The 281,004-nt window shown below is 40.5% G+C and overlaps 2 protein-coding genes across 2 annotated transcripts; both read right to left on the bottom strand.

The window, feature by feature from the left end:
- Positions 1-40,386: 40,386 nt before the first annotated feature.
- Positions 40,387-167,915, bottom strand: LOC126354457 (pyrethroid hydrolase Ces2e-like). The gene is made up of 10 exons (XM_050004153.1): positions 167,827-167,915; positions 146,047-146,181; positions 129,702-129,978; positions 101,462-101,647; positions 81,846-82,045; positions 74,204-74,354; positions 71,753-71,934; positions 53,665-53,794; positions 42,178-42,310; positions 40,387-40,771 (listed from the first exon to the last, which is right to left on the bottom strand). The coding sequence occupies exons 1-10, from the start codon at positions 167,887-167,889 to the stop codon at positions 40,603-40,605; spliced, it is 1,626 nt and encodes a 541-aa protein (XP_049860110.1). The 5' UTR covers positions 167,890-167,915; the 3' UTR covers positions 40,387-40,602.
- A 29,992-nt stretch (positions 167,916-197,907) lies between these two features.
- On the bottom strand, positions 197,908-278,824 carry LOC126356034 (cholinesterase-like). The gene is made up of 11 exons (XM_050006690.1): positions 278,716-278,824; positions 276,781-276,915; positions 265,405-265,681; positions 236,212-236,397; positions 225,934-226,139; positions 220,518-220,659; positions 218,577-218,758; positions 209,846-209,975; positions 205,607-205,739; positions 198,952-199,133; positions 197,908-198,703 (listed from the first exon to the last, which is right to left on the bottom strand). Exons 1-10 carry the CDS (start codon positions 278,776-278,778, stop codon positions 198,965-198,967), a joined length of 1,623 nt encoding a protein of 540 aa, XP_049862647.1. The 5' UTR covers positions 278,779-278,824; the 3' UTR covers positions 197,908-198,703; positions 198,952-198,964.
- Positions 278,825-281,004: the final 2,180 nt, after the last annotated feature.

The raw sequence follows: 281,004 nt of genomic DNA, 5'->3' as shown, positions 1-281,004 counted from the left end.
CAAATTGTGACTGCATCCTGATGACTTCTGCTGCCGCTGCATGACAACATCGCTGCCTACTTTAGGTTCTGCATTCGCTTATACGTGGTATACTGTGGAGACTTCTGTCTCTAAATCGCCACACATCAACAACAGTTTGGAGTAATTAGATCCAAATGATGATCGCTGGTGAGCCACATAGTGGAAGGATGCATGAAAAGCGCGTGTGGGCTCTCTAGTTACAAGTAAATATGTGATTAGTTCATTTTAACACGAAGAGTATTGGAGCTGTACCAAGAGTGCTGATTTCCCATTGCGTTCCTATACTGAATACTGAGCTAAATACATACCAAGTTAAGTAGCCAAAATAACTGTTCGTAGTGACAAGTTATTTTATTTTGACAAGCTGTTCCTGCATTTCCATCAGCTGTATTCAGGCTCCATATGCACTTCATGTATATGTCCTGGACCGCGCGACAGCCTCTGTTGCGCGCCGGCCACTAGGCGACAGGGCGGGACGAGACGACGGTGTCAAGCGCCAACCGCCAACCCTTCCCTTCCCTTCCCTCTCCTTTTTGAGCCAAGCCGAGCCGAGCCGAGCGGGCAAATGGCGCGCTGCGTGCCAAGGGAGCACGCAGCGGTGCCGATTGCGCGCTCTCTTATTTTTAGGCCTTCTTCTCGGTCTTCTTTGGCAGCAGGACGGCCTGGATGTTGGGCAGGACACCACCCTGTGCGATGGTGACGCCCGACAAGAGCTTGTTGAGCTCCTCGTCGTTGCAGATGGCGAGCTGCAGGTGGCGCGGGATGATGCGCGTCAGTGGGCAACTAGCAAGGTTAATCTGACGTAATGTGTATAGTGAATGCTGAATAGTGCCATTACACTGTAAAACATACTACTTTCATTTATAATATCCCTCCAGTCGAAGAACTATCGAGACAGGATCAATAAACAATAGGGAAACGCTTTAACCTAGAACAATAAATGGTAGTTAGGTGAGGGGGGGGGGGCGCTATGTTAAATCGTTAGTAAACCATCATCAACTTTACTGCTCTCTATTTTGTATTTTATTCAAAGGAGTAGTAATTTTGGCACTAGTTGATTACAATTATAATGCTTCCATTGGTGTGTCACATACAAAATAAATACAAAGTTCTCTTTTTTACATTATATGCAACACCAAATTGGCGGCAACTGCGAAAACCTGTGATTGTAAATTTTATGAGGATTTAGTAAGTTAGGTTAATGCTTCATTGGGTGTTCAACAAAGTCCTTTTCCTCTCATCCCCTGCTTCCCATGTGCATACAATTCGCCAGGCATTCATACAAAGATGTAAGTGGTCCTATCCAGTGCACTAAACTATTGAGAAACCAATATCGTCTGCATAAAAATCATCAACATCCCACATACGACATCCATTGGTACAAGAAAAAAATTAACTACTGGACATTAAATATTAAAAACTAATAGCTCAAAAAGGAAGGGTAGGGCAATGATGGCAGAATACTGGCGACTAATAACTCAAACATAAAAAATTCAAAATCGAAGTTAAATTTTGAATTAAAAACTTAAACTCGGATTCTATATTATGAAACTCATTATCATTATTTTTAAATTCCTTCGTTCCTTTATATCTCAGTTTCAAAAAAATGAGAGTCCCTATCACTAATTAACTTCAATTGTCTGTTTGTCAAAGTAATTTTAAATTTACCATCAAGCTTCACTCAAATTTTTGCTCCGTTCTAGTTTTTAAATATTCTCAGTCAGTAACTGAATATACATAATTTACTTCTAACCTACATATCTTTCGAAGGAAATAAGAGTTGTTAGCGTTATTGACCTTCTTCAGTAGAGCCTCCATGTATACAAATGAAAACATTGAGTTTAAAAATTATGTTCTAAGCACCATGTGAAAATTTTTTTTGCCATAAATGACTATATAGGGAAGACTATCATTCAGAATTATATCACTGAATGTAGCACACAACTTTATTGTTGTTATCTAAGAAGTTAACACATTCATTCTCCTAGACATATTTATTACACACAAAGGGTAATTTTCAGTAACACTGAAGAGACTTATTGACATCACTTTTCAGTTGAGTGACTCTCTCCAAATCTAGGAAACATCGTGTGTTTTCAGATAGTTATTTTGTGGATTTATATCTTGCGGAATAACTTCATTCCTTCCATTCTTTGGGTAGATATTCTATAATTTTATGTGATCGAACAAGGAGGACTCTGTTAACTGATTAGTCTTCCTTTTTCATCTGGAAACCAACAAAAATTAAATAAAGCATATCAAATTCTGCTTAATTATAGAAAAAGGCAATATTAAGCTAAAATTTCTCTTTCTATTCAGTACAACAAAAATAGTGGTTTGTGGTTCAAAGAAGGCTATGAGGATCCTCAAATGTTTTAGTCTTTCTTCCTCTAGCTCATGCCTAGCCACTGGAATTGCCATTCATTCTACAACAATCTTGTGTGGTCACATCTCTAATGGCAGCTTGATTATCGTCAGCTCATCGAAAAATACCATCTCAAGCACTTAAAGACCAAGTAAAAATTACTGCAAAATCTCCTTCCCACATTATTTCTTTTTAATCCTTGTAAAATCCACCAAATATTTCCAAATGGTAAAGTATTTCACTTTCCTTATTTTTTATCTTCCTATTATTGAGGATATGGTCCTCCATGGTTTACTCATTGGTTAGATAAGGTTAGTCACGTAAGGATAGATGACAAAATTAAATGATGTTTCATTGTAGACAAAATAATGGTTCCTTTCTCTATGTTGACAATGTCAAACAGCTTTGTCATGTAGTGTTTATTGGACTGTAATCTGTGTTGGATAATCTGTATCATTAGCTACAAGAATTCTAAGGTTCATGTACATTTGAGCATGATTAGGATGCCCATCGCCAATATTTATATTAATTTCGGTGGTCTTGTTGGGAAGATATAGTTTGTTTTAAGTTTTCTCATTTACAGCACGTAAGAAACACTGATAGCCCTCTACTTTACTCATTATATATTAAAACAAAAATTTATGAAAGAATTTCTAAAATAACTGTTACAGTAGCATGAGCAAAGTCAGGCAAAGTATGATTTTCTTCAGGTACAGTCATTTTCTATTCCTCAATAGTACGGAAAATAGGAATACATACAAGATATTGTGGTTAGTGAAATACGTATCCACCAAATTCACCATTGGGCTTGAAAAAGTAATGATATTAGTTGCTTGATCAAAATCACCAGTATGTTTTACGAATACTCCCTCAGCCAAATTACATTCGTATTAATTACTCCATACTCTTGCTAAACTGGCATTCCTCGCACATTTGTATGCCAGATTAGCAGAAGTGCCAGATTGTTCAGAGTGCCTCAAAGTTCGAGCCGAGATGTCCTACTCAACAGGTAGATACGCAATCATTACTGCACACTGGCACGAAGGTTTTTATTCAAATGAAACTATATGGTTCTAGAGACATTTTCAAGTCCAAAACATCTAAGGTGTAAATGTGCATAGATATATCGTAGATGTTTGAGACTTGAAAGTGTCTCTAGAACCATATAGTTTCAATTGACATTAATAAAGCGCGTTAAAATAATCTTAGTAAATTATGCACATCAAACACTAGGAAAGTAGGTGTCTGTATGTTCAATACGACTGTCAGAAAACTAATGAGATCACAAAAAATAATGTAGGTATGGTGTTACTTGAGATTTATAAAATGTGTTGAAAGAAAACAGTCCTTGCATCGAGCAGACTCGAAAGTAACCACACATACTCTGTGTGAGATTTCTCTTTTGTTGTCTTCGAGATACAGGTACTAGTAGTTGACAGATGCTGACATCGAAATCCCACAGTAATGAATAGTAACCCTTAACGTGAATGTTTATAACCGAATCTTAGTGAGAATATGGAAAACGTATGGAGAGGAAATATTAAGGAAGTGCAAAGATAAGATTCCATTGAAATTTTACAATTTCGTTTCTCATTAATCTTTGAATTTTAATGTCATGTGTAAGAGTATGTTGTCACAATCGACGTTCAAATATTTCAAATCAAGCAGGAGTATTTTCCACATAGAAAACCGAGATAAATAGACATTTTGAATCACTTGGATAATATATTGAGCACAACACCAATGTTCCTGTCTATATTTTGACGTGTGGGCGATCCTTAGTCTACAGATAGCTGATTGAAAAACAGCCGACTGGATAATTTACGTGAGAAAACTTTCACATTTTTCCTAAAGGATGCCATAAGAATCATATTTCATGTGGATGGGCGACAGGAATTCGAATTGATGCGCTGTCGGGAAAAAATTACAGCACCAAAAAGTATTTAAAGAAGAGTTATGAAATTTCGGGAATTTATTTGATTGGTAACATACTTAAGTGATTAACGCTGGAAGAACACAGGTTAATGTAAGCGCGAGACAAGCTGTTGCAAATGTGAAATTCTGCTACATTAATAAGTGGTGTGACTGCCGGAATGTTGAGTGCAAGCATACAAGCGTGCATGCGTTGTATTGAACACGTGCCGGATGTCACTTTGGATCGAGTTCCATGCCTCTTGCACTTGGTCGGTCAAAGTAAGGACGGTAATTTATGGTTGTGGAAGACGCGTTTGTTGTCAAATGTTTTCCTATATGTTCCCGATAAGTGACAAATCTGGTGACTTAGCAGGCCAACGCAACATATCGACTAAAGCGTATTGGATTACAACAGCGGTACGTGGGCGAACATTACGTTGCTGGAAGACACGCCCTCGGATGCTGTTAATGAATGGCAGCAGAACACGTTGAATCAGAAGACTGTCGCCGCGCGCGATTAGCCGAGTGGTCTAAAGCGCTGCAGTCATGGACTGTGCGGCTGGTTCCGTCGGGGTTTCGAGTGCTCCCTCGGGCCTGGGTGTATGTGTTTGTCCTTAGGATAACTTAGGTTAAGTAGTGTGTAAGCTTAGGGGCTGATGACCTTAGCAGTTGTCTCATAAGATTTCACACACATTTGAACTTTTGAACAGAATACTGTCGTACAACTTTGCATTTAGGGTAAGTGAGATAACCACGAGAGTGCTCCCGCTGCCACACGAAATCACACCCCAGACCATAGCTCCAGGTGTAGGTCGAGTGTATCTTGGGTGCAGACCAGACAAGTTGGCTGTAGGCCTCAGCTGGCCTCCTTTTAACACACGGCCATCACTGATACCGGCGCAGAACCAGCTTCCATCAGAAAACGCAACAGACCTTTATCATGTCGTCCAAAGAGCTCTCGCTCGATACCACTGAGGTCTCGAAGGCCGTTTACTGGTTGTCAGTGGAATGCTCGCTGCAGGCAGTATGGCTCGAGGCTGCCCTTGAAGTAAGCGATTTGAAAAAGTTCGTTGTGTCCCTGTGGCGACAACTGCTGCTCATATTACTGGTGGAAACGTAGTATGACATGACAGAGCCATACACAGAACACGATGGTATTCCCTATCGATAATGCCCCCGTGCAGCTCTCCGGAATCCAATGTTCTTACGACCGAACATTCCCGTGACCGTCGCTGCCAGTAATCATGTACAGTGACTACATTTCTGCCACGTTTTTCTGCAATATCACAGAAGGAACACCCATCTAGTCATAGCCGCATTACATAACCTCGTTTAGTCTCAGTGAAGCGTTGATAACGGAGCCTAAGTCACCTAAAATGCATATTTGACTAACGTCATCTCACCACTCCAACCTCAAAGGTAAGTATAGGTAACTACCGTTACAGCGAGTATTCAAAGCAAACATGATTTGCTACAGACACCACTCTTACGCCACTGACTCGAAATTGGAATAGACGTCATCTTTCAGATGTAGAAACGCGGCTACCATCATTCGCTTATGTTGCGCAACTCTTTCCTGGTACTGTGGTTTGTTTCGTAAATGTACTTTACATACACATTCGGCTTTAATCTCCAGCCGCATACTCTGATTTATTTATCTCATTAGCCATTACAGAGGTTTCTACGCTAATGGAAACGTCGCTACCATTTCTGTAGAGCCTATGATTTTGAGTCGCCTTCCATTCACAGTTTACTATTGCGTTGCAATCCCTTTCTATACAAAATATTGCGTACAATGAAAGCAATGAGTAAGAGTCATTCCGGGAACGTATTTCTGTAATGAACTAATATTAGTTTATAATACTCTTTTTCTTCTGATATGCTGTGACTTTTATTACTGTCAATTGGAAATACGGCTTGCTGTACATAGCTACTCTGCGACAGTACTATGTGGTCACTGCCATTTGAGAAACGCATACGTAAACTCCACTATCATCGTGTTCGCAAGTAGCTGCTTCCAAGCTAAGGAGGCCCCACATTTTCCAACCCGCTAGTGAACGTCAAGACATTTTCACAAAAGATTGTAACAGAAAATACGGAGTCAGTATTACAACCACTTCTAAAAAGGAAGGCCATTGTCTCTCCTGATGTTATAACAAGGGAGATGTATTTTCATCTCGCGTCCGAATTAAGCGGCCTTCACCAGCTAAGCTAGCCACCGAAAGCAAACGAAAATGGTCTGTGAGCCCAGGTGCCAACTAGAGACACAATGAACAACTGTTTACACCTACTGTGTTGAACAGCCGCCGGTAGCGTTTCCTGCACTTCTCGGTGACTGTCATCACTATTGCGGATATCAGCTGCGACAGGCAAATGTGTGCAGAAAGTTATGTAAACTGTTGCCATGAACCTCTTCAAACCTCGGATGAGACTCTGGAAAGTATTACAAGTACACAATTGATCGGCATCGACTAATACTGCAGGCCTAAAGGTACCGAGTCGCCGCCGTGTCATCCTCTGCCAACAGGCGTCACTGGATGCGGATGTGGAGGGGCTTGTGGTCAAGCACACCTCTCTCCCGGCCGTGTGTCAGTTTACGAGACCAGAACCGCTAGTTGTCAATCAAGTAGCTCCTCAGTTTGTCTGTCAAGGGCTGAGTGCACCCCGCTTGCCAACATCGCTCGGCAGACCGGATGGTCACCCATCCTAGCGCTAGCCCAGCCCGACAGCGCTTAACTACGGTGGTCTGAGGAACAGGTGTTACCACTGCGGCAAGACCGCTGGCACTGCAGTTTCTGATAATGAGCAAAATTACCGTTCGTGCAAGTCATAAGCCTACAGGAAGATCAGTCGCTGTCCTAACATGAGTGGTGGCACCTGTTTGTTTTACTTTTAGCAACAGGCAACAAGTCATTCCCTTTGTTGAGGCTAGTAGCTGCAAGCGTAGTGCCGGTGAGAACATCTGTACCCCGTTCACATATCTGTGACATTGCCAGTGTGTACTACTCAGACTTAGCTGAGGGGGGAGAATTAACTAGTGGCAATGTCTTGCGAGATGAAAATGGACATGTTTTAATTTCGCGATTGGAAAAAAGAAAGATTACATTGCCAACGTCGATTACTTTATTAGAAACAAGAGTATAAGTTGAGATAAGACAAGAATGGAGGAGGAAATGGACCATCCTAGGTTTGTCTGACTATTCCGTGATGCAGAGAGACACGTAAATTTGGATTGCTGGATCAAAGAATTAAGCACTCATCTTCCAATTTTTTAGTCCAGTCCCAAAGCTACTGCATCAATTTTATTGGAAATTCATCGCAGTTGAAGAGGTGTATTGTGACTAGACGGTGCGAAGCGGTGTTATAGCCTTAGAGGAGCACACGCATCTGTAATTGTTTTCATGTGGCACTGTAACGCAAATCTGTAAAGAAGACATACTTACCGATTTATTATGTAAGTAATGATATTAGTTGCTTGATCAAAATCACCAGTATGTTTTACGAATACTCCCTCAGCCAAATTAAATTCGTATTAATTACTCCATACTCTTGCTAAACTGGCATTCCTCGCACATTTGTATGCCAGATTAGCAGAAGTGCCAGATTGTTCAGAGTGCCTCAAATTTAGTATAAACACATTGTACTTTATCAAATCAAAAGATACATTTATTTTTACAGGAAACTTAGTGCTTGAGTGTGTACATTGATATCAATATTACTCCACATTCACTACAAAACATGTCCAAACGTTCTAGTTGTCACTATGATGAAATGCAACTGTGGTATGCTTTATCACACAACAGCTTTTTAAACATTTCATAGGTCCTGCCATGTTTCTGATTGTTGCATAATGTACACTAGGAAGATGTCCCCAGCTTCAGCACCAGACATTTGAGATATCCTTCATGTTCTCTCCTTCAAAACTTCATCTTCATCAATTTTATCGTAACTTTTATGTGAGCTTATGCTTATCTCTTTTCTGCTGAAGCCTGGTCATAAATAAATGCTAGACCAACACTGTTGCAAGCAACAATGGTTTTCTGCAAAGAACCACAGTTCAGTTTATTTCTAATTTTGAGCATCTGCTTGAGGTTTAGTATAACGTGTTTCCCTTTAGAAGCCATGAAAATAATCCTTAAGGAAAGCAGAATTTGAAAGTGTACAGCAAAGTACAACATTGTAACTAACTAACAACATTGTTGCAGACAAAATTTCAATATTGTAGTGACATTATTGTAGGTTGAAGGACTAAAAGCTGAAAGTGCGCCAGATTCCTGAGAGGACAGACTACTGAGCGCCTTATTAGCGAGAGTTTAGTGTAATTCAAATGGAATAAATTCAGGCACATTATTAGCAAGAATCTTTTCATTAGTTCCAGTAGTTTGACTACTAAAATAATGCACACTTCCAATTCTATCCTTTTCATCCATATATAATGTCACCTCAATAATAATTCTGTTTAATATTTCATCTGCTTTAAAATGAATATTTAGCTTGTTTGAACAAATAAATTTTCCCAGTCTCCTAATCTAAATTGGCCAACAGTAGTTACTATCATTTCCCTATCACATAATTTATCATTTTCATATATAATATGGAGTTAGAAATGATGTATAGAAACCAACTAGTGCAACATTATTAAAACTTTCTCATACAGGTACAATCAACCTTTTTTGAGAACAGATGACATAACATTCAGCTGAAATAGGCGACACTTTTACTATTAATATCAATTTATTTAGTTAAATGAACAGTGATTAGGGACCAAAAATGACAATTGCACAGAAGGAATCGAAAAATAAACATAGTAATCTTTTACCAAATTCTATTGGAATTGCAATAAAAGGACCGAGGGATTTTGATAATATTCTTTTGATGATTTGTTATTATATTTTAGCTCCATAACAGTTGAACTGGGTAAAAATCAACCACTTGCGTATATATTCAAAAAGTTTCGATCAATCAAAATACAAAATATTTACATCAAATACTACAAAATTGCTACTTTTATTGAAAACTGTGATGAAATTGAACCACTAAACGAATCTGAAAGTAGTTCAATTCTTATATTAGACGATTTTATTCTTGTAATCAGGATATAGTAGGAGAATACATTACTACACTTATGCATAAAGGAATCGATTATTTTTATTTCGCTCAGATGTACTCAAAAATACTAAATAGTTAGTAAGGTTAATCTATTTTTTTAAGTATTTGTAGACAATATATAGTGATACAAGAAAGAAACTTGTACAGGTCTGCATAATCAAATACAGAGAAATGAAAGCAGGTAGAATACAGCACTGTATGTGGCAATGACTATATAAGACAACAAGAGTGTGGCATTAGTGTTAGATCAGTTACTGCTGCTAGAATGGAAGATTTCGTATTTGGACCTTTGAACCTGCACACTGACTGTTTTTATGCGTGCAACCTTAGCTTAACACTTAGTGAGCAAATGGACAAAACATCTGAACTGCCTTCTCAAGCCCACAGTGTCAAGCAGACATTCTGAATAAATATGATCCAGGTCCCATAAGGTTGCTAATATCAGATGCAGATCGCCACAAAATCATTAAAAATGATGCTGTCACGTACCTAGAATGCATGAATTCCTAAAAGTGAAAGCCTGGTATCTATTCTAGAAAGGCAACACAGCTATTTCCGTTTTTATACTATATGTGATTTCTCAACTCTTGCTTTCAGGGGTCAAGAGACAAACAACAATTTTGATCAATTACTTTAGACACTTGGCAACAAAATATTTAATTCTTGGACATATGGAAAAGCGATTATAAAATTGTTATCTCTACAAAAGAAAATTTTTTGTCACAGGAAAGAATGATCCTAATCAGCTCATTTAAATCTACATTGTCATAGCTCGTCACTGCACTGAGTTGGCGGAGTATAAATTTACTGTTTGAACCAATGAAGAAAAACTGTCATGTATGCAATGTCAGGGTAGGTCAGTATGCTAGCTTTGGATATTCAATGGTCAAATCATACATGAGTTGGAGTGAGGAAAATCTAGATTCCACATCTGCTGTGGCATAATGTGCGATAGTACTTTATCAAGTTGTATCTTTAACGGCGTTCTCTCCATGCTGGATTTGAAACTCTAATTCCCCACTCTGGCCTTGACTGGACTCACTGTTGCAACTTTCCTCCATTCCATAGAGCGTTCCCTAGACGAAATAATGACTTTTCTTCACTCACTATGGGTTGGAGCAATGTGCACAATTTCTTTGCCCATAAAAATTCCTGCTGGAATAATGAGCTACCACTTTGCTATCTGTCGCCATGATATACGTGGTGTATCATCCTCAGTTTGCAGAAAGCAAAGCTCTCAACACCTTCACTTATTTCTACACACTTGTGCGGTCTGCCATGAGAAGGGAGAGAGAGAGTTAGACAGAGATTTTTGGTCTCAAAGTGTTTTTATATAATGTGGAACTCCCCACTGTGTTACGTCTGTGTCACCAAGTACAGTGTCAGCCAATCACTGTGTCGGTAGAGGTGAATACATTTTTATTCCTCTTACTGGGTCACAGCCTAGCCCTGTTAATGACATCCATCCACTTACCCTCAAGTCTGGACTTATTTACATTAAAAGGAATAATGTATTGTTCTGGCCTTATCCCTTTCTGGACTGATGCTCACTGTTCTCTTGCTAAATCAGAGTTTTTCCATATCATTAACCACCTGCTCGGTTCGTCTCTAAAATGTGTCTCGCTTTGTTTGTTCCACGCTGTTGCCTATATCAGTAGAGATTGTTTTGTTAGTTTTCGGTACATCAGATTAACTGCAATTGCCTTTTGTTGATATAATATAATTATTATTTTCTGAGGATCTCATTGTGTATCACCCTGTTGTTATGGATCAATATCATGTAAGATCCATAAAATTGGACGCCATACAATGGTTATAAAGATTTAAGTGAGATCCAACATGGTGTTATAGTTGGTGAATGAGGGATGGTACTCAGTATCTCCGAGGTAGAGATGAAGTGGGGAGTTTCCCATATGACCATTTCATTAGTGCGCTGTGAATATCAGAAATCCAGTAAGACAAATCTAGGTGAAACATCGACTCTCTGTTATAGGCTGGAAAAAGATCCTGCAAGAACGGGACCAACAACAATTGAAGAGAATCGTTCAACGTGACAGAAGTGCAACCGTTCTGCATATTGCTGCATATTTCAGTGCTGGTTCATCAACAGTTGTCAGCAAGCGAAGCAGTCAACGAAATATCATCGATATGGGCTTTTGGAGCCAAAAGCCCATTCTTGTACCCTTGATGACTGCACAACATAAATCTTTACACCTCGCCTGCACCTGTCAGCACTGACATCGCTCAGTTTATGACTGGGAACATGTTGCCTGGCCAGAAGAGTGTCGTTTCAAATTGTATCAAGGGGATGGACGTGTATGGTTACTCAGACAACCTCAAGAATCCATCTACTCTGTATGTTAGCAGCGGCCTATTCAAGCTGGTGGAGGCTCTGTAACGGTGTGAGGCGAGTGCATTTGGAGTGATATGGGACCCCTGATATGTCTAGATATGACTCTGACAGGTGACAAATATGTAAGCATCCTATCTGATCACCTGTATCCATTCGGGTCCGTTGCGCATTGTGACGGACTTGGACAATTCTAGTAAGATAATGCGACACGCCATACATCCAGAATTGCTACAGAGTGGTTCCAGAAACATTCTTCTTATTTTAAAAACTTCCACTGGACACCAAACTCGCTAGACCTGAACATTATTGAGCATATCTGGGATGCTTGCAACATGCTGCTCAGAAGAGATCTCCACCCCCTTATATCGACTGTCCTGCATGATACATGGTGTCAAACTCCTCCAGAACTACTTCAGACATTAGTAAAGTCCATGCCACATCATCGTGTGGCACATTTGTGTGTCCATGACGGTCTTACACGATATTGGGCAGGTGTACCAGCTTCATGGTTCTTCGGTGAAAGACAAATTTAAGTCTCATATATCATTAATTTGTTGGTGACGATTAAAAATTCTGTGATTTGAAAGGCCAATATAATAACAAATGTAATTAAGTTCTTTTACAATAGGCACAACTATCAAGCCTAAAGAAGGTACACATAGACATATGATAATAAATTTCTTAACATAGTATTGTTTTTAGCTTTAATAAATGTTTGCACAATATCACCCATATTTTGTTGATAATGATTGTCAAAATAGAAAGGTAAAGGAACAAGAGGAATTTTAAAAAATTGAACAAATGACTGAGAACAGAGTATGAAAAATATGAAAAAGAGGCTGAACTAGTTATTGATGCTATCGAATAAACTACTAAAATAATTGAAGTTTTATGTGATAGTGTGCTTCAAGTTATTGAAGAAAACAGAGAAGTTAAAATAACACAAGATTCCTTCTCACCATTTTGATGAGTAAGATGACACACCACAAGTTAAGCAATTTGAAAGTCTGCCACACAGTTGTACATAAAGTGAATTGGAATACAAGGTGTACTGACTGTATATGAAGAAGAGGTTAAGACACAAAACCTCAGAAATAAATAAGTGAGGTTAATGTTAAAAAAATATCTGTAAGTTAAAAGACGTTGGAATACATCAACCATAGCCAGGATCAAGTTTTTGGTTTAAGATGTGTTAGCACATTTGAATTTCTTAGTAAACTGCAAGTAAATTTTTGATGGAGATAAATTAACAGTTGGTGATAGATCATATGAAGCTACATAAATGGACTGGTGAATTTTTTAACAAAAAACAGTGTAGTATGAAAGACATGAATAAACGATTTGATGCTGTTGATTTATCAAATTACCCAAATATTTTGTACTGTTCAGGAGCATTATATTCTGAAAAGAATAAAAAACAATTTAATCAGTAGAATTATTACACACAGAAAATTAGTATATAAGTAATTGTTGATGGCCAAAAGCATTGCCATAGTGGTAACACCAGTCCTTGTCAGATCACATAATTTAAGTGCTGTTGGGTTTGTCTAGCACTTGGATAGGAGACCATCTGGTCTGCCGAGGGTTGTTGGGAAGCAGGGTGCACTCCGCCATTGCGAGCAAACTGAAGAGCTACTTGATTGAGAAGTAGCAGCTCCGATCTCGTAAACTGACATACAGCTGGGAGAGTGGTGTGCTGACCGCATGACCCTCCATGTCCACATCCAGTGTTGCCTATAGGCTCAGAATGATATGCCAGCCAGTCGGGATCTTCCAAGGCCTGTTTGCATGGAGTTAGTTAATTACTTTAATAATTTTTGATGTCAGTTTCCCAAAAGTAGTTGCGGATTTTGGATCAAGTGTAGATGAGCAAAGAGGTGAAGGTTTAATAAAAAAAATACAGCAAAACCAGTTGGCTATATCTGTATAATTGGTATGCATGAATTAATCGATGGATTGACAGTAATTCGTGGTGAAGATTTGGCATTAAAAAAATTATTATAATGTAAAAGTTGGAATACTGCAAATATTAACAAATAAATTTAACTATTTCATTATCGATAATCCAAAAGGAATACTGTATTCGAGCAGAATTTCGAATTATTCACCACACACATTTTGTAAAAGTGGAAAGCATTGAAAAGCATTAGTAAACTTGGCTTTAAATAACGTACCAATGCATTTACAAGCATACATCTACTGTGGCCATTTATGAATGTGGATGTATGATTAGCTACAGGAGATTGTCAGCTTGCTTAACTGAGTGGTAACATATTGGCGTACCATGAAGAGTGCCCGAGTATGATTCCTGGCTGGGTTGGAAATTTTCTGTGGAGTGGGTGTCGTATTGACATCATCATCTCATCATCACCAATACACAAGTTACCCTGTGTGGCATCCCCTGAAATAATTCTTCCATCTAGAGGCTGACATTCTGCTAATGGGACCTTTGGGCCAACAATGGCTTACCATCGTTTTATTTCAATTTTACAGGAGATCAAGGAATAATCCAGTAGACAAAGGTAGTACAAAGAGTGAGATTGCATATAGAGATAAAAGGATTTGGAGTAAAGGCATAAAGCAGATAAGGAACTTTAGTTACCTGAAAAGGAGAGGCCATGTGCTAAAGATACATCACTTCGTGAAAAATCAGGTGCACTGCAGTTAGAGAAATAGCGGATGAAAAGAGAAAAATTTGAGATCAGCCTCAATGAAAATGGTTGGGAGTGGTAAGAATATTAATAATATTCATTCACATACAATTTCTACCTACATAAATGAATAACTTCTGCATCGATTGTACTTTGCTACAAAGTGGCAAAACTGCATGAAAATCAAATAAAATTTAACTCAGTAAATAACATTTCAGTAGTACTGGTAACATTTTTAACTGATGCACAGAAAAGAAAAAGAGATAACACATAACATTATGTACATCTTTAGGGAAAAGATGTAAAACTTTTTTTTATATACTAGCAAATGTATATGATAACCTACATGAATTAAATAATAGTAATGAATCAATCATGGTACAAAAATTAAATTTTCTTGCTGTAAGATTAAAAGATACTGTTCCAGCTGTACCAGTAGTTGTGAAGTAAATTATATTTCGTGAAATTACTTAAAATTTAATGAATTTTAATTCATATAAATGGATAAACAGAACTGGTGCTTGAAGTGCAGAAAATTTACCGAGATATACAATCACACAATCCTTACAGATTGACACCAAAAGAATCGAAGACACAGAATAGAATATCTTCGCACAGTATTTAAAACTAAGCAGAGTAAATTCATTAAAAAAAAATTTGTAGATCAGGGTTTGAGTGATTCATCCAGACCTTCAATATTCATGAAGAAATAATTAATGAAGTATGTAAACCAAATGGATAGAGTTTTAAGATATGAATATTTACTGACTATAATCGCCTTTGTGTAAAACTTGGCTTGGGATATTCAAGTTAAAGATAAAACAGGAAAAAATGTAGCTGATTCTTCTGAAAAAAAAATTTAAACTCAAATGGCCGGAAATAACAGACAGAAAATGGTAATTTACTGTACTGTATAACAAAAAATTTCAAGAACTTACGAAAAATGTAATATTAATCGTTATTTGAAGCATTAAAAGCATCTTCTGTAGCAATATTTATAGAGCATTAAAAGGAAAGATGTAGAAAGTATTTAACTTAAGAGGAAATTATAAATAGGCTAAGTTAGTTAAAGAGCCAGTTAATTAATATAATAATAGAAAACAAACAACAATAAAAATAAAGCCAATAGAAGTCAATGATAAAAATTATCAGCCTGTTGTAAATGTATCTCAAAACAAATCCAAATATTAAGTAGGTGGTAAAATGAGAATCAATACACTTAAATGGAATATTTGAAGAAAATCCACTGCCAATTGGCCAAAAGAAACTTTCGAAACTGAAACTGTTATCCATTCTTACCCTGTCACGAGGAAACGGAATTCATTGGATGGAGAAATAATGGAAAAACACATTTTATGAGCTATAACTGCAGAAGACAAGTCATTATGATATACATGCTTTTGAGAAAATTTTGAGAAAGATAGAAGATAAGGCATAATTTATGTTACATGGTTGTTTGACAATAATTCACATAATCATTGGATGGATAAAAATAAAATTGTTTTATGTTTAAATAGAGGCCGCTATTGAAAAAGTAAATATTTTGGTTTTCATTACAATGTTAATTCTGCTAATTGTTTTATTAACAAAAGTAGAGTACATTTTGAAATCAAAATTAAACTCAATACTAATCCACTGGACAGATTCATGCCAAGGACCGGCATCTCTTCCCACCTGGAAGGCAGTGCGTTAGACTACACACCTAACAGGGTGGGAATTATACCTATAATCAGTTCCTGTGGTATGTAGCCATCTGTAAAATTAAACTTATTCTGCTAACACATAATATTCAATGTTTCTCTGATTCCTTTGTACAAGTTCATTGAGATTTGATCATAATTAAGGCTTACCATTTCTTCAAATTTGGTTGGTTATTTCTAATATTGTTCAATTGTTTCTTTCAAATTTCTTTCTTGTTCTCTAATGACAACCCGCCCGATGCCACAATATAAAATGTACTGGTCACCAAAGTGTCGCTTTCCTCCAATTGCAGATGTTATGAGTAGGAGTAGATTTGAAACACTAAGGTCATATTTCCATATCAATAATAGCAGTAACCAGAAACCGAAAAGTGATCGAAAGAATAACAAGTTATTAAAAGTAAAACCCCTGATAGATTCTTTACTGAACAATATGTTTCAACTCCCTCCAGATGAGAAACAGAGCATTGATGAACAGATGATCCCTTTCAAGGAAAGAAGTTCTTTAGTTCAGTATCTCAAAACCAAACCTCATAAATGGAGATACATATGGAGTATCAGGCCTAATATATGATTTTCCAGTTTATGTGGATAAGGGCACATATGATGAGCTCAGTTTAGGAGTTTCAGGAGATATTGCCCTGATGCTGAGTGGAGGTTTACCAGAGAGCAAGAACTAGCAGATTTTTTTGATAATTGGTTCAGCTCTTTAGAACCTTTAGACATTCTCAAACAGAGAGGTATTTTATATGTTGCAATTATTCATTCAGACAGAATGTCACTCAGCCCCATAGCAGAAGAAGAGAAGCTAAAAAGGAAGGAAGAGGGGCACTGGATTATAGCATTTATGAATCATCCAACATCATAGCACTAAGGTGGTATGGCAGTAAAGCTGTACAACTGGTTTCCACATAAGCAGGTATAAATCCACAGTATAAATGAAAGAGAAGGAGTAAAAAGGATAATCAGTCAATTTAGGTAAATCGACCACTGATGTGAAGGATTATAATGAACAAATGGGAGGACTGTATTTAGCAGACACGCTTATAGAACATTATAGGATAAATTTCCATTCCAAAAAGTGGTATACACGAATAGTTTATTGGTGCTTCAATGTTGCAGTTGTAAATTCGTGGTTGCCTTACAGATCTGCAACATCTCATCTTTCTCTTCAGGATTTCCACACACACATTGCTTCTGGTCTTACTATGGCAAGAAATGTTGTTCACAGCTTAAGAGAAAGACCATATAGAGAAGATACACAAGCTTGCAAAGAAGAAGTTGGTAACCTCTGGCCTATTTCAGATGTCAGATATGATGAAGTTGGTCACTGGCCACAACAGAACCACAAGAAAGGCCCCTGCAATCTATGTCCTAAAGGATTCAGCAGAGTGTTGTGCATAAAATTTAAAGTGTTCCTATGTCTAACAAGTGAAAAAGATTGCTTTATGTCTTTCCACACTAAAAAATAAATGAAGTTTTCTGTAACTTACCTTGACAGCATGTTTATGTTATGTTATGTAAGAAACACTTAGAAATGGTTATGTCATCCATATGAAGATATACTCTCCTCGTTGCATTGATATTCTTACTTATAGCACAAGCATATCTTGTGTTAGTACTCAATCCTTAAAAATAAATGGTATTATCAAATTCCTGAAAATCATTTTGTTGAGTACTAATATTGACATATGGCAACATTTTTTTTTCAAAATTGGGTGGGGGAAAATTTAGGAGAACTGCAAATTCTTTTTTTCAAATACATCCTAGATGACACATTTCAAAGCAAATACTTTTTAATATCAGATATATTAATTTTGGGATGAAAGGGTTAAAAGAAGTACAGTACATCTTATATTCTAATCAAAAATCTGAGGAACAACGTAGGGCAACAGAGTATATATTTCTCTGTTTCTTTCTTGTATTATTTCCATACAATAATCCACTACTCCATTTCAGTTTTGAACATGAGCTTCTAAGATAACGTTGAAATCTTTCAAGTGAATTATTTTCTCTTTGATTTCATATTCATCATGTTCTAAAATTAATAGTAACACTTCATATGTGACCTATTTGCTCAATAGTAAAACCTCTTCCTTTTGTGTTCAAAACTTGAAGCATATAAATGAGGTTCATTGATAAATATTGATGACTTTTTGTTATGTCTTTACATTGAGGGATGCTCAGCTTAAAAATTTCCAATATTCTTTTATCTTCTAAATCAATACTTTTTTAATTGTGTAGTCACTATCTTTGTGTTCCAATATTTCTGAGACGTCTTAAGCTATAAACCATGGACTACTTTTTCATCAATTGTCATATGTGGATATATGTAAGTTTCTTGTTGACTAGATCTATGATTGACTGTATTTGTATAGAGTAAACATGTACTAGAAAAAATTTTGTAGGCAAATTCTATACAAGTTTAAATGTGATCAGTAATAGTTTTCTTCTTCTCATTTATTTTATCAACAGTATCATTGGATTGGCCACATTATTTCTCAACAAAATAAGATACACCGTGAATATTGTACATTTCTTTCATGTTATCTGCTCCATGAGCACCAAAATAAATATCGGTAGTCGACAGCCATTTTTGATTTTCAGAGGAGAGCTAAAATATCTACAGATCATCTGTATATGGTTGATGTGGTAATCCAGTGGTGTGAAAGAGATCCTCGATGAATGTATCCAGTGCAAAATTTTTGTGTTTAAAACTTACACTAAGAAAAATGGCAACTACTAAATGTCGTTGCTGTCTAAGACACACTGACTTGTTACATATATGTGTGTGGAAATTCACTACAAAAGCTCAAAGAAAACCAATCACTTATTGGGTTGAGAAGGCATAGAAATTATATTTTGATTGCCCTGTTGGCGATCAAAACAAAAATTTTTCTCGTAATATTGTGAGTGTAACCTGTACTAAAGCCTTAACTGAATGGTCGAGAGGAAAACACTGAGACATGCCATTCGCTGTTCTGATGATGTGGTGCAAGCCTAATGACCATCATTCAGACTGTTACTTCTGTCTTACAAATATTTTGGGACATTCAAGCACAACTAAGGTAGAAGTAAAATAATGTGTCCAAATGTATCTTCAGTGCATTTGCCTAGCCCCTTGATGGGGAGCTGTCTGTTCCTGCCTGTAATTTGAAATCCATGGAGCTAGACACGATGTCAAGTGAATCAGAAAGTATTGAGCATATATTACTGCCCTTAATATCATGACACTTCGCCTAAGACCTTTAATCAAAAGGAACTGAGTGATTTGCTTCATGATCTAAAACTTTCGAAACAGCAAGCTGAACTCTTGGCATCAAGACTGCAATAACAGAACCTTCTCCAGGGACAAAAATTTCCTCTTTCAGCTTACTTCGTTCAGTAATTAGATATGAAGTATTCAATGTGTGTATGTAGAGATGTCAATGGTCTGATGATGCAGCTAGGTGTAGAAGATACTGCACAGGAGTGACAACTATTTATTAACTCCAGTAAAACTAGCTTGAAAGCATTACTACTGCATAATGGCTATGCATTTCCATCGGTATCATTGGCTTATGCACTAGACATGAAAGAAATTTATGAAACCAAGGCTTTGCTGCTGGAGGCAATCGAATATAAGGATCATTAATGGCAGCTTTGCTATGATTTAAAACTTTTATACATTTACGTCCTGGAATCACGAAAAACTGCTGCTTTTTGTCTCTTTGGGAGAGCCCTAACACCAAGAACCACTATACAGTCAAGGAATGGCCTCTAAGGAAGTCATATGTTCCTGGAAACGTAAATGTGAACAATACCCCATTGGTTGAGCCTGACAAAATCATTTTCCTTCTCCTGCATATCAAGCTGGGCCTTATCAAGACCTTTGTAAAAGCTCTGGATTAAGAAGGTGATGCCTTCAATCACATAAAAGAAAAGTTTCCCAAATTAACTGGACCATAAGTAACAAAATTACTGAAAGATCTAAACTTTTAAACCAAACTCACAGTTATCCAACCGGCTATTTGGTTTTCTCTTAAACTAACTGTGAAGGGCTTTTTAGGTAACACAAAAGAGAAAATCTATGTAGGACATAGGGTATAGAATGTCACTTAAAATTCACATTTTACAGTCTAAGCTTGATTTCTACCTGGAAAAGTTGGGAAACGTAAGCAGAAAAGAGTTTAAATTTGTTAACAACTTTATTAAGCATGTGTTCTATTAATTCATAATCTGTACATGCATATTTTATGACATTAAATTTATTGCTTCCTTTACATCTTCACTTTTGTAACCAGATAATCTTCCTGAAAGATGATTTTTAGATCATACACCACCAACTTTAAAATAATATTTTGACATACTGCTTAGCTGTGGCAATGTAAACAATTTGTTCTTCATCCATGTCTCACACTTCATCTACTATATCTTTTCAATGTATACCTCCATTTCCTTTTCTTGTAGTAGTTGTAATTGTTGATTTTCTCTATGTTTTAATTTTATAGTTTCTTGCAGTTAATTTTTTGATTCATGTCAAATCTTCTTTTGTTTCACATTTTCTAAATTTTATAGCTTCTTATTTTTTGATGATGAAATTGAAGAATACAAATCAGATTCATTTATTAAAAAAAGTATTTTTTTCACTATATGTGGGGCATCTGGTAGACAGTCTTTATATTATCATAAATAATCTTTTAATAGTCTTCAGTATTTTTCCTAATATGTTTTTTGTATTTTATATATTGTAAAATCTCAACTATATTTCGCTTTAAACTAAGGAGTGCTATCATTACTCAGTATCCCAAAAATTTGTTTATTGTTATCTGAAATCATGTCATTATTCTGAAAAATTTTCAACACTAATATTATGAAATACAGGCACATATACTTGGGATTGGGTCTATTTATTCTATTTTCAATTTCATTAATTAAATTTAAATATTAACTGGTGTAGTCCAGATTCATTGATATATAATCCTTTTTTTATCCACCTCACAGGTGGGTCTGGAAATTTTCTGATAACTTATTTAAATTATTTAGTTTTATAGTTTTGTTAAGAGTACGGCTCAAACTGTTTGACCAATTATTTGAACGTCTTTTTCATAAAATGTGTATTGTACTAAAAACTCACAAATGAAACAAAAAATACTTAGTAGAAATACTAGTGACAGCCAAAAACGAGTGTAAATATTCTGTCTTCACCATTATCTAGTTTGGGAACAAGAAAGTGAATTTCTTTATATATATAAATTTTTATTTAGTACAGGAAAAAGTGAAGCTAATGTAAAAACTATTTTTAAGCTGTTGGAGCCATTATTACTATAATTTTTATTGAACTAATGGAAACTTGTATATATAAATGGAAGCAATTATATGCAATAAGTGTAAAATCTGTGAAATGAAAAAGACAATTTTATTCACATATTTACAAAAAAGGTAAGCATTCACATATTTGGAAAGAGTGTGATAGAAGCTGTCATGGAAATATGTACAATAATAAATAAGGTTTTGTGCATGTGGAATATATATATATATATATATATATATATATATATATATATATATATATATATATATATATATATATATATATATATATATATTACAAGAATCTTTTGTAATTAATTACAAGTGATGAGAATTATAACATATTGTTATTCATGAAAAATTATATGAGATATTTCAAGTAATAAAAGCATAAATTATTTTACAATTAAAGATTGTAATTTTTTTTACTCAAACCCCACATCCAGGGAAAAACTCTGAAATGGGTGCAGGGTTATTATAGACAAAGATAATAGTTAAATAAAATTAATAAAACTGAAATTTTATAATTCCTGCACTTGTTGTGTTATTAAATTCTCATTCATCAAACTGTTTAGAAAATTTAATCATCTTAAAATTAAAGCTAAGACTTTGAGACAATTCATAGTTGCTCAGTTTTATATAGCATGTTTAATAACAGTGCTTGAATGTCACATAATTTACCACCCTCTACTAGAGCTGTTAGTATTGTGAAAGTAGTAGAACTAAAGAACATAGTTGAAAGCAGTGCTATTAGGTGCTACATAGTTAATTAATTTAGATGTGTTACACGATTTTTCATTTAATCCCAAACTACTCCAGAAGTCTAGATCAAGGCTAAAATATGTACTACTGTAGCTTATTTCTACAGATTTGACAAAGATGTCTTTGAAAAAACTCGAACACTGAATCAGAAGGTATGACATTTTTACAACAATTTAAAAAGGTACCATTGTATAATCGATTCCGCAATACAGAAAAAACTTTTATTAATTGGGATGTGCTTCAGAGGAGGTACAATTTCAAGAATTATTACATAAAAAATAATACAGTAGAAAAGTATGTATGTTGAGTGAATGGGCTGCTGAATTAGGAGATAATAAATGGATTACAAATTGGGCTCCAACTCTATCAAAAAAGTTACTATTTTAAGAAAGATGATAAAAGCACAGCAATGAAGGCAAAAGGCTTCAGCTTAAAATATACAAATTTTCAGAAATTGAATAGGTTGTCTATGACAAGATTAATAGAGAGTGAAGCGAAGGAAAGGCAGAATTAGAGCATAATCAGATTACCAGAGGTGTAGATACTAAAAATTTAATCAAGAAGCAGGTTATGAAACAAATCTAATTTTAGTATGATAAAAGAGTAATTCTAGAAAATTACAATACAATGCATTATAGATATAAAAATTAATTTAAGCTATTATTTTGTAAATTTTAATAAATTAAAATTTAGGTTTCCAACAGCAGTTTGGTAATGATCATAATGAATTCCATAATACAGAATTTCTAGTTTAATTTTCAATTTTAAAATGTACCTCCACTTTTCATTTTTTTATATTGGAGCTCTTGGTCATCTGTTCCTCACCAGTGCTAACTTAGTGATCATTTTTTTTGGCTGTCCATTTTAATACTAGTTTTCAATCATTTTCAATATTTTTGAATAACAATCTTTTTTTATGGCAGTGCCTGTACTAATTGGGATATTGTTGATTTTTATGTTAAAGTGGTAGAATTGTCTCCATTGTTGTTCAACTAGCATATCACATTGGTTTGAATATCGGTTGGGTAATCAAAGTGTTGACTGTTCATGTGTATTTCTGCACCTTATCGTTGTATTGTGCATTCGCATTGTTAACACCAAGTCTCATCCCCATGATGACTTCATCATAAAAGAGTTTATCAGGTTGGGCATTTCAGCCACACTGTTCAGCAGCCATATTTTTGTTTAGAGGTCTAGGTGCATGGAACAGACTTTGCACTTTCTTTGTCCTTCTTGAAAACATTCTCATTCAGAGATATTGCTCCAATTTTCATTTCTGACTCAACAGAGGAAGCCACAACGGTCTTACACTTCCTTTTAACACTACGTGGTCAAAACTTACTGGTGGAATGCACATATGTTGTTCAGTTATTATCCAAGCTACTGCCACAGGTACTGCATTGTTGCTGTTCATATGAGAGGAATAAAGTCTTTGAACTGATGGTATATGTTGTCACATAATGTTCAAAGTTGTATTTTTGGAATGGTGCAATTGAATAATTAATAATGTATATGATGACCATTCTTTAGAAAATGCAAATAATTTGAGACAAGTGTACCTTGTAATATATTAAACATATGTTTAAAGGAACTGCAAATAATTTCTCCTTATCGACTTTCATTGTATTGTTTTTACAGCAGAAATATTACCAATTTATAGTTGTGAAGCGCGTATTATTAATACAATATTGGGATTGAGTGCTATGGTGATATGGATTAAATCAGTGATGATAAATTTGGACCTCTCGCTTGATTACCTTAATCACTTTTAAACTACAGGTACCTCTGCAAGTAGTGTGTAATCAGTCCTAATCTGACCATCAAGTTTTGACGAAGCTGGACCAATTTAAACAAGTTCTTGTATGCTATTCGAAATTGTACACGTGACGTTACACTGTATACATTAGTCCAATATACATAATGAGGACACTCCTTATGTCATATGTAAGTATGTATTATGGAAAGGTTGCACAAAAAGAAACCACAGAAGAGGAGAAAACTGCAATAGAGGCACAAGATGCTTTGTTGTGAGATTATATGATAGCAGAACAAACGTTGGTAGCAATTACTTCTGTAAAATATCTGTGAGTATGCGTATGGAACGATTTGAAGTGGAATGATCATATAAAATTAATTGTTGGTAAATTCGGTAGCAGGTTGATATTCATTGGGAGAATCCTTAGAAAATGTAGTCCATCAACAAAGGAGGTGGCTTACAAAACACTAGTTCGAACTATACTTGAGTATTGCTCATCAGTGTGGGATCCATACCAGATCAGGTTGACAGAGGAGATAGAAAAGATCCGAAGAAGAGCAGCGCGTTTCGTCACAGGGTTATTTGGTAAGCGTGATTGCGTTACGGAGATTTTTAGCAAACATAGGTGGCAGACTCTAAAAGAGAGGCGCTCTGCATCGCGGTGTAGCTTGCTGTCCAGGTTTCGTGAACGTGCGTTTCTGGATAAGGTATCGAATATATTGCTTCCCCCTACTTATACCTGCCAAGGAGATCTCGAATGTAAAATCAGAGAGATTCGAGAGCACACGGCGGCTTTCCGGCAGTCATTCTTCCTGTGAACCATGCGCGACTGGAACAGGAAAGGGAGGTAATGACAGTCGCACCTAAAGTGCCCACTCCCACACACCATTGGGTGGCTTGTGAAGTATGAATGTAGATGTAGATGTAGAAAACAGTAAGGGGGTGACAAGGCACTTATTGATCTGGATGTCTAATTTTACAGTTACTAATTCTTCAGGGTACCTTTTTCAGGTTTGTGTGCATTACAAAATTTTGCAGCATGTTCTTATGCCATCATTGTTTACGGAGGAAGTTGCCATCACATCCTCTATCTATGATGGTGTCACCTTCCTTGTGGAAGTGTGCAATGGATTTGAATGGTTTGCTACAATTTATATTTTCCCTGTGTCTCAATGGTGCAGAGTTCACAGTTTGTCCATCTGATCTTCTACATTCTAAAATGCAGGTAATTAAAGGTGTTACCTATTTCACATAGTTTATAAAGTGCAATCTTAATGTTGTGTCAAGTCTTCTGAAATCTGTAATCTGTTTTTTTTCTAATTTTCTCATGTACTCGACTACTACACTTGTTTTGTGTACCATGACTTCTCCCAGTTTAATTCTTCTTCCATCATGTGCTACAATGGATAGAATTTGTTTTATACACGTCGTTTGGTGTTTTGTTTTTATTTGTATTCTGAAATGGAAAAAGTGCAATTAGTTTGGATAGTATTCAAAGAATGTTTTTACAAACTACATTTCGTATTTGTCTGTCACATGTAAAAACAAATAAGTTCTGTGGTTGTCCAATATATGAATATGCTATTTGTAGTTGTTATTGGGAGAAACACAATTAATTTAATTCACACCTCTACAGTGGAATGCTTGCTTTTATGTTTTGTTGATAGTCATACAGTACGTTAGTCTTAACAGAAACTGGGAAGTTTTAAATGTGATTGGGAAATTACTCGAAAATGAGTGGAAGTTACGGTATAGTTACTGACTTGCTGTTTCTTTTCAAGATGCCATTTTCACGTCTTTGCTTTCTTGTGAAAGATTATTGGGAACGCTGAATGTAATTAAGTATCCTGTTGGGAAATTCACGTTTTCATTTTCGTTCATTATTGGATCAATAGATTTAAACAGTTTTTCTTACCCTGTTGTTCACTGATTTGCTTTTGCACCATGTTATATGCGGTTGGTAGACACCATTCGTTATTTACAAGTTTTCTCTCTGTAGATAGATATACTTTTTCTATGAGTTATTTGTCTGTCTGCAAAAGTCATCGTTTAACACAATTTTGCAGATGTGAATATCAGTGCACTATGTGCTATATCCAAACTGTGTTTTAGAACTTTCTAGAATATTCGAAAATAATATGTGGCATCCAAGAATATTTGTAGAAGCTCTAAAAGATTATAGAACCTTCTGATTCGACTACATGACTCATATCTCCACAACCACAGCAGGCACCACTATAGTTCACAACAGGGAACCAAGGGTACCAACAGACACACAAATCAGTAACTGATGATGGGTGGTTATGTTTGCATCTGTAACTTCAACGAAAAACACTAGTGTAAGAAAACCACTTACACAGAATTTTGCCATGTTGGAGGGAGATAAGAAGAAACTTTTTATAAGTGATAGAAGTGTCACATTGCACCACTTCCTCACGATGGGTCAATTAAGTTTTTGAGGATAGTGATGTTCAGACACTGTTCGAACTCTCAGAACTGAATATTGTTTTAGAGATGGAAACATGGTTTACATCAATGCAAAATGAAAAATATACAACATTCGCTACCACAACACATCAAAGTAATGCTTTTACTTTGCACTGTTTAATGAATGTTCCTCTCCTTATGTTATGTTTTAGTGTATGTTATGTAGTTTCACAGAAATGTCTGAATGTGGTCAATTTTACCAATAGATCGTCTGGCATGGGAAATCTAAATTTGTACCCTAAATATTTTAAATCTCTTACTTGCTCAATAATTCTCCCATCTGTAACATGTTTGGCTTTTATGGGCAACACTCCTAGAAATGCCATCACTTTCGTTTTTCTAGTGATATTCCCAATCCATATTTAGCGTTAGTCTGACGAAATTTCTGTCCTAAACTTTGAACTTCCTCTTCAGATCCTCTTTTTATAATCTCATCATCAGCAAATGGCATGGTAAGAAAATTAAAATTATCACTTCTTAATTTGTCAATTAGTGAAATCAATCATTTACAAATGATATCAACAATGTGAACATTAAAAAAGGTGTTGGACTGTGGGCAGCCTTATCTGACTCCTCGACTGATATCGGCAGATTATGTTCAATTCCTCACAGTGCAGATTCTAATTTGTTATTTTTGTATGATGACTTAATTCCGATAATCAGATGTGCTGGCACCCTCAATTCCTTAATTCAGTTCCATAGCCTTTTCGCTTTGTCTTGTCAAACGCCACTGTATAGTCGATAAAAAAATAGTAAGCAGGCAATACCAATTCCACTCCATTCCCTGTTACTTGTACCAGAGTAAAAAGACAACTTAATTTGCACATCAAGATTTATTGCCTTTCTTATAAATAGATCATACCACAGTCATATTCCATTTGTCTGGCACACTTTCATTCAACCATTAAACACTCATAAAATTAATAGTCTATACTTTAGCTGGTCAGGTACATATTTAATCAGCTCCAGGTTTATGTTACCAGTGCCAGGTGATTTTTTTGTTTTAATCACAATTTGTAATTCTTCTAATGTTATCAGATCTATATTGTCGTTGGTGCAGGTGGTTATTTCTGGTTCTTCTTCATTTACAATTAACAGACATTTGAAGGTTATTAAAAATTCTGTGTTGGGTATTATATTTCATTGTAAAGTATCTCGTTCTGTGACTATTCAAGTACTTCGTGATGTTATACGCTTTGTCTTGTTTTCCTTGTGTATCAGGTTTCGTTTTACTCATTTCTCGATCCCAACTTTCCTGTTTAATTTTTCATATTTTTTCTGTACTAAAGCAGATATGGTTTTGTAATCCTCTCTACAATTTACGTTACTAGCCACTGACAACGATTTTAGATGGATCTGCTGTTTGTCTATTATTAACATGCTAACATGATAATACGAAATTGTTAATTCCTTTGTAGAGTATTGCTTTTTCCTCATCCCTAATGCTTTAGCGGCTACATGCATTATGATTTATTTAATAGTATTTCATTCTCTATTTATGTTATTGCTTACTGGCTTCATTTGACATTTCTTATTTAGTTTCTTTTGGTATAAAAATTTGATATTATATTCTCGGAGCAGGTGCAACTCTTACGTTCTTACATCCAACTGAGCCTTTCTGTGTGGTTTCTTCCCTCATTAAAAAAAAAAACTATGTTATTTTTTACTAAAAAGTGATCAATTGATACATCGAAGCTTCTGTAAGCTGTTGCGTATTTTATTCTTACCAAAGCTTTTTTATTTGCACAAATGTAGTCCATTACTGAAGATGCACATCGAGCTGCTCTTGTAAATTTATGGATGTCGCAGTGTTTCAGTAGGAATTTATTTTCGTAATAGATTGTGGCAAATTGTATCAGTTTCTTTCCATTATTATTCAGTGTATTTTCACCCTCTCTACCTAATGTATATTTAAAATGTCTCTTACCCACTTGGGCGTTTAATTCTCCCATAAGAAGCTGATAACCATTTATATTTATTTTTTCCTATTGTGCTCTGTAACAACTCATAAAATTCAATATAATTTATAGTTCTTGCTTCTCCTGGCGTGTACACAGGCAAAATGGAGATGTATCCTCTCTGAACTTTAAGATGTAGCACTAGTATTCTTCCATTTATATGTGTAACAATACATTCTGTTCTTCAAAGCTTTCTGTGGCCGGATGGAAGCTTGAGCACCAGTTCTTTGTTCTTGCTTTACTCTGCAATATATCATGACATCATTCTGAAATCCGATCGTTTCTTGTAATTTCTTTTTATTTCAGTTCTGGCAGCAATTTCGATTTAGGCATAGCCTAGTTCTTATTGCAGTTCTGTTACTTTACATTTCACAACGTCATCAGTTCATTTGCTATTTTAAACATTTCTGATATATGTAACTTGTCGTTACTCTTTGCCTCATTTGTTTCATGGGTCGGCATATAATGAGCAGTCCGGCGTGAAAGTCTCTTTCGATATTTAGCAGTTCGAGCGTCTCTTGACCGCATCACAAGTGCATCAAAGAGTAAGGACAGTGGTTAGACTGCCACCTTTAAGTTACCTTCCCAGATGATTTTATTTCAGACTTGATCTGTCCTACACAGATTGCCTTTTGTACGTCTTCGAGATCTTCTTCCTGTTGTGCTTGTGTTTTCTTACGTATTTGTGAGGTGGTAGTATGGATCAAAAACAGAAAAAACGTCTAATAAACATGGGCTTTAAAACACGTGCCCTAAGAGCTATGAGCATTTGTTAACTAGAAGAGATGTGTCTCTCAGTAGTGAACAAGTGCCCATAGTTCTTCAGGTATGCATTTTAGAGCACATGTTTTCTTGACATTTCTTCTTCTTACGATCTACACTATCGTCTGTGAAAGTTTGTCGGTGGAGCCCTGGTTGACCCCAGACCTGTAATTTAAAAAATAACCAAATTAAAGTCAATGTATTTCACAGAGCACATATTTGAAATCAAAATAAGCTGCTCGTTAACAGTGATTGGTGTACTTTGCAATACACTCGGATGCTTGGTTCCTCAAACCTATTATAATACTCCCCTTGGGTTGTCAAGGCCGCTATCAGCCTCTATTTGTTCTGGAGTAAGTATAGACGGTGAGGGCGTAGTTGAAATATTCAAGTCCGCCGCATCTCACTGTTGTTGATCTGAAATCTTCTAACCTGCTTCTGTCAGGTGGTGTCCCTTTCACTGCAGTAGAAGCACTGGTCGTGGGCTTGTCTGATTTGGAGGCAGAGGTGTAGCTACAATCGTCAATTGTGAAGGGAATACTAAATGTAAAGAGCCTTCAACGATTTAAAAGGTTGTTGTTGTCTTCAGTCCTGAGACTGGTTTGATGCAGCTCTCAATGCTACTCTATCCTGTGCAAGCTTCTTCATCTCCCAGTACCTACTGCAACCTACATCCTTCTGAATCTGCTTAGTGTATTCATATCTTGGTCTCCATCTACGATTTTTACCCTCCACGCTGCCCTCCAATGCTAAATTTGTGATACCTTGATGCCTCAAAACATGTCCTACCAACCGATCTCTTCTTCTAGTCAAGTTGTGCCACAAACTTCTCTTCTCCTCACTCCTATTCAATACCTCCTCATTAGTTACGTGATCTATCCACCTTATCTTCAGTATTCTTCTGTAGCACCACATTTCGAAAGCTTCTATTCTTTTCTTGCCCAAACTAGTTATCGTCCATGTTTCACATCCATACATGGCTACACTCCAAACAAATACTTTCAGAAACGACTTCCCGATACATAAATCTATATTCGATGTTAACAAATTTCTCTTCTTCAGAATCGCTTTCCTTGCCATTGCCAGTCTACATTTTATATCCTCTCTACTTCGACCATCATCAGTTATTTTACTTCCTAAGTAGCAAAACTCCACTACTACTTTAAGTGTCTCATTTCCTAATCTAATTCGCTCAGCATCACCCGATTTAATTTGACTACATTCCATTATCCTCGTTTTGCTTTTGTTGATGTTCATCTTATATCCTCCTTTCAAGACGCAGTCAATTCCATTCAACTGCTCTTCCAGGTCCTTTGCTGTCTCTGACAGAATTACAATGTCATCGGCGAACCTCAAAGTTTTTACTTCTTCTCCATGAATTTTAATACCTACTCCGAATTTTTCTTTTGTTTCCTTTACTGCTTGCTCAATATACAGATTGAATAACATCGGGGAGAGGCTACAACCCTGTCTCACTCCTTTCCCAACCACTGCTTCCCTTTCATGCCCCTCGATTCTTATGACTGCCATCTGGTTTCTGTACAAATTGTAAATAGCCTTTCGCTCTCTGTATTTTACCCCTGCCACCTTTAGAATTTGAAAGAGAGTATTCCAGTCAACATTGTCAAAAGCTTTCTCTAAGTCTACAAATGCTAGAAACGTAGGTTTGCCTTTTCTTAATCTTTCTTCTAAGATAAGTCGTAAGGTCAGTATTGCCTCACGTGTTCCAACATTTCTACGGAATCCAAACTGATCCTCCCCGAGGTCCGCATCTACCAGTTTTTCCATTCGTCTGTAAAGAATTCGCGTTAGTATTTTGCAGCTGTGACTTATTAAACTGATAGTTCGGTAATTTTCACATCTGTCAGAACCTACTTTCTTTGAGATTGGAATTATTATATTCTTCTGGAAGTCTGAGGGTATTTCGCCTGTCTCATACATCTTGCTCACCAGATGGTAGAGTTTTGTCATGACTGGCTCGCCCAAGGCCGTCAGTAGTTCTAATGGAATGTTGTCTACTCCGGGGCCTTGTCTCGACTCAGGTCTCTCAGTGCTCTGTCAAACTCTTCACGCAGTATCGTATCTCCCATCTCGTCTTCATCTACATCCTCTTCCATTTCCATAATATTGTCCTCAAGTACATCGCCCTTGTATATAAACCTTCTATATACTCTTTCCACCTTTCTGCCTTCCCTTCTTTGCTTAGAACTAGGTTGCCATCTGAGCTCTTGATATTCATACAAGTGGTTATCTTCTCTCCAAAGGTCTCCCTAATTTTCCTGTAGGCAGTATCTATCTTACCCCTAGTGAGATAAGCTTCTGCATCCTTACATTTGTCCTCTAGCCATCCCTGCTTAGCCATTTTGCACTTCCTGTCGATCTCATTTTTGAGACGTTTGTATTCCTTTTTGCCTGCTTCATTTACTGCATTTTTATATTTTCTCCTTTCATCAATTAAATTCAATATTTCTTCTTTTATCCAAGGATTTCTATCAGCCCTCGTCTTTTTACGCACTTTATCCTCTGCTGCGTTCACTACTTCATCCCTCAGAGCTACCCATTCTTCTTCTACTGTATTTCTTTCCCTTATTCCTGTCAATTGTTCCCTTATGCTCTCCCTGAAACTCTGTACAACCTCTGGTTCTTTCAATTTATCCAGGTCCCATCTCCTTAAATTCCCACCTTTTTGCAGTTTCTTCAGTTGCAATCTACAGGTCATAACCGATAGATTGTGGTCAGAGTTCACATCTGCCCCTGGAAATGTCTTACAACTTAAAAACTGGTTCCTAAATGTCTGTCTTACCATTATATAATCTATCTGATACCTTTTAGTATCTCCAGGGTTCTTCCATATATACAACCTTCTTTCATGATTCTCAAACCAAATGTTAGCTATGATTAAGTTGTGCTCTGTGCAAAATTCTACTAGGCGGCTTCTTCTTTCATTTCTTAGACCCAATCCATATTCACCTACTATGTTTCCTTCTCTCCCTTTTCCTACACTCGAATTCCAGTCACCCATGACTATTAAATTTTCGTCTCCCTTCACTATCTGAATAATTTCGTTTATTTCATCATACATTTCTTCAATTTCTTCGTCATCTGCAGAGCTAGTTGGCATATAAACTTGTACTACTGTAGTAGGTGTGGGCTTCGTATCTATCTTGTCCACAATAATGCGATCACTATGCTGTTTGTAGTAGCTTACCCGCATTCCTAAGTTCCTATTCATTATTAAACCTACTCCTGCATTACCCCTATTTGATTTTGTGTTTATAACCCTGTAGTCACCTGACCAGAAGTCTTGTTCCTCCTGCCATCGAAGTTCACTAATTCCCACTATATTTAACTTTAACCTATCCATTTCCCTTTTTAAATTTTCTAACCTACCTGCCCGATTAAGGGATCTGACATTCCACGCTCTGATCCGTAGAACGCCTGTTTTCTTTCTCCTGATAACGACATCCTCTTGAGTAGTCCCCGCCCGGAGATCCGAATGGGGGACTATTTAACCTCCGGAATATTTTACCCAAGAGGACGCCATCATCATTTAATCATACAGTAATGCTGCATGTCCTCGGGAAAAATTACGGCCATAGTTTCCCCTTGCTTTCAGCCGTTCTCAGTACCACCACAGCAAGGCCGTTTTGGTTAATGTTGCAAGGCCAGATCAGTCAATCATCCAGACTGTGGCCCCTGCAACTGCTGAAAAGGCTGCTGCCCCTCTTCAGGAACGACACGTTTGTCTGGCCTCTCAACAGATACCCCTCCGTTGTGGTTGCACCTACGGTACGGCCATCTGTATCGCTGAGGCACACAAGCCTCCCCACCAACGGCAAGGTCCATGGTTCATGGGGGGGGGGGGATTTAAGAGGGATGGCAAATAATTATCCATTTATCCTGTAATGTCACTACATACACTGAACTAAGCAGCTCTTCGTTACATACCACTGTCTCACTCTGCAACTGTGGGGATATTACACAGGAGACACATAATACACACATGTGTGACCTCACAAAAACGGACGGCAGATATGCATATGTAAACACTAAGCCTGCAGTAATTTATGAGAGTCACCTCCCGTCTGTTCACCACAGTGGCCACCGATAACGATTCTTCCTTTAATACAAGAAATTCAACAATGTAATAAGCAGGAGGTGCAACCAAAACACGTCTCCTGCTAATGGTTTCCCCTCTAACTTGTCAGCTCTGACCTTGAAGCTGCAACACACGGTAAGGATCTGCTGTCTTGTTTTTCGGCCAATTAGCGCCTCATACATTTTGTTTGACTATGTATATTGCTGCCTAGCTCAGCCAATAGTGTTCTCTTACAAAGCTGATCACAAATCACGTCATTTCACCCGGGTGCCATACTCGAAGTGCTCTGTTATCCAACACCATCGTCCCTCTCTCTCCTCCAGTATGCTGGTAAGAATTTGAACAAAATTATGAAATAATACATACTCATCATCTGACATATGTTTTACACTGTCTCCTCTTTAACATTTGGGCACCTAAATGAATAAGGAGAAGCCTTGCAATGGTGCATCACATATTTCAGTTGGTCTTTGAGCTCATGACATCTGGTCCATTTGGTTGACTTTTGACTCTATGAATACAATTTTCAGGAGCTGGGTGCAGTGTAAATGTGCAGTTTCATATTTCTAATAATTTTTTGTGTTTTCAATCAATCTTCTATTTGATGTGGCTGCTAAAATACTTGTCCTTTGCTAATCTCTTTATCTCATAGTAGTAATCCGGCCGTGGTGGCCGAGTGGTTCTAGGCGCTTCAGTCCGGAACCTCACTGCTGCTACAGTCGCGGGCGTGGCTGTGTGTGATGTCCTTAGGTTAGTTATGTTTAACTAGTTCTAAGTCTAGGGGGCTGATGACCTCAGATGTTGAGTCCCATAGTGCTTAGAGCCACTTGAACCATTTTATCATAGTAGTACTTGCAACCTATGTACTCAATTATACATCAAATGTATTCCTATCTCTGTCTTCCCCTAGAATATTTTCTCTCTACAGCTCCCTTTAGTACAATGAAAGTCTCTCCCTAATGTCTTAACACATACCTTATCATGCTGTCCCTTCTTTTTGTCAGTGTTTCCCATATGCTCCATTTTTCGCCGATTCTGTACAGAACCTCCTTTTTCCTCAGCTTATTACTCCTCCTACTTCTCGTAATTCGTTTGTGACACAACATCTCAAATCTTTTAACCTCTTCTGTTCCCTTATTTCCACTGTGAATGATTCACTACCGTAAAGTACTGTTCTCCAATCGTAGCTTTTCAGAAATTTCTTCCTCAAAAAAGGCCTACATTTCAAACCAGTAGTTTACTGTGGGCCAGGAATGCAGTTTTCTGTCTGTGCAGGTCTGCGTTTTATGTCCTTCTTGGATCATCCATCTATGTTTCATATTAGTAGTCTACTGTAGACCAGGAAAGCATTTTTCTATCTGTGCAGGTCTGTATCTTATGTCCTCCTTGGATCATCCAACGTGGATTATTTTGCGCAACTGGACTACCTGTTGTGTTATTACTTATCACAGCATCTCCATCTCTAGCGAAATTCAAATGCGTCTCAGGCTTCTTCAATACTTCAATATCCAGGGTTTGCTATCATTTCTGATGGGAACTGCACTGTCACAGTAACTCAGTTTCTCTCCTACTTTCCTACTCAAAACTAATCCTACTCCATTACACCATTTACTGCTGCTGTTGATATTACACTATATCTGTCTGATCAGTAATCCTTCTCTCCTTTCCATCTCACTTTAGTGACCTCCACTATATCTAGATGATCCTTAGTGTTTCTATTTTCACATTTTCTAGCTCCCCTACCGCGTTCAAACTTCTAACATTCCACGACCCTGACTTGAAGAGTGTAATCCTTTGGTTTGTTATTCCATCTTTTTTCATTGTCATTTCCTACCTCATAGTCCCCTCCAGAGGTCCTTACGGGAGACTAATCAAGAATCGTTTGCCACTGGAAGGATAGTGGTGGCTGTTTTTCAATTACAGTTTACAAATATTATGAATACGCGTTTTGCATCTTTGATGGAATAGCTTCCATTGCCTTCTGCATTCTCATACTATAACCTCTCTTTCAATGGAGAGCAATATTATCAGGCTTATTGTCACCTAGGGGTGTGGTGACCGACAATATCAGAAATAATTAGCAGCACCTGTAAAGTTTTAATTAAAATTGTCGATATATAACCTTTTATCCAAATAACGCCCGCAACAAAACAGCGCTTCAGGGAAATCAAAGAGAGTTCAACATGGCTACTTTTGCTTGTAAATTATACTATACAAACCATGTGTGGGTATTTTTAGTGCTCTCCTCTTGTTTTCTGTACTCTGAATAAGTGTTGTGTGCAATACAGCTGGGATTTGTGTTTGATATGCTACGCAAGGGATCAGGGCACATTTGTTAAACTGCAATATAATTGACTGTAGTTAATTTATATGGGGCAGACTTTTTCCATAAGGTCACAGACTAAAAATGTCTGAAGAAATGTATGCATGACAACAAGTAGGGCTCAGTGTTAAATTCTATTACATGCCAAATAACCGCTCATAGGATCTGTGGTCTATATGAAGGTACATTAAAATAATACAGCAACAGAACTGGATACTTAGCTTTTTGAAAGCGAAAGTGAACGAAGTTTGGATGGCTGTATCAAAGTATAGTAACGGACTGTAGTCCTTGTTATAACATCTTCGAGTGATGAACTATACAAGTCACGGATATTTTAGTTGCTGTAATATCTGAGAATAATTGTAGGATCAACCATCCTTTTCCCATCTTTCATGGTCATTTAATAATTATTAAATGTTGTTAATGAAAAACTAGAGTGGTTTCCACAATAGCATATTTATTAGTCAACAATATTTATAAACAAGCTGCAAACTGTATCTCTGGACGACGCGAGGTTTGATTTCGATATATATTTTGAAGTGTAAATTGCGACTTAAAAGCTATTCAACATTTCACTTCCAATAGAACAGATATAATTCCAAATCAGAAACAGTGTGGATAAGTAGTAACGTCGTAAATAGAAAGTTGAAATGATAACTAACACTCAAAGACATTATTAACTACCTTGTCTTTGTTAATGCAGCAAAAAATTGTGAGTCATGCAAATCGACAAAACATTTGAACTACCTTGTCAGGCCCAGGGTGTTAGACGTTTTAGATAAATATGAACCTGACACTGTAATGCAGATAATATTAGGTTCAATTAGAAATGTTGCTGTCACATAACTAGAATGCATAAATTAATAAAAGTGAAAGATTGGTATCTATTCTAGAAATACAAAACAGTTGTTCCCTTTTTCGTTCTACATATAATTTATCACTGTGCTTTCAGGGGTCAAGTGTTGTACAACAATCATGTTCAATTATGTCCTACACTCAGTAACAAAATACTTAACTCTTGGACATATCGAATTGGCGATTATTAAATTAGTTAGCTCTACATATGAAAATATTTATCACAGGCAAGAATGATTAAAATATTTATCAGCTAACTTATGTCTATGATGGCAAAGCTGGTCAATGTACTTAGTTGATAGAGAATAGTTTTACTTTTTAAACCAATTAAAAACTCTCATATACTGAATGTGAGGGTAGCTTCGTATCCTAGCTTTTGATATTCAATGGTCAAAGTTACTCAAGTTGGAGGAAAGAAAATCTCGACTAAACATTTACTGTGGCCAAATGCACGATGGTACTATGCCAAATGGGATCTGCAACCTCCTTGTCTTTGTGCTGGATCTGAAACATTAATTGCCGGCCACGGTGGTCTCGCGGTTCTAGGCGCGCAGTCCAGAACTGTGCGACTGCTACGGTCGCAGGTTCGAATCCTGCCTCGGGCATGGATGTGTGTGATGTCCTTAGGTTAGTTAGGTTTAAGTAGTTCTAAGTTCTAGGGGACTGATGACCACAGCAGTTGAATCCCATAGTGCTCAGAACCATTTGAACCATTTTGAAACATTAATTCCCTACTCTGGTCTTAATTCACTTAGTCTCAACTTTCCTGCATTCCATAGACCGTTAATTTTTCCTTAGTCAAAATAATGGCTCACTGAGGGTTGGAGCAATGTGCACAATTTCTCTGCCTGCAAAAATTAGAGCAGGAATAATTAACTACCTCTTCGCTATTTGTCGCTACGATATGCGAAGCATATCGTCCACACTTTTCAGAAGCAAATCTCTCAATGCCCTCGCTATTTTCCACACACTTGTGCAGTCCGCCATGAGATGAGAGAGATCTCTAGAAATTTTAGTTCTTAAAATGATTTTATATAATGGGGATCTCCCCAGCGTGTCGCATCTGTGTCACCCAGTATGACTTCAGCCAATCACCGTCTCGTTAGAGGTGAATTTTATTTTTTCTTGCCAGGTCGCCATATAGCCCTGTTGAAGCCGTCCAGCCACTTACCCTTAGTCCCTGATGCATTTATGTTAAAAGGAATACTGTATTGTTCTGGCCTTATTCTTTTCTGTGCTGAAGTTCGCCTTTCTCTTGTTAAGTGGGTTTTCCATTGCCATTAACCACCTGCTCGGTTCATCTCCAAAATTCGTTTAACTTCAACTTATGTAGGCATGCCACTGTCCTTATATTGGTAGATACTGTTTTGTTAGCTTTCCGTACACGAGATTACTGCAATTGCTTTTTGTTGATATAATGTAATTATTATTTTCTGAGGACGTCATATTGTATCATACTGTCTTTACAGATCAAGCTCATGTAAGGTCCGTAAACTCCGGCCGCCTTATAAAATGATGGGTAACCAAATGTGCAATAAATTAACATTAATTATTATGAAGATCCAAAAATTAGTGTCCGTTACAGTGAAGATGTTTGTAGCTGCTACATCTGATGCGTAGATTTTACTAAATGTCAGACATATACAGTAGATAACATCATCAATATTTTGCGTCAAAGAAGTCAATGACATCAGGTAACAGAGGGTGGTTACTGTGCCCATGATCATGACTGTGCCACATTTTATTTGGACCGTCGCATCCCAAGTCTAAGAAAATGCTCTGAAACTCTGTCCATTCCCCTGCGCTGACAACACAGGTAGCAGAACGATAACAGTTTATTATGCTGGAAGTGTTCGGCCGTCATTGCTGATGTTTTGTATTCCAAATGTAAACAGAGGCTATGTTCAAATTCGAAACCCAGGACATTTCCATTAGTCATCAGAGATGTTACCCCTAGCCCACAGTTCCACAGCTATGGAATTTAGGCTTAAAATAGGAACCCTTAATTGTGGGTCTGCAAAATCGAATAGAAGATGCTGTCCAGATACTACACTACATATCAATGAGATGCATCCGATATACAGGGTGTTACGAAAAGGTACGGTCAAACTTTCAGGAAACATTCCTCACACACAAAGAAAGAAAAGATGTTATGGGGACATGTGTCCGGAAACGCTTACTTTCCATGTTAGAGCTCATTTTATTACTTCTCTTCAAGTCACATTAATCATGGAATGGAAACACAGCAACAGAACGTACCAGCGTGACTTCAAACACTTTGTTACAGGAAATGTTCAATATGTCCTCCGTTAGCAAGGATACATGCATCCACCCTCCGTCGCATGGAATCCCTGATGCAGCCCTGGAGAATGGCGTATTGTATCACAGCCGTCCACAATACGAGCACGAAGAGTCTCTGCCTTTGGTACCGGGGTTGCGTAGGCAAGAGCTTTCAAATGTCCCCATAAATGAAAGTCAAGAGGGTTGAGGTCAGGAGAGAGTGGAGGCCATGGAATTGGTCCGCCTCTACCAATGCATCGGTCACGGAATCTGTTGTTGAGAAGCGTACGAACACTTAGACTGAAATATGCAGGAAGCACATGTTGTGTCGTACCTGTAAAGGCACATGTTCTAGGAGCACAAGTAGAGTATTACACATGAAATCATGGCGGTGAATCGAGGAAGTACAGTACATACTGACGAAACTTAAATGAGCTCTAACATGGAAATTAAGCGTTTCCGGACACATGTCCACATAAGATTATTTCTTTATTTGTGAGTGAGGAATGTTTCCTGAAAGCTTGGCCGTACCTTTTGGTAACACCCTGTATGTACGAGTACATAGCAGAGGCTGCTAGCGTGACTGATGCACCCTCGTGTTTATCCCACTAACACGGCGTTGGTGGCACGTATATTGCTACCTGACCACCTGCACACTCTTCTTATCATCAAGTGTCAGACAAATATTGTGCTGTTAAATAAAGAGAATAGACTCCGTTAGTCCATGTTCCATTCCATCTACATTGCAGCCTTCAGTGTTCAGCAGGTTGTATTGTTTCTCGAAACGAGTTCCTGGATTATATTTGCTTGAGTGGCATCCAGGCATCGGAAGGAGAGACGGGGGCAGGGGTAAGTGTAGGCTAAAGTTTGAAGGTAGCAATCACAACCTGATAATGTCGATAGCTACCACCCACTAAACTGCTGAATTTCAATGTTTTATTTCTCACAACAGCAGCTGAAGCTACGAATGATGTCACGCCGCATCGACAGGAAGCTTATCGTGTTGACAGTCGTTTTGGCCATAAGGTGACAAATAGCTTGCAGCTACGCTTCGTGGAATATTGACAGGCAATAGCCATCACGATGTGCTTCACCTGTTTCACAACTGGAGACACAGAGCGCTCTCCTCAATGCAGTTGAGAATTCAACTTCACTTTTCTGTGATCAAACGAGCACCGAGAAAGAGTTTTCCGATCACATTAACACTGTTCCAATAATTAGTGGTGTGACATATTGAGCAGCATTTATTTTCGTCTTTTGGCAAAGGTTGGATGTTCTAAATATAGCGCTTTTATATTACAGTGTGTGGTAGTAGTCAGTATTCATCGATTTCCTATAAAAATTATGCAAATGGGTGCCCCACAATTAGATCCTTTCAGTTCAGAAATTTTGTATTTCTGTTCTACTCGTGTTGAATAATGACCTAAAAGTTTTACTGGCGTTCTCTAAACTGACTATGACGTTGATTGATGTCGTTGAGTCTACCACCAATTAAGGAAAAAATGTATTATAGTCGTGTTTTTTGACAGTTCATTATTCACAAAGCTATATTATTGTGTTTAAGGAAAATGATTTGAAGATATTCGAAAAACATTTAATGGTCGGTATTCATGTTAATAAAAGCTGTAGCAGAATCCTGAACAGCCGTTAAGATTTGGGTGCATCGTAAAGATGATTTTACTGAATGTTATGGCAGAGGTTTCTTCATACTGATGTAATCTACATAGAACAATAAATACTTCTTGTATATTGGAACACTAGTCATTTTTACATATTGGTAACAGCATAGGAGGCAATCACATGATACTAATTAATGATAATAATTAATTTTTGAATAGATTACAATCTAGTTAGGAGTAGACATTCCGTTTGACGTCTCAGGAAGCTTTATGTCGTTGAATTTCTTCATATTTTTCTATGAGTCTTCAGCGTAAGGTTGCAGCGGAATGTTCTGATGCCAGAAGTCCATCCGCTCTGCGTCTTTGTTGTGAGCGAGGGAGAAGTTGGACTGCATCAGAATATAGCTACGGGTCACATTGTCGTACGGCTCCCAGATTACAGGATCCGCCTCCGGGGTTGGATTTCTGCGAAAACACGAGTGTGACGTGAATCAGCTGATCCTTAGGAAGGTGTTAAGCACAGCAGAAAAATTAGCTGTTTAAACAAAATGGTTCAAATAGCTCTAAGCACTGTGGGACTTAACATCTGAGGTCATCAGTCCCGTTCGACTTAGAACTACTTAAACCTAACCAACCTAAGGGAATCACACAAATCCATACCCGAGGCGCGATTCAAACCTGCGACCGCAGGAGCAGCGCGGTTCCGTGCTGAAGAGCCTAGAACCGTTAGTTGTTCTTCTCTGGTTTAATGTCTACGCTCTTTTAAATTTGTGACACTGATCCAGAAAGTTGATTAGTGATTCTGAATCCACATTTAAATGGAGGCAGTAAATAGAAGGAAGACGTTAACGCACATTTGCAGTGTATGCTAACAACATATTTGTAAAAAAAAAAAAAAAAATAACGAAACAAGTAATACCTACACACACGCAGATGAGAAGAACATGTGCATTGTTCATAAGAGTAACGCTGTACTTTTTGTTAGAACAAATGCAGTAGGAAATAAGGCGCAACAACGTGTTGACCGCGACGAACGAAATAGTGATACGTGTAACGACAACGTGGCACAACTGTAGTATCACCGTATATGTTGGCTTCTTAACTGTCGCATCATCACACCAATTCCGCTACGTTCGTTAAACGACAATCTTATGGAAATTGTTAACCGTTTCAGTCGTCTGCTAAGTTCGTTTGTGATTCCGATACGTAGACCATTGAGATACTTCGAAGCAGAGAAACACACTGACGGGTTAATTTGGAAATTGGTTGTAAAACGTTACTGTTTACATATTGCATGTAACACTGCTAGGAAAAGAGAAAGCGAAGAAATATAGGTACCTTAAAATTATAATACTGATTTTTTAAATTACTATCTACATCGAGTGCTTTGTAAAACATTAAAATATGATGACTTATTTCAGATGACATAGTCATCACTCATGATAAAATATATATCAGCATACAGCGTGATGAAAACCGTGCACCGCTGATATAGCTCCATCTCTCATATATCTCTGTACAGCAATCTGATTAAGCGTGGTTTAGAACTAGATGGTTTTACCTTCCTGGTTTATTCAGTTTTTATTGGAAGTGTTAACACATATGGACATACTCGAACTCCCAGTTATCGCATCGCATTTTGAATGATTTGTAATGTGCTCGATTTAGACAGTTATAAAAAAATTTCTAATAGTTTTAAGAAAGCGTTTAAGACAAGCTGTAGTTATTGCAATTTTTAGTGAACAGCCGGAATCATACTTAATGATCTGTAGCAGACTTCTCAACCAGCAACAAACAGTGAAATCAAAATTGGAAAAATAATTGTTTTATCCTGATTACGAAGAGAAAGAACTTAGAGTGTCTGTACATACCCATACTTAGCGAAGTTGGTCCAGTACCTAACCATATTCCTGCGCACTTGATCTTCTTCTGACTCTGGATCCAGGTTATATTCAGTATCATCTCTCACAAAGAGCACAAATATATCACCAGCGTGATTCGTCCCTGAAAGAGGAAATTATGTTAAAACAGTCAATTGTGCATTGTTAATGCCCTAATAAACACATGTGGAAAATTGTTGATTGGTTTCTGGGTGGTTTATAACTTTAGATATTTTAATAAGGAAGTGAAGTTATTTTGCCATTCTTCCGTCTCTGATATAATCTTGCGTAATTGTAATTCGGTAAATACAAGTGACTATAGTCGCTGCCATTAGTACGGCAATTCATACAGAATAGTTACTTTTGTCATTGTTGTATCTTTCAAACCAGGGCTGGCCAAAATTTCAGCTCAGGTGTGATGTCCGGGCCCGACTGCCAAAGTGTCCAGCCTCCCTCACATTTCTCCCATCACCACACCGCACTGTCTAAGCGCGAGAAAGGGGAAAGAGGGGAAAACAGCAATCTCGCCGCACATAAATGGCAGTACAGTCGTACTACATATGACTTGGTTTTATATTTCACATTTCTCAAAAACATAGATCACAAACAAAACAAGTTTTTTTCAGAATTAATTACTTATTTGTGGCGCGCTGAAAATATAATATAATTTTTATCTGGTGCAGACCCAGACAATTTCACACAGTTTTACTCAAAAGTTGCCATGTGATCGTGAATTATTTAGTTCATAATCGAAGAGAGGTCTTTCACACAAATATGGCGATCGAAATATTGTAGCACTTTTGCAACCTCATTAAGGAGTCCTGGAAAATCTACCCGGGAAAAGCAATGTAGACTTACTGGACAGTTTTAACGAAAATGATTTGTGATTAAAACTGGAATTGCCTTGCAGGTCAATCAGTTACGTCTGTTACATGCACAGTGGCCCTTTCAATTGAAACGGCAAACGGTTTCGATAACAGCTCGAGAACAAGTGTAAGATTAATAGAATGCTGGAAACCATTATAAAACTCTCGCTTTCTTTTCTAGCGAGGCCACAATGAAGTCTTCAGACCTCGCGCGTTTTCTAACGGCAGTGAGCTTATGGAAGTGGACCGTCTTTCTGAGAACATGTCCCGTCTACAATGTGATTTTCTTTCTAAATGCATCCTGATCAAATTATAAGGAAGTTACCTTGCAGTGTCTAACTGTGGACAGTATGCAGCCGAATCCATTTACAGTGCGAAATCTACAGTCCATTCCTCATGTTCTAATTTTCATTCCTGGAGTCCTTTTTCCGTCATAAATTCATAAATAGCGTGATTTAAATCGAAAAATCGTTCCAGACACGCTCCTTGACTTGACCAGCGGACTTTTCAGTAATGTGTCCGCCTACTTAGCTGAGTGGTAACGAGTTAGCTTCCCGTGCACCGGGCCCGGGATCAATTCCGGGCCGGGTTGGAGCGTCTCTCCACTCGTGGACTGGATGTTGTGCAATCATGTTTCATCACCAGCAATGAGTAAAGTAGCCAACGGGACATCACCTGAAATAAGACCTGCAACCCGGCGGCCGAAGTTCTCCCGACTGTGTTTCTCGGCCATCAATGCCACAGGATCATTCGGTTTTTTATTTATTTATTATTTTTTTTCGCAGTAGTATGTGAAGTCTCTATACTCTTCGTTCACATCCACTGATAACTGTTGCAGTTGAAAATGGAATAAATTTTACTATTTTACTACCAGTTTCTTGAAGTGGGCCCTGCCTGCAAATTTAGAGCGCAAAACGCTTGTTGATGTATAGAATAATAAATGCCGTTTGTCGATCGTTGTATTTTTTTTCTTTCGTGACATCTAACCGTTTTTTTCTTTCTGCTTGGTACTATAATACCGCTTCGTTGCAAATAAACAGTACCTGTTGCTTATGCCAGCTGAGAATTCTCGTCCCTCTCTTCTGTCATTCCCATCTATTTTAAAGTACTGTCACGATATAACATTGCCTCTTTTTGTGCAAACGGCAACTGGACCTATGAACGTCCTTCATACCAAGAACAATATGCGAATGGTAAATAGCGCTGACACCAGAAAATTCTGTCGAACGCAAAAAGCCGCACTTCAGTGCTAAATAAACTGTCGCGCTATTTTGGGTACTTCCGACTGGACCCGAGCAAAGTCAGATGACAGCGCACGCTGCACACGTGAAGTCTGGCTCGCCATGGTCGGCCCACTTTTAAACAAGGACTGCACACATTTCTTCCCTTTCGGGGCCAATTAATAGTCTGAGAGTGTTTACGAAAAACATAAGGAAGGTGCACTTGGTTTGAAATTTACTAATTGTTCTTTTATTGCTCTGTGTGAGCAATGTGTAACCCTGGAATCCTCGGAAGTGTTATTAATTCAGCAATAAACGCCTGGAAGTTAAATACGCGAGTCTTATCGATAAAGTATCCACCAACAGATGCATTGGGACCAATATAATAGGTGACGCAGTGATATAACTACACGGTATACCGGGTAATAGAGTTAACGGTATGTTGTGTCCTTTCAATGTAGCTTTCAAGTGGCATCGATATGTACAGCTTGCCTGGCCCTAATAGTTCAGAATACTTGACACGTGGCCTCCAGGCCGTGATGTATCGTTTAGGACAGTATTTCTTCGGTATAGAGGTTGCCGTGCAATTTTCATCAGGTCTGTATTGCGAGGTTGTCGATTCTTGAAGGTGTGACGTCTTCACGATGTAGGCACTCCTTCACCAAGTCAACCTCGTCAGGTATTCCTATCCATTGGACTGAAATTTAGTACCAGTTGCAACAAATACTGTTGCATTATTTTGTCCTGTAGATTTCAATCATCATGTTGTTTATGGTAATAATATACAGGAGTGTGTACAGTCCTAAATGATTGCATACAAACCGAAACACTTATGGAGTCATTTTTGCTCTTATCTGCAGTGCTTTAAAAGTTCACATGTCTCAGCACGTGCTTGTTTAACAGATGGAGAGATCCAATCTTCATTATTAACCCCGACGCATCCGTAAATAGAATTCTGTCTCATTGTTGCTTGGATCTTTCAGAGCTGACAACATACCTCATTCACTGTCTTTGTATGGCTGAAATGTGTCAGGCTGGTCGCCGACGTGTTAGAACAATGGTCGAAAGCAGTGGCTCACAGTTCACTGTAGATATGAGCCCCAGAGGTTGCTGGTTAGTCTTCTTCAGGCACTAAGACAACAATCCTGTTCTTGGAATGTAGCACGCGCACTGCTGCTGAGTATTTCCTCCTTGCTGGATTCTTCTCCTCAGACGTCTACACTCAGCTCTCGGCCCAATCTGCGTTGACCATGGAGGTGTACAATCTGCCGATAATGAGTGTAACGTCGTTAACACATGTACCCTCCGCTATCCTATTCGACTAAAATAAATACCGTATAGCGCTAACTGCTTCCCACTTTTAGTTTCGGTGTCGATACTAGACAGGGTCTCCCAACATATTAACTCAGCCGGAACAAAGCTACTATCTACTAATTTCGAGTGCTCGATACTGTGAGCATTGTTGACACGACAATGCCCCAGCCACCAGAAAACACACGTAACCAAAAGAGAGGAAAAAACATAGAAAAAAATGCTAGAGGTTAAGGCTCACTGGGTGGCATGTGTTACGCTACAGAGCAAAAGTGTCAAAGACGCTGTGACAACCGTCAAGGAATGTTAACCATTGACAGGGATTTGACTACTGTTGCATTCATCAAAACTAGTCGACAAACAAACATGAAACTGAGGTAGCCCCATTACACCTAGATATGTATGTCCAATTAACCATCGTCGTTTCGATTTGTTTCTTTCACGAGGGCGTCTGAAGGCTGGATGTCAAACAGCATGTTGAATATTTTGAAGGTATTTCACCGCTCCTACGGAACAAATCTCCGAAATATTTTTTTTTACTGATAAAATGATCGGGCAACACACCCAGAAGAATGTTCTGCAAGTTGACTCTGATCTTGGACCTCTGCTCTCGTGTATTAGGAAATACCTGTTTTATATACGTTAGCAGCAAGTTTTTTAAACCAATTGTTATCAGACTTTTTTAAGATCAGCAGTGTATGAAGCTCTCTTTACAGTATTTCGACTAGTGTATGCATATGTGAGTCATAGTTGATTTGACACGTCGTGTATGTCATTACATACAGGTACTTCACAAAGTGTTGTGTGTCATTGTGGGCGACCACAGTTTGATAACTTCTATTCCAGTGATACGTACTAAATAAAAATTTGTAATATCTCAAAGAAGGAGATAAGAAGCATTCTGCTTATTATATAGCTGCAGGAAGCATTTCCTAATATAACTGAGCTTTCTGAAATATAGGAAGCAAACTATACTGAATTTGTCTTCCAGCTTATATGCATTATTTTTTTGAGATACCAAAGGGGCCTAGGAAAAAGCAGCTGAATCTCCCAGAGAATCTTCCTAAACTTATATGTTGTTATTATAAACGTTTATGGATTTCTTCGACCCCTCAAAAAATTACTATCTTACAGTCCTGTAAAGTGTTTACTATTAATTCAGTCTTGTATTCTCATATTAATAATCATTTTCAAATAATATTTCTTATCTAAAGTCCTTATACATTCCCTTTGATGACGGCATTCACCATGGATATATAATAATAAATACTATACAGAGCCTACAAATCTGCTGTGAAGTTGTCACGAGAGATGATATATTATTGTGTATCGATAGCAATGACAAAAGGCAAAATTAAAGCCAAACACTTGAGTCTGCTGCCAGTTCGTCAGAAACACGACAGACGACGTAAAGATGAAAGAAGTGGGTTATGGGTTACGGACTTCTGAGTCTTATTTTGTTTGCTGCATGGCTTTCGATGCTGAGTGGCTGCGTCTGAAGCCATTCTTATAAGTGCTTCAGACACTCAGTACTTAGTTTACTTGTGCCTTTTACACCTGCTTGTTTTCAATAGATATCTTGAGTAACTCAACCTCCGTGAGTACCATTTCACTTAGGCTCTCTAGAAGGAACATTAGTACATTAGTATGGGCCTTGTTTGTACATACGTCATGACTTGTTTTGGTTTTATGATACGTTCTAAATTCTTGATAGGCTCTTTTAGGGATATATGGAGCAAAACATATCTAATCCAATTTAAACTAATCTACTTATTTAAAAAAAAGTAATAACGAGCAAACAAGAACGGCAAGCGTGAAAAACTAAGTGTTAAACAGAGACTGAGAACAAGAATAAACCTTTGAACAACAGGAACAGCATCTACAGTAAGTGACATTGAAACGACAGCAGTACAAACGGCGAGAACAACACCGACATCAGCAGATGAAACAGCAGTATTCACAGTTTCCACACCCTCTAAATCTATCAGTGTTATAAACGCAGGTTGGCGTTAATTCAACACATCTTCTTAGATATGTCGTAGACTCAGTATTGGCTCGCGTGTTGCACAGCTTTCCCACATCCAAGCTAATATTCACCGAGATCGCTTTCTCCAGTTTTTCTAACTGTTAAGTATTTTATAAATATTACTGATGCACTGACAGTTCGCTAATATTCACGTCTTTCATCAGATTCCTTCCTTGGAATAAGAATTATTATATCCCTCTTGGAGTCCGAGGGTATTTCTCCTATCTCATATATCCTCTATACAAGGTAGAATAGTGTTTTCTCATGGTTGCCGGACGAAAGAACCCCAGCAATACTGAGGGACTGTAATCTATTGCAGAACTATGTCAAATTCTCCTGATTTAATTCGATTCCATTCCATTGCCCTTGCCTTACTTTTGTTCATATTCGTGTTTTCAATCAACTATTCATTCCGTTCAACTGCTATTCCAAGTTGCCAGCTCTAAGACATCTACATCTACATTTACACTCCAGCGCACGGTGTGTGTCGGAGCGCGCTTTACGTGCCACTGTCATTACCTCCCTTTCCTGTTCCAGTCGCGTATGGTTCGCGGGAAGAACGACTGCCGGAAAGCCTCCGTGCGTGTTCGAATTTCTCTAATTTTACATTCGTAAACTCCTCGGGAGGTAAAAGTAGGGGGAAGCAATATATTCGATACCTCATCCAGAAACGCACCCTCTCGAAACTTGGACAGCAAGCTACACCGCGATGCAGAGTCTGCTACTTGAGTTTGTTAAACATCTCCGTAACACTATCACGCTTACCAAGTAACCCAGTGACGAAACGAGTCGCTCTTCTTTGGATCTTCTCTATCTCCTCTGTCAACGTGACCTGGTACGGATCCCACACAGATGAGCAATACTCAAGTATAGGTCGAACGAGTGTTTTGTAAGCCACCTCCTTTGTTGATGGACTACATTTTCTAATGACTCCCCCAATGAATCTCATCCTGGCACCCGCCTTACCAACAATTAATGTTATATGATCATTCCACTTCAAACCGTTCCGTACGCGTACTTCCAGATATTTTACAGAAGTAACTGCTACCAGTTTTTGTTCCCCTATCATATAATCATACAATAAAGGATCCTTCTTTCTATGTATTCGCAATACATTACATTTGTCTATGTTAAGGATCAGTTGCCACTCCCTGCACAAATTGCCTATCCGCTGCAGATCTTCCTGCATTTCGCTGCTATTTTCTAATGCTGCAACTTCTCTGTATACTACAGCATCATCCGCGAAAAGCCGCATGGAACTTCCGACACTGTCTACTAGGTCATTTATGTATATTGTGAAAAGAAATGGTCCCATAACACTCCCCTGTGGCACGCCGGAGGTTACTTTAACGTCTGTAGACGTCTCTCCATTGAGAACAACATGCTTTGTTCTGTTTGCTAAAAAGTCTTCAATCCAGCCACACAGCTGGTCTGATATTCCGTAGGCTCTTACTTTGTTTATCAGGCGACAGTGCGGAATTGTATCGAACGCCTTCCGGAAGTTAAGGAAAATGGCATCTACCTGAGAGCCTGTATCTAATATTTTCTGGGCCTCATGAACAAATAAACCGAGTTGGGTCTCTCACGATCGCTGTTTCCGGAATCCATGTTGATTCCTACAGAGTAGATTCTGGGCTTCCAGAAATGACATGATACGCGAGCAAATAACATCTAAAATTCTACAACAGGTCGACGTCAGAGATGTAGGCCTAGAGTTTTGCGCATCTGCTCACGATCCTTCTTGAAAACTGGGACTACCTGTGCTCTTTTCCAATCATTTGGAAACGTCCGTTCCTCTAGAGACTTGCGGTACACGGCTGTTAGAAGGGAGGCAAGTTCTTTCGCGTACTCTGTGTGTGGAATCGAATTGGTATCCCGTCAGGTACAGGGGACTTTGTTGAGTGATTTCAGTTGATTTTCTATTCCTTGGACACCTATTTCGATGTCAGCTAGTTTTTCGTTCGTGAGAGGATTTAGAGAAGGAACTGCAGTGCGGTCTTCCTCTGTTAAACAGCTCAGGAAAAAGGTGTTTAGTATTTCAGCTTTACGCGTGTCATCCTCTGTTTCAATGCCATCATCATCCAAGAGTGTCTGGATACGCTGTATCGAGCCACTTACTGATTTAACGTAAGACCAGAGCTTCCTAGAATTTTCTGTCAAGTCGGTACATAGAATTTTACTTTGGAATTCACTGAACGCTTCACGCATAGCCCTCCTTACGCTAACTTTGACATCGTTTAGCTTCTGTTTGTCTGAGAGGTAAAGCCGGACAAGGTGGTCTCGCGGTTCTAGGCGCTCAGTCCGGAACCGTGCGATTGCTACGGTCGCAGGTTCGAATCCTGCCTCGGGCATGGATGTGTGTGATGTCCTTAGGTTAGTTAGGTTTAAGTAGTTCTAAGTTCTAGGGGACTAATGAGCACAGCAGTTGAGTCCCATAGTGCTCAGAGCCATTTGAACCATTTTGTCTGAGAGATTTTGGCTGCGTTTAAAATTGCAGTGAAGCTCTCTTTGCTTTCGCAGTAGTTTCCTAACTTTGTTGTTGAACCACGGTGGGTTTTTCACGTCCCTCACAGGTAAAAAAGCATCTGACAATAAAACATGAACTGACATGCTATATATGGAAATGAAACGCAAACTCAAAATCCACATAAAACTTGTAGTGAATAATAATAGGAAGATCCTAGCCCGGAAAGTAAATAATACACCAATATATAAAAGTCACAGTCAAAAAGTATGCATCACGTCTATAAATCTAAGCCTTTCAACATAACAAAAGAGTTAAACATTACCATAAGTCTGAGACAATTAACAGTAAAATGTCTGTTGATTAAAATCTCGTTAGCGATGACACGTTCGGAATGGAATCACAGTGACGCGGCCTTGTGGCTTCTCTGTAAGATGTTTTCGCTTTCCTGTGGCGGAGCTAGCGGAAGAAGACACAATCTCCTTCCTTTGACAGACCGCACACACGTCCGCACACGGAGCTGCTAGTTTTTCTTTTTTTATTTGCTTATGTATCACAAGACTTGTTGCAGAAATTGCTTCAGCCAATTAAACGTAGGTTGTTTCACGGTTGTTTTTCTATTACTAACAGATCTAAATATAGCAATGGCCTAAACCGGTACGGTACTCATGAGTTTTACATTTTAAGTAATCAAGATGGGACTTTACAAATAAAACATCGGCAGATATTTGTCTGTTGTGGTTGTTATCTGTATCGATGAGGCACGCAAGCCCACCTTCGCCATGTTACATTGTTACTGGGGGAGGGAGGGGGGGGGGGGATGGTAGAGGTATATGGTGACAGTCACGGAGCAGCACAGTGTTTTTCCCAAACATTACACTTATGGGACCATGAGAATGAGCTGATATTAACGATGTTACCTGAAAGCCATAGGTTTCAAGCAAAGTGCTGCTCGTAGAGTTGTAAGTAGCATGCGTGAACAAAGACTACACTGTCGTCCGCTAATGCAGTCTCGTCTTCGGTTATACAGTATACCTACAAGCAATACTTCGAATACCGAGCCTTGTCAACCAATCAGGTTGCCAACGTTTAGATTGGAGTTCGCATGGCTCTTGTGGGCTGGGGCAAATCACTTACTTTTTCTTCCTTCCACACTAGATTCGCAGCTGGAGACGCTGTTTACACAGCACTGGTGTAGTAAATGTTCAGATATACAGGGTGAGACGAAGTCTTGCCCTGATCATAACAATTTACTGTAGAATAACCATTACACATAATAATTTACATTTGATGCCGTTTCATAGGTTAGTGTTACTAATTTTTTTTTAAGACCACTTACGTTAGTAAATCACAACGTGTGCTCCCTTGGTAGCTCGGAGAATGTTGAGGTGGTAATCCAGTTCCCGCCAGGTGCTCCGTAACATGTGTTCTGTCACAGTACCCACAGCAGCTTGTATCCTAGCCTTCAGTTCATCGAGGTAAACAACTGGTGTGACGAAGACTCTGTCCTTGATATAGCTCGAGATAAAAAGTCAAGGGGAGGAATGTTTGGAGAGCGGGGTGGCCACGGTGTTAGACAGTTCTTTCCAATCCACCGATCAGGAAATGTTTCATCAAGGAAATCATGCACTATGAAAGCCCAATGGGTGGGATTGGGAGGGGGGGGGGGGGAGTGCTCCATCTTGCTGGAAGAGTATCCATGGGTGATATTCTTCTAACTGTGGGACAATGAACTATAGCAAAACGTCTAAGTAGATGTTAGCGCTATTGAATTTTTCCGCGAAGAAAAGGGGTCCAAAAACTTGTTATGCATGAGGCCGCAGCAAATATTCACTTTTTCGCTGTCTCGCTGTAACTGTACAGTAGCATATGGACACTCTGAACCCCATACACGGACAATATGCCTATTTACCATTCCACTGCATGAAAGGTGGATTCATCGGTAAAGCATATGCGATTTAAGTAATCATTAGCGCCATTAACTCTGTTGAGAATCTCAGTTGCAAATTCAGCACCCATCAGCAAATCATTCGGTTGCGAGGCCTGCACTTTGTAAGCCTTTCATGAAGAATCTTCACCACACTTTCTTGCGGTATTTGAAGTTCACGTGATGCTTGACGAGTTGATTTAGACGGACTCCGTTGACAAGACGGCCGAACACGATCAACAGTTGCATCACTCACTTCGAGAACGATCTTTAATTCTTCATGTTTCGTTAAACTTTGATACCATCGCTTTATTGATTTAACGTCAGGGGGGCTGCTTCCATCAGAAGTCCGAAATTTACGCTGAACACTAATGGGTGATTTCGTTTCGTGAAACCAAAGCACTCATTGCGCTTTCTGCTGCTTCAGCACCATTTCGGCAGCAACTAACGTGACATAACAGACCAAGTCGGTGTTGTGGAGCGCTAGCGCCACCTATTAGTCACAAAAACTAGTAACACTAACCTATGTAACCCTGTCCTCAGTGTAATTTGTTATGTCACACGGTTATTCTGTTATAAATTTTTATAATCCGGGCAAGTCCAACCCGATAGCTGAGTGGTCAGCGTGAATGATTGCCGTCCTACGGGCCCGGGTTCGATTCACGGCTGGATCGGGGGTTTTCCCCGCTTAGGGGCTGGGTGTTGTACTGTCTGAATCATCATTTCATACCCATCCGGGACGCGGGTCCCCCAGTGTGGCGTCGAATGTAATAAGATCTGCACCAATGCGGCCGGACCTGACCCGCAAGGGGCCTCTCGGCCAATGACGCTGCACAATGCTGCACTTCAACTGTCTACGTGGTGGGAAGCAGACTGTAGTCACTACACGCCCAGGATCGCCGAGTACACATGTCGACCCGCTGAGCCATTAGCAGCACTTGTTTTTGGATTTCTGAAGTTCGCTATCGCTGCGATAATCTCCAAAACAGTCCTCAGTCCATGTTTGGCGAAGCCGCTAAAGTCATTAGATGTTCAAAAATCGCTAGTCTTCGAGCCGCCAGCTAGACTCTGGATATGGAACTGATACCAGTGACAGGATGCCTCACCTTGAATGTCATCGCCTAATAGTCTGGCCGGTTTTCAAAGCTGGATCATCTGTATGGCCCTGCCTACCGCACACTACGCCTGCAGCGTACGCCACTTAGCTGTCTCACCCCACTGCTGCAAAACAAACAGTTTTTCAGCATCAGCCCACCATCAGTCGTTTTATGTTGAGGCGGCATGCCGCCAGGGTGCTGGATGCCAATATCTACCTAATGTATGGAAGTTGCGCTTACTAAATAATGTTGCTACTGAGTGAACGTTTCGCACTTTGCCCTCGCTGCAATAGTGAATGACCACTACCCACAGATCCTGCAGAAGCCATTCTGGGACAATAGTAGCCATCATGGCTGGTACTGGTGTCGATGTTGACTGCCACTGTCGCGCCTTTACACTATGTAAGAAAACTGTGATATGGTTTTCGACGGCATTCAACAATTTGTGTGAGTGCTCTAACTTTTAGCAAACATTATTTCGGTCACACTGGTTTATTTAGGCAACATGAAATATTTAGCAGCAGAGAGACATGTTTATGTTAGGTTCCTTAGTTTCTTTGTACTCACCCCACTGCGTAGATTCTACGATCTCCCCGCGATAGTCGAATTCGTAATAGAACACTGGTGTGTCAGTTAGCTCGGTCACTTTTCTCACCAGCGCGTCCGTTGGCTCGAAAAACAGCATGTCATTTCTGAACTATAAGAAAAAAATATTATTTATCTTTTGATTGTGATTGATGCTGTTGTAGTCACATAATGTATGCATCCAGGTGTGACATATCACACTAGTTTCAAAGATGGCAATACCAACATTTATATGAACCAACGGAGTAAGAAAATGTTTCTTTTATCACGTATGGTCGTTTTAGTTTGAAACGATGCAGTTTTATTCTTTTGGCACAATTTATCGATTTGATTTGTTCTGTAACAGCTTCCTGCAACACTTCATAAGTAACGATCTTGTGTTCACTCTGCCCAAATGTAAATGGGTAACCAAATGTGTCACTAACAGCCTCCACCTCTTGGCAAGTGTCACGGTTAAACACTTAATCACCAGCTGATTTCAATATTCACAACATTACGTTTTCACTCAGTCAATACGTGCTTCTTCAGTGCAAGATTTCCCTTTTCCCTTTTTTTCTCGTTTCATAGTCGTATTAATCTAAACATACTGCTTCCAAAATATCTTTAATTATAAATCAGTGACATAAGTACACCTTATAATATCAAAATTTTGTGCGTACGCTCTTAGAGTCTTGCCTGTTATACCCTAACTGAGATTACTACACACAACTGCTTCCTTTTTCCTATGTTATGTGAAAGTTTACTTTTGAAATTTGTTACTTATAGGTAAATTTTGTAGACCTTGTGTTTAAGGTCTCTTCATGTATTGTATTCTCATACGTCACTGCAGCGCAAAAAATTATAATTTTCACTATCAACGGCTCTTCTAAATACCAGTCGGAGAGATTTTATCAATTCTTTCCTTCATTAATATTCAAAATTTGAATTCCGTCACTGGTTCTTTACTATTTCGGAAAATAAATTGTCATGCACTAATATTGTAACCTTTCTTCACTCTCCTTCATATATGAAAGCTCTCAAGATGTTCGGAGAAGAAGATATTGAACTATAGTGTAGTCTGATTTAGCTCATCTACCGTGATTCGGTCTCTGGAAGTATGTCCGTTGAAATATTCCCTGTGGTGTAAAAAGCAATGACACCAAACTCAGATTCTTTCTAAAGAATTCTCCCTCAGATTACCATTTCATATTATTTTGTTTCTGTTACTATTTTGTTTTTTTAACTGTTTTTTATTTTACTTTCCTATTCAGCTTGTGCAAACATATATCTGTGGCGGATGTGGTTAATGGTAGCATAAATTGTCGTTTATGCACAATACATTAATTCCAATAATGTGTTTACTTCACCGTCTGAAATCCATTGCGGTTTATACTTTTTCATTGTACCCACTTCCTGTCTCGAACCTGGCTTTACATACCAACAATTTCGACCACTTTTGGGTGTTATGAACAATCAACATTATTTTTCTATTTGTGTAATTAAAGTAGAATTATCTCTGACATCGAGGTAGAATGGGATAGTAATGATGATACAAATAGCATCACATTTGAGGAAGTGGAGAAAATGGTCAGTAGATTGAAGTGCAATAAAGCAGCTGGGGTGGATGAAATTAAGTCGGAACTCATCAAATGCAGTGGAATGTCAGGTCTTAAATGGCTAAACAGGATAATTGAAATGGCCTGGGAGTCGAGACAGGTTCCATCAGACTGGACAAAAGCAGTAATCACACCAAACTTTAAAAATGGAAACAGAAAAGATTGTAACAACTACAGAGGTATCTCTTTAATCAGCGTTGTGGGTAAAATGTTCTCAGGTACTGTTGAAAGGACAGTGCGAGCATTAGTTGACGACCAATTGGATGAAAATCAGTGTGGGTTTAGGCCTCTTAGAGGTTGTCAGGACCAGATATTTAGCTTACAGCAAATAATGGAGAAGTGTTATGGGTGGAACAGGGAATTGTGCCTATGCTTTATAGATCTAGAAAAGACATATGACTGGGTTCCCAAGAGAAAGTTATTGTCTGTTCTACGAGATTATGGAATAGGAGGCAAACTTTTGCAAGCAATTAAAGGTCTTTACATGGATAGTCGGGCAGCAGTTAGAGTTGACAGTAAATTGAGTTCATGGTTCAGAGTAGTTTCAGGGGTAAGACAAGGCTGCAACCTGTCTCCACTGTTGTTCATATTATTTGTTGATAATATGTTGAAAACAATAGACTGGCTGGGTGAGATCAAGATATGTGAACACAAAATAAGCAGTCTTGCATACGCGGATGACTTAGTTGTGATGGCAGATTCGATTGAAAGTTTGCAAAGTAATATTTCAGAGCTAGATGAGAAATGTAAGGACTATGGTATGAAGATTAGCATCTCCAAAACGAAAGTAATGTCAGTGAGAAAGAAATAAAAACGGATTGAGTGCCGAATAGGAGGAACAATGTTAGAACGGGTGGATGGTTTCAAGTACTTAGGATGCATATTCTCACAGGATGGCAACATAGTGAAAGAACTGGAAGCGAGTTGTAGCAAAGCTAATGCAGTCAGCGCTGAGCTACGATCTACTCTCTTCTGCAAGGAGGAAGTCAGTACCAAGACTAAGTTATCTGTGCACCGTTCAATCTTCCGACCAACTTTGTTGTATGGGAGCGAAAGCTGGGTGGATTCAGGTTACCTTATCAACAAGGTTGGGGTTACGGATATGAAAGTAGCTAGGATGATAGCAGGTACTAGTAGATGGGAACAATGGCAGGAGGGTGTCCCCAATGAGGAAATCAAAGAAAAACTGGGAATGAACTCTATAGATGTAGCAGTCAGGGCGAACAGGCTTAGATGGTGGGGGCATGTTACACGCATGGGAGAAGCAAGGTTAACCAAGAGACTCATGGGTTCAGCAGTATAGGGTAGGAGGAGTCGGGGCAGACCGAGGAGAAGGTACCTGGATTCGGTTAAAATTATTTCGAAGTAATAGGTTTAACATCAGAAGAGGCACCAATATCAGCACTGAATAGGGGATCATAGGGGAATTTTATATGGGGGCTATGCTCCAGACTGAACGCTGAAATGCATAATCAGTATTAAATGATGATGATGATGATGATGATGATATCTCTGAATAAAATTTCGGATAAGAAAGAGTGTTTATTTTACTATCAATAAGACACTTCCTTGGTTATTTCCTGTAATCTTAAAAAAGAAGTGAATGGTCTGTTGGATGAAAAAAAAAACAACGTGGCAACCCTGACAAAATATTAATGCATTTAGGCACTTCACAGTAACTACTACATTTATTTACACAGAACTGGTGTGGAGTAAGAAATCGTCACGGCCGTTGTTCTACAGATTGTGCTGCTTAGGAGACATTTTTGATCAAATTCGACAGATGTGGTGATGCAAAAATGCAGAAGTGACTGAATCTTAACAGTACTGCTCCACTGATAAACCTGAAATCACAAAGAGCTACAGGAAATTATATCGTCTGACAATTTTCTGAAAAATGCTGTATAATGTCGAAAAATTAGTTTGGTTGGAGGATGGAACTTTTCGTAGTCCTCCTAAAGAAATATGTGAATTTATGTCCGTTTCAGGAGTCCAACAAAATCAATAAATTATTTTCTGCAAATGATAAGAAAATGTTTCGAATGTGACCTTATTCTTTCGTTTTCTTCCTGATTTTGCTTCGTACATTAAAAGATGTTTGCAAGTACACAATCTTTTTCTTTTTTTTTCATTTTTGTCGTAATTTGCCTCGATGTTGCTGGAGGCAGGTGTAAAATTTCGAAACAGTAATCCACTGACACTTATCAGCGACATTGTTGTATATGAATGTGTATTAGCATTCGCAGATCACGCAAGTGATGGCGAAATGCGGTCTGCAAGCAATTCTTGCACGAAACATGACTGGCCGGCTGACTGTCTTTATAAACAGCATTTTATTGGAAAGGAAGCAGCTTCGTTTCCAAAAGAGCTACGAACTTTTCTATGGTAATACCTATTAATGACATATCTACATGTTTATTTCAGGTAAAATTCGTAATTTCGCTATTCCTCTCCGTATATTTTCCTGAATCTGTTTAACACGGACGACGCAACCTAGAAATCAATAATGGTTATCTCATTCGTAATTCAGAACGCCCTGTCCCTTATATCCCCTCCGTTGACAGTGCTCTGGTCCTCATGAGCAGATCTAAATCTATCAAAAAGTTTTTGTTTTTTTTTTAATTTTTACGTGTTTCATTTCGGTGGATATTTCGTACTTTGTGTAAATATTTCTTTCATTTATACAATTCGTGTTCAGATTTATGCGAACGTTTAAACGTTTAAACTTTGTCTCCCCTCTCTGTTTAACTAGAAAATCTATATCCTTTACTTTGTCACTGAAATCTATTACTGCACGTGTCTTCTTTCAGTTTGGCAAGTAGTCATTGTTCTGGACTTTTATTAGCGCAACAATCATAGTCTAAACTGCAATTAGCCGAATAATCCTACTTATCTCCTCTTTCTTCTGATTTCCACAATTTATAATGAAATGTCGAAAACCTTCGAGAGGACGTCCAAGAAATTAACTAACAAATAAGCAATAGGAAGGTCTTCACGCTCGCTGTATTGCAATAGTTCGAGTAAGGAAGATTTTTGTGAGGTAAGTGATTCATGAAAGCTATAGGTTATTGTTTGTCAGGGCCATTCTTTTGTAGGGATTATTGAAAGTGAGACTGCGTTGCCCTAAAAATATTGTGTGTCAGTTTAGTGTTGATCAGAATAAGTAAAGTGAGAACTGTCTGAGTACAGTTTTGCTTAACTGTTTGAAAATCAATAAACGTAAGAGTTTTTCCAGCACTGTCATTCTTTACATACAAAGGAGAAGTTTCATATGTCGACCCTTAGCCGAGGATGCCTCACTGGTATCTTCTGATTTTTTCTTGTAGTTTGTGTAATTAGTGTAGTTATTGTTTCTTGCTAGCGCGTAATTGTACAGAGAACCAACTTTGTAGTTGTAGTTTTTCATTGTTGTACAGTAAAACAGTTGTGAGCTGCATGTAGATTTGCACCAAATATTTCGCACCCGCACTTGCAATTAATTGGATATTATTTTAGTTGCTATTTTAATGTGTTTTCTTATTTTGCTCTTCAAATTGTGCTTTTATGTGTTGTCGTGTGATATATTTTGACAATTATGGCGTGTGAAAACCGTAATACTAGGCTGCAAAGTTAACTGAAAAATGTCAGTGAAGACCAGAGTAGTGTGTTAGCGCCACTGTGTAATGAATTAACAAATGTTCAGAATAGTAATTTGTAATTATGCATAGGGAAATGGACCAGGCAATAAATAATCGTGTAGACAGTGAAACAGCAAGTGAACAGGGTAGTATTGTCGATCGATCGGTCGGAAACAGCTCACCCCAGAAACCCGAAATAACAGGAAACAATCTCGCACATACTGTAGATTCAGGTTTTGCGTCATTACCCGTTTCTCAATCAAATCAAGACACATTTTCTGTTTCTCGAAATGCCAATGTTGCCGGTGCAAATGCAGTGCCTAAAAGTACAGAGGAATACGTCTTAGACACAAGTGCCTTGTTATTGCAATTAATTCAAAAAATAGGACAACAGCTTCAAAAGTTAGACGCAATGGAACAATATCAAAACAGTCAAAGTAACAAATGGAATAAAATCAAAAACAATCACAGCAATAAATGGAACACAATCGAAGACAAACATAGCAACAGCTTCAAAAGTTAGACACAACGCTTGAAGAAACACCCGAAGATTTAACTTCTGAGTTACTTAACATCGAATTTAAATCTCAAAAAGTCTGTAATGACGTAAAAACATAAATTTGTGAGCATTTTCAATCTGTTTTTTTGCTGCATCAAAATGCATTACAGAATGACGAAGGAGCTATAAAAGAACTGCAAACTATTGTTCATGAAAATCACCTTGCGAGCTAAAATTGACTCAGTTGCATCTACCGATTTGGTTACGCAACTTGCACAAACTCAGGAAAACTTAAAGGACACAGCAGATACTCTAGAACTTCGTTCAGAAAAACACACGGAGGGAATCAATTCATTGTCGGAGAAGTTGCCGACCTTTCGGATCAGTTCATTAACTTATCTACAAAGGTAGATGATGATCTGAATGACACAAGACAGGATGCCTTCACTGACACAGAAGAATATGAACAAATTAAGAAATTTAAACAAAATCAGAATCAAATCAATACACGGAACAAAACAGAAATGCGGGAAGTACAAGATCAGTTGACACACGTAATCTGCAAGTATTACATATTTCAGGGGAGACACGCGCTCCGACACGGGAAGAGAGATTCAGAAATAAGGAAAAGACACAAAACAACAACACACGATATTTTGGAAATTGTGGAACAAATTGACAAGGTGCGCCACATTTTGCGATGGAACCGCCGACACAGCATAACAATGACCGATAAGCGACTCGCCGTCATGACAATTTTGACTCTAAGCTGTTCATTAGTACCTGTAAATTGAAAACATTGAAGAATTCCAGCAACGACATTCATACACAGGCGTGGCTTCATCAATTCTCTCATTGTTTTCCTCCCAACTGCTCATTAGAGCACAGATTGGAATTTATGTGTGCCTCTTTGGAAAATGAACCTGCTGTAAGAATGCGTTCGGTCATTCACGATTGTCACACTGAAAGAGAATTGTATCATGCCTGCCTCTCAGCATATTGGTCTCAAGCTACTCAAGGTCGAGTAAAACATAGCATCATAATGATGAAACACTTTGAACAACCATAATTCTCCAGTCTCATCAAACATTTTGAAGATATGTTGCACAAGAATCAGTACCTGTCAGACCCATACAGCCCCTCAGAACGCATCCGCATTTACTTAATCAAGTTGCCGGAACAGTTAAGACATATTATTTCGGTAGGACTTTGCAAAGACGACATCGAAGGTTTTCTGGACCTTTAACAAGAATTAGAAATTGACATAGACAGTCGCAGAATGCGAGAACAGGAAAACAATTGTTATAGGACACATCCGTCACAATTCCGTGACGACAGAAACAATAACCAGACACTCTTATGACAACCGTTGGCAGAGTAACAATTGTTACAGGGAAGATCACCTTTCCACGCAAATGACTATGATAGAGACAATCTTAGTAACAGACAATATGGGAACTAGAACAATTATTATTAAGGGAGACAGAATAACTTCAGACACAACAGCCACTACACAATTATGATTCAGGGAGAAATTCTCCACCACGTGACCGACAAGAAAGAAATTAAAGAAATTACCAACATGACAGACGATATAATCTTCACAGCAGACCAGTACTTAACCAAAATTGGCGTGACTCAAACACGGCAGTACCCTCTCGACAAGTTGAAATTGTAGAAGTTAGATCTCCAAAACCCAGGAACGATGCGCGACAACAAAGAAGTAACAGTCAATGACTTTCACCGCAGGCGGCCACATGCGCCGGCTGGGCTTGAGAAAAACAACATAAGCTTATCTTGAGAAAAATTCCAGTAATCTTTACTGGCGTATGCCACATGATAATTGGGTTGAAGTTGAAACTCTACATACTGGGAAGCGTAAAGGATTACACCACAATTCACATGTAAAGCCGATTATTGAGAGATAATCTGCTTTTTAACTTAGTCTTTGTCATAAAACTTTTCACTTCACGTTATTAGTACGCTTTGTCACACTTATAAACAGTTAACATGCAACAATGTTTTGAAGTTAACTATTCAGTCAAGAACCCAGGGTACTTATTTGAACAGTAATTACGACTGCATTGTTATAGTCAACAGACAATACTGTGCTATTGTGTGTACCTTCTTGCTTGTTAGTTGCACGATTATGTAACCACTACAAGGCTTACGTACTTAGAACATATACTGCTAATGAGACTTTAATGCAACATTTTGGTTTACTTAAAAAGACATTCTTTATTTAAAGTACTTTCTGGGTGATTACAGATAACTTTGGTTTGTTTGACAGCTAGACGATTATATCATGATGCTATTAATGAGTGACACAATTTATATTATTGCTTTTGCGCTGTATCCGTCTTATATCTGCGCAGTTTTTCTGTATTCTTCTGGAATGTAAAACATGTTTTAGTAGTAACTTTTGTGGTATAGCTACAACGAAACAGACTCTTCTGTAGCCGAAAACTACGTTACACTACAGTACTTTCTTGATCACAGCAATGAGCGTAGTAACTACGATATCTACATGCATACCATTTCACTTTGTTTATGATGAGGTAAGTACATTGAGTTCTACAGAACTTGGCTTACAGACGAAGATAATTACGATACTTGGCATATTTTTACCGTAAAGTGATGACAGAAATTATCCTACAGCAAGACGCACAGTTTAGCTCTACAGGAAACGCATTTGATGATTAATTTTTGTACTTCGAAAATTTTTAGAAAGATTATTGAATTACAAAATACAAAGAAGGTTTTCGGTGAGACATATCATTCGGTTGCTGTAATCTGTGACACCTGAAAGTATAATTACATTAATCCTCAGGGGGTACACGTTTACTTTGTTTACCATGTGTGTGGTAAGCGTTAGGAGTCCTAGCTAATATGGTTTTTGCTTATTCAGTTTTACACATTAGTACCATATTTCTCTAGCACGGAATTACACAGCTATCTGATACTTTAAGAGAGACAAACATATTTTTTTACTACATCAGTTAATTTACATTACAAAATTGTATTTTTTTACTTTGTGAACTGTTAATACATTTCGGAACCATTGTGACAGAATGAGATATTTAAATGATGTATTTTGTATGGGATCATGATCTTTTAAGTACGTATGACACAATTGAAACGATCAGAGAAATTTTTTAGGTTTCGAAATTATTGAAAGTAGCTGTGATTATTTTGAGATGTGATTGATGTGCTGTGATGATATTATGAAGACGATGATGTGTATTATGATGTTGAGATATGATCAATACGATTATGCTATTTGAGAAATGTGATTATGTGTTTATATGTATGCCAATAATGAGTAGGGGTTAGGGACTCTGGTTTGTGAAAGAGGATGTTGGAAACCAAGAATCGTACTTTAAGAGTTATGAAATGTGTTTACATACGTGAATGTGAGCACCACAATGCTGAAAAAACCTTTTGGACACTCTTATATATGAGATTTCGTTTCTACACACTTCTAACATAAATTTTCAACCTATGAAATTTGTATTTTATATGAGACTGTAGTGGAAACTGGTGTCGTCAGTATTTCGGTAAGGAAGATATGTGACCTTAACGTAACGCGCTGTGGGTCCGAGCTGACCGACAGTTGCCTGGAAAAAACTCATAAGTGTGTGCCTTTCAGAAAATAATGGCTCTGAGCACTATGGGACTCAACATCTTAGGTCATAAGTCCCCTAGAACTTAGAACTACTTAAACCTAGCTAACCTAACGACATCACACACATCCATGCCCGAGGCAGGATTCGAACCTGCGACCGTAGCAGCCCCGCGGTTCCGGACTGCAGCGCCCGAACCGCACGGCCAACGCGGCCGGCTGTGCCTTCCAGAGGGACCGGCGTAGAAAAAAGTGGCCATTAACCTCGCTATTGACATTTCTTTGTAGAAAGCATCGCAAATATGACACGCTCATACTTGAAAACATACTATTACAGTTTGGAGCTCGTACTTTCTGATATTTCCTGAAAAGCCTAATGGAATGATGAGAAATATTTTACATCTATACCCCTGATTATGTCAACTGCCTCACTAGTTGAGGATTTTTTTTACTGCCTTATGAAATGTCAAATGGCTAGTGAATGGTGTTTCACGCTTGTTACAAAAAGGTACGGCCAAACTTTCAGGAAACATTCCTCACACACAAAGAAAGAACATATGTTATGGGGCATGTGTCCGGAAACGCTTACTTTCCGTGTTAGAGCTCATTTTATTACTTCTCTTCAAATCACATTAATCATGGAATGGAAACACACAGCAACAGAACGTACCAGCGTGACTTCAAACACTTTGTTACAGGAAATGTTCAAAATGTCCTCCGTTAGCGAGGATACATGCATCCACCCTCTGTCGCATGGAATCCCTGATGCGCTGATGCAGCCCTGGAGAATGGCGTATTGTATTACAGCCGTCCACAATACGAGCACAAAGAGTCTCTACATTTGGTACCGAGGTTGCGTAGACAAGAGCTTTCAAATGCCCCCACAAATGAAAGTCAAGAGGGTTGAGGTCAGGAGAGCGTGGAGGCCATGGAATTGGTCCGCCTCTACCAATCCATCGGTCACCGAATCTGTTGTTGAGAAGTGTACGAGCACTTCGACTGAAATGTGGAGGAGTTCCATCGTGCATAAACCACATGTTGTGTAGTACTTGTAAAGGCACATGTTCTAGCAGCACAGGTAGAATATCCCATATGAAATCATGCCAACTCCGCTTTTGTAAACATTGCACTGACTGCAAAACCACGTTCGTGATGAACACTAACCTGTTGATGCTACGTACTGATGTGCTGCTAGTACTGCAGAGCAATGAGTTGCATGTCAACACAAGCACCGAAGTCAACATCACCTTCCTTCAATTGGGCCAACTGACGGTGAATCGAGGAAGTACAGTACATACTGACGAAAATAAAATGAGCTCTAACACGGAAATAAAGCGTTTTCGGACACATGTCCACATAACATATTTTCTTTATTTGTGTGTGGGGAATGTTTCCTGAAAGTTTGGCTGTAACTTTTTGTAACACCCTGTATATATAGCTATGCTGCAGCATTGGTTAAAATAAAATTTAATAGATGCACTATTGTAAATATTTTCTGTCTATAGATCCATTAAATAATTTCATGATATACTTTCTTTAAAAAAAGGGAGCACAAATAGACATTTCCGTTCACAGGAATTGCATACATATTTTTTTCAACTATTTGCTAACTTGTTTGGTAGAGCAAGTTACCGTGATGCATCACTCTAGTGTTCAGATGTGACATAGGTATTAGACATGGCTATCTTTACTGTAATATTCTGCTTGAGCTTTGTCATGTTTAGGTATAAGTTGCTACATTTGCTGCTGCTGTTTGCCAGGCATATTCCTACTGAATTTCTCTTTATATTACACTGCTAATCCAGTTTTACTACTGACTTATTCTTCTTGTTGCTGCACATTGCCTTATATTAGTTTTAATGTTGCATTTGCTTTGCTAATTTAGATTTATTGCTGCTTGCTTTGCCAATTTGCATTTCTTTCCTCATTCATGTTTGTGTTAATGTTTGTGCTGCTGCATTGCCTTGTCCCTTAGTATACGTATCTGAGTTCAGTAGACTTAAGTTAGCTTAAGAGGGGAGATACTATATAGGACATTAACTATGAAGAATGGAGAAAGATTGCATGAAGAAGTTATAAGAAAAAGTTTTAGCCAAAACAGTAGTGTACAATGAGGAATAATTATTTTAAACAAGTAGGGTTTAGGGACAACAGGTTTAGGTATGATTGTCTTGGAAACAAATGATGAGCTAAGATAATGGAAAATACAGAAAGCATGCTTAGATAGGACCTCTGTGCGAAAAAATGTTGAAACAAGAGGACAGATCTATGGAATGAAGCTTTGGGTAGGACTGCACTATCATACGTTATACTTAAAACAAAGTCTGTCCTTTCCTTTGGTGTTATTCCGCTATGTGTTAATGTGTACCCTTGTGTGTCTATGTCCTTCCTGTCTTTATGCGTTTATCTGATAAGAGTTATGTTGTAGAATTTTCTAATACTAAGCTACATTGACAATGATGAGTACTGTTATCCTCAAACACTTTGGAAAAATGTTTAGATATTATTTACTCTGTTATGTTTTCCTTTAACGATCATATGTCAAATTAATGTTTGAATGTTCTCATTTCACATTTATTTACTTACGTCACAATTCCTATAATACTCATATATATGCTCGTTTCTATTCTTTTCTAAATCCTGCATTACTAAAAATGTTGATGAAGGTTTCTCGGGTCTCCAACCGGGTGGTAGCGTTGATATCTCGCGACGTTTCGGGAAGTGTCATACCACCCACTTCGCCAGAAGATGGTTGGTATGACACTTCCCGAAACGTCGCGAGATATCAACGCTACCACCTGGCTGGAGACCCGAGAAACCTTCATCAATAGTTTACGCCGGGAAAGCCTACAGTCACATATATTTAAAATGTTGTCTGTATTATTATGTTCTTTAATAATGTTTTCTGTACCATTTTAATTTTATTCTTAAGCCTTAAATTTGTGATTGTATAGACACCAGTTCTTCAAATTAAGTGAATAGTAGGGATTCCTTTTACGGCACACATTTCTGTTGGTCATAATGTATATGTAAAATCTCAGATGGTAAATGACTGTCTTAGTGTTTGGACATGTGCTGATAATTGAACAAGGGACTGGTTAATAGCATTGCTGGTTCTAAGGACATTCCAAACCGTTTGTGAGAGAACAAGTGGTAGTTCATGGTCTTGCTATATTATTCGCAAGACACTTAGATGGTGATTATGCACCAGCACAGTTGCAACAGATGGCTGTTGTCCATCTCCACAAAGATTACAGTGGGTCTGCACCTTTGATGGCCCACCAATACCATTACCTCTACCTGAACTGCACTGGGTCTGCACCTTTGGTGGCCCACCAATACCATTATCTCTACGAGAAATACTATGGGTGTGCTCTGTGATGACCTACCTACCAATATTCTTCAAAATTTCGACTGACCCTGCTGTGGGTTCACTCTGTTGCAGCCATTTACCTGTCTGCATGACAAGAGTGAGCACTGTCTTTCCGTTGCAAGGACAACAGTACTTCGTCAAGACTGCATGGAAATCCACTAATTCCCTGTGCATGTTCTTTTACTGCTCAGACTTTGTGCATAAAACTGTAATTATGGACTGTGAGAACAATTTGACTTTTGACCACTGTATCAATAAGTGTGTGCACTTGATATGTTTGTTATTTTAATTATAATTTTTTTATCAAATCAGTACTGTCCGATGCCCAAAACATTTTTTAATTTTTTTTGTGGGAGGAGGGGGGGGTAGGGGGAAGGAACTTGTTGGCTATGTAAGGTGGCTGTTTAGGTTTTTATGTTTGTAATGCCACGTAGTGCTCTCTAGGAAAATCGCTGACAGCACTGTGTGCACTCTGTGGCTGGTTGGACTCATTGTTGGAATATTCGCTAGTGTAGCGTTGAGCGTTGGGCAGTTGGGTGTGGACAGCGTGTAGCGTTGGGCAGTTGGAGGTGAGCCGCCAGCAGTGGTGGATGTGGGGAGAGAGATGCCATAGTTTTGAGAGGTTACCAGGAGCGGACTATCTGGACTTGTGTCGGTCAGAAAAAGCAAATTTGTAAGACTGGACGCATTGGGGTGCCTGTATTGGCGCTCTCTGTATTCCAGTAGTTCGAGTAACGAAGATATGAGGTAAGTGATTCATGAAAGGTATAGGTTATTCTTAGTCAGGGCTATTCTTTTTTTAGGGATTATTGAAAGTCATATTGCATTGCGCTAAAAATATTGTGTGTCACTTTAGCGATGATCAGAATAAGTAAAGAGAGAACTGTCTGAGTATGTTCAGTTTTGCTCAGCTGTTTGAAAATAAAATAATAGTTTTTCCAGCACTATCATTGGGAAGTTTCAAGGTAGGTGATTCTGACTGCACAACAAGTTTTTAATATTTTACCTTTGCTAGTCTAAAAACATTAATTGCATTTCACACTACTGCGAAGTTTTTAAACATCCGCAAACACAGATGAGATTAGCAACCACTGCTAATTGTTATGGATGTTAAATGAGTTGTGAATTTTCATGAATAATAACTGTGTTCAATTGTGACAAACTGTCAACAGAAAGTGAAATTCGGTTTACGGATTACAATTGTGTCGTGCCCTGTTATCTGCTTACTAATGCACCATCGACCAAGTGTACATGCCCACCGTGTAGCGTATGTACTGTGAAGCGTAGGTATACATTTCTCCAGCTGTCTGACGAGTTACGAATTTGGCAACGTTCAACATTATGTAAAAAATACTTGCAGTGTTTCTTAGCGGCTACAATTCAGATAGCGTGTTTCTTTTCGTGTATACTTCTTGTAAATCTAATTTTAGGACAGGTTTCGATATGTCGAACCGTACTGTTCCCTTGTGAGCCACATGAGACTGAAGAGACGAAAGATATGACGGCTCAGTTGACGCTCGACCTACAGAATTTCGTTTTCTTACATAAAGTGTAAATCTTGTCTTATATGCAATTTATAAATATTATTACTTGTGTGTCTGTTTCCTCGTATTTCGTGTGTTCCTGTACCATTCATTCGATAAGAAACTTCGGTGAGTTGTAGTGCATACACTTGTGAAGGTTTCTGTAGAGGTAATATCCATGTACAACGCGTGCATACACTATGTGATCAAAAGTATCCGGACACCTGCCTGAAAATTACTTAAAAGTTTTTGGCGCCCTCCATCGATAACGCTGGAATCCAATATGATGTTGGCCCACCCTTAGCCTTGATGACAGCTTCCACTCTCGCAGGCATACGTTCAATCAGGTGCTGGAAGGTTTCTTGGGGAATGGCAGCCAATTCTTCACTGAGTGCTGCATCGAGGAGAGGTATCGATGTCGGTCGGTGAGGCCTGGCACGAGTTCGGCGTTCCAAAACATCCCAAAGCTGTTCTAAAGGACTCAGGTCAGAACTCTGTGCAGGCCAGTCCCTCACAGAGATGTTATTATCGCGTAACCACTCCGCCACGGGCCGTGCGTTATAAACAGGTGCTCGATCGTGCTGAAAGGTGCCGTCGCCATCCCCGAAGTGCTCTTCAACAGTAGGAAGCAAGAAGGTGCTGAAAACATCAATGTGGGCTCGTGCTGTGATAATGTCACGAAAACAACAAGGGGTTGAAGCCCTCCCCGTGGAAAACACGATCACACCACAACATCACCGCCTCCGAATTTTACTATTGGAATTACACATGCTGGCAGATGACGTTCACCGTGCATTCGCCATACCCATACCCTGACATCGGATAGCCACATTGTGTACCGTGTTTCGCCACTCCATACAAGGTTTTTCCACTGTTCAATCGTCCAATGTTTATGCTCCTTACACTAAGTGAAGCATCGTAAATCATTTACCAGCATGATGTGTGGTTTATGAGCAGCAGCCTTACAGTGAAATTCAAGATTTCTCACCTCCCGCCTAACGGTTATACTACTTGCAGTGGATCCTGATGCAGCTTAGAATTCCATGTGCTGGTCTGGACAGATGTTTGCCTATTACACATTACGAACCTCTTCAACTGTCGGCGGTGTTTGTCAGTCAACAGACGAGTTCGGCCTGTATGCTTTAGTGCTGTTCGTGACCCTTAACGTGTCCACTTCACTATCGCATCGGGAACAGTGGACATAGGGATGCTTCGGAGTGTGGAAATCTCGCGTGCACACTTATGACGCAAGTGACACCCAATCACCTGGTCACGTTCGAAGTACGTGAGTTCCGCGGACTGCCCCATTCTACTGTCTCACGATCTCTAATGACTACTGAGGTCGCTGATGTGGAGTATCTGGCAGTAGGTGGCAGCAAAATGCACCTAATATGAAAAACGTATGTTTTTGGAGGTGTACGGATACTTTTGATCACATAGTGTATGAGGATGAATGGATGTCTTAGAGAATTAGCTCAGGAACGTCTGGAGAAATTTCAATCAAATTTTGTATACGCATCACATTATTTGTAAAATTATCTATATAAAAATATCGTGGGGGCAGTGTACCGTAAGTAGCTCTAGATGTGAGGTGGGGGTGAGAAGACATGATATGTAAAAATATTCCATACGCACCGGCACTGGTTTAAAACGCATACTGGTGAATGCCAAGACTCCTCTAGCATCCCTGCAACTAAGGTTTTGGGGTGTAAAGGTGTGTGACAAACGCTTAACTCAGAAACTACTGGAACCAAATTGCTTATACAGATGATTCAGTATGCGGGAGTCAGATACCCCTACTACTGCAAGGGGTGCAGGTGAATTTGAGATGGAGCGACATGTAGAAACGTCCGAAAACGGTCTTTCCTGTAATAAAATTTAGTTTGAAGGAAATTCAAACTTCGGTGTTGTAGTGGAATGAGTAGCTTCAGTAGTAAATAGCTTCACTGGTTCAAGTCACGGCCGGTTTTCGGGTAATTGTAAGTCCACTTTCAGGTGTACAGGAACCGTGGGTCAGGAATCTCGGCTTCACGTGTGGCTGTCACCTGGCCGCAACCTACCTAGCGTTCACTGTGCGCGGTGGCTCGATTTCCGAACACCTGAAGACGGACTTAAAGAGAGATTTTGAACCAATAAGACTATTTACAGCTGGACCAGTTATTTATCTGACTTGGAACACTTCATAAGTATGAATCACAGTCTCATTTGTATTGTTCAGTTGCATCTCTAGAGCTGCGTGGTGTAAAACAGAGTAGATAGTTCCATAAGAGAGTCCTTTTCTCGAAACGACAACCAGTTACTGACAGAATTATAACTTTTCTCTGAAATCAGAGTGAAACCGCAGAGCCGTGCGGTTCTAGGCGCTGCAGTCTGGAACCGAGCAACCGCTACGGTCACAGGTTCGAATCCTGCCTCGGGCATGGATGTGTGTGATGTCTTTAGGTTATTTAGGTTTAATTAGTTCTAGCCGACTGATGACCTCAGAAGTTAAGTCGCACGAGGCTCAGAGCCATTTGAACCATTTTGAAACCGTAGGACGAAATCATTACAGACGAAATATGTGATCAGGTATGTATGAAATACATTAAATGTATGTCAAATATACACAGGACGGCCAGAAACAGTCTGAGAAGCATGTAAGAACGATGCAGAGTAGGTTGTGCTGAGAAATAATTGTTAGGAAAAAAATTCGATACGTTGCGCCATTTTCGAGTTAATCAGCATTCAAGTCAGCCAATCATTACGGGCGTTGCAAGCGTTAACTGAAGCAACCTACCAGATACGATTTAGTGTCAGTTGTTCTCATAGATTACACGATAGCTCAAAAGACTCGTTATCCTCGGTCTCCGGTTCGGTCCTTACTAGCGCCTCAAGGCTAATTTTTGTATGTTTCTCTTGCCTGGGTTTAGACAACTAAACAAAAAACCGTCTGGCGACATAGTGGTTTCGGGTCGCTTGAAACGGCGCATCGAGGGAGGTGGCACAGTGGTTAGCACACTATGCCCGCATTCGGGAGGACGACGGTTCAATCTCGCTTCCGGATTTAGCTTATTCGTGGTTCCTCCGAATCACTCAGGGCAAACGCTGGGATGTTTCCTATGAAAGGAGACCGCCGATTTCCTTCCCCATGTTATACAAAATCCGAGATTGTTAACGAGTCGTTAAACCCAATCGTCCTTCCTTTGTATTTGCGCGCGCAACAGACTGATGGCTGATATCAATGCTAATTAACTTGCATAGGGACCAACGTATCAAACTTTTTCTTAACTATTTCCCCTCAGCACAACCTTCCCTGAAACGCTCATACAGGCTGTTCCTAACCAACCTGTGTATAAGGATGCAACGTACGTGACATATGAGTAAGCAAGTGAAGCCACGGGAAAATAGCTAGTCTTCAATAAAGGCAGTCCGAAAATTTACGCTATACGCAGAAGAATGGACATAAATCTTTGGTGTCCTCACATTAACCCTACGTGGATTTATAAAGCAACTCTAACAGAAGTGAATGGAAGTGACACTTTTCGATGAGCTAAGGCGGAAATGTGAATTGATGAGTGATATCAGTAGCGACATTCATTATATTTGTATGGTTCTAAAACGTTTCTACGTCTTCACAGTTTCTTAAGTGTACAGTATTGCCATTCTCTGTTTTAAATACATTACTAAAATATCTTTCAAGAAATAGAATCTTACATAAAATCAAATAAATGTAGATAGCTTACTTGCAGAAGGGAATTTACACACTACATAGAAAGTCGGGAAGGTATCCTTTACCAAAGAACTAGCAATCGACTACGGAGAATTCCCTAAAAACCAGATAAAATGGTTCTGGATTACGTACGTTCACAAGAGCGTCAGCATCGTCCGTAGAGATAGTATCGTTGCCGAAGTAGAACTCCCTCAGCTTGAGAGCTGCTTCTTGTTGCTGCTCTGCAGTGGAGAGGTGTAAACAGGGTGCCAGCGACTCGACAAATTGGCTGTTGAGTGTCTCGATTTGCTCTGTGTTGTTTAATATCTTGTAACCTGTCAGATTACCATAGAGAAGCATTACCAGTTAGATAGTGATAGGGATATAACCATACTAAAATTCTACTCATGCATCCAAATTGCTGAAAAAAATAATAAACAGAAGAATGGAAAATAATATTGAAGATATTTTAGACAGCAATCAGCATGGCGTTAGGAAAGGTACAAAGATATGACTTTGACATTGCGGTTGATAATAGAAGAAGGATTAAGGCAAAAACTAAGACACATTATAGGGCTTTTCGACCTGAAAAAAGCGTACTACGATATCAAAAGGTGCAAGATGCGTGAATTCTGAAAAATAGGGGTAAGCTATAGGGAAAGAACGGTAATGTGCAATACGTACATGTGCCAAGAGGTAACAATAAGAGTACGAGACGAAGAACGAAGTTCTCAAATTAAAAAGGGTGTAAGACAAGGAACGAAACATAAGTGCAGTTAAATTTTGAAACTTTAATTTATCTGGAATATTGGTTATAAAATTGAGTACTTTTGAACTGAAATATTATCTATTTTACGTTAAACATTTTTGAAAACTGAAATATGAGGTAGATAAGCTACCGTAACATTAATTTAAATGTAGCACGCCAATATAAAACTCTATTGCACTATGTGGCTAAAATAGCTATGATGTTTTTAATTACTTTAGAAAACTCGATTAAGAACATTTACTTTCGCTGAAACATGTTCTCAACAAATTTAAACGACAATGTTAAGCTCAAAGGGAGCTTTCGACATCCTATTCTTACGCTGATTATGATGACAAGTTTCCTTCATAATCTGACAGACACACAGACTTAAGACTTGCATTTACTTTAATGGAGAAAACAGGAAACTTGTTAAGGCAAATAAAAATTTAAAGGCAATTTGTCTGAATTACTCTGTTTTCCAAGACTGCATCGCATATTTTGAAAAACTAACAGAACTCTCAATATACTGGAAACGGTTTACAAACATGAGAACTGCCTTGCTTTGAGAATGTAGGCATCGGGCTGGTGCTATTAAGTGATGTTGGTGAATATTGGTGTCTTCACCTCTCAATAAGTGTGGCTATTGTTACACCAAGCCCTCCTTCTCGCAGACGTCACTATACTCTTGGTAACCGCGCTCAACATTGCCATTAATTTTAGCTCGGAAAATCTTGCATTCGGCAACTCAGATAATAGAGAAAACTTTTCCCGTCATTTGCTGCTGCTACCACTACGATAATAGGGCAGGTCGCAATGACTCTAACCTCTCAACATTACTCACGTGAGGACGGAACTCTACTCTCGTCTGCACTCCTTTACCAACAGACCTATGCATGTGTTTTGTCACGCGGTTCCTTCTTTTATAAGCTATGAAAAATTCTGGACGTAAATTTGAATTATGTTACATCATTTACTGTTGCGATTGTGATAAATCGTAAGTCATCTAATGTTGTTGCAGTTGGACGGAATATTTCGCAAACGTCGATAGTAAATTACACACCGTAAGATATGCGCACGATAGAACCTTGGAGGTGAATTATACCATCCGATAACGGTTCTCCCCCTACGGTTATCCATACCTGATGTTGTACAGTCGACAAAAAACACTCACCACGAACCTGAATGAATTGCAGTTAACGGCGTTTGTTTCCTTGAATGGTGGCCCATTGTCTAATGAACACGCTAAGTGTACCAGAGAGAAATTCATCGGCAAGAACAGGAACCGACCGTTTACAACAGGCGTCGAGCGAAATTTTTAATTTCATTCTAAGTTTCTATATCTTCATTCGTGTAAAAGATATACTCTTGCGAAATCGTCTGAACCTTTTTGAACTGCCCTTTATTTAGTAGGCACATAGCCACTGTGTTACCCTCGATCTCCTAAGTCAGATCTCATACATGTTTTCTGTCGGTGTCCAAGAGTGTCTGTCGCAATCTATTCGTCCACTACCAATGCGTTGACTACCATCACATATTTGACAGCATAAACGTTGAAAAGGAATAGCTCATTAGTTCAACACGGTTGATAGCTCTTTGGCAAGGAAACAAGTTTTATTCTTTGTCTGTCTGCGTAATGCCTATTATAGTCGTAGACTTTAATCTCCATTAGATCAGCAACATGTAAAAGTAGTTATTCAGCGGATCACAATTTATTGTTCAGTAATTCAGATAGGAGAGATAAGAGAATGGCCATTGTTTGAATTACTAGATACTAGTAGAGAAACCCATGCAATAGTCTGTGCATTTGTCTCACACTGAAGTAACGTACATTGCTGTAGTAACATTGGAGTACGAACCCGATTCTCCGGAAGTGACTCCTGTCATGATGGGCACTCTGTGGAAACGGCCGTCGATGAGTGTCTGGATTGAAGACTCTGTGAGGAAGGCGCCTTCCAGGTTTGGTTCCACGTGTGGTGCCCACACGATGTAGGTAAATAAAACCTTCAGCTGTAATCAAAAATAGCGATTAACAGGAAGTGTTCCTTTATTTCAGTTTAAAAGTATCTTTTATTGATTACATGAAATATGTTTTATTTTCTGCAAAAAGTGGTGTGATCTAAAACAAGTGTATCGAAAATTGTCACAGGAAAATTTAGTAGATATTTGTCCTGGGAATACTATCCACAGTTTGTGAAAGAATTATGCCAACGTACGATAACATAAACTGCCGCACTAAGGGAATCAACCTGTCCCTCTAATATCTGTGCCAATAACGCTGTGCGACTATAATTTTTTTACTCATGTCATTTAATACATCTTTATCGAAGAGTAAAAGAAACAGGAGTGATGTTGCTCGTTGTGAAGTTGTGACAGCCCATGTCACTCCAGAAAGTCAGTCAGCTAATGTATGTTTCTTTTCAATAAGTAGGCCACAGTGCAACAAATTACCAGCCCCAATCCATCGAGTAGCCACACAACCTTCTTTCTAAATACGGAAGCTACTGTCATAAGCATGTATAATACTTCAGTAAAGTATATGTATCAGCATAGTTAACAATCCCCTCCTGGTTTATAGAAATATAATTATAACGATAGTCATACAGAAAATTGCTCCAGTACGCAAACTGAAACCTTTCATAGGGAATGTTTAAAGTCTGGTCAACACAGTGGTTCTCTTAGGTATTACCCATCTCAGAATAGAATTTCAGCTGCATGTTGCGTCACTTTAACAAGGTCCTGGATTGATATAGTAGTTATATATAATCCCTATGTCACCTGTGTTGGTGTCTTTCTTAACAAAGATTGTCTCCCATATGCCTGTCACCCCCTCTCATTTTAGTATTCCCCCTTTTCCATTATGTGCAGGTGTCACTCTCCCCCCTTTTTACTTGAGTGCTGAAGTATGTGGTACTGCATCCCTCCATAACAAATATTCCCTTAAGCCTACAGCATTATACGGCATATTCACCCCAACCTTCATCCTTGTGATTATAAAATCTAACTCACTGATGATAAATAACCAGTGCTGAAACACTGCAATTTAACCGGATGTGTAACACAGATTTCCACGTAGTTTACAGGCAAATAATGAAAATTATATGTAGACAAAACATAGTTTACACCTTTCCTCAGTCCTGATAGTATGAAAGTTATACTTCTACGAAGGTTAACATCTGCGTTTTGTTATTGGTCCAGTAGTCAAATTTCAGAATGATAGTAGCGTTTTACACACACACACACACACACATATATATAGCTAATGTTTGTTCAGATACTGAACTGCTGCAACTGACAAACAAATCCTAGAATGCCAGCAGCTGCTCCACAAGACGATGTTACAGCTTTAACGTATCTATTGGTTATGAACTATAGAGTGAAACTGAAGAAGCTGCAAGGGAATTTAAGGAGATGGGACCTGGATAAACTGACTAAACCAGAGGTTGTACAGAGTTTCAGAGAGAACATACGGAACAATTGACAGGAATGGGGGAAAGAAATACAGTAGAAGATGAATGGGTAGCTCTGAGGGATGAAGTAGTGAAGGCAGCAGAGCATCAAGTAGGTAAAAAGACGAGGGCTAGTAGCAATCATTGGGTAAGAGAAGAAATATTGAATTTAGTTGATGAAAGGAGAAAATATAAAAATGCAGTAAATGAAGCAGGCAAAAAGGAATACAAACGTCTCAAAAATGATATCGACAGAAAGTGCAAAATGGCTAAGCAGGGATGGCTAGAAGACAAATGTAAGGACGTAGAGGCTTATCTCACTAGGGGTAAGATAGATGCTGCCTACAGGAAAATTAAAAAGGCCTTTGGAGAAAAGAGAACCACTTGTATGCATATCAAGAGCTCAGATGGAAACCCAGTTCTAAGCAAAGAAGGGAAAGCAGAAAGGTGGAAAGAGTATATAGAGGGTCTATACAAGGGCGATTTACTTGAAGACACTATTATGGATATGGAACTGGGTGCAAATGAAGATGAAATGGGAGATACGATACTGCGTGAAGAGTTTGACAGAGCACTGAAGGACCTCAGTCGAAACAAGGCCCCCGGAATAGACAACATTCCATTGGAACTACTGACGGCCTTGGGAGAGCCAGTCCTGACAAAACTCTACCATCTGGTGAGAAAGATGTATGAAACAGGCGAAATACCCTCAGACTTCAAGAAGAATATAATAATTCCAATCCCAAAGAAAGCAGGTGTTGACAGATGTGAAAATTACCGAACAATCAGTTTAATAAGCCACAGCTGCAAAATACTAACACGAAATCTTTACAGACGAATGGAAAAACTACTGGAGGCCGACCTCTGGGAGGATCAGTTTGGATTCCGTAGAAATACTGGAACACGTGAGGCAATACTGGCCCTAGGACTTATCTTAGAAGAAAGATTAAGGAAAGGCAAACCTACATTTCTAGCATTTGTAGACTTAGAGAAAGCTTTTGACAATGTTGACTGGAATACTCTCTTTCAAATTCTAAAGGTGGCAGGGGTAAAATACAGGGAGCGAAATGATTTTTACAATTTGTACAGAAACCAGATGTCAGTTACAAGAGCCGAGGGGCATGAAAGGGAAGCAGTGGTTGGGAAGGGAGTGAGACAGGATTGTAGCCTGTCCCCGATGTTATTCAATCTGTATATTGAGCAAGCAGTAAAGGAAACAAAAGAAAAATTCGGAGTAGGTATCAAAATCCATGGAGAAGAAATAAAAACTTTGAGGTTTGCCGGTGACATTGTAATTCTGTCAGTGACAGCAAAGGACTTGGAAAAGCAGTTGAACGGAATGGACAGTGTCTTTAAAGAAGGATATAAGATGAACATCAACAGAAGGAAAACGAGGATAATGGAATGTAGTCAAGTTAACTCGGGTGATGCTGAGGAAATTAGATTAGGAAATGAGACACTTAAAGTAGTAAAGGAGCTTTGCTATTTGGGGAGCAAAATAACTTATGATGGTCGAAGTAGAGACGATTTAAAATGTAGACTGGCAATGGCAAGGAAAGTGTTTCTGAAGAAGAGAAATTTGTTAACATCGAGCATAGATTTAAGTGTTAGGAATTCGTTTCTAAAAGCATTTGTATGGAGTGTAGTCATGTATGGAAGTGACACATGAACGATAAATAGTTTGGACAAGAAGAGAACAGAAGCTTTCGAAATGTTGTTCTATAGAAGAATGCTAAAGATTAGATGGGTAGATCACATAACTAATGTGGAGGTATTGAATAAAATTGGGGAGAAGAGGAGTTTGTGGCACAACTTGAGTAGAAGAAGCGACCGTTTGTTGGACATGTTCTGAGGCATCAAGGGACCACAAATTTAACATTGGAGGGCAGCGTGTAGGGTAAAAATCGTAGAGGGAGACCAAGAGATGAATACACTAAGCAGATTCAGAAGGATGTAGGTTGCAGTAAGTATTGGGAGACGAAGAAGCTTGCACAACATAGAGTAACATGGAGAGCTGCATTAAACCAGTCTCAGGACTGAAGACCACAACAACAACAACAATATGTCTAATGCGATCTAAACTATGCAAAAGATCCAAAAGAGCAATTTATCTCCTAGGTCCCACAATGTCCGAAGTATTATGTAAAATAACGTGCATATAATGAAACTGAATGTATGGCTGAAATTATGTTAACTGACTTAAAATTATGCAAACGCCAAATAATAGTATTAGTTGCCAATCTAATTCACAGATGTGAATGTAGGTAAAATGTGTGAAGTCATTACAACCCCTGTGCTAGGGTGACGGTAACGAGCTTTTGTATGGATTAATTAGAATCAGTTTCTGTCAATTGCTGTACTGTAGTGGAGGAAACCTATTTTCTTGGGATATAATGTAATATCTGAAGCACAATTTCTGCAAATCCTTATAGCCCTTATAAATGAATTATATCTCTCTATAGGTGGGTAGTGACCTAAGAGGAAAGCAACTACATTGTTTTTATAGCCATTAGGTTTTCGTATTCCCTCATTCGCCATTTTTTCCATATTTTTCACCTGTTTTCTTTATTTTACATTTTTTAACATAACTTTTAATGTTTTTCTATATTCTACTTGTACATGTACAAGAATATCTGTGTTCTAATTGGTTACCCTACCACCTTTCTTTGACATTCGACAGTGACTCTGATTTTCCCACCAAGCCAGAGTCTCTATAGTGTTTGCAAGATGTAGTGATGCCATAATCGATATCCTTGCCAGCGAACTACCTCACAGTACGTGCTAGCTGACAAACCTTAGCTGTGGCATTACAGTGTCACAGCGGGACTGCAAATTACCTAAATACATGTGCATGGGGTAGTAGTGTAACAGACTCGGTCGAGTGAACGTGTAGTAATGAAGGGCCTATGAATCTGAAACCTACGATTACTTCGGAACTAAATAATTACAGCTGTGCGAAGTTTATTTTGGCAGTAGCTGAATGTTTTGTGTAATTGTGGCTGAAGTAAATCTCTCACCCTGTAGGCAGATAGCCAGGCACTAGGAAAACCATCACATCTCTTAAATTTACGGGATGAGATCTTGCAAGTGACGTACGGTGTCACGACACAATTTTCTGATTTAATAATCTTGAAAAAGGAGTGTATTAAACTGTGCAAGGCACTAATAGGGTCCATATTACTTACACAAACTACAACGGTTCCTGATACTTGCACGTGAAGTCTCGTACATGTGAAAGCAGGAAAGAAGGCACATACATTTGTACGAGGAATCACAACACATCAACGATAGAGTCCAGTGAGGTACTTTGTCAATCAGATGCAAGTGTAAGTGTCGCAAAAAGCTTTACTGATGTATAGGGTTGCATGTGAAATTGTTGCTTTAGAAACTTCTGAGTAAAATCGAATTTGGCGCGTGTGATGTGGATAAACTATTATGTCAGAAAGTGGGAATCAGTTTTAAGAGACTGAAGTAATACAAGTCATGGAGGAACAGGGCGAAACGGGCAGCGAACGGAATGTTAACATATACAAACTGGGAGAACAAATAAAAACGTAGATACAGATTTAGGAATCTCAGAAACGTCAGGAACTAATACAACAGTGTCTTGTCTAATGGACGAAACGGCACGAGTGGAAGGTAACAAGACAGAACAGGTACTTACGGAGAAAACACTGGAGGCCAATTGAGTGTAGATACGCAGACACTCCAAGCAACAATAATGGGTAAGATGGGGAACTTGTCCTACTTGAAAGAAGTATAGAAAAAGAGAGAGGAACATCAAGCTGAAATGAGACAAGTCAAAACTGAGAAAGCAGAATTCATCACTAAGTGTAATAAGCACATTGAAACACGCAAGGAATGGAGTCGTAATCATGAACTAAGAATACTACAGATTGAAGCAGTTGCGGCGGAGTGCACCTACAAAAGTGCCCAGCTCAGCACACAACCAATAGTTGTACAACCGAGGCAAAAAAACATAGCATAAAATGAAGCCGAATTAGTGGAAGAACTGAAGAGGAAATCGCTGAGGTCAAGTCTGAATCAGAAAAGACTACTGGCACTCTCGCAACTAACAAGATGGCTTCGTGACGGATATTTTAGAGAAAGAAGCAACGAAGCGCAGTAAAGGGGTAAACAACATAGTAGTAACTGGTTTGGTCTGAGTAAGACCTCTCGAAAGAGACTAATACAGGTTCAAACAAGGAGGAAGATTACAGCCATTGGCTTCTCTTCATAGGTTGAAAAGAGCGATTCCCGGAAATGGTCAGACACAGAAAAGATAGATTTTGCAGCGACAATGATGCAAGAAGAGACAGCCAGCGGGGTAGATTCCCTGAAGTTAGGATGATGTACGACGCGTTTGAAACAGCGTTCATAGAGAAATATTGGTCACAGGAAAAGCAAAAAGAGGTAAAGCATGAATTGACATACGAGCATGCAATAGAAAGACTTCAACAAACAATGCTACCTACCAAAGCCAACAATTAGGTACACTAAAAAACACTCTTGGATTGTGGTGGAACTCCAGCTTCAGATATCTTACATACAACTTAATGTTTAGTGATTCCTACAAAACCTACCTTTGTATTGTTCCTCTTAGAAAAGTACATGGAATGTTTGCTTTGCTTTTTCTTTATGAGTATTTCGTCTGTACCGTGCGCGTCGACGACTATACGTTGAATTATACACTTTTTCACTTGTTTTCTCTATTATACTTGCAATCTTTATAACCATTTGAAATATTTACTCAGGAAAATCTTCTTTCAACTATTGAAACAAGTCGGTCATCGCTGTGCCAAGATAGCGCCTTGCAGATTTTCAGCATTCAATGTACATGAGTAATGTACAGTTCCCCACACTCGTCTAATGAACAAACTAAGAGCATATTAACTATCGGACCAATTGTGTGATTGGATTGAAGAGTTTCTAGATAACAGAACGCAGCATGTCATTCTCAATGGAGAGAAGTCTTCCGAAGTAAGAGTGATTTCAGGTGTGCCGCAGGGGAGTGTTGTAGGACGGTTGCTATTCGCATTATATATAAATTACCTTGTGGATAACGTCGGAAGTTCACTGAGGCTTTTTGCGGATGATGCTGTTGTAACAATGGGAAATTGTACTGAAATGCAGGAGGATCTGCAACGAATTGACACATGCTGCAGGGAATGGCAACTGAATCTCAATGTAGACAAGTGTAATGTGCGGCGAATACCTAGAAAGAAAGATACTTTATCATTTAGCTACAATATAGCAGATCAGCAACTGGAAGCAGATAATTCAAAAAAATTACCTGGGAGTAGGCGTTAGCAGTTATTTAAAAATGAATGATCATATAAAGTTGATCGTCGGTAAAGCAGATGGCAGACTGAGATTTATTGGAAGAATCCTAAGGAAATGCAATCCTAAAACAAAGAAAGTATGTTTAGGGTACACTTGTTCGCCCACTGCTTGAATATTGCTCACCAGTGTGGGGTCCGTACCAGATACGGTTGATAGAAGAGATAGAGAAGATCCAACAGAGAGCAGCACGCTTCGTTACAGGATCATTTAGTAATCGCGAAAGCGTTACGGAGATGAAAATAAACTCCAGTGGAAGACTCTCCAGGAGAGACGCTCAGTAGCTCGGTACGGGCTTTTGTTAAAGTTTCGAGAACATACCTGCACCGAAGAGTCAAGCAGTATATTGCTCCCTCCTACGTATATCTCGCGAAGAGACCATGAGGATAAAATCAGATAGATTAGAGTCCACACAGAAGCATACCAACAATCCTTCTTTCCACGTACAATACGAGACTGGAATAGAAGGGAGAACCGATAGAGGTACTCAGGGTACCCTCCGCCGCACACCGTCAGGTGGCTTGCGGAGTATGGATGTAGATGTAGATGTAGATGTAGAGTGTGGGCAGGTGCGCGTCTGTACATGTGTGCATGTCTGAATATGGGTGCGTGCGTACGTGTGTGTGTGTGTGTGTGTGTGTGTGTGTGTGTGTGTGTGTGTGTGTTTGTGTGTGCGTGCGTGCGTTATCGCTAGTGAAAACATAACACCTACCTCATCCGTCAAGAGGACTGAGTCGCTAACGACCAGCTCCGCTGCGTCGCGAGAACGCAGGAATTCAACCAGCTCCTGTGAGTCATTCGTTTCCAAGCCAAGTATGGAGCCCAGTCGGAAAGCATTCCAGTGGGCCTGCTCCAAGGTATTTGGACGTCCGATGAAGTTGCCGCTCTGAATAATGATCCTTGAGAAGAGTCCTGTAGAAATTCGGACCTATATCAAATAACATTCACAAAATCTTCACATGAGACTTAGGAGATAGATGCTAGGTGAATGATTATTTTGCAACTGTACTGTTCACATCTCATCATCATCGCCATCGTCATCATTATCCTAACTGTACTTAAGGATTACGCCTTTCAGCCTCTTCTGCGTCAAAATTGCTGATGCCATGTCTTTAAGAGACGTCAAACGTTTTTCTTTCCTGTGGAGTCATATAGTTCTGCAGCTTTACTTATCCTGTTATTAGACATGCGCCAAACATAGTCTTTCCAAATCAGTCTATAATTTTCAAATGCAGTTGGAATGGGATCGACACTTAGTTCTTATCTGGTCCAGTAACGAATATCACAGTTTGAAGCGGAGGAACTGCATCTCTGATGATACGATTCGTTGTCATTGATCTAGTGTTAAGACCCAACATTCTCTACCATACAGCAAAAACAGCAAAGCTATTACTTCCTAATGTTTAATTAGCATTTCTTTCAGTGAGTTATGTGTTAAAGTAAGTTGTGCCATTAAAAAATATATGACTAATTGCAGCTCTCCGTATTGATACTTGGGAAATCTTAAATTGCCACGTAGCCTTTTCAGCTTCGTTACTTGTTCAATTGTTTGTCCATCTATGATGATTTTAGCTCTTATGGGTTCCAGTTCTTGAAATTCCATCATATTTGTCACACTTTTTTGTCTGTCGATATCCCCATTCCTTATTTAGCTCCTACTTCGTTCAAATTATGAATTGTAATTTGAGTCTTTTCTGTGCCTTTTCCTATTATAAGCTGACCATACGCAAGTACCTGCGTAAATGATCTAATGCACTGCTTTCCGTGGTGGGAATGAGCGCCTGGTACCCGGCACGAATCCGCCCGGCGGATTTGTGTCGAGGTCCGATGAGCCGCCCAGTCTGTGAATGTTTTTAGGCAGTTTTCCATCTGCCTCGGCGAATGCGGTCTGGTTCCCCTTATTCCGCCTCAGTTACACTATGTCAGCGATTGCTACGCAAAGAAGTTCTCCACGTACGCGTACACCACCATTACTCTACCACACAAACACAGGGTTACGCTCGTCTGGTGTGAGACGTTCACTGGGGGAGGAGGGGGCGGTCCACCGGCGCCTGACCGCACAATAACTCTGGGTTCGGTGTGGGGCGGCGGAGGAGTGAAGTGGACTGCTGTAGTAGTCGCGCGGTTCTGGACCACTGCGGCTGCGGTCGGGATGGAGCCTCTCCGTCCTTTCTAGGTCCCAGGTTTGCATACAATCCAATACCTACGTCAATTAAAATTATCATCACTTAACGTGTCACTTAATATAATGAACCATTTTGAACGATATTTTCATTATAAGCACTGAAGAGGTTGTGGGCAGTGGACAGCGTTTTGTAACTACTTGATTACTACTGCCAGATTCTGCCCTATTCGTTGCAGAAAGGAAGCTCATTTTGGTATTTTTGTATAATGAATGAGTTTCTGTAATCAAATGTGCTGTAACTGCAGTGTCCTTTACTGATTCCGATACTATTTTCAGTTTAATCTCCTCCAGCGTCTTTTCATAGTCGATAAAAACATTATATGCTGGTAATCTAATTCTCTGCTTCCACAGTTACTAGTGTCAAAGTGAATCTATCTTTTCTAAAACTGTGTTGTAACTCCTACATACGTGCTTCCACGAATGCTATTAATGGTGTTTTTATATATAATTCTAGCATACAGTTTTTAACAGAACTTTAACAGAATCATACCTCGGTAACTTGAGCATTGTGAGGTATCGCCTTTCTTGTAAGTAGCGCTTACAATAGCTTCAATTCTTTCATATACGATATGTTCGCTGAGTTAGCAAACATACATAAAATTTTAAAGTCATTCCTATGGTTGATCAGACGAATGTTCAATCAGTTCCATGTTCATAATATCACTGCACTGATATTTCTCTTTTTCGTTTCTTTGGTCACTTTTTTGCAGTTTTTGCAGTGTTGTTAGATCTAAAGAGTCACAGGAACTGGTGTTTTATTCAGGAACTTCTTCATTTTCAGTCCATAAGCATTTAAGGTAGTATAAACATTTCTTTTCGGATATTATATTTAATGAATCGCGTTCTTTTTTATTCAAGATCTTCATAAAATTTGTACGCCTTGTTTTTACTTCCATGAGTATCATGTTTTACTTTACTCACAAATCGATCAAAATTCCCCTGTTTAATTTGTGGCATTTCCTCCTTTTCTGAAAGAGATGTATTTTTATAGCTCTCTCTGTAACTCATATTATTGGGTAATGACTAGGTTTTTTGATACTCCACTTTTGTTCATCAGCCTTACAACGCTACTGGGCACCATGCTCTGTAGCTTGAATGGTTAGCTCGAGCCCCAACGTGCTATGCCACGAAAAAATATATACAGGGTGGCCCATTGATAGTGACCGGGCCAAATATCTCACGAAATAAGCATCAAACAAAAAACTGCAAATAACGAAACTCGTCTAGCATGATGGGAGCCGGCCGGAGTGGCTGTGCGGTTCTAGGCGCTACAGTCTGGAACCGAGCGATCGATACCGTCGCAGGTTCGAATCCTGCCTCGGGCATGGATGTGTGTGATGTCCTTAGGTTAGTTAGGTTTAATTAGTTCTAAGTTCTAGGCGACTGATGACCTCTGAAGTTAAGTCGCATAGTGCTCAGAGCCATTTGAACCATTTTTTGAACCATGAAGCTGGGAAACCAGGTGGCGCTATGGTTGGCCCGCTACATGGCGCTGCCTTAGGTCAAACGAATATCAACTGTGTTTTTTTAAGTAGGAGCCCCCATTTCTTATGACATATTCGTGTAGTACGTGAAGAGATGTGGAAGTTTTAGTTGGGCCACTTTTTTCGCTTTGTGATAGGTAGCGCTGTAATAGTCACCAACATATGGCTCACAATTTTAGACCAATAGCTGGTAACAGGTACGTTTTTAAAAATAAAAATACAGAACGGAGGTACGTTTGAACATTTTATTTCGGTTGTTCCAATATGATACATGTGCCTTCGTGAACTTACCATTTGTGAAAACGCATGCTCTTACAGCGTGATTACCTGTAAATACCACATTACTGCAATAAACGCTCAGAATGTTGGCCGTCAACCTCAACGCATTTGACAATATGTGTAACGACTTTCCTCTCAACAGCGAGTAGTTCGCCTTCCGTAATGTTCGCACATGCATTGAGAATGCGCTGACGCATGATGTCAGGTGTTGTCGGTCGATCACGATAGCAAATATCCTTCAGCTTTACCCACAGGCAGAAATCCGGGGACGTCAGATCCGGTGAACGTGCGGCCCATGCGGTGCTTCGATGACCAATCCACCTGTCATGAAACATGCTATTCAATACCGCTTCAATCGTACGCGAGCTATGTGCCGGACATCCATCATGTTCGAAATACATTGCCATTCTGTCATGCAGTGAAACATCAGTAGAATAATACGTAGGAAATGAGCACACATTGCACCATTTAGATTGGCATCGATACAATGGGGGCCAATTATCCTTCCTCCCATAATGCCGCACCCTACATTAACCCGCCAAGGTCGCTGATGTTCCACTTGTCGCAGCCACCGTGAATTTTCCGTTGTCCAGTAGTGCATATTTGCCAGTTTAAGTTACCGCTGTTGGTGAATGACGCTTCGTCGCTAAATAGAACGCGTGCAAAAAATCTGTCATAGTCCCGTAATTTCTCTTATGCCCAATGGCAGAACTGTACACGACGTTCAAAGTCGTTACCATTCAATTCCTGGTGCATAGAAATATGATGCGCGTGCAATCGATGTTGATGTAGCATTCTCAACACCGACGTTTTTGAGATTACCGATTGTCGTGCAATTAGTCTGCTACTGATGTGCGGATTAGCCGGATAGCAGCTAAAACACCTACTTGGGCATCATCATTTGTTGCAGGTCGTGGTTGACGTTTCACATGTGGCTGAACACTTCCTGTTTCCTTAAATAACGTCCGAACAGGCACACGGGGAGAGGGATTTATTAGTTATTGGGAGCTCCAACGTTAGGCGGGTGAGGGAGCCCCTTAGGGAAATAGCGGAAAGGTCGGGGAAGAAGGCCAGTGTTCACTCTGTCTGCTTACCGGGGGGTCTCATCCGAGATGTGGAGGAGGCCCTACCGGCGGCGATAGAGAGCACTGGGTGCATCCGACTGCAAATTGTTGCTCATGTCGGCACCAATGACTCCTGCCGTCTGGGTTCAGAGGTCATCCTCAGTTCGTACAGGCGGTTGGTGGAATTGGTGAAGGCGGAAAGCCTCGCTCGCGGGGTGGAATCAGAGCTAACTATTTGTAGTATCGTTCCAAGAACCTATAGCGATCCTCAGGTTTGAAGCCGAGTGGAAGGCTTAAACCAGAGGCTCAGCCGATCCTACGGACATCTGTGGTGCAAATTTCTCGACCTCCGCTATCGGGTGGAGAAATGTAGGGTCCCCCTGAGTAGGTCAGGCGTGCACTACACGCCGGAGGCGGCTCCAAGGGTAGCGGAGTACGTGTGGAGTGTACATGGGGTTTTTTTAGGTTAGAGAATTCCCTCCCTAGGCCCGACAAGAAGCCTCCTGAGACGCGGCAAGGTAGGAGTAGGCCAAATGCAACAGGAAATAACAATGTTAATGTCCTAATAGTAAACTGCAGGAGCGCGTATAGAAAGGTCCCAGAACTGCTCTCATTAATAAACGGTCACATCGCCCATATAGTACTACGGACAGAAAGTTGGTTGCAACCAGACGTAAACAGTAATGAAATACTAAACTAGGATTGGAATGTACAGCGCCGAGACAGGCTGGACAGTGAAGGGGGAGGCGTGTTTATAGCGATAAGAAATGCAATATTATCGAAGGAAATTCACGGAGATCCGAAATGTGAAATGATTTGGGTGAAGGTCACGGTTAAAGCATGCTCAGACATGGTAACTGGATGTCTATAGGCCCCCTGACTCAGCAGCTGTTGTGGCTGAGCACCTGAAGGATAATTTGGAAAATACTTCGAGTAGATTTCCCCACCATGTTATAGTTCTGGGTGTAGATTTTAAATTGCCGGATATAGACTGGGAGACTCAAACGTTCATAACGGGTGGCAGGGACAAAGAATCCAGCGAAATTTTCTTAAGTGCTTTATCTGAAAACTACCTTGAGCAGTTAAACAGAGAACCGATTCGTGGCGATAACATATTAGACCTTCTGGTGACAAACAGACCCGAACTATTTGAAACAGTTAACGCAGGACAGGGAATCAGCGATCATAAAGCGGTTACGGCATCGATGATTTCAGCCGTAAATAGAAATATTAAAAAACGTAGGAGGATTTTTTTGTTTAGCAAAAGTGACAAAATGCAGATTTCAGAGTACCTGATGGTTCAACACAAAAGTTTTGTCTCAAGTACAGATAGTTTTGAGGATCAGTGGACAAAGTTCAAAACCATCGTACAATATGCGTTAGATGAGTATGTGCCAAGCAAGATCGTAAGAGATGGGAAAGTGGTACAACAACCTAGTTAGAAAACTGTTGCGGAAGCAAAGGGAACTTCACAGCCAACATAAACATAGACAAAGCCTTGCAGATAAACAAAAATTACACGAATCGAAATGTAGTGTGAGGAGAGCTATGCGAGAGGCGTTCAGTGAGTTCGAAAGTCAAATTGTATGTACTGACTTGGCAGAAAATCGTAAGAAATTTTGGTCTTATGTCAAAGCGGTAGGTGGATCAAAACAAATTGTCCAGACACTCTGTGACCAAAATGGTACTGAAACAGAGGATGACAGACTAAAGGCCAAAATACTAAATGTCTTTTTCCAAAGCTGTTTCACAGAGGAAGACTGCACTGCAGTTCCTTCTCTAGATTGTCGCACACATGACAAAATGGTAGATATCGAAATAGACGACAGAGGGATAGAGAAACAATTAAAATCGCTCGAAAGAGGAATGTCCGTTGGACCTGATGGGATACCAGTTCGATTTTACACAGAGTACGCGAATGAACTTGCGCCCCTTCTTGGAGCGGTGTACCGTAGGTCTCTAGAAGAGCGTAGCGTTCCAAAGGATTGGAAAAGGGCACAGGTCATCCCCGTTTTCAAGAAGGGACGTCGAACAGATGTGCAGAACTATAGACCTATATCTCTAATGTAGATCAGTTGTAGAATTTTGGAACACGTATTATGTTCGAGTATAATGACTTTTCTGGAGACTAGAAATCTGCTCTGTAGGAATCAGCATGGTTTCGAAAAAGACGGTCGTGTGAAACCCAGCTCGCACTAATAGTCCACGAGACTCAGAGGGCCATAGACACGGGTTCACAGGTAGATGCCATGTCTCTTGACTTCCGCAAGGCGTTCGATACAGTTTCCTACAGTCGTTTAATGAACAAAGTAAGAGCATATGGACTATTGGACCAATTGTGTGATTGGATTTAGAAGTTCCTACATAACAGAACGCAGCATGTCATTCTCAATGGAGAGAAGTCTACCGAAGTAAGAGTGATTTTAGATGTGCCGCAGGGGAGTGTTGTAGGACGGTTGCTATTCGCATTATATATAAATTACCTTGTGGATAACGTCGGAAGTTCACTGAGGCTTTTTGCGGATGATGCTGAGATTCATTGGAAGAATCCTAAGGAAATGCAATCCGACAACAAAGGAAGTAGGTTACAGTACGCTTGTTCGCCCACTGCTTGAATACTGCTCAGCAGTGTGGGATCCGCACCAGATGGGGTTGGTGGAAGAGATAGAGAAGATCCAACGGAGAGCAGCGCGCTTCGTTACAGGATCATTTAGTAATCGCGAAAGCGTTACGGAAATGATAGATAAACTCCAGTGGAAGACTCTGCAGGAGAGACGCTCAGTAGCTCGGTACGGGCTTTTGTTAAAGTTTCGAGAACATACCTTCACCGAAGAGTCAAGCAGTATACTGCTCCCTCCTACGTATGTCTCGCGAAGAGACCATGATGATAAAATGACAATCCTTCTTTCCACGAACAATACGAGACTGGAATAGAAGGGAGAACCGATAGAGGTACTCAGGGTACCCTCCGCCACACACCGTCAGGTGGCTTGCGGAGTATGGATGTAGATGTAGATGCAGAACTATCCAGCGAATGGTCTGAACACTTGGATGATGTCGTCAAAGGTACCGAGCAGCACACATAACACACGCCCGTAGAGCATTTTGATCACAATAGCCATAAATTAACAAGCTATCGATCTTTTCCGTAAACGTAAATGGTCCATTTTAACACGGGCAATGTATCACGAAGGAAATACCGTCCGCATTGGCGGAATGTTACGTGATACCACGTACTTACACGTTTGTGACTATTAGAGCGCCATCTATCACAAAGCGAAAAAAGTGGTCCAACTAAAACATTCTTATTTCATTACGTACTACACGAATAGGTAATAAAAATGGGGGTTCCTATTTTTAAAAAACGCAGTTGATATTCTATCGGGCCAACAATAGCGCCATCTCCTTTCCCCCTTCAAGCTAGACTGAGATATTCGGCCCGGTCACGATCAATGGACCACTCTGTATTTGTTATACTCACACTTGGCTTAATTGAGCAGCCCAGAGATGTGGCTAGTCTCAATGGTCGGCTACGTTTTTCGTCATAGGATGCCAGCTCACACCTGTCGTAAACTCAATTTTCAAGCAGAAATGTAAAGAACAATTCTGGCAGGTATTGTGATGAAATTTAAAAACAATGAGTCACTCTCGTTGATTTATTATTTGAACAATAAGTACATTTCTATTTTCCACGTAACTCTTCAATATATTCACTAATCACTTAAAATGCAGCCTGAGGGGATTTTTAGGTAAGGGGGGGGGGGGGAGTTAATAACTGATTATACAACAGTTTCCTATAAAATTCGTATGTCGCGATCACGACAACCGACAGTCTGTTCACAGTTTACAAAATACACTGTTGTCTGCTGTCCTAATCCTGTATATTGTGCTCAACTTGATCGTTTTCGAACGCCGCTACATACATACATTTCCCGGAACAGGTCTACCAACCTACTACTATCCCCAGATGCACGGTACGTCCGGCTCTTAGCGTCCGTCAAAACCAACTCACCTGTCATCAAAGATGGCCACCCTATGCACCTTCGAAAAGACTGTCTAACTCAAAACAATGTTTGACAAAACGAATTATGAATGCTCTAAAACTAGACACAAAAACACATATGATACATTGAAAAACATAGAAAATTTCTGGGCAATAACTATTTCTGTTTCTTCACAAATAATGTTCTCCTGGCGTAATATTGCTTTTCGGCGATTTTTGAAACTAAACATAAATAAACGGTTAAAAATACGTACTTAATTACTCATCTACCTCTTTAAACTTTAGAATGCTGCCGCTAGTTTCGTCTCTTTAAATTTATTTATTACAAAAAACACGGTTTCTCTCAGTCGAATCCCACATTCCGACCACTCATTTAAAAATGGTACACATTCAGGTAAATCGGCTATTGTTGCTCCATGCAACTCTACTAGCCGCATCCACAAACACTTTGTTCATAGTAATCGGCCAAAGCACTGCTGAAATATTAGCTGTTAAACGTTCATAAGTTTACAGTTTGTATGACGACAATAACTTTTAAAATATTATATATTTTGTGGTGCATATAGATAATTTCGTTTTACATATTTATTTGTCCATGAGTGCCAACTCGCACCTCCGTTTCACTCTTTGTTCTGTTTTTATCAATTTATCTCTGACATATAAATGTCTCCATGTGCGCAAACACGGCCATATGCGCTCCTGCCAAGCCCCCGCTACGGTTTTTCCAAGGCCGCGTAAATGCTAGCCGCTCGTCACGGCCCCGTAGCAACCCTCAGCCACGTGGTCTGCGGCGGGAACCTGCCGCTCTAATCTACCCCCACAGCCTAATATGGTCGCTAAAAAGCAATAATCCGGTCTTAGAATTTTTATGTTTCATCGTTCCTAATGCTACAGCGGTTGTTTACGTAATAATTTCTTAAACAGTATTCCCTTATCGGCTTATGTTGTTAGTTACTGGTTTCATTGGACATTTCTCATTCCGTCTCTTGTCAATATCTAATGATGATGATGTTTGATTTGTGGAGCGCTCAATTGCGCGGTTATCAGCGACCGTACAAATTCCCAATCTTTGCTCAGTCCAATCTCGCCGCTTTCATGAATAATGATGAGGGCAACTCAAACACCCAGTCATCTCGAGGAAGGGGAAAATCTCTGACCCCGCCGGGAAACGAACCCCGGACCCCACACTCGGGAAGCGACAACGCGACCGCGAGACCATGAGCTGCGGATCCGGTTTCTGCTATTTTAACTACAGCATACAGAATACAAGGACACGCGTTTGCTTAATTTTATCTGATCTTTATTCTGAGATATTATAGATCTATAGTTCACTTAATACAGCAGAAAAGATACTATAAAAGGCGCAGAAGGTGATAAACAAGACATATATTCAACACAAGCTCGAGACAGTTATCTCATTGTGATATGTATACTGAGGGTTTGTGGCATTAGTAATGTATGTGTCACTGTTATCAGCAATGAGTTGGCGCTCGGGAGGCTCGTCTGTGTATCTTCTGTTCTGACTGCAGGCAGTAACTGTTTAGAGGGGGAGTTTAGAGGGGAACAGTGCCTGCACAGTTCATTCTAGGGTACAATCATGCACTACATGTGCTATACACCTTCAGAAATTTGAATGGTGTCACATTGTGTGCATCCGGGAAACTGGATAGAAGTACCGACCGAATTCAGCACATTCGGGGCGTAATGTGCCAGTGGTGATTAGCTGCTCCCAACAGTGGTCTGTGGAGCATTCCGACGCAAATAGACAATCTTCTGGACGTCCACGTAGTACAGACGCCAGTTGACGCAGCTTTCGAGATGTCGCCGACCGAATATCATCCACGGTAGAAATACGGGCTCTTATTAAACCTGCTATGCCACCAGCTACCGTTGGGAACCGTCGCCTTGCACCAGGGTTTACATCACATGTGGCTACCATCGACACGACGCCGCCTCCAGACATAGTGACTCTGGTGTCATCGAAGAGTGGATTGGAGAGCTGAAAGACGCTCCATTGTCTCCAGTGATTAGAGTAAGTTCTGTCTGTAAGCGAGTGGGACGTATCGAGTATGGCTGATATGTGGAAAGTAAAATTCCAGTGTGCATTCAGCCACGACACTCTTGTCCAGTTTGAGGGTTCAGGGTACGAGAAGCCATCACTTGTAACTGGGGGTCACTTTTGTTGTTTCTGCAGGGTAGAGTAATCAGTGTACACTACAGTACGAAGTCTCTAGTCCTCTTGCTACTGCCATTTATTCGACGTTAACGTTAAGTACTTTTTCAGCAGGGTAGTGCAGTTTCCCGTACGACTGACGCTACGCAATGTGTTGTTCGTGGTGTACAGCTACTATCCTGGCCGCCAGTTCTCTCGCCATTTGAAAATGTATGGGATATGATGAAGCAGAAAGGTAGTCGTTTTCCAGGGCCTGCAAGAACAATTGTCTAGTAGCGAGACGCTTGTGACAGTGTATGGGAAGCTGCATTTGGCACCTTCATGTGTATGCGAGAATGCACGCCAGCTGTGCTTCCAGAACGGAGTACGCTTTGTATTGATGCGACTAACTGGGCATCCTTCACTATGAAATGTCTTTCACTTGGTGTGAAGCGAATTAGTTGGTGCCCGAAGATAGGAAACCCAATTAACGGAATTCCAAATTGGGTTTCTGTGCCTGTTTCCCAGGAAGTCTGTGCCAGTTGTACAAACTAATGAACGTTTGTCGATTGATCGCCTGTAATCTGAGTTGAAAACACGGTGTGATGCTCCATCCGCCGATGTCTGTCTGCTTTCTGTATGTCTTGTAATTTTCACACACCCTCTGAAATCTCCAAGGTACCCAGGAATAATCCTGTATTTAAGAATGAACTGCGGTATTTTAATAATTTCAGAAATATGTTGTGGAGGTACTCACATGGCTGAGTAATCTGACTCCAATAGCTTGAACGGCAATATCAACACTTACATACACTTTGCACACCTTTTGTAAGTAAATAACAACATTCACTAAGATTACTCCTTAGAGACACGTATTGTCATTTTGTATGAAACGATAGTTACAGATAATTTCAGATAGAAGAAAATGAATCACTGTTCTAGCTTTTGTACTACATTTTCTTCTCAGTAAGCTTGTGTATTTTCAGTTTCAGTTTTCGCAGTTTTATAGAAAATATTCAAATTTGTTTTTGAGTTTTTTTAAATTTATACCGAAGACTAAAGGTAGTACTTCATCGAAAATGTCAAATGCCACAAAGGAGGTAGTGGAAAGCTACTAATCTTCATTCTAAGTTCTTTACATTTATTTAACTTGTAAGTAGTAAGCGAATGACAGGAACGAGTTAGCCCTTTCCAGTGAGTTATTGGTTCTAATCAGTCCCTTCTCTAGCAGGAACTATTCAGCGCAGCTCCGTCGTACCTTTCCTCTATCTCGCTTCCCGCGCCCGGGCTCTCGGGTTCGATTCCCGGCGGGGTCAGGGATTTTCTTTGCCTTGTGATGACTGGATGTTGTGTGATGTCCTTAGGTTAGTTAGGTTTAAGTAGTTCTAAGTTCTAGGGGACTGATGACCATAGATGTTAAGTCCCATAGCCCTCAGAGCCATTTGAACTTCTATCGCATTTGATGAAGAAACATGAGAGCTGTAAATCGGCCAACTGTTCATCAATGAACATATCTACAATGTATCACTATCAGCGTGCAACTAACACTGTCGGAACAGGAAACCCGAGTTAAAAATCGAACAATACTGAAAAGTAGCTTGAAAGCGAAGAGTAAAGTGGGCATTACTGTTGTAAACAGCGATTATCCTGAGTGAATGGAGCAAATCTGTTCCCAAATAAGACACACAGAACATATTGTGAACATTTAGAACATTGTACCGATACGAGAATAACAGATGGAACGATAAGCAAATTACTCTGTAGCGAGCCACCGAAAATCACTGGTCTCCTATACCAAAATACTCAGAAAATATCCGTGAATACCCTTCTTCATCGATGGAATTGGTGTTTACTCCGTATACTGGTTGCCGGCTGTTCCGGAACATTTAAATTCCCACTTGGCGCAAAGACCACTGCAAAGTCATCGCCAGAGATCCTGTATAGGGAGAGAGTGGCCAACCGGACGATACGGCGGATATTTTTCTGCCAAACTGCCAGCGGAACTTTTGAATGGCCAGTAGTGGAGTAGTGGAGTAGACACTCCCTGAATCAAATGCACAAGACAATATGGCGAAACCATTCGTTAAATGCCTTTGTTCGCAAGAATTATGTGATATAATAACTTTCGCACAGCCAATTTACAGGTCTGTTTTCAAATTTAACTGTGTATATTGCAAGTTGTTTTAAATGTAGTAAAAAGCAAAAACGACTTACTTCGCATAGATAAGATTACTTGGTTGGTTTCCACAAGGCTCCTGTCTGATTTATGTCAGCCCTGTTGACTGCGACTACCCACTGCTTTCGTCTTTCTTCATTGCGTGGAAATGCAAACATGCGAAATCCACCTTCGCCTCTATTGGAACAACCAAATGCAATACAACCTGGCATCATTTACGAACGTTTGCAGAATGAATTGCAGATGTCAAAAACAATGTGAGCATGTGGGTGCTATTCTGTCATTCTGCGCAATGGATTAATCTGAGATGTACCCTTTACCCTGTGGCTCCTGCAAGACGCAATTTCCACCCCCACACTACTAGAGAAGTCAGACAGACGCTCCTTACGTTCTAAAGAGAAATGCCTGAAAAACTTTCAGCGATAAATATCTTCTGGAGTCATCTGATCTAAGGAAATGTCACAATAATTTACAAAATTTCTTACATAAATAGTGGGATACTTGGGTACCGGAGTAGTGATAATTAGTGTAAGAAAAATATGAAACGAACGAAAAATTTTATTTATTTTGCAAAAACTCTGAGAAATCACAATGGCACTTTTAGTTATGAAATGAACAAGTTATTTCAGGATTCTTTTCAGAATTTGAAGTTACCTCTTAAGGATAGGATATGCTAATGAAATTTCTGTACAAAGTTTAAGATTGTTCTTGACTTGGCAGAATGGCTGAGAGCTGCGCCTACTCAACTTGAATAATTATCCGTTAGAATGTTGCTAGGTACGGTCGAGGCTGTCGCGTGTGAAATGCAGTGAACTGTACTATTGTGGAGGAAATACGGGGCTCGCAAGAGCTGTAGCGCACAATACCGTAAGCTGCGATGGCTGCTGTTTCGCCGCTCGCTGCTGACAAATAAGATAACTCTCGTTCTATCTGGATTAACCTTTCCCAATTAAACTCTCTCTATGCCTTAATGAAGTCAAGGACTCCTACTCGCCCCTAGTCTAGCTATTGGCGTGGTACACCGGCCAGATGACCAGTCCACCGCGATGCCACTCAAAAGTTCGCTTGCAGGCGTTTAACTATAGCTCTGTCCATTCACACCGCACAATAAGTGTGGAGGCCAACACAGTGAACAGCGCTTAATCGCAAGTACTCAATATAGAGTCGCACTTCGATTCGCTCTCGACAGAGGTGCTCTCCCAGTGAAGTACTTAGGAGAGACTTGTTCCTCACCCTTTGAGTACACGTACGAGCGCGCACGCTCTTGTTACGTGTTCTCACTCTAAGAGCGACAACGGAACGGCCCCTCTCCACGCCAGACGTGAAGGGGCATATCTTTCGGTCTCTTCCATTACTTCTTCAGCTCAAGGCATCAGAAATGTCGTCTGCCAGTCAGCGTTGCTCTTCTAGAACGGGAGAATGACTTTTCGTTTAAGGCGACCAATCCGGAAATCTGTAGCATCGGCGTTTGGCGTTTGCTGTCTCCCTGTGAAAATCTCTTAAACTGTGTGCTATACTTGTAAAGAATGCGTAGGCTGGGCGCCCCCACACAATGTAGCGGAATTTGCTTTTAAGCCGAACATGGGGTCGTTCTTCCTTTCACTCGGGCAAATGCTGTCTGCTCTATGGGCGTTCGCACGCCCACATAGATAGGTTGAGTCGCCATCTGAAGGGACCGGCCTCCCGGCGTGCATTTTGCGTCTCCCGAACTAAAAGTCCCTGTGACCGTCGTGTCTTGAATGTGTGTATGTACGCCAGCCACGAGTATTTCAATCTCGGTGCGCATTTGCGATTTATTAGTTATTTGCATATCTTTTACAAGACTTCATACAATATTGACTTTATCTTATCGAGTTTGGGTTCGAATGAAGCGTCTTGATGTGCGAAATATGATTGTGAGGGCAGAAAATATAATCAATAAAGGTCAGGAGACCACGACGTCTTACAACAATACTATACAATTACTAACGAGTTTACATCAAACATGTAGGCCTACTGACTTCATCACAAAATGTTTCGTTATTTCAACTCGTATTTAAATGGTTCTGAGCACTATGGGACTTAACTTTTGAGGTCATCAGTCCCCTAGAACTTAGAACTACTTAAACCTAACTAACCTAAGGACATCACACACATCCATGCCCGAGGCAGGTTTCCAACCTGCGACCGTATCGGTCGCGCGGTTCCAGACTGTAGCGCCTACAGCCGCTCGTCCACCCCAGCCGACTCGTATTCAAGATCGTAAACGCTAATTACGTACTAAAAACGATACACAACTAAATCGAACATGCATTCACAACGCATAAGAAGTCTCTCAATTATTCAAATACCTTTTAATCATTTCCATAAATTCTCCGAACTTCAATTCAGCTCAAAAGCACGGCGAACATAGGAAGCGCGAGAGACGCTTGGCGCCATTTTTCTGCCAAAGCTAATCAACCAATCACGGGCAACTTCACCTATGGCCACTCTCTCACTATACAGGCTTTCTAGTCATCACCATGTTGCGGCGCCACCTGGTGTAACAGTCAGTCGTCAAGACATCACGAGATGGAGTCTAGATTTGGTGGCACCAATACAACATCAGCAGCTCGGCAGTTGGCCAAGAAGGATCATTTCAAATTCCTAAACTTGTGATTTACCTGCAATAGACCACATGACCAAACAAGTAGAAAACCCTGAAGCGGAGGGTGAATCGCAATTATTCTTCATGGGTTGAGAGGATATGTGAGGCTATTTCAGTGATTTTGGAATCGAGTCGAATTTACAAAGAACTTCACAGTATGAGCTCACTTACTAGGAGGTCGTTGCACCCCATCTGGCCAGAATGTTTTCACTGACTCGGATGGGAAGGGTGTCGAAATGACGAAATGGTACTGTATCCTCTCCAGAGCGAAGATGGTCATCAATTACTGTAACTGGTCCTTCACATCCTGGTTAGTGACACTCGGATGATGCTAACACTGGAGCTGTTCCCAAGCATATTCTATTGGGATCAAAGCTGATGCTGTCAGTGACCATGGGAGAATCTCAAGACGATACACGGTTCAAAGAGACATGTGCCACATGTGGTCGATCATTATCAAATTGAGAAGACTACCCCAATACTGTCATGCAAGCAGTAGGTCATCAGGAGGAAACATGTCTGTGGTATACTGTTCTAATCATCACAGTTCCCTCAGTCACTAGCAGCCGTGACATGAAGTAATATCACACGGCCTTAACACCAGAAGTGACAACTCTGTGTCTCTCCTAAACATTGTAAGAATAGAACCCCTCGCCAAGTAGCCACCACACGCCCTAACGGTGGTCATCTGGAGTAGTTAAGAACGGTGATTCCTCACTGAACGCAATTTAACACCAATCTTATGGATCTACAAAGCGAAATAGCTCCAAATGCACCCGTTTGTGTTCTGGTATTAACTCCAGCTTACGGATGGCGTGGTAGTGCCGTAGACTTGCAGCTGATAGTCTCCGACTACCGGTGAGGGATTACAAAATATGTTTCAGGAAGACCATTGCGTATTTTCTGATGGCAGGCACAGATGTGAAGGGGTTAAAAGGTGGCTGATGCATAATAAAGCGAGTTGTGATGGTCAGATGTGGTTGACTGGAAGTTAGACAAATGTATTTGCCCTCGCGTTCCAAAGCAGTCTAACATCGGGGCATTGTCCCAACGAATGCCTCACAGATTTAGATATCACGTGATTTGACCAATTGGCATAATGAAGTCACACGATGAGGGCCCCTTAAAATTTTTCACTAGTTGGAAACGCTGTCTCACACGAGTAACCGACATGTCAGCGGCCTTTGCAGCGATCACACAATGTGTGATACTTTTCACGCGTCTTATATACCCAATCAGGCTTGGTAACTACACTAAATACGAACAACACTAATTCTCCCTGGTGGCCATTATGTCACAAAGAATTAAAGCTTTGTCATCTAGGTACCTGCCGATAGTGTGTATTGTAAAAAGTTACAGCGATATCCAACCATGCCTTCAGGGTTATTTTCGTTTCTTCAGGCAGTGTATTTCTACAGTGATTTTTTAAGCACTGCCATATGGTTACGGATTGAAAGAGTGATTTCTGCAACCTATTTGGTGAGCAAGTGGAATTTTGAACTACATAAAACGGCTTTGCTCTTGCACTCTTCCACACAGCTTTTTCTCTGTTTGAAACTTACATGTCACTTTTCTTTCGCATATTGTGCAGTAGTCCCACCTTCGTAAGCGGTGGTCCACGTCAGGTGTATTGTTCTTATCACAAAATAGTTCAAATCTAAGCTTGGTTGTAAAATTATCCAGATTATTTATTTTAAAAGTTTCATTATAATTTTGTAGGTTTCGTGAGTTTTAAAAGAACAATTTGATATCCTTCTTCATAACGACTATTAATTTCGATATCTGAGATTAATAAACCACTAAGAGCAGTCCCAATATGATATACAGGGTGAGTCACCTAACATTACCGCTGGGTATATTTCGTAAACCACATCAAATACTGACGAATCGATTCCTTAGACCGAACGTGAGGAGAGGGGCTAGTGTAATTGCTTAATACAAACCACAAAGAAATGGACGGAAGTATGTTTTTTAACACAAACCTACGTTTTTTTTAAATGGAACCCCGTTAGTTTTGTTAGCACATCTGAACACATAAACAAATCCGTAATCAGTGCAGTTTGTTGCAGTGTAAAATGTTAATTACATCCGGAGATGTTGACGCTTGAGTACCACTCCTCCTCATTGATTCGTCCAGTGACAGTTCCCGTCCAGGGTAGTACGCTTGGCACATCCTATCATTGAAAAAAGTGAGAACTGGACGTATTTTATACATGTCGGGTGGTTATGGTTCGCCTTCTTTTTTTGGATTTTAAGAAAAATGCAATGCACGAAGTATCAGAAGAAAATGATTTCTTGAAATACTATCGACAATTCTTTTCACGTGAAATGAAGGGTCCTTTTTCCAATAGTCCTGCAACTTCCTCATCTTTATATTTCCCATGTGCAGGAAAACTCCCAGGAACACTAACAATTCGCCAACCGTCACATCTTTCCAACAGTTTATTCGTGATTGTTCTTTGGTTCCCACCAGAAGGAATACTGCAGTTGCGTTTCGATTTGATCCTTCTACAACTTTCAAAAGAAATTCGTCCGTCAGGAAAAGACGAAAATAATCTAAGGGAGTGTTTCTCGTTGGTTGAGTTAGCTGTCACTCATTTTTATAAACGGGCAATTTACCTTTCCAACTGGCTCGCCTTCCCATGCAGCACTTGTACCAGCTACGTTACCACTTGTTACCACTCCTTCTGCCTTGCCTATCGCTTAGAGTCATAGCCATTTCTAGTCTCATCTAAAGCAAATTCGGCTCCGTCAGACCCTTCACTGGATTACCACCCGTCCTCCCCACTGGCCAATTCAGTTTCCGAATCGCTTTCTTCTAATATTTGCAATAATTCCTCAACCGTTAGGTTTTGTACGTTTATTGTGTCCCGTATTTTACGTTTCTTAGGTTCTGAAGGGCCCGCCATGTTTTCCATTTTCAGTCCCACAACAGAGAAAATCTTTAGGGAAAAAACGAGAACCGCATCCGTAAAAACTGAAAACAATATGTTCTTAGAGTGCCTGCGCAGTAAACCACACCGAATGGCTGTGCCTAACTAAACCGAACCGTGTTGTCTCGCTACAGCTGAGTCTCTCTCCGCGCAGGTGCGTCCACGGCACGTGCACCAGTATCGGCCAGTCGCGCTGGTACACCGGTGGCAGCCAACGTGTTAACGAGGGAAACTGTTCCAGTCTCTGTCCAGCCATCCAGATTTTAGCTTCTTGTGATTTTCGTAAATCGCTCTAGGCAGATGGAGGGATGGAGCCTTTAAAAGGGCACGATCAATTTCCTTCGCATCCTTGACACAGTCCTAGCTTGTGTTTCATCTCTAATAATATCTCATGGAACTACATTTTTCTTGAGACACATTGAGTATCTTTTATAGGGATAGAAGCTGAAGCGTAAAATAAAAATTGGTACTAAGGCCGGGACTTGAAACCGCATCTCCCACTTATTACGCAGATGCTTGTCCAGTACACCACCTCGCATACTGCCTGACACAGCTGCAAAGACTATTCTAGTTCATCTCTCTCCCTCCACTTCCTTGAGTTGGGGAGTAAAGTTTGTATTATGGCCGGCATTGGTTTTCAAGAGTCCATAAACTATGCCAGTCGCAATGTCAGAGTGGTATATTGCAAACATATGTGCCTAACAAGAAGAAAAAAAAACTTTAATTTACTGATTCAGTTTGTATCCTTGACTAATGATTCCGGTGTAAACAAGACGTTAAACCCTAATCTTCATTCCTTCCTTCCTTATCCCAGAAGAGCTTTGATAACTGAAAACATAGCGTGATTTTATTTCATTCAACATTTTTTCATGTTTTCGAAGGAAAATAGTGGGAAAATATAGATGTGAAAAGTAAAACACAAATTAAGAACACATTATCAAATCAGATAATTGGAGACTAGGTGTAGGTGTTCAAAGTTCAATACACCACAACTTCGTTTGGATCAAGAGATTTTGTCCAATTTAATGCTTCAAGCGAATAAATATCTTTAGAGCAAAGCTCTTTTTCTGTGATCAGTAGTGTCTTTTTCCTTGTATCCCTGTAGATGCCAACATTTCATCATCATACTATGTTCCAGTCCTTGTAGGTAGGCTCTTTTCTATTACATAATAATGAATAAGTGCTATAGTTTCAATAAAATGATTTGACTTATGAAACATTTGCAAAAGGAACCTAGTAGGGCCTTGTAAAGTAGCAGAATTGTAATTATCGTCTTTCATGGCATGTTAAACACCCACACAAATGCATGCTTTACCAGTGTTGATGCTCAGTTTAATACACTTTCCCTGGTTTCAACGACCATTGTAATGGATGCAAACAATCAGGTAACAGGTGGAGGTAGGTATGGGTATCACTGTGTACTGACCTGCAGACAGCGGTGACACCAGATGGAAGGACGCGCAAATGCCACCAGCGCTCTCCCCAAACAGAGTGACCAGCTGAGGGTCGCCGCCGAAGTTCACGATGTTCCTCTGCACCCAGGCCAGTGCCAGCTGCTGGTCCTTGCTGCCCGCGTTACCAGGAACCACCTCGTCACCCGTACTAAGGAACCCTGTGAAACACACAGCTTTATGGCATGCCCTCTACGTGAACTTCTTTTCAGACTGTAGCAGTTCGCGTGCTTGCTAAACGGTAGTCAGCGAACACGAGCACAACTGGGCAGGGTGAACAGAGAGCTGACAAGCCTCCAATTCTGTCCCAGGGTTTGTAGCGCACGTGATCCTACTACATAGGCAGAGCGTATGCAGCCGGGGCTGGCCAAGGAGCTAGTGCGTAAGGAGAACGCATGCAATAATACTGTTTAGCGGGTAGCCTACTTTGGCACAAGTAATGTGAGGGGCGGGCATGTCCCATGAGCTAGCACTGTAACACCTTGCGCACCCCGCCCAATCTGCTTCTTACTCGGTGAAATGTTATGATGAACAGAAGAATAAAGGAAATGGCACACATGAACCATAACATGCTCTCCTTCTTTCATCCCTCTTTCTGCTTTAGGGTTGCTAACGAAATGACTTTTGACTGCTACAAAATTTATGTTTTCTCTGGATTAACCCTCACAACACCTTGACGGAAGCTAGGGTACTTTTTCTCACCATCTGAAAATGTTATAACATTATCAGTTACTTTACACTTTAAAATTCTGAAAAATATTTATTGTTTTCAGTAAGTTATTTTACCAAATAGTGCCACTATTTAAACTTTTCATTTAACCTTTGCCCAAAAATTTAAGTTTCCATGGTAGATATCGTTTTTTGCAATGAATGTCATATTCAATATGTTCGGGTTCGGAACATTACTTACACATCAGCATTGCTTTAAACAATACGTTATGAGTGAGCAACAGTTAAGAAAACTTAAATTGTTGTTAATTTTTATGGTGGGCGTTAAAGTATCCCCCTCCCTCCCAGAATTCTCATTATTGAAAGGGTGTTGATATTGCTCAATTGTGCTAAAAATATGTTCGGATTCTGGACCCTAATTACATAACAATACCTCTTAAAAAGAATAACGTTAATATAAGTCAATAACAATAAAACATTTTAAATTTTTATTCTTATTTAAGATTTTTGGGCATTAATTACCTCCACCCACTGATAATGAGCGTTACGGAATTTGTGTTGGTATTGCTAGGGGTGAAACAAAATCAAACTATCGAAAGTGTATGTGTGCACGATCTATCCTTCAGATTGACAAAAACTTCTTAAATATGTGAGTAACTTCTCACGGACAGGGCTCACAGTCAATAGAAACTTTTGAAAGACATCATGTTCCCCATTGACTGTAGAAAATTATTTGTTTCTTACAATAAGCAGCGAACATAATATCTTTCAAAATACCCTACACATTTATGAATGTGGCATCACCCGTTTCTGCAAATTAGTTCAAGAATTTGGAAGTCTTGAGTCTCTTAACAACTGGCACAGGAAAGAACTACTTATTCAGTAAATTTTCAATAGCCCTCTGTGATACGACTGGCCTAATATGATTTTTTATTTAATATGTATAATCAGCTGTATAACCTCTTAGAAAAAATGTATTTCTCGATGTGTGTTATTGTTGTGGCCCTCAACATGAAAACTAGTTTGATTTAATCCTCTATTTCAGTTTGCTGTGTGTAAATCTCTTCACTTCTATATAAGTACTGCAGATCACATGCATTTGATCTGCTTACTGCAGCTGACCATTGACTTCACCATATAATTTTTACCCCTATCCCATCAATGCCCACCAAACGTACTCACACTCACAGACTTGCTTCCATTACCTTTCTCTCTAACTTGTTTCGTAAATTTTCGCTAGTTAGCCTATCTGTCTACCTTATCTTCAGCACTCTTCTGCAACATCACGTTTCCAAAGCCATTATGCTTATCTTGTATGCATGTTTGCCTTGCATATATGGCTAAACCACAGGCAAACGTGAGACAGGTCATGTAACTCTCACACCTATTTTTTCTATACGGAAAATTATTAAAGTTTTCGTTACAACCTGATGCAACTTGAGCGAGACTCTAGAAAGTTAATGGCCTGAGCAGACGTTGATGGAGCCTGATAGGGCGCTAAAAGCATGAGGTATTTTTGTGGTTCTTATCTCGTAGAAACAGCATGTTGAGAATTGAAAGCAATTGACAGCGAGCCCATCCCTTAGTAGATCTTGCTGGACACGCCCACAGCCATACAGGGCAGGCAGAGCAGACCCTCTTCGAGACAGGTCTCCAGCAGAACAATGTCGCGATATTTTCCGTTGTGCCAGTAAAAGCCTGGGCTGCGGGCAATGGTGTGAAGAGCCGCATGAGCGCAGTGGAGTCGGGAAAAGGGCACTGTGTGCAGAGCCACGTGTAATAAAATTCACAACTTTTCGTGTTCACCGATACTGCAAATAGGCCTGTGAACCACTTCCATCGGCTGCCTCAGTTGTATAAGAAACTCCAGTGTCTGAGAACCGATTAGAATCTTTATTACACCACATAGCTAGGACTAACAAGCTCCAAGGCACAGGCAATTTAGATAAAGATCTTTAAGATTGTATCTGTTCGCTTGTTGCCTTAGGAAGCGACATGACTGCACAGAAAACCCGTCCCCATCTGGTTACCTTTCATTGTGCTTTCTCAACCCAGGATCTCGTATTGATGGCTCCTTCTGTGACCGTCAAATCGTGTTGCCTAGCGTACTCTTTCAATTTGACGTCCCTTGTGCATAATTTTGAATTGATGGCACCTTCTGTGACCGTACGATCGTAGATAGTGAAGTTTCTGTTCCCCATGTTTAATGTGGTGCGCTGGATAGAGTTGATTCGCATTGCTGGAGCCTAGACATAGTACTAAAGTTAGTTATTGAATGTTCATATTTTCATGTTGTGGTTGCGATTTCTGTTTCACTTGAGTGTTTGTTTCTGTCGGCGAACGGCGTTGTGCTGATTTGTTAGAATAGACTGAGACTTTTGTTTGTTAGCATAGACAAGCATGATGTTATCTGAATTCGTTGTCAGGAACTAGGGATCAATAGCTCATGGGAGAGTAATTTACAGTAGAATCTCTGTGGACTAGGAATGTGTATTGTTTAAATTCGTTTGGGTCAGAATTGGAGTGCATGCTTACAGAAGCAAGGCACATTTCCTACAGAGAAGATGAAGTAATTGTGCTTTGATAACTATGGATCCACGTGAGATTATTAGCGGTGAGCAGGCAGATACGACAGGGGATTCCCGGGTAAATGCGGTTGCAGACCGGGCAGAAATGTCGAACGTAGAACCTGTAGAGTACGACGACATGCCTCAGTCAGGTGACGAAAGTGAACGGGAGACCGTAGCAGAACGAAATGTAGGCGCTGCTGGTACGAGACTCACCACCAGTGAGCCTGGCAGACCAGAATCACGAACGAAACGTCACAGAATAATGGAATCTCGTTCATCTAGTCCTGGCGGTTTTATCGGTGGATCTCAGTTTGAGACTCTCATGCAATTCATGTAAGAGGCAGAGAAAATTGGACCGGAAGAAGAGGAGGAATGACACAAATTAGTCATAAGAACGGTCACAGGCAGTATAGATGGAGTCAAGAGACAGCAGGAATCCAAAATGAGCTAGAGAATGTCTAGAAAACGACAGCAGAAATGCGGACCAGGCGAGGCGCGATGCCAAAACAGCGCGATTGGCAGCGCAAGTAGCACGAAAGGACGCATCAGTAGCCAAAGAACAAGTTTAACTGGCAAGAACTGAGGTGTGTAAAACAAAAAACGTACTTGCAACTCTCCAAAAGCAAGCCAAAAAACTTGTAGAGAAGCAGGAGGAAATGAGTGAGGCTGCCAAGCGAATTGAACAGATGCAAATCAAACAGGCCAAAATCTCTGAAAAAGATCAGCAGACCCGAGTCGCCGTGCAACAAAACGAGTTGGCTAAGGACGTTCGGCAGGCACGTGAGTAGGTCTCGCAATTGGAAACACAATCTCGTCCAGTAGTGCACCATCGAGAGCATCACAGAAGTGAAGAAAATTTTTTGCGACTCTCTGAACCGCTATATGAGGACACACCCCCCAGCACATGGGCGAATGCAACGGGAATATGCTACTTCCGCGGCGAAATGCGTAATAGAACACGCCACGTCGGTGACACGGAGCACGGCAGAGAACGAGCAGGAAAACAATTGTATACGTCAACGGAGGTCATAACTGGTTTGTGTGAGCCTGGAAATACGTGGAGATACCATGACAGTGCACGAAGACGCTCTGAAGCGGTGAAATACTGTATATGGGGAATCGGCACGGACAAGTACAAGTCGCGGTAGAGTGGCGAACCCCAGACCTGGAAATAGAAAAAAAAAATGATGGACCATGGACGAGACTTAGTATGCTTTCATTTCAGCAGTAGAAATCCTGACGGAGCAGACAGGAAGCATCCTTGTATTATGCAAAATTACGTGTACTGTACACAATCATAAAATGCCACTACAAAGATTTCATACACATAAGCAGCACCTGAGTGAGTAGACGCAGTTCCTGGCCACTTCAGCGTCAGCAGACAACACTGCCAGAAATCGAAATTTAGAGGAGTATACAAGGAATAAAATGCATGAAATTTCGCTTCGGTAATATTAGCAAAGGCACAGGGTTTAGTATTGGGAAAAGTCTGTACGTTTGGTGGAGGTATAGAGGTAGTGCCAGCGTAAAATTTGAGTGCATAACAGGAATTGAACTAACCAAAAAGTAACAAAAACACCTGCACACACAATCAAAGACACCTCACACCACATAATTTACATCCATACAACATTAACAGTGTCCTGCAGCCATTAAATTTATGTTTGGATTTGCGTCCTTAGTAATAAAATAAATAAATATATTAAGGTAAAAAATTTTGTACTCAGCATTATTTTTATTTCTGTAAATTGATTATATCAATGTAATGACATTTGTGAGAGAATATGGCACTTGACCACACTTGAGGATTGTGCAGACTCTGGAACCAACACGACAGACTGGACGACACAGCCCATGCCAATCAGCGACGGGCAAAGGGAGCATGCAGCCGTAATGAGTCAGCTGTAATGTCCCAGGTGATGAGGACGAGCCCACCCGCTGTGATGAACCAGCTTGCCAGGTGACGCACCTACATCATGCAGCCCCAGTGGAGGTGGCACATTTCAAGCCAGCGTAGATAGAAGGACGCCACCATGCGCCGGCAGCTACCACCTAGCGGCCAACAACCCACCTGGCCGCTAATGAAGGGACAAGCAAGTCACATGGCACCACAGTCAACATGTGTGCCAAGACTAACTGACTCAGCTGGGTACTGAGGGTGACGTGTACCATTGACAAGATGTGAGCTAATCAGATTTCCCGCGCCGACAGGCGCGTGTTGCGATGCAGAGGCGAACAGGAAGAGCAGGGCTGTTCCATATCTCGCTTACACTGAATGGATTTCTACACCAGGTTTCACTTTTCACGTCAAATACAACGCTGTCACGCCAGTTCCTGACGGCTGACTGCAGCCTGAGCAGGATGAGGCCAAGGGTTCTACTGTGGTCCGTAAGCTGCCCAGATGCCAGTGGCTGCCCAGACACCACATGCTGTGAGACGAGAGACATCTGCTTCCACCTCTGCCACGTCATGAGCTGAGTGAGAGGACAGTCCACTGTGGTGCAAAATGCTGTTCTTCAGTCCTATCAGTCACAGTTTATGCATGTGCATAAGTGGCATGTTCTCAGTTCATGTGAAATTTTTAGTCGTAAAATTTGTCTCTCCAGGGACCATTGTGGAGGGAGTGATAGGATACCATTCTGTAATATCATTATTTAATATCTTTGCCGGCCGTGGTGGCCGTGCGGTTCTAGGCGCTCCAGTCCGGAACCGCGGGACTGGTACGGCCGCAGGTTCGAATCCTGCCTCGGGCATGGATGTGTGTGATGTGCTTAGGTTAGTTAGATTTAAGTAGTTCTAAGTTCTAGAGGACTGATGACCTCAGGTGTTAAGTCCCATAGCGCTCAGAGCCATTTGAACCATTTGAACCATAATATCTTTTTGTGTTTCTGTATGTATCAACTGGACTGTGCCACTGGATAGTGCCAGTAGTGTCAGTGTCGCTCTAACCGCCGTCTGCTTCACGTCTGCTGTGCAGCGAGCTACCTTAATTTAAGTATTAACTGTAGTTTTCTTACTTGTCACTTCTTCTTCGGTGTGTTTTTGCTTTTAGAAAGCTTTAATTGTTGAGTGCTAGTAATAGTGTTCCATAGATTTCGTGTTTGTTTTGAATACAGTCAGAGAGAGTCCCTTTAGTCAGCCATAGTGCCAGTAGTGTCAGTGTAGCCCTAACCGCCGTCTGCTTCACGTCTGATGTGCAGCGAGCTACCTTAATTTAAGTATTAACTGTATTTTTCTTACTTGTCGCTTCTTCTTCGGTGTGTTTTTGCTTTTAGGAAGCTTTAATTGTCGAGTGCTAGTAAAAGTGTTCCATAGATCTCGTGTTTGTTTTGAATACAGTCAGAGAGAGTCCCTTTAGTCAGCCATAGTGCCAGTAGTGTCAGTGTCGCCCTAACCGCCGTCTGCTTCATGTCTGATGTGCAGCGAGCTACCTTAATTTAAGTATTAACTGTATTTTTCTTACTTGTCACTTCTTCTTCGGTGTGTTTTTGCTTTTAGGAAGCTTTAATTGTCGAGTGCTAGTAATAGTGTTCCATAGATTTCGAGTTTCTTTTGAATACAGTCAGAGTCCCTTTAGTCAGCCATAGTGCCAGTAGTGCTAGTGTTTGTTTTCAATACCGTCCAGAGACAGATAGTGCTACTTTCATTGTTTTCTACAAGAAGTGGTTAGCAATCACAGTTTAGTCAATAATCAGCCGCCTTTAGTGAATTAGCAGTCTAGTTAAAAGTTGATTAACTCTCTTCAGTAAATTGATTCCTTAGGATGGATACGATGTGTGTCTGCTGTGTACGGACGCAGGAGGAGCTGGCCACTCTTCGCGAACAGCTGAGCGTGTTGATGGACGCGGTCAGCCGTCTTCAGGCTGCTGCCTCGGAGTGTAGCGGCAGTGGGGAGTCTGGCGCGTCGCAAGGTACACCTCAGGTGTTACATGCTTCACCCACTGTCCCTGCTGTCGAGACATCTTCGCGGGTGCCGGGCGCGGTTGGGCCACCCTCTCCCCAAGGGGAGTGGCGGGTTCAGCGGCGTTCACGGCGCACGAGGCGGAGGGTCAATGTGGAGGCTGGCCGTGTGGCATCGCCCGCTCTGCCTGTGAGTGGGCATGTGGCTGCTCCTTCAGCAAGGTCCGCGCAGGCACACGGGGGGAGGGGTTTATTAGTTATTGGGAGCTCCAACGTTAGGCCGGTGATGGAGCCCCTTAGGGAAATAGCGGAAAGGTCGGGGAAGAAGGCCAGTGTTCACTCTGTCTGCTTGCCGGGGGGTCTCATCCGAGATGTGGAGGAGGCCCTACCGGCGGCGATAGAGAGCACTGGGTGCATCCGACTGCAAATTGTTGCTCATGTCGACACCAATGACTCCTGCCGTCTGGGTTCAGAGGTCATCCTCAGTTCGTACAGGCGGTTGGCGGAGTTGGTGAACGCGGAAAGCCTCGCTCGCGGGGTGGAATCAGAGCTAACTATTTGTAGTATCGTTCCCAGAACCAATCGCAATCCTCTGGTTTGGTGCCGAATGGAAGGCTTAAACCAGAGGTTCAGACGATTCTGCGGAGATCTGGGGTGCAAATTTCTCGACCTCCGCTATCGGGTGGAGAAATATAGGGTCCCCTTGAAAAGGTCAGGCGTGCACTACAAGCCGGATGCGGCTACAAGGGTAGCGGAGTACGTGTGGAGTGCACATGGGGTTTTTTTAGGTTAGAGAATTCCCTCCCTGGGCCCGACAAGACGCCTCCTGAGACGCGGCAAGGCAGGAGTAGGCAAAATGCAACAGGGAACAACAATATTAATGTGCTAATAGTAAACTGCAGGAGCGTCTATAGAAAGGTCCCAGAACTGCTCTAATTAATAAACGGTCACAACGCCCATATCGTACTAGGGACAGAAAGTTGGCTGAAACCACATGTAAACAGTAATGAAATCCTAAACTCAGATTGGAATGTATACCGCAGAGACAGGCTGAACAGTGAAGGGGAGGCGTGTTTATAGCGATAAGAAGTGCAATAGTATCTAAGGAGATTGACAGAGATTCGAAATGTGAAATGATTTGGGTGAAGGTCACGGTTAAAGCATGCTCAGACATGGTAATTGGATGTCTCTATAGGCCCCTGGGCTCAGCAGCTGTTGTGGCTCAGCACCTGAAGAATAATTTGGAAAATATTTCGAGTAGATTTCCCCACCATGTTATAGTTCTGGGTGGAAACTTTAAATTGCCGGATATAGACTGGGAGACTCAAACGTTCATAACGGGTGGCAGGAACAAAGAATCCAGTGAAATATTTTTAAGTGCTTTATCTGAAAACTACCTTGAGTAGTTAAACAGAGAACCGATTCGTGGCGATAACATATTAGACCTTCTGGTGACAAACAGACCCGAACTATTTGAATCAGTTAATGCAGAACAGGGAATGAGCGATCAAAAAGCGGTTACTGCATCGATGATTTCAGCCGTAAATAGAAATATTAAAAAAGGTAGGAAGATTTTTCTGTTTAGCAAAAGCGACAAAAAGCAGATTACAGAGTACCTGACGGCTCAACACAAAAGTTTTGCCTCAAGTACAGATAGTGTGAGTATCAGTGGACGAAGTTCAAAACCATCGTACAATATGCGTTAGATGAGTATGTGCCAAGCAAGATCGTAAGAGATGGGAAAGTGGTACAACAACCGAGTTAGAAAACTGCTGCGGAAGCAAAGGGAACTTCACAGCAAACATAAACATAGCCACAGCCTTGCAGACAAACAAAAATTACGCGAAGCGAAATGTAGTGTGAGGAGGGCTATGCGAGAGGCTTTCAATGAATTCGAAAGTAAAGTTCTATGTGCTGACTTGGCAGAAAATCCTAAGAAATTTTGGTCTGATGTCAAAGCGGTAGGTGGATCAAAACAAAATGTCCAGACACTCTGTGACCAAAATGGTACTGAAACAGAGGATGACAGACTAAAGGCCGAAATACTAAATGTCTTCTTCCAAAGCTGTTTCACAGAGGAAGACTGCACTGTGCTTCCCTCTCTAGATTGTCGCACAGTTGACAAAATGGTAGATATCGAAATAGACGACAGATAGAGAAACAATTAAAATCGCTCAAAAGAGGAAAGGCCGCTGGTCCTGATGGGATACCAGTTCGATTTTACACGGAGTACGCGAAGGAACTTGCCCCCTTTCTTGCAGCGGTGTACCGTAGGTCTCTAGAAGTGCGAAGCGTTCCAAAGGATTGGAAAAGGGCGCAGGTCATCCCCGTTTTCAAGAAGGGTCGAACAGGTGTGCAGAACTATAGACCTATATCTCTAACGTCTATCAGTTGTACAATTTTGCAACACGTATTATGTTCGAGTATAATGTCTTTTCTCGAGACAAGAAATCTACTCTGTAGGAATCTGCATGGGTTTCGAAAAAGACTGTCGTGTGAAACCCAGCTCGCGCTATTCGTCCACGAGACTCAGAGGGCCTTAGACACGGGTTCACAGGTAGATGCCGTGTTTCTTGACTTCCGCAAGGCGTTTGACACAGTTCTCCACAGTCGTTTAATGAATAAAGTAAGAGCATACGGACTATCAGATCAATTGTGTGATTGGATTGAGGAATTCCTAGATAACAGAACGCAGCATGTCATTCTCAATGGAGAGAAGTCTTCAGAAGTAAGAGCGATTTCAGGTGTGCCGCAGGGGAGTGTCATAGGACCGTTGCTATTCACAATATACATAAATGACCTGGTGGATGACATCGGAAGTTTACTGAGGCTTTTTGCAGATGATGTTGTGGTGTATCGAGAGGTTGCAACAATGGAAAATTTTTCTGAAATGCAGGAGGATCTGCAGCGAATTGACGCATGGTGCACGGAATGGCAATTGAATCTCAATGTAGACAAGTGTAATGTGATGCGAATACATAGAAAGATAGGTCCCTTATCATTTAGCTACAAAATAGCAGGTCAGCAACTGGAAGCAGTTAATTCCACAAATTATCTGGGAGTACGCATTATGAGTGATTTAAAATGGAATGTTCATATAAAGTTGATCGTCGGTAAAGCAGATGCCAGACTGAGATTCATTGGAAGAATCCTAAGGAAATGTAATCCGACAACAAAGGAAGTACGTTACAGTACGCTTGTTCGCCCACTGCTTGAATACTGCTCAGCAGTGTGGGATCCGCACCAGATGGGGTTGGTGGAAGAGATAGAGAAGATCCAACGGAGAGCAGCGCGTTTCGTTACAGGATAATTTAGTAATCGCGAAAGCGTTACGGAAATGATAGATAAACTCCAGTGGAAGACTCTGCAGGATAGACGCTCAGTAGCTTGGTACGGGCTTTTGTTAACGTTTCGAGAACATACCTTCATCGAAGACTCAAGCAGTATATTGCTCCCTCCTATATCTCGCGAAGAGACCATGAGGATAAAATCAGAGAGATTAGAGCCCACACAGAAGCATACCGACAATCCTTCTTTCCACGTACAATACGAGACTGGAATAGAAAGGAGAACCGATAGAGGTACTCAGGGTACCCTCCGCCACACATAGTCAGGTGGCTTGTGGAGTATGGATGTAGATGTAGATGTAGACTGTCTTGATTGTGAGGTGTTAGTTTACTACACAATTATTAATGCTCTGACGGTGTACCTGCATTTGTTGTCATTTCTTAGAAAATAATTTACAAATTTACACAACTTAGGTAATAAGACAAGCAGACTACACATGTGGTATCCTTCTTCACTGAGAATTTGAGAATGTACGAGTGTGCTGATTGAGACCAAATGAATGATAGAGCAGATCGATTATAAGGATCAGATTCTATTACTATTTTCAATGATTTCCTCTGGTTTGCGTCACACTAAACAATATTGAGTGAAACAAAACCAAAGCAGAAATCAATGGCAGTGAGAGAGGGCAAGTTATACTCTCGCATATGGAAAATTGTTAAAGTTTTTGTTGCAGCCTGATGCACCTTGAGCAAGACTCTAGAAAAATAACAGCCTGAGCAGACATCGATGGACCCTGGTAGGATGCTAAAAGCATGAGGTATATTTATGGTTCTCATCTCATAGAACCGGCATGTTGAGACTTGAAAGCAATTAGTGGCGAGCCCATCCTTTAGTAAATCTTGCAGGACATTCACACAACTGTACAGGGCAGACAGAGCAGCCCCCCGTCAAGACAAGTCTCCAGCAGAAAAATGACACGATACCTGCTGTGGCACCAGCGGAAACCTGAGCTGGGGGCAATGGTCTGAAGGAACCCATGTACACAGTGGACTCGTGAACAGGGCATTATGCGCAGAGCCACGTGTAATAAAAATTCACAACTTTTCGTGTTCACCGATACTGCACATAGGCCTATGAACCAGTTCCATTGGCTGCCTCAGTTGTATAAGAAACTCCAGTTTCTGACAGTTTAGAGACAGAATCTGTATTACACCACATAGCTAGGACTAACAGGCTCCAAGGAACAAACAATTTAGATAAAGATCTTTAAGATTGTATCTGCTCGCTCGTTGCCGTGGGAAGCGACATGACTTCACAGAAAATCATCTTCTCCCTATGCGAAAGAAAAAAGAGAAACCCAGTAATTGGCTGTTCCTTTTTCTTCCATAGACTCAGGTTCCTGAACTCTTGCCCTATCTCGACACGACTTTGTGCTTTCGTGTGGGAGGGAAGATTTGGCGCCTCTAGAGCCCTTTGATTGGCTCAAGACAGAGTGAAGGCAGTGTAGTTCATGCACTTTGTGGGAAAACGGAATTTTTCTTGAGAGGTGTGAAGCACTCGCTTGTGGGACTTTGGTCTGGTAAGGGACTTCTAACTAAGGCTCTGGCATGTGTGGTTGGTGCTCGGGACCTATTCTGAACTGACTTCACTTGAGAGTAATTTAGACTGGGGAGCCTGTGGTGAAGTTCTTACTATACCAAGAGTGTGATTTCAAACATATCGGACTGCTCATTTGCTGAGGGCACTCTTATTCGTTTTAGATTTACCAGTCTTGACATTTGGTATCCTTGTGCACGCTGTCGTATAAGTGAGCCAAATTGGTCATTGGTACCAGCAAACGTGTGTGTCACACACTGAAATCTACCATGATTTCAGGGCTCTGGTGGAGAGTAAATTGCGATCCGTCTGCCTGGTCGCTAGATCATGAGATTTTTGCATTTCTTTCATGGCCGCGATCGATTCACAGGTGCTGCCTCCATGCCTCAATTCGGCTGCACACATCTCGCCAGCTGCAATTTACATCGCCACAAGAAGCAAGCTATGTAACGTACTGCCGCTATGGCATTGTCAGGGCGTACAAATCTCAATAGACACTTGCTCTCAGCTGCACCTATATAGAGAAACTGCGGAAGATTTGGTCAATCAAAGTCTACTGGCCATCAGATCAGTTAAGATTGCGTTATCCACATTTTTAGGGTCAGAATACTTGACTCTCTTCTTTCACCAAAGATACTTGTCCAATGTAGTCTTAAGCAACCTGATGGTATTCAATCAACTTGTTTAGCATAACTAAAATTATGCCTGCACCATCAACCATTTAGACAGTCCCCACCGGGTTACCTTTCAAACTCTTAGAAAATTCTCCCCTACATATAAATTTACCTTCGATACAGCACGGTTATCTTTTTGGGGAAAGCTCATTTTGCAAGTCTGCATTTTATATCCTACCTGCTTCTGCGACCGTCAGATAATTTGTTGCCAAAACAGCAAAGTCATCTACTACCTTCAAGGTCTCATTTCCTAATTTACTCTTTTCAAGAGAATATCGATTCCATTCAAATGATCTTTCAAGAGCTTCGAAATCTCTGCAATAATTGCAATGTCATAGGCAGACCTTAATTTTTTTCAGTTTCTTCCCTGAATTTCTTTCTCCTTTCTCAAATTTCTGCAAATTTACTGCCTGATTACTTCAGAAAGTGAAACAAGGGACAGGCTACAACATTCACTCTCTCCTTATGCACTGACTTGTTTTATTTTCTTCGAGTTTTATGACGTCTACACTAGTTAGGGATAAATTTTCGCTTCCTGTATTTTATCGCAGACAATTTCGTGATTGCAATAGATGTGTTTCAGTCAGCACTGCCAAAAGGTTTTTCTAAATTTGTAACTCCCATAAATTTGGTTTCTGTTCCTTCAAACTATTTTCTAAGGTACGTCACAGTCAATATGGGCTCCTGTATTAGAACTTTTTTGCTGAACTAAACCTGAACCTGGCACAGACTACAATAATGTGCTTACGTACAGATACGAAAATGCTTCTGCTTAAAATCAAAGGCAAATTTTTTGTCGCTGACCAGTTTTGTTCAGATGTGTGTGAAATCTTATGGGACTTAACTACTAAGGTCATCAGTCCCTAAGCTTATACACTACTTATCCTAAGGACAAATTATCCTAAGGACAAAAACACACACCCATGCCCGAGGGAGGACTCGAACCTCCGCCGGGATCAGCAGCTGGCCGGTTTTAAACAATTCCATAATGAATATGAAATTGAACAAACAGAAAAGTAAATGAGACCAGGTTTGTTTCTACTAAATTAAAGAGTGTTTTGAAACCGATGATTGCTATGTTTCTGAAACGGAGATCTTCCCATCAGCATTTACGGAGTGTTTTGATATGGACAGATAGAAGTGGTCTTTTGATGCGACAGCCATTAAAAACCTGAGAACTACTCAGCGATTAAAAGAGAGGTGTATGATGCAGATTTACCTTCTATCGAGTTCATACTTTTGTATTTAACTCTTTGTCACTTCGGACTGCACTGTGGAACAGAGGTGTTTTCAGTGGGACACTTGAGGTGTCTTTCTTGCCACCACTCTGTCTGGCAGCAAACGGTGGTTGTCAGAAAATTGTCTATAAAAATATATTTCGTTTGCTGAATTTCCTAGACTTCTGCAGGTTCCATCGAGACGAGAAAAATTGCTTTGATACTAGTTGTATGATTACAGGTAGTTATCAGGAAAAAAGGTCGATATTTCACGTAACTGAAATCCTGAACAAGAAACGTTTCTACAACTGACGTCAGCTATTACCAAACACCGAGTCCGCCCCCCTGAGCTGAGTGGTCAGCACGTCCGACTGCCATGTAGCGGGCACAAGTGCCTTTGACGCCGAGTCGGAGATTTTGTTACGATCGGGGATTCGATGTTGTGTTGCCCTTATCATCATTTCAACATCAGCGACACGAAAGTCGCCCATTGTCGCGTCAACTAAAAGGTCTTGCAACTTCGCGTCCGTGCTTCTCCCAGATAGAGACCTCTGGTCCACAACGCGTACGATCACTTCATTTCACTAAACACGCATAGTATGAAATAATTATAATTACCAGATTGTAGACAGTGCCAACGCTGAGTAGTTAGATGTGCCGGAAAAAGCTTGTGTGATTTTCTTTTAGAGTGTCTGTAGCTGTGCTCAGGTCATGAAAACATTTACCTATCTCCAGTGGCCAATTTAACTACCATGAGCGTATTAACTTCGCTCTAAAGACCAGAACATCTAGGAAGGCAGCTGCGCTGTCTAAACAAGTATCTGGCCACCTATAAGTGTACCCACCCATCGCCTTGGCTTGAACTGTTCTGGGGACAATTTGGATGAACTGTCTGAATAAATGTGGAGGCAAGGTAGCTCGTTTTTCCCGAAAAAAAGAAACCAGAGCAGAAAATTATCTTGGACGTTCGGATCTAGAGCGTAGTATATAGAGCGTAGTCGGCGTTGTCAATCACGGTAAAAGTGTTCCATTGTGATTACGTCGGACGCTAGACAGGCCTGTCCATTTAAGAAATGATGTTGTTTACATATAATTGTGTCAGAGACTCTGCTTAAAGACAAGGTGCACTGTAGCGCTGAAACAGTCAGTGTTTCCAAACTGTGCCTCCACTGTACGCAGTATATAATGCTGCAAAATATGTTTATATTCTTTCGGAGATAGCGTTTTCCTAAGCATGATAAGGAGACCATATCAGAATCACGAAAAACGCTTGCATACAGTGATACCACTTCCTCAGTACTTTCCTGGTAGCAATAGAATGATGGTAGATGACGTTCTCCAGGCATTCGTGAAGCCAAAACCGTTCTATGGGGCTGCCATAGGGTACAGCGTGATTTATTAATAAAATTCACTCGTTTCCTGTCATCCATTGTCCAGTGGAATCGCTCTTTACAGCACCAAAAGCAACGCGATTGACTTTGTTTACAGAAATATGTGACTTGTGAGAAGCTGCTAGACTATTGTACCCTGTTCCTTCTAACTCACTACTTAGAGTGATTTCATTGGGTAGACTGCTGATAGCATTTTAAATGTTATAGTACGAAAAATGAGGTCCCGTGTCAAAATTGGTGCCTTACGACAGAACCACACGTAAGGACAGTCCCTGCTTGACGCAGCAGTGAACGAGAAACGTCGGCTTAGAAGCGCCCTCAAAAGTTCCGTACGCCACCGCTACCGGAAGATTACTTCATCAGCCGCTTACGATGGCGGCAACGTTTCGTAAGGAACCCTTTAGTGCGAGGAAGCAAATGGCCAATGACATTTACCGCATTCGACGCCCGAAGTATTGCCTACCATGCACCCACAATACTGGCTGCAAGTGCCAACAAGGGGGCGGAACTGGAGGCACCCAATTCTGAGAGCACGTAAGGAGCGTAGTTGCTTAGTCCACCAGTAACTCACTATAGTGCTACTGTGGTAGTGGTTTTCATATAAGGCAGAGCAACGTCAATGATAAACAAAGCAAACTTCGCATTATATCAACAAAGACATTTGCAGAAAATGACAATTCGTCAGACAGAAACCCAAGGTATTTCTCAAAATGAGAATGAATGGCAGATGAAATATTAGCTTCTCTGCAAGCTGAGTAAATGGAATGGTTGATGTATGGAATGGAATGGAATGGTTAGATACGCTCCATTGTGTTGAAAATGTACAAGAGGAGTACAACGATGACGGTATGTGATTAATAAGTGAAAGTGATACTGAAACAGGTGTCAAGCCATATAGTTCATTATCCTTGTCGGACAGGGAGTCATAAATCCCGTCTCCAGGGATACAATGAAACGTGGTGAAGGGCAATCATTGTCCAAGAAGAGGATACTAAACACAATTACGTGGATGGATTATCATACCCAGCTTAGTACAAAAAAAAAAAAAAACAGTTTTCAAGTAAGTCCACAGTAATATGACCATGTAGTGCACCGCGTAGAACATTAGAAAAACTACGGATATTCAAGTGAGGACAAGGCGCACATATTACAAAAACTGGTGTTCGCGCTTTTCAACGATGCTCAACGCACTTTACAGGATATGTTTGCTCGAAACAGTTTACTGGATGTGCTTAACAGTGACCTAGGACGTCATGCAAATCAAAATTTGTATGAAATAGATTACAATGATCTCAAGGGAATCAGTGGAATGCTGCAAAACATCAAACACTTTTACAGAAAATTAACATGTTACATAAAGGAATTTAAAACAAAATTTCAACTTGACGATGCACAGCAAACTACGGAATCGGCCCGAAAACTCATAAGTAAGATAAGCAAACTTACACCATCGTTCAGTTAGGAATTTATTTTCAACTTCAGCCAATGGAGATCTGAAGAGGAAACGCATATCAATGGAACCATGGAAGTTAGAAGTGCCAAGACAATTGTATCTAGATCAACTAACAACAATGCCTTAAGTCACATATGTACAATTGCGCCGACTGTTAATCTGGTTGGTAAACTGGCTAGAGAACTGTTTATTGTGTTACGAGAAGTTGAAGGTTTTGCCGCTACGATTCTTTCTCGGCTGCGTGATATTTCAAGGGCATTAGGGAATATTTATGTCACAGCAAGCGAGAGTGGGAAAGTGGGTGTAAGATAACTATAACTCTGTTACGAGTACTACTTTTGGCCAAAAACTGGTTAAAATAACTTGCTTTTGCTTTATTCCTGGTCTGTGTATAATCACATTCTTTTGGAGCAAAGCTTTCCGCCAGAATAGTATGTGATATTGCATTCCATACCACCTGGAACCATTGGACAAATTCTGGATGTTTATTTTTTTTAAAACATATTGTCGCACTGTATGCAGTTACACTGAAGAGCCAAAGACACTGGTACACCTGCCTAATATAGTGTTGGGCCCGTGAGCACGCAGAACTGCCACAACAAGGTATGGTCTCGATTAATGTCTGAAGTAGTGCTGGAGGAAATTGACACCATGAAACTTGCAGAGCTGTCGATAAATCCTTAAGAATACGAGAGAGCGGAGATCTGTTCTGAACATCATGTTGCAAGGCATCCCAGATATGCTCAATAATGTTCATGTCAAGGGAGTTTGGTGGTCAGTGGAAGTGTTTAAACTCAGAAGAGTGTTGCTGGAGCCACTCTGTGACAATTCTGGGATGTCGCATTGTCCTTCTGCAATTGCGCAAGACCTTCGGGATGTACAGTGGACATGAATGGATGCAGGTTAGTAGACAGGATCGTTACATATGTGTCACCTGTCAGAGTCGTATATAGGCGAATCAGGGGCTCTTATCACTCCGACTGCACACACCCCACACCATTACAGAGCCTCCACCAGCTTGAATATTTCCCTGCTGACTTGCAGGGACCATGAGTTCATGAAGTTGTCTCCATACCCGCACACGTCCATCCGATCGATGTGATTTGAAACGAGACTCGTCCGATCAGACATGTTTCCAGTCATCAACAGACCACTGTCGGTAATGATGGGCCTAGGCGAGGCGTAAGGCAATGCGTCGAATGCAGTCACCAAGGATACACGAGTGGGCCTTCCGCTGCGAAATCCCATATCGATGATGTTTCGTTGATAGTCCAGCACTGAAATCTGCGGCAATTTGCGGAAGGATTGCACGTTGGACGATTCTATTCAGTCATCATTGGTCCCGTTCTTGTGTAACTGGGCTGTTTAGGTTTTTTTATTGGTAACGCCACATAGCGCTCTGTATGAAGATCACTGACTGTGCTGTGTGCAGTCTGTGGCTGGTTGGCATTGTTGTAATACTCGCCATTGTAGTGTTGGGCAGATGGATGTTAACAGCGCGTAGCGTTGCGCAGTTGGAGGTGAGCCGTTAGCAGTGGTGGACGTGGGGAGAGAGATGGCGGAGTTTTGTAATTTGTAAGACTGTATGTCATGAACTGCTATATATATTATGACTGTTAAGGTAAATACATTGTTTGTTCTCTATCAAAATCTTTCATTTGCTAACTATGCCTGTCAGTAGTTAGTGCCTTCAGTAGTTTGAATCTTTTTATTTAGCTGGCAGTAGTGGCGCTCGCTGTATTCCAGTAGTTCGAGTAACGAAGATTTTGGTGAGGTAAGTGATTTGTGAAAGGTATAGGTTAATGTTAGTCAGGGCCATTCTCTTGTAGGGATTACTGAAAGTCAGATTGCGTTGCGCTAAAAAAATATTGTGTGTCAGTTTTAGCACAGTCATGTACAATTTTTCTAAGGGGACATTTCCTATGTCGACCCTTAGCCGAGGATACCTCAATGGAATCTTCTGATTTTTTTCCTTGTAGTTTGTGTAATTAGTGTAGCTTTTGTTTATTGATAGTGCGTAATTGTAGAGAGAATCTCCTTTGTAGTTGTAGTCTTTCATTGTTGTACAGTAAAACAGTTGTGGCATGCACCAAGTATTTCGCAGCTGCGCTTGCAATTAACTAGATATTATTTGCTATGTTAATATGTTCTCTTATTTTTGCTCTTCAAATTGTGTTTTTCTGTGTTGTCGTGTGAAATATTGTGACAATAATGGCGTGTTAAAAACGTAATACTAAGCTCCAAAGTAAACTAAGAAATGACATTGAAGACGAAAGCAATGTGTTAGCGTCACCATGTAATGAATTAACTAATGTTCAAAGTAGTAATTTGGTAATAGTGCATAGGGAAATGGAGCGGGCTGCAAATAATGGTGTAGGCAGTGAACCAATTAGTGAACAGGGAAGCGTTATCGATCGATCGGTCGGCAACAGTTCGCTTCAGGAATCCGAAATGACAGGACACATTCTTGCAAATACTGTACATTCAGGTTTTGCGGCCTCACCGTTTTCTCAAATAAGTCAAGACACATTTTTTGCTTGTCAAAATGTGAATGCTGCCGGTGCAAATGCACTGCCGAAAAGCATAGAGGAACAGATTCCAGACACTAATACATTATTATTGCAATTAATGCAACAAATGAAACAAAATCAGAGACAAAAACAGCAACAGTTAGACACAATGGAACAAAATCAGAGACAAACAAAGCAAAATCTTCAAAAGTTAGACACAACACTTGAACAAAATTAGAAACAAATGGGACAAAATCTTCAAAAGTTAGACACAATGGAACAAAATCTTCGGAAATTAGGCACCACGCTTGAACAAACACGTGAAGAGTTAACTAATGAGTTACATTGCATTGAATCGAAATGTCAAAAAGTCTGTAACGACGTAAAACCCAAATTTGTGAGCATTTTTAACCCATTTTTTCTCGGCATGAAAATGCATTACAGAATTACGAAGCTGCCGTAAAAGAACTGCAAACTATTGTTCAAGAAAATCATGAGACCTTGCAAGCTAAAATTGACTCAGTTGCATCTAGCGATTCGGTTACGCAACTTGCAAAAACTCAGGAAAACTTAAAGGACACAAAAAAATGGTTCAAATGGCTCTGAGCACTATGGGACTCAACTGCTGTGGTCATTAGTCCCCTAGAACTTAGAACTGCTTAAACCTAACTAACCTAAGGACATCACACATATCCATGCCTGAGGCAGGATTCGAACCTGTGACCGTAGCAGTCGCACGGTTCCGAACTGTGCGCCTAGAACCGCGAGACCACCGCGGCCGGCTTAAAGGACACAGTAGATACGATTTTACCACAAATGGACACTCTGAAACTTGGTTCAGAAAAACACACAGAGGAAATAATTTCACTATCGGATAAAGTAGCCGAACTTTCATATCAGTTCATTAACTTATCTACAAAGGTAGATGATGATCTGAATGACACAAAACCTGTAGCCTTCACTGACACTGAAGAGTATGAACAAATTAGAAAATTCAAACAGAATCAAAATCAAATCAACACACAGTACAAAAGAGAAATGCGGGAAGTACAAGATCAGTTGGCTCAAGTAATACAAGAATCACATATTTCAGAGGACATTCGCGCCCCAGTACAGGTAGAGGGACATAGAAATACAGAACAACCACAAAATAATAACACAGGACATTTCGGAAATCATGAAAGAAATTGGCAAGGTACACTGAATTTTGAGATGGAACCGCCGACACTACGTAACAATGATCGATATGCTACTCGCCGACACGATGATTTTGACTGTAAGCTGTTCATTACAGCACGTAAATTCAAAACATTTAAGAATTCTGGCAACGACATTCATCCACAAGCGTGGCTTCATCAATTCTCTCATGATTCACCCCCCCCCCCCCCCACAGGTCATTAGAGCACAGGTTAGAATTTATATGTGGCTACTTGGAGAATGAACCAGCTGTAAGAATGTGATCGGTCATTCACGATTGTCACAGTGAAGAAGAATTTTATCATGCCTTCCTCTCAGTATATTGGTCTCAAGCTACACAAGGCCGAGTAAAACATAGCATCATTATGATGAAACATTTCGAACAATCTGAATTTTCCAGTCTTGTGAAATATATTGAAGACATGTTACATAAGAATCAGTATCTTTTAAACCCATACAGCCCCTCAGAACTCTTTCGTATTTGCTTAATCAAATTGCCTGAACATTTACAACATATTATTTTGGCAGGACGTTGCAAAGAGGACATTGAAGCTTTTCAGGGACTGTTATAAGAACTGGAAATTGACACTGACAATCGCGGAACGCGAAAACAGGAGCACAACAATTACAGGTGACACCTGTCACAATTCCGCGATGACAGAAATAATGCACGACATGGCTATTCGTACAACGTAAATCGTGACCATAACAGACACCACCTGTATGACAACCGTTGGCACAGTAGTAATAATTACAGGGAAAGATCACCTCTCCGCGGTAGTGACTATCACAGAGACAGAGAAACAGACAATATGGGAACCAAAACAATTATTATCAAGGGAAACAGAATAACGTCCAGCGCTCAGTTACGATTCAAGGAGAAATTCTCCACCACTTAACCGACAAGAAAGAAACTACAGGAACTACCGACATGACGACAGACGATATGATCGTAACGACAGACCTGAATTGCAGCAGAACTGCAGGGATTCAAACAGAGCAGGGTCCTCTCGGCAAGGTGAATTTGTAGAAGTTAGGTCTCCTAATCCCAATAACGGCGCGCGCCAACAAAGAGTCAGACAATGACTCACACCGCAGGCAGCCACGTGGGCAGGCTGGCTCAGAGAGAAATAACATAGACGCTAACCTTCAGAAAAATATGAGCATTCTTTACCGATGTACCATATACCCCATGATAATTCCGTTGGAGCTGCAGCTCTGCATAGTAGGAAGAGTAAAGGCTTGCACCACATTTCACATGTAAAACCGTTCATTGAAAGATAATCTGTTTTTTAACTTAGTCTTTGCCATAAAAATTTTCACTTCACGATACTAGTATGCTTTGTCAAACTTATAATCTGTTAACGTGCAACAATGTTTGAAGTTAAATATCCAATCAAGAACCAAGAGAACTAATTGAAACATAAATTACGAATGCATTGTTATAGTGAACAGACGACACAGTGTTCTTGGGTGTGTGTACATTCTTGCTTGTTAGTGTCACGATTACGTAACAACCGTAAGGCTTACATACTTAGACCATTTACCAGTACTGCTGATGAGATTTTAATGCAACATTTTGGTTTACTTGAAAATACATTCTGGATTTAAAGTACTTTCTGTGAGATACCAGATGACACAGTGGTTATTTTATGTAACAGCTACACGATTTTATCACGACGCTACTAATGAGTGACAATTTACAATGTTGCTTTTGCGGTGTTTCTGTTTTATATCTGCAAAGTTTTTCTGAATTCTTCTGGAAAGTATAACATGTTTTTAGTAGTAACGTTTGTGGTATAGCTACAATGAGACAGCCTTTTCTGTAGCACAACAATACGTACAGTACAGTACTTACTTCATCACGGCAATAAGCGTAATAACTAAGATATCTATACGCAAAGCATTTCACTTTCGTTTATCATGAGGTAAGTACATTGACTTCTGCAGAACGTAGCTTTCGGAGGACAATAACTACGACACTTCCACAGAGACGCACATTTAGCGCTACAGGACACGCATCTGAGTGATTAAGCTTGTACTTAAACCATTTATTTTTCAACATCTTTGAATTACAAAAAAAGTTTTCCGTGAAACATTTCATTCCATTGCTGTAATCTGTAACACCTGAGGATATAATTACATTAATCCTCAGGGGGTACACGCCTACTTTGTGTACCCATGTGTTTGGCAAGCACAAGGAGCCCTAGCTAATATGGTATTTGCTTATACAACTTTACACATGGGTACCATATTTCTCTAACACATAAATTACACAGCTATCTGATCATTTAACTTAGAGAGACAAACATTTTTTTTAGTATGTCAGTGTCACATGTTTACGCAATTATACAGTTGGATAATTTCACACTTATGAAACTGTATTTTGTCTTTACTTTGTGAACTGTTCATATTTTTTCGGAACCATTGTGATACTATGAGAGCTTTGAATGACATATTTGGTATGGATTCATGATTTTTAGAGTATGTTTGAAGTAGATGACACTTTTGACATGAGCAGAGAATTTTTTTTAGGTTTTGAAATTATTGGAGGAAGCTACGACGATTTTGAGATTTGGCTGAGGTTTTATGATGTTATGATGACGATGTGTATTACGCTGTTGCGGTATGTTTATGATCAATAAGCTGATGCTATATGAGTTATTTGCTTATGCTACGTATCTGTTATGATGAAATATTGAAGAAGTGTCGACGAATAAGGTAAGGAATAATGAGTAGTGGCTAGGGACTCTGGTTTGTGAAAAAGGTTGTTGGAAACCAAGAATCGTACTTTAAGAGTTATGAAATGTATGTAAATGTGTGAATGTATTACAATGCCGACGAAAATTTTTTGGACACCATTATATTTAAAGGATTTTGTTTCTACAGATTTGTAACGCAAATTCTTGACCTGTGAAATATTTTTATATGAGACTGACACTGTAGCGGAAACTGCTGTCGTAAATATGTCGGTATGAAAGGCAAGTGACCGTGAAGTAATGCGTTGTGAGCGTCCAGGTGTGCCAGCCGCCTTGAGAAAAAGTCATTAGTGTGTGCCTTTCAGAGGCACAGGTGGAGAAAAAAGGAGGCCATTAACCTCGCTATTGACATTCCTTTGTAGAAAGCATCGGAAATACGACACGCCCAAACTTGAAAACATATGATTACACTGTGAAGCTCTTAAGTTATGATATTTACTGAAACGAAATGATGAGAAAAATTTTATATCTATTGTCTTTCTAGCTGAGAGATTGCTCATTTTGTTTAATATCCAGTTTCTATGTGCACTACAGCATTTGTTAAAATAAAATTTAATTGATGTACTAATATCACTACTTTCTGTCTACAGACCCAGTAAAGAATCATTTTATGATGTACTTTCTTAGAAAAGAGAGCACAAATAGACATTTCCCTTCACAGGAATTGCAAAAATAATTTTTTTACGATTTGGTAACTTATCTGCTAGCGTATGTTCTCGTGATGCATCACTCTAGTGTTAAGATGTGACATACGTATTAAACATTTTTAGTGTAATATTTTTTCTGCTTCAGCTTTGTCATGTTTAGATATAAGTTATTGCATTTTCTGCTGCTGTTTGCCAGGCATAATTTTACTGAATTTGACTTTGTATTACTCAGTTAAGCCAGTTTTACTACGGATTTATTTTTCTTGTTTGCTGTGCATTGCCTTACATTAGTTGTAATATTGCTACTTGCTTTGACAACTTCCATTTTTTTTATTGCCTTATATTAGTTTTAATATTGCTGCTTGCTTTGACAACTTCCTTTTTTTTCATTGCTCTTTGTATTAATTGTTTTGTGCTGGTGCACTGCCTCGTCCCTTAGTTTAGCATCTGAGGTCAGTAGCTTTAAGTTAGCTTAAGATGGGGTAGGCTGTAAAAGAGAACGAGTTGTGAAGAATTGGAAGAAATGCATTGAGAAGCTATAAGAAAATGATTTGGCCAAAAAAGTAGTGTACAGTGGAGAAAAACTATTTTTGAAAGAGGATGTGAACAGAATACAGAAAGCAGGCTTGGATAGGATTTTTTTTTACTGGAGCAAATGTTGAAATAAGAGGGACGATCTATGGAATGAAGTTTTGGGTTGGACTACAGTACCAAATGTCACACTGAAAACAAACCCTGTCTTGTATTTTGTGTTATTGCGCTATGTGAATCTGTGATTGTCCTGTCTTTATGTGTTTAGGTAATAAGATTTCCGTTGTAGAATTTTTCTGATGATATGTTATTTTCTTTGTAAAGATGATTAGACATTATTTATTCTGTTCTGTTTTAATGCTCATGTGTGAAGTTGATGTTTCAATAATTATTCTGATCTTTTATGTATTTACTTATGTCATAATTCCTGTATCACTGATGTATATGTTTATTTCTATTCTTTTGTAAAGCCTATTTTACTACAAATGTTATGTGTATTATACGTTTTAATTATGTATTTTGTACCTTTGTTATTGAATTCTTATGTTATAAAATTGTAATTGACACCAGTTCATCAAATTAAGTAACTTGTAAGTTACATTTCACAGCACACGTTTCTGTTGGTCATAGTATATGGACAATATGTGAGAAGTTGGGACTGATAGTGTTTGCACGTGTGTTAATTATTCAGCAAGGGACTGGATAACAGCATTGCTAGTTCTAAGGACATTTCAAAAAAAATTGTGAGTGAACAAGTGGTGGTTCATAGACTTGCTATATTGTCCGCAAGACTCTTCGATGGTGATTGTGCACCTGCACAGTTGCAACAGATGGCTGTTGCCTTCTCCACAAAGATTACAGGGGTCTGCACCTTTGATGGCCTACCAATACCATTACCTCTACCAGAACTGCACCGGGTCTGCACTTTTGGTGGCCCACCAATACCATTATCTCTACGAGAAATACTATGGGTGTGCTCTGTGATGACCTACCTACCTACCAACTTCGACTGACTCTGCTGTGGGTTTGCCCCTTTGTGGGCCATTACCTGTCAGCATGTGAAGAGTCAGCACTGTCTTTCCGTTGAAAGGACAAGACTACTTCTTCCAGACTGCATGGAAATCCACTACTTCAGTGTGCACTTTCTTTTTACTGCTCAGACATTGAGCAAAAACACTGCTATTTTACTGTGATGAACGATCAGGACTGTCGTTATGGACTGTGAGAAAATTTTAGCTTTTGGCCAACATTGTATCAATAAGTATGTGCATTTGATATCTTTGTTATTGTATTTATGCAAAATTTTATCAAATCATTATTGGCCACTGCCCAAAACAATTTGTAAATTTTTTTGTGGGGAGCATGGGGGCTATGTAAGTAGGCTGTTTAGGCTTTTTTAATTGGTAACGCCACATAGCGCTCTGTATGAAGATCACTGACTGTGCTGTGTGCAGTCTGTGGCTAGTTGGCATTGTTGTAATACTCGCCATTGTAGTGTTGGGCAGATGGATGTTAACAGCGCGTAGCGTTGCGCAGTTGGAGGTGAGCCGCCAGCAGTGGTGGATGTGGGGAGAGAGATGGCGGAGTTTTGTAATTTGTAAGACTGTATGTCATGAACTGCTATATATATTATGACTATTAAGGTAAATACATTGTTTGTTCTCTGTCAAAATGTTTCATTTGCTAACTATGCCTGTCAGTAGTTAGTGCCTTCAGTAGTTTGAATCTTTTATTTAGCTGGCAGTAGTGGTGCTCGCTCTATTGCAGTAGTTCGAGTAACGAAGATTTTTGTGAGGTAAGTGATTTGTGAAACATAAAGGTTCATGTTAGTCAGGGCCATTCTCTTGTAGGGATTACTGAAAGTCAGATTGCATTGCGCTAAAAAAAATTTGTGTGTCAGTTTAAGCACAGTCTTGTACAATTTTTCTAAGGGGACGTTTCACTTGCAGGATCTATTTCCAGCCGCAGCGATGTCGGAGATTTGATATTTGCCGGATTTCTTATGTTCAGGGTACACTCTTGCAATGGTCTTACGCGAAAATCACCACTTCATCTGTATTTCGGAGATGCTATGTCCCAGCGCTCGTGCGCCGACTATAACAACACGTTCAGACTTAGTTAAATGTAGTTAAATTGTCGTTGTAGCATCAGTAAGTGATCTGACAACTGCGCCAGATACATGTGTTGTCTTACATACGTGTTGCCGACCTCAGTGCCGTATTCCACCTGTTTACGTATCTCAGTATTTCAATACGCATGCCTATACTACTTTCTTTGGCGCTTCAGTGTATGCCGTAAAGGACAGCCAAATTCACGTCAAGGTCCAGAAAGGACCTGTTTGCCATTCTGCAGCATCCCATCACATTTACATCAGTTCTCATCACCTCCTCACACACACATCACTCCATACGCTTTCTTTAAGACTGAATACCTAGCTGAACGACCTGCACGGTTTCCAAGGAGAGAGCCTTAGATCTTGATAGCGCGAACCTTTGTGATCGCTAGGGAGCGCCATTTTTTCAGTTGGTGTTTGTGGTGCAAGTTAATCGTTCGTTTTGAACATTTCTTGAATGTCAGGGATGTCTATTTTGTGAAGTGTAATATGTGCATCTCATTAAAGGTTGATCTCAGCAGCTTCTGGACACTCACTTTTCTGTCGTCCTCTTGATGTAAGTGGTGAGTCATTCGCATCTAATATTTTTTCCTGTCGTAATTGTAATCTTAAAGCTTTCAAATTAGCCTTACTAAAGATTGATCTTACGACCTCCAAATTAAGGGTTTCCTTATTAGTCATTTCTAGCAGAGCGAGTTGTATTACAAGCCAGAACAGTATATTAGAGTTAAGAGTCAAATGAACATTGATATCTGACTGACATTCTGTGTTGTGGGAAAAGTCGTTGAACGACATCAACATATACAACCATACAGACATGGTTCTGGACATGGAAGTTAAGTATTTTATATAGCTCGAACTTTAATAAAGTGACCTAATACCTTATTTATGTTGTAATTCCTGCTCAATCTCCTCCAGAAGTATATCTGGGCTTGATATGACGCAATACGGTGCCCCCGAGAGTGTCTCAACGTTCAATCGTCCGGCACTACACCCTGGTGCCACTCCTTCCGTTGACTGCATGTGATTTTTGACAACCGCTCTCTGCGGTGGTCGACGGCCCCTGTCTTCCAGTACAAGAGCTCTGTTTGGCCTTGATGTAGCTGTGGTTGTTTTCTCCCATTTCCATTTCACAATTACATCACCAGCTGAGTTGGACAGCGTCGAAGGGTTGAAATGTTCTTTATGCATTTGTTGCGCAAGTGATACCCAATGACTATTCGACGCCAGTGAGCTCACCTAGCCGACCAAATCTCCTGTTACTGCTGTAATACTGAGTACAAACTACAGTCCTCCTGATTTTATAATGCGGGTCCGCCTATCAGACATGTAGCGGTCAATTCTGCGTTACACAGGAGTGTACAGAGAGTTTTGGTCAGATAGTGTGGTCATATAGTCTATCACGCTCTAACTGTAGACGATATTTGTGAAGCGTGAAGACTGGGAAAAGGCGCTGAAAATGTGAGCTACCATCAGGACAACAGTACATAGTCGGCCGGAGTGGCTGAGCGCTTCTAGGCGCTTCAGTCTGTAACCGCGCGACTGCTGCAGTCGCAGGTTCGAATCCTGCCTCGGGCATGGATGTGTGTGATGTCCTTAGGTTAGTTAGGTTTGAGTGGTTTTAAGTTCTAAGGGACTGATGACCTCAGATGTTAAGTCCCATAGTGCTCAGAGAAATTTTTTTTAACGGTACATACCAAAGGCTCCCAGCCGGTAGTTTATGGTGACGAGTATGACACCGTAGGAGACGAGGAAGTCTGGTCCGTACTCGCGGTCCGAGCCCCCACCACGTACAAACCCCCCGCCATGCACCCAGAACATGACGGGCAGGTTGGCGCCCTCTTCTGGCACTCCCGGCACGTACACGTTCAGGTAGAGGCAGTCCTCCGAGCCGCTGCCGTCCTCTTGGACGCAGTCGCTGCCGTACTGGGTGGCGTTCCGCACTCCCTCCCAGCCTGCTGCTGGCTGCGGAGCCTGAGACAGAGAAAAAAATCGTACCGTGGTAAACGATTGTACTAGGCGATGTATGGAACCTGCACTAACTATCTTCTTAGCGACAGTCTCTAAAATAGAATTCTGAATATTTTGCGGAAATCCATCAGATGATAATGACTACTTCAACAAATACGTCTTCGTTGTTTTGATATAAAATCATTAGAGTGCTAGTACATTATATGAAATTAAAATCACTATCATATAAAGCTTTATTCTCCAAGCGACCATAAAGTAAAAGAATACGTTGAGATTGACGAAAGACCGACCAAAGCCACAACAGATTGTAGCAGTATACGAAATTATATGTCAGTATGATATAGGAGAGATTTCGTGTAGTTAAAGGACGTTTAGAACAGCATGAACAATCTGTGCGCCTCAATAACGCAACACTTAGCGGTAAACGAATGTACCGAAATACGCGATCAAGATATATACTTTGTTAATTTTCACATTTCAATAAGAGCATTGCATTAGTGGAAAGAGAAACTAGAGCGCTAGAAGTGATTGTTAAACACACGAACCATTTTAATTGTGGCGATGTGTTTTGGTTCCCGGCGTCTTGGCCGACTGTCCTCAGTTCTAAGAGGACACATGCTACGCCCTGATGTTTGTGTTGCACCGATAAGCTCTTCAGCCTATCACAGTAACGTTACTGAATACCACTGACGAACATTCGTGACGATAAACATGGAGATACTCTCCACGAGTATGCGATAGGTTGACGGTGCACCACAGTTTGAAGCCTGTTCCCCTAAGAAAGACTCTGTAAGAGGGCAAAAACGCCGACGTCGAAGGATATGGAAATGACGACGCCGTACCAAAGCCCAAGAACTTTGACCATCATCTGATGTACTGCTTGTATTCCACTATCTAACATTACATACTTCGTATCAGCAATTCAGTTTTTTTTTAATCTGAAATTTGGTGGATAAAAGCTTATGGAACGCAAAAATAACGCCTTTTCTTCACACAAAAGAGCAGAAAGGAATATTTTTCCACTGTTATCTCTAGATTAAAACTATTGATTCAGTTGCATTGGCTGACTGTTTCGTAGGTTCTTGGTAGAATATGTTTACACATAAAGAATAAAACACAGACAACAAAATTAGAAATGACTGACTCCTTTATAACACATAATGTTTGTTTTATTTGTAATCTCTTATTTGAACATCACATAACAAGTAGTAAGGAAATAGTAAGACAGTGCATCAAAAATTTCGTTGAAAGAAAACTTGAACGAAGAAAGATTAGTGTATGAAACATTTTTGAGAATGTTTTATACATAGATATCCTCACGAGAAACTCTCAAAGTAGATAATTATTTAGCATGTCGACGTCGAGATCATTAGAGACAGCACAAGTTCTGTATCATGTTTTCTTGGTGGAATTAAAAGCTGTCCAAGTTAAGCATTTTGTCACATTCTAACCGTCCAACAGACTATTAATCAACGTGGATATACACAAAAGATAAATTCCGCTTTCGACTTATGCTGACCAGGAAGTGAGCAGAAGTTCTGACGTACAATTTTTGGTCTCTAAGCTCTATGAATCTCAGTATCCTCGTCAATTTCGTATGAGCATACGACACGATTGGCGGTGACCCATTCTTCTGGATACATTCAGCTCGGGGGGTACGGTGTTAGATTTTGAAGCAAATGATTTTGAACTGAACTCAGTTCTTAATCAATGCATTCTTTTCATGATTGGAGTTATCCACAACAAAGCGAATACACAAGCACACCTGAAATGTACTCAAATCGATTACTTACTGTAAACCATGAAAATAAGTCCCGAGTTTAGTTAGAACAAATAACTAAGCAGACCATGTAAAAACTGCCGTATGTTTACTTCTCTGCATTGACGTCCGTGAGGGATTACGAATACCACTGTAATACCTTTTTTCATGAAGATTGTCAAAGACTGAACATATTTATGGGCTTATTACATTGAAAATGCAGCCCCAGTCACGTAAGTGATTTACTGCCAATATAAATTTCGATTGATTTTCCTCGTGGAACATTATACCTAGCTGGAAGGTGACATACAATGCTTACACTCATGGTGCAATTTTAGACCAGTCGTTCTGCTACGACGCTCTTACAATATGCTGGAAAGACTGATTTGTAGTTGACCCCTCACTTATACCACAGCGATCAGGATTTCGACCTGGCAGAAGGCGTACAGATAGATACTAAATCCCAAACAGTTTTAGCAGATGTATTTGAACTCCGTAAGGTGGCAGTAGTTGTACGTCTTGATCAGCAATGGTACTGTCAATTAACAGCTACTACTAGCCAAGGCCTAAAGCCTGACCAAGATTTTAGCCCACTCTTCTGTAGCCCACCTCTCTTTTGCAATCGCAGGTTCTTTGTCGACATCGAAGAACAGCGTAGCCGACTGAGACTACAGAAAAAACGACCTCCCGCATGGAAATGTGCTAGTATTAGTTCAGATCAGTACATACAAGAATGACCAACTTGTAGCACCCAAAAGGAGGAGCTACTTGCAAGCCTCTGGCCTTGTTCTAGCCACCCAGAGTGCAAAGTTTGAGTTAGTGGAAAACAATCTCAAGAATGGCTTTGGAAACCTTTCAGACACTGCAACACAAACCAAATCCCACAAAGACCCAAGTAAGTGCTTTCATTTCAGAAACGGGGGAAGCCAGTCGCAAATTAAAGAAAGTTTGGTCAGTAATTGAAAAAGCGTCATGATGACCTATCCCTTGGCAAAAGATTCCGGAATAGTCCCCCATTCGGATCTCCGGGACGGCTGCCAAGCGGGAGGGACTGAATAACCAACGAAAGGATAACGTCCTACGAGACGGGAAGTGGAATGTCAGAAGCTTGAACGCGGTAGGGAAGAAGAAACTAGAACGAAATGCTAAGGCTCAATATAGATATAGTAGGATTAAGTAAAGTGATATGGAAAGAAGACAAGGATTTCTGGTCAGGTGAGTATAGGGTAATAGCAACAACAGCAGAAAATGGTATAACGGGAGTAGGATTCGTTATGAACAGGAAGGTAGGGCAGAGAGTGTAGTACTGTGAACATTTCAGTGATAGGGTTGTTCATGTCAGAATCGACAGCAAACCAACACCAACAACGATACTTCAGGTATACATGCCGACGTCGCAACCTCAAGAGGAAGTTTTTGAGGATATTAAAAGCATAATCAGATACTGGATGTAAGGTGTACTCAGATCACAATGTAGTAGTAAAGAAGAGTGGGCTGAAATTTAAGATATTTCTCAGGAAGAAACGATATGCAAAGAAGTTGGGTACAGGAGTACTAAGGAATGAAAAAGATACACCTGAAATTCTCTAACGCGACAGATACAGCAATAAAGAAAAGTTTAGTAGGCAGTAAACTTGAAGAGGAATGGATATGTCTAAAAAAAAGGCCGTTATGGATAATGGAATGAAAAACGATGGTACAAAATAATAAGTGGGAAGAAACCTTCGTTAACAAAAGAAATACTTCAGTTGATCGATGAAAGGAGGAAGTACAAAAATGTTCCGTGTAACAGAGGAATACAGAGAAACAAGTCCATGATGAATGAAATAAATAGGAAGTGCAGGAAAGCTATGACGAAATGAGCCGCATGAAAAATGTGAAGAAATCGAAAAAGAAATGATCGTCTTAAGGAGGACTCATCATGTAGGAAAGTGAAAACAATCTTCGGTGAAATTAAAATCATGGGTGATAACATTAAGAGTGCAGTGGGAATTCCACTGTTAAATGCAGAGGAGAGAGCGACAGATGGAAAGAGTACATTGAAAGCCTCTATGCGTGGGAGTATTTGTCTGATATGACAGAAAAAGAAACGGAAACTGAGTTCGAAGAAATACAGATCCAGTATTAGAATCAGAATTTAAGAGATCGTGGGAGGACTTAAGATCAAATAAGACAGAAGAGATAGATAACATTCCATCAGAATTTTTTTAAATCATTGGTTGAAGTGGCAACATAAGGACTATTCACGTTAGTGTACAGAATTATATGAGTCTGGCGACATTCCATCAGGCTTTCGTAAAATTCCAAACACTGCAAGAACCGAAATGTGCGAGAATTATCGCACAATAAGATTAACACCTAATGCTTCCAAATTGCTGACAAGAATAATAGACAACTGAATGGAAAAGAAAATTGAGGGTCTGTTAGATGACGATCAGTTTGGCCTTAGTAAAAGTAAAGGTACGAGAGAGGCAATTCTGACATTGCAATTCATAATCGAAACAAGACCAAAGGAAAATCATATAAATAATGAAATTGTTGGTTCTGAGCACTATGGGACATAACACCTGAGGTCATCAGTTCACTAGAACTTAGCACTACTTAAACATAACTAACCTAAGGACATCACACACATCCATGCCCGAGGCACGATTCGAACCTGCGACCGTAGCAGTCGCGCGGTTCCAGACTGTTGTGCCTTGAACCGCTCGGCCACGAAGGTCGGCCATATAGGGAGAGATGTACAACATGCACAAGAGCCAAAATCGAATAATACAAGTTCACGACCAAGAACGAAGTGCTGGGATTAAAAAACACTGGGATATAGTCTTCCAGCCCTACTGTTCAATCTGTACATCGAAGAAGCAGTGATGGAAATAAAAGGAAGGCCCAGGAGTGGAATTAAAGTTCGTACTGAAAGGTTATCAATGATATGATTCATGATTACATTGCTATCCTCAGTGAAAGTAGAGAAGAATTATGAGAACCCCTAAATGAAATGAACAGTGTAATGAGTACAGAACATGGATTGAAAGTTAATCGAAGAAAGACGAAAGTATTGAGAAGTAGCAGAAATGAGAACAAGATTGATGATCACAACATAGATCAAATTAAGAAATTCTACTACCTAGGCAGCAAAATAACCAATGACGGACAGAGCAAGTAAAACATGAAAGGAAACTGGCACTGGCAAAAAGGGCATTCCCGCTCGAGAGAACTCTACTGTTAGCACACATAGGCCTTAATTTGAGGAAGGGTTTCTGAGAACGTACGTTTGAAGCACAGCAATGCATGTTAGTGAAACAAGCACCGTGGGAAAACGGGAACAGAAGAAAATCGAAGCATTTCAGATGTGGTGCTATAGACGTGTATTGAAAATTAGATTTACTGATACAGTAAGGAATGAGTAGGTTCTGTGCAGCGTTGGAAAGGTATCTATGGAAAACACTGAGAAGAAGAAGGTACAGGATGATAGGACATCTCAAAATGGTTCAAATGGCTCTGAACACTATGGGACTTAACTTTTGAGGTCATCAGTCTTAGTACTACTTAAACCTAACTAACCTAAGGACATCACACACATCCATGCCGGAGGCAGGATTTGAACATGCGACCGTAGCGGTCGCGCTTTTCCAGACTGTAGCTTCTAGAACCGCTCGGTCACCGCGGCTGGCTGATAGTTAAGACATCAGGGAATTACTTATATGGTACTAGAGGGAGCCAGAGGGGGTAAAAACTGAATAGGAATACAGAGACTGGAATTCATCCAGCAAATAATTCAGGATGTAGGTTGCAAGTGCTATTTTGGGATGAAGAACTTGGTTCAGGAGAGAAATTGGTGGTTGGTGGCATCAGAGACCAGATTGTTCAATATATCAGTCAATGCTGATATCGTCCCATCGTCCCACCTCCTAGGTAGAAGATGAACTTCATCAAGGAACCGAAAACGCAGTGGGTGTGTCGAAGTTTTAGCCAAAAATAATATTGTCATAAAAGTGTGTAACATGTAACTCATACGAGAGTAAATAATTCGCGTCGTAATGGATTTCCATTCTCGCATGCTCCTGGATCATTTTGTTTATGTTTACAGCATTACAAATTCCATAATACATTTTCACTGTTCACTGAGAACCTCTCAATGTGTGAATGGTTTCGCACTGAAAGTGAACGCGCTGTATCTCCACTAGGTGGATTAAGGCAAGACATTGAAGCAATGCAGAGGTGTACTGTTACCCATTCTTGGATCAATACGCCAGTATTACGGAAATACTCCGTGAAATCAAATAGGAATCCCTGGAGAAACGAGGACACTTTTCTCGAAACGCTATTGAAAATTTTTAGAGAAATAGCATTTGCAACAGACAGCAGGACAATTCTACTGCTGCCTACGTGTATATCGCATAATGACTGCAAAGTCAACTTTTTTCCCCTCGCTCGATTTTTGAGCGGGACAGAAACAGGCAAAGTAACGGCTAACAGTGGTACAGTGTATCTTTAGCCAAGCACCGTACAGTGGCCTGCAGCGTATGTACATAAAAGCCACCGACATTTACGTTTTCCTTGCTTTCCCCATGAATCGATTCAGATGATTCCTTGAAAATAAGCGCCATGTTTCCTTCCAATTCTAATCTCGTCAAGCTTTTGCTCCGTATCTAATGGCTTACAAGGAGCCCCTTAAATGCGAGGGAGCAAATTCAATTTTTAGCAAAGCTCATTTGCAGTTGCTATATTAGCATTATGACAGGAAACGTATTAGTTAGTAATGACCCACCGTGTGTCTCATGCACGCGACAGAATATGAGTGGGTCATTACTAACGATGAATAGCTCACGAAAATGAATAGTAAAGCTCAATTAACTTGCACCATGAACACCAAATGATAAATGGCGTGCCACAATGGTCACAAAGGTTCGCACCATCAAGCTCAAAGGTGAAATCCTTGATAGTTACGAATTGTGCAGTACGTTCAACTAGGTATCCACTCTTACAGAATCACACAGGCGTAACGGGATGACGGGAACTGATGGAATGTTATGGCATGGAAAAGAATGCGAAACATTCTGTTGTTGAGCTTATTGTGAACTGTCCTTTAAGGCTTAGCTGCAGATACCGCTGCAAAATTACTTATGGACACGGGAAAAGTAAACATCCAGAGGATTAATTTGTCCTGTGGTTCCAGGAGGGATAGTTTGTTCTAACGGAGCATGATATTATACGCGCACCACGCATAGAGAACAGTCAAGTCAAAGGGAGTATGAAGTAGTGAAAAGTTGTATTATAATAATATTAGTCATGGTCAGTGGACAACGTATTTTAAGGAATTATTCCAGGAAAATCAAGCTACATTTTCACATAAATTTGAGGTAAGAATGCAATTGGACGAATTATGGCGATCAGGTATAAAACTCTTTAAGAGGCTGTGAGGAAGGCACCATGTTTTGATCAATATATCCAAAGCTGGTGAAGTTTGGTCCACCAAAATTGTTGGGAATAGTAAGAACGCTGTTTGAAAGTATATTAAATGGAGAAGATGCTCCATGGAAATGGAAAACTTGTTACATAAGACCGGTGCATAAGAAAGGGTCACGTAATAGTCCAAGTAATCATAGGGGATTGATAGTGATGCCTTTCGTAGGAAGACTGTGTTCGGAAGCATTGAAAGATAAGGTACAGAAAGAAACAATTCATTAGCAGCAAGAAGAGCATGCAGGATTCCAAGATGGAAGATAGATGATGGACAACATCTTTATAATCAAACAAATATACGAAAAAAGCATACAAGCTGGACTGGAGACGCATGTTGCACTGACTAATCTGGGAAAATGAACGCACGAACTAACTGTGGCGAACGTGAAAGGGATTGACCTAGATGTACTAGCAGAAGATAAGAAAGATCTAAACTTTACAATAAGAATGCTTAAAGGGGAATACAATAAGGCTTGCCTGAAGATGAACATGAAGAAATGTGAGTATTTGGCTCTTGGAACGGAAAAAAATAAGTAATTTCGAGGCAGATGGAGAAGTAACTTTAGGTGTGGGAAAAGGCAAAATTTTCTCGAGGAATTATTTAATAAACAGGGCAAAAGCAATGATAAAATCACGAGTAGGGTTAATAAAAGACGATTTGCAACAAGGGCAATGAAAGAAAGACTGCTGGCCATTAAGAAAAATCTCTGATGGGCAAGATAAGAAGTGACGTAATCCGACAACGGATGAAAGTGAATATGGATATCTGTGACGATATTCAACAAAAACACCTGACATGATTTGGCCATGTTAATAGGCTGAATGAAGAAAATATATCAAATAGGATACTACGATGGATATCATCCCAGTGGAAGAAAAGGGGTCGCCCACGACGCAACTGGCAAAATGATGTGGAGGAGGCAATGCAAGTAAGTAATATGAATGTTGAGTTTAGTCAAGACAGAAGAAAGTGGCGACTGTAGGAGGAGAAGCGGTGTCAGTCGTAGATAATCCACAAGAAAAAGAAGAAAAACAGAAAATATCCAAAAGAAAGTTATTTTGACCAGCTATTGGCCGAAGGCAGTGCTCATATCATAGTTGTACTTTCCCACTCTTGCTTGCTGTGACGTAAACTTTTACTACTGTCCTTGCAATAGCACGCTCACGAAAATGAATAGTAAAGCGCAGAGTACCTCCAACTTTTCGCAGCACAGTGAATAACCTTCCCGATAATTTACTACCCATGTTAATTGTCGGCATAATTGTATACGAATACGTTGAGCTATTGATGTTGGTTAATCTTCTCTTACTAGGTATAACTTCCAGGGTTCCTTTCATTTGCATTTCCTCTTCATATCTCGACTGGTTGGCACTGAAAATAAATTCCTTACAGATCTAAGATATAAGTTTATTAATCTCATCGACAAATTTTCAGGTCTCTTTCTCAGTTTTCTGTGCTTCATCAAGTTGACGCTTTGTTTGAAATTTCGTTATGTTACGTTTTCCAATTTTGTACCTCTATTTCAAGGTATTCAGTTATCCATTGCATCCCTTTAAATGGCCATAACCTATGTCACCCAAAATTTGATATGCATAACATACACTCCTGGAAATGGAAAAAAGAACACATTGACACCGGTGTGTCAGACCCACCATACTTGCTCCGGACACTGCGAGAGGGCTGTACAAGCAATGATCACACGCACGGCACAGCGGACACACCAGGAACCGCGGTGTTGGCCGTCGAATGGCGCTAGCTGCGCAGCATTTGTGCACCGCCGCCGTCAGTGTCAGCCAGTTTGCCGTGACATACGGAGCTCCATCGCAGTCTTTAACACTGGTAGCATGCCGCGACAGCGTGGACGTGAACCGTATGTGCAGTTGAGGGACTTTGAGCGAGGGCGTCGTATAGTGGGCATGCGGGAGGCCGGGTGGACGTACCGCCGAATTGCTCAACACGTGGGGCGTGAGGTCTCCACAGTACATCGATATTGTCGCCAGTGGTCGGCGGAAGGTGCACGTGCCCGTCGACCTGGGACCGGACCGCAGCGACGCACGGATGCACGCCAAGACCGTAGGATCCTACGTAGTGCCGCACCGCCACTTGCCAGCAAATTAGGGACACTGTTGCTCCTGGGGTATCGGCGAGGACCATTCGCAACCGTCTCCATGAAGCTGGGCTACGGTCCCGCACACCGTTAGGCCGTCTTCCGCTCACGCCCCAACATCGTGCAGCCCGCCTCCAGTGGTGTCGCGACAGGCGTGAATGGAGGGACGAATGGAGACGTGTCGTCTTCAGCGATGAGAGTCGCTTCTGCCTTGGTGCCAATGATGGTCGTATGCGTGTTTGGCGCCGTGCAGGTGAGCGCCACAATCAGGACTGCATACGACCGAGGCACACAGGGCCAACACCCGGCATCATGGTGTGGGGAGCGATCTCCTACACTGGCCGTACACCTCTGGTGATCGTCGAGGGGACACTGAATAGTGCACGGTACATCCAAACCGTCATCGAACCCATCGTTCTACCATTCCTAGACCGGCAAGGGAACTTGCTGTTCCAACAGGACAATGCACGTCCGCATGTATCCCGTGCCACCCAACGTGCTCTAGAAGGTGTAAGTCAACTACCCTGGCCAGCAAGATCTCCGGATCTGTCCCCCATTGTGCATGTTTGGGACTGGATGAAGCGTCGTCTCACGCGGTCTGCACGTCCATCACGAACGCTGGTCCAACTGAGGCGCCAGGTGGAAATGGCATGGCAAGCCGTTCCACAGGAGTACATCCAGCATCTCTACGATCGTCTCCATGGGAGAATAGCAGCCTGCATTGCTGCGAAAGGTGGATATACACTGTACTAGTGCCGACATTGTGCATTCTCCGTTGCCTGTGTCTATGTGCCTGTGGTTCTGTCAGTGTGATCATGTGATGTATCTGACGCCAGGAATGTGTCAATAAAGTTTCCCCTTCCTGGGACAATGAATACACGGTGTTCTTATTTCAATTTCCAGGAGTGTAGTAAGTCATCATCATGCACACCCTGTAGATTGTATCGGGCATCCTTTAAACGAGCAAACATCAGTTTTTGTAAATGGTTTCCTTATGCATGAAACGGTCATATTGATACGGATTAATTCGAAATCTATTCATATCTGTGTTTTATTATGTAGCGTATGATCTTCCAGGGCTGCACCCGTGGTTTAGGGGTAGCGTCTTTGATTAGTAAACGTTATCGGTCCGGGGTTAGAAACCTACCACAACTGAAACTTCGATTAGTTGCCAGCATTGGCTGCCTAAGACTACTGTCTTAAGAAGTGTCTCCGATTCTTCCAATGGTCTTGTCAGAGGCCGGAGGAGCAGATAGAGGTTTAGGGCCCTCGGTTGTCATGGAAACTACTGCGTTAGAGACACATAACATGTACCCATTGGAAATATGGCCTGTATCTGAATAAGTGTCATGATGACCTCTCCACTGGCAAAAAATTCCGGAATAGACACTCTTCGTATCTCCTGGAGGGGACAGCCAAGGGGCAGGTGACCGTGAGAGAAAGATTAGATAACCAACGAAAGGTTAGCGCTCTATGGCTCGGAGAATGTCAGAAGCTTGAATGTGGTAGGGAAGCTAGAAACTCTGAAAAGGGAAATGCAAGGCTCAAGCTAGATATAGTATGGGTCAGTGAAGTGAAATGGGAAGAATACAAGGATTTATGGTCACATGAGTATATTATATATAGGGTGTATTATCAGCAGGAGTGGGATCTGTTATGAATACAAAGCTACGGCAGAGAGTATGTTACTGTGAACAATTCAGCAGTGATAGGGCAGTTTTTATCAGAATCGACAGGAAGCCATCACCAACAACGATACTTCAGGTACACATACCGACGTCGCGGGTTGAAGAGACAGTATATGAGGATACTGAAAGAGTAATGTAGTACATAATTGGGGGTAAAAATCTAATAGTCATAGACACTGAAATGCAGTGGTATGGAAAGGAGTAGAAGAAAAAGTTACAGGAGAACATGGGGTTGGGATAAGTTATGAGAAAGGAGAAAGACTAATAAATTTCAGCTAGTTATAGTGAATACTATTCAAGAATTACAGTAGGAGGAGGTGTACTCGGAAAAAGCTGAGTGGTACGGGGAGATTTCAGTTAGATTACATCATAGTCACACAGAGATTCCGAAATCAGATACTGGATTGTTAGGGGTACCCAGGAGGAATTATGGACTCAGACCACAGTGTAATACTGATGAAGAGTAGGATTAAGTTTAAGAGCTTTGTCAGGAAGAATTAACATGCAAACAAGTGGGATGCGGAAGTACTAAGAAATGACGAGATACACATTAAGTTTCCTAAGGCTATAGATGCAGCAATTAGGAAGAGCTCAGTAGGCAACACAGTTGAACTCTCTAAGAAGGACAATCATAGAAATTTGGAAGAAAAACATAGGTACAAAGAAGGTAGCTACAAAGAAATGATGGGAAGCAGATGAAATACTTTAGTTGAGGGACGAAAGGAGGAGGTACAAAAACGTTCAGGGAAATTCAAGTCTTTCAGGAATGAAATAAATAAGAAGTGCAGGGAAGGTAAGACGAAATACTTTCTTCTCCGTCCGAACAGACCTTGGAAGGCCGAACTGTACCGACCGGCCGCCGTGTTATCCTCAGTCCACATGCGTCACTGTACGCGGATTTGGAGAGGCATGTGGTCAGCACACCGGTCTCCCGGCCGTATATCAGGTTGCGAGACCGGAGCTAAGACGAAACGGCTGCATGAAAAATATAAGGAAATCAAAAAGGAAATGATTGTCAGCATGTAGGAAAGTCAAAACAACCTTTGGTAAAATTAAAATCAAGGATCGTAAATTAAAGTGCAACATAAATTAAACTGTTAAATGCAGAGCGGCTAGTTGGAAACGTTACGTTGAAGGCTTCTATGGAGGGCAAGACTGGTCTAATATGGTGGAAGAAGGAACAGAAGTCTATTTAAAAGACTTAGGAAATGCTTTATTAGAATTTAAGAGAGATTTGGAGGGCTTAAAATCAAATAAGACAGAAACGATAGATAACATTCCATCAAAATTTCTAACATCGTTGGGGAAGTGGCAACAAAATGATTATTAACGTCGGTGTGTAGAATGTATGAGACTGACGACATACCATCTGACTTTCGGGGAAATATCACCCACACAATTCTGAAAACTGCAAGAGTTGTCAAGTGCCAGAATTACTGCACAATCAGCTTAACAACTAAAGAATGGAAATAAATAACGATGTGTCAGACGACGATCAGTTTGGCTTTAGGAAAGGTAAAGGCATCACGGAGGCAATTCTGACGTTGCGGTTGATAGTGAAAACAAGATTAAAGAAATATCAAGACACGTTAATAGTATTTGTCGAACTGGAAAAGGCGTTCGACAACGTAAAATGGTGGAAGATATTCGAAATTCTGAGAGAAACAAGGGTAAGGTACAGGGAGAGACGGGTAATGTACAATATGTACAGGAATCGAAAGGGGATAATAAGAGTGGACGAACAAGTTCTCGGAATGAAAGAGTGTAAGACAGGAATATAGACATTCACCACTACTCTTCAATCCGTACATCGGAAAATTAATGATGGAAATAAAAGAAAGGTTCAGGAGTGAAAGTTTATCAATGATACGATTCACTGATTACATTGCTGTCCTCAGTGAAAGTGCAGAAGAATTATAGGATACCCTAAATGAAATGAAGTCTAATGAGTACAGAATATGAACTGAGAGTTAATCGAAGAAAGACGATAGTAATGAGAAGTAGCAGAAATGAAAACAGGATTGATGGTCACAACGTAGATCAAGTTAAGAAATTCTGCTACTTGGGCAGCAAAATAACCAGTGACGGACGGATCAAGGAAGACATTAAAAGAAGGCTAGCACTGGCAAACAAGGCATTCCTGGTCATGAGAAATGTGCTTCTATCAAACATAGGCCTTAATTTGTAAAAGATATTTCTGAGAATGTACGTTTCAAACACAGCTTTGTATGACAGTGATTCATTAATTGTGTGAAAAAAGAAATAGAAGAGATAGGAAGCATCTGAGATGTGGTGTTACAGACGAATATTGAAAATTAGGTGGACTGATAAGGTAAGAGATAAGGAGGTTCTTCGCAGAATCGGAGAGGAAAGGAATACGAGGAAAATACTGAAAACGAGAACGGACAGTATCACAGGTCATATGTTAAGACATCAGGGAATGACTCCCATGGTACTAGATGGAGCTGTAGAAGACAGAAACAGTAGAGGAAGACAGAGATTGGAATACAGCCAGCAAATAATTGAGGAAGTAGGTTGCAGGTGCTACTCTGAGATGAAGAGGCTGCCACAGGTGAGAAATTCGTGGTTTGTACCCTCAAACCAAACAGAAGACTGATGACTCAAAAAATAAAAGAATTATCTTCCATGGAGGTAATTGTGTTTAGTATCTGCTTGTTGGACAATGGCTACCCTCTACTACGTTCTACTGAAGACGGGTTTTGCGCCTCGCTGTCTGACAAGGACGATGAACTGCATCGCTCGACGCGTGTTTCAGTACCACTTTCACCTGTTAAGCTCATAACGTCATTGTTGTTCTCCTCACGTACAGACTGACCGCCGGGCCGACCGCCACAGAGACTAAGTCCGAGTCGTTCACTTGAGGTGGCCAATAAAACCGACCGTCCCTGACAACACTTTACAAATTCTACGCCCGTAGAAACCTGCTGGTCCTAACGATGTCATTACACTAGTGTAGTTTGAAGAGTATTTTCGTCTAGACATGAATTGCCTTGACGGTTGATCGATCAAGAGCGGGAAAGATAACATTTTACGAGTATATGATGAGAGGGACAAGTGCTTGAGATCTCTTTATCAATACAGGAGCCTGAGAGATAACTTTCCTATCAATCTCCTGGATAGTTTTGTTTCTGTATCTACAGAGTGCGTTATCATGCAGTAGCACACGTGATGTCGTTTTGTCGGTCGATTTTCTTACACTGCACCGAAATGTGTGTCAGTTGTTGGCAACAAATTCCAGATGTGATGCACACACCCTTGGGGCAGCATTCGAAGCGCAAAACACGTTTTTGGAGCTATCAGATGTAAAATATTATGTTCAAACTACTCTTTGCTCGAGTTTACGTCTTTAGGTGGGGCTCAGCCTTTCATTTCTTCTTAGGAAGTTAACGATAAAGGCATCATAACTCGTCACCAGTACTGCATGGGAATGCTCAGTGAGCGACTTGATGACGTTCAACAATAGTCACTCTGTTGATTTTTGTTGTTTAGGTTTAGAGCATGCAGTACTCCTACACCAGACTTATGAACTTTGCCTGTTGAAGGCAAATGTTGCATAATGGTTAAATGGTAGGTAACCCATCACATATATCGGTAGTCTAGACTTCCTTAATGTGGAAAATCATTCATGCCAGAACGATCTTTGTTGAAAAAAGAATGTGTTCGTATTTTTCCCAAAAGCACTCGCTTCACACGCAGTTCAAATCCTTCTAGCTGCCTCCTGTGCATTCACCCCTCTGTCATTCCAAAAGTAAATGTTGTGCTGCAGATGTTACACCTTTCTTCACTTGCGACTCAATTTTACAACGCTTAACCGTAGTTCATGATTTTCAAGAATGCAAAATCCAATGCTCAACTGCAAGATGATAACTAGAACTTCAAATTCGAAAATTACAGTTGGTACATACACTGACAGCGTCGCGCCGCGGTCACCTGGACGGTGCCGGATTTCAGGCGGCGAGTGGCGTCTGGCCGGTGGCCGGTAGCCGCTACAGCTCGAAGAACGGTCCAGCCTAAGCAGTTCTGATCGCGACGCAGCCCCGAGCTATCCTGCAGAACTGTTTCTGGAAGTACTTATGATTGCTGGTGGGTAGAATGTGAAGCGAAGTATCTTCGATGTTCTATCAAACTTAAGACGAGGGCCGAAATGTAGCACAAAAAAAAAAAAAAAAAATACATTTGGACTCGAACAGGCGACTGTAAGTTTAGAACGCACGGCGATTACCACCACAATACGGGCTCATACAATCCCACAACATCTTGGAAGTAGATAACACTTCTTCCTGATACTTCCGCATCTTACAGTGTTGCCAGATTGGGCAGATGGCCGGAGTTAGAGTAGTTAAGGGCGGTCAGTTTTATTGGCCACCTTAAGTGAACGACTCGAACTTAGTCTCTGTGGCGGCCGGCCGGCGGTCAGTTTTCATGTCTAAGACTGTACATTGTCCTCACAATGGAGCAAATAAGACACCAACCATTCTACTAACTCGTCTTGCACGGACGCTAATATTTCACATGCTACTTCTTTCTAACTCTGCAGAATTCCATGGGTTACTGTCTGACGAAATGTCATCTTCAGCAGCTGTTGTTGTAGGTAGAAGGCAAAGTTTCCTTTTCAGTGGTTGACATTGCTCTGCTTTGAATCAACACTGATAGCACAGTAGCAGTATTATGAGGTACTGGTGGACTAAGCAACTACACTTCACAGTCTCGTGCTGTGCTCATGATTGGATATCTCTAGCCCCACCCCTGTGCCACCAGCAGCCAATATTGTGGTTGTGTGGTATGAAATTTGTTCGGCATCGAAAGACATAAATATCAATGGCATTTTGCGACCTCGAACTCAAGAGGTGTCTCGCTAGTTCTAGAGGGTAGGTTGAGACATAATCTTCCTTCATTCCTCACTGATTCGTATAATACTTACCTCGTGGACACCTTCAGCGTCAACTAAGTTGTAACCGCTAGTCAACTAGACACAGTGTCAGTGAATTCTAGGTTGTTACTTATCAATGTCTGCTGGTAGTGAACTCACCGTGAAACGCAGCGCTCCAAGTGGTGGCTCAGCATATGGGATTCCAAGGAAGGCCGTGTACGTCGTGTTGTAGAGGCTGGTTTTTGTGGTTCCCAGCAGCGTGCCCTCGTCCACAGTCACCAGTATGTCCTCAGCCTGTAGAGGAATTACGTATTTACTAAAACTTATTTAGGTGATTTACTAACAGCATCATCAACATTCCTCTACGATATACTTTTGATACCTGAAAACAGATTCTTGAGTATTATGTTCTCTGTACCTGTGTACCATCGCCTTCAATTTTGTCTCGAGTCTGCTACGGTATCTATCGTCAACCATAATCAAATAACATTTATTGGGTATATAAGAAATAACAAGTTCTCTAAATCTTCAATAACAAGATAAATATGATGTAAATCAACAAACCTTGTGAGGTCGCACGGGATACTGCAACAAATATATTTCTCTATCGCCATATTTTCCTGTGAGAAGTTTTCAGACCAGTAGAGGGTGCTTTCTCGGGTTAATAATTAATTAAACCAGCAAATTCTTTGAAGTAGCACAGAAAACTGAAAACGCTTTTGTAAAGTATTTTCCTATAACACAAAATTTTAAGAGGACATCAAATCTTACTTGCAGTAGACAAAGAGTAACACAAACAATTTTTGATTCTTTATTACCAAGAGACAAAAACGTTATCGCAACACTATTACTTCTGTAGCTGAGGTTCAAAAATGCCGCCACTGACTTGTAAAGGAAGATTACACTGGCAGGTCCTTAATTTCTCCTGTTGCTACTACAACACTATCGGCCCAGCCAGATCCTATTCTGATTCAATGAGGTTTTTCAAACTAGGTGTGCATTTCTCCCCAGAAAAAAAACTCCAGCGGGGTCAAATCCGGGAATCAAGTAGGACATAGTAGTAGGTCTCGATACAAGACCACTCCTGAAACCTAGTTATGCTCGAACCGCATGAGCTGTCTTATAGCGAGTGTCACGTCACCCAGCAATTCTGGCAATGGATTGGCGAGTAAATTGCTGTAATGCATGTCTTTTAATGGCCTAGATAGGGGATATCGTCCAAATTAATCACTTGAAGTGTGCGAGTAGATGTAGCATGTGGAGTAAACTCACAACAAATATGCGCATTGTGGATGTTGAATGAGGCATCACGCCCAAACGTTACTGCATCTGTAAACAGCCCATAGGCTGGGGATTTAGGATGCAATTGATACTGTTCCAGGTACGACTGCTAAAGTTGTTCTCTCAGTGAATAATCTTCTGGTTCCAGCTTGTACACACGGTATGAGTGGAATGGATGCAACAATAGTGATCATGAGGGACGTTTCTGACATTCCTCTCATTTCTCTTCATGTTATCCGTAGTTGCACAAGTGGTGATGGAATGATCTTGCTCCAGGTGCTGCAGGACAGCTTTCTCAAATTGAGTCCGCACTGCGCAACCTAGTAACTGTCCAGGTAATCTGCTAAATCGCACGTCCTCACTCAGATTCCGACACACAGCGGTAAACGTCAAATGCTGTGAGGTATGGCAACAGCGTATTGTTGTTGATAAATCCTCTCAGGTGCTCTTGCGTTTTAGTTCATTATGTAATAAGCATCAACCACATCAGTGTACATACTCCAGGTACATCGCTCCATTCGTAAACATGTCCTGCACTGGGTCAAACTGTACAACTTAATGTGAATATGAAACAGCTGTTACCACTGAAGAGTGAAGTACCCCCTCTACCGTTACAGAAGGAACCGTAACAACAACAAATCAGACGTTACAACTCAATAGCGAATACACCGCCTACTGGATAAAAATGCTCACAGAAAATATGACATTAGACAAAGATATTTGTTTTGGTGTCCTTTGCACTGGCCAAGAGTTTCTCAATTTAAATAAATTTAACCCTGTAGAATATCTTACTTCTATGGGTGGGTTATAAGAAGTTTATCATATCAGTATAAATCGTTAAACGTGCATGTAAAGATCTGTGGGTTTGTGAGGTGAAGTAAAAAAAAATCCTAAATTCTCACACATATTCATTCACAATTTCATGAATTTTCAAACTAGAGTTATGTTGTCATTTCGAGATTGTGGCTGTGTACAAAATGCTAGTACGCAGTACAGTTGAGGAGGAATGGACATCGCTAAAAAGCGCAATCACAGAATTTGGGAAGAAAAATATGAGTTCAAAGAAGGTGACTGCGAAGAAATCACGGGTAACAGAAGAAATACTTCAGATGATCGATGAAAGAAGGAATTACAAAAAAGATTCAGGAATACAGAAATACATGTCGCTGAGGAATGAAATAAAGAGGTAGTGGGGGGACGCTAAGACGAAATGGCGGCTTGGAAAAGGCGAAGAAATCGGAAAAGATATGATTGTCGAAAGGACTGACTCAGCATACAGGAAAGTCAAAACAACCTTAGTAGGTTGCAAATGCTACTCTGAGGAAGAGGTTGGCACAGGAGAGGAATTCGTGGCTGTCCGCATGAAAGCGGACAGAAGACTGATGACCCCAAAAAGAAGAAGAAATTATCACAAATTGTGGTAGCACGAACTACATTCTGAGCAGCTTATTATTTGGTTACTTTGCCACACAACTTGTATTGATAACTTCGGTATAACTTTGTGACATTTTGTGCTATCGTTAAGTTTGATTTCGTTAGCTACCTAGATGAGCAGACCCTGTTGCACTTTCTCCATACAATCTTGCACTCTTTGTGATGCCTCCCCTTGCATTTAGTGTCGTTTTGTGATTTTGTTTGATGTTTAGAGACTTTTAACTTTGTTAGTTTTACTACGGTTCATGTTTGTCATTGGCAAACAACTGTTTCGATTTTTATTTCAGTCTTGATTATATTTCAAGATCTCACACTGTTCTACAACTTTTTCATAGGTGACCCACAAATAACAAATATAATCTGTTGTGTGCCCAGTTTGTTGTTTTGATTGTGCAGGTATTTTCATAGTGTGCAGTGGCTAAGCTCAACAATCGGTTACATGAAGAAGAATTTATGGAAAACAACGATTACGGCACCCGCGTATCTCGTATAGTCAAAGACTATATATAGTGTAAATAGGCTGTTTAGGTTTTTATGTTGGCAACGGCATGTTACGCTCCATACGAAAATCACTGACTGCGCTGTGTGCAGTCTGTGGCTTATTTGCATTGTTGGAATATTTGCTATTGTAGTGTTGGGCAGATGGATGTGAAAAGCGCGATGCGTTGCGCAGTTGGAGCCGCCAGCAGTGGTGGATGTGGGGAGAGAGGTGGTAGAATCATGAGAGCGGACGTTCTGGACGTTTGTCCATCAGAAAGAATAAATCTGTAATACTGGATATCACGAACGGATGACTTTTGAGCACTATTAAGGTAAATAGACTGTTTATTCTCTACCAAAATCTTTCATTTGCTAACTATGCCTATCAGTAGTTAGTGCCTTCAGTAGTTAGAATCTTTTACTTAGCTGGCAGTACTGGCGCTTGCTGCATTGCAGTAGTTTGAGTAACGAAGATTTTTGTGAGGTAAGTGATTCGTGAAAGGTACATGTTATTGTTAGTCAGGGCCATTCTTTTGTAGGGATTATTGAAAGTCAGATTGTGTTGCGCTAAAAATATTGTGTGTCAGTTTATTGAAGATCAGAATAAGTAAAGAGAGAAATGTCTGAGCACGTTCAGTTTTGCTCAGCTGTTTGAAAATCAAATAACGTAAGAGGTTTGCCAGCACAGTAATTTATAATTTTCCAAAGGTGACGTTTCAATATCATATATATATGCTCAAAGAACGACTTGTATATATATTTGCTCAAAGAACAAGCGAGACACTTACTTATACCGCATGAGCAAAGACTCATATATATTTTTTTGCTCTTACCCTCCTCGAGTCAGATATGGGACACACCAAAAAAATCAAATGGCTCTGAGCACTATGGGACTCAACTGCTGAGGTCATTAGTCCCCTAGAACTTAGAACTACTTAAACCTAACTAACGTAAGGACATCACACACATCCATGCCCGAGGCAGGATTCGAACCTGCGACCGTAGCAGTCGCACGTTTCCGGACTGCGCGCCTAGAACCGCGAGACTACCGCGGCCGGCTGGGACACACCAGACTTATTTACAAGGAAAAAAGCACTTACGAGCACCTTTTCATAATGCTGTTTATACGTAAAAATTTCGCCGTCGTTGGTTTCAAACCGAGAGGTTGATCTTGAGACAGCTGTTCAAGTATACACCACTATTTGTTGTTGTTTACAACCAACAACTAATTTCAAAAATAGTAAATGTAATACGATGGTAAACCAAATTGTAACGCGGTGTTTGTGGAAATAAACAATATTATTAACAGTAGCTCAGTACCATTTTTGTCACTGCAGGAATCGGCTTGTATTTAATACTAGCGTATCTGGAGGGCCGTGAAACTCATACCGCCATTGCAGCAGAAATGTGCTACTTGATTCATATACTTAAGAGGTGACAAGGGATACTTTTCCTAGGTTCTCTATCTACATCCACACAGATGAACCCGAAGCCACGCGCGGTGCGTGACGGAGGGTACCCTGTAACACTACAAGTCATATACTTTCCTGTTCTACTAGAAAAAAGAGCGAGGGAAAAACGACTCTATATATACCTCCTTATGAGCACTAATTTCCCTTATCTAATCTTCATGGCAATTGTGGGCATCGTAGGTTGGTGTCAGTAGAACAACTCTTCAGTCATTCAGTCAGTTTCAAATGCCGGTTCTTCAAATTTTCTCAGTAGTGTTTCCCTTCATGGGATTCCAATTGGAGTTCCCAAAACATATCCGTAACATTTAAGCGTTGTTGGAACCTATCGGTAACAAATCTAGCAGCCTGCCTCCGAATTGATTCAATGTCTTCCTTCAAACCGACTTGCTACGGATCCCAAAAACTCGAGTAGTATGACGAACAGGTCGCAAAGCATCCTATATACTTTCTCCTTTGAAGGTGAACCACTCTTTCCTAAAATTCTCCAAATAAACCAATGTCCACTATTCGCTGTTCTCACATGTTCGTTGCATCTCATATCGCTTTGCAACGTTACGTTATGCCCGAATATTTGAATGACTTGACTGTGTCAAGCAGAATACTAGTAATACCGTATCCGAACATCAGAAGTATCATCTTCCTAGCCATTGGCATTAACTTACATTTTTCCACATTTAAGGCCATCTCCATTCATAACACCAACAGGAAATTCTGACTAAATCGTATATTCCTAGTCTCTCAACATCGACACCTTAGACGTACACCACGGCATCATCTGCAAACAATCGCCAAATCATTTATGTATATAGAGAACAACAGTGCTCCTATATTTCCCTGGATCAGTCCTGATGATATCTTTGTCTCTGATGAATACTGGCCTTTGAGGACAACATATTGGGTTCTATTATTTACGAGGTCTTCGAGCCACTCACGTATCTATAAACTTATTCCACATGCTCGTACCTGTATTGGGTTACCGTGCAAAATGCTTTCCGGAAATCTAGAACTGTAGCATCTGTCCGCTGCCCTTCGTGTACAGTTCGCTGTATGTCATGTGAGGAAAATGCAAGCCGAGGTCCACACAAGCGATGCTTTCTAAAACCAAGCTGATTTGTGAACATAAGCTTCTCAGTCTCGAGAAAGTTCATGGTATTCGGTCTGAAAATATGTTCAAGGATTTAGCAGCAAACGGAAGTTAGGGATACTGGTCTGTAATTTTGCGGGTTCATTCCTGTACCCTTCATATGTAAAGTAGTCACTTGCGCTTTTTTCCAGTCACGTGGGACTTTGTGCTGGGCGAGAGATTCATGATAAAAGCAAGCTAGGTAAGGGACCAACGACGCTGAGTACTCATTGCAAAATCGAACTGGGTTTCCAACCGGACCTGGTGAATTATTTGCTTTCAAATCTTTCAGCTATTTCGCTTCGTCAGTACGCCAGGTAAGGTTGTTACTATGTCGTCCATACGAGGCTGTGTTCGATGGTCAGATAACGATATGTTTGTACGATTCTCCTTCGTGAACGATTTCTTGTATGTAAAATTTAAAACTTCGGCTTTCGTTTTGCTATCTTCAACTGTCAACAGATCTGAATGGAAAGCTTAGAACTGCTTAGCTATTTTATATAAGTCCAAAATTTTTTCGAGTTCTCTGTCAGATCTTTTGCTATGACGGTGGTAGTTGTATGCTTCGCGCATAGATCTTTTCAAAGACCCACGACTCTCTAATTCGCCATTTGAGCGTTCCCTTTTGTACCGAGAGTGCAACAGCCTCTGCTTCCTCAACACCCTCCGAATTTCATTATTAAACCCTGGTGGATCTTTTCCGTACTTTATTTACAGACTAGAAACATAATCCTCCAGGTGACGATTTACAATCTGCTTTAATTTCGCCCATAATTCCTCTACTTTCATTTTATTGGAACTAAGTGATGCCAGTTCACTGTCTAAGTGAGATGCTAATAACTGCTTTTCTGCTCTATCTATCAGAAACACTCTCCTAGCCTTCTTGACGCATTTATTAACTGTCAATCAATATGTAGGCAGAACGTATTGCTCGGCATGCAGGAAGTTGTTAGGACCTGATGAAGTGATACACATCGTATCCATCAATTTATCAGTAACGTTATTGTACAGTTATGAATTTCTTCTCCTAGTTATGCGCAGCATGTTAAATTCATTTACGCTCTGGGTCAACTACCAGTCCCTACACCATTAACGAATTGTGTGCAGGTTTTTCAGCAAATCACTACAGTCTTCTGCCGTTTCTACTGTCCAACTGCATCATCTGCTAACCGCTGTATGAAACTTTTAACGTTATCTTCTAGATAATTCATATATAATGTAAACAATAACTGTCTTACCAAACTTCCTTGCGGTACTCCTAAAATCACCTTTACGTCTGTCGATCCTGCTTCCTTAAGAGCAACGTCTTGTGCTCTGTATGTAAAGTCTCGAATTCAGTCGCAAATCTGGCACAGTACACAGTAAACTTGTGTCTTTTTTCCCAACAGTGAAAATTGGGGACTTTGTCAAATGCCTTCCTGAAGTCTTGGAACATAATGTCAACCTGAGCGCCGATATCTGCAGCTCTGAGGCTCTTATGGAGGAACAAAGTGAGCTGAGTTTCGCAAAATCTCTGTTTGCAAGCTCTACGTTCATTCTGATAGAGAATGTTTTCGTTCTTTCAAAACGTCATAATACCTGAGCATGAAAAAAGTTACACTATTCTGTAAGAGAGTAACGTCAGCGATGTAGGCCCATAATTATGTCAATCTGTCCTACGACCCTCCTTGAAGAAGGTAATTATCTGTGTTTTTTATCGAGTCACTGAACAGCCTTCGTAACTTCAGCGAGCTAAGCTGAACTGCTGCTAGAAAGGGAACAAGTTATTTCGCTTAGTCTCTTCACAATCTCACAAGTATCTCACCTGGTCTAGAAGCGTTTCCACTGCTGAGCTGTTGTAGTTGAATGTCTATTTCTCACTTACTTGTGGTGATGGAATGGAAGAACCACGTTACTGTCTTCCACAGTGAAACAGTTTTGGAAGACCGAATTCTGCATATCGGACTTGTGCCTGTCATCTTCTGTTTTAATCCGACCTGCTTACAGATTTTACCTAATACCAAAATTTCGTAGAATTTTTAGTCGGATCAATGGGCAAAAGTCATTAAAAGATTAACTCTTCGCTCTCCTTACACTCATTTTCTCTTCGTTCAGCTTTTGTTTGTCCGCTAGATTTTGACTTGTCTTTGCGATAAAGCTATGGCTATTAAACCGCGACGGGTATTTCCTAACCCTTAAAATCCTGTTTGAAACATGCTTGTCTAAGGTATACCGAACAATGCTTTTTAATTTTCTCTGTTTGTGCTCCACATCTTCGTCCTCCCCACTGAATATGTCATATTGACTGTAAACAATATTAGGAGACCGATAGATTGCTACTCACTGTAAGACACGTCGACCTGCAGACAGGTACAACGAAGGACTGTAACACACTAAATTTTCATCAATCACAGAAAGGGAGTACACCTCACCCACACATGACCAACATCTTCAACAGCTTGGACCGGAATGCAGCTGCCACATTGAACAGAAGTAGCAATCTGGAGTGGGCAGGAAAGGATATGGGATAGCAGGATAGGGCCCGGGCGAGAGAAGAGCTCTGTCCGGCAGAGAGTGCAGTGACTAGATGGAAGCATGACAAGGTGCCGAGTGGGGAGACTCTGAGGCTGCTTGGCATGAGGTGGGGGATGGTGGTGGGGGAAGAAGAGCAGGAAAGGACCAGGAAAGGGAGAAGACGGACAGATGTGTCGGCAAGGTGTGGTACACAATGAGGGTGAGTGGACGTGAACAGAGAAGGGCAGAAACTGTTGGGTTTGGGGTACAGGAATAGTATGTTACTGAAGGTGAAGATAATTTCGGGAGCAGAGAATGTGCTTTAGAATAACTCTCTTCTGCACAGTTCAGAAAAGCTGACGGGCCTGGTTGGGAAGCACAAATTGAAATCGAACATGTAATGTTAAGCTACATGTTCTGTCAGAGGGTGATCTACAACACTTCTGGCCAAAGCTTGGCGTTGGCCTCTCGTCATGGTGAACAACTATGCATATAAGAAGCTGTGCAATGATTCAAGTAGAGCCAGTATGCGATATGACTACTTTCACTGCGAATCCAGCCTCTGATAGTGTTGGATAAGACTGCGACTGTACTCGAAGAGTTGGGTGGGTGGATTGGGCAGGTCTTTTACTTGGATCATCCATGGGCGTATCATCCCGGTGACAAGGAGTTGGGATTTGGTGTGGCATAGGCATGAACTAGGGTGCTGTAGAAGCTGGGCGGGTTACAAACACCACTTTAGGAGGGGTGGGAAGGCTCATGGGTAGGATGTCCCTCACTTCAGGACATGTTGATATGTCTTTGTCTAGTTTCCCTTCAAAGGAGAATTATTTGTGCTTTAGGTTACTGTTGGTAAGATATATGATGAACGACATTGTGGGTCAGAGTCTGGAGGACGTTGGGGAAGGTAGTGTTCAGTAGCAGCAAGACCATGGTTATGAGGGATGTTGGTGTACAGGGAAGTGGGATTCAATAGTGACGAGTAGGGATCCACGAGGTAAAGGGGGGGGGGGGATGGTGGAGGGCTAGTGAAGGAATAGGTTGATATCTTTTTCCTGGGAAGGTAGATTACAGGGAACTGCTTGGAGGTGTTGGCCAATGAGGGCCGAAACCCTTTCATTGGGGGCACAACAGTTTGTTACAATGAGGTGTCAATGACTGTTAGATTTATGGATTTTGGGGAGCTTATTCAAGGTGTGGGGTGTTATCGGGGTCAGGTAGGAAATGGATTCAGAGGAGAGATTGTTGGAAACGGCTAAAGCTAAAAGAAGCGATTGGAAGTTATGTTGGACTTCTGGGTGAGACTAACCTGCCAGAGTTCATAGGTGAAGGAGTCAAATTTTGACAGAGGCCTTCCGCCAGGTAATCATTGTGATTCATAACGATATTGGTGGAACCTGTGATTCCACAAAGGATGATTAGGTCATGATTTATTTTGAGGCGTTTTATGGCTTCCATTGCAGCTTCTATAGTCCATGAACGATAGCGGCAAAGCGTTAGGAAGTGCGTTTGATGCATTGCCACAGATTGCTACCACCGTTGAGGAAAAAGAAGAACTACGAAGGAAAAAGGAACATTAGAGAAATGTATGTTATTCAGTAGGAAACTGCATAAATGTCATGTGTAATGGGCATACAGGATTTGTTAGCTTCGTATGTTGGTCTTAATGTTCTTTACTTGTCATCTTCTGTGTTTACTTATTTATGTATAGGACAGAGGGGATTGGAAGTACTTCCTTTTCACTCAGGAATTAAAACTCTCGTATGAGAAATCGAGGACTCAGTTACAACATTTAACAGAAGAATGCGACGAAAGCTAAAATATAAAAAAAAGCCTCGTTAGAAGGGAGATCGAGACTGTTACAAACTGGGTATTACAAAATCAGTATAGAACTTAATAAGAGCATTATAACAACATGCACAGAAAACCAGGAACGTCTTAGATAGTTGTCTACAGAGAATACACAGCTAAGCAAACTATATGAGAAAGCGATAATAAGTACACCGCTACAAATCTTAGCAAACAGATCAGATGACTCAGCGATTAAGATAGAAACTTGGCATGAAGCAGTCCTTCAAGCTGCTTATAGGCAATTGAGTGCAACGTTATTAAAGCCACAAAAAAATTAATGGCAGTACAAGAAGCTGAAAAATACTTTATAAGAAGGATTACAACATGCGAAGCCTACAACCAGTAAGAATGCATGAGACCTTTGTATTCAGGTAAATTTGTTTTCGTGTCCTGACTTGGGCAAGAGAAGGTTGCAGACTAGCGAACAACTGTTTTTAAGAGGTTTGTTGATTACATAAACATTTGTGTCTGAAATGTAGAAACATTCATCCAATAAATGGCTAGAATCTAAACTGTAATCTATGAATCATTCCAGAACATGTCACACTTCTAAAGGTAGATTCGGCAGCAGCCCATTCGCGATCACCTAACTTAATATGTTTTGCTGTCGGATCACCCATTACAGTAATGTAATTCAGTTATTAGATGAAGCTCAGCTAACCGAGATGATTTTCGTCTGATGATTTCTGCTGATACTACTACTTCCTCTTCCAGATTTTCCAACTGCTCAGTCATGAGGAGAATGATACTAGACCAACGAATCTCCACACATTCTGTACCACTGAATGTAGAAAGAAACATGTGTGAGACGCCTTCACAGTCGTGATACATGCATAACAAATGACAGACTGCATCACCCAAAACAAGACATACAGCTGTTTCTGAACTTCTGCTCTGTCACTCCAAACTGATCACCACGTTGATGATTGAGTTTATGAAAAGTTGGAAGCTTTTATACTCTGTAAATTATACGGTAGGGATTGCCTAAATAAGTTCTATCTCGTGAGAAATTTATACTCAGCCTGTTCCCATGCAAGATATCAAGCATGTTGAAAAGTTAAGTGGAGTGGAGGATTCCCAGAAATTTCTTATCATCTCAGCTGAATCAGTACTTGATCAGGCACATTTCCATAATCTCGAATCACCTCTTAATTATTCTTTCAGGAAACAGATAAGTGAGCCTCAAACCTTTGTGCTACAGTTTTTATGAGATTGTTCTGTCACCTACTAACTACAGCCACTAGCCTTGACATAGGGGAGGCATTCTGCATTAAATGTAAAGCAGAAACAATCATGGTAAACAGGATGATACTAGAATGAGATTTTCACTCTGCAGCGGAGTGTGCGCTGATATGAAACTTCCTGGCAGATTAAAACTGTGTGCCCGACCGAGACTCGAACTCGGGATCTTTGCCTTTCGCGGGCAAGTGCTCTACCAACTGAGCTACCGAAGCACGACTCACGTCCGGTACTCACAGCTTTACTTCTGCCAGTATCCGTCTCCTACCTTCCAAACTTTGCAGAAGCTCTCCTGCGAAACTTGCAGAACTAGCACTCCTGAAAGAAAGGATATTGCGGAGACATGGCTTAGCCACAGCCTGGGGGATGTTTCCAGAATGAGATTTTCACTCTGCAGCGGAGTGTGCGCTGATATGAAACTTCCTGGCAGATTAAAACTGTGTGCCCGACCGAGACTCGAACTCGGGATCTTTGCCTTTCGCGGGCAAGTGCTCTACCAACTGAGCTACCGAAGCACGACTCACGTCCGGTTCTCACAGCTTTACTTCTGCCAGTATCCGTCTCCTACCTTCCAAACTTAGAAGTAAAGCTGTGAGAACCGGACGTGAGTCGTGCTTCGGTAGCTCAGTTGGTAGAGCACTTGCCCGCGAAAGGCAAAGATCCCGAGTTCGAGTCTCGGTCGGGGACACAGTTTTAATCTGCCAGCAAGTTTCAATATGATACTAGTTTCAAAAAATCAATATTTATTTACAACCACTTGGAATCCGATATGCACAAAGAATTCTGGAGGCACGGATTACTTAGAGTCGACATACTAAGAAAAGTACGGATGGGATTCTCCCAGAAATTCTTGCTGCGTCAATGCCTGCATCTGCATACTCTAATTCTCCATTGTTTTTATAACATGAACCAGTAAAAAGCGATAGATAGTAAATCACTTGATAATGCTTATTATTGTCAATTGTTGCCTAACTTTTATGAATTCTGACGAAAATAATAAAGTGAAACACTCAATTGCAGAATGGAGTATTGGATATGAGAACTTTCTGTTTAAAGACACCCATAAAGAGTTCATAATGCAAATCTGAAACCATTTCTCGTGATTATTACATGATTTTGCATGGTGGCCTAACATAGTGGTGCAGTCATAGATGCTGCATCATCAGCTGCCTCTGCCACCATTATAGTCACCAACATCACAAAAACGTAAGTCAACATGGACTAATAATAGAATGCATTTTGCTTATCAGTTACTTATTGTACTACATGAAATCAGTTATTCCATGTAACAAAACTTGAAGAGTCTGGGAGGTGCAGTAAGCAGTGTAAGAATGCTGACTTTGAGAAAGGGCAGCATCATCCGACACTGTGCTTCCACCTGAACTCTGGAACAGCTGTGCTGGTTCATCACAAGGAGTGCAGGATGTATCTGCCATCAAGAGTTTCTACCGTTAGCAATGCTGCAGTTGATTTTCTCAACAGTGGTAACATGTCTTTCATACACCATGGAAGATTGAATAACACCCACATAGGTGATTTCTAGAATATTGGTACGGAATTTCTTGTGAATAAAAATGTCAGTTTCAATTCATGAAGTACCATGCAGTGGAAAATAAGACATATTAATATTAGATTCCTAAAAGAAGACTGTCATGGCTCTTTGGTTATTTTAAAGAACATTTAATTTTCACATATTATGTCGTTGACGATCTAAAGGATTTTTCTGAAGTGAATGCGAAAATGATATACTTGCTTCAGAGATAGTGTTTTACAGATTAAGAAAACTTAATTGTTTTTTAAGCGTAGGATAGATATGACTGTATTTATCCCACAGAACTGTTTCTGTTCCACTGTAACAAACTGATTCATTGATAGGTGAAGTATATAGACCATATTGTATACTGTTGGCCCACAAAATTAAATTCTGTGACATTCTGATTTTATTAAGATAGATTCAGAAGTCAAAACGTGGCTGTCCTATGAAACTGTCTCAAATGTTTATTCAAATACTAACAAACTATTACTTGCAATAGATGATGTTCTAAAAATTCTTGAAGATAAATTGGAATATTCATTAAATTTGTCTATATACAATGCAAGTGGCAGTATTAATTGTCAAAGTTCGGTGTGAAAATATTTTACAGAGTTTTTTTAAAGCATATTTTGTTTCGCTAACGTTTCATTACCTCTGTAGAATATTACAAATGATGAGGCAAATGTGACATGAAAATTAGTGATGAGGCAGAGGTGGAAACAAAGGGAGAGATCATTTGTGAATGGAGTTCAGTATATGATGTATGAAACAGAAAGAGAGAGAAATATTATTACTTCGTATGTGAGAACGTATGTAGAACATGTAATAAGAGTTGTGTGTGTATGTGTGTGTGTGTAAATGATGCATATCTTTCAGTGTGGCACTATTTTTACACATCATTTCAATTTTATGCCAGAGGTATGTACGTGTAATTATTTTACCTTTGACTTTCGAGTAAAGCCTGCAAGTTGGCGACAGAGGTGTGTATTTGCACACAATATTACATACATACCATGTAAATAATGCATATATATTTACCTCGATGTCATTATTACGCATCATTCCAGTATTGGGCAGTTTTATTTAAATTCATGGAAGTAATGCATATCTTTTCCGTTGGCATCATTTTTAGCCGGCAGTTTAGTTTTAACACCTTGTGTACTCATTTGTATGTAAATATCAAGAAAATAATTCATGCCTTTGAGTTTGGCTTCATTTTAATACTACACACTGATTGGCTGGAGATAAAGGGTAAGGAGAGTGTGCAAAGCAAAATTCGGATAGATATATATATATTTTTTAAATTTATTTTATTTGTTTATTTACTCAATTTAGACACTTTGCTGTGACTGAGTGGAAAGAGGTGGTGCATAATGCACAAATTGCTACACAGTTTGTCCATGCTCGATTTTTAATCGATTGTTTCATTTTTATTACTGCATTGTGATTGAGTGGAAACAACTGTGGAGAACGGAAGAGTGGGTGGAGCTCAGGGGAAGGGTGGGAAAAAAGGAGGGAAGAGGTCTTGTGAGCTTGGGCTATGAGGTCACGTAATTTCATTTCTTGTGTTTCACTTTGGTCACAATCCATTCCTTCCAATGGATCGAAAAGGACGTTACTTATTACTGGTAGATCATCTCGTATTGGGGAATACCTTGGAAGCATAAGTTGTCTCGTTTTCAGCACCTTCCTGAATTCGCACTGTTGCAGCTATCCCGTAACCGATAGTCAATGTGAATTACTTTCTTGGCATTCTAGTCATACAATGTTTGAACTGAATAACATGTTATCGAAAATGAAGGATCTTTCTTGCATCTCGTTCTCAGAAATGCTGATGTCTCCCTGCAGCAATACATGCAATATATGTGTCTTAGTAGAGAATTCTGTTATGACTTGCCAGTAGAGTGAACACATTACGGGAAAACGTCTCACATGACAAATGTGCCGAGGAGTCGGAAATTTTGCGACCGATCGTATTTTCTTTTTATCAGGACTGATTATGGCTCCTTACTAGGTACCCCAAGATATTTATTGGTTAATGGAGATGCACTTATTCCGATCTAGGCGGAGACCTGCCATCTGAACAGACTTCAGCACAGTTGTCAGGCAGCTTATATATTCTTATAATGTTTCCGAAAATGAAAATGTCATTCAGATTGCAAAACAACTTTGTCCATTTAAGGTAACAAAGCAGGTTTTCCATGTCTTCATCATTTGTTAGAAAGTACCTCAAGTATTCACCATGACTGTGAACTCATACAGGCCTTTAAGAGTTACGAATGCTGTCTTTTCCTGGTCAGTCTCGTCAACCTGTTTGCATGTCCGTAGTTGATAAATATTTTTCTTCCTTTAGTCAGTCTGTGTTGTAGTCAACATGTTGTAATGGATAGATACCCTTTTTCGTGACTTTATTCTGTGGTTGGTACTCGACGCAGAAACGCAGTGTTCCATCCTTCTTTTTAGAGAAGCGACTGAGAATTCTCTTGAAGGTTTAATAATATCATCTTTCAGCATTTTCTTCACTTTTTCCTTAATTATACGTCATTCAGCGGGTGACACCATCTTCCAGCGTTGGATTATTGGTAGATGATTCCCAATGCTTTACATTTAGCCGTCTGGTAAGTCTGTTTTCCATTCTTGATTTGTAGAAATAGATGCAGAATCGCTAACTATCGTCCACGTTGTTACTCGATCAGGCCACTTCCTGTTTTCAGTTCGACAGTAGCTTCCCCTACTGCGTTGTTAGGAGCGACAGTGGAGCACTATTCCTCGTCAATGTCACTAAGCGGCAATTCTCGGACTGATTCAGCTGTCCCTTGGATCATACACTTAGGGCTGAGTCATGGTTGCTCATTACAATTAATGAAGGAAAGTTATTGTTACCTATCTAAAATTCTTATAATGTTCTCGATGGCTGTACTATTCTTTTGAGAGACTGAGTGGCTTTTTGCAATCGATAAAACCCTTACAGTTAAACTGAGAATCTAGATCGGTAATGTAGAGCTCTTCTTTTCCATAGTCTATGATTACTTTTGATGCCTGACTCTGAGAATAGCATTGTGACTTTTTTTTTAATCCATCACCTTCTGGCTGGTTCGACGCCGCCAGCCACGAATTCCTTTCCTGTGCCAACTTCTTCATCTCAGAATAGCACTTGCAACATACATCCTCAGTTATTTACTGGATGTATTCGAATCTCTGCCTCCCTCTGTAGATTTTGCCCTCTAATGCTCTCTCTACTACCATGGAAGTAATTCCCTCATTTCTTAAAAGATGTCTTATTATCCTGTCCCTTTTTCTTATCAGTGTATTCCACATATTCCTTTCCTCTCCCATTCTGCACAGAACCTCCTCATTCCTTACCTTATCAGCCCACACAATTTTCAACATTCGTCTGTAGCACCACATCTCCAATGCCTCGATCCCCTTCTGTTCCAGTTTTCCCACAGATCATGTTTCGCCACTATACAATGCTGTGCGCCAAATGTACATTCTCTGAAATTTCCCCCTCGAACTGAGGCCTATGTTTGATACTAGTATTCTCTTGGACAATAATGCCCTATTTGCCAGTGCTAGTCTGCTTTTAATGTCCACCTTGCTGCGTCCTTCATTGGTTATTTTGCTGCCTAGGCAGTAGAATCCCAAAACTTCATCTACTTTGTGACCATCAACTCTGATGGTAAGTTTCTCACTATTCTCATTTCTGTTACTTCTCATTACTTTCGTCTTTCTTCGATTGACTCTCAATCCAAATTCTGAACTCATTAGACTGTTGATTCCTTTCATCTTATCATGTGACTCTTCTTCACTTTCACTAAGGATAGCAATGTCATCCACTCTCTCCTCCGCATTTAACAGTGGAACTCCCATTGCAGTCTTAATATTACCACCCTTGCTATTAATTTCACTGGAGGTTGTTTTAACTTTCCTGTAAGCTGAGTCAGTCCTTCTGACAATCATTTCTTTTTCGATTTCTTCACATTTTTCATGCCGCCTTTTCGTCTTAGCTGCCGTGTACTCCGTATTTATTTCATTCTTCAGAGAATTGTATTGCTGTATTTCTGAATTTCGCTGAATGTTTTGGTACTTCTTCATTTCATAGATCAACTGAAGTATTTTTTCTGTTATGCATCGTTTCTTTGCAGCTAACTACTTTGTACCTGTGTTTTCCATTCCAGTTTCTACGATTGTCCTTTTTAGAGATGTCCATTCGTCTTCAACTGTACTGCCTAATGCGTTCTTCCTTGTAACTGTATCTAGACCCTTAGAGAAATTAAAGTATATTTCGTCATTCCTTAGTACTTTCCTATCACACGTTTGCATATTGATTCTTCTTGACTAATCTCTTAAACTTCAGCCAACTCCTCATCACTACTACATTGCGGTCGGAGCCTATATCTGATCCTGGGCCACCATACAATCCAGTATCTGATTTCGGAATCTCTGTGTGACTATAAAGCATTCTAATTGAAACTTTACCATATCACCCAGCCTTTTCCAAGTATACCTACTCCTCTTGTGATTCTTGAACAGAGTATTCGCTATTACTAGTTGAAATTTATTACAGAACTCAATTAGTCTTTCTGCTGTCTCATTCCTTATACCAAACCCATGTTATCTTGTAAACTTTTCTTCTACTCCATCCCACAGCTTTGCATTTGAGTCTCCCCCATGACTATCAGGTTATCATCTCCCATTACTGACTATATTACCCTTTCAATATCCGCATATACTTTATCTAACTGTCTCTTCATCTTCAGTTGGCGACGTCGGTATTTCTACCTGAAATATCGTTGTCGATTCTAACAAGAACAGTCCTATCATTGCTGAACTGTTCAGGATAACGTATGTTTTGCACTAACTTCCTATTCATAACGAATCGCACTACTGTTATACAATTTTCTGCTGCTGTGATAATATCCTCAAGCCAGAAATCCTTCTTTCCATTTCACTTCACTAACAACTACTATGTCTAGATTGAACGTTTGTATTTTTCGTTTCAGATTTTCTGCCTTTCCTACGACGTTCAAACTTCTGCCATTCCATGCCTTGACTCGCAGGGCGTTATCCTTTCGTTGGTTATTCAATCAATTTCTCAGGGTCACCTCCCCTTTTTCAATCCCCTCCCAGAGATCCGAATGGGGGGCTAGTCGAGAATCTTTTGCCAGTGGAGAGATCATGATACTTCAATTATAGGCTGAATTGCCTGTGAATACACTTTACTTGCCTTTAATACAGTGGTTGCCTTCTGCATCCTTACGCCGTTTGTCGTTGCTGATTCTTTCGCCTTTAGTGACGGTTTCCCACCCCAAGGACGAGAGAGTGCCTTGAACCTGTGTCTGCTCGTCCACCCTCTTTGATATGGCCGTTGGCAGAATGAGGATGACTTCTTAAACCGGAAGCCTTCAGCAGCCAGTGGTGATTATTAATCAAAATATAAGCAGTGGCAGGTTTCTAACTCGAGACTAAGGACATTTTGATCACTAATCAAACACGCTACTCCTAGAATACTCGTTTTTTACATTATGGTTGCGTTCTGTTAAGGCCACGAATTGGCAGGGCTGGATGTGTTCTCTCATTGATGGTTATTCTTGCAGTACGTGTTCTGGTCGGCTAGACATACTTCCGATTTGCTACTTTTACCACAATCGCTTTCGTGTCACGGAACATATCCGTACTTAGCTGGCGACAATGAGCATTTTATATCACTGAAAAAGAAGTCCCAGAGTCTAACAGCGACCTGACAGGTTGGTCGTCGATGATGACGTCAATGTGAGTTCTTGACATCTTGGGAACGAGAGAGGTGACGTAGCGGTTAGTATGATGGACTCACGTGTGGGAGGACGACGGTTCAAATACATGTACGACTATCCTGATTTAGGTTCTCCGTAATTTATCTGGATCGTTTAAAATGAATGGTGGAATAGTTCTTTTGAAGGTACACGGCCGGCTTCCTTCCACATCCTTCTCTAATCAGAGCTTGTGTTCTGTCTCTAACGACCTCATTGATGACGGGATGTTAAAGACTAATCTTCTTCTGTTTTTGGTATCTTTGTGACTGTCGTTCATGGAGGATTTTCATCTCTGGCTGCCCCACCTGTAAGTACGGCCGCTTCGCGTAATGTAGACGATTTGCTGGTATCTCTGTACGACGACTGGGGTCAGCTACATGTTTGAGAGCGACCATTTTCGGGGTACGACAACGACCTTCATTCCATAGGCTGACTATTAATCGCCTGCAGTTGAATGGTCTTAATAAAATTGTTGTTATGACTGACGTCTGACGATGTAATAATAGACGAACACTAGTCTCCTTTCTGTGCAGCAGCGTATAACATGCCCAGGGTGCCCTCAGTGGAAACATACTTTTGCATATTCTTCTGTCCTCCAAATATCTGTTCTTCTACTGGGCGTTACACTCGGCAGAAGAGTTGGCTGTACCTGCGTTTGCAGGATGTTGGGTTGTCCTCTGGCATACGTCCGAGTTGGTGAACTCCTGTCTTCATTGTGTACTGGAGCAGTGGCGAAGATTGGTGCTAAACATCCATACATCTCTTCTTCAGCATTCTCTATTATCTCCCAAGACAGGCTGCTATCTCTTCCTAGCGCTGTCTGGAAATTCTAGCTGCTATAAAATACTCTATCTCTTCTCTTATTAATTCCATATAAGAGGAACAAGGTCTCAGAAATTTTAAATAACTTCCATAGTGCCCTCATTTTGAAGTCGTATAGAATTTTCTCGTCAGACTCTTTTCTGTTCCATTTCGTCAATGAGATGGTACTATTAAATAAATGCCTTGGTGGCTTTGGCACACTTTACCAGAAGAGCTTGGTACATACGTTTGAAACTGGTGCCATGAAATGCAAAAATCTGCCAGCTGCTGTTAAAAAAAATTTTTTTTTTTTTTTGGGGACTATGTCGCTTCCCCATGTCGCTGGGTCCTGTTCTTCAATTGCCCTTCTAATTAGCGGACTTCTTGCTCGTTGTCGCTAAATGTTTTCTTCAGTTCGATTTGGTTCTAATCCCAGCTATTGAGATTCTTCCAGATAGTGAGCCTTTCTTCGCTGCATTGTGGCGCAGAAGTGTAAATCTGTCACACACGTCGTGTTATCCCACCTGTCACATCTGGCGACTTGGTCGAGTGTGTACAGTCATTTCGACAAGCATGACCAGTATTTTCCGTAAACAATTATGGATACCTGATATGGAGCTGCCCTACTGCTGGTTTGGAATCTATTGACATTTTCCATCCTTCTGTATATTACTCTTGTCAGCAACTTGGATGCGTCTGCTGCTAAGCTGATAGTACGACAATTCTCGCACTTGGCCATCTTTTTTATCCTGGTAATTGTATTGTTAATAATCTGTGAGACACCCCGATGTATTTCTCCAGGCTTATAAATTTTAGACGCCATTAGAATAGTTGCTAATGTCACTTTCCACAAGGATTTCAGACATTATTTAACTTTTGAAGACATAATATTTATATAATGGGAATTACACAGCCAACCACATCAAAAGTTTACAAAAACCTTTACCTATGTGCAACTGGTTGGCTGTGTGATTCCCGTTTTATTCATAATTCTACAGTTGGCGGGTGCTACATAATCAAGATTGTAAACACGTAATACGTTATTAATCTGTAATAGTTAAACAATTTGCATTTCTTTGTCTCCTTTCCCCCCCCCTTACAACATCTCTCTCCAATATATATATATATTTGTGTGTGTGTGTGTGTGTGTGTGTGTGTGTGTGTGTGTGTGATTGTGTGTGTGTGTGTGTGTGTGTGTGTGTGTGTGTGTGTGTGTGTGTGTGTGTGTGTGTGTGTGTGTGTGTGTTCTGCTGAAATGTTTTCACATTTGAATTCTAATTCTACAGGTATAATATATACAGTGATATAATCATTTTAATTTTCAGTAAATTAAAAAACCAAGTTTTAGAAATAGCATTACACTTACATAAATGTAGCCACATACCTCATGTGTCTACCGCGTAAAAAGTGGAGAAGCAGAGTAACACTTCATGTACAACTAACGTTACATGCAACAGTAAGTAGCGTGCAGTGTCTGTTTGCTCCTCCTGTCCTTCAAAAGGCGATTTGTAATCTCTTTTTCCCTCGATGTGGTTCAATGGGAAAACATCCATGCTCCCCTCTAATACCAAGAATGTAACTTTGTAACTTTGCACCTGAACGGTGTAAATCATTGAAATATGTAGCAGAATCATAAAAAAGTCACATACTCTGAACACAGTTTTATTTGTGTTTAATTATTAGTTGGAATCCTCTTGACATCATACTTTACAGATGAAATAATGAAATTGTTGATTCTGAACAGTATGGGACTTAGCACCTGAGGTCATCAGTCCGCTAGAACTTAGAAGTACTTAAATCTAACTAACCTAAGGACATCACATACATCCCTGCCCGAGGCAGGATTCGAACCTGCGACCGTAGCAGTGAAATTGTTCTAGTATGTTATAAATACTCATTAGAATAATGACTTTGTACTTCCTCTACTAGTTGTTTACTTCAGTTCATTCCAAAACACTCTACATTTAGTCACTTAAATGCATACCCTTCTATATACGTACTTTTCAACTTTCTTTGGCCAAAGCTTTTAAAACGATTCTATTATTAAATACTCTTTATATTATTAAATACTCTTTATGCCCTGTATCAGTATGACAGGTTATTTTTGGCACTGTTAGCATACCAGCATTCATTCAGAAAAGTTTAGAAGAAACTAATATAAATATTCCACAATGTGTAAATTATCTGGAAGATTTCCCATCTCTTTTATGGAAACTCACATTTACAATAAATCGCTCTACTTTTCCTCAAGTCATCACATATTCATTGTATTTCGTAAGTCCTCTATTACAGCACTACAGCTACTTTTCTAGGACACTGAATCTACAGCACTAGTGATTAGAAATTACTACAATTTCATTGCACAATGATGACATCACTGTTTTCTTAAGTTTACGGTTAACTAAAGCGTTTAAAAAATTAATCGAGCCTAAATGTTACCTTGCCGTAGGTGGTGAACTGAAGAAGGAAAATAGCAAACAAGTTTCTGATGTACAGCAGCATGGTAGTAGCTTCGTAAGCTTCATGAGCAAAACTTAAGTGACGCTTTTTGAAAGCATGGCTGATCATTTAAACGTTCCTCCTCCTTCGCTTATGGTTTGCAAGCTGCTGAAATTTCTTGGTAGCCTGTTGTTGATACAGCTGCTGCGCAGGTGTTTGTCGTTTTCAAAGAGTAACGTACAGTCACGAGAATTCGATTCGTTATCTCTTGGCTTTGTTTGTGCGTTAAAGGCTGACTGAAGCTTGTAAACACAGTTGCTAACATTGGGACTTGTGCTCGCTTGTTTCTCGGAAAATAAACAAAACCTGACGTCTTTCCCATTGTAAACTAAAAGAAGTGTTTATTGTATCTTCTTAATTCACACCTTGTCTCGCAAAATTATTGTCAGTTGGTCATCAAGATAAGAAATTTTCATTGCAGGCGACAGAGACACAATTGTTTTATTTCTTACAGATCTATCACTGGAAAACATTCGCACACATCGTGATTATGTCTTAATTATCTAGAACCATGGTGTCTGAGGAGTCTGAACGTGGTAGGTAACCTGGAAAATATGAGAACGAAAACGTGAAAGCTCAGTCTACATGTAGTGGGAGTCAGTGATGTGAAAAACATTTTTTGTCAGTGAAGTGAAAGTGAAAGAATATAATGATTTCTGATCATAAGAATATAGTATGACACCAACAGCAACAGAAAATAGTATAACAGGAACAGGACTCGTTATGAATGACAAAGTAGAGAGTGAGTACTGTGAATAAGTTAGTCACAGTATTGTTTCCATCAGAATGGATATTAAACCAGCGTCAACAAACGAAGTTCAGGTGTACATGTTGACGTCAGAAACTAAAGATGCATTGGTAGAAAAAGTCTGTGAGGATACTGAATGGGTAATTCAGTATGTAAAAGAAGATGATTAATAATCACAGTGACTGGTACGTGGTAGCAGCGGAAGGAATAGAAAAAAGAGTTACGGGATAATATGGGCTACGTAGCAGGCAGGAGAGAGGAAAGAGAATGAGTTGTGCAATAAACTTCACTTAGTAATAGTGCACACAGCGTCCTAAAATCAGGAGAGAAGCTGATATACTTGCAAACGGCCTGGAAATACGGGAAGATTCCAACTGGATTACATCTTGGGCAGAGATTCGGTTATCAAATATTGGACATAGACTCAGACATAGACTCAGACATAGACTCAGATCGCTATTAAGTTATGATAAACAGCAGGCTGAAGTTTAAGAAAGTAGCCCAGAAGATTAACTCTCCAGAGAGGTAAGATACTGAATTACTTAGGAATGAAGAGATGGGAGTGAAGTTGTCTGCGGCTGTAGATGTTACACTAATGAGTACCATAATAGGCATTTTAGTAGAAGAAGAATGGACACCTCTAAGAAGGACGGTTAGAGAAGTGGATCCCAAGACAGAGAGAAAAAATGTTTAAATAACATTCCTTTATTAAATTTTAGTAATAGCAAGCCCAGATTACAATCCATTGCGTGTCCTTGAGATAGGGTGGTTTGCCATACGAAGAACAACAGAGGGCTGCGAGTGTACAGGCAGCTCTCAACGAACACACAGAGACAGATCAGTGTTATATGCAGCGTCTTAATAATTCAGTTCCATGTTGACGCTGGCATCACATGCTACAGGGGGTGCTTCTCAGAGCCGCCCGTAGACTGTCGGTGCAGTCACATGGTTACTGCCAACATCTCGAAGTAGACTGCATGGCGTGGTATCGACAGCGCGTGATACTAGAAATGACTGCAGGAAAAATCGAAGACATGGGAAATGGCCGTCGGAAGGACTGATTCAGCGTATAGAAAAGTCAAAATAACATTTAGGCAATTGAAAGCAAGAGCGGCAACATTAAGAATGCAAAGTGTACTACATCGTTAATTGGGGAGGAAAGTGCGGATTGGTGGAAAGACGATACTGGACCCCAATATTGGACCTCTTGGGTAATAATAATTGCTTCATCTTATTTTGATCCCCTATTACTTTACCACTACCGGTTTCGTGGCTTAAAGTAACTCCTTCAGGTGACATATGATTAAAATATTATAGCGGTGTTTTGTATTTGACAGACAACGAATGTTGGGAAAAAAGATTCTGAGCTTTTCCGTTCTACTGTTTAATCATATGTTACCTGAAGATGTGTCTTTTAGCGCCGCGAAACCGGTAGTGACACAGTAAGAGAGAACCAAAATACAGCTGAAGCGATTATTAATACGCTAGATAAATACTCATAACTGTGGTTGTCCCACCTACAAGATTGTCTGCAATACTGGGCATAACTATCAAGAGCACGACTTGTTTGGTGACATGGCTGGTAAAGGCATCCAAATCGATATGGCGAAATAGTGGACCTTGTATTAGAGTTAAATTGAGTTTTGTTGGACTTGTGATCAGATAAGGCAGAAGGAATAGGTAGCACGCATTTGGAATATCTGAAATTATTGGGGAAAGTGACTACTCAAATTGGTGTCTGCAGTCTGTGAGTCTGAAAACATACATTGAGACTTTAAGAAAAGTATTATCTACACAATTCCGAAAACAGCAATAGTAGAGAATCAGCTGAACGTCTCATTCATACAAGCTGTTGACAAGAGAAATGTACAGAAGAATGGAAAGAAAATTCAGGATCTGTTTGTCTTTAGGAAAGGTAAAAGCAACAGAGAGAAAGTTCGGACGCTGCGGTTGATGTTGGAAGAAAGGCCGAAGGAAAAACCTCAAACGTTCTTGGCAATTGTTGACCTGGAGGGATTTACGGATAGTATGTATTATATGCAAGAATCACGAGGGTGAAATAATGTATGTCATGTACAAGAACCAATAGTGAACGGTAATTACTGAAGAGCAAAAACGAAGTCTTCGGTCTGAAAAGGGTATAAGACAGGGCTGCAGTCTTTTACCTATTGCTCAGGCTATAAATCGAAGATGAAAATAAAAGGGTAAGTCGAAGAGTGCACTTAAAATTCAGGAATGAAACTATAAAAGTTCTAAGGTTATGTGAGTATATAGCTATCTTCAATGACAGAGAAGAAGAATTACGGGACGTCTTGGATGGAATGCACAGTGCAATGAGTACTCAGTGCAGACTGAGACTAAATTACAGGAAGACGAAAGTAATGACGAGTAGCAGAAATGAGATTACCTATAATGTTAACCTAAAAGTTGGGGACTGAATTCTGTTACCTTAGAAGCAAAATAGCCCACGATGGGCGAAGCAAGAAGGGCGTAAAAAGTAGATAGGCACGGGGAAAAAGGGCTTCCAAGCCAAGAGAATTCTGCTCCTGTCAAACATCGACTTTAATCTGAAAATGAAATTACTGACAATGTACGGCTTGAGTACAGTACTGTATGGGGGCAATGTGGTAGGGAATTATGACCTGTCAGGCAAATGGAAATGAAGAGAATCGCCGTGGTTGAGACGTGGTGCTACTGAAAGATGTTGAAAATTTTTAGATTGGTAAGTATTGCTGTGGTTGTCCGCGGAACTGACGAAGAAAGGAATTTGCATACAATGACAGAACATACGAGCTGAAGGGACAAGATTATACTAGATCCTTTAAGAGACCAGGAAATTACTTCGATGGCACTAGAAGCAATAGTAGAAAGTAAAGACTGTAGTGAAAGACAGAGATTGGAATCCGTACAGGAAATAATTATATAAGACTGACGGGACTGTCAGCGAATTACAGGTAACAGACGACTGCAGCAGGTATGAAATACAGGTCATGAAATAATCCAGTTTAATGAATTATCAACGATGGACATATGGTGGCAATTACACCAAAATAACGCTCCTCCTGCAACAAAATTAGTGACGTCGTGACCCAACCTAGAAGGTCTGTCGTTTGCTTTAAGAGTTACACATATAACAGAATCACTGTGAAACTAATGCAAAAAGTAGCCATGAGGAATGATGTGTCAGCTATTAGTCACTGAAGGGCGTTAACAGTTGCGTACCACCCTTATTTATCTTCCTGCATAGGCCACAGAAGCAAAAAATAATTATGTGACTCTTTGGATTCACGGGAGTCAGTATCCGACAGGCACATTATTTTGATAAGCGATCACCTTCGTATCATCTGGAGAAAAGATAACCTGACCGCTTTGTGTGGACGCAGGTCTCTGTCGTCTGCGACCAGCATCTCCTCCTCAACTCCTCACCAAAGTGCTCTCCTGTCGAAATATTCGACCCATACGACACTGACATCCGGCCGACACTGACATCCGGCCTTGCACCCTTGAAGTGTTTCGTCGTGAAGCACTCCGGGAGAAGGGAAAAATCACATCACATGGCTCTGTGGCAGGAGACGTATCGCAGCCGTTTGGTGAACGGATTTTCCTTACGAGGCGAAAAACATGTTGAGTTGAACGTCACAAAGGTATTGCAACACTTCGATACAACAGGAGCCAGAAAAATCAAGAAACCTGCCAGCCTAAACTGTGGTTTGGGATCGAAAACGCTATACTAGCTAGTGCCTGGAATCGACTAGTTACATCCACAGCTAGCAAGTCAGTTCAGTTCCTTTACGTGGATATGGATTGATGGAGTCTCCTGGGCCATATCGAACTCAACAAAAAGAAAGGCCATCGGACGTCAATCATCAAAATCCGAGAGTATAATTATCAAAGAGACAACCTTCTGGAACTGCTTGTGGACGCAATTTCGCTTATTAAGAAAGGATTGGAATTTGAATCATGTCCGAAATTGGTACGTATCACGGACATCATCAGGAGAATGGAACAGGCAGGTTCACGATTTACACCTGAAGTAGCTGATGGTCACGAAACCTGTCCAGTTATCATGCGGTAAGACACCGAATGTCTCTAGCATGGAGACATTCGGTGCAATACGAGAACTAAGAGAAGATACTGTGCATCGTGGTCTCACCAAGCACTGGAATCAGCCCAATTTACACCTTCCTGTTTTTCCGGTAGGTAGACAACACCTTCATCTAATGGCCACATGGAAGAGCCAAGCTGAATGTCTTCCCCATACCCATTGGTACCATACAGGAAATGATCTGTTTTCTTCTACCCACTGCATTGAACTACAACAGCGTCAATTGTTATGTACGTTATTTGAAGCAGACCGTCTCTATAATGTGGATTCGTCAAGCCATGTTACTTCAGTTTGAAATTTGTAGCACACCAGCTGATGTGTACTTTAGTTGATGGTTTCGAATTCGGCTACTAATTGCATTATTATAAAATACGTCCGCGAACTGCTCCAAATTTAAAATTACTCTAGGCATTTGCAATAACCATGGTGGCAGGCGGTTAAAACTCTACATTTGGGGTCGTACATGCTCCACACTAAGTGACTCCAGCTCACTCTGCATGCACACCCCAGACAACATTGTTCCTCATGAACTATTGGTGAAAAGGTTTTCCAGAGAGGGGCGGGCTACAATGTGGTATGCAGGTAGAGTTGAGGCTGCGAGGTTCTTAGTGCTTGATGCACCATGAGGAGCTGCCGCCGGATGGTGAGTGGCAGTTCTCCAACTTCAGCATAGCGACTGGACACAGTACTGGTCCTGTAAGCAACTGTGGCCACCCTAATCCTGTCATATTGGATAGCTTCAATAATCGTTGGGTAAAATGACCTCAATGAATCGTACATTGTACATCCATAGTGTAACCGTGAACGCACAACAATCCTGTAAAAGTGCAACAACCACGCCCTGTCCGCTCCCCAACACCTGCTCCTAAGCCGCTTCATGATATTCAGTGTCTTCTGGATTCTGGCTTTCAGATCTCTCAGGTGTAGTAACAAAAACAGTTTGGAGCAAAAAACGAGGCCCAGAAACAGCACTGAGTCTCTAGGATGTATAATGGTGTCCCTTATATGTAAGACAGGTAGATCAAAATGAAAATTAATCTTTGCAGATCACTTCTTTAACCTCGGGGCTATAAGGTGCAACTGACGGGATGCTGTTGCAACACTGTAAGAGGAACAGAACACAACTAAATCACCCACAAATAATGAAGCAATGTACAGGAATCCATACCGTAGGTTTCATACTGTTTATTGATGTGACGAATAGGATAACAATTAAAACACTGCCCTGAGGAACACCATTATCCTGCACAAAAAGATCCGACAGCATGTGACCAACTCGGAACCTAAAGAACGCTTAGACAGGAAGGGCCATATGAAGTTGTGGAGATGGCCACAAAAGCGCCTCGGATGGAACTGCACGACAATACTGGGTTTCCAATCAGTATAGTATGCTTTACTGACGTCGAAAAATACACCTAAACAGTAAAGTTTACGTAGGAAAGCCGACCGAATGGTCACATCTAGTAGGATCAGGGTGTCGAAAGTGGACCGAAATCTCCAGATCCCCCACTGAGAGGGTCTAAGGAGTTACCTGGTTTCTAATAACCAGACCAGACGACCCATATCAGACAGAGGTTCTATAAAAAGCCAAGGATTACTCACGGAATATGAGTATCCTGTAAAAGGAAGCTTTACGTATCAGCCAGAAACATCTCTGATGTAAATGTTCTACATGATTAAACAACACACTGCAAAACATTGAAGACAATAATACAGATATCAAAACAAATGCATTATCACAGAAGGATAGTCACATCTGATAACAGAATGAGGACTATATGGGATATAGTGGAGAAATTGGCTGCTAAAACTAGAGTTGAAGAAGAGCACATAAAATTAAGGGTAAATGATATGCAGGTAACAAATACGTGTAGCGCTGCTGAACTTTCCAATAAGCACCTTATAGCTGTTACTGAGTAGGTTCAGTACATGCTGCCATGGAATATTTCCGACCAGTCACTACAAATAACTGCGACAATATGAGTAAGACCCTCAAAAACTAGTAGAAGTAATGTCCCCCATAAAACCCATAGATAAAAAGAATTAGCAGTGGCTAAGATAATTAGCCACCTTACTTTACCTTAACTTTTAAAAGTAAACTCAAAAGGTTGCATAGGGAGCTTCACTCCGTTTTCCAGCCATGGGTACTTTAATTGTGCACCTTATGGGTATGCACAACTACAACCCCACCTCACACACTATGGCATCCATGTCACCTCACACATTATGGAAACATTTCCCGGATTTTCTGAGTTTTGTCAACCTTTTGATTGTTCGTAGTTAAAATTTAATTGTTGTATTTAGTGATAATTTGAGTTATTTGTGTTACTTGTATTCTATCAGCCGAACATTTACTAAGTAGTTGAAATATGCTGAAGTTAAGCCTTTGTATAAGGAAGGAGATAAAGAAAGAGCATAAACTTCCATCCAGTTTTACTTTTGCTCACAATCGCCAATATTTTAGAAAAGATAGTATACAATCGTCTTCTTAACCATCTGACCACAAATGATATATTATCAAAGTCAAAATTCGGGTTTATTAAGGGTCCTGATATTGAGAAAGATATCTACACGTACAGTAATTTATTGTCTAATGTGTTAAATTCATACTTAACTCATTGGACAATAAAATACAGACTACAGGTAATTTTTGTGACCTGTCAAAGGAATTTGACGGCAGAAATCGAAATACCCTTTTAAGTAAATTAGAATATTACAGCTGAACGCGAAATGCTGCACCACTGGCTCAGAAAGGCTCTGAATGCTTGGCACTGATTTACACAAAAGATTGAATTTATGTTTTATTACAAGTATAAAATATACTTATAATTATTTTTCTTCATTAATACATCCTTGAATTCTGCTTGAAACACTGTTACACACTCTACTGCCTAGTGTGGTAGCACTGTCCAAATAATGAAATGCGTCGTGTATCTAGTCTTTTAGTTGTGCAATGGTCTCAAGCTTTTGAGATTAAGCAAAGTCCTTGATGACACCCCAAAGAAAAAATCCATGGGCGTGATATCTGGTGAAAGTGTGGGCATATCAATATCTGCCCTTCGACAAATCACTTTTCATGAGAATGTTTCGTTTAAATAATCGCTGATAGCAGTGGCAAAATGCGATAAGGCACCATCATATTGAAAGTGAATTTCTTGAAAGCTTTCAGCACATGTCATAAGTCTGGCTACCACACAAACATGAAGCATATCCAAATAGTTATCTCCTGTCCCGTTTTCTGAACAAATATTTTCCAAGTACGCCAAATGACTCACACCATGTTGATTCAGTGGTTGTTGTAACAAAAGATATTGACTTAAGTATCCCAATAAGTGCAGTTATGCCTGTTAACTTCTCTTCTTTACTTAAAATTGTCCTCGTCAGACCACACGGTTTTATTGAATAAGTTAGGTTCAGTTTTCTGCTGATCTGGCATTAATTCAAAAAACTGAAGATGTCGATCTGAATAATCTTCAAACAACCCGTGTCGTAAACGTGGAAAGTCAACTTTAAACTCTTATTTTTCTGACAGTCTTTGCTGTGGCCTTCATCATAAAATCAGCTCAGTTGTTTATCATCTGGTTGATTTTCGCCAACTTTGGGTCACAGCTACACACCTACAATTCACGTTCCTGAGTTGAGACCCGTCGGTCGGCCAGATCTTTGTGTAACCATAATAAATCCATTTTCTTAAAATCTATGTCGTATGTCATTCACCCAAAGTCTAGACGGTGGTTTCGATCTAAAGTTTCTTCTCCATTCATTAACAATTGCAGTACCACCACTTTTTAAAATGCTTTTAACGCGAAAATCTTTTTTTCTTTCGGTAACATTGTGACAGTTCAGAAAACTACAGCTGTAAACACGTTTCGCGGATCACGCTTTCAACAGTTCGCCAGCCTGATTATTCTATTTGTTTTTTTTTGTCATTACATTGTACACCAACTTGACAACGCATAATTATTACCGTTTGGCAGTAACAACTTAACAGGTTTGAAAATCCACTGTTTTCTTTTTATCAACTGTGCAGTGACTTTTGCGCCACCTTGTATATCGTTGACAAGAGTGTCAATAGGAAAGAGGGGTGTATTAAACAATGGGGCATCATCCATCTGAGAACCAATAACATGCAGTGTCCCCCAAGGTTCCGTCTCAGGGCTCTTACTTTTTCTTGTGTATGCCAATGACCTTTTATCGCTAACATTACCTCATATCAAGTTTGTTTTGTTTACAAATGATACAAACATTACAATAAACAGTAAATCAAGTACAGCTAAGGAATGTCAGCTAACGAAATTTTCATATACGTTAATAAATGGTTCCTAGCTAATTGTCTTACACCAAACTTTGAAAAGACGCACTACATGTAGTTCATAACTTTCCGGCCAATATATGCCTAAAATTTAACGACAAGCCAATAAAAGAACTTGACAGTGTTAAACTCTTGAGCTTACAGCTTCATAATAAATTTAACTGACAAGAGAGCATCACAAAATTTCTGATGCCTCTAAACAATTATCTACTTGCTATGCGAATGTTGTCAGACGTAGGTGTCATAAAAATAAAGAAGCTAGCAAACTATGCTTGATTTCTATCCATAATGTCATACGCGGTCATTTCCTGAGGTAACTGATCAAGCCAGACTACATTTTTCCGATCCTGAAAACGTGCTATACGTATTATTTGTGGTGTGAACTCAAGAACTTCCTGTAAAGAGCTACGTAAGGAACTAAAGATATTAGCTACTGTTTTCTTTTAACCAACTGTCCAGTGACTGTTGCGCCACCTTGTATATCTTTGACAAGAGTGTCAATAGAAAAGACACGATTATTAAACAATTGGGCATCATCCATCTCAGAACCAATAACATGTAGTGTCCCCCAAGATTCCATAAAGAAATTTGTTATTAAAAGTAAATCTGTTTTAGAAACCCACAGCTCAGTGCATGGAATCAATACTATAAATAATAACAACTTGCACAAAGATTTAAAGTCAGTCACTTTTGTTCAGGAGGGGGTCTACTGTCCAGCAATACACGTTTCCAATAACATGCCAGCAGGTACAAAATGTTTAACTAATAATAAAGTTCAGTTTGAGAAGACTGTAAAGGCTTTATTGGTAGTCAACTCCTACCCCACTGATGAATTTCTTCTGGTTATTAATAATATCACATAATGTAATATTGTATACAATTTGACTTCTGCACAAGTTTTGCACATTAACATAAATATGTGTGTTGCTATAATAGTCTAAGAATTATAATATGAACCTAAATACTGAACATTTAATATTTGGTGACAAGTTTTATACCATTTTAAACGTAAATAAGCTTAATATTTTGTTATTTTGACCGTTTCCACATCCACAATTACAAATCCATATGAGGTCTGTTGAATATACAACGTATCTGCCCTTAGTTTGTAAATATTTTTTATATATTCTAGTTTTCTGGCATGTTCCATATCTTGTCACTATAAATCAATTATAACGAAAAGTACATCTAATCAAATGTAATGTCAACCATTTGCTCGTGGGTGTTTCCTATAAAGTTCATCAATAAGACGATCTGGTAACTACTTGGACATGTACACTCCTTTCCCAGTTTGAAGAAAGGTATCAGAATTGCTTCTTTCCACAAGTTACTAAAGATACCTGTCTGTTATACATAATTAAAACATACGAGTTGGATTTCCTTTGATGCTGCTGGTAATGCCGTATTATGAAGTACTGAATTTGGTCTTGACCAGTTGCAGTATCAGAAGTCTCAGAAAGTGTTGATTCCAGTTCTAAATTGGAGAAAGGGCAGTTGTGAGACTCAGAACTATGAAGTCCAACTTGTTTTCTCTGCACAGTAGTGGAGAAACGCCGGATCCTGGGCTGCACCGCAAGTAGTCGTTGCAAAATGATCTGCCATCGTCTGAGAGATGTCTCTGGGTGATCTTTGCAGACGAACCTGTTTCACCGATGCTGCTATTGGTAAATTACTGCGTTTGCCAGAAATCCTCCTGATGCTTCCCATACTTTTCTAGAACAAGTGGAACAGTTGATGCAATCCAGGTACATTTGTCATGAGCTTTTCTTGCTGTCCATATGTGCATATTGAGTCTTGGCCTTCAGGTCCCAAAATTCTGTGAGGCTGTCTGTTGTTGAGCAGTACTTAAATCACATACCTTTCCCGGAACGCTGAGCTTCACTCTTCGGTTCACCAAGGAACAGGTCGCCTCCTAAGATAATCTGAGTGAGGAGTTCGGGATCGATAAGTCATCTGTATGATGGATCACTCATGTGATGTGGTCCTCATTCCTGGTGCTGTTGAGGTGTCCAGACACAGCCACCTGACTAAAATGTGTCTAGTTCTGCCTCGTGACCATCCATTTTGGTGCTTGTGTTCAATTAATCCCCTATCCAGTAGGTGGATTCATTGTGGGAAGCAATCACTGGAATGAAGTTCATCAGCTCTGAGCACTATGGGACTTAACATCTATGGTCATCAGTCTTCTAGAACTTAGAACTACTTAAAGCTAACTAACCTAAGGACAGCACACAACACCCAGTCATCACGAGGCACCTCAGAGTTTATTCCGCCCTGTACAGGCTAGTACAGCGAGCAGTTAGTGATCTTCTGACCCACATGAAAAGCAACAGCTACTGTTTGCATGTCAGTAGGGGAGAGTAGAGGAGTGACGTGTGTTGGAGACAAACACCGCAGCTCATCCCTTGGCTCTGTCCCCAGTCAGGCCATCCTTTTGGTCATGGTTATAGCCCCTTGGTGTAGGGGCATAAGTGGCTTTAAATGTAAACGTAACACAGGGGATGTGCCTGTGCGAGGTCTGTCAGTTCCACAATATGTTCTGAATACAGTCGAGCCATCAATATGGGCGTAGCTTTTTCATTCAGATTTTTTGCAAGGGTGGGAAGCCCACAATGGGTGAAGGCCCATTCAAGTGATCGCCCCTAATCCAACAACAAGGTCCATCGCCCGTGAAAAAGAGTTGGGAGACGTGTCTGAGAGAATGACGTCAAACATTTTTGGACTGTGTACTTCCTGTCTCCGTCAGTGGGTGATTCTTCGTCTTCGAGTCTGATCTTTTGGCTTGAGGAGGATTCGGAGTCACAACCGTCGATATGTTAGTGACAGCGCTAGACAGTAGACCAGACTGAATCTTTGGAGGACTAGGGTGCTCTGCAAATTTGGAAACCACGGCCTTTTCTGATGTTCTGGGGAAGGGACAAGCTACGACATGACTGCAGCAGCACAGGTTGATTGGCAGACTCAGGTACTAGTAGTATCATTAGCAGCTTCCGCATCAGATCGATTTTTTGCACTGTTCTTTAAGTACAAAAGCAAAGTAGGTAACAGGTTTGGGGAGGCATGGCAATATACATCTTTTTGGCCTCATTACATGGGCTGCACTTCGTAGACTTAAGCTCTTGTAGCTTTCATTCTTCAAGATATACGATGCAGTCCCAGCTCTAGAAAGAGTGAGCCCAGAGCGATTCAAACACTCCAAGGGAGATTATCAAGCGACTCCTTCATGGGCAGCTTTACCACGTTTGCCGCAAGTGGTATCTCCATGACACCCAACACTAGTATGCACAAAGCGCTGGCATTTGAAACAGCACATTGGATTGTGGACATAAGACCACACTCTTAGACGAAGGAAACTTATCTTATGATGCTCAGGAAGTTCCGTGTTTCTGAATGTCAAGATAAAAATTCGCGTTTTACAAGATCCCCATTGACACCCTTCGTTATGTTTTGCTTGTCGACTATACCTTCTGAAGCCCATTCACCTTTCAGTCCCTTCTTGGGAGTATCAACTACATCCCTACAGGTCACAAACTTTTGCTGTAGTTCAATGTGTTGTGTAGTTCACTTTCTGTTGCATATTCCCCACGGTATCTAGCTTTTTGAAGGTTAGCTGTGTGCTGGGAGTTAGAAGTTTCCACCAACAGTATCCCATTGTTCGAGCGCTTTACTGATTTTAAAAAACCACAGATTCCCACTAAACCGTTTTCGATACAGAAGAGTGAAACCTTCTCAAAATTACGTGCCTTCTGCTTGACTGTTAAAAACACATTCTGGCCACCAGCACGCATTCTGTTACTGTAAATGATGGCACTCTGAATAATTTCTGAAACAGGAGGACTGGCTACATCAGCCCTCTTGTTTGGTTGGTTGTTGGTACCTACCAGTGGCCCACCCTTTTCGCTAGGCGGAGGAAGAGAAAATTTCGAAAGATCCATCTTGCTCCCACGAGCAGCTGGGGAAATAAAAGTCCACCTAGACGGAGCCCCATGTGCCTTTCTAAGGCTTATACAACTGTTGTAGGTTCCGTGGAAGCTGCTCACTAACGACTGTTCCACTTAAACCACCATTCATCTCATCAGTGTGCAGCACACCTTGAGTTGATGGGTTTTATAGAGATTTTTACCAATGACAAATTACTGGGTCCCTTACCAGTCCTCCAGTCAGAAACGCCGGGATCTCCAAGCCCGTACCCAGCAAACGAATGCAGAGCCCCTGAGGGAGACGTTAACCAATCCACGACTTGTTTCATTACCTTTTCAAAGTAAACTCAAATGGTTGCATAGAGAGCTTCATTCCGTTTTCAAGTCATGGGTACTTTAATTTTGCATCTTATGGGTATGCACAACTACAACCTCACCTCACACACTATGGCATTCACCTCACCTCACACATTATGGGAATATCTTCAGGACTTTTCGAATTTCCGACCTATGGACTGTCCGTAGTCTAAATTTAATTTCAATTTAGTATACCACAAAATTGTAATATGATTATTCACACTTCGTCTGTTCAGTTGATAGTTTCGGTGTGAAAAGGTGTATGTCGTTTAGTGACACAAGGAATCTCAATAATTTACGGATATTTCGAAGTATTTGATATTCGCTGTGTTTTCGAAAATAAATCATACTGTTCTACTTCTACTGAACAATAACTATTATTCATAGTACCAGTCATTATACGCCTTCCGAAATGGTCACTCTATGGAATATTTGTGTTTTAATTAATGGACTTGGGGGAAACAGTACTATCGTCTAATGTATCACAAACCAAAAGGTCGTGTTATAAATTGTTCATTTGTCTTCACTAAATTGCAAAAGTCATCGGTTACGAAGATTTGCGGGAGTGCCGATCAGTGCACTATGTTACAGTTCCGTATTGTACTGTAGGCGTATCATAGCCCGCTAGTGTGTTCAACAGCCTCGGCACTTTGCTGGATCAAATGGGGCTGAGCGTGCTAATGGAGTTTGCAACTTTCCCCGCATGTGGCGCCTTGCAGCGACTGTTCCCCAGCTCACAGCCAACATGCTGGTATGCCAGCTGTCTATGACCGGCCTCTCCTGTACTGTGGAATTGTTAGTGTCAAAATCACATGTGGTTGCATAGCCTTTGAATAATGAATAAGTAATATAAGATTTAGAGGATTTACTGTCTGAAGATAAACTCCAGTCAGCTTTTAAAGAGGTCATAATTTCAAAAAGAGTTTAATGCTGAAATTGTTACTGTAGTGTTTGCATTTGCACTAGTGTTGTTGCGTGTTGCTGGAAGTTCTGAAAATTTACGATAAAAATACATTGATACTACGTTTCAACGATATTTAATGGTCTGAAATATCCTCATTATTCCATACAGATGGCTTACCGTTGTGTATCGTTCTGTAAGTACGGGAAAGGAAAGCTAGTGGCCTAAGTTACAATGTATTCCCGTTTGACAATGACCTAAGAAAAGCATGGTTTCTCGAAATAACTTGATGCCAAATACAATGACAAGCGCAATGGTAGTTTGCAGTCAACTTTTTACCGAGACAGACTAAAAATCTGGTTCCACGAGAAAGATTCTGAGAACAGGTTGTATTTAAAGTAGATTTCCGAATTATCATCTACATAAAATTCCAGTCACAGCATTATCTAGGTGTCAAATTGAAAAGCTATCTCCGAATATCAGGTGTGTCATAAACGTCAAAGAAGCTCGAGGAGTGCACAAGAAACCAGCACTATTGTTCCATTAAATTCATTCACAGTAGCTGCAGTTCAAACAGAAGACGACGTGCTTTCTAAATTAAAAGCCTTGGAAAAAGAACTAAAATATAAAAAAAAAACTGAGACATGCAGACTAAACAAAAAATTGAGAGATGCAGACTAAACGACAATCTAAAGAGCCAGCAATGTAACATTTACATGCTGTCAGAGCGATTTGATCAGTATGAAAGTAATACCTATTAAAAAACCTGGAATCATTAATATCAGAAGAAAGTAAGACTTCTAAAATAGAATTCTTACTGGTGCAAACGAAAAATGTTAATAAAAAATCGCCTCGCTAGAGTGAGGAAGTAATGAAACAGTGCGTCCTTTGTAGTACTCTTGTGTCAAACGGCCGGCCGTTGTGACCGAGCAGTTCTAGGCCCTTCAATTTGGAACCGCGCGATCGCTACGGTCGCAGGTAAGAATGCTGCCTCGGGCATCGATGTGTGTGATGTCCTTAGGTTAGTTAGGTTTAAGTAGTTCTAAGTTGTTTGGGACTGATAACCTCATATGTTAAGCCCCATAGTGCTCAGAGCCATTTGAACCATTTTCTCCCATACGTAACAAATACACCAGAGATTTTATGATGAAGTTACACAGCAGCCGTACTATTTCTCGTTTTTTTGTCACATTTGATAAAGTCAAGATTGGAAGCAGAACCTAGCTGTCCAAAAAAGACGGAATTGCTGTGTAGCTTGTAACTGACGAGAGGTCAATTGAGTAACAACTCCAGTGCGACAGAAAATTGGATGCATTTTTCGAAGAATGAGATTTGTGCACATGCAGCAGTTTGGGAATGGTAGTGAGTCGCAACAACGTGTCCAAAGGGAAATACTAGTTATAGCCAATCGTTTGTTGTGCTTCACTTTAAGCGTACTTAAACCAAGTTCAGGTTGGTAGCAGAGTATTTCTTCACTAACCACACTCTGGTCCACAGCTGGATAAGCTTACATTGTCTGTGATTCACGAAATAGAACGATGTGGTATTTTGTTTGGTAAGGACAATCACAAAATTCTGATAAGGTTGTGTGAGAGTTAATCACTGTATCCTAAAGTGCCATACCCAGAAAACTGTGAACGGCCGCTTTTTCTTGTTTTCGACCGGTGTCACATTTTAAAGAAATTTAACATCTCTCTTTCTACGCAGAAAGCGAATGGTTTCTAGGGAATACGTAAAACTGTTCTGAGAATAACAGGCTTCAGAAATTATGAAACCTGTCAACTTTCTTTCTAGCAATCTCGTTCATCCCCAGACTTAGGGAAAATGAATGTTAAGCCTGCCGAGGACATATTTTCACCAGAAGTAATTGCGAAAATAAGGTTTCTTAAAGACAATAGTCGCAGTCACAAGGAAGGCTTGGAATACACTTCTTTAGGAATTACAATAAAGTTTATCGAGCTCCTTTTAATACGGGACACACTTCTTGATGTCTGCAGTACTTCACGTCAAACAAATACTCGCAATACTGATAGAATGTAGTACCTTTCAAGTGAAGACGAGAGCTTGGAATGGCTGCAGAATCAATTTGTGCCGCTTCTGGACTCCATTAAAAAGGAAAGCGCTACAGCCGATAAGAATTTCGCAAGTAATGAAACTTATGAAGCCGATAAATTTACAACCATCTCGACAGTCGAATGCACAAAATATTTGCTAAATAGTGGATTCCACTTTGTTTTCGGTTGCAGTTTTGACAGTGGCTGTGTAGAAATGTTCTTTAGTGGAATGCGATTAAAGACCAACGGTAAAGACATGCTGTATTGCAGAATACTGGCCTTCAGCACGAATAGAATTTGGAAAACAGGCTTATTATTGATACGTTCATGTACGAACACAGACGAGGTCAAAACAGCAGTTCCAGTATGGAAAATTTCGTGTACGGAACCATCATCACCACATACTGAAGGCGAAAACAAATAGAAAGAACAACTGCCTGCACATGTTGTTAGTATACTAGCTGCTTCTCGCGAAATACAACGAAAATCTTTGTGTGTATAATACTTATTGCCTTATGCGCGTACCAGTATGGAAATACTCTAATATTACCTCCTTAGAAAAGCAATACTGAAATTTTCTATAAAGCACTTTAAATCACAGTTGCAAACCAATATAGACTGAGTTTGAAAATTTAAAGCTAATCGTGTTCATAAAGAGTTTTTATTTTTGTTTTCCAGATCCGCAGCTTAATACTGACAAACTTTCAACATTGGCCTACGTCGTTGAATACGTTGTAATGAAAGAACTAAAGGGAAAAATCCTTTTCAGCTTGTAAACATCTCAACCATTTCGCATAAATCTCCATCAATGGATTTGATATATGCCTATGACATCACAATAAACAGTATGTGTTACCCATCAACGCCCCTCGGGAATTTGTTAAATGCAGTTGCTTATTTTGTGAGAAGCGCTCTCTTGTACTTGCCCGTTAGAAAACAGAACTACAAAAAGCAGCTTGTTTCTGTTGTAACAGTGGGGGAAAGCCATACGGTCCATCTTAATGCTCTCGTGTGTAAGTATTTCTTACCAGTTGTACTGAAGCAGATAGCTTCCTTTGCCATATATGCTTACGAAAAACCGACGTTTTTAAAGTTTACTTCGGTGAATTTAAAGATGCTGCGTGTTTAACGCCATAGACTTGGCACTCAGGTTGGGTTGTTCGGGGGGAAGAGACCAAACAGCGAGATCATCAGTCTCATCGAATGAGGGAAGGATGGGAAAGGAAGTGGGGAGTGCCTTTCAAAGGAACCATCCCGGCATTTACCTGGAGCGGTTTAGAGAAATCACGGAAAACCTAAATCAGGATGGTCGGAAGCGAGATTGAACCGTCGTCCTCCCGAATGCGTTGGCATTCAGTAACTGCTGGCAGTAGTCGGCAGTAAGCGCTCTGCGGCGACCACCTGAACTACACATCGTAAAAAGCGCAGGTAACGAGTGCCCAGCGTGACAGAGTATACTAGCGGCCTATGGCAGAACATTCGAGAATATTCTAGAACATTCGAGTACATTCGTTAACATTCGAAACTATTCGCAAAAGCTCGAGAACATTACATATAATTCTGATGCTTAAAAGACAATAGATGTCCTGGATACTACAAAGATGTGGTGGCGGCGGCTACGTCACTAATATCTCTACAACCGTGACAGCTATCAGCGCAAAACCATCACAGTGTACAATGGGGAACCAAGGGTAGTAGTAGACTCGGAAACAAGTGATTTTGGATGTATGGTAAGCTTTACCGACAAAACCTTTCATAAATTGTTATATCTACATAAATCTACTTCTACATACATATTACGCAAGCCACTATATGGTGAGTGGCGGAGGGTACCTTGTACCATTACAATTCATTTCGCTTCTTAAATAGAGCGAGGGAAGAACGACAATTTATAAATCTCCGTAAGAGCTCTAACTTCTCTTATCTTCTGTTCGTGCTTTTTACGTGAGATGTATGTTGATGGCAATTGGATCATTCTGCAGCAGTCGACTTCAATTACCAGTTCTTGAAATTTTCTCAGTTTCCCAAGACTCACCCAATAAACCAAAGTCGACTATTTGCAACGCCCACTACCATCCATAAGTGCTCATTCCATTTCATATAGCTTTCAAGTGTTACAACTAGACATTTAATCGACCTGGTTTTGTCAAGTAGCACACTGCCAATTCCACATTCGAACACTATGGGATTATTTCTTACTCATCTGCATTAACTTACATTTTGATAGATTTAGAGCTACCTGCCATTCCTCAAACCAAGTAGAAATTTTGTATAAGTCATATTGTATCCTTCTACAATCACATAGTGCGATGCATATTGTTTCAGAGATGTTGCAGAACATCCTTGGGGTTTTTGATAAGAAGTGATGAAGTGTTTGTCCTAGAACACACCAATACACTCCAGAGGGGTGGCTACCCTTTTAATTGAAGCTGCAGCCATTATGAAGCATCTGGTCCTTTTCAGCTTGTTAGAAGATTCCATTTCCGTGTTAATGTAAACAGACGAGACTCAGCAATACCACTAAGACAATATTCATTACACGGCAGTTTGAATACCATCTCTGACCTTCACTGGCCACTCGCGGGGCATTGGTGCTCTAATGATATTTTTGTCACATAAAATAGTACTTCCTTTTATCTCCAAGAAACAGTCTAAAATGTCTTAGACCTCCTAATTTACTACTTGTTCCTGGCCTTATTCTATCTCTTCATGGTTTCAGCATGATATTGGATTTGGCAGTGGTAGTGGGGGAGGTGGTTTATGTTCTCTATGTCATCACTCCATATCTCCTGCTCCCTCCACTCTAAAACGGAATTTGTGTTGTCATCTGCCTATGACTAGTGTTATCCCATGTCAAAGTGTAAGAATATTTTCTAAATGTTTATGAATGGTGTAAGTGAAGCAGGAAGTGGGTACTAGTCCGTTATTTTCAGGGACGCATGAGGGAAACAGCCAAAAATCATATCGAAACGCTAGCTCATAGGCGCTTGTCGTAAATTCGCCTCGCCTGCGCAAATAGCAGAAGCGGCTCGCTGGCCCACGCGCCTGTGTGTATACTGCCTGACGGAGAACGTGGAATTATGAGCGCACTTGTCACTATAACGCTGCACCCTATCTGGCCTGGGCTTATGCACTGACTCGGAAGAGAAAGGTGAGCTTCCTCCTGAGGGAAACAGGACCACGCCTTTTGCGATTGATCCTTAACATTCTCGATACTGGCTCTGGGATGGGGTTGACGTCGTAGATAGTCCTATATATGCTATATCGAGGACAGGTCTGGCCATCTTTCTGATTGCAGCAGTATCTCAATACCACACAGGCAGTTGGTAAAGGCAAGTCTCAAATGCCGACGAGCACTATTCTGTTGAAAAATGGCACTACGTTACTGTATCATCCCTCCCCTCCCCTTGACATGTTGCTCTGCTAAGTGTTTCATGAGCCCCTGGAGTTTATTTGAGCCCTGGAGATCATCTGGCGTTCCGAGAAACACCCCCACCCCTCCCACTCCATCACCACTCTCCCTCACTCTTCAGCAAACCATCAAGTCGCCCAGACCCTCTATCGCAGACAGAAGCACTCTTTCAGGTCTGCATTATTCAAATAGCCCCATCCCACTCTTGGACTAATTAATTAAACTGAACAATTAATTAACCTTTTCCTCTCTGGTACATACCCCAGCCCTTCCCTTTCCTCCACCACCTGGAAATTGGAGGGTCTATGCTGGAAAGGTAGGATCTTACGACACAAAATTCAACTACTTAGGGAAGCATACATTGTTTATTTATAAAATTCAGTTCGCATTGGTTGGAACTCACTTGTTTATCATTCTGTGGTGTACTGGTAGATGCAGGTCTTGTAAAATATGCCGAGAAGAAGTAATTAAATCGGCAGCTTGTTTGTCAGTCACGCAAGGAATACCATCAACATAACTCGCCACACGTAACTATACTGATGAAAAGCTTTCGCACTGACAGACATGGCGTTGTGTGCCCACGTCCCAACCGCTTCCCTGGGCCAGTTCGCGTACTCCCTCATGCTTAGTTCACACTTCGCCTGCTTGCACGCTGTGACTACTGTCAGCACCATCGTGCAGCAGCCACATAATGTGGCACACAGACCAGAAGCTACGCTAATACCACGAAGGAAAGCTTCAGGTGGTGGCAACCCTTTGATATTGATAGCCAAGGAATTCCTACCAAAATACATGCTCTCCCACTCTCTCTCTCTCTCTCCCACTCTAAAAGGGATGCTTCATCTTTGAATCAATGTATGCAAATACACACACACACACACACACACACACACACACACACACACATATATATATATATATATATATATATATATATATATACCAAGACGTCCCTGCCCCCTGACACCTTCTCCCTTCCATCAATCTCCCCCCGTCCCCCCACCCCCCGTCCCTAGCCACTCATGCAGACTACTTTCTGGTAATCGCTACATCCATATGTTCTAACACTTCCACTGGAAACCTGTAGCTGAAGCAACAAAATGATTCAAGAAGGAGTAGTTAGTTCCTGTAATGTGCTGCACTAAAAGTGTTTAAGGGAAGCCCTGGGTGTTTCGAGAAGTCTAAGAGAAGGGATGGCAGCCAAGGGTTGTAAGGCACAGCAAAACAGCCAGTTCCCAACTAAAGGGAGCAGAGAATTTCGTCAGCAAACTCCAAGATGCTTGTCGATTCTGAGGGGTATCTGCCGCAACAGGTTTTTAACTGTGACGAGACAGTTCTGGAATAAAAATGCCGAAGCTTACCTTTATAACAGCAGAGGAGAATGCATTGCGCGGTCGCAAGCCAATGAAAGACTGCCTCACACTGCTATTCTGTGCCAATGTAAGCTGCGATTTGAAAGTTAAACCATTGCTTTTTACCGTTTAGTAACTCCACGAGCCTTCAAAAAGTGTAAAGTCCAGAACAGCACGTTAAACGTGATGTGGTGGTGCAAAAACAAGACGTGGGTGACACCTGAAATTTTTGTTATTGGATCAATGGAGTGCTTGGTCCTTCTGTGAAAAAAATATTTGCTTCAGATGAATCTGCCACTCTATGTCTTGTTCGTTATGAACAACGCTCCTGCCCCTTCCCCATTCCTACAAGACCACGTCCTTGAGGAATTTTAATTTATCAAGATCCAGTTTCTGCTTCCCAGCAATACTCTGTTAATCTAGGCTATGGAACAGCAAATTATTTCTAACATTAAGAAGCTCTACACTAAAGCACTCTTCGAGAATTGCTTTGAGTTTACTGAACCTACCAATGTCACTCTCAGAGAGTTTTGGAAAAAAACGCTTCAGCATAATAGTCTGCATCAAGATGGCCGAAAGGACGTGGGAAGGTGTTACCAAGAGATTTCTCATTTCCGCCTGGAAAAAGCTTTCACAAGAATGCCTTGTCGAATGTGCTCTTGGCCAAGAGCATGGGAATGGGAGTGGACAACAACGATATCGATGAACTTGTGGAAGATCACAGCCAGGAAATGGACAACAAAGAGCTTATGGAGTTGCGGTGTGCTTCACAGCAGGAAGTTGTGGTTCTTCAGCGGAAGAGGCGGCAGTAATAGCAGTACAGTAATCTTCTAGTGCATTGAGAAAAACGATGTAGACATAGGAATCGGTTGCATCTGTACATCGAAAATCATCATCCCAATAAAGCAGTGGCTACATTTTATTTATTTAATGACTTTTATAATATTTATTTAATGATAATGCTGTGTCGCATTTTCGCCAAGTGTATAAGCGTTAGCAGAAGCCAGTGACTATAGATAGCTTGCTAGGAAAAAAAGAATTAGTTATGTATTGTAAATATCAAAGTATATAATACTGTGTGTATCATTTTTTAATCAATGTGATGCATAAGATACAACTATTAGTTCTTTTTCTGTATGGAACGCATCACCTTCCTTCAGATTAATTTATGTGGAATAAATTGTTTCCCTTAACTAGTGTTTCGCACTACAAGTAAGTTTCTGGAACGAATTACGATGGACATGTGAGGTTCCACTTTAGTGGATACTTGGTAAAACCTCAGGTCCGGGTGTTTCAGAAATATTCCCTCACTCCACCAGATTGATTGCCTACTTAACTAAATCGATATCCTTTGTGTGAACCCAGTTTTTCCTTGTATCCTATTGCTGGATACTAGGACTAGTATATTTGGCATTATTCGATCCTGGAACTGCCTAGTTTCCAAATCCTAGTGGATTTTTTCCTTGTATCTTTATATTGATGGACACTAGCACAGTTAGGTCATTTAGTAGGAAGTCGGACGTTTAAGATAGCTGAAAATTTCAGATTTCAACTCAGTTGCGTGATATTTCCTCAAACAATTTGTGGAAGGGATGGGACAGATGCGCGCTCGCAACAGCTAATAACAGGAACAATAAATTGATCAATCACTAGTTTGACGTTCAGATACAGTATTTAAAGGGTAATATTTCTAAATTGCTTCTCTCCGCGACATTCACAAGGAGGAGGAAGTGCCTAGTACATAATAAGATAGAGACCACTACAAATACCTCTGCAAGGAAGAGTTCACTGCATTGTATGGAGAAACACTATACATAACACACTTAACCCATGAGCCAATCTGTAGCAGTGGTGATCATGGCTAGATGTTGGAGATTGCTTAGACACTCTCATATCCCGCACGCCTCCTTCCCAATGTTCACACCCAGCACGCCAATCCACTCATACACCACCATCACCAACGCTCAGAGGTCAAAGAAATCAGACGTAACAACCATAGCCTCTTTCGTGGGCGAGTGTGTATATCATAGTGCACCATCATCCCCTGTGATGGAGGACATCCAGGATGACCGAAGGGGCCGGAATTCGAATGTTATCACCCCATAAGTCCAGCGCCAACCCTTGGCAGTGATCGATAGTGAAATGCTCAATTATCCATGGAGAGTACACGCAACAGACGTGATGCGCAGACAGCCCAATGTATAGTGAGTATTAGTTCGCTATTTAGGTAACCAGAGGGCGCCCCTGGGACTTGCCTGCATCTGCGGTGAAGGAATCGACTAGCCATCTGGTAAGAACTTTGTTTGTAGGTGCCACTCGCAAGAGCCTTAAGCTGGAAATGTCCACTCGTTCCAAACATAGGCTACTTCCGCCACGCGCCCCACACTTAAAATGGTTCCGTGACGAGGAAAACAGCAACATATTTATCACTGTTATTACAATTAAATATTACGGTTGCAGTCGCAATCTGATGACACTCGACAACGAGCAAACTATCATAAATACTGTCCCCTGGTGACTGTGCCCCTGGAAAAATCAGTATCTGTATCCTTCTTATGAATAGATATAATTTTCCACACAAAGTCCTTCATTCCCTTACAGCTATCGGTGCACTGAAATCTCAATCTCCCACGACAAAACCATACCTAGCCTCATGACCAGACTTAGTTAATTTTTTTGCACATGTTGGAAGAAAGACCACACAAACCTTACATCCAACCACAAAATTTATAAGCATGCTGACCACAGGGAATATATCACACATCCCTTAGTAATATAATGTAGTTGTTGTGGTTATTGTGGTCTTCAGTCCTGCGACTGGTTTGATGCAGCTCTCCATGCTACTCTATCCTGTGCAAGCTTCTTCATCTCCCAGTACCTACTGCAGCCTACATCCTTCTGAATCTGTTTAGTGTATTCATCTCTTGGTCTCCCTCTACGATTTTTACCCTCCACGCTGCCCTCCAGTACTAAATTGGTGATCCCTTGATGCCTCAGAACATGTCCTACCAACCGATCCCTTCTTCTGGTCAAGTTGTGCCACAAACTCCACTTCTTCCCAATTCTATTCAATACCTCCTCATTAGTTACGTGACCTACCCATCTAATCTTCAGCATTCTTCTGTACCACCACATTTCGAAAGCTTCTCTTCTCTTCTTGTCTAAACTATTTATCTTGTATGTTTCACTTTTATACATGGCTACACTCCATACAAATACTTTCAGAAACGACTTCCTGACACTTAAATCTATACTCGATATTAACAAATTTCTCTTCTTCAGAAACGCTTTCCTTGCCATTGCCAGTCTACATTTTATATCCTCTCCATCATCAGTTATTTTAAAACCTAAATAGCAAAACTCCTTTACTACTTTAAGTGTCTCATTTCCTTATCTCCCTCGGCATCACCCGATTTAATTCGACTACATTCCATTATCCTCGTTTTGCTTTTGTTGATGTTCATCTTATATCCTCCTTACAAGACACTGTCCATTCCGTTCAACTGTTCTTCCAAGTCCTTTGCTGTCTCTGACAGAATTACAATGTCATCGGCGAATCTCAAAGTTTTTATTACTTCTCCATGCATTTTAATACCTACTCCGAACTTTTCTTTTGTTTCCTTTACTGCTTGCTCAATATACCGATTGAGTAACATCGGGGATTGCCTACAACCCTGTTTCACTCCCTTCCCAACCACTGCTTCCCTTTCATGACCCTCGACTCTTATAACTGGGATCTGCTTCCTGTTGAAATTGTAAATAGCCTTTCGTTACCTGTATTTTACCCCTGCCTCCTTCAGAATTTGAAAGAGAGTATTCCAGTCAACATTGTCATAGGCTTTCTCTAAGTTTACAAATGCTAGAAACGTAGGTTTGCCTTTCCTTAACCTTTCTTCTAAGATAAGTCGTAGAGTCAGTATTGCCTCACGTGTTCGAACATTTCTACGGAATCCAAACAGATCTTCCCATAGGTCGGCTTCTACCAGTTTTTTCATTCGTCTGTAAAGAATTCGCGTTAGTATATTGCAGCCATTGCAATGTCCGCACAGCATATACCCGCTACCACGCACCAATTAATCATTTTCAATCAAACCATCCACATTCATTCACTTTGGAAAAGTTATGTGATCTGATTTTCTCGTAATATATGCGGCGACAGCTCGTCGACGCCAAAGTATTTTCTAGTGCGTTTATTCTTTGAAATAACAGAGATGCATGTATGCATTCTCCATGGTTGTTAGAGTGGTAACTAAAACAGTTTCTGGAGTATCTGTTGAGGGATTGACGTGTTTCTGAGAGATACATATTCTGCTTTTCTTCTCGCTAAAGCGAGCCAATTAACATTTGTGAGGTTGGCGGTTTGTTTTGAAGAGAAAGAGATTCTAAAAGGAAAATAATTAAGGCGTGGAATCACCGGATATCTGGACATGTAATGGAGATGGATTTAATACACGATTTCCTCCATAAATAAGGTTTGTGACTTTTTTGTTCTGGAGTGAATGAACGAATGAGTTTTTTCTGAATCATGTGTTGATGACGTTGGCCCTGTAATTAGTGGGGAAGTTTCAGCTGTGTCGAAGAGAGCCTGCAATCACTGAGTCTGTGTTAAATCGTCTAAAAAGGCTTCGTACACATCTGGAATTCGCAATCTTTCGTAAAAGGAACAAATTGTCCAAACGATTGATTCTCCCGACTGACTCCAATGTTTAACAGTGATAAATAATGTAAAGATCTCTTACAGCAAGCCAGCCGCTGATTACCAAGACTCCACCAAAGATTCTATTTGTATGATTCTTTTTATCACGTTATGAAATCTTATATTAAAAACTATACATAAATAAAGAAGAGAAAGAGCGAATGAAAATAGAGATTATACTAATAATCCTCCATTAGTGTAATTTTTCGCCTGTCTTATCACGGATCAGCCAAGAACTGGGAGGGCCTTACATTACTGTATAGATTTATGCGTGAAGGTGAAGGGATATTAAAGACAACAGATACACGTCTATACAGACAATACATTACACAGAGAGAGCGGTTAGCTGCATTGATCATCTATTCTTAGATTAAAGAGACGGCAACTTATTATCCGAACATTTAAAATGTTAAACCATGACTTATTAAAGTGATAGTTCGGTAATTTTCACATCTGTCAACACCTGCTTTCTTTGGGATTGGAATTATTATATTCTTCTTAAAGTCTGAGGGAATTTCGCCTGTCTCATACATCTTGCTCACCAGATGGTAGAGTTTTGTCATGACTGGCTCTCCCAAGGCTGTCAGCAGTCCTAATGGAATGTTGTCTACTCCTGGGGCCTTGTTTCGACTTAGGTCTTTCAGTGCTCTGTCAAACTCTTCACGAAGTATCATATCGCCCATTTCATATTCATGTACCTCCTCTTCCATTTCCATAATATTGTCCTCAAGAACATCGCCCTTGTATAGACCTTCTATATACTCCTTCCACCTTTCTTCTTTCACTTCTTTGCTTAGAACTGGGTTTCCATCTGAGCTCTTGATATTTATGCAAGTGGTTCTCTTTTCTCCAAAGATCTCTTTAATTTTCCTGCAGGCAGTATCTATCTCACCCCTCATGAGATAAGCCTCTACATCCTTACATTTGTCCTCTAGCCATCCCTGCTTTGCCATTTTGCACTTCCTGTCGGTCTAATTTTTGAGACGTTTGTATTCCTTTTTGACTGCTTCATTTATTGCATTTTTATATTTTCTCCTTTCATCAATTAAATTCAGTATCTCTTGTGTTAGCAAAGGATTTCTACTAGCCCTCGTCTTTTTACCTACTTGATTCTCTGCTGCCTTCGCTGTTTCATTCCTCAAATAATATAATACTTTACCAATAACTGAATGCTGGTGGCAGCAAACAATACTGAGCGAAAAATCCACGTTGGATGGACATGCTTCAATTGTTTTTCTTGTGAGTGGTACCAGTGTGCCTTATAAAGAGAGACGTAATCATCGTATAAGCGACCAGATGTTAAAAACACGATCTCAACCACCACATTACTGTCACTCCTCATAAAATGTGGTCATGGCTCCACACACACACACGCACACACACACACACACACACACACACACACACACACTCACACACACACACACACACACACACACAAGAATCGCTTATGATATACATGTTAAAAGCTGTACATGGTTTATAAATCGAAGTTTGGTATTGCTTCCAAATGAAGTGGTCTTCCACACAAATACTGCAACATTGAATGTAGGCAGTGATCACGGGGTATGTATTAATAGACTGAAAATATGGGTGCACTCCGGTAGTAGTGTTAACTCTTAATAAAAGCACCATTACCATTTAATTTAGAAAGTGACTCGGCTAAGCAACGTTGTTTAATCCAATATTTGCCACTTCCTCTTGCCACTGCTATGTATTTCCCACACTAAGAAACAGTATTTGCAACACATTCTATCTGAATACCATTTACAGTAGTTTTTGAATTATGGATGAGCTGGGTTTTAATCCTATATCCTGTATTCATTTCGACAGTGCGCTCAGATCGGTACTGAGATTCTCTACTGCTATCTTCACGTTTATTGGGTTTTCACTTGGATACAACTGATGGAAATCAACGTATTTGCAGAAGATCAAAACTGATGACACACAATTTGCATACAATGAAAAGAGTACAGGACCTAATATTGAATCCTTGGGCATCTGATATTACTTTCCTGCATTATGACTTTGTGGTTCCAGACATGACGCACTGCTAAAGAGACGTCAGGTATTAGCGAAACCTTTACAGTGCACTTGGTGAGATATTTACTGTTAACACTGGTAAGTAAAATGGTAAAGTCGACATGGTTAAATTCCTTACTGCAGTCTAAGAAGCAAATGATAGTAGGCTCTTGTGCAAGCTAATGATCATCTGTTGCCTTCATCAAGGCCCGTGTTGTGTGTGATGTTTATCTCAACCTGAATGGTACTCATCTATGAGTTTCTTTGTAGTTAGGTAGTTTGTCATCCAGTCACGGACTATAAATATATTCTAAGGCCTCAGTCCGCGCGGGAAGAATGCAAATAGGTCAGGAATCAGATGGTGCTGCAGGAACGTCGTTTTTAGGAAGTGGCTTTACTAATCCCGTTTTTCTGGCCTCGGGGAAAACGCTTGTGGTTAAGGAGTGGTTAAAGACATCTGTTGTAGTGGGCAGTATCTAACTTTGTTACTGTGTAGACACATGAAATAATTCACTACTCTTAGTTATTCACATGTCCACTGTGCTCATACAGATTACACAGAACATCACTGAATACGGTTTTAACATACGACTGCCACTCTCTCAGTGTGTTGTAGGTAGCCCATAGTGCTCACCCTCCTCCATGTAAGTTCATAACGCTTGAATGACTCGAATAAATAGAAGAGTCTCCAGCTGCTACCTCGAGTGTTTCATAACCATACATCTCTGTGATAGCTTCAAACCCAAGCACTTTACGTCAAGAAGAGACTGAGATGGGTTATACTCTGTAGTAATTGGAGCACTGATGTTGGATGTTACACAACGTATCTTACTCTCCAACTCTTTGATTAAACTGCACTTTAACACTGTGTTTGCGATTCTCAATTTCCATTATTACTTGACAATCACTCTCTGTCCTTATGCCTACATTTACATGCTTTGATCTGCAGACAGTCTGGTTATATGTTGTGGCACAGAGTAACACCAATTAACTGCAGTTCATGTGTCTTGATCAGATATATCTCGCAATCTGTATTATAACTGCTGTGGCTCGATGGGTGGGGCAGCCAATAGATGCTGAATAGATGTGTGCCCTGCTCCAGCATGGTAGATAGTGCTGTGTAAAAGGCTGTTCTGTCCATAAGTACTTGTACACAATGAACAGTGAGAGGAATTGCATAATTGCATTCGAATATGAGAGTATTCTTCTTATTATTCTGCCAGTGGTGGTAGCTGATCTCTGATGACATTTCATGGTTCTTCCTTTAGAGCAAATAGAACAAAAGTGACTTAGTTGGTAAGCGGCTACAGCACTATGAACTATCTGACATCATAGTCTTGTGGTGCCACACGCTGGCACAGTCTGCCATCTTGTGAAGTCATAGCCTGTCACGTTCTGTTGTACGCTGCCATACTCCACCATCTTGAACCTGCCGTCTTTTCCACCACCATCTTGTAATTCATAGTGTGTATACTTGTTGCCAACATTCGTCTTCACCTTGACTTTAGAGGGAAACCTTGCGGACAATTTGTGTAAATGTCCCATTAATTAAAGTGATCAGAAGGAACATAGACTACCTACTCACATCAGTCAAACAGCAATGTTCTCAATGTACTAGAATTTTTGTACCACAATTAAGAGGACATGCATGACGTGTATGCTACTGTTTGCTGCAGAGTCAGGTACATAGATAATAAGTCCTACATGTGTTGTAAGTGATACTGGTAGTGAAAGTTGTCGAAAACATTACTGTCCCCTTGACTGTGGAGCTAAAATACTATTAAAGACTTAACATCCCCATTTACCAGTTATTTTGTGAAGGGTATTTTGAATCACTGAAATCTAAACTGTCAAGATGTTTAATGTCCACCTCTCCATCTTTAACTGGAGAATCACTTCGTGCTTTAAATCCGTATGACCTTTCTTACTCCTTAGGTTCTCAGAGATAATTTGCTACAATTGGTACCGATTTAACAAACAAAACCACTATAAAGACCTACAGTGCGCCTTTATCTGTAACCCGCTGAAACTGAAAAATGATATAGACTAGATGCTACACAGAGGAAAAGAAATGCGGTTGCAAGCCAATGACGAGGGTTTAAGTCGTCCTGGAAACACGTTACGGAAGGAAATATAAATGACTGATTGATATGAGAGTTTTATTCTGCTTTGTACTCCACAATGGAATTATAAAATAAATTTAACACACTTTTTCTCCACCATTTATATATTTATATTCACCATATCGGACGTTCACGATCTACAAGTGCCAATGGTAATTGACATTAGTAGCTACTGATGCCAAGAAGAAATTAAATGTTTTTGGTACTACATTTTGCAGTATAATTTGACTATATGCTAGTTTTGAAAAGTGACTCTGATGAGCAGCTTCAAGACGCTAAGAATTCCAGTGAGGAGTGCTGAGGGGTGGTCCATCGCCAGCAGGGGCAGAGACAATGCGTGTCACTTCCAAAGTTACTACATTGGTAGCATTTTAAATTACTTCATCGGCTTTCACATCTGTCAAGAAATCGCTCTTTCTCAGGATTATCGTGTATGAGTAAATAATAAGTAACACAGTGAGTTAGCGCATAATATTTGTATTCAAAATCCTCTGTACTGAAAGAAAGGATTACTGAAACAAATCCTTTGTGCAATATACTTTAATGTATGCCACGCATTATTGCAGTTTGTAATTATCCGCTGCTCTGCCAATGCCCACAGAAATTTCTTGATATTTATGTGGTGAATGTGTCTCAATTATATGAATTGACGCCTGAAACCGCATTGGCGATCAATTTTACGTGATGGGTTTAACAGTGGTTCAGCAGATGTGCATAAGAGGTATCTGGCTCAAATTCTTGGGTGATTTCTTTGCTGACACTCAGCACTCAGCTGTAGTCCGATGTTTTTCCTTTCCTCCTTTGTCTGTGCAAATCTGTAACAGGAAACAGAAATCGTATTTACTTACATCTTGAAAGGTAAGTGTCTGTAGGATTAATGTAGATATAAGTGATAATACACCGTCAATATTGAACTTCCTTCATTCTTAAGATATTTTCAAAATTTTGTTATAATTCTTCTGGAGACGGTAGTCTACCAGTGTTCCAATATTCTAGTTGGAATATTTCCATATAATTATCAGAAGTTTTACAAAAATGTTTTTTGCCCATGCTGTGCTTGTACCTCTTATGGGGTATCACTGGGTGTCGGGAAATGGCAGCAGTGGCACGTTCTCTCTCCAGAATGACATGCGCTCACCAATCCTGTCGTGGGCGAGTGTAAAGTTGGCCTGCATCAGCAGGTAGCTGCGGCTGCTCTGGTCGTATGGTTCCCAAATCACGGGATCAGCCTCAGGCGTTGGGTTCCTGTTGAGACCCACAATACACGCATAATCGTTTATATTTTCTAGAGATATTAACAAATAAATGTAATTAGCAGGACTAAATTTCTTGATAAAAGTTTTTATCATAAGATATTTACTAATAACAAATTGAACCATACACAAAGGGCATTCAAAAAGTTTTGCACAGTCGTCACTAATTTTTTTATTTTTTTCCAGGAGGAGAATGAAATTTTTCGTGGACGTACTTGGAACATTTAGCTATAAGTTGGTATATAACAGTACTTTCTTTTATTTGCAGGTGAGCCATAACAGAGCGTGAAGTAGGTGTCAGGTTGCGACAACGGTCGGTGATGGAGCTCCTCATCAAGACCGGCGAAGACTCTGCCACATCGATTCACAGGACGTTGTTCCCTGTTTATGGGGACGGCACAGTGGATCACAGCAGTATCCAGCGGTGGTTGCAGAGGTTTTAAGAGGGTGATTTCTCTCTACTTAACAGTCCACGATGCGGCAGACCAGCGATGCCAATGAGTGATGTGAATAAGAGCCCTGGTTCCACAAGTAACTGGGACCGTTACTGTTTGTCATTGGACAAGCTGCGACGTGCCATCAAGACGCACAGATCACAGCTTCATGGTCAGCTTATCAGACGACACCATATCAATGCCAAAACTCATACAGCCCATATGACGCAGGATAAAATCAGGAAAATGGGTTGGAAAATTGTTCCTCATCCTCCCTACGGCGGGACTTGGCTCTGTCTGATTTTTACCTCTTTGGTCATCTGAAAGCCCACCTGCGCAGTAAAAGATTTGATAGTGAGGAAGACCTTATTTCCTGTGTCAAGCCATTGTGTAAAAGTCAATCCCCAGAATTCTACCAAAGTGCATTTACATTATGCAAAGAACGTTGGGCCAGATGCGTCACAGTTTCAAATAGTTCTGAGCACTATGGGACTGAACATCTGTGGTCATCAGTCCCCTAGAACTTAGAACTACTTGAACCTAACTAACCTAAAGACATCACACACATCCATGCCGAGGCTGGATTCGAACCTGCGACCGTAGCAGTCGCGCGGTTCCGGACTGAGCGCCTAGAACCGCTAGACCACCGCGGCCGGCTACGTCACAGGTGATGGAGGCTACATTGAGTAGGCTCAATGTATAGCTAAATGTTCCCAAGTATGTTCACAAAAAATTTGATTCTCCTCCTGAAAAAAATAAAAAAAGTACAGACGACTGTGCGAAGCTTTTCGAACGCCCTTTGTACAAGTAAAGAAAGTAGTCAAGCACGTGTATTTCACTAACATTCAGTATTACAAGGATACAGCATAGAGAACTGATAACACTCAGAGTGTGTTACACTACTATCGTGTAACTCCGCTTGTTTTCCTGACAAAGGTCTCAATTTAGTGATGATCTGGTAGAGACCACCCACTGATGTTCAGATCGTGTGGAGACTGCTACGTTTCACCAAATGTTCCAAATAGTCGGAGACATTTTTTATGAGACTGACCCCCTCAAATGCCATTGGGGTTCAGAACTCGTCTGTGATTTTCATTACCTTTTCCATTAGTAATTAGTATACAGTTTATTTTAATGAAGTTCTAGTACTTACCGTAATTTGCCTTGTGATCCATAATTTTGGGATATACTTATAAAAATTTACCTATGGCTTTGTATTAAACTGTTGGTTCAAGTTTCCTCACAAATGAGTCTCACAAGCCCGTGTGCACTGCCTGCCTGCTGCGGCTGAGTATGGCGTGGCGGTCAGTCGGTACCGTTGGGCCTTCGCAGGCCTGCTCGTTTGGAGTTTTCGAGTATCAGCTGGTCATCACGTGCTAATGGGCTACAGCGCACTGCAAATATCGAATATAGAAACTGCACTTCAGTTATGCCATTTCTCTTTGAATGTTAGCCGTTAATGACACTGAATGTGCGCCATTTTTCTTCGAATGCATGTTGGAATTCAAATAAAACGGACGAAATCATGTTTTGTAGCTCTCTCCACGATAACTAGAAACCAGTGTCGAATGCTGAAATGTTGGGCAGCTGCGCCACGATGAATTATGAGAATGGACGTCGCTGTCTGTTTTTTCTTTGAAAGTGTGTGCAACGTCTTGTGCAAGCATACAATATTTGAGATTCTTGAAGAGCCGTTGATGGTATGGCGCCGTAGCCGAATGGTCATGTACAGTAACTGACATTAAATCCTCACAATCTAAAACGATCAATTATGAAATTTAAGTATCTTTAAACAGTTCAGTTTCTATATTTAAAATTAATACATTAAATTCAGTTACAACTACTAACGGTTTAAGACGAAAGGTTGCTGATGGTAAAAAAAGTTTAGAAAGATATAAAGTACAAAAATGTTTTATGCAGATGATCTGCTAAAGATTCTCTTCTCCTGTAGATTTTTGGAGAAGAAAATGATATTTAAAGAGTTATGTAGATCTAATCCAAATGTAAACAGAACAATAGAAGGGTGTGCAACGAGCCTCACCAATTTCACTCGAACTACATGAGTAAAAAAATTATAATGTATCCTACCACAAATGGTGAGACAATGGCTTATGGACCACAAACTTCCTGAAATAGACTGGCCTGTTCAGGGCTTTGCTTGCAATCGAACGGACCACCGTTAGGAATGGTTAGAACGTGGAGTTCGCTCCAGACTGGACCCCTGGTTTCGGCTGTTGTGGACGAATGGCCTGTCATTATCCATAGAGATTCAGATCTCTCTTTGAATGTTCTCCCAGCAGAATTCAAACCACCCTAAAGGCAAAAGGTAGGCACATCTCTCGTACTAATTTTTAAAGTGTTGCGATATTTGCTAGGAATATTTGCTGTTACAAGAACAAATCTAAAGCGATAGACAGCAGTTCACATTGACGAGAGGAGCTTCGATTATTGCCGAAATGTTTAGGATGTCTGATGAAATTAATAGAGTGAGTGACAGGTGACATTCCATCTGTTGAGGAACATCAGTAAAAAACGATCATTCGGAAGCAGTGCACACAATTTCTTATATGGACTGAGCAGTGTGCATTGGATTATCGGCTCCCGCAAAACAAACGAAAATATTAGTCAAATAACAGAACCAGTTTCAGCTGTACAGCGAACTTTGCGAGTTAGGAGAGCTAGCGCATGTAACGATGTGCAAGATATAATGCTGCTTGCTACGTATCCGTCACAAGGCCACGGTCGCTACTGAGAGGCTTTATGTTAACGTTGCGCCTAACGCAAGTGCACTATCGCTTCAAATACTGCTCACGCACAATAAATTTTTTTATTAGAAATTATATGTTAACGCAAAGTATGGTAGTGAAGATGGAGGACGAGTCTGCTTAATCGTTTCTTCTCCAATACGCACATGTGTAAAGAGACAGCATGTTTCCGGGAAAATCTCGTGGAGAGATCCTTCTTCCGTAAAATGGGCATTGTACATATAAGAAAAATCAGTCTGCCTGCTGACTACTAATCAGATTTTCCTGCTCGAAAGCAGGAAGATTGAGGTATAAAAGCAGGAAGACTGGAACTATAGAATAAAATACGTACATATGTTGGTATGTTCATAATTGAATTTGAAATCTTTTTATATTATGTGAGGGGTATGTTCATGTACGCAATCACTTTTATAACTGACACCATGTCTTAGGGATCAAGGTACCTTTTGTTGTAGTAAATGAACTAGCACCGTGCGGATCTCTACTTTTTATTACTGTCTACCTGGTTCAATTTACATTGCAGAATGAATTGTTGTGTTTTACACAACTGTCGACAAACTGCACTTTCCGGCATCAGATGTGAAGATGATATGCAAAGCATACTGAAACTGGTAGTTGCTAATAAAAATTTGTGATTTAGATGGTGCTTTTGTATTTGTTATAAAAATCATATCCGACTTTCACACAAGTAATTTTAAATAACTTTTATGCATGTTAAATTTTCATAGAGATCTGTAATTATTTTGGCATATTACGAAAGCATGTACCATTCACAGTTTATGGTATGCTATTTACGAAATACCATATACCATTGTGTGTTTAACACTTTTTAGCGTTAAGCACTTTATGTTAATCATTTACCATTTAGTAATTAGTGTTTACAGTTAGCATTTACCAACAAAAGTTAGTATTATTGTTCAGTAATTAACATTCCCTGTTTACCACTGTGTTTATGTGTGTGTGTGAGTGTGTGTGTGTGTGTGTGTGTGTGTGTGTGTGTGTGTGTGTATGTGAGAGAGAGTGGGGAGGAGGCGGGGTATAAGGACAGAGAGAGAGAGAGAGAGAACGATCACTTTGCATGAGGGAGATCTCTTATTTGTACGGAGTATAGAATTTGGCGTATGAAACAGAGAGAGAGATCACATGTGTGTAACGATTACAGAATTTGGGTAATAGAGAGATGTGTGTGTGTGTGTGTGTGTGTGTGTGTGTGTGTGTGTGTGTATAGTTTTGATCTTAATTATCTTAATATCACGGCAGATGTATGATTATGTGCGGAATAGTCTTTGACTTTCATAGACAATGTTCTAACTAAACATTTTTGTGTATCATAACAACAATATTATACCAGACGGATGTAAATATGTTTCATAAATATTATCTTTCACTGAAATAATGCTTATCCTCGACTTTTCTGCTGAGGGTACGTAATTCTTTCAGAGCTTTTCTGGCACATAATTTTAGTTCTGCGCTCTGGTTGGTTGGAGATGAGAGACGGGGAGGCGAAGTAATCGTTATAAATATCGTAATCTGACGCCGTTTTTACGCATCATTTAAACACTACACTCTGACACGTAGGAGAAAGGCAGGGGGGTGTGAAGCACGCAAGAGAGAGACGGTTTGCAATTTCCCACTACCACAATTTTCATATTTTCTAATACTACGCTCAGATTAGCTGGAAAGGGGAGAGGCAGGGGCTACAATGAAGAATTGGTCTGTTTCCAACATTTTGGGGTATAAACACTTTGCCACGATTGACCGGAAGTAACAGGTGGGAGAGAGTTTAAGATATGTATGTGATTTCATGTGTAGCCCAGAAATAATGTAATTTGACTCCATTTGAAACATCATTTTAATACTATGCTATGATTGGTTGGAAAGCGGAGGAATTTTAATTTACCGCTAGCAAAACTGGGCTCTTTGCCCAAACTTGTTATTTTTGTTTCCTCATTTTAATACAGCACTATGAGTGGCTGAACTTAGGGGGGGCAGAAGGGTTGATGGAGAGGGTTTCTAATTGCCCATTAACATAATATAACAGTTTCAGCCATCTTCAGTTTTTAGTTGGTTGTTTCATTTTAAGACTGTGCAATGTCTGGCTGGAGATAAAAAGGGATAGGTTTAAGAGGTTTGGCTTCCCACTGATAAGGATGATGATGTTACTGTCAGGATGATGGTGTTAAAGTTCAATATCATCCCTGACATCATGCAAGACCTCTGTAAGGACGATTGTATGATGACTTTGAAGATCAATGACCGTGATCAAGATCAAAGTGCGACATAATTCCCTGGTAGTGGAAGTACGCCATTTTTAGGTATACCAGAGTCGTCGCACCATTAATGCGTTGAAATCAGGCAACAGTTTTGGCACGACAGAGGGGAAATTTAGATTCGTTACCAGCCAGGGCGAAAGCAACTGGCAGAGTAAGTCGGGTAACGACGTACCAGTCCAAGTAGATGCGTCGTTGTGGTACGAGTCAAGGTCTGCCACTGACAATGAATAAAAAATAATGTGTTCACACTGTCTAGCACGTATTTTACACTATCGAATCAAATCTGTAAGTAAATCGATGTTACTGTGCACATCACAAGACTCACATTCATTATCTTTTACTAAAACTAAAGAGGTGGTAGTAAGATATTCAGGCAACAGAAAGAGAGATAAACGTAACAGTTATGTACTGGGGTACGGAAATTATGAACCAAATCGCTATGTCTCCGTTGCTTTTTGGGATGTGGCACTGGCTGCCATGTTCAGTCAGTGGATCTAACTCCCGTCATACAGGTACAGCAGTACATTCCGCCCATATTACTTTATGCTGATTGATATTCCTACTGATATGTTTGTCTGAGTCCTCTACGCCTGTATAAAATGAGTATCTATCGTTTTACCTTGAGGCATTTTAACGTAGTGACAGAATGTAGTCGGAGTGTGGTCGGTCTGCAGCAGTGCAATGTATTATGTAGGATAAAATGTTCTAAATGTTGACTTTCTGCTGCACCAAGTTTCCTGTTCTGAGTAATCCCCGAGTGATGTTCTCTATTCCCGGTAAAGTCTGAAGCTGTCATTTAACATTAGAATTCTCGGATACTCTCGAATCACCTGGTTTCTAAAGGATTTGTTAATGCTCTTAGTTTCAGCTGCAGCTGCCTTCTAGTGCTCTGGCAGTATGCAGTAACTAGTGATTGCAATTCAGTAAATGTGCAATTTCTTTCTGAAAACGAGCATCTTCAGTGAAGAAGCTTCAAGCACAAAAAGCACGTACCCATATTTTGCGAAATTTGTCCAGAGCCGCAGCATATTTCTGCGCACTTTGTCTTCTATTGATTCAGGATCGAAGTTATACTCTTGATTTTTTCCGTAGAAAAGCAATGGTAACTCTCCCGCATGTGAAACTCCTGGGGAAAAAATAAAAATGACAAATATAAAATATTTGGTTTTGTTCACATCCAAACAAATATACTGCACATATAAAGAAAGTCATGACTTTATTCTTTTGATGCCGACCGGGGTGGCCGTGCGGTTCTAGGCGCTACAGTCTGGAGACGAGTGACAGCTGCGGTCGCAGGTTCGAATCCTGCCTCGAGCATTGAAGTGAGTGATGTCCTTAGGTTAGTTAGGTTTAATTTGTTCTAAGTTCTAGGCGACTGATGACCTCAGAAGGTAAGGCCCATAGTGCTCAGAGCCATTTGAACCATTCTTTTCCCAGACGCCCTGTGACACACACACACACACACACACACACACACACACACACACACTAGGCTTTCACATTTTCATCTTCTCTGCTACAAAAAAGTAAAAACTCTAGCAAATGTGCTATGCATGTCCTGGCAGAATATGTGCTCTCTTCCCACATCATTTTGACCCATTTTCAGATTATTATCATCTAATTATAACAAGGCTGATGTTTTTCCATTGAAAGATGTCTTAAATACAGTGACACTTTGGTTCCATCCCTACTAGGATGGTTGTGTGACGGTTGTGACCACATATTACGAAACGTAAGTACACTCATCATCGTAAATAGAGCTGCTCCCAGGAGGACAAGGCGGATTGCGGTCATTGTTGGCAGGAAGGTAGATGATACCACATTTAAGAAGTTATTACACTTTAAACTTGGAAGAACCAACACGTATCGTGTTACATGGACACAAACGTATGTGCTGGTAAGTGTTGACCCCCTTAGGTTGTGAATACACGAAACAAGACGTGCAGCATGAAGTAGTACAAATCTCGGATACAATACTGTGATACTCCATCGCATTCTGCTTGCACCTGAGGGCACGGATCCTACAAATTTCTGGGTGGATTTGGAGTCCTGGTGACATGCTCTATAGCATCCCACACATTCGCGGTAGGGGAGAGTTGGACAATGAGGCTGGTCACAGCAGAGTACCAACAGCTGCAAGGCATGTTCGGGAAGTTGCAGCACTAGGAGGATGAGAGTTGTCCTGTTGAAATGGGGCATGGCTCCATGGGTAATTTTGACGAAAGACGGTTGCTTAAGAGGACAGACAATGCTCTTAGAAATGGTGGAGCGTCAGACAAGCTGAATTGTGGCTTCTTACATCTCTTTGAGAGCCTATTATATTTTATAGTCGAGTATTAAAGCAAACCTGAATACATCTGAGATCATAGAAAAATGCGGTGTATCCAGTGACACGACAATATTTTCAATATGTCTAAAACTACAGATTTAATATTTCACAGTAAATAAAATATTTTTCACTATGAAACTTTTAAACATTTCATGCACTTTCGATATATGATATCGAAGATGATAACACTGCACTTAGCTATCTTCTGGGAAAGCTATGTATCTGTATATTTTTTATTTCCTGATTTATTATGTTTTTTATATCTTTTCATTACATCGCAGCCTCCCTAATCATACAATAAATGAATACAGTATAAATATCTCAAATTTTGTTCTACTTGTGTATTCATTTAATGAATAGTTTACTGTTTTATCAGTAACTTCATGTAAATGTCTATTGCAGTTGATAATGGAAAACCATGGTAATTTAACAAGTGGTCAGCCGTATGTCTCACATCACATCACTGCTGTAAAAGAGCCTCAAAAGATGTTTCTGACAAGCAGGTATATACAGTTGTTTAAGCAGTATTTAAAGACAGTTTGTCATCATTTGTCATGAGAACACTTGTTCAAGAATACTGACTTACCTAACATGGATAAACCTTTATTTATATTCGTTGTAAGCGATTTGAGTATATCGAAATGTGTATAACATTTTTATTTAAATATTGTTGCAATATACTGGTCTAGTCTAATGTTCAAGTTGAATTAAATCATGTCTGCAGAACTTAAGAACATGTATTTTTGGCGGGAAACACCTTCACCCAATGGAAATACAGACAGTAAGTGAAACCGGTGGCTTTCCGAATGAAGAGCTCAAGGGAGAGATACTGGACACTTTTTACAAATGTGATTGGTGAGAATAGACCTGCCTGTGGTAACAAGTGGTATTCTTTCGTTTAGCGATTGATGACGAGTTGTGAACAGCCGCTAACATACTTCAAGTTCTGGAGAGACCTATAGTTTGAGAGGTCTCTCTTGCTCCCATGTAGGACTGTAACCTTTCCAGTTTGTGCTATGGAACTAAGATAGGCGGAGTATGAGTTATTATTCTTGGTATCGCGTGTTTAAGTTTGTGAATCGTTGAACTCGGTACTGTTTTGAGCTAATGAATATTTCGTGTATTGTGATCATGAAATGGATTTATTTTCCATGAGTCTTTGATGAATATTAAGTTTGGAGCTTCTGCTATCATTCTAGTAACGGTCTCTATGTAATTTCACTGCATTTCCTAAGGATATTTTCTATCTGTATTTTAATTGGATATCGTAGGACGGCTTCCCTTTCTTGAATAAACATTATTCAGTCTAATTCTCTGTCGTCTGTATCAATTACAGATGTTAGAATAGAACCCTTGTTATTAAATAATTCGTTTAACTTTTATTTTGTATTCCTATGTATTTTATTAATGGAATCGTGCATAGCTCACGTAACTAAAGCACGAGTAACCACAGGTTAGGATGCAACTGGTTTTGCTCAAATTGGATGCTGTTTGGAAGAGAAATTACATTATCAGCAACTTTTAGCAACCGCGGCAGTTGGGGTTTTCTCGTCCAGCATATGAATCTAATACTGATCGAATGACAACTGTAATTCCAAACTATTACCATAGTCGGTCTCAGATTTATTGCATGATAGGCAGTTTTCATGGGGGCTCCAAGCATATGTTTCTTCGTCAGCCATGTGCTTGAGAACCAGTAGCAAAATGTAGGCGTGGGAAGTTAGGCGCGGAGCTTCTACTAGGAAGAAGAAGGCTACCCAGAGGAGCGCTGATTTCGAGTCACAGATTTAGAAAAAACCACTTATGTGAAACTAAGCTAGCCCTTTTCTCACATGATATCCTGCAAACCGTGGAGGAAGGGCAATAGACAGATTCCATGTTCCTAAATTTTCGAAAGGCATTTGACACCTTGCCACATTGTAGATTACTTGTGGAGGTCCTAGAATACCGTTTAAAGTTCCGAGATATAGGACCCAGTATGTAGTCCCCGATGCCTCATGTACATCAGAGACCAGGGAATCGTCGGTGGTGCCCCAGAGAAGTACCATACGGTGCATCCTCTACATACATAAATGACCTGACGGGTAGGGTGAGCAGCAATTTCGAGTCTGCAGCGGAGACACACGGCGGCACCGGCTGCGCGGACCACTGGTGGCGACTTCGTTCATCAGAGATAGCATCGGCAGCATCTACACATTCGACACAAGCAGTGCAGCAGAAGCAGCCAGAGTGACCGACAGATGAAGTACTTGTTCTCTGCTTGTCTCGTTTGTCTATACATGTCCGCCTCACCTACCGACTTTCATCCCATTCGGTTAATTCCTTCATGACGCGGTCATTTTTCTGTCTTAAGTGTATTTATTATACTTCTATTAAACGAGTTTGTAATTTTAGAAAATTACGGGGGGAGGGGAGGGAAAGAGGGGGGGTCATGCTCTTTTCATAGGAACTATGCTGGAAGCGATTTAGAGGAATTGTGGGAAACATAAAACTGGATGCCCGGATGGAGAACTGAACTGTCATCCTTTCAAATGCGAGTCCAGTGTGTCTAAAGAACTGTAGTGAAATGGGCGATTAAGAAAGCGGCTCGTCAGCTTGTGTAATCTAATAACGTAACTAGTGCGGAAAGGAAATGTTTGAAACGATTGACTGGACAAGGAAACTTTGTCCTGTTTTTAGTGTACGCTACTAAACATGTAGCATTAAAAGAGGTGACAAAGATTATTGCAATCGATACAGGAACAGCAACGCTAATAGTAGGCTTCCGGGAGTGGAATATCAGAGGATTGGATAACATTATCATTTGTGTTATTTGGGAAGATCTGTAAAGCAAGAAGAGGAGCAACACTGACGTTATCAACGTCAGTGACAGTTATAGGTAATATTGTGATTATTGTACTTACCCCATGGATTTGTGCGAATGATGTCTCCTCTGTAGTCGAATACATAGAAATAGACAGTTTGGTTGGAGAGCTCGGCAACGGTTCTAATGAAGCCGTCATTAGGGTCGAACCATTTGAGGTCGTCGAAGAACTGTGAAAGTAAGAGACTACTTTATACTAACATCAAAACAGAAACACCGATTCACAAAATCTTACAAAACAAGATTAATCTGATGCAACAAGCAATGAAATATGTTTATTAAAATCAAATATTGCCTTTCTTGTAACTTTGTATTCTTATTATAATGTTCTGTAGGCACGAAACAGAGTAACAGAGTAAGAAATTGAAATTTAGTGGTATGTGGTGCTTAAAGAAGAAGTCAAAACATAGCTTGACGATTTATGTAAGTTATTATAAGCTATCAGAAACAACTAAGATACTTAATAGAAATTTTGCTATTACGAGCAAAGGTTTGATTGGGTAAAGGAGATTAGCGTGGGATATGAACCATTAATTAACCTCAAAAAAGCCATATAAAGACAATAATGAATGATCGAAAAGTAATAGGAGATGAGGAAACATTGATTACCAGGAGATGAGGAAACATTGATTAACACGAAAAAAACCATATAAAAACAATAATGAATGATCGAAAATTAATAGGAAACGTCATGATATTCATTAAAGATACCATCCCCGTGCGTATCAGTTCTTCAGCAACGGTCGTGGGAATTCTGTTAACAGTACTTCAACTGAGAAATGTGACTGATGAATTACAATTTGTAATACAGTGTTGTTATAATACTACTTTCGCTACTTGAGTCAGTGGAAAGGGAAAACTATTTACCGTATGGGTACCCAGCTTTACAGGAATGATGTTCATATTGTGCGCTACACGCTTTGCGTTGTTCGTAGTGTTAGTGCCATGACTTGCCGTTAGGTGCCGGTAATGGTACGGCGCCGTACGTTGGAGCATAAGCATCAGTGTACAGCACAGCTGCAGACAGTCGAAGGGGTCTGAGTGAGATGAGCAGGGCTTTACTGGTATTTTGTCAAAATAACAGCAATAGTGCTACTGCTCTTCGCGAGTATCGAAGCATTAAAGGAATACGGAAAGGTCCTCCTCCCGCACCGCAGTTGAAGAAAATGATTCCGAATTTGGAATTAAATGGCAATTTGGGAGTTGGTCCTGGGACAGGCTGACAGTCAATTATGCCACAAATTGTTGAAGAAGTTACTGCTGCCATGTGTGTGAATGGTGGACGCAATGTGCGATCTTCAAGCAATGCGCGAGCTGTGTCACGACTGCTGAACATTCCATGGTCCATTGTTCGAAAAGTGTTGCGAGCGATTGTGAAACGGTATCTCCAGTGGAACGTAAACATGGCACGCAATTAATAAATGTTACCGTCTCATGTGGAACTCAGGATGTGCTTCGTTCAATCGTTATTTCTCTTCCGCATGTCCTTACAAATGTTTCTACAGATTTTAGTTGTCCTGTGATCACTGTTTTGTCTTAACAGGGGACAGCAAAAATAGTAAACGTTTAACTATAACCATCTTGGACAGCCGACGTTTGTCGCTGATGATGCTATTTCAAAAATGAAAGTACAAGTCATACACAGTCGTAACAGTGAACATGAGAAGATTTATGCCACTATTGAATAATTCGCTAAAATAACTGGCCACTTGCTTCTCAAAGGTTCCCACTAATCGACGCGTTTTGGGCAGAACCTGTCATCAGAACTTCAAAACAAGAAATGTTCATACACTGTACCGTAGTCAGTTGAATACTGACGTTGACTTCTGATACGTGTGACTCCACACTTTATATGAAGACTTTTATTTTTGGTGCTTTGGTGATGGGCTATGTCGAAACGCGTCAATAATAAGAATTTTTGAATAGTAAACCGACCAGTTGTTTTAGCGACCTATTCACCAGTGGCATAGGTCTCATCAAGTTTCCCTCATGTCGCAGACCTTGTGCGTAATTTTATTTCACACCTGAACGTAATGACGAAGTCGGCAACCATTTGCAGTGTTGCATGTTTCGACAGGACCGAGGCTGGAATTTGACACACGTAATTCACAGTCATGCTCTTAAGGCTCTCGATGTGGGAAGTCATATTCCAAAAGGTATTTATTGGTTGTTATATTAAATTCTTGTTAGTAGACGGTGAAATATGCACAAAGAAAACAATATGTCTGGAAAGAATTCCTTTGATGGTGTTCCAGGTCTGGATCGCTTCCAACATCGCCAATTTAGCAAGGATTCTGTCGACTTAATACATTCTTGAAGTATCAGATGTGACCGTGGACAATTAATATTGATCAAAAACTGTCCCACAGAAGCTACCGCACAGAGGAAATTAGCAACTGAACCGTAATGTCCTATCAGTGCGTTGTCAGAAGTACGGAGCTTCTACCACTTTTCGAAGGAAGCTTTGCTGGTGGTGATCGACTTTCTTCGAGCTAATAGCCAGCCTTTGGCTAGTTTCGGACAGTTTGAACGACACTAAATTGAGGAACAAGCTAAAATATGACGTACATTAATTCTAGAGCTAGTCTTCCACTCTTCAGGGGATTGTATGACGCTTCCAGACTTCCTGATTTAAGAATAGTGAGAAAATGTTTATATTACAATAATCTTAGTAATTACACGCTTAACTCTAACGACAATGTTTCATATAGACCAAATGGTGGTGTACATATTTTTTTACTTTCCGTGTAGTTAGATTTCGCAAACATTTTGTGATGGATTTTGCAGAAGATTCTTATATATTTGTAAGACACTGTTTTTCAGCCTCTTGGGAGACTATTTCCTAAACCCAGAACGTTGTCTGCAGCAAGTGCACTACGTAAACTGGTGTCTCCAGACACCTTTTACTGTTCCCTATCAGAGAACCCAGAGAAATGACTCATATACAGCAGGTGTATGAACTCCTTTCATACTGTTGCAGAAATTAGTTTGGCAAGAAAGTTTTATGCTGCCTTTCAATACATTGAATACAGAGTTTCATATTATCTTACCGAAATTTCGTGAATCATTGCACAACAATTTTCTAATGGACTTGTCTAACACTCCAGGGACGTAACAGAGTCGATGAAAGTCAACTCATTTATTTCTTATTTTGACATAGAAATGAGAGAACAGTGTCTTCATTACTTTATCAGTGGTTAAAAGGAAAATCCACGAACAAAGGTGTCTGCTGTACGTCCTAATGCCACCTTGACTGAATAACTAACGCCACAACACGTTCAGGTAAGCATACTTTCCAAGGTAGTCAATAGGTCCACACACGACCACGTTATTCACTAGCTGTACATACTAAAGATAGCATTTCTTACATCTCTCTATGTAATTTGGTCAATATCATATCAACAGATTCACAATCAAAGAAATTGATAGATACCACCTGTTGACACATTATTCTGCTACTTATCGAGGATTTAAGATGCAGCACAACTATGACAAACGAGTACCCATTTACATGGTGAACTTTCCATTTCGGCGATAATTCTCAGTTAACTCCCTATTCCTATGAGGTGCGGTGCTATGAGTGAAGTCTGGTAACTATCTCAGATTTCTCCGACTGTTCTTGAACAATGAATTTTGAAAAACGAATTGAAATCATTTCCTTATGACAACTTGTTTCTATAGATGAAATATTGAATACATAATATATGTATAGAGTGAGATGATTAATGAATGACACAAACACGTGATCAATTTGCCTGATTGTACACGCATAGTATAGCCTTTCTTCACTGCGGCTCTAGGAAGGGGAGGGTGGCGACAGCAGCACCCCGGCCGACTTTAACCAAATGGTCCAAATGGCTCTGAGCACTATGGGACTTAACATCTGTGGTGATCAGTCCCCTAGAACATAGAACTACGTAAACCTAACTAACCTAAGGACATCACACACATCCATGCCCGAGACAGGATTCGAACCTGCGATCGTAGCAGCCACGCGGTTCCGGACTGAGCGCCTTAACCGCGAGACCACCGCGGCCGGCCGACTTTAACCTCCGGGGTAGATCTCTGGTACACATCTGACAGCAGGATGATTCGACCTGCCCCGTGCTGGAGGTACTGGAACGAGGAAAATTCGCCGCTCCTCTCTGGGACTCGATCTGATACCAATAGGACTGGAGTCTGGTGCTCTGCACGGTAGACCACCACAGGCACTGTCACTTATGTATATCGTATAAAAATCTGCCTAAAAGAAGTTTTATAGGGTTTACAGGACATAAAAGTAAACTCCTTTTATGAGACAAAACAGTTGCTCCGTTTACCCTCTTGGGGTCCATGAAATTTTTGACGGTAATGATGTTCAGAGAGACGTTGTTCAGACAGCCTGTGATGTACTTTGTGTTAAAGAAGTTGCTGAAAATGTCGCTGTTTACATTAATGCACAGCTGGCATCTGCGTACTAATGGTTATCTAACACAGTCAAAGCAACAAGGACTTTCACGAACAATAGGTAAGGCTTCGACCATATGGTCAACTGGCTGTCCTGGTATGTCTGTTGGTGTCGTGTACGGCAAAAGCTTCATCTCTTTCAACAAAAGAAATCTGCCAGAATGAGGTCACGAAAACGCGGTGGTCTCGTTACTGGCTTGTCACTCCAAGTCAAATAATTGGGGTGAAGCATGTCTAAACGTTCTCTAATATCAATGGCAACGTGCGGTGGGCCCTCCCATCATGCTGAATCAAAAATCGTTTCCCGACCGGAACGTTCTCCAACATTTCCTTCACTATTTTTACAGAGAAAGTTCGATAATTTCGTCCACCAAGTGTGGTAGCCAGAAGGTAGAGTCCGGCCAGTCATGAACGACGCCAGCCTACTCAGAGTAAATCTTTGTTGGTGGTAGAACACACCAGTGCAATAATAACAACCCCCACACATAGCTATTACGGTTGTTAAATACTCCTTCCATTGTGACGGCAGCCGCATCAGTGAACAAACCATACATTTGGAAGTCATGGATGTCTACAATTTTGTGTCGATACCATTGGCAAAATTGCATGCGCCGGGAAGGTAATTAGCTGGTGGGTCTCGTACTTCACAAGTGAACAGCGCCTTAGGTGGCAGAAGTGGCGTTCCCCGGAACACCGCTACACCTGCCCGTCTAGCAATACAGTGAAGGACGCTGTAATTTAAGTAGATTCTGTCTGTATTCGATTCGTTCTTTAATTAAAGACCTCTTAATAAGAACAATCTTTGACGTCTTTTTTCGTTTTCCTTACTTCTTTTAGTCACATCCAAGACTCATATTTAGTTCTAATTACATATGGCAGAAACCACCCTTGTCCTGAGCTGTTGCAGCTCAAAAATATTATGGGTCTAAAAAAACTTCGTAAAAGTAATTTCTGACAAAAACAATCTATTTTATTTGACAAGAACCTTTTATGTGTTAAAATCAGGAGACACTGCAACTTCAGAGTTCATTGTCGCCTTTGTAATACTTGTTGGGTTATTTTAATTTAGCCTTTAGCAAGTGGCGGTTCAGTGTCTTTGGTTCTGCAATGAATGGCTTAAAAAGCAGAAACGTCAAGCATTGTATGCTCTTCAGGGTGCACCCAAGGTTGGTAGGGAATTTTTGTGACGGGGCATTCGATTCCTCCACCAGCGCTGCTGACAACATAAAGGACCGTTGGTGATGTGTACGTTTATTCGATACGTCTCCCCAACGCATACGAAAAAGAGCTCGATGGGATTTAAGTCAGAGGAACTGGAAAATCTGTCCATTCGCCGAATGTCCTCTCGTTCCAAGAGATCGTCCTCCTGCGCTGTTCTATGTAGTTTCAAACTGTCATCCAAAAATGAGCGAGGCTGAATGAAGTTGTGAAGAGACGCACAGGGGTGCGGAGTATAGGGTAACAATAACGTTGGCAGTGACACGTCAAGCGAAAGGTAGTTTCGTATTTTAAAGTTTTATACATGGCTGTGTGGTCAGCGACTGTTTAAAAAATAAAACTAAACCAATAACAGACCTCGGTTTTGTCACTACTATGAGTGACTTCATCAGAAGTAAAACACTCAAACTGGCATGTTACGTATAGAATAACAGCTCCAAAGCTTTCCTTCCGTCAGTTAAGTTAATTTGTTTGATTTTATTTTCCGCCATCACTTACTTTAATGTCTATTATATTGTCGACAGCTGCATATATTCTTCGGAAACCGCCGTACGGTGCACGGCGGAAGGTACCCTGTACCACTACTTGTTCTTTCCTCTCCTGTTCCACACGCAAATAGAGCGGGGGAGAAACGACTGTCTAAAGCCCTTCGTGCGAGCCGTAATTTCTCGCATCTTATCTTCATGATCCTTGCCTCAAATATAGTTTGGAGGGATTAGAATCGTTCTGCAGTCGACCTCAAATGTCGTTTCTCTAAATATGAGCAATAGTGCCATGTGGAAAGAGCAACGCCTTCCCTCCAGGGATACCCAGTTGTGCCCACGAAGCATCTTCGTGATACTTTAATGCTTATCGGACCTACTGATAAGAAATCTAGCGGCATGCCTCGAAATTCCTTCGGTGTTTTCCTTTAGTCCGACGTCATTGAGATTCCAAACAGTCTAACAGAACTCAAGAAGAGACCGTGTTTTTTGGATGAGCTACGCTTTCGCACAATACTAACAATAATCAAAGACGAACATTCGCCTTCCTTTCTGCCAATGTGAAATGCTACTTCCATTTCATATCGCCTTGCAACGCTACGCATGGATATCTAAGGCAAGTAGTCTGTATACGCAATTTACAGGACTGTTTTCCCTTCTCATCCGCAGTAACTGACGTTCTTCTACATTTAGAGCAAGCGCCGCTGATCAAACCAACACGAAATTTCGTGTAAGTCGACTTGTATACACCTACAGTCACTCAACGAGGACACCTTCCCGTACACCACAGCGTCAACAGTGAACAGCCGTAAATTGCTGCTCACCCTACCCGTCAGGTCATTTATGTATGTAGAGGATGCACCGTATGGTACTTCTCTGGGGCACCACCGACGATTCCCTGGTCTCTGATGTACATGAGGCATCGGGGACTACATACTGGGTCCTATATCTCGGAACTTTAAACGGTATTCTAGGACCTCCACAAGTAATCTACAATGTGGCAAGGTGTCAAATGCCTTTCGAAAATTTAGGAACATGGAATCTGTCTATTGCCCTTCCTCCACGGTTTGCAGGATATCATGTGAGAAAAGGGCTAGCTTAGTTTCACATAAGTGGTTTTTTCTAAATCTGTGATGATTTATGGACATAAACTTTTCTGTCTCAGGGAAATTTTCATATTCGAACTCAGAATGTATGCAAGATACCTGGAGCAAACCGATGTAAAGGATACTGGTCTGTAACTGTGCGGATCAGTTCTTTTACCTTTCTTATACATAGGAGTCACTCCCACATTCGCTTGGAACTTTTCGTTAGGCAACAGATTCGCGATAAATACAGGTCAAGTAAGGAGCACCGCCTAGGAATACGTTCTGTAAAACCGAATTGGGATTCCATCTGGACGTTGTGACACATTTGTTTTCAAATCATTCATCTGTTTCTTGACGCCACGGACTCCAGTTTCTATGTCCACCTTACGGGAGTCTGTACGACAGTTAGTCCCGACAGTATGTTTGTACGATCCTCTTGCGTGAATGATTTCTTAAACGTGAAATTTCAAACTTCAGCTTTTTTTCACCATGTTTTATTACCAGCCCTGAGTGGCCGATGAGTGACTGGACAGAAGCCTTCGATCCGCTTACTGATTTTAGGTATTAACAGAACTTTCTCGGATAGCCACCAAGATATTTCGCTGGGCTATGACGGTGGGAGTTGTATGCTTGGAGCATTGCTCTTCATACTGACGCACGGATTTCTGCTAACTATAGTCTGACAACGTTTACGTATTATTTTTTGAAGCGAAAGTGGAATAATCTATGTTTCCTCAGTATTTTCCGAATATGATTATTAAACTACGGATGGTCATTTCCGTCCTTAATCCACTTCCTTGGTACATGCTTCTCCAGAGCAAAATTTACGGTTATTTTAAACTTTGCTCTTAATCTCTCTACGCCCATCACACTGGAGCTTAATAATGGCCATTCATTGTGTAAGGAATGCTAGCAACTGCTTATCTACTTTTTTAGCATAAACCCTCGCCTGGGCTTCTTCACGGATTTGCAACCTTAGTATTAATTTTCGACATAATGACATCACCATCACTAATTCCCGTTTCTGTACTGACACTGTAGATATGGTCGTTCATGCGACATCTGAAGACAGGGAAAATGTTAGGTTTTTCCACAATGAAACATGATACCTGAATTTATTTCAACTTTAGCTGTGCAATTCATTTCTACGCTAGTACTACCACTCAATGATCTATAAAGGATTTTGATTTGTTTTCTGGTTTTACGTAAGATCAGAACGTTCTAAGATTATTTGCCACGTTATTCCTTACGTTTCACATTTTAATTCGGTGGACGATTTAGCGTAGAACTCCTTAAGGTCAGTTTGATTTCTTTGCTCTCTTGTTTGTGTACAATGCTTTGAATTTCTTTACATTAATGATGAAATTCCCTTTGCTTACACATGCTTCTCATCTGATTCAGTCTGACAGAGAACAAGTGCTTATAAACGAGCGGCTTCGGAATGGCTCCCTCAGGTTGGGTGTCCGGATACTTCTATCTGCGCTGAAAATGTTACCAAGATTACTAAGAACTAGTTCAGCAATAAGAAGTCACTCACGTAAACCAGAGGGTCTGGATTTTCTGCTGAAATGGTGCCGTTGCCGAAGTAGAAGTCTCTCAATTTTAGGGCGGCCTCTGTTTGCTGTTCCACGGTAGGCAGATGGAGTAAGGGGCCTATCGCCGCCACAAAGTCTTCGTTCATACTGGCGATCGCTTCCGTATTCCGAATAATTTCATCTCCTGTGAGAAAATATAAGCAATCACTTAGAACGAAATATTGTGTACCACAGCACAGATATCAGTTTACGCAACTGTCATGACAAGAAAAAATAAATAAATTTTAATATCCATTACCAAATAAAAATTTATGTTATTACATACCATTAATTTACTAAAAACAAGTAAACAATTGCGTAAAAATTTATAAGACAGCCAATTAATAACCTTTTTTTACCTCTGCTTGATTGTACTGCGGAAAGACAAAAGAAATGTTGCGGGAAATTAATTACTTACTTTCTCAATTAGTAGTCAATTCTTATTAGTAATTTGACCGCAATGGCTGTGATTAGGCATTACATAGCTTTATGATGCGGAAAAACAGGTAAGATAATGTTCTTATGGAATAGAGGTGTTCGGTAATACATCATTTTGACCTTCTATTTGTCTGTTCCAGCTGGACATGTGTCGTATTTTAAATGTATATGTGTAGAGAACATTTGTGATTCATGGAGTGGAAATTTTTTATTTATTCAGAAAATTTTGATATGATGAACAAGTTGACTGTCGTGAATTACAATAACAACACTGAACAATCAATATCGCTTTAAATTGTAAGAAATACTATAACAAAAAGTCAATAGTGACTATGTGTTTCGAAAAGCCGCATACACCCTTCAGGAGTCATCCGGCCTTGCTCATTCAACAGCCATACTTTTCCATTTTGAAAAATATCTTTTGGGAGTACACAGTTTCATTATGACAACCTGCTAGAGTGGTTTCACTCTTAACGTAGACAACTTCCCTAAAGGTGGGACTCATAATTGTCCATCAACAGTATGGAATTGTCACCATTATAAACATGAAGATGCGTCTAAACTGACATGAAACCGGTAGTTGCGAATAAAGCACCTTCATACAGCTATGCCGCTTTTGGAAATACCGCATTATTTGAATGGTTACAGATGTTCCGCGTTGCTATTGTTATTTATAAGTGTCTTAGCTGTCATTGCCCTCCCCAGAAGGTTCTTTTTACCAAATTGATTGTTTTGTGTATAATCTAATGAACTTTAATTCAGGTCAACGTTCTGACATTAAGAATCAAAGAGAGATCACTGCTTACGTTCCTTCTATAGAAGCAAATGAGGCCCAGCTATCGGCCTCGTTATATATTTTGTGAGGTGTGTTCCAGCTGCTATCTGCGTTTCAGATAGTGAATAACGTTAGGCTGAGTACTATGTACATATGATGGGTTTTATGGAGCTTTTTCCAGACATTAATCACAACTGGAATGTAATCAAAAATTCTAAAACTCCTTCGTGGATATGTTAGGAAAAAGTTCGGGAAAGGAAATTTTGGGAGAAGAGGAGATGAGAAAGACTGACCCTATATAACTGAGGGAAGTAGACCAAACAGAACAGACACAACAGCGCGGTCATCGGTCCCATCGGGATAGGGAAGGATGGGGTGGGGAAGGAAATGGACCAGCCCTGTAAAAGGAAACATCCCGGCATTTGCCTAAGCGATTTAGGGAGATCACGAGAGAGCCAAAATCTGCTTTTAGCCGTCGTCCTCTCGAATGCGAGGCCAGTGTGTTAACCACTGCGCCACCTCGCTCGGTGGAGTAGATGGATTGACGCCGACTGTTAGGTGTAACTCAAAGAATGGTAATAAATGTACAGTATTCTGATACTTTTTCACTTCTAAGTCTCTAATTATTATATAGTCAAGCAGAAGTGTCGTCAGTTGAATCTATCGGATAAAGCAGGCCCGGAATACGTACCGGATTCTTCAGAAACAGTGCCCGCCATGACAGGCACCTTGTTGAAACGGCCGTCGATAAGTCTCTGAATATAGGATTCAGACAGGATAGCACCCTCCACGTCTGGCTCGATGTTTGGACCCCACAAGAGGCCTATTATTGGCTGTAATCGGAAACGCAATTTGTAGTTCACACATGTAATGTGGTAAAAGATATATGCGAGGTATCAAATCCCCGTTTAGCCTCAAGTATTACTTATATTGGTTCACAATATTAATCTGTCATTTTTATCTTTTAGAAAAAATCTCTAGCAAACACAACTTTAATGAGAGAAATGTTTCATGAATCCAACTACATATCAGAATTTTGAGAAGTCTGACGATCGATGAGTTTCTCGTTTCCTCAAAGAATGTAAAACGAAGCAAGAAGTCTGCACGTTGGCTATCGACGACCTAAAATAGCTCATGAATCTCAGAGACGGTGCACGTCTGGCGTATAAACTACACCCTACATCTGAAGATCATGTTACAAGCAGAAACGGAACAGTCAGTCAAGCTGTGACAAACGCTGAACGAAGGCATGGTCTGCGTGGTCTTCTTATACCCAAAATTCCATTGTTCCAACCGATGATTTGAACCGTTGTTTCACCTTACCTGCAATTGCAATTGAAGCGAAAACGGAACAGAGAATGATCGATTACTTAATTGGAGTAAACGAGTGTAGCCACGAAAAATTATATATAAAGCACACTCTTTGCAGTATCATCACAAATAAAGTCATTATGCTCTTGAGATCAGCATCAAGCGGACACAACGGCATCGCATTCCAAATGATGAAGCTTATTATTGACCCACTTCTGCCCACTATAACAGGTGTTTTGAATACTCCTCAATCATAGGTGTTCTCCATGAGGCTTGGAAAGAGGAACTAGGTAAGCCACTACCCTAAAAAAAGGAAGTTGACACAGCATCTTCTGATTACCGACATGTTTGCATTTTTCGGTAACTGTGCAGGGCCTGAGAATATATAGTGGACACCCTCTAATAAAATTCTCAACTACAAAAAGCTAACCAGACGAATTCCAAATAGGTTTCCATACACATCACAGCACATCTGCATTAATAAATGTAATAGATGATCTGAAATCCGTCATAACTGACAGGAGGTGACTGCATATGCTTCTCATATTTCAGCAAAGACTTTTCACTTTGTCGACTTCTATATTTTAGTAGCCAAGCCTAAATTTCTCGCCAAGTGTAGTACAATGGCTTCACTCATGGCTCACGTCTCACAGTGTCTGGTGCCATAAAGTTACAGTGGAGACAGGCTGTATCTGGACTCTCCGAGGGCTCGCTGTTGCTTCACTGATGTGTCAATGATGTGTCGTCAGTCATGTCCTACTGTGGCAATACCAACGTATACTGACGATCTCTAGTGGCGTATAAGGGCAAAATCAACCATTTGAAGACTGCTTGTGAAAATTTCAACACTGGCACGTGCGCACTACGATAATGGACTCAAAGTATGTGGTTAAAGCTGTAATCCTAAATGGGACAAGTACCAATAACTCTCACCATAGAGTGTAAGAGTAATAACAAATGGAAATTTAAATTCGTCTGAGTATGTTACTTCAGTGCATAAACAGGCATCAGCATCTTTCTATGCCCTACAAAAATATAAAATGCTCTTCGTTCTTGTACTGAAAAAGAAACTTTCATTTATTGATAACAGCGATGTTATTGTGCGAGGTCGTTCTCAAGAAAGTTAGCTGCGCCTGGAACACGTAGTGAACGCCTACGTTCGATACATCTTTCATGTGTGACCCTTTGAGCACACTTCAACATCATATGCACAGCTATCTTGGCTGCGAGCAGGGAAATGCAGAAATTGCTATACGCTCTGTCTCGTCTAATGTATTATTAACGTACAGTGTCCCTCATACCTTTCCTCGACCTTAATATTTTTGTCTGAAGAACATTTCAGGAACACCCATTCCCATCAGAGCAAAATCCTTTCTGTCCCACTCTGTCACCCAGCCACTTTGCAGTCCTTTTCAACAGCAGGAAATCAATTCTGGAGTGACCTCCCTCAATGTATTAGAGAATTCAATAACATCTCCAGCTTCAAAATATAGTTAATGACATATATACTGAAAGAGGAATAATGACTACCATTGTCTCTGGCGGAACACGTTACACTTTTAAATTCTTCTTTCCAGTCAGATGTGCCTTATTTCCCAGTATACTTAGATGGTGCAGACTTTTTAAATCTTCATTCCTCAGAACTAGCTTACTTCGTCTCTACAGACAATCAAGTCATTTTATTAGTTTATATTAGAATTATAGCTATTTTTAGGTAACTGTGATATATAAAAAGAAGTACTGTATCTGTGAAACCTTGGTGCGACGTACAGGAAGCCTGAATGCCCTAATTAGAACATGTTAAATCGAGAAAATAAATAAAATGAGAAAAAGAAACGAATTTTGAGTTTGCTTTTACTTTCTCAGCTGCTTAGGAACACATTCGCATCGTCATTGAATAGAGCAGAAAATACTAAATTAATGCAATAGTTGATTGATCATGTTAGTGAAATCAAAGAAACAGTTTCATCGTAGGGTGTAGAATAATAAGTGCTGTTACCTAAGAAAATTATTCCACACTAGTTGTTGTTGCCTGATATGTAACAAATAGTAGTCAGTTTTCAGATGCAACAGTGAATTATGAAGACGTCAGAAAATGTACACTGAAAACCGAAAACAATGTGTTCCTTTTTCTATGACTTAGTTTGTATTCGTTTTAAAGAAAAAGGCCACAAATAACTTTTTGGTGAAGTTTTAAAGTTTTTGCTCGTCGACTACGTTGCATACCTTACATAAATATTCAGTCGAAGAGTTGTAACTGATATTGGTAATTTATTTTTTGTAATAGTTCCCCAAAAACCTCTATATGTATCAAAACATGAAAGCTACAGAAAGTATATTGGCTTTCTAAACATAGGTTACTATAGTACTACAGAAAGTATATTCGCTTTCTAAACATAGATTACTATCGTAAACTGTACCGAATCAATAATCAGCTATGATTCTTAGATCATATGACATTGTGATCTGCACACCAAATCATAAGCTATGCACGAGGAACTAAATAATTTACATATCTCAACATCTCGTTGTAGAGCACAGAACCTACAGAAGTATTCAGTATAATATATACAGACTAGCAGAAACTGAACCAAGAGTTTTTCTTTCAGTCTTCTGACTGATTTGATGCAGCCCGCCATAAATTCGTCTGCTGCGCTAACTTCATCTTAGAGTAGTGATTATACTGTACGTCCTGTGTTATTTGTTAGATATATTCCATCCTCTGTTCCACTACAGTTTATATCCTCTACAGCTCCCTCTATTACCATGGAAGTTATTCCCTTATGTCTTAAAACGTGTCTTCATTATCCCATCGTAACATATCACCTTCCGACTTATCTTAGAAGAAAGACCAAGGAAAGGCAAACCTACGTTTCTATCATTTGTAGACTTAGAGAAAACTTTTGACAATGTTGACTGGAATACTCTCTTTCAAATTCTAAAGGTGGCAAGGGTAAAATACAGGGAGCGAAAAGCTATTTACAATTTGTACAGAAACCAGATGGGAAGCAGTGGTTGGGAAGGGAGTGAGACAGGGTTGTAGCCTCTCCCCAATGTTATTCAATCTGTATATTGAACAAGCAGTAAAGGAAACAAAACAAAAATTCGGAGTAGGTATTAAAATCCATGGACAAGAAATAAAAACTTTGAGGTTCGCCGATGACATTGTAATTCTGTCAGAGACAGCAAAGGACATGGAAGAGCAGTTGAAAGGAATGGACAGTGTCTTGAAAGGAGGATATAAGATGAACATCAACAAAAGCAAAACGAGGATAATGGAATGCAGTTGAATTAAGTCGGGTGATGCTGAGGGAATTAGGTGGAAATGAGACACTTAAAGTAGTAAAGGAGTTTTGCTATTTGAGGAGCCAAATAACTGATGATGGTCGAAGTACAGAAGATATAAAATGTAGACTGGCAATGGCAAGGAAAGCGTTTCTGAAGAAGAGAAATTTGTTAACATCGAGTATAGATTTAAGTGTCAGGAAGTCGTTTCTGAAAGTATTTGTATGGAGTGTAGCCATGTATGGAAGTGAAACATGGACAATAAATAGTTTGGACAAGAAGAGAATAGAAGCTTTCGAAATGTGGTGGTACAGAAGAATGCTGAAAATTAGATGGGTAGATCACATAACTAACGAGGAGGTATTGAATAGAATTGGGGAGAAGAGGAGTTTGTGGCACAACTTGACGAGAAGAAGGGATCGGTTGGTAGGACATGTTCTGAGGCATCAAGGGATCATAAATTTAGCATTGGAGGGCAGTGTGGAGGGTAAAAATCGTAGAGGAAGACCAAGAGATGAATACACTAAGCAGATTCGGAAGGATGTAGGTTGCAGTAGGTCCCTGGGAGATGAAGAAACTTGCACAGGATAGGGTAGCATGGAGAGCTGCATCAAACCAGTCGCAGGACTGAAGACAACAACAACAACATCTTGTTGTGAGTATATTCCGTACGTTCTTCTTTACGTCGATTTAGGTGAAAACTCCCGCCCATAGCTTATCACACTACCAATTTAATTTACAACATTCCTCTGCAGCACGTCTCAAACGTCTCGATTCTTATCTGTTCCTGTTTTTGTGCTGTTCGTTGTTCACTACCATACAATGCTGTTTTCATGACATCTATTTTTAGAAATTTCTTGCTGGAATTGAAGCCTATGTTTGACAGTAATAGACATCTCTTGGCCAGGAGAGTCCTCTTTGACCGCGCTAGTCTGCTTTTTATGTCCTCCTTGCTTTTTCCGCCTATGATTGTTTTGTTTTCAAGGTAACAGAATTCCTTAACTTTGTCTACTTCGTCGTCACCAGTTTTGTGACAAGTTTCTAGATATTCTCATATCTGCTACTTCTCATTGGTTCTGTCTCTTTCAGCTTATTCTCAGTCCATAATTTGTAGTCGTCAGACTGTTCATTCCACACAACAGCACCTGTAATTCTTCTGCACTTTCACTGATTGTAGCATTGCCATCAGTAAATCTTATCCTTTTACCTTTCATTTTAATCCCACTTTGATCCTTTCTCTTATTTCCGTCGCGACTTCTTCGATCCAGGGTTTGAACCATTGGGGCGAAAGGCTGCACCCTGTCTTACACCCTTTCTTATTCCAAACCCAAAGCTGTTTCTAGTGACATCGCAAACCATATACTCTGCCCCCTGCCCCCCCCCCCCCCCACCACCACCACTAACACTGCTACCTAACTTAGCTAAGATCATGGAACCACGGGCGTGCTCTTGACCAGAGAGCCATGCAGTGAAGACGCGGTACAGAACAAGGAGGCTGCGCTCCTGCGTACCTTCTGTGGCATGATGAGTGAGTCATCTACCAGCACGAGGTCTTCAGCGCTCACAGATTGTAGGAAGTCGATCAGCTGTTGCGAATCATCCGTTTCGTAGCCGAGGGCGGCACCCAGTCCAAAGGAATGGTTCCGGGCTTCTGCGATTGTCAGAGGATGTTCGGTGATAACGGTCCCACTCTGAAGGAGGACTTGCGAAAACAGACCTGCAAAACGAAGTATTACATAGTTTAATTTACTGCTGGCGCTGATAAACGTATGATAAGTATTGTACTCAGGCGTCACTTATTCACCTTCTTTCTGGGTAACTCAAGGTGAACATCTCGTGACGGTGTCTGTAGGATATTATAAAATAATGAGAAAGCAGTTCCATGTAAATTAAGCAAATAAGGAAGAAAAGTAAGAATCTCCCTTTTCACTTAGTTCAATAACTTCTAAGTGTTATCTAGAATTAGCCGATCTGATACAAAAAATTTACTAGAGAAAAGTTTGAACCATAAGGATTCTGAAAATGTGTAGACCATAGATTGTATAGCAAGTATTGTCCTGTCAATAACAGACTTTTTGTGAGTAGTATCGCGCAACCTGATTCATAACTCTAAGACTTTTCGAGGAAAATATACGCAACGAAGAAGAAAAATAGAAAATGAATAGAGGGAAGATTAGCTTTTAGGACAAAAAGATACCCAAACCTGGTGTTGGTAGAATAATAACAGAAGAAACTGAAACCTATTTTCCTTTAGTTAGTCTAAAACGTGTACGGTATCTAAGAACGGCGGAGCTGAAAGGAAAACAAAGATAAGTGAGTACGAAGATTTCGAAAAAAATAAGGCACTTAACTGGAAATTTAAGGTAGGCATCAATCTGTTACATAAAAGGATTCGGATATTCTTTCAGTGCCTACAACACGACCCCTTGTAAAGAATCTAATAACCGTACTAAGAGATATTTCAAATTCACATTAAATTATCTTCCCATGAAGGGAGCTGTAGAGTTTTCCGTGTCAAAATTACATTCTTACAACCTATAGAGGACGAAATAACATTGTATACTGTAGAAGAAGAGGAGATCATATAAAATAAAGAACTACAATGGTACCTGAATCCGAGTATGCTTTGCAAAGACATTCTCTATACTATGATCAAATAACTGCACTAAACATTCTTTCAGAATTAAGTACATTACATTAAGGAATTACGAACATCTTTATTTTAAAATGCAGTGAGTTTAATGGAAGACAACGGAGAGCATGACGTAAATCAAAATTCGAACTTCTCGGTGACGTAGCAGCAGCTTAAAAGCAATACTTTTAATGCAGATAACTGCGTGGGTTTATGTTACTATCTGTATCTCATTTTACATAAATAAATGTAATTGAGACCCTCTGTTTTCTACAAGATAAATTCTTACAATCTTCGTCCCGTTTGTTTACAGTGGATTCACAATAATTTTGTAATGGAAGAGGCTAAATTATATTTTCTATTGCCAAAAGAAATGTGAAGGTGGAAAAAGAACGACAAGAAAATTCAACAGAAAATTCTCTATCCAATCGCCCCTTCCACCTCAACAACTTTTATGCCTCATTAAATTGCTTATTATGTTAAAGAAAAATTAGTACTTTTACTGTTTGTCCGCCCTATGAGACTCCTCACACTTGTATGGTTTAATTTTCATTTCCATATGCCATAAACCATTATTTTTTCTTGCACACCTATTGCAGGAGGAATGAAAGGAAGTCATTTCACACTTTCGGCGCTGAAGAAGCGTTACTGCTTTGAGTAATCAGAGATTGTAGAATTAGATTGTGCCATATTCTTCCGGACTCAGTGTTCAAATCGATCGGAACAGTCTGCGAAATTTGTACCAGCATTAGTATCAATCATAGAGATTCTGGAGAAAAAAAACCCTTCACAGATTTTAATCAGGCGTATAATTCTAACCACAAAAAGAAAAAAGAAAAAGCAGTTCCAGCCATCAAGAAATATGTAACCACATTCCAAATACAGCAATTCTAGTTGCCTTTTTCCGTAACTCAAGACAGATGTAGAATGCAGCTGTCGCTCAGTATCGGTAATTTATAACATGACATATGAAAGGTACTCTAGTAAAACGATAGTCAGCCAAGGATGCATCGTACATAACATTCCAGGTCGAGGAGGCGCCTTAATGACATCGCTCTCAAACTAAATGATATTACTTCCACGAATTATAGTGCGTTGCTCTGGCATGGGTAATAAAAACTTCGAGCTAATGTTAAAAAGCTTCACGAAGCAGACATTACAGATGGAGCAGTTCTACACTCTCTCTAAGAGGATGCGCTGGATATATCATTGCACCTTTCGTAACTTGCCCTAACTAACATGACTGTACAGGAAACTTTCTCCAAGAGAGTACCTCTATGGTTGCATTTATAACTTCGAGAAAGCGTTTGGTAAACATGAAGGTTCAATATCTCAACAAGGGTTAACGGTCAGTTTTACTACTGCCTTTTTCTGAAGATCTATCTTTCATGTATCAGATAAAAGTGAGCCGTGAGATACTAAGCCGTTTCTGCAAGTAATTTCATCGGACAAATTTATTTCGTAGCAGAAATATATTACGGGCAAATGTAAAATTTTCTTAAAACCCTCTCCAGGGAGTAGTAAGCCAAGGCAAGTGAGTTCAACGCCCAGTGTCGCAGTCAGACAGGCAGAAAGCCGACATCGTGAACAGCAGAGCAAATCTGGAACATACTGTCTCACCGCGCATGATGAGTGACTCGTAACCGAGCAACATGACTTCAGCGAGAAGAAGACATAACGTTACTCTAGCAGCATGCCAAGAGAGATTAAAAGAGCTAGCTGCAAAACAACAGAGATTAAAAGAGTCACAAGAATGCCTAAAGCCCATACCTCCGAAATAGACGAGTGATAAAGACTGCCGACGAGACGGGAGGAAAGTATGCCACATACGGTCATAGTCGGGGAGGCATAACGTCATTGCGGCAGGCGATCAGTAATAAATCCTCAGGCTCCCGAACTTTACAATGAAGTACGTTGCAGTGCACGAGCTACGAGACACAACGTATGGCGGACTCCTACGCTTCGCCAAGCTGACTTCCGCCTACGAAAGTCAGCTGCCGACTTCAGTCCTGTTGATGAGAAAACAAGTAAATTTCTAACAGCGGTTTGCCGAACAGAACTGATTATGTCTGGCCCACCGTCGACTTGTCGAAGGGTTCAGGAAGCGAGCTAACAACCGGTGCCGCCGCCTACTACCTGTAACCTGTGGTAATGTCATCGACATCCCCTACATTCTTTGGTGGTAGGACTGCCCATTGTCCATATCCACACTTTGCAGAATCGCTGAGAGATTACCTGGGCACACCCTTTCAATGTCCACGAGAGTGCTGTGGAAGTACACAGTCGCCATCCTGGGCAGCTAAGCCTCCCGTACTGGCTACGCCTGCCGATAGCGAGACCTGCCACCTGCCACAAATCGTCTTTACGTGAATGGGCGGCTATATACTCCGAAGACTGCTGAGACAGCGTCAGCGCGTTAAGAAGCAATGCGCTGCATCGGCGCTGGCCCCAGAGTCGTCAAAGAGAAGAAGACATAATTTAAACTTTAAACTTGTATCATTACTGCCAAGTATGCTAACCGATTTTCTTCACCGCACTCGACGCTGTCAGCCCAATAACAGTAGGGCTCTCAGTCCAGGATACTACAGTTTATTACTTACTCCGTAAAAGAGTGGACTGGTCGTGTTGGGTCGCGTCCCCCGTCGTAGGTTCGAGTCCTCCCTCGGGAATTGGTGTGTGTTTTGTCCTTAGTGTAAGTTAATTTAAGTTAGATTAAGTAGTGCGTAAACTTAGGGACCGATCACCTCAGCGGTTTGGTCCTATAAGACCTTACCACAAATTTCCTATTTTCGTGTTGGGTCGCTGCAGATAGTGTAGAACGGATACCAGGCGGTCATGTGACCTTCCACTGCTGATGTAAGCCATGGCACTGACGTGGAGTGTGTATCTGCCTGTTGGTTGTATGCAGTCAGCACTGTAAGATGAGCTGACGTGAAGATGTCACAGAATCGGAGAAAGGAGCTACCGTGATTAGTTCATGACCACATACTGACTGAAGTTGCTTCATTTCTTTGAATATCAGCGCAGACTGTCCAACATGTCTGCAAGTAATGGTGCACCATTCGCAGCCAACTAATTCGGCGTAAGATCATTAGCCGCTGAAATATCCTGCCCGAAGTTGACCTGAAATGTAGAGTCACGCCTTGTCACCGACAGAAACTTTCACACCAGAATAAAACTGCGTCCGAACAAGCCTTGGAAGGCCCAACGGCACCGACCAGCCACCGTGTCATCCTCAGCCTTCATACGTCACTGGATGCGGATATGGACGGGCATGTCTCCCGGCCGTACGTCAGTTTACGAGAGCGGACCCGCTACTTCCCAGTGAAGAAGCTCCTCAGTTTGGCTGAGTACACCCCCCTTGCCAACAGTGCTCGGCTGGCCGGATAGTCACTCATCCAACTGCTAGCCCAGCCCGACAGCGCTTTGGTTACCTAATGGGAACCGGTGTTACCACTGTGGCAAGGCGTTTAACATTCAAACCAGACGTGAATTTCTGCTATTACGACAACCACTTTCCGAGTGAACACTGCAAATAGAATTGCATCCGTATTTGGAGTCGGCCATCCCACAAAAGGCCATTGTTCACAGCAGAACATAAGGTTTACATCTTAAGTGGACCAAACAACATGCAAACTGGATAGTAAATGGAGAAATGGAGTGGGGTCCAAAGGGTAACGATTTTGCTTCTTTTCAAATAACTAGGTGCGTCGAGTTGTCATGTAATTGTAGATGCACAAAGAAAAGGACGCACCACGAAAGAGTTATTGGAATGGGACTGACGTCAGTACATATGATGTGCATGCAAAGACAAAAAAATGATTACAGTTTTAGAAAAATTGGAGAATTTATTCAAGAACAAGAGCTTCAATGGTGTGACTATACTGACATCTAAAGGCAATGCTTCGAGAACACGCTTCTAAGAAACAATAAACTACTAATTAATGCAATGAAAGTTAGCAAAAATGTTATTATGGCGTAAATCTACCTATGTTTACATGTTTCATAGTGAAATTCTTTCCGTGAGTGCTAAATTTCCCATTCTTTCAAAATATTAAGTTTCTTTTCCTTGTTTTCTCGATCCAGTATCTGAAAATTAGAGGGGAGATTCGTAAATGACGACACAGTTTCCTGTAGGTGGGTGTTTAAAGTTGATTTGAAGCCCTGCTTGTTAATGTGTGCATTTATCGATTTGATGCGTCCTTTTCGGACCATTCTAAATAAATCGGAGTTCATCCCCAATTTTAATTTTTCTCGATTTCAGCGCCATCTTTGAATGGTTTAAAAGAAAATGTTTCAGACAAAACTTGATAACTTTTTTATGGAGAATCCCAATTTGCAATAAAAAATGGGATTTCCATTTAAGATTTAAAAGTTCCCCCCGCCCCACTGAAGCAGGTGGCGCTAGGGGTTACGAATAGTATCATTTGATGTCCCCCTTTGAGTTTACGAACTTGTCTTACCCACTAGTTTTACTCTATTTATAGTTTTCGAGATAACCTCATCCGAAACTTCAGATGGACCAACCCGTAGAACAAGTGTGACACTATGCGAATGGGCTAAACTTCAAATTTACATCTGTATTTCAAGGAACTTGCCACACTTATCTTATGACATGTGGTCATATGTATTTTAAGTCATTTATTGAGCACTCAGCCTGTGTGCCTATTCACATTATGCTGACTTTTATATTCAAGGGGATATAACTTATTATCATTCATATATTCATTATGGTTTGTTTCTGTTACTGTGTCATATATGAGGCTTTTGATCTCCTGTATCAGTTACGAGATCCTGTTTTCTCAAAGGGATGCAATGACAATGCTTTTATGATCTTCATGAATTCTGAGGCACTCGACAAGCTATACTTGTGCCTTATACTATTACTACAGATTTTGTACCGTATCTTTATTTGAATATAAAAAGGAGTGCCACATTAAAACAATTTAGCGTTGATGTCAGTGGACAAAGTGTGAGTTGTCCCTGAGTCTGCTGCACCTGAAGCATGTGGTTCTTCTGTTGGCAGATGATTTTTACTCTGTTAAACAACTATAAATGACATTTTGACTTCTTGCCAAATGAACTACGGCCAATGTCATGCAGATTTGAGTGCTCACCAACACAATGATAATTGCACTTATATTTTATTTCTCTTTGCAGTATTTGCAATTCTATATAATATTTGTATATATAAAACTGAAACACGTCTTTCTTTTATAGTCTTGGTGAACTATAAATAACATTTTGGTATTCTGTCAAATTAAGTATTATCAATGTCAGCCGCAGATCAGTGCTTACAGAGAAGCTGCGCGACATGAAAGATGGTAGCCTGCCGTGATCGTGCTACACAGAAGTGCCAAAGAAACTGGTACAGGTACGTGTATTCAAATACACAGAACTTTAAACAGCAGATACGGCGCTGCGGTCGGCAACGTGTATATAAGACAAGTGTCTGGCGGAGTTGTCAGATCGGTTACTGATGCTGCAACGGCAGGTTAAAAAGCGGTGGTATAGTCTGCGCACGAGCGATGAGACACATCTTCTCCGAAGTAGCGGTGAAGTGGGAATTTTCCCGTACGACGATTTCACGAGTGTTCTTTGAATATCAGGAATCCGGTAAAACTCTAAATTTCCGTCCTCGCTGAGTCCGGAAAAAGATCCTGCAAGAACGGGACCAACCAAGACTGAAGAGAATTGTCCAGCGTGACAGAAATGAAACCCATCCATAAATTGCTATAGATTTCAATGCTGGGCAATCAACAAGTGTTAGCGTGCGAACCATTCAACGAAACATCATCGATATTGACTATCCGAGCCGAAGACCTCCTCGTGTACCCTTGATGACTGCACGACACAAAATCTTTCACCTCGCCTAGGCCCGTCAACACCGACAATGGACTGTTGATGACTGGAATCATATTGCCTGATCGGACGAGTTTCATTTCAAATTGTATCGAGTGGATAGTCGTGAACCCATGGACCCTGCATGTCAAAGGGGACTGGACGCTCTGTAATTGTGTGGGGCGTGTGCAGTTGGAGTGATATGAGACCCTTGGGACGTCTAGATACGACTCTGACAGGTGACACGCAAGCATCCTGTCTGATCACCTTCATGCATTCATGTCCATCGTGCAGTTTCGACGGACTTGGGAAATTCCAGAAGGACAACGCTACACCCCGCACGTCCAGAATTGCCACAGAGGTGTTCCAGGAACACTCTTCTGATTTAAAACACTTCCGCAGGCCACAGCCCGCCAGACATGAACATTATTGAACATATCTGCGATGCCTTGCAACGTGCTGTTCAGAAGAGATCCCTACCTCCTCGTACTCTTACGGATGTATGGACAGCCCCTGCAGGATTCATGGTGTCACATCCCTCCAACACTACTTCAGTCGAGTCCATGCCACGTCGTGTTGCGGCGCTTCTTCGTGGTCGCGGGGCCCCTACGCGATATTAGGCAGGTGTTCTAGTTTCTTTGGCTCTTTAGTGTAGCATTGCCGGAGGAGAATGGTATTCATTAAGGAGTTTTGGTAATTTGTCTTTTTGATACACGTAGTTGTTGGTTGCTTGCGCACTAGAGGGATTTTGTCACATTTGTGTACGCATGCAATGAAAGTAATATTCGTATCTTTGTTGTATCCAGAAATGTGTTTATTGAGTATAGACATTGTGGAATAATAAAGGTCTGTGTAAAGTCTGTAAGTGTTTGAAAAATATATTTAAATGTAGTAAGCTGTAGACTTTATAGGTTTCTATCAATTTTTTTACATCGTTGATTTGACCAAACCCCTCTTGATCATTCAATTTTTATATGTAAAAAATATGGCTGTAGTTGCTGTAATTGATTCGTGCATTGCACTCTGCATGGATCGCAGTATTTTGTTCTGTCGCGGTATGTCAGGGAGGAACTGGATCGCTTTGACGGGATCAATCCGAAGATTCAGTTTATCAAGGAGGAGGAGGCAGGCGGAATATTAAATTTTTTTGATGTATTAGTATTAAAGATGGTAGCTTGCGCCACACGGTTTCCGAAAACACACGCGCACAGATGGTTAAATACGCAAGGATTAAAACATCTCAACAATGCATTGCTTAAGAATGATTATTCGTTCACAAATGTGAAAAAAGCATTAAGAACACCGCGTAGAAAGTATAGCGATGCTCAAGCGCCGGTGAAATCGGAAGCTTTCGTGCCATTCATTAGGGACGTGATTGACCGCATAGAAACAATCCTGAAACAGCGGAACTTCGCAGTAATCTAAACACCTACACGGCCAAGGGTGTTCGCAAATCACTGCAGAAAGCTGGATTTTATAGGATTCGTTGCAGTTTTTCGGGGGTATAAGTGGATACTACAAAAATAACTGTCAAAAAAACGACTTGAAGAGCACAAGGTCAAATGCAAAAGAGGGAAGAGTGACAGATTAGCTGTTGAGGAACAACATTCATTTTGACAAGACTCAAGTACTGGCAGCTAGCAACAGCGGACGACGGCAGTCGACAACGGCCAATTGCGATCGGGTGTCCGAAACATGTGACGTCACGTCACTGTACGGAAGCTCTCGGAAATGGAATTTTACTGTAGGCAGGATGTGAATCGCACGCTCAACAAAGCTGCTATCCCCCTTGTCCTCATCAGCTGATGGGAACGAAACTTTGGGTTTTAAAGTGAAATTGATTCGACCAGTGCATCTACATCTACATCTACATGACTACTCTGCAATTTACATTTAAGTGCTTGGCAGAGGGTTCATCGAACCACAATCATACTATCTCTCTACTATTCCACTCCCGAACAGCGAGCGGGAAAAACGAACACCTAAACTTTTCTGTTCGAGCTCTGATTTCTCTTATTTTATTTTGATGATCGTTCCTACCTATCTAGGTTGGGCTCAACAAAATATTTTCGCATTTGGAAGAGAAAGTTGGTGACTGAAATTTCGTAAAAAGGTCTCGCCGCGACGAAAAACGTCTATGCTGTAATGACTTCCATCCCAACTCGTGTATCATATCTGCCACACTCTCTCCCCTATAACGTGATAATACAAAACGAGCTGCCCTTTTTTGCACCCTTTCGATGTCCTCCGTCAATCCCACCTGGTAAGGATCCCACACCGCGCAGCAATATTCTAACAGAGGACGAACGAGTGTAGTGTAAGCTGTCTCTTTAGTGGACTTGTTGCATCTTCTAAGTGTCGTGCCAATGAAACGCAACCTTTGGCTCGCCTTCCCGACAATATTATCTATGTGGTCCTTCCAACTGAAGTTGTTCGTAATTTTAACACCCAGGTACTTAGTTGAATTGACAGCCTTGAGAATTGTACTATTTATCGAGTAATCGAATTCCAACGCCATCGCCAAGAACATTTTATTAACTGTGACATTTTCGGCCGTGAAAGTTTACATTTTACGATAATGTACCTGTTACCATGTAGTGTGGCCTGTTTGATGCTATGTGTGTACATGCAGTGTGCGAGACTAGCCCCGTCAGATCGACGAGAAAATGGTAGTTTCTAGTCGTCGGTGAGTTGTGCTACAGAGTAGCTCGATCCCATGGACTTCAGTGAAGTATAATGTTTCATTTGCTTTAAAATACTGAAGACTGAAGAAGAACGGAAGGAGCCTCAACAGATTTGCGACATCAAATAAGAAGAAAACTTCAAACTTAATAAGTAATTCACAGTTTACAATAAAAATAACAAGTATCTCATCGGCTGCCTCTGTTTACATAATATGCCTCTATCAGTTTGTAACCCTTAAAAACTGGGATATGAAAGTGAAAGATCGAGTTTGGAACCTTGGTTTTTATCCAGTTTTGTTCTAAAATCGGCGTGCAAACCTCTAGGCGCTGGAGGGAAACATCCGTAAAGAAGTCGTCGGTATTACTATTGATGTACTGGAGAAAACTTCGCTTAGTAGCTTGATCGTTCCTCTATATGAGTCCTCCTCTAACGGTGGTGCCCATCTCAGAGATGTGAGCTTTAAGAAGTGAGTGCAACATACCGCGTGAAACTGAAAAATCTCACACGTCTGCACTTGTAAATCATGACGACCTGTGTTCATAAAGTTTTTGTGAACTGTTGAAAAAGGGGCGTTCTCTCTGGATCACCCTGTAAAGTAAACGTGGAGCTAACCAATGCCACAATTTCTCACCTGAGGAGAGCGGTGAGACGAAATGCACCGAGGTAGACATCGAACCGGCGCTTTGTCCGAATAATGTGACTCGCTGCGGGTCGCCGCCGAAGCTGGCGATGTTGTTCTGCACCCAGGTCAGCGCCAGCTGCTGGTCCTTGAGTCCCGCGTTGCCAGGCGCGACGCCGTCTCCCGTGCTCAGAAAACCTTGAATTGAACATGACAAAGAAAGTTATTCGCAATAGAGCCAAGCGACTACTGTAGAGGTAGACACCGAATGTTAAGGCAAAATGTGCTCTTCGCAGTTGTGTGAATGCAGTATTCATGATCCATTTCAAAAATATCTTTAATTTATGGTTCAAAAGTACCTGAATTAGTAGTGCACGAGTACAAAACAAAAGCGAGAACCGTCTACATATAGAGGGTGACACAGAAAAACATTTCCACAATCCAATAAAACTAGAAGTGATTAAGGAAAGAAATTGCATTAATAGTAATTAAAACAGTACAACTTTGCCATTTACGAAACATTAATGGCATTTATCATTTTTCAAAAATTACGTACCTTAGATAGCGTCCTCCTATACGAATACATTCGTGAAATCTGTTGATGAGATTACTCATTGACAGCTGCAAATCTCAGCTGGGATACTGTGAACAGTATTCTCTGTTTTAACTCATACAAGGTTCTTGGTTGTGTCATGTAGACTTCGTTCTTAAGGTAGTCACACAACAAAAAATCACAAACGGATAAATCTGGCGATCTAGGGGGCCATGGAACGTTACCGAATCGTGAAATTACAAGGTTGCCAAATAATTCTCGCCCATGTGCCATTGATTGCCGTGCAGTGTGTGATGTAGCTCAGTCCTGATGAAACCAGGCTTCTTGAACGTTTGGAAAGTTGTTCAATGAAATTGTAACTAAAGTTCGTAATATCTCCACGTATGATCGGCATTGACAGTTATTGTGTTTCCCTGTTCATTTGTGAAAAAATACGGTCCGATAATCCCATACCATACTGTCACTTCATGAGCGTCTGAAGAGCGCTCATGAATGTCATTGGGGTTTGTGTTTGCCCAGTAACGGTAGTTCCATTTATTCACATAACCTGTGGGATGAAAATGTGCCTCATCTGACACCCACAATTTGTTTAGAAATTTAGTCATTGTTTATTTTTGTTAACATTTGTTAACAGAATCCTAATCGTAATCGGTAATCGTTGTCCTTCAATTGTTGCACCATCTGTAGTTTGTACGGATGAAATTTCAAATCAAGATGAAGAATTCTGCGAACACTCTCCCGAGACATTCCATCCACTGCTTCTTGCTTACGAATTGAATGGTGTGGGCTCCATAAGACACACTCGCGTACATCAACAATGTTTGCCGGAGAACGCACACTTCTTGGTTTCTTCTTGAAGGCAGATCCAGTCTCTACAATCTTATTAATCCATCATTTTATCGCGTGTTTCAACGTAACGGCATCATGACGTCTTAAATTATAAAATCGTCAAAACCCCCTCTTCACCGCTACCAAACTATCATTGTTTTTATAAAACATTTATGTGGTAACGCACGCTGTTCTCCGTTCCACTGATCCATGATTCCTGAAATGGCGGACTGTTTACTCGGCGTCATCGAACCCGCAGTGCTGCCACCTGCCCATGGCTGCCACTACTCATTTCAAACATTCCCGTTATTCTGTCACCCTGTACATATAGAGGAATACTGAGGAGAAACTGAATAGAATTAGCGAGACAAGCAATTTATGGCACAACTTGACTAAAATAGAGGATCGCTTGATAGGACACATACTGAGACATCAGTGGATCATCAATTTAGTACTGGAGGAAATTGTGGGAGGCAAAAATCATAGACCAAGAGATGAATACAATAAACAAATTCAGAAGGATGTAGACTGCAGTTATTGAGAGATGAAGATGCATCAATCCTGTCTTCGGACTAAAGACCACAACAAGAACAACACAGTACCAAATTTTCTAACGTAAAATTCATGGACGTTTCCTAGCCCTTATATAATGATAAGAAACTCAAGAAATTTACGCGGTATCAAAGGCTAACTGACCAGCAGTGCCGTGCGGTGTCTAAGGAAAACTGAATATCCTCTAGATGTAGGAAGAGTTATGCCTAAACATTTTAACAAACAACTTGTACATACAGTTAGTGTCTACATATAATGTGCCGTAAGTACATGCAAAATAGACATACTTTGACACCGCGGATCCACGTTTCCGGAAAGCATCATTAATTTGAATATAAAAAGGTTGCTAGCAAGATATTCGTACGCAATTCTTAGTTTTAAACAATGGTGGTTGCCTGTAATTTTAATATTTCCTTACTCTCGTGACATTAGTATAAGTGTAATTTCAAATATTCTTGCTTTACCATTATTGTCACAGTGCAGGCTCTTGGTGACCAACACTGAAACGTTTTTGGTCAGACCTTATAATATATCCCAAGGATAACCTGAGCTATTGTAACTCATCATTCTCCCCCGTATGCACGACGTTACTAATTTACTTTGCCAATCTCCAAACTGCTTTAAAAAAGATAAAAAATAACCACACAATATCATGTAGTACTTTTGTGTCAAACACACACACACACACACACACACACACATTTATATATATATAAAATTTTCAGAATTGTAATGAATTAGCATTCAGATTATCGTGAAAGCGTCTATTTTATCGATGAAAGCATGTATCTGGTGCTCAAGATGGACCAACCATTCACAATTTGTGAATGTATGAGCTGTTTATGAAGAAGTCTAGTGGTGTCATTAACTATTATATTTGTCTAAAATACTTAAAGAACATGTAATGTACTAGTGCGACGAATCAGTTGTGTGTCCTATCTACAGGTTGGAAAAATACCTTCCCATGCTACTAATACCAAATGTCAATCTCTACAACGATAATATTCGTAAATTCAAGGCATTAGTTGAGGTAATCAAAATAAAGTAGCTCGCCCCAAATCACATGAAGACAAGACTAGACGCGGTAACTTTACTTATAAGCAGACACGACTGATCAATCAGCAAGTCACTTTATACAAGGCATCGTCAAAATCTTCCAACACATTTTATTGTAGTCTTTAGTATGAAGACAAATGTGATGCCGTTGTCCATACTACTCCATATCTACTAAGTCCACAGCTCGTGGTCTAGTGGCTAGTGTTGCTGTCTCTGGACCACGGGGTCCCGGGTTCGATTCCCGGCCAGATTGTGGACTTTTCTCTGCCCAGGAGCTGGGTATTTGTGTTGTCCTCATCATTTCATTGTCATCATCATTCGTGACAGTGGCTAGATTGGATTGTGTAAAAAGATTGGACTGTGTAAAAATTGGGTCTTTTTACGGGTGTTGACGACCGCTCTGTTGAGCACCTCACAAACCAAATATCATCATCTACAATTAGTTTTGGAAACGTAAAGGGGTTCATCTTATTCAGTTCTTGATCACCCACACAGGTTTTTAACCCCAGAACAAACTTCCGTCCGTTAACAAATTTACTGTTCCTTGATGCATCTGTATGCATTGTATCATATTTAGCCTATGTTGTTTAATAAAGATCTTTTCTTCCAAGTTCGGTTCAGTATCTCTTCATTAGTTACTCGATCTACCTCTCTGACCTTCAATATTCTTCTGTAACACCACATTTCAATACTTGGTATTCAGTTTTGTATAGCAATATTACCGCCCACGTTTGACTTCCATACAACGAATGCTGTAGTCTTCTGTAAAATGTAAACTTTCACGGCCATTAATGTCACAATTAATAAAATGTTCGGCGCTATTATGCCGTGGTCGATAGGATTTCATCTTAAGCTGAAATCCATCCGACCACGATTAATAGAATGGAATATTTTATTAATTGTGACTAGTATAGATTTTCTTAATGTCAAGAGGCACAGAACAGGTTTCAAGAGGAATGTTGGTTGGTTGATTGATTTGGTGGAGGGGACCAAACAGCGAGGTCATCGGTCGCAGAATGTTGATTACTTTCACTACTGTAATAAGATGGTTTCTGTTATCGCTTGCATTGAATCTTCCTACCAATAGTGGCAGACCAGGTGACAAAATAAGTAATGTATTACTGTTACTGAGGTAGTTTCTGATTATAATTATTTTAGATTTGGTGACCTGTCTTACCGGCAGCAACAAGACCTTTCTGTGGGGTCATCTTTGGCGTATTGGCTGCCTAATATTGATATGACTGCCCTTAAGCTGCAACCACTATGGGGATGACGTGTTATTGGACTACATTGGTACTAAGGACATTTTTCGTCAGTAGTTGCTCTAAATATGCAACATGCCTCTATTCACTTCACAATGCAAGAAAATAGTCGAGGGAAACTCCCTTACCTCAATTTTCTGGTTATATTTGTAGACACCCCAATTAGGTAAGGTATGTACACCAGGGGTTCAATAGTTAATGCAACACATATTTTTCGCAGCCAAATTTGGTTGAAGAAAATGGGGAATTTCTTGTGGAACATCGTGGAACACTCCCTCTTTAGCCCATATAGTTTCATGAAGTTCTGATTTGTGGTGGCGCTACACGTAGCCTTCATAATAGCCTCTTGTAAAAGAGGAGCGTTCCAAGCAGAGAGCTGTCAAGGAGATTCTTTTGGCGGGAAACCAGAGCATCACAGATATTCATAGGCGCTTGCAGAGTGTCTACGAAGGTTTGGCACTGGACAAAAGCACAGGGAGTATTTGGACAGGTGTCTGTCATCACCCCAACAAGGTCGAGCAAAACTGTTCTCCCGCCTGCATACCTACGGAGAGTTGACGGTGAACAAAAGCTCGGTGAGCCATCACCATCGCAACAACGTCGCGCAGATCTGTCTTACCCCCGCGTGCCGGTCAGCCGGCGACAATTGTGACCACTGCAATATTGGAATGTGCGGACGCTCTCATTCGACGTAATCCTTGGCTCACAAGTAAACACCTCGCTGCACAACTTGACATCTCTGTTAGTAGTGCTGCCAAACTCGTCCACGAGTTGGAGTACTCGAAGGTGTGTACCCTTTAAGTTCCTCACCACGTAACAGAATATCATAAAGAGCAACGAACGACAATCTGTGCCCAATTGCTTCCTCGTTACGAGGCCCACCGTGAAAATTTTATGTCCGAACGTCGTCACAGGCGGTGAAGCATTGGTTCACCTATTCGAACGGGAAACAAAACGACAATCCATGGAGTGGCGACCTACCACCTTTCTTCCGAAGAATAAATTCAAAGCAGCACTCTCAGCCGGGAATATCATAGAGACGGTCTTCTGTGACTCCGATGGGATTGCTGTGTGATGTCCTCCATCATGGTGCAATGATCAGCTGGAAAGTGTGCTACTCCCAGAAAATTGAAGAAGGGGCTTCAGTGTTCTCCTCGCCACAAAAATATAAACGAACTTCTCCTTCTACATGACAGCGCGAGGCCTGACACAAGACTCGCAGCCTACAGGGGCTCACAAAGCTACACTGGAATGCTCTTCCTCGTGCACACTACCTTTCGGATCTCGTACCACGAGAATTCCATCCGTTTGGCTCAATAAAGGATGGACTCCGCCGGAAGCAGTATTTGGACGATTGGGAAGTTACTGATGCAGCAAGACGTTGGCTCCGACGTCGCCCAGTAGTGTGGTACCATGCGGGTCCTCCCAGTAAACTGTCCCTCGCATTGAACGGAGATTGTGTTGAAAAATAGGGTTTTGTATCCAAAACAGTGAGGAATAATATTGTGAATTGTAACGCTGAATGAAACCACCGGCTTTCAGAAAAAATGTATTGGATTACTTACTGAAAGCCCCTAGTGGCAAAGAGATCACTATTGACTTGATCATTCACAGTGATTCGAACCATCCTTTTTCTTATAAGATGACTGACTTCAGGTCGTTATTTCACATGTTGCATAGTGTTCCACTTAGTCATGAAGCCTTTGAAATGGAAATGAAAATACATACCAATACTAATACCATTTCAATGGATAGAATCCTGAGTTTTTTAACAACATTATTAGAGGAATTGTCAAAACAAACCTGAAAAATAATAAATAATACCAACTCTGATTAACGCTAACTAGGTCTTGGTAGGATTTTTGAAGTAGTTCACAAAGGATAACATGCAGAGAAGGTTACCCACGCTGGTTTGATACATAAGGCGCAAAAAGAGGCCAGGGGTTGACTTCTTGAATGGTACAGGTGCGTATGAGATTTCTTGCGAATGTTGCCCAGTAAAATATGTTGGTCAGACGGGGAAAAGTTTTAATTTTAGATTTAAAGAGGACCATTCCATTTTAGCAAACTTTGATTGGCACACACGTGGGAGACAAGGGGAGAGGGGTGTTGATCACACATGAGTATGTTTACCCACTGCTTGTGCCATTCTTGGGATTGTTTGTATCCTCTTTCTATAGAACCTGACTTGTGATTGTGACACTGTGTCAGGTTTCTTTAGGATCTTCTTGGTACTTGTAACGCTGTTAACACCTGCTATCCCGATATTTCTGCTGGAGTTTCTCTATCTTCCAAAGCTTACCCGCATATTTACATCGTCTTAGTTTCACACTTTACCATAGCTTCTCACGTCAGTGGGTGGCTCTTGGTTTGTTGTTCGGTTTCCCAGTTATCGCGCGTGCCCTGCTTCGTAGTACCCCTCAGATTGTGCTTGCTTATTATGCCTATGTGACACTAGTGTAGCTGGTCGCAGCCTGAGAAGTCGTCCCACAATGTCCGGTAAGCCGGTTTCGGGTTGTCTTGTTTTCACGATTATAATTCCGATTCTTATTCAACTGCCCTTCTTTCTAAAGCTACGTTTTTCTCTGTTTATTCTGTTCATGACGGTTATTTACTTTGTGACGACAATTTTTATGCTGAACGCTGGGAGGATTCGGTTATTTACTCTTATGGAGCTTTAAGGACAATATGTGCTGAAAGGTCCGTACACCTCACATGTGAGTCGAGAGTTCTATCATTTCGGTGTTTTGTTCTAATTGCTGTTACAGTATCTTCTTTTGGTCAGCCGTTTGTTAGCTGAAGAAGTGACTATAATGTCTTGAAAATAGTCGTGAATTACAAACCATTTTGACATAACTGTTGCAGTTTTCATGAAATGAAATATAAAATAATGTGGTTTAGTCCGAGAAATGAGATGTGGAAATTTTATCACATCAGAAAGGACAGTTGAAGAAAGGAATATTAAGTGTAAAGTCGGACTGGGAAGTCATAACAGATTATTAGCGCTGAAAGGGGTGTTATTTTGTGGAAAGAAGTAATTTTTTGTGATAATTGCTTAACTGGGTAATCTGGAGCTGCAGACTGAAATATTAAAACAGAGGAAGCAGTGTTTTAGATTCAGACGTAAACAGAACAGAGAAATTATCAGAAGCTTTTCATGGAGTCATTATTGCCAAGAAATATCAAATTTTAAGAAGAGGCTGAGATTTGAAATTTTGAACGAAAAACAGAGCCTAAAGAGAAAAGACGCATTTAGGAAAATTCGAGAACAGGTGATTTACCAAGAACTACGTGGAAGACGACAGGAAGCTGAAGATTGCAAGAAGTCGGGGAAAAAAATATGGTGAGTGGTTCTCATAGCAAAACAAGAGCACACTGTGAATTAACAAACACTGTTACGTAAAAGCATTATTTATATCACCAAAATGGAAGAGACCGAACAATTGTGGAGGTGTGGACTCCGTTATTGAAAGTGACTATTCTGGACCGTTTGTGTTTGAGAGAATGAAATGTAATCGGAGTAACTGTCGTCAAATTATTTACTATTAGGAAAAAAGCACGTGTTATTCAAAAGTAGAAGTGTAAATCAAGTGATAGTAAACCACTCTAATTAACGCTTATGTGATAGTCCATTGTTGGAATCAGAAAACAGTGTGTTTGCTATATAACCCAAATAAATCCCATCCTACGCCTCACCTGAGGTGTTCTATGTTCTTATGTTCTTATATTCATTATCAGAGCAGCTATTTAAAAGGAAAGTAGTTTTCTTATAATCTGATTTGAGGATTCATTTCCATCAAAGCAGCTTCCTGTTCATCACGGAACATCTACCACTCTACAGATTCAGAGACTGTTATCTGCCGCAGCGTTTGCAACGCAGACGATAAAAGGTTCATACTTCCCTGGGCAACCATTTCCCCAGTCTTTACACTGGAAATGAGCAATAAGCTATAGACCTTTTAAAGTGTAGACAACCGCAAAAGACACTGAAATAGTGTTATCTACTAAAAAGATAAAGACATGGCAAAGGCACCTCGGGTAAAGTGTTGCAGTGAAACACCAAGTTTTCTCATAGTCGAATATTTAGCACCACTATTTAATTACAGTAGGAAAACCCTATCCAATTGAACGAGAGAAATTGAATCCTTTTGCGCCGACAGCTACTTACTGTAACCTCGTAATTTAATTTTGTTTTGGCGATTAATGCAATAGCAATGCTCAGCCTATATATACAAATAGCCACTGACTGTAGACCTACAATACAACAGCAGCAATTTTGCCTTAGCCAGTGACTCCTTCGCGCTGATGGCTACCTTCTGCAAGTTCGCACTTTAATTTTGCTTTAGCAATTAATGCAATTGCAACACCCTGTCGACATATGCTGACGACAGCCAACTGTACATAAGTGCAAGCCCCAAAAACATTGCTGGCGCAGTAGCGAGTATGAACGCAGATCTTTGCTCTGTTTCTCGATCGGCACAGAACCTAGGTCTGAAACTAAACCCCAAGAAATCCCAGGTCACACTTATATCTCATCCAAAGTTAATCAGCCGGTACTTTCGCGAAACGGTCCCTAAAATACTCCTCAATGGTACCCAACTACCATACCAAAAAACAGTAAAAGACCTTGGAATAATCTTGGATGAACACCTGAACTGGGAAGAACAAACAGTCACAGCTTGCCGGAAATCGCTCTCCTCCCTACATGCATTTCAAAAATTTAGAAAAATATTTCCAACCCATGTTAAACAAAAATTAGTCCAAACACTAGTTTTGCCTAATCTTTACTACTGCGATGTTGTTCAACACGGCACAAATAGTGAAAATTCTAGATGCCTCGAGCTAGTGATGAATGCTTGCGTTAGATACGTGTGCAATATTCGGTTGTATGATCATATCAGTCCTTCATACTCCCAGCTAGGTTGGATACGCCCACATAAGGCACGCGATCTCCACACGATGTGCTTACTTCATCGATTTCTTAGTCACTGGTGCCCCCAATACTTATCTTCTCACATTAAACACCTATCACCATTCCACAATCGCAATACCAGATCGGATACGTCTGTCATCTTGGCTGTACCTTTACATAACACAAAATCTTTCTCAGTGTCATTCTCCATCTCAGCCATACGACTGTGGAACGCACTCCCCTGTGATCTGCGTCTTATCCAGAACTACTCAACATTCAAGAGGGAACTCAAAACTTACATATTAGGGACGGTATAGCCACCATTGTTGTGCCCCTCCCATCTCATTCTTTCTCCTCTCCATCACAGCTTCGAATTTTACCAATCTTTTTCTCTTCCTCTAACCTATCTACCTCTTATATATCTCTTTCACCTCATTCTATCGTCTTATGTCTCTGCTCGATGAGAATAACTCACAAGCTGCAAGAATATAACGAGAAAATTCCCAACTAACAATGGGACTGACATTCAGAAAAGAAAAGTATGTTTACTTTCATATACATAGTCACTATCATTATTATTATTATTATTATTATCATTATTATTATCATTATCATTCTTGATTGTTATAATTATTTTTATTGTTATAATTATCATTGTACTACTGTGATAATCTCAATTTTTTTAACATCAATACTGCATAATACGTTAAATGTCCTTAATGTTATTTAGAAACTGTAACTCGTTCAATCTGAGTATGCCTGGTTAGGTGTAAGAGAGGGCCTGAAGGCCCTAATCTTGCCAGGTAAAATAAATGCATAAATAAATAAATAAATATGCAAACAGCCCATGGCTATAGAACGACAACGCAACAGCAGCAATTTTGCATTAGCCAGTTGATATTACAGCCTGTATTCAGCCCTCACTGTTCACGCACAGATCGCTCAGGAGGCTCAGTAAATTCGTAACATTTCACGGACTCGTTATTTTACATAAAAATATTAACACCAACAACAATAAAACACGCAAATCCGTCAAACCGAAACGTGACATATTTTAACTACAGGATTAGTTGCACAAATATTATTGTAACACTATATTTGTATCTATACTTACATGTGTCTTGTGTGTATTTGTGTGAACTTATTTGCAGGGGCAGAAATGAAGGAAAGCCACATACAAGAACAGCAGGAGAGTTTGCTCAGATTTAATATATTTTACCAAATGGTAGGGAGTATAGAGGCAGTACTTCTAGTGTTGTTCATCAGTCATTCCTTCATATCTGTGTTAATGAAAGAGCAGTATTCAGTCGGTAGAGCAGTGTATCTGTGTTATTTAGACACGAAGTATGTCCAAGTGTAAATTATAAATGTTTTAAGACTTTGTAACGTGGTAAATGACTGGCATGTACTTGCTGGTCTCACACAGGATTGTTCGTAAGCCCTCTGGGGTTTCAGAAAATGATTTAGCGAAAAGTACAAGTCTTACTAAAAATGGTCACATATTAGCGGACAGCGTATCTCTCCAAGCCTTTAATTCAGATTACAGTCTCAAAATGGACATACTTGTGTCATGGTAATCATTAATATGTGGATGCAGTGTACTGAAGACTCTGTTGCTGTTGGCCATGAAGCTAGAATGACAGTGGCTCGTATGAAAATATCTTCATTGGATAGCGTAAATGCAATCACGAACAACACGAAGCAGATGATTTGTCTAGGTGTTCTGACATGTCTTCCCTTTAGTGGTGTGCTATACTACACAGCGCCTATTACACATCTAAACTTGAAGAAACACTCTATCTACTGATATGTGCCATTTTTTAGTATGTCTTGTAATCTAATAAAATTCCGGAGTCGTTTATGAATATGTATAACCATGAATATGTATAACAGTGACGTCAGTGTTGCTTAGTCCATCGCGATATATCGCAGTATGTTCGTTCCATCTCCACTCTCCCCGCATTATCCATGCAAAGGGCAGGGTCCACGCTGTACTAAGTAGCAGACTCCATTTTTAGGGAGAGTCATTAGAGATTTTTGTCTCTTATAATCTCTACTATTTTGTATACCAGCAACCATCCCCCATGATGATACAGGAGTCGTTGGACGTAAGCTCATGTCCATTTTGCAAAGGACGTTCAGCTCCCGCCTTTTCTCTGGAAAAAGTAGTCGCACCTGCCTTTCTTATTCAATATGGCGTCGTTCTGTCGTGCACACACTATGCCCTCAGCACAACAGTTCACCCTCACTCACACAGTGTTTTGTAAATGGCAGCGTCGCTGAGGCATATCAAGTAGTACAGACTGCAGCAATCCATCACAAATATTTTTCACTGTCTATCGGTTTGCTATGAGGTCATCTTCAGAGCAGCAAATATAAGTTAAAACTTTTGACACGAGTAGATGAGTCGGCACTTATATGTAAGTGGTCTCACTTTTTTAACTTATATTTATTGCCCTCGATATGGCTACACAGTGTCCGAAATCTGGATATGCAATAAACAATACATGCGATTGACTTCTGTACTCTTTAGTACTTGAAATAAAAACAGTCGCTGGGCACAAATGTTTCACCATGCCGTCAAATCTGAGGCATATGTTATCTGTTAGAGAATTTCTCTGGCATGCCTTAGGTGAGGGCTAGAGTACTTGGCACTATGTCTCTTAAGAAGACAGTTATTGTTCCATATAATGACAAAACCGGAAGCACTTTAGTCGCCTCGCGAGCATTGCTCCGCTTCCGGATACATCCCAACACAGCTCGCGATGTTTGTTGGTCATTAGTCATTTTCACCGAAATATCATTGCAGCTGGCGGTGGGAAGCATACGGCGTTAGAAATGTATTCCGCTGGAAGAATAAAGGTTTTATAAACGCACCCTTATGGGCCTGGTGGCGGTGAATAAATGCGTACGAATACAGTGAGTGGGTTTCTTATATCCACTGTAACACGTTTTCGCGGACGATGGGGTCATGTAAGGCAAAGGAACCGTTTGTTTCCGCCCCTAGTGTCGTCAACCTCCGGTTATTAATGCTGCTGAGGTAAGACATCGAATCTGTCATTGATGAAGCTATGGAAACGACTTGTCTTTGCTGAAGTAGCTCCCTAGGCAATATCTAAAGGTTGTTATTGAACAAGTTAACTATGGCTACAGTTTGCTGCATCTAATCGCAACACGGTTCATGTCGTCCAAAATACTCTTTACCACTCAAAACATAAAACATCAAAGTGTGTCTAAAGATATATTCCTCTGTCAAAGAAGCCTAAAATTAAGCACACCATCTCGAATACGAAGACGCAGATACTTCATGCATCAAAACTGGCCGAATGCTTCTTGTTATAAGCGCACTGGCTCACTTTCGAAGTTCGTAGACTGGAAAGATCTGTTGCCTATTTATGTATGTCAGAGATCCAGTGGTGCTAAACATATGACGTAGGAGTGTCTCCTTTTTGAGAAATGGACACCTGTGAGAAGGAATTCTTCACAATACCTTTTTGTAGCGAAAGGCGCTTTAGTAGCTGGGATACGTTCCTCATTATTGTTGAATTTTCGTCACGCAACAATTTTCGGTAGGTGTAAACGGAGTATCTCACCTTTGACGAGGCCGTTAGAAGGCAGAAGATCGGGTTGAGTAAATGTATGGATGGAAGTCATCTGCGTTCTTTCACAGGAACCATCTCGACATTTGCTTTAGGTGGTTTAGAAAAATAATGGAAGCATTCTGTGTTGATGGCTTGCCGCATATTTGAACGGCCGCCCACACAAATCTAAGTGCACTGTGCTAACGACTGTGTTCTACAACTACCGGCAAGCCACAGCGTTTATTACGAATCGAAACCTGAAGAGATGGTCTATCCGCTAACATGTGTCTTTTTCAGTATGTCTAGTAGTTTTTTCCCTGTTGTCTTCCCAAGTGCTGGAGGTCTTATGAATAACTCTGTATAGCTCTTATACTGGTTGTGACTTCAACTGATGCTTGGACTCACAATTAAGCTTCACTTATTTAATGATCGGCTTCGCGAGGCTAACAAAACCTGCCCTCATCTGCCTGTATTTACCGACATCCAGAGACCATCTCCTAGTCAAAGGCACCACTACATCATGTACGTTGTTATTATCAGTTCGTTATCTGTCACAAGTGCTGGCAATAAGTATAGAACTGACGCAAACGGAACCTCCCTTTAACCCGCTGTAATGGTATCTGTGACTTGAAGATCGTTGACAGTTTTCGATAAATACACATTAAAACATCTTTTGGTGATACTACCAGCGGGGTGTGACTACAACGAAATGATCGGACCTCTACCCAAAATAAAAGACTGGATATCAAAAATACCTCATGAAAGTTATCGAAAAAAAATGAAAATATATTACAGTTACATATTTTGCGATCTGTTGTCTAAGGAGTAAGTTAAAAATGTTGTCAATTCCTTGTTTTCTCTAAGATTTTAGCACGTTTACCTCGGTCAAGGGGCAGATGCCTTCAATACATTTCATGAGTATTGGCGGCCTTAGACTTCCGATACAAACACTCACTCACAATTTTCTCACGCATTGTCTATATTGGAGAAGTTCGAGAGTTCGGAGGACGCACTCTCCCTTCACATGAAAAACTGCTCCTGTATGCAGAAGAATCTACAGTAAACAACGGCACGAGGGTGCAGAAGGCAATGAGAGACACTGCGTTAAAGACACATAATGTCAGTCCAAAGAAAATTTGTTCTGTAACTGAAAGAAGTATCTTGAAGTTCTCTCAGGTGACAAAATATTTCACATTAAACCCCATTTGGACGTCTGGGAGGAGACTACCATGGTAGAGGTGAGCATAAGATGAAAACTAAATAAGAATAACTTTCTACTAGTCAGAATGAGGAATGTCAAAAATATGAATGAGGTAGGAAGAAACAAAATACGAAAATGTAAATATAACGGCTCAAACTAGACAGAAAAGTGCTCAGTGAAGTGTAAGGAACATAAAAATGGCTGATCAGATGAAGGTAGAGTATCTAAAGCATCAGGAAATAGACTATGCCACACAATTAAAGGGTCACTTTTTCGAAACCCCATAACTAACTCCTACTGCAACACAGAAGTTTGAAACTTGACTCTAATGTGCCCAAAACTTTCCTCTGTAGTGGTACAACAGCGCGGCACCATACGACGTCACTCTCGATCACGGTGACACTCCAACCAAAAAGTCGTCGATACATGAGAGAAACAAGGTCGGAGCTTAGAAGTTCATCTGATGTTTAAAGCTGTTTAGTAATGTCACAGGAACACCACCTTCCACCACAGTTCTGCCCAGTGCCACCATGGACGGATCAAACCTTGGGAAGTTCGTCACACCTTTCTTACACACATTACACTGCTCTCACAACGCCTCTACGACGGAGGTCAGAACCGCTACGCCAAGCGTTGAGAGCACTCTGTTTTCTATGGATGACCGAGGAAAAGATTTCAGACTTGCCAGCGCTGAGTATTTTTACTAAAATAACTCAGACGGTGGCAAAAAAGGGCGTCGACGAAACCAACCTTTCCTTTGGATCCTTGTTTCCCACGTATTTCGGGGTCACAAACGACAGTTTAGAGTGCTATGAACAACATAGCGACTTTCTAGACAGCCTTCGACACTGCTGACAGCCCCTGGACGATTTGACACTGAAATCGTTGTCCTGAAAGCCTACTGCACGTGATCGCATCCTTTTGGAGTGTAGTGAGACCGCAGTTGTTGCTCTGCTGTATGGGGGGAAACTCCAGGGACCCTTGAAAACCATTAGACCAAATCTAGACGTGACCTTAAGCAGAAAAACATACCGTAAATAGATTTTATCTACAATAGCTCATGTGCAAATGTTTAATTATAACCACCCCGTATTTAAATCGAAACATATCAGCATTTTATATGGTAGTCTTCAACAAATGATTTCGTTGCGGTGAGAAAAGTGGAATGATTTCGTGTAATAATTCATTATGTGAATCTTGGAGGATCCTTAAACACCCCCTCACCTTCCTCCTTCAACACAGACGTTTGAACAGGATGAGCCTGTGACAGACGTTTTGTGTGGAGCCGTTTTCACATTGTTAGAGGGTGCTGATTACATAGTGTGATACGACTAATTATTTAACCGACATTAATGTGTTTCTAGAGTTGGAAAATTTTGTGTTCGGAGCTGGGCTGAAGTAGAAGTGAGGACACCAGGCATGTAGTAGAGATTTTTTGTGGTTCTGTATTCATTCAGATAATCTTTCCCGCAATATTTAATGTTTATGGAGCCACTACTAAACGCTGAATACAATTCTATAGCTAAACCTGAATATTTACTTTGCAGTGTTGCTTTTGGTTCGGTTTTTATTTTTGAGATTCCGAGTGTTGTGTTATTTAATGTTAGCATGGGGCTTTTTAGAGAAATGTGGGAGATTCATTCGAGGAATTCTTTGGTCATTAACTAGTTGTAAGTTTACCGATTTGGTAAGCTGGAGGCAGTTGTTCATTCAGTGGAACTTTTGTTATTAATTTTATAATGCAGAAGGCTACAGTAAGTCAAAGAGAGAAGCAGTAGAACTGAGAACTCTGTGTTAGAAATGCAGTCTGATTTTAATGTTGCTCTGTCCACTGTTACCCAACATGATAAAGGTGTACCTTCTGGGGATTCAGTTAACATGTCAGTCAGACGATAATAATTGAGTTAACAGTGCTATTTTTGTGACTCAAGAAGTTAGTGGTGTGATTATGAATGAACTAGCAGATATGTCTGGTGCAGACTGTCCATATGAGTCCTCCAGCAGTTGTGTTGCCCATTTAGGAGGTTCTGCAGATTCTCTTGTGATCTTCAGTGCGAAGACTGGTTTGATGCAGCTATCCAGTCTAATCTGTATAAGCCTCTTCATCTCGGAATAAGTTCAAATGGTTCAAATGGCTCTGGGCACTATGGGACTTAACTTCTGAGGTCATCAGTCCCCTAGAACTTAGAACTACTTAAACCTAACTAACCTAAGGACATCACACACATCGTTGCCCGAAGCTGGATTCGAACCTGCGACCGTAGCGGAAGGGCGGTTCCAGAATGTAGCGCCTAGAACCGCTCGGCCACTCCGGCAAGCTTACGAATAAGTACTGCAGTCTACATCCTTCTGAATCTGCCTACTGTATTCATCTGTTGGTCTCCCTTTACAATTTTTCGTCCAAACACTTCTCTCCAATACTAAATTGGTGATCCGTTGATGTATCAGCATGTGTCCTGCCAATCGATCCATTCTTTTAATCAGGTTGAGCCATAAATTTCTTTTCTCTTATATTCAGTACCTCATCATTAGTTACATGACCTACGCGTTTACTCTTCTGCATTTTTCTGTGGCATTACATTTCGAATGCTTCTATTGTGTTCTTGTTGAAACTGTTTGTCAGTCATGTTTCACTTCCATACATGGCTGTACACTATACGAATAATTTCACAAAAGACTTACTGACGTTCAAGTCCATACTCCATGTTAACAAATGTCTCTTCTTCAGAAACGCGTTTCTTGGCATTGTCAGTCTACATTCAACGCTAGTGAGGAGGGAGTAAGAGCATGAGCGTCATTTTATAACTTTTCTCCTCACCGTATGATGATGTTTTTGTAGTTTTATCCACAGTCGTTTCTTTTAACGTGCGTAAAGGCGTTTATAATCTCGGAGTTGAGCGCCCATAGGCTCTAAACATTACTTTGGGCATCATCATTTATCCTGATTTTCAAGTAGCAAAATTTGTGTACTACCTTAAGTGACCCGTTTATTAATTTAATTCGCTCAGCATCACCTGATTTAACTCTTCTACATTTTCAATATCCTTGTATTAGTTTTGTTGATGTTCATTTTACATCCTCCTTTCAATGGACAGTATTTTGAAAGGAGGATATAAGATTCTGTCTCTGACAGAATTATAGTGTCATTGGTAAACATCTAAATTTTATTTCTTAGCCCTGAACACGAATTCCTACTCTAAATTTTTCTTTGGTTTCCTTTATTGCTTCCTCAATGTAGTGATTCAATAGTATCGGTAATAGGCTACATCCATATCTCACTCCCTTCTCAACTACGGCTTCCCTGTCATGTTCCTTGAATCTTGGGACTGCCGTCTTGTCTCTGTACATATTGTAAATAGCGTTTCGCTCCCTATATTTTACACTTGCTATCTTCAGAATTTTAAATAGAGTAGTCAAGTCAACAGCGTCGAAAGCTTTCTCTAGTTCTACTAAAGTCTATAAAAATAGGTTTGCTTTTCCTTAACCTATCTTCTAAGGTACGTTCCAAGGTCAGTATGGCTTCGCGAATTCCTACATTCCTCTGGAATCCAAACTGATCCGCCCCGAAGTTGGCTTCTATCAAATTTTCCTTTCTTCTGTAAGGAATTCGTGTTACTATTTTGCAATCATGACTTATTATACTGATAGTTTTGTAATATTCCCTCCTGTCAGCTCCTACTTTGTTTGGAATCGGAATTACTAAATTTTTCTTTAATTCAGAAGGCATTTCGCCTGTCTCATACATTTGTCACACCAGATGGAAGAGTATGGTCATGGCTAGCCCTCCGAAGGCTATCAGTAGTTGTGACGGAATGTCAGATAAATGAGGCTCAATTTCGGATAGGTCTTTCACTGCTCTATCAAATTTTCTCGCTGTATCATATCTCCCATCTCATCCTCATATACGTCCTCTTCTAGTTTTATAAAATTGCCTTCATGTTCATCTCCCTTGTGTAGACCATCTCTGCACTTCATACACCTTTCAGCTTTACCTTCTTTGTTTAGGATTGATTTTCCATCCGAGCTCTTCATATTCACACAGCCGCTTCTTTTTTCTCGAAAGGCCTCACATTTTTCCTCTAGTCGTTTCTTCTTAACCATTTTGCACTTCCTCTTAATCTCATTTTCTACGCATTTGTGCTCCCTTTCGCCTGCTTCAGTTTTATATTTTCTCTTTTCATCAGTTACATTCAATATCTCTAGCGTTATCCAAGGTTTTCTCCTTGCCTTGTCTTTTTACCTATTTTATTATCCATTGCCTTCAGTATTCCATCTCTGAGAACTTTCCACCCGTCTTCTATTGCATGCCTTTTCCTTGTACCAGTCAAAAGTTTTCTACGGCTCCCTCTTAAAGTCTCAACAGCCTCGGACTCTTTCAGTTTATACAGGTCCCACCTCCTTACATTCCTATCTTTTTGTAGTTTCTTCAGTTTCAGTCTACCGTTCATAACCAATAAATTGTAGTCAGATTCCACATCTGCCCCTGGAAATACCTTACAGATTAAAATCTGGTCCCTTAATCTCTTTCTTGCCGTTACACACTGAAACTTAATCCTCAAAGGCTCTTCTAAGTATACAGCTTACTTTCATGATTCTTAAAGAAAGTGTTAGTGAGGATAACATCATGCTCTGCACAAGATTGTACCAGGATGCTTCCTTTTTCATTTCCATTCCATATTCACCTACTGTTTTTCCCTCTTTTCCTTTTCTTACTATTGAATTCTAGTATCTCATCACGATTAAGTTTTTGGCTCCCTTAACTATTTGAAGAATTTCTTTTGTGTCGTTATATATTTGTTCAATCTCTTCATCAACTGCGGAAATAGTTGGCATATAAACTTGTACTACTGGGATCGGTGTGGACTTCGCGTCTACCTTCGCTACTACAATGCGTTCACTCTGCTGTTCATAGTAGCTTACCAGCATTTCTACTTTCTTATTCGTTATTAAAGCTGCACCAGCATTACCCCTATTTAATTTTGTATTGACGACACTGTGTTCACCTGACCAGAAGTGCTGTTCTTCTTCCCACAGAACTTCACTACTTCCCACTACATCTAACTTCAACCCACTACTTCTAACTTCAACCTATCACTTCCCTTTCAAAAATTTTCTCATATACTTGCCTGACGAAGCGATCAAACATTCGACGCTCCGATCAGTAGAACGCCAGTTTTGTTCCCCCTTATGATGACGTTCTCCTGAGCAGTCCCCCTGGAGATCCGACTATTTTACCTTCTGAAAATTTAAGCAAGAGGATACTATCGTCATTTAACCGACAGAAAAGGTTCATGCTCTTGGAGAAAATTATGACTGTAGTTCCACCTTGCTTTCAGCCATTCGCAGTATCAGCACAGCAAGGCCGTTTTGGTTGATGTTACAAGGCCAAGCCAGTGAATCGCCCAGACTGTTGCCCCTGCAACTACTGAAAAGTCTGCTGCCCTTCTTCAGGAACCACATGTTTGTCTGGCCTCTCAACAGATACTCCTCGGTAGCTGTTGCTGCTATGGTACGACAATCTGTATCACGGAGGAACACAAACCACGCCACCAACGGCAACGTCCATGGATCATACGAGGAAGGGATCATTTCAAGGTCCCTTACTGTGCTGGTGAAATTCGTTTATCTGGAGACCTCTGCAGTCGTCCATTAGATGCTGCTGAGTATGCCATGCTGAATTCGATCTTTTCCTGCCGCTGCTCCAATCGAGACGAGTAGCGAAGGTGCAGAGTGTTCGTTAAGTTGCTCTTTGTGACGTTATTTGTGTAGTGAAGCGTCAGACGGGTCGGAATCAACCCTGATAACCTATTTCGATTGGTAGAAATGAAATTACTACCAAATTTTCTTCGTGAAAATGGTACTGCTGTAGAGAATTAATCATTCACATGTTTTATTTCATCTATTACAGTGCAAACATATTGTCACCGATTAGCAACGGTTACTATTGTAACGCTATCACATACTTATGATGCTAGTGATGATAATGACGAACACTTAACGGCAAGCGGTGTGATGCGGAAAGTTCTAGAGCAGGCGGTGGTTTCAGTGAAAGTGAATTCCAACCTTCACCTGATAAAAAGTAAGAAGTGTCATCTCCGCGTTTGATGAAAACACACTAGACAGGGCATATACTACAATAATTATAACGGCAGAGGTTTCAACATATATGACAACTCCCTGAAGAGATGTCATAAACTGAAGCCAGGAAGCAATATTAAAAATGTGCTGGACTATGTGGCAAAGAAAAGGCATGAGTTTCCAACAGAAATCGCTGCAGTTCAATGTCGTCAAGCAGCGCGTAAAGGCGAAGTTTGATGAAACCAGATATTGCGATTGTTGAGTTCATTACTGGCACTTACAGCGTTGGACACTGGACGTAGCCAGAAATCTCTGGTGAACGAACTTTACAGCATCACTGGGATTTAGTACAAATTCGAAGAAGAAGTTTGGGATGATGTCACACCGTGTAACAATACTCCATGCACGAAAATTGAAAGACGATGAAGAAGAGATGTTTCAAAGTGCTCATACGTTTTTTGCTGAAGTTGTTACGCTTATCACGACAAAAAACATCAAAATGGGTTGTACAGTGAACAGTGTTCAGAGTCAGTTCAACTGCAAGCTCTCTTCCGAAAGAATGCTTTTCATTAAGGGATAGAGGAACACAGTCTCGACGTTGCAATCAATTAACAGTCCAACATACACCTATACGATCGACTTTGCTTTATCAATGGACGGACGATTGACAGACAAATTCTATGTATGTTTCCAAGAACCAAACGGAAAGTTTATAACTCGTGTTCCAAGGGATATAGGAAAACGGTGTCCTCCAAATGTCTTCGCAGACGCAAGTGCGAGCTGGAAGGTTACAAAAGAAAATCTGAAGAGGGTTTCTCCTATTTGTTTTTCAGTTAAAACCACTAGTGCTTTGTGACTCTTGGTCTGGACATAAAAATGAACAAGTACCACGGACAGCTTCTGGAGAAAAAGATGCAATTTTAAAAATCTTCTACCGAAACTACAAAATATGCACAATCTCTGGACGTATTGTTTCAGGAATTAGAAACTCTATGCCAAGAAATTGACATACTTTCTTAAACAACGCCCCAGAAACATCAAACCACAATGAAATGACAGTTTCTTCATCATAAAAATGCGTTTAAAATCAATTATCTGCAGAAGTATAGAGACCAGCACAACGTTGCACTTATCTGAACGCTGGCTACGGTGTTGACGACAATGTGGACAACTTCAAAAGTGCCACTACTGATACTATAGGATGTGCAGTTACGACTCCTGACCAACTCTCTAACCATCACTGTGCGTTTTCTAGTTATTCACATTCCTCTGAGGATATTACTGACAATCCTCACGTGCATTTGTTGTTCACGATATCTGCGCTGCGTATGGCTTTTACCTTATACAGAGTACGTTTGCAGAGTTTTGCAAAAAACCGACTGTTACCAGCACATTGAGAGGTACATAACATTCTGTAACCTAAATTTCAAACATATATGTTTGCTCGAACACATATAATTTTCTTGTCTGAATGAGATTTGCACTCGACTCGAACTCGGGACCTTTGCCTTTCGCGGGCAAGTGCTCTACCAACTGAGTTACCCAAGCACGACTCACGCCCCGTCCTCACAGCTTTACTTCTGCCAGTACCTCGCCTGCTACCTTCCAAACTTTACAGAAGCTCTCCTGCGAACCTTGCAGAACTAGCACTCCTGAAAGAAAGGATATTGCGGAGACATGGCTTAGCCACAGCCTAGGGGATGATTCCAGAATGATATTTTCACTCTGCAGCGGAGTTTGTGCTGATATGGAACTTCTTGGGTACTTCAGTTGGTAGAGCACTTGCCAGCGTAGGCAAAGGTCCCGAGTTCGAGTCTCGGTCCAGCACACAGTTTTAATCTGTCAGAAAGTTAGAATTTTCTTGTGAGGGAAAAATGAGGCGAAAGGTTAGATATTACTAAAATAAAACAGGGTAACGAATTCGCAGAAGAAATAGATGGAAATCCGTAAAACTGACTGAGAAAATGAAGGCTAGTGCAATGGAGCATCGAACTAAGGTTATTACTTCACAGGGAAATATATAAAATTTAGAGAAAAAATTATAATCTACTTGGAAATATATTTCAGGGATAGTTGATGAGCTAAGCACTCAGTTATTATAAGAGTTGCATTCTGATTCTGATGACAGGATTTCTAGTCTAGAAACCGAACTTGTTTCGTTAGAGAAAGAGCATATTACATTGCAAGGATCTTCGGGTGAGCAGCACAAGCAATTACAAACGGATGTTTAATCTCTAAGAGACGAATGTAAAAAAAGAAAGAAGAAAGATTTGTCACTGAGGTTGTACGTTGTGCCTATTCAAGTAGGTATTGCTAACATTCAAAAGCGAATGATACGCCATGCTACATTATTACAATGTTTGGATCAGTTGAACATACCTCCACAAGGTGTGTACCTGAATCTCTATCACCCCAATAACCTTGGCAACAATTTCCTCTATCACTGTGATTGTGAGCAAACCTTATGCTATTCCAATGATTTTAATCTCTCCTCAAACTGCCGCTTTCATTGTGGTCAGGTAACCCTTCCCATTGCCTCCACCAATCATTCCTGTAACTATGTCTAGGCAATTCACGTAGCCTACGATAGTAACTTTGATACCTCTGTAGCCGCAGATCAGAAAAGAAATCTGATTATCATATATACTACCGTCACACTCTTCACTATGATTATACTCTAATTCTTAGAGCACACCATGAAATAATAATTTTATGCAAAAGAGACGAAAATTTCACGAGACAAACAAGAATCAATCATACAGATTAGTAAGGATTGTACAAAAATTAATTTTTAAATAATAATGTTCAAACAATACAGCAGAATTTGGAAAGCCAAACGATTAATATTTTTCATCACCAATAGGTCATGTTTGTCACGTTTGTAGTTTCCCAGGCAAATATACAGACAAGAACAAATGATAAAAGACCTCTTGAGACACTGTTTCCCAAATAGTCCATCACAGGTTCTTGCTTGAACCACAAGAAAGCCCTCACTTGTTCCTAATGACCAACACCAACAGCTACAGTACTGACAAACAGCCCGCTGGCTTTAGTTTCGGGATCTTTGGCCGACGTTTGTTTGATCGTTTTTCTGACGTTTTACCAGCACAAGTGGCGGCCTTCTCAAATCTTAATCATCCATTGCTGGTGGTACACAGGTTATGTGTCTCCGTGCACGAACGCCCAAAGGCTTTCCTGTGGTCATTTCCGGTACGGTTCTTTCCTTGCTCCCATGCAACGGTCGTTTGCTGTAGCACGGGAATCCACTATCCGTTAACGTTGAGGTTTTCTTCTCTCCTGCTGAACTGATATCTTGTTTGTGTATTTCTATAGCTTCACTGAACAAGAGGGTGTGACATCTCTTCTCTACAGCAATAACTTCCGTGCCGCCGAACTTTACTATCCGGTCGCTCTCGACAGTACATGCTCTGCCCCAGTCTGTACTGCCGCTTATGTTGTGATCCTGGTACTGATTGATGTGCCAGTCATTCCAATATTAACTTTTCCGTATGTACATGGTATGCGGTATATTACCGACATTACAAATGGGTCCCTTTTTCCTTTGCTGATCTGAGACACTACTTTATCTTCTTTGTCGGTTTATAAATGGTCTTTACGTTGTGTTTGCGGGATAAACAGCCGATTCAGTTCGTCACTCTGGGAATGTACGGCAGGAAGGCCGTACTCGACATTTCTGTTTCCGAAGCGTCACTTCGCCGTGTGTTTGACTGTGTAACTATTCTTATGTAACTGGTTGGGTACCCATTGCTCCTCAGAACGCTTTCCAGGTTCTCATTTCGCATCTGTAGTGCTGAGGCTTACATATTCGTATTTCTTTCGTTAAGATCGTATTAATCATGCCTCTTTTCTGGATCCGGTGATGATTTGACAGTTTGTGAAGGTATCGGCCGATGTGTCAAATTTCGATACACACTGTGTCCCTGATTTCCAACATCCCTTGTGACCAGCACCTACAGAAAGGGTAGCTGGTAGTCCTTTCCTGACCCCATGGTAAATTTTCTGTTGCCGCGGAGGCTGTTAAAGTGTCTTAGGAAGTAACTGAGTCACTGGCTCCACACAAATAAGGTATCATCAACATATCTGAATCTCACGTTAGGCTTACAAGGTGCCAAGTCCAGTGCATGAACTTCGAAATGTTGGCCTCCACTGGACTTAGAGAACTGTCCATGGCGACGCCTTGCAGCTGTTCGTAGAAGTGAAACAGATCGTGGTAAGACACTCATAAAAGAGCTTGTTGGTGTCTTGCGGGAAAATGTGCTTCAGAGAGTCTCTGAGTGGCACTTTGTTAAACAAAGAAACAACATGAAAGCTGACCAGTATGTTGTTTGGTCAAAGTTTAAGTTTTCTTGGCTTCTCAGTGAATTCTCATGAGTCCTTCATGAATGTGTCAGTCTTTCCCAAGTGCAGATGGAGCAGAGAGACCACATGTTTCGCCAGTTCATACGTCGGTGAGGCAGGAGCGCTAACAGTCGGTCTTATGGAATATTATTCTTACAGATCTTTGGTAATCCATAGATCTGAGGTGGTAGAACTGTGTTCGGCGACTTCCTCTGTATGTCCACCGAGAGAGTTACATATGGGTCAAATGGCTCTGAGCACTATGAGACAACATCTGAGGTCATCAGTCGACTTAAACCTAACTACAACGACTAAAACCTAACTAGCCTAAGGACATCACACACATTAATGCCGAGGCAGGATTATAACCTGCGACTTTAGCAGCAGCGCGGTTCCGGACTGAAGCGCCTAGAACCGCTTGGCCACAGCGGCCGGCCAGAGAGTTGCATATGAAATGATACAAAAACTCAGCGAAGTGATAGATCGGGTATGGTATTTCTGCCATATATTCCCACAATGACGGTCAGAATCGGCCGTATATTGCTCAAACACGGCGTAAAGACTATTTATAAACCGAAAAAGAAGATACAAGATTGTCTCAGATCGGCAGAGGAAAAGAGGTACCTACTCGCAATATCAGGAATATATCGTTTACCATGCACATGCTGAAAAAGTTATGTTGGTATGATTGAACCAACATAAACTTTTCCGCATGTACATGGTTTACGATGTATTGACTGAGCGATCGGTCAACACCAGGATCACACAAAATAAGCGGCACTGTAGTCTGAGACCGGTGGAACAATCGGCTGTGACGGAGCACACGCTGTATGAGACCGACCACACAGTAAAATTCGCCGACACGGAAGTTATTTCTGTAGAGAAGAGCTATTACACACGCTTGTTCAGAGAAGCTCTTTTTTTTGGGGGGGGGGGGGGGGGGGGCGAGGGTCATGAGTCTTTTGACTAGGCTGTGATAAGGCCCACCTCGAATTCCTCTCTTGTGCCAACCTCCTCATCTCAGAGTAGCATTTGCAATCTACGTCCTTAATTATTTGCTGCATGTATTCCAATCTCTGTCTTCCCCTGCAGTTTTTGTCCTCTACAGCTCCCTCTAGTACCGTGGAAGTCATTCCCTAATGTCTCAACAGATGTTCTATCGTCCTGTCCCTTCTCCTAATCAGTGTCTTCCACATATTTCTTTCCTCTCCGATTCTGCGCAGAACCTCCTCACTCCTTGCCTTATCAGTCCACCTAGTTTCCGTCTGTAGCACCACATCTCAAATACTTCACTTCTCTACTGTTTTCCCACAGTCCATGTTTCACTACCATACAATGATGTACTCCAAATGTACATTCTCAGAAATTTCTTCCTGAAATTAGGGCCTATGTTTGATACTAGTAGACTTTTCTTGACGAGGAATACCCTTTGTGTCATCGCTAGTCTGCTTTTGATGTCCTCCTTACTCTTTCCATCATTCGTTACTTTGCTTCCTAGGTAGCATAACTTCATCTGCTTAGTGACCATCAATACTGATGTTAAGCTCCTCCGTGTTCTCATTTCCGCTACTTCTCATTTCTTTCGTCTTTCTTCGACTTACTCTCAATTCATAAACCGTACTCATTAGATTGTTCATTCCTTTCAGCAGATCTTGTAATTCTTCTTCCCTCTCACACATGACAACATTGTCATCAGCGAATGACATCATTGATATCTTTTCACCGTGAATTTTAATTCCACTCCTAAACCTTTCTTTTATTTCCCTCATTGCTTCTTCGATGTACGGATTGAACAGTAGGGGCGAAAGACTGCATCCTTGTCTTACAACTTTTTTAATTCGACCACTTCGTACTTGGTTATCCATTCTTATTATTCCCGCTTGGTTCTTGTACATATTGTATATTACCAGTCTCTCCCTACAGCTTACCCCTATTTTTCTCAGAATTTTGAACATTTTGCACGATTTTACATTGTCGAACGCTTTTTCGAGGTCGACAAATCATATGAACGTGTATTGATTTTTCTTTAGTCTTGCTTCGATTATCAACCGCAACGTCAGAATTGCCTCTCTGGTGCCTATACCTTTCCGAAAGCCAAACTTATCGTCATCTGGTAACTCCTCAATTTCCTTTTCCATTTCCTCTGTATATTATTCTTGTTAGCAACCTGGATGCATGAACTGTTAAGCGGATTGTGCGATAATTCTCGCACTTGTCAGCTCTCTCAGTCCTCCGAATTTTGTGAATGATGTTTTTCCGAAATTCAGTTGGTGTATCTCCAGACTCATACATTCTACACACCAACTTGAATTGTCGTTTTGTTGTCACGTCCCACAATGATTTTAGAAATTCTAATGGAATGTTACCTATCCTTCCTGCCTTATTTGGTCTTAAGTTCCCCAAAGCTCTTTTAAATTCCGATACTAACCCTGGATCCTCTATGTCTTCTAAATCGACTGCTGTTTCTTCTTCTATCACATCAGACAGATGTTTCCCCTCATAGAGGCTTTCAATGTATTCTTTCCACCTATCCCCTCTCTCCTCTGCCTTTGACAGTGGAATATCCATTACAATCGTAATGTTACCACCCTTGTTTTTAATGTTACTGAAGGCTGTTTTGATCTTCCTGTATGCTGAGTCGGTCCTTCCGGCAGTCATTTTCTTTTCGATTTCTTCTCATTCTTAATGCAGTCATTTTGTCTTAGCTTCCCTGCACTTCTTATTTATTTCATTCCTCAGCAAGTAGTATTTCTGTGTTCATGAGTTTCCCGGGACATTTTTGTACTTCCTCCTTTATTCGATCAACTGATGTATTTCTTCTGTTACCCATGGTTTTGTTCAAAATTACGTTCTTTGAAGGTATGTTTTTCTTTCCAACTTCTGTGATTGCCCTTTTTAGGGATGTCCATTCCTCTTCAACAGTACGGCCTACTGAGCTATTCCTTTTTGTTCTGTCTACAGCCTTAGAGAACTTCAAGCATATCACGTCTTCCTTATCCCATTATTTTGCGTATTGATACTTCTTGACTAATGTCTTAAACTTCAGCCTACTGTTCATCGCTATTATATTGTGATGTGAATCTATATCTGCTCCTGGGTACCCCTTACAATCCAGTATTAGATTTCGGTATCTCTGTCTGACCATGAAGTTATCGAACTGAAATCTTCCTGTATTACCTGACGTTTTCCAAATAAACCTCCTTCTCTTATGAGTCTTGAACAAAGTATTCGCTATTACTAGCTGAAATTTATTACAGAAGTCAAGTAGTTTCTACTCTCTCATTCATTGTTCTAAGCCCACGTTCTCTTGAAACCTTTTTCTTCTACTCCTTCCCCTACAACTGCATTCCAGTCTCCAGTGACTACTAGATCTTCATCATCCATTACGTATTGTGTTACCCTTTATATATCCTCATATACTTATTCTATGTCTTCATCTTGTGCTTGCGACTTCGGCATGTATACCTGAACTGTCGTGAAGCTATAGAAATACACAAACATGGCAATAGCTTCAACGAGAAAGAAGAAAACCTCAAGGCGAACGGATCTAGGATTCCCATGGTGTAGCGAACGACCACTGCAGGCGGTAAGAAGAGAAGTGTACGAAAATGACCACGGAAATACTCTTAGTCTTTGGCGCGCCAGGTAAATATAATCTGCGGCCGATAGCTCGATTCCAGTCCACCATCAGCGATTGAGGGTGAAGCTTTGACAATGCCAGCCACTCTTGCTGGCAAAACGTCAGAAAAATCATCATCTACATCCATACTCCGCAAGCCACCGACGGTGTGTGGCCGAAGTACCCGAAACAGAAGGCAAGAGACAGTTTGTCAACAAGTGGCCACGAAGGCCCAAACTGTTTTGAGCTACAGTACTAATAGAACTCTGTTCAGTATTAACAGCTAATTATCTAAAAGCAGGAGCTAAATAACCCTCTTTGTTAACTGCTTACCGAAACTCTTCCCTACATTATGAGAGCTGCCTTTCTGAACTTGCTCTACCTTCCTATTTCTGCTGCTGTTGATATCATACTATATTCGTGTCACTGGAAACCCTTATCTTTCTACCATCTCATTTCAAGGGTCCCCACTGCTACTAGTTTGAATTTTTCATTTCCCCTTTCAGTTTTTCGAAGTTTTACCTACGAAGTTCAGGCTTCTTACAGTCCATGCTCCGAATCGTGGAGTGTACTCGTCCGTTGGTCTTTTAATCTTATTTCCTTTGGCAGTCCCATCCAGACATCCAAATGGTGATTTAATCCTTAATCTCTTGTGAAAGGCGAGATCAAAAGATTGGATATTTGTGGTAAGGTTATATGGGACCAAACGGCTGAGGTCATCGGTCCCTAAGCCTGAACACTACTTAAACTAACTTACGCTATGGACAACACACGCACCTGTGCCCAAGGGAGGATTCGAACCCCCGACGGGGGGAGCCGCGCGGACCGTGACAAGGCGCCGTAGACTGCGAGGGTACCCCACGCGGCAAAGGCGAGATCATCATGACACTTTTTCAGCTGCAGGGGATATTTCTTGTGGCTCCATGTTTTGTGGTTTCTTGCCATTATATCTATTACCTTGCTAACGCTATTGGTATCTGCCTATTCTGCAGCATCTTTGGCAGTTTCTCGTTGTAGGGGTAAGAAAACTGAAACTCAGTATGCTTGTACGACCTCCTTGAGCAGATCGTTGATCGAATGGGGGAGATTACTGAAACTGAAAGTCTTTGATCGGTACTGTTGATATCTAACTCGGGACTCAGGACTATTTGACTGTTAACCAAAGCCTCTGCACTTAGATAGGACTAACGAAAGCAATACTTACCAAGGGGTCCCAGGCGGTAGTTAAAAGCGACGAATATAACGCCGTAGGAGACGAGAAAGTCTGGGCTGAACTGGTCTCCAGAACCACTGCCGCTTCTGTACCCTCCACCGTACACCCAGAACATGACGGGCAGCCCGGCGCCCTCCTGCGGCACCCCCGGCACGTACACGTTCAGGTAGAGGCAGTCCTCGGAGCCCCCGCCGCGTTGTTGGACACAGTCACTGCCGTACTCGGTGGCGTTGAGTATTCCTTCCCAATTTTCTGCCGGTTGCGGAGCCTGTAATGATTTGTCCGAGTAATTTCAAATTCTATAGAGTGAAATGCTCTCAGACTTCTAGAAAAATGTAATAATTCCAATTACAAAGAAAGCAATAAGTGACGGGTTTGAAAGTTATCGAACTATCAGTTTAATAAGTCATGGTTGCAAAATATTAACACGAATTCTTTACAGACGAATGGGAAGACTGGTGGAAGCCAAACTTGGGGAAGATTAGTTTGGATTTCGAAGAAATATAGTAATATACGAGGCAGTACTGATCCTACGACTAATAAGATACGTTAAGAAAAGGCAAACCTATGTTCATAGATTTGTAAACATAAAGAAAGCTTTGGACAACGCTAACTGGAATACTGTTTTTGAAGTTCTGAAGGTAGAAAGGGCTATTTGCATGTTGTACAGAATCCAGACAGCAGTTGCAGGAGTCGAGGGGCATGGAAGGGAAGAAGTGGTTGAGAAGGGAGACAGGGTATTACCCTATCCCCATTGTATTGAGCAAGCAGTAAAGGAGACGAAAGAAATATTTGGAGTAGGTATTAAAGTCCCCAGAGAAAAATTGAAAATTTTTCTGTTTGACGAAGACATTGTAATTCTTCGAGAGAGAACTAAATATTTGAAGAGCAGTTGAAAGGAAAGGCGAGTACCTTGAATGGCAGATATCAGATGAACATTAATAGAGTAAAACAAGGATGATAGATTGTAGGTGAATGTGATTATGAGAGAATTAGATTAGGAAACGAGACAAAGCAGTATGTATTGCTATTTGCTATTTGAGCCACAAAATAACTGATGATGGCTGAAGTAGATAGGATATAAAGACTTGCATTGGCAAGAAACGTGTTTCTGAAGAAATTCCTTAACATAAAATACAGAGTCAAGTTCAAATGGTTCAAATGGCTCTGAGCACTATGGGGCCTAACTTCAGAGGTCATGAATCCCATCTAACTTAGAACTACTTAAACCTAACTAACCTAAGGACCTCACACACATCCATGCCCGAGGCAGGATTCGAACCTGCGACCATAGCGGTCGCGCGGTTCCAGAATGTAACGCCTAGAAACGCACGGCCACCCAGGCCGGCCAGAGTCGAGTGTTAGGAAGCCTTTTATGAAGGTATTTGTCTGGCGTGTAGCCACTTGTGGAAGTGAAACATGGACAGAATACAGTTAGAACAAGAAGAGGATAGAAGCTTTTGAAATATGATGCTACAGAGAAACGCTGGAGGTTATATGTGTCGATCACGTAATTAATTGGAGGTACTGAATAGAATTGGGGAGACAAGACATTTGTGGTAAAATGTGACTAAAAAGAAGGGATCGGTTGATAGGACACATTCTGAGACATGAAGTACAAGGACTAAGTTGCTCAGAAGGATTCTTGTGTGCAAAACATCTAAATTTCATCCAGATTCAGAAATAATGCCAACAACTTGAACAAGCTGGCACACAAGTCGATGACGCTGACCGGGGAGGAAGGCCACCGAAAACGGCCATAGACGACTGTGTCCAGGCTATCGAGGAACTGATTCTCAGCAACGACACAGGAAAGAGATTTCCCAACGATGAGCATGTACAAGCAGAGTTTCTCGAATGGCTCCGTTTGAAATGGACGGATATCTATAGTCCAGGAAGTAAACGACAGGTAGAATGTTTCGACGATTTTAAAGGGGCTTGGTGACTATGCTGAAAAATAGCGTCGTGAATACGTGTCACTTTGAAGATTAGTGCAGTATTCGTCAACAGTTACCTGGCAAACCATAAAAACGTGTAACTTAATTTTAAATGTCAGCTCGTACTGAACCGTCACTGTTGTTTCGCTACATTTGTTATTTTCATTAAATGGTAATTTGCTGTCGTTGGTAGGGGTATCAATAACCATTCTCCTTTTTATTGTCGTACTACGCCTGGTGGCTGAAATGGAATTTGATTTATGTGTAGCACTCCTTTTCTCCTCCCCTCATTTCCATCCTGATGTGTGTGAGTGGATGAAAGTGAGTTTAGAGTAAATATAGCGGATCAGGTCTGGCCAGAGAGAGTGGCGGTAGAGTACAGTTTGTACCAACTTAACCTTGTGAGCAAATTCAACAAAGGAAAGCTATCATCAAAGGTAAATGATGTTAGCAGAGGGGGTAAGGGGTGAGAAAGAAGAGGAAGTGGGAGAATATAAGGTCTACCTGTCAGGAGTCAAAGCAGGAAAAGCACAATGGGGTGTAGGGCTATTCATCAGGAAAGAAATGGAACCCATCGTAGTTGCAATAAGGTATGTAAACGAACGACTGATGTGGAAAGATTTGACAGTGTCTAGCAAGAAAATTAGGATTGTGTCAGTGTATTCGCATTGTGAAGGGACAGACCAAGATAAGATGGATAGATTTTATGACGCACTCAGTGATGTAGTTGTTAGTGTAACGGACAAGGACAGAGTTCTTCTCATGGGTGATTTTAATGCCAGGATTGGAAATCGAACAGAAGGGTATGGAAAGGTTATGAGTAAATTTGGAGAGGATATGGAGGCCAACAGGAACGGGAAACAACTCTTGGATTTCTGTGCCAGTATGGGCTTAGTATTCACAAAGTCCTTTTTTAAACATAAGAACATTCACCGGTATATTTGGGAAGGCAGGGGAACCAGATCTGTCATTGACTATGTAATAACAGACCAGGAATTCAGGAAGGCTGTGAGGGACACACGTGTATTCAGGGGATTCTTTGATGACACTGATCACTATTTAGTCTGCAGTGAAATTGGCATTGTGAGGCCGAAATTGCAGGAGGTCAGGTCCATGTGTAGGAGGATAAGAGTGGAGAAACTTCAGGATAAGGAAATCAGACACAAGTACATAACAATGATCTTAGAAAGGTACCAGTTAGTTGAAAGCAGTCACTGGAAAAGGAATGGACAAGGTACAGGGACACAATACTAGAAGTGGCCAAAGAATGTCTTGGAACAGTAGTGTGTAAAGGTAGGAGGAAGCAAACAGCTTGGTGGAATGACACAGTCAAGGCAGCCTGTAAAAGGAAAAAGAAGGCATATCAAAAATGGCTACATACTAGAACTCAGGTAGACAGAGAAAGTTATGTTGAAGAAAGAAACAAAGCCAAACAGATAATTACAGCATCCAAGAAGAAATATTGGGAAGACTTTGGAAACAGGTTGAAGATCTTGGGTGAAGCTTCTGAAAAACCATTCTGGAGTGTAATTAGCAGTCTTCGAAAGGGAGGTAAGAAGGAAATGACAAGTATTTTGGACAGGTCAGGGAAACTGCTGGTGAATACTGTTGATGCCTTGGGCAGATGGAGGGAATATTTTGAAGAGTTGCTCAATGTAGGTGAAAATACGATCAGTAATGTCTCAGATTTCGATGTACAATGGGACAGGAATGATGATGGAAATAGGATCACATTTGAGGAAGTGGAGATAATTGTCAATAGATTGCAGTGCAATAAAGCGACTGGGATGGATGAAATTAATCGGAACTCATCAAATACAGTGGAATGTCAGGTCTTAAATGGCTGCACAGGATAATTGAAATGGCGTGGGAGTCGGGACAGGTTCCATCATACTGGACGAAAGCAGTAATCACACCAATCTTTAAAGATGGAAACAGAAAATTTTGTAACAACTACAGAGGTATCTCTCTGATTAGCGTTGCGGGTAAAATCTTCTCAGGTATTGTTGAAAGGAAAGTGCGATTATTAGTTGAGGACAAATTGGATGAAAATCAATGTGGGTTTAGGCCTCTTAGAGATTGTCAGGACCAGATCTTTAGCTTACGGCAAATAATGGAGAAGTGTTACGAATGGAATAGGGAATTGTATCTATGTTTTATAGATCTAGAAAAGGGATATGACCTGGTTCCTATGAGGAAGTTATTGTCTGTCCTACGTGATTATGGAATAGGAGGCAAACTTTTGCAAGCAATTAAAGGGTCTTTACATAGATAGTCGGGCAACAGTTAGAGTTGACGGTAAATTGAGTCCATGGTTCAGAGTAGTTTCAAGGGTAAGACAAGGCTGCAACCTGTCTCCACTGTTGTTAATATTATTTGTGTATCATATGTTGAAAACAATAGACTGGCTTGGTGAGATTAAGATAGGTGAACACAAAATAAGCAGTCTCGCAAATGCGGATGACTTAGTTGTAATGGCAGATTCTATTGAAAGTTTGCAAAGTAATATTTCAGAGCTAGATCAGAAATTTAGGACTATGGTATGAAGATTAGCATCTCCAGAAAAAAAGTAATGTCAGTGGGAAAGAGATATAAACGGAATGAGTGCCAAATAGAAGGAACAAAGTTAGAACAGGTGGACGGTTTCAAGTATTTAGGATGCATATTCTCACGGGATGGCAACATAGTGAAAGAACTGGATGCGAGGTGTAGCAAAGCTAATGCAGTGAGCGCTCAGCAACGATCTACTCTCTTCTGCAAGAAGGAAGTCAGTACCAAGACTAAGTTATCTGTGCACCGTTCAATCTTTCGACCAACTTTGTTATATGGGAGCGAAAGCTGGGTGGATTCAGGTTACCTTATCAATAAGGTTGAAGTTACGGATATGAAAGTAGCTAGGATGATTGAGGTACTAGTAGATGGGAACAATGGCTGGAGGGTGTGCACAATGAGGAAATCAAAGAAAAACTGGGAATGAACTCTATAGATGTAGCAGTCAGGGCGAACAGTCTTAGATGGTGGGGTCATGTTACACGCATGGGAGAAGCAAGGTTACCCAAGAGACTCATGAATTCAGCAGTAGAGGGTAGGAGGAGTCGGGGTAGACCAAGGACGAGGTACCTGGATTCGGTTAAGAATGATTTCGAAGTAATAGGCTTAACATCAGAAGAGGCACCAATGTTAGCACTGAATAGGGGATCATGGAGGAATTTTATAAGGGGGACTATGCTCCAGACTGAACACTGAAAGGCATAATCAGTCTTAAATGATGATGATGATGATGATGATGACCAGAGAAGAGGGGGTGGCTGACTGGTCTCTGTCGAGAAGAACTAACACCCTCTATTGAATTCGAACAGAGAGCCATTGCCCTCTACTTCCGTCCTCTTGGGCAGACATCGGCTGGCTGGCGGGCAGACTTGGGCGGCCTGGCGAACTGTGTAGACGTAGCTGTATGCGGCTCCTCACATTGCGCTAAAAAGGGAGTATTAGAACGTATTGTTTGTTCGTGCAGAAAGCAAATAATGTTCCTTTCAGGGTCAGTTTAGGCAGAGAAACTGTAAATGATGTTTTAATTATTATTTTTGTGGATTACATGGCAAAATACGGGCATTTAGCTGCAAGTTAGTATGTAATGTGAACCGTCAGTTCACTCTCTTATTTCAATTGCTGGGTGTTTTCTCAATGTTTCCTTGGCTGTAAAATTTAATTTTGCTGCTGAATCGGTGCACTTTTGGTTCATTACTTTAACAGTTCCAGGCTTTTTATCGTATACATTTCTTGGCCACATATTGGCATTATTTGCCGCGAACTTGTTTAACTGTGCTGAAATCTCAGTGTAGTGTGTTTCCGAATCTGCTCTAAAATTAACTGAGTGAATATGATTGCAAACACACCATGTTAGTAGGGAAATTTATCGAATTTTGGATGGTTCTTTTGTGACTTGTGTTCGACAACATTTTCCAGCTATTTGTCTCGTCCTAACGTAACTTGGCTTAGATTACGTTTGCAAATAATTCCAGTAGAAGTTAATCCAGTTCAGTACCTTTGAGGCAACAATCATTTGTGCATAAATTTTATTTAATTTGTGCAGTTTTCTTTGTGAGTTGTATCCGACCACATTGGTACGCCAGTGGCCACATGTTAGACCTGTGTAGTTTCTGTTTCCACGAGATGTTTGCCCACTGTAAAATTAATTAATACAGTCTGTGGGAGAATTATATTAATTTTTATCGTGTTTCTTTGCGAATGATATCCGACCACGTTGTCATGACATCATTGGTACGTTAACGTAGATTCCATTTTGTCACAATCTACTTGCTTTGCAAGCTTAAGAAGTGAAATGTGATACACCGACGCCAATTTTGGGGGACATTTTTTCGCACTTAGGGTGTTTTCCTTGTGATTAGAGTCCACCCATGTCTATATGTTACGCATTATGTGCAAGATTAAGATCTCCAAGTACCGAATTTAAAAATTTTGTCTTTCGTCCGAGCCTGTTTGAGTGTTATTTACTGTTACTGACACGTTTCGTACAGGAAGTTTGGTAATTTTGAAGTGATTTCGTTGTAAGTTCAGTTTTGACCAAACGTTCCCACCTTAGCGTCCACCCTGTCCCTCTTGTATGCACCCGAAACTCAAGTTATTTCCAAGCTTAAGTAATGATTTTTTTTTTTTTTTTTTTTTTTTTTTTACGTGCTGGCCTCCTTCTTGTGTTTGTATGCCTGTATCAAGTTTGGGGCAAAGTTAATAGAATTCACTGTGTATTTTCATTTTGGTATTAAACTGACTAAAATAATATTAAGCGGATTATACAGAAGAAACTGCACCAGTGGCACGTTGTTCCTATTATAACACTCTTGTCGTATTGATAACATCTGTTCCCGTCAAAACGCCGAAGTTAAGTGCTGATGGGCTTGAATAGCACTTGAATGGGTGGCGTCTAGGTCTGACGAGCGCTGTTGGCAAAAAGGGAGCACTCATCCCTTGTGAAGCCAGCTGTGGAGCTGCTTGATTCGGAAGTGGTGGCTATGGCCACGAAAATTGACAAGGGCCGGGAAAGCAGGTGCTAACCACAGGCACCTACATATCCGCATGTAGTGACTCCCATCGGCTGAGGATGACATGGCGGTCGGTCTGTTCCGTTCGACCTTCCGAGGCCTGTTCCGATAGAAAGAGAGACAAAGATGTTGCTCCAGTAGTTGTTTCATAAAAGGCTGTGATCAGTCAAAGAGTTAGGTAACAAGTGTTTATCGGTCTTATGTAGCCGAGTGGACATCGTAGCTTTGCTGATGTTGCTCATTACATTACGTAGCTTTTGGTACACGCCCCGTATTGCACTAATAGCACATGCGTGGATGTGAAGTGGCAGGCTTATGTGTTCGTGAGTGCCATTTTCACATTCCACACCTCACCCATTGACAGAGCACGTGTGACTGTTAGCCATAGTCCTACAGAGATCAAAATTAAAGGTCGTTGAAGGCATCATCAGGACACTCTGTGAGCTTCAATATCGAGGCAAAATGTCACTTTAGTGTTTTCGTACGATATTATAAAATACACGTGAATCTCAGCAAAGGTAAACCTTTTTCATTGCTACTCCCTGTCATATAAACTCAAACAAAGTTATTCAGTCCCATAATCACTATTCTCGCCATTGGTAATGGAAGAGTTTGCTGATTAGGGAATCGAAGTTGATATCCTATAGAAAAGCCATCTATGGCAATAACAAAGTGTTAAAAGCTCCTGCGCTTTACGTACTGTCCCACAGTAAATCGCCATTCTACTTTTATCCGTTGCGTTAATCACCATAATAATTTAGAGAAGGGTTTACATTGACCCATACGCCAAATAGATTCTCGGGACTATTCACTGAAATAACTGAAGTGCAGTTCTAAATCACGGTACACACTGAGCAGTAAGACAAGATGCACATTTGTCAATGAGCAAGCACTCACGATCTTTAAATGGGGAAGTACAAGCAGTAATATACGACTAATATCATAGACAAGCTATTTTATGTGAATTTTTAAGTAGTCAGATCTTGTCACTGAAAGTAAGAAACAGTTTTACAGCAGCAACAATAAGTTAAATATCGAAGGAACGTAAATCTTCGTATACTTTATTTCTGTTTAAGTTCATATGTAAGCAAAAGAACAAAAGCCTTACAGAGAGTATGTATGACTAATTAACTGTAGGCTGTATTCATAGTTTTCATCTCACGTGTACTTAATATAATTAATCTCAGTACGTCTTCCCCCCAAATATAATCATACTTAGCGTATTACATTACGTGTTTTCATCTTTTTCACATATTCTAGTCCTGGGTAACTGATTCTGAAGCCAAAAAATCATCTAAATTTCAGCTAATATGTGCAATAAAAATTCAGAACACTCAGGGTTTAGCCAAATAACATTCCCTATTGTACGTGCTTTGCTATTTTTAATACGTTAACCGTACGCTACTAACAGAAATGATATGCCTGATCCAGAGAGGGGAGAGAGAGAGAGAGAGAGATGTTTATTATTATCGCCATTATTGTCGTTAATATTTTTAGTTCTGTTGGATGTATACGATACAGGATCTTAGCAAAATATGCAAAACATACAAGCTCATTGTCCTTTACATTCTGATACAGCACTCTGTAACTGCCACTCGAGTTTTGGGTGTCAGCTTCTTGTATCCTTACCATTTACTAGTTTAACTTCGCATCAGAAACGAGCACATTGACCGGAATCAGTATAAACGTTTCATTAGCACATGGAATAATTACAGTAATTTCTTTTTCTTAACTCGTTAGATTGCTTCATTGTCTTTTTCTTGCAGCAGTAATAACATTTTCGTAACTCAAAAGGCTTTACCACCGCAATATGTGTGCTAGACCAATAGTCGCTGATTACTGTTTATCACTCTGCACCGGATGTGATCCATGTATGGGCAAGCCAACAATGAAAACACACTGAGGATCAATGAAAGACTTCCCTCATTAGGATTGGTCACTGTGTAACTTCTAGTGTGACAGCTTGCTTGTCTCGGCAAGCTGACTAGCCAGAACCTATTACCATTCTTGCAGTAACAGACAGCGAAATGATCGCCCTCGAGGAGGACACAATCTGTCCACGTACCACGTACCATATGGGTGGCGCATCAAAAGTGGAATGTTGCACAAGAGTGATGCTCCAAGCGAAGGAGACACCTCCAGCTGTCAGGTCATATCACGAGTTGACTTTTCCGGAGAGATATATAAATGAAGCAGAAACAACAACTCGATTCCTTATATGCATGACATATTCAGCTCTCAACTACGAGTCGTCCTTACGACAACAGACCTCACAGCGGATTTGTTTTATCTGCGATATGCGCTCCGGTTGGATTTTTTTATTGTTCTGGATACTTTACTTTCAGAGTAGTACCTCAGAATTTTGTTTCTACTGTGTTGTTCCTTGCCTTCCGCAAGTTTCTCGGTACAGTTCTGCCCCGTCTGTTAATGAACAAAATTCAAACGTTTGGGACGTAGGAGCAATTGTGTGATTGAAGCGCAGAGTTTCTAACAAACAGAACGCAGCGTGTCATTCTCAACGGAGAGAAGCCTTCAGACGTATAAGTAACTACTGGCGTTCCCTCAACGGAGACTTATAAGATCACAGTGCATATAAGAAACTATTGTTATGCTTTTGTTTAAATAGGAGTCGCAGTGGCAGAGGACTGTGGCGAAAAAAAAAAAAAAAGATTGCCTCCTGATGACTGGGTGTTGTGTGCTGTCCTTAGGTTAGTTAGGTTTAAGTAGTTCTAAGTTCTAGGGGACTGACGACCATAGATGTTAAATCCCATAGTGCTCAGAGCGATTTTTTGAAAAAAAAAAAAAAGATTGACGCTTGGAGCATGGAGTGGCAGTTGAGCCACAAGGTGAACAAATCTATTGTATATACGTAACAATTACAGGAAGCAGTTACACCCTAAAATATACAGGAGTACGCATGGAGAACGATCTGAAGCGAAACTACCACATAAAATTCACCACACATGTCACATATCAAATTGAGATTCATTGGAAGAACCCTCAGGAAACAGAAAACGTACCTCACAAAACATTCTTTTGGACAATACTTGAATACCGACCTTCAGTTTGTGATCCATACCAGATGGTATTGATAGAGGAAATAATAAGATTCAAACAAGAGTGGTACATTTCGTTACAGGTTCATTTAGTGTGCGTGAAATGGTCGCGGAGATGTTCATCCAACTTGAGTGGCATCACGTTAGTAGGGGAATACAGAGAGGATGACGCTCCTTTACTTTATTCGATTACGTCCCTCCCTCAGCCCATCTCCTACGACTCCCAGTGTAGATGTTGCAATGTCGCACTGATGACGTCATGGGTTTTCCCTCGTCCCCTCCTCCATCAGGAGAATTAATATTGATAAATGTTATTCACACTCTTAAATTCTTCACAACGTTTGAAAATATTACTGACTTGCAAAATCTAAGACCCAATTTGGAATCAGTACAACAAATCCGTTAAGAGGAAACATTTAGAACATTATTTCAGTCACTGTAAACTTCGAAAATATTACACCTATTTTAATTTTCTGAGATGGCAGAAGATTCTTGGTGGGAATGACAGACTCGCATTTTTGCTGTGACATTGTTTTAAACAGCCTCATTAATTTAACATTCAATCTCTTTCATGTTCAAAGTATTGCAAATTAACTTAGTGCTTTCTTTGCGACAGGTTAATTCTTCTACGAAGTATGTATTGATACTTTACTTTTGTGACCTCACAGTCCTTAATGTGGTGCAGAGAGGTATGTGTACATATAGGTTTTCAAGCGATGACACATTCAGTTCCGAGCTGATGATGAGATGGGCGTTAAGATCTCCAGTACCTAGTTTTTTGAGGAAGGCCTGCCAACATTAAGTTAGTAACAAGGAAAGAAACATGGTCGATGGTCGTTGATGTGAACTGGGAAGTCAGAGAACTATGTTCACTAGTAAACCACGTACTATGAATAAACGTTTTGACTTATTACTTGACACAAGCACACAACACCTTTAGCACACTTAAACTCTGGGCGCAATTTCCTGGATTGTCTGCAGCCACTTTAAACAACCAGTGTTATCGATGATACCCATAATTTATTTGGGCTCAGAATTTAATTTTTATAGGCCCTGCAGACAGCCTGTATCAGTATCGTGTCTCGTATAAGGAGCAAACTGCTTTGCTGCATAATCACATTTCGTATGGAAGTTAGTTGCGCTATCAGTAAACTGGCACATCAGATTCGTCAATTTCAGATACTTTCCTGGTTTCCAAATTAATTATTTTCGTAGTTTTTTTTAACGGTTCTCCTTCCACTGGGACAAACGTAGCTTAAAGACTGTGCTGCGACACAAGCGTGCAGATTAACTCTCCGTCAGGTGAACACTTACCTGGAACCGGAGTTTCCCTAATGGCGGAGTAGCATACGGGATGCCCACAAAGGACGTGTAAGACACGTTGTAGACGCTCGTGGCTGTGGTTCCCCTTAACACTCCTTGCTTGACAGTCACCAGCACATCGTCTCCCTGGAAGAAAAAACAAGAAAGAGCAATGTTTAACCGCTCGTCGCCTATGACGCCATCGTAGACGTAGCACAAACCCCGAGTAAGATTCGACCGTGGCTTTTGAAAGTAACCAACTCAGGATTTCCTTCATCGATTTAAGAACACGGAACACGTAAATGAGCATAGTCGGGTGCTGATATGAACCGTCGTGCTCCAGAATGGGAGTCAAATCTGCTACCACTGCGCTACCTGATTCGGCGGCTGGGAAAGAGGCAAAGTTCGACATGAGCGATGTGTTAGATGTTAGTAGATGAAATTTTTTTCTCCTTGTAAACGGACCGGACAAAACTCTGAACCGCCAAAAGAATTTGACAAAATAAATACATAAATAGATAACTGAAACCTAACATTTTCCCCAAGTCCTCAAAGGGGTTTATTTCCGCAATTGAAGTTCACATTCCAAAATGAGTCTTATGTGATAATCGTTGCATGGACATATAGTAATAGGGGCAGTAGAGCAAGAAAAATAACCAGCTATCCAGCAGAGACGCTATAGCGTCTGCCGCTAGCAGTCAACGAGGGCCAGGGTTGTGCTGTCACTGTTGGAACGCTGGACGTTCTCAGAGTTCCACTGTTCCTGTTAACGCACATCGATGAAAAAAAATGTCACACTAGATTAATCTGGGACCGCTCTATCGAATGTCCACGTAAAAGTCCCCTTAAAAAACATTTTGTTTGTAATGGGAAACAAATTGACGCTTTCCGACGACACTGTGTGTAGCGTGAAATACGTGACGGCTAGCATTTGTTTGGGCTGACTCCAGCTGCACGATGCAGAAACGAAATTGCAAGTATCTGCTGAAATACCTGAGAGAATGCGCCTGACGACTATTAGGGGAGAATTCCTGTACACACTATGGCGCGGACCCTACGGTTCTTGCCGCATTTGAGTCTCCGTAATAACCTACATTGAGTATCTTCAACGGTCCAGCTTCTGTTGGTTGCTCTTCTTTCTGTCTCATAAATCCATTAATTTCAAGGGAGATATTCTGTCCGGTCACCGACTGAATATCACATGGAAACGGAAGACTTAGAAATAGTGAATGGTTACAGTCTTCCATACTGTTGACATTCATGTCATTACAAACAGGTCATTGTATAACCTGGAGAAAGATTCTGAGCTCAAAATAGTATACGCATGTATGGCCTGGTCTCAGCGTCCATCGGGTACAATTAACGATACCTGAAAAAGGTCTTTGTACAGCGTAACGCATAACCCGTAGAAACTACTTACAGCTAGTATGACAAGTCACAAAACTGTCGAAATACATGGAATTTTTCTCAAAACTGTTGGTGTACACGTTCTTTGCAAAATGAAACTAATTTTCAGTATCCTTCTTGCTTGGAAAGTGTAAAACACTACGGAAAAGTGCTTTAGAAAAGCTACGTAATACTGTGTAAGGATATACGGATTTCCCCTGTAACATAAATCGTATCCGGGTGACGTACGAGTAAATATCCTGCAATTAAATATCTTGTTAAACTAATACACTCTTATGGTCACTTTGCAAACTGACACCGGCCGCGGTAGCCGAGCTGTTCTAAGCGTTTAAGTCCGGAACCGCGCGACTGCTACGGTCGCAGGTTCGAATCCTGCCTTGGGCATGGATGTGTGTGCTGTCCTTATGTTAGTTAGATTTAAGTAGTTCTAAGTCTAGGGGACTGATAACCTCAGATGTTGAGTCCCATAGTGCTCAGAGCCATTTGATTTTCTTGTAAACTGACAGGTATTTCAACTGAAACAGTATATATGGTATTCACCTTGGCGAAACATGCTATGGTGACGAGTATTAACAATTCACACAATGAAAGTCTCAGCTCCATATCTGTTAGTGATGCCGACGGATCACGGCGTTAATGGGCGAACACTGAAGTCGACTCCGGAGCGGATGCTCTTATATGGAGGTCAGCCTGTAGCGACTATAACCTGATTAGATAACATGTTACTCAACTGATAAGGGAGACACTACTGAACAGAGTTCGGGTACGATAACAGAGTTTTTAAAAAACTTTATTTCTTGATTGAAGTCTCAAAATAAGCACGATGTAGGCACATATTTTGGCAAATACGAATTCGCAAACTTAACTGTTTTTTCGATTCACCCTTGGTTCGACTGACTGAAGAACTGTTCATCGAAGGAATTTGAAATTAGTTTGCTTCCTATTTCGCTTTAAATACTGTTGTCCTGTAACATCGTTTAAATCATGAAGAGTTCTACCCCTTTTTTTTTTTTGTAGGTGAGGTCATGGCATTAACATTAATACCATCGTGCAGAATATCAGAAACATTATCTAATTCCTTCAAAGGTTTCATTTTAGACAAGAGACTTTATTCAGTTTGGTCCGATGAGCGAAATACTTATAACATAGTGTTTTAAAAATAGTAACTGAATTTATTCCTCCCTAAGAGAGTACAGACACGCTTGCAAATTGTGATGCAGCGACCATTCTGCATATTTGGTACAAGACAATAGTAATCATATCCTTCATACATGGAAAAAGAAGAATAAAGTGAATATTTTCCATACCGTTATACTGCAAAAACAATATATGTTGCATGTGTTCCCAGTAGACGTGTCTCAGCTAGCTGGTGATGTTTCTGTTTTTGCCATCACGAGTTAGCGGGTGGCAATTCTAGAAGTGTATGGTATGTAAACCTTATCGCTTTTCTGCAAAAACAGCGGTTTATCTGATGTCCAAAAGGACATAATCATTGGTTTTTGGGACAAGGATGGAAGGATTTCCTAAGCGGCAAATTCTGTAAACATGAAATGGATATGGACAACAACCTTCAGCTATATAAAGGAATGAAGATAATGGTTCAAATGGCTCTGAGCACTATGGGACTCAACTGCTGTGGTCATTAGTCCCCTAGAACTTAGAACTGCTTAAGGCTATCTAACCTAAGGACATCACACACATCCATGCCCGAGGCAGGATTCGAACCTGCGACCGTAGCAGTCGCACGGTTCCGGACTGCGAGCCTAGAACCGCGAGACCACAGCGGCCTGCCTGAAGATAATGATAATTTGTGTCGGACCTGGACTCGAAACCCGGATTTCCTCCTTATCGAGAGCGGATGCAATACCATTAGGCTATCCGAGTGCAGCCTGCACTCTTACTTCTATTATGTATATTTCCGTACGGGGGAGACAATTTTAATTGGCTGTAGCTTGCCCGGTTTCGGCGAATAAATACGATCGTTTCATGTATGTCCTAAGGCTTTGTAAACAGTTTGCGTGCCGTCGTGGTTTAAGTATGCTGTCCATGGCAAAATTGGGCTATCCAGAACCAGCGCCGAAGCAACTGTGAAGCACAACGCCCATATATGACCATTGTGATCGACTGCTGCGGAGATGTCTAAGGCCGAAATGAGCTGCAACCGTGTATCAACACATGAACGCATCTATCCTTGGCGATCATTTAAGGTTTTTGGCAGGTGGTCCCATTAATGTGACCGTTCAGTGTATTTATGTAGACAATTGCGACTGATTCATGCTCTAACCAGACTCTCTAGGGGTCGTGGATTGAAATGAAAGAATGACTCTAATTTGGGTTCAGAAAAAGGTCTGCCGGTGGACTATGCTCTACACATGTCGATGAGCGACAAGTCAAGCGAATATGCAGATCATGAGAACAGCGGTACCCTTCAGTCTTATACAGATTTCTTGCACAATTTTCACCATAAATGACTGTACACCGCCCAGGGCTGCAGGGTATGTGGCTGTATTATGGCTTGATTTAGCTATTGCTGCTCTGATTTTCTTCGACACATTGGTTCCTTGAACCATTACACTCGTGGTTTTTGCGCTACGCCCCACAACAATGTAAGCTGACAGACTGTAGTCATTTTGTCGTCGTGGAAGACAAATATGATTATGGCTGTAGAATCAAGTTGACACTAAAATCCACTGGAAAGTCTGCAAAGTGCAACGCACTGTACCAGAGACGACGTTCACATGTCTGTTGCATTATTTACATATTTTTCTAGCAAGAGAAACTTGGCAAAACGGCATGCTGCCAGTGAAGCTGACTGCAGAATGAGTCGAA

This window comes from Schistocerca gregaria, chromosome 3, assembly GCF_023897955.1.
Source record: "Schistocerca gregaria isolate iqSchGreg1 chromosome 3, iqSchGreg1.2, whole genome shotgun sequence".
In the NCBI taxonomy this organism is placed as follows: domain Eukaryota; kingdom Metazoa; phylum Arthropoda; class Insecta; order Orthoptera; family Acrididae; genus Schistocerca; species Schistocerca gregaria.
This window is presented reverse-complemented; position numbering and strand designations above follow the sequence as displayed.

Coding starts and splice junctions, on each gene's coding strand:
- LOC126354457 (XM_050004153.1), bottom strand. CDS start 167,889: ATGCTGCTGTACATCAGAAACTTGTTTGCTATTTTCCTTCTTCAGTTC. Junction 101,648..129,701: donor CTACCGGCTGGGAGCCTTTG/GTATGTACCGTT, acceptor TGTGTTTCACAG/GGTTCCTTAGTACGGGTGAC. Junction 74,355..81,845: donor CAGTCCTCTTGACGGATGAG/GTAGGTGTTATG, acceptor TTTTGATTACAG/CTGAAGGTTTTATTTACCTA.
- LOC126356034 (XM_050006690.1), bottom strand. CDS start 278,778: ATGGAGCTGAGACTTTCATTGTGTGAATTGTTAATACTCGTCACCATA. Junction 276,916..278,715: donor CCATAGCATGTTTCGCCAAG/GTGAATACCATA, acceptor TTTTTCTTCCAG/GGAGACGATGTGCTGGTGAC. Junction 220,660..225,933: donor CACTCATCATGCCACAGAAG/GTACGCAGGAGC, acceptor TTCCGATTACAG/CCAATAATAGGCCTCTTGTG.